Source organism: Hemiscyllium ocellatum, chromosome 20, assembly GCF_020745735.1.
Source record: "Hemiscyllium ocellatum isolate sHemOce1 chromosome 20, sHemOce1.pat.X.cur, whole genome shotgun sequence".
NCBI classification, from domain to species: Eukaryota; Metazoa; Chordata; class Chondrichthyes; order Orectolobiformes; family Hemiscylliidae; genus Hemiscyllium; species Hemiscyllium ocellatum.
Genome location: NC_083420.1, coordinates 32,704,718 through 32,948,510, shown reverse-complemented (window position 1 = coordinate 32,948,510; position 243,793 = coordinate 32,704,718). Strand labels below are relative to the sequence as shown.

The window sequence follows — 243,793 nt, the reverse complement described above, 5'->3', positions numbered from 1 at the left end:
AATATTCTTTTCAATATCTAACAGCATATGTTAGTACATAATAGCTGCATTCACACTGCCCATTACTGTAGTCCAACAACATTTAAAAATGTCAAAAAATAGAAGTATTTGGAAAACATGGCAAACTATACACCCAAGAAGCAGTTAATATACAGCAAAAATATTTATCATGAAGTCAAACAGATTTCATCTCAATTTCCATTCTTCCAAGTTGCTGAGATCCACTCAAATGACAATACCAACAAACCGTATTAATTATCAACTATGATAAGAGTTGTAGCTGACCCAATCTAGTCATCAACCTATTGTTATCTAAGTGAGAATCTTTACAGTTGACTCCCATCTTGTCCTTAAGCAGCATTAACATTTTTTCAAAACAAACAACTAACATACTGGAGCAAAATAATCCTCTTCCCAAGTAACTAAGCAAAGGGGGTGGATCAAACTGTTGGTCAGCTTTAGAATACTTTCCACATGGTTTGAACCTGGAGGCTTCGGTTCAAGATACACCTGCTCCACAGATGTGTCATAACATTCTTGACTAGGGTTGATCCAAAAACTTAGTTTGCATATTACTCATTACATTAAAAATCAACTCAATTCAAAATACATTTAGACATAAATCACACAGGTTAAAGTGGTGCGCTTTGCATTTAATCAAATTTAGCTTTTGTACAAGAAATAAAGTAAGCATCCAAGGTAAAGACCCTGTTGACAGTCAAACTCTCCTTTTGACAGTTACCCAAATTAAAAGTTTTTTTATTTTATTTTTTACATAAAATACCTATTTTCATTTACATAACTTTTTAATCATTTGCGTACATTTTAAACTGGCTTTTCAGAACTGTACAACTTTGTTACAAGTCAACACAACTGTGTTTTTCCTTCCCCCTATACGGAAATAAATTCCTCAGTAGGAGCTCCTCAGCAACAATATATCTAAAGTTTAGGGACTTTGCAACCCTAACGATGGAAGCGCTGAAGTTTGAAGAAGCACATGATACCATGATACAGTGGCTGCTTCTCATTTCAACAAAAAAAGTAGCTTCTCATTTTTAAAAAGAAAATTAATTAATATATTTTTAAACACTTTGCTTTCACACGCACAAAGATGTGCATGTTTTTTTGGGTTTTAAATACATAAAACAAAGAAGGGAAAATAGGCTATACAACATTACCCAATAACAAAAAGGTAGAATGAAACACAGAGGCCACCTGCCTGCAAACTATTGGCAATCTCCTGCCGTTTTCTAACCTCAGTTCAATAAAATCCTTTTTTCTTGTATTTTTTAAAAAACATTTTCCTCTTTGAATTTGCAGTTACTGTTGAGCTGTTCCATTTAGAACTGAGTAGTGCACTTTTGTCCATCAGCCTTCAAGTTAAGTTCCATTTTCTCTTCCCTTCCCAATCAGTGTCGTCGCATTTTAACTTTTCGAACTGGACTATCTATTCCTCCACCATCATCACCCTCCTCATCCTCATCATCCACACAATCGTGTGTCTTTCTCCAGTAATTTTCTGAAGCACAGTCACTCCTCCTGCGGTGTTTTGGCAAAATCACAGATCGCCGATTCTCCTCTTTGTCCATCTCTAAAATTCTTGGCCTTTGAAAAGGAAACAAGGCTCACGTTAACATTCCACATCATTCCCAATAATGCAGGCGTTGTAATCTTTAAGACATGCTCAGCTGTATAACAAGTTAAATCATGAATTGACAATTCTCCGCAGGTTGCTGACCTAGTGGGATCTTTTCTATCTATATGAAGTCTTGCCTATTTGGACCCCATGTCTTGTGTACACAAAGTATTGACAGATTGTAAGATCCTCGTGAATCTTACAATCAAGTTCAATCCTCAACTCAGCCAACATTGATACTCAGCTGTCAGTAACTTTTCAAGGAAGTAAAACAAGAGGGCAAATTGTTCCCATCCAGGCAGCATCCAAGGAGGAGAATTGACATTTCAGGCATTAGCCCGACATCAAGAATGAGGCTTGTTGGCTGGGGGCTGAGAGGTAAATGGAAAGGTAGCAGAAAAAGCAATAGGTGGATGAAGGTGAGGCTAGAGGTTTCAGATTGGAAAAATGTCAGGGGGAGGGGAAATGAGAAAGCTGTTGAAATCCACATTTATCCCGAGTTGGTTGCAGGGTCCCAAGGCAGAATGAGGCATTCTTCCTCCAGGCATCAGGTGGTAATGGTTTGGCAGTGGAGCCAGCCCAGGACCTGCTTGTCCTTGACTGAGCGGGAGGGGGAGTTAAAGTCTTCAGCCATGGGGCAGTGGGGTTTGTGGGTGTGGGTGTCCCAGAGATGTTCTTTGAAACAACGTGCAAGGCGGCGTCCTGTCTCCCCAATATAGAGGAGATCACATTAGGTGCAACAGCTGCAGTAGATGACATTGCTACAGGTACAGGTAAGGAAAGCTTTCCTTACTTTCCCAGCAATGCACACTCAACACTATTCCCCATTACAAATTGGCTGAGAATAGCTATCTTCATAGTGGGTTCAAGCACCATTTTGGAACAGCACAAACTGTGCTGACACTGCCTTGCATTCAGACTTACAAGGTGGCCCCTTGAAATGAGGGATTTAAGCGAGAACTCCTCTCCAAAAGTGGGGGCATAAAAGATTGCAGAGTATTTTTAAAAGGGGAACAATAAGTTCTTCACATACCTGAGAACATTTACTCCAACTGGAGTCAGATGTACAGTGTGGAAAAAGACCTGTCTAAATTGACAATGCCAACCAGATATCCCACCTAATCTAGTCCCATTTGCCAGCACTTGGCTCATATCCCTCTAAACCCTTCCTATTCATATACCCAACTAGATGCCTCTTAAATGTTGCAATTGTACCAGTCTCCACACTCTGCGTGAAAATGTTGCCCCCTTAGGTCCCTTTTATATCTTTCCTCTCTCACCCTAAACCTATGCCCTCTAGTTCTGGATTCACCCACCCCAGGGAAAGACCTCGTCTATCTATCCAATCCATGCCTTTCATAATTATATAAACCTCTATGAAGTCACCCCTCACAGCCTCCGACGCTCTAGGGAAAACAGCCCCAGCCTGTTCAGCCTCTCCCTATAGATCAAATCCTCCAACCCTGACAACATCCTTGTAAATCTTTTCTGAACCCTTTCAAGTTGCACAACATCTTTCTGATAGGAAGACCAGAATTGTACAGAATATTCCAAAAGGGCCCTAACCAATGTCCTGTACAACTGCAACATTACCTTTCAACTCTTATACTCAATGCTCTGACCAATAAAGGAAAGCATGCCAAAAAACATCACCACTATCCTATCTACCTGTGACTCTTTCGAGGAGCTATGAACCTGCACTCCAAGGTCTCTGTTCAGCAACACTCCCAAGGACCTTACCATTAAGTGTACAAGTCCTGCTAAGATTTGCTTTCCCAAAATACAACATCTCGCATTTATCTAAATTAAACTTCATCTGCCACTCCTCAGCCCATTGGCCCATCTGATCAAGATCCCATTGTAATCTGAAGTAACCTTCTTCGCTGTCCACTACACCTCCAATTTTGGCGTAATTTGCAAACTTACTAACTATACCTCCAATTTCACATCCAAATCATTTATATAAATGACAAAAAGTAATGGACTCAATAAAAATCCTTGTGGCCCTCCACTGGTCACAGGCCTCCAGTCTGAAAAACAACCCTCCACCACCACCCTGTCTTCTACCTTTGAGCCAGTTCTGTATACAAATGGCAAGTTCTCCCTGTATTCTATGAATTCTAACCTTGCTAACCAGTCTCCCATGGGGAACCTTGTCCAACAAAACAAATTAAATGGTAATACCTTTCATCGCTGATGATGGAATCCTGCTGAGCACAAACAAGCTACAGAGGAACCTCTATTATCCGAGGCAGGGAGAATTTCATTCAGTTAATCGAATGCCGGATAACAGTTTAGCCAAGCATCAGAACTTTGCGATCTTGCCGGATAATCAGATATTCGGACAATCAATCAATGCTGGATAATCAAGGTTCATCTGTACTTTGTTTTACTACGTATAAAAATGTGACTGGTTGTTGAGAATTTGGATGTTCTAAAATATAACAGTCCAGCGGACCCATTGTCGATCAAGAACATATCATGCAATGCATTCACACATTTACTGTGGGAAAGCTTAAAAAAAAAACTCACTGATATTCCCCAGCATGTGACTTGCTCACTATATAACTTGTTTTCTTTCTTACCTGTGCGCAGCATCTGGATCTGCCTTCCGATGAGACCGTTTCTGTTTTAGTACCACTTGGTATCGGTCACTGTTGGACTGTCTGTTAGACATGTGAACTGGTAACACTGAGCTAGTTAATAATTTTGACTCCAAACGTGGGGCATCTGTCCTTGTTCTGTGGAGCAAAGTACAGATGCAACAGAAAACAAAATTACACAACTGAGCAAATTTGGTCATTGAACATGACTGGTGTAGAACTTCACAACATCAAATCTCACCAGGCTAGTGTGTAGTGCAGATTCTTAAGACAACATTCTCATGAGATACACTGTTTGCATGTATTTGTGGAGACACACATGGTCAGGAGGTGGTGGCATGATGGTACTATCACTGGTCTAGTTATCCAGATCCCCTGCGTATTGCTCTGTACATGTGGGTTCAAATCCCAATATGGGTAGCTGGTAGAATTTTAATTTAATCAATAAACTTGTAATTAAAAACTAACTTAATCGTGACCTATAGACCATAGTCAACTGTTGTAATGAGAAAGTGTATAAAGTATGAGCAGTAGGGAAAGAGTTACGTTTGGGTTGAGAGACAAAGGCTCAGCTCGCATGACTGTTTACTGCAAGTTCTTATCTGATCAATGAGGTAGTGGTTTAACGAGGTAATGAATATCCATTGTATAATGCCAGCTAAAGAGGTGAGGACTATCCAATGTATAATGCCAGATGACTTAAGCTTTACTGTTGATGATCGCTGATTGTAACAGTGACTCAATCAATATAGAGGTGGCCTTATTTGGATGCTGCTTCCTGTACGTGACTATATAATTCCTTTAAAATCTGCTGTTTGAGAGAAGACTAAGATCTCATGTCTTTGTGTACATGGGTGATCGCACTGTCTCCATGGCATGGAACAAAAATGAAGGAGATAGAGCCATACTATGTCTCCAAGTGTTTGCTTCGACTAATATGGGAATAGGGAAACGGGATGAGAATAAGGACCCAGTCAGTTAACTCAAACACTCTTTGAAATGGTCTAGAAAGCAACTCTGTTGTATAAAACTGATTGACCTTGGCAGCAGAAATGCCAACAGTAAATCAGCATTATCACTTTGCAATGTTGTCATTAACAATATCTAGGAATCTGTGTCAAAAATTAGGAGAGCTGTCCCGCATGACTATTGTAAGCCTAACTGTCTAATATCAGTTCACTACACATACCTCAGTCCTCACCACCGCTATTGTGCCTGATTATGCCTACCAGATGCAGGTGGGAGGGAATGTTTACTATTGTCTCAGGTCATCAGGTCGAACATGAGTAAGGAAATCTCCAGCTGATTATCAACTTTTGCACTCAGTACAGCTGATGGATCAGTACTCTTACAATGGAAAGCAATCAGAACATTCATCAACGGCAGCAATGCCACAGACTGTAATGGGGATAAAAGACATCAATCCATCACCAAGAATGACTTGGCAGCACAAGTAACTGAGCGAGTTGAATCCTAAAGAACAAAGCTGTTAGATTATGTCTGTGGCAGATGGAACTAAACAGGGAAAATCCTACAACCACATTCTCAATAATCTACCAGTCATGGATAAATATGTACATGACAGTATGAGTTGGGATGATCACTAACAATCCTTGGGGAGATAATATATTACCTTCAGTGTGTTGCATGGCACTAACACTGAACTAAAATTGTGGGCGACACGGTGGCACAGTGGTTAGCAGTGCTGCCTCACAGCGCCAGAGACCTGGGTTCAATTCCCGCCTCAGGCGATTGACTGTGTGGAGTTTGCACGTTCTCCCCGTGTCTGCGTGGGTTTCCTCCCACAGTCCAAAGATGTGCGAGTCAGGTGAATTAGCCATGTTAAATTACCCGTAGTGCTAGGTAAGGGGTAAATATAGGGGTATGGGTGGGTTGCGCTTCGGCGGGTCGGTGTGGATTTGTTGGGCCGAAGGGCCTGTTTCCACACTAAGTAATCTAATCTAAAAATCTAATCAAAAATGGGATGGAGTTTGATTTATAGGAAGGCTTTATCTATCTGAAGAGGGTTCAGAAGAGATTTACAGGATGTTGCCAGGAATGGAAGGTTTGAGTTATAAAGAAAGGCTGGACAGGCCTTTTTCCACTGAAGCCTCGGAGGTTGAGAGGTGGTCTGATAGCAGTTTATAAAATAATAATGAGTACAGATATAGAGTTGACAGTAGCTGTCTTTTCCCCAAGATTAGGGGGCACACTTTTAAGGCGAGAGGAGAAAGATTTAGGAGATATGAGGCAATTTTTTTTTAAAAGAGGGTGATGTGCACATAAAATAAACTTTGAGGAAGTGGTGGATGCAGATACAATTACAACTTCTCTGAAAAGGCATTTAGGTGGATACATGAATAGGAAAAGGTCTGGAGGGATTGGGCCTGGAGCAGGCAGGTGGGAATAATTTAGTTTGGGATCATGTTTGGCATGGACTGTTTGGACTGAAGGGTCTGTTTCTATGCTGTATGAATCAATAGCTGATCCAGCAATTCATAATTGAGCATGCATGAGGTGCTGCAGGCTGACAAATAGATTAGATCCAAGCACTGCAATCATGCCACATGTGTTACAAGTGGCAGTGGACAATTAAATAACCAAATGGAGGAACCTACTCCACAAATATCCCCACCCCTAATGATGGGGAAACTCAGTAAAGTGTAAAAGAAAAAGCCAAAGCATTTGCAGTGATCTTCAACCACAATTGGTGTGGATTATCTACCTCAACCTCCTTAGCATCACACATGACAGTTTTGACCCAAATTAATTCACTCTGGGTGATAAAGAAATAGCAGAAAGCAGTGGATATTACAGAGGCTACAATCCTGACAAATTTCCAGCAATGATACAAATTGTCTTAATATGCTACAGAATTAGCAGTGTCCCTAGAAAAAAAGTGTTCCAATACAGCTAAAACACTGGCATCTAATAAGGCAATATTCCATATTTTATGATGTGTACTGTCCACAAAAAACAGAATAAGTTTAACCACAGCAATTCATATTTTAGTGTATTCATCAGCAAAGTGATGGAAAGGTTCATCAACTGTGTTATCAGGTGGTGTTTGGTTTCTGCCATGGGGACCTCATTACAGCCTTGGTACCAACATGGACAAAAGAGCTGAGCTACAAAAGAAAGGTGAGAATGACTCTTCCTGACATCAAGATAGCATTTAGTAGAGAATAGCATCAATTGGGGGAAATTCTCTGCCATTTGGAATCATATGCAGCATAAAGGAAGATGGTGTGGTTATTGGAAATCACTCATGCTCATGATCATATAAAGATGAGCACAACTCATGATTTCTCAGATACTGAAACAGTCCTTGTAAATATATTTCAAAATCTGAACAATATTTATGCTTGAGGAGAGTAGCAAGGAACATTAGTGCCACATAGGAGCTCAGCAATTACCATCTTGAAGGGAGAAACTAACCATTTCCTCATGGCTTTTCATGGCATTATGGGAGTTATCAGTGACCAGAAACTGAACTGCGCAGCCAAACAGACTGTGACCTCAACAGTAGATCAGAGGCTAGGCTATTAACTCATCTGACCCCCACAAAATGTATTAAGGTAGCCTAGACCACAACCTTCTCTTATATCCAAGGTATGTATACGGCGTTGCATTTCAGAAGCAATTAGAGCGTGCGAGAGAGAGAGAGAGCGTGCGAGAGAGCGAGAGAGAGAGTGCGAGAGAGAGAGAGAGAGAGAGAGAGAGAGAGAGCGAGCGAGCGAGAACTGCAGAAGACTGGAACTAAAAGTCCTAGTTCTGACAGCTTGACCTCACCCATTCAGTGGCTTCAATTATTCCAACTACTCAAAGAAAAAAGGCCTCACAAGCTGTTCACACTACTGGCTTTGAGCAGATTACCCAGCAACTCTGTCTCAACCTTTCTTTATAATAAGGATAAAAACACCTCTTAAGATCAGTGTTGTCACACTATACAAAACCTGTCCACCATCTACAAAGCACAAATGTGGACTGTAATAGAATACTCTCCCCTTGCCTAACGCAAGCCCAATACAATGCAAGAACCTGGTATCCAAACCACCATTTCCAACATTCACTCATTCCAACTCCCAATGCAGTGGCAGCTGTGTAGATCACCTCTATATCCGTTGTGACAACACAGCAAGGCTTTTCGACAGCATGGTTCAAATCAGCGACCTCTACCTCCCTAGAAGGGAGAGGGTAACAGATATGGGAACAGTACCACCTGCAAATATCCCCTTCAAGTCATACATCTGGCTGACTTGGAATAAATGTAGGAAAATGAAAGGCTATGCACAAAGATAGATAGGAAGGGAAGTGGTGAGGATCATAGAATCAAAGAATCCCTCCAGTGTTGAAACTGGCCCTTTGACCCAACAAGTCTACACCGACCCTCCGAAGAGTAACCCAGCCAGACCCATTCCCCTACCCTATATTTACCCCTGACTAATGCACCTAACGACACATCCTTGAACACTATGGGCAAATTTAGCATGGTCAATTAATCTAATCTGCACATCTTTGGACTGTGGGAGGAAACCCTCGCAGATACAGGGAGAATGTGCAAACTCCACAGAGACCAAAAGGATGACACAAGGGATCTGCAGAGACATATAGCAAGTTTAAGCAAGTGGGCAAAATTTTGCAAGATGGAATATGGGGTAAATGTGAGGTTATGCACTTTGGCAGGAAGAACAGATGGGCTGAATATAATCTAAATGGAGAAACACAACAGAAAGCTACAGAACAGGGGGTGTTTAAGAGTCCTTGCTCAAAAACAAAAATGTAACATCCAAGTCCAGCGGGTAAAGCGGCAGGCAAATGAAATGTTGGCCTGTATTTCAAAGGGAATTGAGTTTTAGAGTTTTTGCTAAAGTTGTACAAAGCACTAGTCAGGGCAGCTGGAATACTACGAACAGTTTTGTGCCCCTTATTTAAAAAGGAGGTACATTGAAATTGGAGTTCAGAGAAGGTTCATCAAGCTATCTTATGAGCAGAGCTTCAAGAGTGCTTAGGCCTGTACTCATTGGAATATGGAAGAATGAAGGGTAATTAATTGAAACAAGATTCTTAAAGGACAAAGTGTAGATATGCCAATTGTTTTCTCTTATGGGAGAATCTAGGACTAGAGGGCATAATTAGGAGTTACATAAGATGCAGAGGAGGAGGAATTTTTTTTTAGAGGATGGGGAATCTGTGCATTTTTTTTAAAACTACGGAGTCGTTGAGACTGGATCATTAAGTATAATGATGACGGAGGTAGACAGACTTTTGCTCAGAAGGGAATAGAGGGTTATAGGAAAATAGCCAAAAAAGTGGGAGTTTAAGCTTATCAGATCACGTGATCTCTTTAAATGGTGGAGCAAACAAAAATAGGCTGATTGGCCTCCTTCTGCTCGTATATCCTAAAATTCTTCTCGTCAGCAAGGCTCATATCTCACAAGCAGATACAAAATACAAGACATACAGAGGCAGATGGATTAAATGCAAAATGTCTGATACTAATGAGAGATGATGTGGGTTTATGGCTGACTCAAGAGTCTCCAATGACGTTTGCAACTAAGTGGGCAACACAGTGACGATGTCTGGCACTCTATCTAGACTAACATCCATTGCATTTACCGTCTCTCTCCCCAGGAGCGAAAGACTGAGTAAACAATTCAAGAAATTGAAACCATGATTAGGATTGCAAGTCTAACATTTAAAAAAACTTGTGCTGCATTTTGGAAAGGCAAATTAGGACAGGACGTATAGATTTAAATGGTAAAATCCTGGGGAGTGTTGCTGAACAAAGACCTTTGAGTGCAGGCTCATAGGTCCTTGAAAGTGGAGTTGCAGGTAGATAGGATGTTGAAGGTATACCTTCAACATGGTATACTTTCCTTTATTAGTCAAAGCACTTTTGGAATAGTATGCGCAATTCTGGTTTCCCGTCTATCGGAAACTTGAAAAGATTTACAAGGATGTTGCAGAGGTTGGAGGGTTTGAGCTAGAGAGAGAGAGAGAGAGAGAGAGAGAGAGAGAGAGAGAGAGAGAGAGAGAGAGAGAGAGAGAGAGAGAGAGAGAGAGAGAGACTGAATAGGCTGGGGCTGTTTTCCCTGGAGCGTCAGATGCTTAGGGATGATCTCATAGGGGTTTAAAAAACCAAGAGGTGCATGGATAGGTCTTTTCCGGCATTGGGGGAGGGGGGAGGGGGGGGGAGGGGTGTTCCAAAACTTGAGGGCATAGGTTTAAGGTGAGAGGAGAAAGATTTAAAAGGTACCCAAGGGGCAACGTTTTTATTCAAAGGGTGGCACGTGTATGGCACGAGCTGCCAGAAGAAGGGGGGAGAAGACTGGTACAATCACAACATTTAAGAGGCATCTGGATGGGTATGTGAATAGGAAGGGTTTAGAGGGATATGGAGACAATGCTTTCTCCCCACCCTCCTCACATTTATCTCTCCACCCTTCAGGCACTCTGCCTCTGTTCCAGAAAGGGCTTTTGCCCAAAACATCGATTTTCCTGCTCCTCGGATGCTGCCTGAACTGCTGTGCTTTTCCAGCACCACTAATCTAGAATCTGGTTTTCAGCATCTGCAGTCCTTGTTTTTACCTAGACAATGAGATCTGCAGATGCTGGAGCCCACAGCTGAGTGTGCGCGGCTGGTAAAACAGCAGGCAGCAGACGAGCAGGAAAATTGATGTTTCGGACTGGAGCCCTTCCTGATGAGTTCCTGAAGGAGGGCTCCGGCCCGAAAAATCAATTTTCCTGTTCCTTGGATACTGCCCTAGAGGGATATGGGCCAAGTGCTGGCAAATGAGACTAGATTAATTTAGGATATTTGGTCAGCGTGGATGAGTTGGACTGAAGGGCCTGTTTCCATGCTGTACATCTAGGACTAACAGAAAACTTTACTTGGTGATTGGGGCAAAACCAACTTCTTTAGCTACATATCTCATTCTTTTAGTTATTCAACAATTACAATGAGAAGGGAAAGAAACGCTTAAATTAAGCAAGCAGAAGAGCACAATGGTTAGTGTTAAAACGTGCAACTCAAAAGAAAATGATAAGCTCTTACTTCCGTAGTATTATAACAGCCCTCCGCTCCCTGATATCTTGAGGTCGAATGCAGTGAGTTATTTCATCTGCAGCGTAATCACTGTAAGGAAAGAACAGATCAAGAGTCACTGGGAAAAATTCCATCTGTTTTACCCACACAGGCCTTTGTTTATGCAACGTGATTACATTTACCTCACCTCCCTTTCATTTTCTAAACTATCTACTTCAGCAAATCTGGACTTGTGAAGCTTAAAAAAATCATGGCAACTGAAAGTGAAAATCAGTAAGGTATGCTATCATGGAAGGCATCACTGTTCAGAATGATGCTGCCCATTCCTAATCTCTACACATACATTGCTACTGAAAGCTTAGGAACAAGCACTCTTACAAGAGACCAGAAAGACTCAGTGATTCAAATCAATGATTTTGTCACACCCCATAGGTGATACTTGCCAAATCTTTTGACACTGACCTACTTTCATGGCTTGAAAAAGAAGGGGGAAAAAAAAAGACTGACAGTTAGCCCATTACAAGAACTGTAGGAGGGAGAAGTTGTGAAAGCAGGAACAGAAGTGGTACCAACAGATCAAAAACCTAGATTTTTAAGAGCAGGAATTAGACCTCAATATCAATTATGCCGTGATGGCCATTAAAAGCACAATCATTTAGAGGGGGCTTGCAGTTGCTAACTTGATCAAGAGACCTTCACTGAAGCTGTTGCTGGCTTGGTGACTGCAATTCTAGAATTTGGCTTGTGACCATGCTGGAATCTATACTGAAGATCACAGCAAGTCACACAGCATTCACGAAGAGAGAGCAAGCTAGTGTTTCGAGTCTACGTGACTCTTCAGAGCTGGAGGGATGATCATTTATGCGATAGGGGGTGGAGTGTTGTTTGCCACTCAATGTGTCTAACTCCCAGGCTTAAAGGAGAAGTCAGTCTCAGGAGTGGGGGAGGAGCATGGTGCCAGAGAACACAAATTAAAGAAGAGGGAAGAAATGGAAGTCGGTTCACAATTTAAAAAAAGGTGTTGAAGTCAATATTTAGCCCAGAAGGCTGTCATGTGTCTAGTCTGAAGATATGGTGTTCCTCCAGTTTGCGTTATATGGACCGGAACACTGTAGTTAAGTGGGCATTGAGCAGGACACTGTTGAAATGAGCAGCTTGGGGAAGGTGGGTCACACCTGCACTCAGATCAGATGCACTCTAACAAAGCGGTTACCCAGTATGTGTTTGGTTTCTCCAATATACGGTAAGCCACGTTGGGTGCAATGAATACAATACACAAGATTGAAGGTGGGACAGGTGAAATGCTGCTTCACCTGGAAAGATTGTTTATACCCTTGGATTGTGAGCTGAGTGGTGAAGAGGCAGGTTTTGCACATTGAGGTTAAATGGGAAGGTACTGTGGGGAGGGAAGGGATGGTGCTGGTGGTTATGGAATTGACTAGGTGGCCCAGAGGGAACGATCCCTGCTAAATGCAAGCAGGCGGAGACGGGAAGATGTGTTTGGTGCTGGTATTCTGTTGGGAGTTATCTGAAATAGCCGAGAATGATCCTTTGAATGTGGAGGCTGATGGGATGAAAAGCGAGGACAAGGGGGCAAGGAACAAGCCGAGCTAACAAACTCTCCTGGAGCAAGATGGAGATATAGAGGGATTGGACATCCGTAGTAACTGGACGCAGTTAAGGTTAGGAAACTGGAAATTTTCAATATACCTTCCCATGCAACCAGAGAAGGTGCAACTCCTACCTGCTCACCTTCCAAAGGCCTGAGCAGTAGTATTTCACCTCTACCTCCTCCAATCTGGTACACTGGATCTGCAGCATCCAATGTGACCTACTCTATATTTAATGTAGACTGGATGACCGCTTTGCGGAATACGTAAAGTACGTGCGCAAGCATGACCTGGACTTTCCTGCAACCAGTCATTTCAATACAGCATCCTGCTCATATGTTCACTCATCTGTCCTTGGCATACTGCAGTGTTCCACTGAATCAAAGGGCAAACTGGAGGAATATCTCTTCTTCAGACTATGCTCTTTAGAGTCTTCTGGACTTCTTATTGATTTCAACACCTTCAGTTTGTGAACTTATTCCCATTTCTTCCCTTTCTTTTAGTATTACTTGTTGTATTCTGTTACCATGTCCTCTCTCCCCTTCCCCCAGTGGGCCTGTCCTCTCTTTCAAATCTGGTAGTTAGACACATTGTTCTGCCATTCTCACATTCTGATCACTTAACCTAAACTATCAACATCTTTTCTCCACCAGCATTGTACAGCTCACCAGCACCAACTGCTTCCCCGTCCACCACCTATGGCATACGTGCTGACTCCCTCCACACTTCACTTCCACTTTGATGGAGTCCTCTAGACTCGAAATGTTAGCTTGCTCTCTCCATGACCTGTTCAGACCTCCAGTATTGGTTGTTTTCAGTACAGATTCCAACATCTGCAATGATTTGCTCCTGTACTGGAATTAAAGCAGAGTTTGGGAAGCCCTCCTTCAGACCAATTGGAGTGTCCAACACGTGAGCACCAACATAAGGCATCACAGAAAGTGAACCCATTTCAATGGTGCGCACGTCAGAGAAAGGCAGCTACAAATGTGGTTGCTAACTTAAGATATCACTGTATCTTTTACTATATAAAACAACGGCCTATGATATAGTTCTGCAGGAGTTCATGTGCACAATGTGAACAAGGTGAAGATGCATCTCTGGCCAGAGGACAGAGAGAAACATTACAAATTAGGAGAGATCCAAAAGAACTATTGCTACTCCTAAAATTAAGTACCCTGACTGATGGCAAAAAAAAAATATGGTATTCCGATTAAGTGCCATTATATTCAGGAAGTTGAGTTTTATCTACACAAATGAAGCCCCACAACCATAAGGAAAAATTTAGCAAATGGGCAGTGAATCATTGAAATCAATGAGAACATGCTGATAAATGGACAGTTGTGATCAGAGCAGCTGTGGCAAGCAAATCGGGACTGCCAAAATTAGATCCTTAACAGAAAACAGGACAGAAGAGGCAAAATCAAATGGGTTCAAGAACAACCTCATCTACAGAAATACCAAGGCTGTCTGCCTGAAAAACTTAAGTGTTCACACATATCTTGCAATATCACAAGCGTATGATATAAATTCCAACATAGAAACGGTGAATGGTAGAAAGATGAATGGAACAATGCAGCTGGTCAGAGGGGAATATAAAACAGTACAGCACAGGAACAGGCCCTTTGGCCCACAATGTTGTGCTGAACATGATTACAAATTAAACTAGTGCACGCTGCCAGCTCGTGGCCCATAGCCCTGCATTCCTGAGGTGGTTTCTGACTGTCAAATCTACCGGTGCCTCTGTTTTACCAACTTTATCAGGTCTCTCCTCAGCCTCTGCTGCTCCAGAGAAAACAACCCCAATTTTCTCTCTGCTCTCCTATAGCTCATATCCTCTAATCCAGACTGCATCCTGGTAAACCTCTTTTGCACCCTCTCCAAAGCTTTTCCTTAACATTGGAGTGCAGCACCTCATACTTGCCCAGATTAAGCTCCATCTATAATTTCTCTGCCCGTCTCCACAGCTGATCTATATCCTGCGGTATCGACAACCTTCTACACTATCCACAACTCCCCAATTTTTGTGTCTGCAAATTTACTAACCCACCCATCTACATTTTCATCCAAATGAATTTATTTTTTTATGACAAGCAGAAGTCCCAGCATGGATTCCCACAGACCACTACTATTCAGACCTCCAGCCAGAAAAATACCCTTCCACCACTACACTCGGCCTTTTATACAAGCCCATTCTGAATCCAAGCAGCCAAGTCACCATTCCATGCATCTCAATCTTCTCAAAGAGCCTACCAAGGGGAAAGCCTACCTAGTCAAAAGCCTTACTAAAATCCATGCAGACAACATTCACTGCACTACCTTCATTGAAGTAAGTTGATGAAGGTGATCAATTCATCAGACAGACATGACCTGCACTGCATAAAGCCACGCTAACTGTCCCTAATTAGGCCTTATTTGAGACTTTGAAAAATGCCTGAGTATGATCTTTTAATCACAAAGCTGAGCATTGCTCTTTTCCCCTCCCTTCAGCATAACTGTCTGTCCAGCCAGCAACACCCACATTCTTCAAGCAAGTCTTTAAAACAAGGCATTCATCAATTCCCTTTTAAATGTCAATATTGAATCTGCTTTGTGGCCCTTTCACAAAATCAGAATATGCTGTGTGGCTAGTAACTTTTCTCATACTGCCTCTGATTTTTGTCAATAATCTAAAATTCATGGCTTCCAGGTTATTTGGAACTCTTAACCTGTTGAATGTAGTGATACTAAATGATCTGAAACTCAAACCTATTGGTAGGTCACTGACCCTTTTGTCAATAGAAATAGCTTTCATTATTTAATCTATCAACATCTTGATTTTGAATCTATCAAATCTGATTTCAGTGAGATTCAAGGAAAATGCACATTCTGCATTCTCCTCTTATAACTTAAGCCTTGCATGCCTTTCATCTTTCAACTAAGTGTCTGCTGCAGCCTCTCCAAGACATTGATGCAATCCCTCTTAACATGTGCAGTGCATAGGATTGGCTAAAACTCTTCAGTTGAAGCCTCACAGGAGTTTTATAAAATAGAGCATAACCTTCTTGCTTTTGTACTTGGTTCCTTCTATTGATAAAGACATGCAATCCTATGTGCTTTTACAGCCTTTTCAATTTTTCTACTACCTTTAAAAAGTGTTGTGCAAAAAGGCACCCAGAGGTCACTTTTTTCTGCAGATAAAAAAAAGTGTATTTCTGTGCTTTACACACCCCCACTCCATACCACTTTGTCAAAGAACCAATCTGTTCAGCATCTAAGTGCTTAAATTACTGAAACTACTTTCTGCTCTGGATACTAAATATTTCTAGGTTAACCCTCAAAGATCAGCAAGGCGGCCTGTGTGTGGAGCCACAGGAAATGGGGGAAGAGACTAAATGAATATTTTGCATCAGTATTTACTGTGGAAAAGGAGATGGAAGATATAAACTGTAGGGAAATAGATGGTGACATCTTGAAAAATGTCCAGATTACACAGGAGGAAGTGCTGGATGTCTTTAAAACAGTAAAAAGTGGATAAATCCCCAGATCCTGATCAGGTGTACTTGAGAACTCTGTGGGAAGCTAGAGAAGTGACTGCTGGCCCTCTTGCTGAGATTTGTATTATCGAAAGTCACAGGTGAGGTGCCGGAAGACTGAAGGTTGGCAAACGTGGTGTCACTGTTTAAGAAGGATTGGAAGGACAAGCCAGGGAACTATAGACTGGTGAGCCTGACCTCAGCGGTGGGTAAGTTGTTGGAGAGAATCCGGAGGGACTGGATGTACATGTATTTGGAAACGCAAGGACTGATTCAGAATAGTCAACATGGCTTTGTGTGTGGGAAATCATGTCTCTCAAACTTGATTGAGTTTTCTGAAGTAACAAAGAGGATTGATGAGGGCAGAGCAGTAGTAGATGTGATCTATATGGACTTCAGTAAGGCGTTCAACAAGGTTCCCCATGGGAGACTGGTTAGCAAGGTTAGATCTCATGGAATACAGGGAGAACTAGCCATTTGGATACAGAGCTGGCTCAAAGGTAGAAGACAGAGGGCGGTGGTGGAGGGTTGTCTTTCAGACTGGAGGCTTGTGACCAGTGGAGTGCCACAAGGATCGGTGCTGGGTCCTCTACTTTTTTTCATTTACATAAATGATTTGGATGCGAGCATAAGAAGTACAGTTAGTACGTTTGCAGATGACACCAAAATTGGAGATGTAGTGGACAGCGAAGATGGTTACCTCAGATTACAACAGGATCTGGACCAGATGGGCCAATGGGCTGAGAAGTGGCAGATGGAGTTTAATTCAATAAATGCGAGGTACTGCGTTTTGGGAAAGCAAATATTAGCAGGACTTATACACTTAATGGTAAAGGTCCTAGGAGTGTTGCTGAACAAAGGAGACCTTGGAGTGCAGGTTCATAGCTCCTTGAAAAGTGGAATCGCAGGTAGATAGGATCCTGAAGGCGGCGTTTGGTATGCTTTCCTTTGTTGGTCAGAGTATTGAGTACAGGAGTTGGGAAGTCATGTTGCGGCTGTACAGGACATTGGTTAGGCCATTGTTGGAATATTGCGTGCATTCCTGGTCTCCTTCCTATCAGAAAGATGTTGTGAAATTTGAAAGGGTTCAGAAGAGATTTACAAGGATGTTGCCAGGGTTGGAGGATCTGAGCTACAGGGAGAGGCGGAATAGGCTGAGGCTGTTTTCCCTGGAGAGTCGGAGGCTGAGGGGTGACCTTATAGAGGTTTACAAAATTATGAGGGGCATGGATAGGATAAATAGGCAGTGTCTTTTCCCTGAGGTCAGGGAGTCCAGAACTAGAGGGCATAGGTTTAGGGTGAGAAGGGAAGATATAAAAAGAGACCTAAGGGGCTTCTTTTTCATGCAGAGGGTGGTACGTGTATGGAATGCGCTGCCAGAGGAAGTGGTGGAGGCTGGTACAATTGCAACATTTAAGAGACATTTGGATGGGTATATGAATAGGAAGGGTTTGGAGGGATATGGGCCGGGTGCTGACAGGTGGGACTAGATTGGGTTGGGATATCTGGTCAGCATGGATGGGTTGGACCAAAGGATCTGTTTCCATGCTGTATATCTCTATGACTTATTAGCATGCTGGTATGCAAATATTTCACCCATCTCCACTTGCATTTATATATTAGAATTGCTACTAGATAAACTGAGTTCGCAGCTAAACCGTCTAGTTGGGGATCTCACTTCCTATGGCTTTTTGCCTACCGAATCCACGCAATGTGACTTAGCCCAGATATTGAATAGAAACCATAATTCAACAGCTCATAGTGAGATTTCATGAATATGGATGGCATATGTTCTTCTGCTGAGAGACAATAGACCAGACTTTGCTTTAAGCCATGAACATAATAAAACAGGCCTCCATAATTTAGTGCCGTTATCACAAGCAATTCTCTTAAGACAAACTGATGGCAATGACCTTAGGAATGATATCTTTTCCAGTATCATTCATTTCTATTTTGTGCTGCAATTTATACATTTGAGATATTTTGTTGACACAAACTCTTGACTGCAAGACTGGAATAGGTGGATTAAACTGAAGGGAAGTGGCTTTTCCACAGACCCTCCGTCAATCAGACAGACACACGAATAGTGCTCACGATTTCAACACATTAGAGTAAAACTATAAAACGTGAAAGATGTACAATAAGAAATTTAAATCTGAACTGTCGTCAAATTAAGTCATGACATAGAAGATCAACAGTAATAACTTCACAAATGTTTAATTAAAATATGAGCCCTATACTAGGTACATCAAGAACTCAAAACTAGATTTCAACTAAGGACATGAATTCTGTACTTGAGGTTGTTAATATTCGCTCAGCTGAATTACATCCATGAGTGCTAATGCTATGACTGCGTGAAGTGTACAACTGATGTAGAAGAATCTCTATTATCCAGCATTTGATCATCAAAATTTCAGATTGTCCGGAAAGCTACCCTATGTTATCCAGCATTTGATTAACTGAACGAAATACTCTCCACCTGTGTCCTGTGTATAATTGAAGTTCCTTTGTACTGTACTATGAAAAAGAAACCTTATTTTCACTTGCACCATCTCCAAATCAAATCTCACTCTTACTCATACTACTTTCAATTAGGAATGCCACATCTTTATCTTCAGTTGTAGAAAGGAAACCTAAGTGAGAGGGTGGCATTATCTCTTAGCTATTTTCTGTCTCTGTACCACAAAAACCACAATTGAGGGCAGGGAGTAAATCTGAACATAAGCAAGAGAGATCAGATTTTTTAAAAATACCTGCACTCTGATAATCTGGCATGAAGTTGGTCAGAAGTGCAGGATGGATGAGCTAGTATCTTTTTGGATCAAGACACACCAAAGCAACATGGTTGGGTGTGGGTGCCAACATACATAGCCATTGAGAGAAATTGACCTTTTGTCCCTGAAGTCTGTTACATCATTGAATAATACCATAGTGTATATGATTGAAGCCTCAGCTCCACTTTCCTGCCTGTCTCTCATAGCCTTCAAAGATCAAAATACTGTACAAGTCAGTCCTGGAAGCTTGCCTTGAGCCATCCTCTACTTCTCCCTATTAGTTTGCTTCCATACCAGTGTCTTTGCAAGTGGCTGAGCTATCAGCACAAGTCTGTTCAGCTCAGGGTTTAATTGAGTGAGTCATCAAGTAAGAGCTTATCATTGTGATAGGCTGGTCACCAATCTAAGACAACTTACGGTCCTCCTCTTGCACTGTGTGCCCTTGATAAAATTAATAAAAATTTTAAAAAGTTAACAGGGACCTTAATATGGATCAACTTCAAAATACACATGTTCTGCCCTCTGGTGATAAGCAGTACTGCTGCAGATTGGGCAATGACGAAGCACTTAGCATAACAAATTTATTACTGTTAAAATGTAACATTTAATTTGTGCCCCTGATTTTATCATAAAAAACCCATAAAAAACTGATTTTATCACAAAAGAGAGCACCAATTTAGAGCCTTTAGCAAAGTACAAATGAGCATTTAAGAAACTTCCTGAATGTCAAGTAGAATGATGAAAAAAAAGTATATATTCCCATTTTAAAGCTTGCTGTTTTCATGTTCGAATGTGTGGCGTTAGAATTAGAAGATGACATAATCTTTATTTCAAACACTGCAGGTTGTGGTTTAAGTACCAAACTGGGAATGTAAGGACATAACCTAAAACAATAGTGCTGCACCAGCAGGAGGTACCATCTTTCAGGACATTCACCTACCTGTCTGCCGATTAGGTATGTGTTAAAAGACACGTAGTACTAAATGACAAAGAACAGGGAAGTTTTTTTCATTTCTGTGTGAAGTGACTCCACGAAGTCCAGTATCTAGTCACCAACTCACCCTTTATTTTTTGTGCAAAGTACATGACACTGACCCAGCTAGCTCAGATTAGAGCCTCACTTTTGCCCAGCTAGCTCAGAGCCTGCTTGAGAGCAGATTCTCTGACACTTCTATTCATATCTGTGAGCCAGGGCTCCCTAACTGTACCAGGTTAACAGCCTCAATCAGGGAACTCATTTTATGAGGTCCACCTGGCTGACCTCGTACCAAACAATACAGTGAATAAAACTCCTGCTTTAAATTTTGTTACCAAAAGAAATCACTCGGTCATTTATCTCTCTGCTGTTGTGGGACCTTATTTTCAGGTTTGCCTATATAGTTGCAGCAACTAAATTTGCGAAAAATTGGCTGTGGATTGCTTGAGAAACTGAAACACTATATACACATGCAAATTTTTTCTTTATTTATCAAATAGTCCCAGATCAAGTTATCAAATAAGAGGGTCGTGATGAACTGAAAACTCAAAAGCGGACAATGATATTTTAATTAGTAATTAAAAATGAGCACTAAGTACAACCATTGGACACGTCACCCCAGCAGTTTAATCTTTTGATGAATTTGTTGGTAAAAAATTGCACAACTTTTATTTCTATACCTTTAATATAACAGGTTTCAGCACTTCAAAGGAGCAAACCAAAATGATCACCATGTCAGTGACATTAGGACAGGACTGGAGATATTAATTTGCTCTGCTAATCTTCAAGAAATTTGATGTCCTGGTGACAGGGTGGTATGACTCTTAGTCTTGCAGACGGTTTGTAAAACTTTACATGGCCATTTCCTGCTACTGAGAGTCAACTTACATTGCCATTTTCTGCTATTCAGAAAGAATAAGATCATTGCAGTTAAGAATCTAACCAAACCCTGCAGTTAAAAAAAATACACAAGATCTTGCCATTAAGGAATGATCTAATCACTATTTCTTGAGTGGCATGTGACTATGAGGGATTGGTTGGCGATTGTCTTGTGGGCATTGGTGTGATGAAAGATCTCATATGAAAAGAAGAATTGGTCCCTTTGTTCAGGGTGGTCTCTTGACATACTTTGCAGTGCTTGCTGAGTTAAGAATTCCTTCAAAGGCTCGTACTTGCTTAAGTTTTGGCTGTTTACAGAAGTTGGTGTATTTCAGTTACCTCAAGCATGTAAGAATCTCAAGAAAAACAAACTAACAGATCAATAGTTTGGTCAAAGTAATAGGTTGTAAGGAATCTCTTACAGGGAGAAAGAAAAATAGAGGTAAAGAATTCTAGAACATTGTGCTTTGCAAACTGAATTGACACCTGCCAAAGCATGTAAAACAAGGGATGCTTTGGAGACCAGAAGTGGAGGAGCATACACAGAGTTGCAGGTAATCAGAAGTAGGGGGTGAAGCAGCTACTGAAGGATTTTGGAAATAATGAGAATTATAAAATCCCAGGCAATGCTGAACTGGCAGCCAATATGTGTCAGCACGCATTGGGATTGAATAAATGGGACTTGGTGCAAGTTAGAACATCAGCAGAGCTTTGGGTTACAAGTTTGCAAAGGATAGAACGTTAGGGCTTATGCTCGAAACGTCGAATTCTCTATTCCTGAGATGCTGCCTAACCTGCTGTGCTTTGACCAGCAACACATTTGCAGCTGTGATCTCCAGCATCTGCAGACCTCATTTTTTACTCATTTGCACATGCAGTCAACTTGTAGAGGGAAAAGGCGTGGATAAGGGTTCCAGTAGCAGATCGGTACAGACAGGGTCAGGAAATGCTAGAGATTAAAATAAGTGATCTTAATGATGGTGAGGATCTGTGGTCAGTAATTTATTGTTCATGCTTGATGCTGTATTTGTACCATCTGGTTTAAGCTCAGACAAACTGCCAGTCAGAGATTAATTATCTGACAAGGGAACAAAGCTTGTGGCAAGACAGACAATGGCTGTCTCTTCCCAATATTTTATGCGGTAGAAATTTCTGCTCATCCAAAAAAGAATGTCAAAACAAGATGAGTGAATTTAACGACAATTGGGCTACTGAGAGGGTCGAAATAGAGTAGAGTACAGGACCATTAACATCTTGAAACAAACATTTTTTGGAGAATATCAATGAGAGGTATAATGTAGATAAGAATAGAAGCACAAGGATAGATAGTTGAAAGATAGGGAGAGTGATGCATGAGTGGAAATAAAAAGACAATTTTCTCTAACTTGAGAAACTGGATTGAAACCTAAGAAATGCAGTCCAACTCAGCTGGTTAACAGAGGGACAGAGGCGAATGGCATTGTCACCTTATGAAATGCTGTGGGAAAGTTCAGAAAAATGAGGAGACTTGACTTAACAGGGTAACTATCACATCAGATATCATTTTTGACTTTGCTAAAAGCAATCTTGATATTGTGATAGGGCTTCAAACAGAATACTGGAAAAAGATGGGATAGAGTTTCAGGAGATATTTTGAAAAACAGAAAAATAGCAAAGTGTGATGACAGCTGTTAAGTTGTGGTTGGGGGCAGGACGTGACATATTTTAGAGGGGTAAGGATATCTTTAGAAAAAATAAATTTTTAAAAATTAATGTTTGACCTTCTTGATTACTGCTTCATGGTAATCTGTTAAAAGGGTGTCACATGGGGAGAAAACAATGGATGTCAACACCACAGAAACGTTATATAGAGGAATCAGCTCAAACATTTTATAAAAGATACAAAATTTTATATTTCACAATGTATAGTAAGCTGGCATGAATTTGGACCCCAAAAAAGGAGAGACATTAGATGTGCACTCAAGATTGCTGATATACTGTCAATCCCGGTTTTCTAAAGATTTTTCATGTTAAGTGTGTTGCCAAAGTGTTTTAAATATTTACCTTCTTCAAATAAAGTTATAGTACATTGCAGAATAACCCAGCCTATCAAAGGCTACATAAGGCTTATACAATCTCAGTCATTGCTTGCAATATGGAGTGAACCTATTCCAGAACAAAATATGCACTGTCAATTTTAGCACTGGACACAACTCATGTAGCTACTCTGCATCAAGGCCCCAGATCTAAGAGTTGAAAAAACACTTATCTATTGCACCTGTATGTTGAACCATCATAAATTAGTTAGTACAAGTCTACTGACTACAGCTTAATTCTAAAATCTTCAAAATGTGAATGATGTAGAAACAAAAGGTAGATGGAAAATAGCATCTGCTTTACTCCGGTGATTCCTAAACTGGAAGTTTTGTTCTTTGTGCAAAAACTTTAACTTTAGGACTTGCAGCTGTGCCACATGAGAGCATGAGCAGGCTAATAGTGCAAGAAGTCAAAAATTCCAAATGGCAAGTTCTTAGCTAAATATGTCACTGTTACAACATGTTAAATCTTGACAGAAAATTTAAAGTTACATCACCCCATAATTGCTGTTAAAGCAGAGTACACTGTACTGCTAATGGTACATGGCCTTGGAGAATCATGTTTCATTTTGAGACAGACTGTTTTTTGGGGCTTGTAAATAAACATGTTAACCCGCACTGAAATGCCATTTTTCCTGTGCAGAGTGTAACAATTACAAATTGCAGTCAACCTGCCTTCCTAACAATAGCAATATAACCTGTTCAAGAACAGCAAAACTAGATAAGCTGGCAAAAAAAAACAGGCATTGAGAATCATCAGGAATTTCATTCTTTTGCTTATTTTAAAGATAATTATTGTAATTATCACAATGAAGTTACATTTTATACACAATTTCAGAACAAGTATACTTTACAACAATACTCCCCATAACACAAACACTTGTAACAACACCATGTTACCTCAAAGAAGTGACCGTTCTCAGTGCATTCAACTGAACAACATACACAAAACAAGGTGGGAAACATTGCAGAATACTTATCTGGGAGGAACTGAAATTCCTAATATATTGCAACACCAAGTGGCATACAGCCTCTTGACGAAAAAAAAACACATGAATTATAGATGGATAAAGAATTGCCAACACAATTAAGAACTTATTTAAAATCTCTTTGGGATAACTTCCTAGAACAAGTATTTAAACAATTTCAGATGAAGAAACAAGGAGATACAGCAACAGGATAGGAGTTCGAAGTTGCTCCCTTAAATTTAGACTGGTACCAAATTACCCTCCTGCCACTCGTTCACTCCATCTAGCTTTTGGGGAAAAAAAAAGTGTGTGTTTGGAGTTCAGACTGACCCAAGAAAATCAGTATAAGTATGATGTAAGAGAGCTGCAGACAGAAGCTGAGATTAGACTCACTTGGCACATTGCAGTTAGCAGAAACTTCCATATTGGGGCACTATCGCTCAAAAAGGAATACTGGTCTGACAAAGCCTGAACAGTTAATTAATTTCTTACTACCGCTTACCATGCAAAGCTGCTGACGCATTTTTCAATGAATAAGAGGGTTGCTTTGGTGACAAATGTTTTTGCTGTGCAGAATATAGAAAAACACAGCCAGTTTGCTCCAAGTGTTGCTCTTCTGGCAAAGTCATGAGACTATTGTTACATTGAGGGCAAGCTGCCATCATCATTAATAGCAAGAGACTCTGGAAGTTAGCTATTTTTAGATGTTGCTTCAGTGGGTCGGTTCCCCAACATGCTCACTGGTGACAGGAATCAAATTTTTCAAGAATTTGCCCCTTGGCAACTTCAAAGAGATACTAAATACCCCAACAGTGTGGAAAGAGGAGTGATAATTACTCCATTTGCTACACCTCAATTGAATAAAAGATAGAGAATTCCAGATTTAAGCCTGGCTTCAGCTGGTCTAACAGTAAAGACACTAAAACTGTGGACTCAAGGTACAAACAAAAGGGGTGAGGGCTAGGGTGTAGGTTATAATCCAGTAGTTCTTTTGTACACAAAAAGGCCACTGTTCAGACTAGACAGTAGCATGAGAGACAGAGGGAAACTGGGGAAAGCTCTAATTAAATAAAGACGACCATCACCCTGGAGCATCTGCACATTTCACATTCACTAAACACATGATCATATGTAAAATATTTAAAACTTTAAACAAAAAAAAACATGAAATGTTGTCAACACTTATGTAAGTTTGTATCTGTGGAGACAGAAACTACTGAGTTGTGACCTCTCAACAGAACTGAAAAACTTTTATACAGAGCACAGAACCAGAAAAATGGAAGTAAACAATGACTGTAAATTTGCCTGAAAGGATATTCCCTTGCTCACACTGGGATAGCATTTTTCACAAGGTGACCAAAAGGATTATAGTCTGTGATATTAGGGCACAGAAGGTAGACATTCAGTCCAAATCCACGTCAAGATATTTATAGAACAGTGTGTTCCATTCCTCCACGATTTTCCTGTAGTCTTGCAGGTTTAGTTTATTCAAGTGCTGATGCTACATAAAAAGGTTCACGGTCCCCTTCTACATTTCTTGCTCAAAACCCTCCGGGTCCCTGTACCAACAGATAACAGACACAGCTTTCCTTTATGTACATGAGATGAACCTGTTAATTCTGTCCACCTTTGAGTTCTCCCCTGAACTTATGTTAAACAAGTCATTTTGAACTGGAGGTTAATACAATTCATTAAACAGAAGTTTTCTAACTAATGAGAGACATAGAACATAGAAAAATACAGCGCAGTACAGGCCCTTTGGCCCTCGATGTTGCGCCGACCGAAGCCTACCTAACCTACACTAGCCCAATAACCTCCATATGCTTATCCAATGCCCGCTTGAATGACCATAAAGAGGGAGAGTCCACCACTGATACTGGCAGGGCATTCCATGAACTCACAACTCGCCGAGTAAAGAATCTACCCCTAACATCTGTCCTACACCAACCTCCCCTTAATGTAAAGCTGTGTCCCCTAGTAACAGCTGACTCCATACGCAGAAAAAGCTTCTCACTGTCAACCCTATCTAAACCCCTAATCATCTTGTACACCTCTATCAAATCTCCCCTAAACCTTCTTTTCTCCAATGAGAACAGCCCCAATTGCCTCAGCCTTTCCTCATACGATCTTCCTACCATGCCAGGCAACATCCTCTACACCCGTTCCAGTGCCTCCACATCCTTCCTATAGTATGGCGACCAAAACTGCACACAATACTCCAGATGAGGCCTCACCAGAGACAGTGGAGAACAGAGTCAAAATCAATTCCAAGCTTGACAGATGATTTTTATCTGCCATTGTTTCACATTCTTCTCGGCAAGTGACTGATTAAAGTAGCTTTAGCTGCAGGATTTTACAACAAAATTTTACCATTCAACAAAATGTGACTTAATAAAATTAAAACAGTGGTTTGCAAATTTTTCCATATGCCAAACTACCTTTCAACACCAACATCACCCCCCAAACACAAACTCCTGGAGATCTCACACAAACGCAGACTCACTTCTTGGAACATTCCTCAATCCAATTACAAAAGGCAATGTCAATTATATAATGGAAATCAAGACTGAGTATAGGAAGTGTTCTATTGTTAATTTAAGAAATATTAAAATACTTGCGCCTTCAAAACACAAAAAAAGGCGCCAGAATTTGAAACAAATTGCTCCAACATTCAGGATGCAATCCCAGAGACAGAAATGTGATTACTTTAAATCGATTATATTCCAAAATCCTGAGACTGAAATAATTATATAATTTATTTGGAGAATTAAAGTTGAAATGCAGTCAATACAAAAAAATACTGAAGTGTCAGATCATACAACATTTCTGACTAGAACTAGTGCTTGAATACATTTTGCACTAGATGTAACAAATTAAAGTCTAATTAGTTTCAGTCAAGAGAATGAAACAAATCTTTAAACAAATATTTTAAGATTGTAAAACCAAAAAAAGTTATCAAAATAGCTCCTGAATGGATAAACTACACTTGTTAACACTTTTCAGCATTTCCACTTAAGTGACAATACCTAAAATAGATACAATCAGCAATAAATCAAAATCAAATCTGCGTCAACCACAAACAATGGTGTATGCTTACCCATTGCACGCAATTTAAAGAAGTGCTACAGTGTGCTTTGCATAGAGGAGAAATGAAATAAAGATCTAGGACACATGATAGGAAACTCTTATTCTACACAGAAGTTTGAGACACTGGAATTTATATGAGAGATAAGTACTAGAAAGCTAGACCATGATAATGTTTGAGGATAGGTTACAGAGGTAGTTGAAACAGCAATGAATAAAAAGGATACAGGAGAATGGGATTGGAATATGGAATGAGAAACATCGAATATATGGAAGATATTCACATTTACCATTTCACTCGGTCAAAGAGTTTGTGGATATTACAGCTTCAAAGTAATTTTTAAAGCAGAGCAGGTACTTAGAGATTTTTAATAGTGGGGAGGGCAAAAGGGAGGACTGAATAAAGTCACTAAGACAGGGTACTAAGTTTTTTTTAAAAAATGGAGCATAGGCAGTTGAAAGGAAAAGGTGTAGTATATAAGGCACAGAATACTGTATAAGGTATTGGAGAGAATGAGGCAATCTGCTGCTGAAATCTACGTCTTATGGTATGGTAGTAAACTAGAGTTGGAGGACTACAGTGTGGACTTCACATTGCCAAAAACAAAATCCTGGAATGGGACTTGAGCCAGGAGACTTATGACTCAGGAGGCAAGAGAGAGCTGACTTAAACCAAATAAAATGGGGTAGGATTGTACAGAAATGTCAAACTTCAGAAAAGAATATTAAAATAGTTTCAGTGAGTTACAAGGATCTAGAGAACTGAATGAAAATTGATGAGAATAGACAGTACCCAGAAGGGGGAAAACCAGAAATCTGGAATTTTTGAAATCTGTAAAAGATGGAAGCAGGTGAAAAGGGCATTTGTAGGAATAAATACTATATTGGCAAATGAAATGAGATGTTACAAGTTAAATTAGTATAAAAATTGAAGGCAGTCACCAAGCTGAGTATGTATGTCAACACAGCTGACCAAATGAAGTCAGTGCATCATCAGCTCAGCTGAGTAGGAAATAAGGCGGCTGAAATCACAAATGTTAGATTGAACCATAAACTTATTTTTGTCAACACCTAAGACTAGGTGTCAGACTGATAATGGAGGAGTGCAATAAAAGCAATAAAGTTAATGATTTCAGTGAAAAAGGAATGTTAATAAGATTATCAGCATATAAGAAAACTTGCACATATCAAAGGATAACACATGTAAATTGTTACTAGGAGGAAGATAGAGATGGAGCTTGGAGATCCACAAATAACTTTGCAGGCTTAGAGAGCAATGGATATGGCTCTACGTTTTTGTAGATGAAGTTCAGGAAAGGGACAAAAGCAAGGCAAGTTTACAGCATGCAAAAATCACCAATGTGAGGATTCAGTATGTGAACAAAAGTAGGACAAGGGAGGCACTGAAATGTATATGTGGCTAATGGGTAAGGAGCAGCTTGAAGGCAAGGCAAGAACAGTGATGAAAGAAAGTGACCAAAACTGGGTCATGGTGCAACCAAAAACAAATCTAGAAGTTCCACACCAATTTCAAAAGATTACACAATAGCCAGTGAATTGAAATATTGATTTGTAAATACTATTTGTAACTAGTTACCTTGAACTGATAGTATGGTGTTTTAACTTGCTATTAAGCCAACTCTGCGGATCAAAGATTTCAGAGGAGCAATGGAAAATTGTTGTGATTGTATTACAAAAGATATTTTTTCCAGAATTGTAAATACACACATGGTCAATGCCCCTTTTATATGTATTTGAATAAATAAAATGGGATATAGTGGATTTAAGATCTTTGACAACTGCCACACAGTGCAGCTAAGACAGAAAACTACTCAAATTCTAGACCTCCACTTTAGTAGATCAATTCTAGGGCTTATGCTCGAAACGTCGAATTCTCTATTCCTGAGATGCTGCCTGGCCTGCTGTGCTTTGACCAGCAACACATTTGCATCTATTTATTAATCAGCAGGACCGTGGAAACAAATAGCTCCCACTCATTCTCCAATTGCAGATTAACTCTGCCCCTTCAAAACTTCGATGCAGGTATTGAGATTGGGAGTTAAATATTGTTTCTCCATTGTTAATATAGTACTTACACCCCACATACAGACTTACACAGACTTTTCAGCCGAACAGCTCTATGTTGGTGTTTATGCTACACTAGTCTCTTTTCATGCTTAACATCCAACATGTTAACCTATTCTTCAATTCCTTTGTTCTTCATTCACTTTTCTAGGTTCCACTTTAACTAGGCATCGTTACAATCCCTTGTGGTAAAGAATCCTGCATTCTCATCATTCTCTGGATTAAAAAATGTTCATCATGAATTTTCTAACATAGACTTCCATCAGGTCACTCTTCTGAAAGGAGGTGGCTGAGAAAACAATCCCAGTTTGTTCAACCATATTCTGAGATAGTATACTTCAGTGGTGGTATAATTCCAAGAATTTTCTTCTAAAATGAGAACTCTCCATCTCTTTTTTGCACTCTTCTTTATTGACTGCCAACCCCATTTTGGAGTAGTCTATAAATTTTGAAACTGTACTTCAAACTTGAGTTCAAATTGCTCATGCATTGAATGACAATTATTCCAGCATTGATTCACCAAAGCCCATTTCTCACCTTTTTTCAAATGTGACCAAATAGTGTACCAAGAGCCTCCGCTGTTTTTTATTTTTATTTTGAAGTCTGAAATTCTATGATACATGCCTGGCTCTAAACATTTGAAATTAGTCATGAGTCTACTATTACCTCACCTGATCGTATATAAATATATTGTGATACTCGTCACAAATTAACAATTTTGTACCTATTAATAGGTCCTAAAATTAAAAAAAACTACAAGTTATGAGAATTTTTTTTTAACAAGTTACATGAAATAAGCATTTGCGAAACACCACAATGAGCAGGGTCTTCAAGTAATAACCAATGAAAGACTTAAAAAAATTTTCACAGGATGTGCTGTTATTGGCAGGACCAAAGTCAGAAGTCACACGACACCACATTATCATCCAATCGGTTTATTTGAAATCACAAGCTTTTGAAGTACAGTCCCTGCCTCAGGTGCAAAGAAATAGCCGAGTTCCGAAAGCTTGTGATTTCAAAAAACACACAGGTTGGACTATAACCTGGTATCGTGTGACTTCTGACATTGTCCGTCCCAATCCAACTTCAGCACCTCCACAAAACTGGCTAGTAACTGTTATCCATCCCTAATTGCCCAAGTGCAGCTAACAATCAATCTGCTATGGTTCTGGAATCATATGTAGGTTAGACCAGGTAAAGACAGAAATTTTCTTCCTTGAAGACACTAATGAACCATTAAAGCAAAAGATTAAGAAATGAGCCTACATCCTGATGTCTACCAGTCCCTTTCTTCCAGCATACACTGGACAATACAGGATAAGATTCCTAAGCTACATCCCACTAGCTACCTAAGAAGCGGCACTCCAAAAGCTTGTACTTACAAATAAATGTGTTTGACTATAACCTGGTGTTGTGATTTTTAGCTTTGTCCAACCCAGCCCAACTGATGTTTATATAGGGTTATAAGGTTTGAAATATCAAGTTACTGCATCTCAGTTAGTGTTCTTTAACCTGAACACTTCATTTGTTTAAGATTTCCAGAATCCAAAGTGCTTTGCTTTTTGCTCTAAGTATGTGAAAGCTAATATTAAAGAAGATCTTCATGCCTCTGAGTGACAATGAACACAAAAAAAGCAGAGTGCAGAAAACATATAGAGTTAATCCCTTAAGGCCACTTACTACATGAAAGATCATATTTAGAAGTAAAACATCCCAAGGTGCTGCACAGGAGCATAACTGGCCAAAACCTGACAATCGAGTCAAAGTATATGATAGAACACAAAGCTCAGTTTGAGGTTTTGAAGATTTTAAAGGAGTGGTTAATGGAAGCATTGAAGAGCATTTGGTTTAAGAGATTGAAGCCATGGTTGCCAACAGCAGGATGAAATGGGGATTGGTGAGGGAAATGCACAACAGTCCAGAGTCGTTGGAATGTGGAATGCGAATATGGAATGAGGACAAAATGAAGTTTTTAAAGAGAACGCAATTTTTGCAAAATTAAAAAGGTGTCGTGGACTGGGAATTCAATTAATTCATGGAAAGGAACAAGTGTCACAAACTTCATCAAGACATCTCAAATAGGAATGAAGTTGACCATTTTTCTAAAATACTTTTCCACTTGAATTTACTACATTTCTACAGCAATTCTAAATAGGTTAGTGAAATATCTCTGCATCAAACAGATCAGTTAAAATTTCTAGTGTGAAATTTTTCGGAAATTTCAAAGTGGCTAGTGCCCTCAATAAATACTGTCTGACCTACTCGCCATGTTTGTTCGTTTTATTTCAACTCTCCAGAAGGTCATAAAATGCATTCCTCACCCCACTCCCCTAGTATCAACAAATTCAGCCTAAAGTGGCCTGTTAGCACACTGACATATCCAATAAAACTCAGTAGATCATTACTGTATTCATGCAATTACATATCATTAACTATTGAAATGTTTAATATATTTGAATATAGTAAATGTGCAGGAATACAAATTTTACAGATTAAATGCACTTTAATAAAGCTGCTCAGGAACATGTTTAAATATATCTTTTTGTCATACAATGTAATACATATCTTCCAAACATTTCAAAGAATTGAATTTCCAGAACACACTCTAGCTCCTATTGCAGGGATCCGTGTGGTGCTGTGCAGAAAGGGGAAGAAAAGGTAATACACAAAGAACAGGTCGGCTGTCTTACTGAATTGGACTTCTTCGTGATGGGCACATGTGCACAGAAAAATCAAAGCAGGAACAACCGAGTGGATGGAAATTCCAAGTCACCCCACTCTCTCAGCAGGAAGTGCTTCCTGCAGCCCGTAGACGGAAGAGATTTCTGGGATGGACACATGAGGATGGCTGGCTGTAACTAGCTCCAGCATCATCCAGATTTGCTTGCAACAGAAATAAAATAGACAATGCCAATGAGTTTCAAACATATTCCACGTCAAACAATAATTTGTTTGAGGTGACGGAGTACAAAAGTCCAACCCCACCACCATTTCAGAACAGGCACTGCACCACACTTGAATATTACTCCAATACTTGGTGCTATACAAGCTGATGGCTTACAGATGCCAATCTACAATTCTGCACATTACAGGAACATGAGTGGCCATTTAGCCCTTGAGCCTGTTCCACCATTCAATGAAATCATGACTGACCAGTGGCCCAACTCCACGTATATGCAGGTGGACCATGTCCCTGAAAACCTTTGCTTAACAAAAATGCATCCATTTCAGATTTAAATTAAACTGAACCTGCATCCATTTGTCTTTATTGTGAAGAGAATTCCATCCTGTGCATGTGAAAGTGCTTCCTAACATCCCTCCTGAACAGTCTGGCTCCAATTCTTAGATTATGCTCCCTAGTTTTAGAATCCCCAAATCAGCGGAAATAGTTTCTCACTATCTAGCCTGTATCATTTCATACCTTGAAAAAGATTCTCTATCATTATGGCTGTCAGAAATCTTTAAATCCCTGTTATCTGTACCCAACTTCAAGAAAATGTTGGAAATCTACAGCTAAGTCAAGTATTGCTGAAGGGCGGGGAGAAGACTTGGAATTTCTGGATTTGCAGCGCTGACTATTTTACTTTTATCTTAATCAAGTCCTAAATTTGAAGGGCTGAGTGAAATAAATAATTTTTCTATATAGAAGGAATATGAAGAGGACAACCAAAGTCTCCTGGTTTGAGGTAATCCCGCTCAAAAGGTCTGTATATGGACGGTAAAAACCATATATGCAAATTCCTCTTTCAGCATAGTTCTAACTGGTTTCAAAAAGGTGCCAAATCACAATAGGAACAAGACACAAGAGTAATAATGAATCACCTAAATTACTTTTCCTTATGAACTCAGTATCAATGACGAGCACGAGAACTGGTCAAGCAAGGTATTGTCTCTACTTAACAGACCAAGAGTACAGTGATAAAATAAACATTAGCCAATACCTTAACTGACAGCAAACCAGGAACCTATTGCTGTTTAAAGCTTCAGTATTAAGTGGATGTAATTACCAATGAAGGGACGTGGATAAAGTATAACAATCTAGGAATTGATTGTAACAGTCAACTAATTAATACATGTTTAAATGTTGCTGGTCTTCAGAAGCCATTCAAAATTTCCTTTAGAGCTGTAAAAGAAGTGTCGTGGTGTACGACCATAGTGTCGTACACCACGAGCTACCTATATATAAATGTTGCTCATTACAAAGATTAATGTACAGAAAAATTATATTTGATAGATATAATCCTAATTTCATTTCTAAATTCGTGAGCTACAGGCTTCAATAGAAAAAAAAAACCAAGGTTTTAAAAAAAAATTAGGATGCGGTCTATTCAAATAATTACATCCTAGAATGAGTCATTCCTCAGACTATGGTTCAGTCCAAGTTAGTCTCAAAACTTTTGAAAAATAGCATTTAAATATGAAATATTCTCATCTAGCCACTAAAGCTTTTAAGGAATTGTGAACAGTTACATTTAGCAGCTAAGTAATTTATAACAAGAAAAATATACAAGAGTTGATAAGAATATATTACTTTAAACAATAAACATCTTTAATATAAAGACTGAAGAATTTAATCAAAAGATGCAAAATTGAGAACTATAGGGAATCTAATCTAACAAATGCCTTGAAATGTTGAATCTGAATAAACCTACTAAACTGAAAAGTTTAGACAGAAAATAAAACCTTCTTATTCTGTCAAGAAATTTCATGAGGCTGGATTTAATAATGGCAAACTAACCAGAAGAGAGTGTGTTTTTAAGATGAGATTAGATTCCCTACAGTGTGGAAACAGGCCCTTCGGCCCAACCAGTCCACACCGACCCTTTGAAGAGTAATCTATCCAGACCCATTTCCCTCTGACTAATTGTTTTAAGAGTCAGATGTACAGCACAGAAAGACCCCCTTTGGTCCAACCTGTCCATGCCAACCAGATATCCCAACCCAATCTAGTCCACACCTGCCAGCACTCAGTCCATATCCATCCAAACCCTACCTATTCTTTCTTTGGTTCAATCTGGAATACATAAAAACATTTGACTTAGATACATAAATACATGCTTTACATGGTCAGAGAACATCCCATAGAACTTTAAATAGCAGAAGCAGGGTGCTCAGCTCCTTGAGCCTTTGGTGTCTGATTCAATAAAATCATTGCTGATCTGTAACTGAACAACTTGCAAAAATCTCAGTCTCAGATTTCAACTTATCAAGATTGCATTGGTTAACTGCAGAAATAAGCTCCATCAATGCAAGTCGTATATTCCAGGTTCTGTTCTAAGTGGCCTACTCTTGGGTCATTCCAGTGTCCTAACCAATAGAAAAAGGTCACTGCAGTGTATCAACTTCATTAAAATACATACACTACATCAGCTGTCTCACAACATTCAATTAGATTTTATTACACAAGATATATCTTTACAAACCCAAAATGAATTCAGCCAGATAAAATAAGCATCATAGAATAAAAGGGAGTCAGATAAATTACAAACCAATTTCAAAAGGCTTCGTTCTGTATGTTAACTTAAGAATAATAGCTCTAATGTGAAGTCCTAATCTTCCTACAAGGAAGCAGCCAAAAATCTATGCTATAGAAATTAGATCGTTTTTTGGCACAGGCACAACTTATTTCGCCAGAAATCCGAAGGATAGCGTTGACATCTTTCTCACTTACTCCCACCCCAACCCTCAACGACGGGAAAGACTGTCGGAACTTTGTGAAAATTACACGATTGAAACGCACTAGAAGAGCCACATATCCATTTTCCACTTACCTAAGCACAGTGACACTCCCTCTCCGGACAGGTAAATAGTAAACCGGCTCTGATACCCGAATGGGCTTAAATTGGAACTTGCAGCCGAAGCAGAGTGCCGAGTCGCTGAAGAAGGAAACGGAAACGATGGGCCTTTCGAAAATGTGGATGGGATCCACGTGGGAGACGATGCAGCCACCCGGCTGATAGTCATTAATGACGGCACTGTTGACGAAGCCTTCAGGGATAATCCGGTGATCCACCAGTTTCTTGATGACCAGGTCGTGGACCCACTCAGGGATGTCGTCCACGTCTCCCTTGGGATACAGGCGCTCCTGGCCAGGTCCTCGCTTTTCCAACTGCGAGCCGTAGGTGTAGCCTTCCCCGAAGAAGTATTTGTTCCGCAAAGGGGCCCTGTCCACCGTGTGGTCGCGGTAAATGCCCTTCTCGGCCCGGGAAACCACATCGTCGATTTGTGTCTCGATCTGGGTACACTGGTCGGCAGTGAAAAGCCGCACCTGGCGGATACCCTGCTTCACGCGCCGGGCTTCTCCTTGCCGTTCGTCGTCGTAGTCGCTATGGTATTTGCTGTGCTCGTACTCGTCGGCGCCGCCGCAAAGTCCTGGCAGGCCGGCCTCCCCCGCGTCCGCCTCGAGCTTCCGCTTGCGGCCATTGTAAGGCGCCGATGTCGCCCGCTGCTTTTCGCGGTGAGGCGACTGAAGCTTCTCCCTCAAGTCTGCGTAGCCACCCGCCGCCATCTTGGCCGGTGAAGGGGCGGGGTTAATGAGTAAGGGGCGGGGTTAGAGAATGAGGGGCAAGTAATTGTCAACAATGAGCCACTGAGCATGCTCTCCACGACGCGCGTTCAGTTCCAGGCTCTAGTTTCGTTGCGCATGCTCAACAGCGACCGGACGAAAACGAACGCAGCTCAGGTATTTAAAAACCTTAATAAATGATTCATCTTCCGTCAGCCTCCTCTGAAGAAGCAGTACGCAACCATCGCCTGGGAAAAGTACAAGCCGCTGTTCTTTGTGGATGATCTTTGCAATGACTATCGTCCGCCAACGCTCTCCCGTACAGTCTGCAGTTGCCTCCCAGCACGCTAACGCGTCATCGTAACCTCATGCCGGATGTTCCGCCCACTGATGGCTGTGATTGGTTCAAAGCCGCGTTTTGGGCTGAAGCCGTGCTATACCCGACGTCTAAAGGCGGTTCCGCCTGTCAATCAGGAGCATTAATGAACGTTGGCCACCGATCTGATGGGAATGTTATTGGGCTTCAGCGTTGCCGTTCGCTGCCCTTTGCTTTTGCCTGTAAAATGATCCAGGCTGAGAATGACTTTTATTTATTTCAGGTTGATTTACTACCAGCTGTTTATAAGTGGGAGGTGAGGAGGGTGAATGCTCCTTGCATCGCAATGTAAATAACGAATTTCGCTCTAAGCGCAGAGAAAACTTCTAGTAAAGCAAAAAAAAAACACACAACACCAGGTTATAGTGTGATTTTTAACTTTGTACACCCCAGTCCAACACCGGCATCTCCAAATCTAGAAAAGCAGTACGTGACGCGAGCGCTAGCTCCAGCCTCAGGTCAGAGGTCAATTAGACTAATCATTACCCCATGGTAAAGATTTAACCAATTACCAACTTTCTGCAATTCCATTTACCATTATATAACATGCCCAACTGGGCTAAGTTTTTAAACATTCACAACATGTCTTTATAATAAAAAACCCCACAAATCTGTGGTTTTCTTGTGGGGTAATGGCAATGAAATTACCCCGAAACAGGAGACCTAGGTTCATGTCAGAACAAGTTGGTTAGAAAAAAATACATACTACCTCTTTCATCGGATGCATGAGCTCAACAATGACACACAGCTCCTGAGTCCTCAGGTCTCCCTCAGGACATTTACCAGAACCAAGTCAATGTCTGGAACATGGTTGACTCGGGTTGGATTTCCCAGCCATCAGGGTTATTGCCGGAGAGCTGCTCAGTAATCCCCACCTCTGTCATCACAGGTTCAAGTGGCTGGCAGAGGGTTTGGCCATGTCCACAGGGACCTGCTGGGTGGCAGAGGCCTGGATTGAGTGCTGCTGCAGGAATTGGTAAGCAGGGCAGCGATGCACAGTTCACAGCTGATGTCATCCATTGTCTAAAAATGACTGTACTCAGACTTGATGTTGTACACCAGTTGAAGGGTGCTCTGGCGTGTGGAGAAATCTCACCTGTGTATACCCCTGTTTGGATGGAATTTCACATCAGTCCCAAGGTGCTGAACTTTCCTCAGGAATATGTGCCCCATAATCTGAGCTGCCTCTTGAGTATGTGTAGTGTGTTTCTTTGCCTTTGCGTTGAGGTTTTTTGTATACAAGCTGCTGCTGCACATCATCCAGCTTGACTCCTTCATTTGCCGCCTGGACACTCCTGGGCAAATTTATCCTCAGTGGAGGGCTCTCTGCTGGAGCCCTCCAATTTTCCATTGGGCTGTTGCATAGAGTCCTTTATAATTGCAGATTGCACTGGTTTCACAGACTCCCATTGTGGCACAATGGAATCCATGGACCATATGTATCTTTGTTTTGGACATTTGCGTTTTTTTTAAGTAAAAAGTGGTTTTGGCTGCACTTTAGCAGTACGTTCCAAATTTTTGGGCATATGGTATAGATGGTTATAGGCAGATCAGAGGACCTCCTTGTGGATCTATTCCTGGGCCTGACCAGGCTAGCTGTAAGCAGGTGGGCATGATGGTGGTTTACAGTGCTTTATTTCCCCTTTCAACTTTTTTTTTAGATTACTCATGGTGTGGAAACAGGCCCTTCGGCCCAACAAGTCCACACCAACCCGCCGAAGTGCAACCCACCCAGACCCATTCCCCACATTTACCCTTTCACCTAACACTATGGGCAATTTAGCATGGCCAATTCACCTAACCTGCACATTTTTGTACTGTGGGAGGAAACCCACGCAGATACAGGGAGAATGTGCAAACTCCACACAGACAGTTGCCTGAGGCGGGAATTGAACCCGGTCTCTGGCGTTGTGAGGCAGCAGTGTTAACCACTGTGCCACACATTAGTTCCTTTCGGCTCTCCCAATTACTTTCACCCCGCTTACTGTGATCATTTCCATTGCCCATAATGGGCTTTGCATGTAAATTTCTAATTGGCAGTATGAGTCATTACTGATTTTTAATAGTTAAAAACAAAAAAAGAAGTCACAGTGATTTGGTGGTGGAAACCTTATTTGATTGTGATGCACTTGATATACAAAAAGAAAAATACCTGGGTAATTGGTGAGGGGTGAGAAAGGGGCACTTGTGGTGCAGTGTCCCTATCTCTGGACCAAAGGTCTGGTTTCAAGTCTCATCAGTTCCTGAGGTGTGTAATAACATTTATGAATAGGTTGATTTTTGAAAAAAGAATACACATTTCTAACATGGGAGGCAATTCAGAGTATTGTGTCTGTACTGACATTTCAATGTATCACTGCTCCATCTTGCTGCTCTCTCCACATATAAACATTCTCAGCTTCAAATAATTATGCAGTTTCTTTTCTCTAAGGACAGTCTTAGAATGAGGGCATGCCATTTAGGACTGAATTAAGGAAGGTTGAAATCTGGGGCATCAGCACTTATGTTAGTTGTTAGATTGGAGTAAGTGATGTTTGTAGTGAACCATGAGATCACCATCAAGATATGTGCTTGTAGTAAGTTTGTATATTGTGAAGTAACTGTACATTTATTGAAAGAATAGCTGCTAGGCATGTGCATAAGAAGCATTAATGAAGTCAGATAAGTTTCATCCATAAGATTCCAGAGATGTCCTTTCTTACCATTTCTTGTATCTTCACCTGAGTGAAGTTCCAATCTTACAATGTGGTGGCAACAATGACCAGACCTTTGGACCTAGAGGCAAGCAGAACAGAGTGCCTGAAGTAAAACTCAGTTTTACTCCACGAGTATTTTACATCCATCCTTAGTTGCTCTTGAGAATGTGGTGGTGAGTTGCCTTCTTGACCTACAGAAGTTAATTTGATTGATAGATAGACCCACAATGCTGTTAGGGAGAGAATGCCAGGAATTTGAACCAGTGACACTAAAGGAACAGCAATACATTTTGAATCAGAATTGTGTGTGGTTTGAAAAGAAACTTGAGGTGGTGTTCCCATGTGTATGCTTACCCTTGTTCTTTTAGATGGTAGTGGTTGTGTGTTTGAAAAGTGCTGTCTGCAGAGCCTTGGTGAATGTCATTGTTCATCTAGTATATGGTACACATTGCTGCCATTGAATATCCATAAGATACGGAAGTAGAATTAAGGCAATTGGCCCATTAAGTCAGCTGCATCATTTGATCATGGCTGATATGTGTTTCTCAACCCTATTCCTCTGCCTTTTCCCTGTAATCCCTGATCCCTTTACCAATCAGCTTATCTACCAGTCTTAAATACACTCAATAACTTGGACTCCAAAGCGAATTCCACAGATTAGTTACCTTCTGGCTGAAGAAATTCCTTCTCACCTTAGTTCTAAAGGGCCATCCCTTCAGTATGAGGCTGTGCCCTCTGGCCCTAGTCTCTCCGACTAGCGGAAACATCATTTCCATGTCCACTCTATCAATGCCTTCAGTATTCTGTACGTTTCAATGAGATCCCCCTCATCCTTCTAATCTACACTCGGAGTACAGACCCAAAGCTTTTAATTGCTCCTCTTATGACACACTCTTCATTCCCAGGACAATTCCTGTAAAACTCATCTTGACCCCTTTGAGGCAAGGCAATTCTTCCTTTAACATGGAGCCCAAAATTCTCACAATATTCCAAATGTGGTCTGATCAAAGCCTTATACAGCTTCAGCAGTACATCTTTGTTCTTGTATTCTAGCCCTCTTGAAATGAATGTTAACATTGTATTTGCCTTCCTAACTACCATCTGAACCTGCATGTTAACCTTAAGAATGTCCTGAAGTAGGACTCCCTAATCCCATTGTGCATCAGAGTTCTGAAGCATTTCCCTGTTTTGAACATAGTCTACATGTATATTTTCTACCAAAGTGCACAATGTCACACTTTTCCACATTGTATTCCATTTGCCACTTCGTTGCCCACTCTCCTAGCCTGTCCAAGTTCTTTCGTTACTCCACTAGTTATCAGTTGTCACACTTTTATCCCTACTCTTTACCTTCTGCCAGTCAGCCAAACATCTATCAATGCCAGTACCTTACCCCCAATGCCACAGTGTCTTATCCTATTTAGCTGCCTCCTGTGTGGCACCTTGTCAAGGCGTTTTGGAAATCCAAATATATCATTCCACTGACTCACCTTTGTCTGACCTTCTCGTTATCTCCTCAAAGAATCAAAACAGATTTGTCAGGCATGAGCTCCCCTTGATGAAGCCATGCTGACTCAGCCCAATTTAGCATGCACTTCCAAGTACTCTGCAATCTTATCCTTAACAATGGACTCTAAAATATTACCAATAACTGAGATCAGGCTAACTGGACTATAGTTTCCTGTCTTCTGCCTCCCTTCCTTCTTAAACAGGGGTGTTAGATTAGCCATTTTCATGTCTTCTGGGAACCTGCCTGACTCTAGTAATTCTTGAAATATCAATACCAAAGCCTCTACCATCTCTTGAGCTATGTCCTTCAGAACTCTGGGTGTAGTCCATCTGGTCTGGGTGTTTTATCCACTTTCAAATCTTTCAGCTTCTCCTTCGTGATGGTCACTATACTCACCTCTGTCCTTCTGACTGTCTTGATGTTCTGGTATGCTCCTGATATCTTCCACTGTGAAAATGGATGCATTGTACCTATTCAGTTTCTTTGTTCCCTATTACTGCTTCTCCACTCTCATTTTCCAGCAGTCCAAGGTCCATTCTTGCAACTCCCTTATATATCTAAAAAAAACATTCCTGCAGTCCTCTTGTATTGGTGGTGGTAGATGTGAATGTTTGTGGATGTTGTGCTAATCAAGTGGCAGCTTTGTCTTGGATGGTGTCAAGCTTCTTGAGTGTTGTTAGAGTTGCATTATCCAGGCAAATGGGGAGTATTCCATCATATTCCTAACTTGTACTTTGTAGATTGTGGACAGACTTGGTAGAATCAAGACTTGAGTTCCTTGCTTCACGATTCCTAACCTCTAACCTGCTGGTGAAGCTGCAGTATTTCTTATCTTAAGGATAATCCCCCAGGAAGTTGATAATGGGGGACTCAGCAATGGTAATGCTATTGAATTTCAAAGGATTCCAGTAGCCGGTATGGGATTTTCCTGAGGTTCTGTGACAGTGAGAGTTCTATATTATCTGTCACCTGCTAGACGAACAGGAGAGTTAATTCCTGTGTCCAAATAAGTATTCCTCAGTCAACATCAAATAATCAATTATCTGTTGCTGTTTGTGGGAGCTTGCTGTGTTCCATTTGGCTGCCACATTTCCCACATTCATAAGTGACTACATTTCAAAGTACCTTAATTGGCTGTCAGTTGCTTGCAGACATCTGGTATATGAAGTGCAATAGGAATGCAACTTCTAAAAAATTTGAACATCAAATGGTATTCTGAAAATAGTAAATTTCTGAGATTCATTGGTTAGGAGTACTGGCAAAATCCATCCTTGGCTTTCCTCTTGGAGAAGAATTTATATCCTGTGCATTGGGGATTAAATATCTCTAGTATTAGAATCTTGTGAGAGCATCACTTTAGGAAGCAGTTCAGTTGTCTTTCTTTAGTATGCATAGAATTGAACTACACCAGTCTATGTGGTGATTTAAATGGCGAATGATGCTTAAGTTTTACCTGTATATGAATGCTGCACTTTCTGGGAAGGTCAATTAACAGACTTGCATTTTCACAGATATAAGATACCATTGCTGAAATTTCCTATGGTCTAATGTGTCTGGGTGCAAGTTGTTACAAATCCTGGTCTGAATCAAATTGAGTGTTCTTGGACGCTTCTGCTGCCATGAGGTTTTGATAATTTTATGGACAGTCACAGTTTTGAGAGACGTACACACTGAATATCCTTGTCTGCTTCTGTCTACCAGTAAAATATTTGTGGTTTCTATGCTTACTTGCTATTGCCATATTGCATTGTTAGTGTACAAATGTAGGATATTAGTGATACATTGTCTGCAATTAAGTTAGCAGTTAGACTTGTACAATTGATTTCCAATGATCCTAGTACATACCGTTCAGAATTCAGACTGGTAAGGTATTTTCACTAACTCCTGTGTTAATCTTTGTTTTGAGTGTGTATTTGAAACTTTTCTTTGAGCAAGTGTTTCTTGTAGAAAAAAGTTTTTAGTTGCAAGGTTGGTGAAGGTTTGTAGCTCAGGTTGCGGTTTAGGGTGTAGGTTTCCTCGCTGAGCTGTAGGTTTGATATCCACGATCCTCTTTCCGTCGTAGCCCTACACACTGAGGAAAAAAAACCCACGATTTCGACTGGGACAACATATCTATCCTGGGACAGGCTAAGCAAAGACATGCCAGAGAATTCCTAGAGGCCTGGCATTCTAACCACAATGCCATAAAAAAACACATAGATCTAGATACCATCAATCAACCCCTCAGAAAACGAACAGGAAATGACATCACCACAAACCCCAGGAACCCCCATCTGGGACAAACATATAAATAGAAAGCAGGAGACAACAGCTTTGCTTCACTTGGAGGTCGCAACTGATGATGTTACCTAGTCAGGTAATGAAACGTCTGGATATCAAACCTACAGCTCAGCGAGCAAACCTACACCCTAAAGTTTTTAGTTATTTGACTTCTGCACAATGTGTTACATCCACGTTATCAGGTTTAGCTCTGAAGGAGAGAATTAATCTCCATTTGGAGAGACAAGGTTAGATCACTGATAGTCAGCATAGCTTTGTCAGAGGAAGGTCATACCTAACAAATGTGTTTATCTTTTTCAAGAAGGTGACCAGGTCTGGAAATGAGGGTAGCAGAGTTGATGTAGTTTATAAATTTCAGCAAAGTCTTTGACAAAGTCCCACATGGGGATAAAGAAGGTAAAAGCAGGGTAGCTTGGCACGTTGGATCCAAAATTTGATTTGTGGCAGCAGACAGGTGGTTTTGGTGGAAGACTGTTTGTATGATAGAGTCCAGTGCCCAATGGTGTACCACACAGATCAGTGCTGGGTCCCTTATTGTTTGTGATGTACATACAGGTGGTCCACAATATACAAAAGTTGGACTTACGAACACTCATACTTATGAACAAGATCTCATACAGGAATGTATTAATATTAATTTTATAGATCACACAAGCGAATGCTTCCTCATATTTGATCTAGAAGCAAGTGTGAGGGGGATGATAAGTGAGTTTGCAGATGACGTGAAGATTAGCCAGGTGGTTGACAGCACGGAAGGTATTAAGTTACAGGAGGATATAAATGGATTAGTCAGATGGGCATATCAGTGGCAGATGGAATTTAACCTCGTTAAGTGTGAGATTTGAAAGAAGTAACAAGCCACGGGAGTACTGGATAAATTGCAGAATACTAGAAAGCTGTGAGCAACAGAGGGATCTTGGGATTCTTGTTGACAGATCCCTGAAAGTGCAGGAGAGGTTAATAAGGTCATGAAGGCGGCAAATGGGACACATCTTTATCAGTCATGGCATATATTATAAGAGCAGGGAGGTCATGTTGGGAGCTATGAAGAACTTTGGGTAGGCCACAGCTGGAGTACTGGTCACCAGACTATAAGAGGGATGTGATTGCACTGCAAGGGATGCAGAGGAGATTCACTAGGATGTTGCCTGGGATGGAACAGTTTAGCTATGAAGACAGGTTAGGTAAGCTCAGCTAGTTGTCTTTAGAGCAAAGAACACTGACAGTGAACCTACTGAGGTAAGGTTATGAGGGGCATGGACAGGGTGGATAGAAAGCAACTGTTTCCCTTAGTTGAAGGGTCAGTAAGAAGGGGACATAATTCTAAGGTGAAATGCAGAGGTTCAGGGGACTTGAAGAGTTTTTCACCCAGAGGGGGCTGGGAACTTGTACTCCCTGGTAGGAAGTGCAAGTGGAAAACCTCACAACCCTTGAAAAGTACTTGGATGAACATTTGATGTGTCATAACATTCAAGGCTTTGGGCCATGTTTTGGAAAGTGTGACTAATGTAGTTTTAGAGCAGTATTTTCTGGTGCAGACTCAATGGGCCAAAGAGCTATTTTTGTACTTTGATTCTATGGAAACCCAATCCAATCCTGAATGAAAATTTTTCTACTCTGGATCTTGACTGAAGTCTGTTTTAATATGAATTCTGTGTATCGGCTAATATTTTTATAGGTCTCTGACACGTTCCTTGCTGCTGGCAATATACATTTTTTCTGGCTGGTTCTGCCTTTTAAGGTCTCTGGCTGCATCTTTGGAGTTAGATTTCATGCATAAGTGGGCCCAGTGTAGTTTAGTATTGCACATCTTACACAGACCTTGAAATGCAGGACAGCTTTGTGGTAAGTGCAATTGACTATATTTGCCACACAGCTTAGTTTTTTTTTGTGTCCTGAGTAGGGTCTATGCTGTCAGGTACTGTTGTTCCAATGAAATGGCCTTGTATCTTCTGCCAGTATTGAATCAATGCTGTGATTTTTTAAAAATGAATTTTTAAAATTGAGGCAATCACCAACTCCATTATCTGTTCTGACAGTTCACCCTTTGAAATGTTTGCCCTTATTACAAGAACTACTAACACATTTATTGATTGATGTTTATTGCTTTTGGCTGTACAGTGTCAAATCAAGTAATAAATTCAAAAATTGACTCTTACATGTAGTTGATCATCTAACACATTCTATTTCTTTGATGGATCATTCCGGTGCTCTTCAGATAAGCCTGTGGCATTGACACTGTATAACCTCTCATTCCCACATGAGCATTTTCACACCGTATTTAAGGGGCATCAGAGCTGCTTAGACTATGAAGAATAGCAGTATTCTTTGTTTAAAAAGCTTGAACTCAGATAGTACATCAATGGATTTCCAATTTATACTGGAGATTTGGTACCCATTTTTCTGTTATTTTGTCTTTTCATTTTTTATATTTAACATGCAGTTTTCTGTGTACTTTGAGTTTTTTTTAGCTTTTGCTTTGAAATTAGTTTTAGAGCTTGTTATGTTGTCTCTGCATTGTTCTTGAATCAGTCCACTTTTTGTTTTGTTTAAATTTTGGTGTATTTTTTTCTTAGTTCAATGATGGGTTGACTCCCAGTGGCCCTTCAAATTTGAAATTATTTTAAGATGGGGCAGGTTGGATTCAGCTGTCTACCTGCACAAACCTGGCCAACTCCGAAATCTTACTTTTGTCTGTTTTCTGTAATGTGGGAACCTCTTGTATTGATGTTATATTTTGTTTGCTACTGCTTCACTTGGCTTTCAAACTTGTAAAGCTTATTTCTCTTTTGTTGCTTTTGAAGTTTAAAAAAAAACAATTGTGCTCCATATTCATGCTATTGAAACCAATACAAATGAGATACGTGGATTCCATTCATTTGAAGATCTCTAATGAATTTATTCACACATAAATCTGATACAGAATAATATATAGACATAGCCTTTCCCTCAAGTGCTGCAGAATGGGAGCCTGTGCCCTATGGTCGTATGGTTCTCTGCTCATTTGCATGCTGATCTTTTAATGGGACATCCTTCCAAAAGTGATAGCGTATCTTTCTAGCCAGATAAAATAATCTCTCTTTGCATCATTATGGTCAATCTATGCTGTATGTTCCCCAAGATACCAATATCATTTCAACACATTGCATGATTGAATAAAATTTTTCTACTTGAATTTTTGTAAAATGTAAACAGAATACTTAATGTGGTTTAAAATATGTGCTCTACATTTTCCCTCTCAGTAACAGATTTCAACATGTCCTGTACATAAGAATTCCTATTGCTGGTACTCTTTTCCTTCACTGGAGTAAGATAAATAGTGGTGTTCTCCAGAGTCATTAATAATACCACTATTTTTCATGACATGCATTAATGATGCAGACTTGGGTGAATATGGCACAATTCTAAATGTGAAGATCACACAGAACTTGTGAATGTTGAGAAGGATAGTGATAAACTTCAGGAGAACTTAGTTTAGGAAGGATGAAGTTAAAACTCGCACAACACCAGGTTATAGTCCAACAGGTTTATTTGGAAGTACTTTTAACTTAGTCTACCCCAGTCCAATACTGGCATCTCCAAGTTTAGGAAGGATGTGAAAGACAATGCAGAGTGAGAATGTTTCTGGGATAAGAGACTTCAATTTCGAGGATAGATGAGGGAAAACTGGGTGCTCCTTCAGAAAACAGTGAGAGAAGATTTGATTGAGGTATTCAAAGTCAAGCGGGGCCAGAGTAAATCGGGAGAAACCGTTTTTTAAATGGAAGAATATTGATTTTAAGTGATTGGCAAATGGATCAGAAGCAACATGAGAAAAAAAACCTTGATTATGCAGTAAGAGTTACGACCTGGAATGTAATGCTGACTAATGAAGGCAGGATTAGTCGTAGTTTCAAATAGGACTTAATAATCTGATGAGAAAAATAAAAGCAGGCAAGGTGAGGAAGGGAGGAATGAGACTAACTGAGTTGCTCTAGCAATGGTCTGGCATGAACAGAGTTGGCTGAATGCCCTCCTTTGGTGTTGTAACCATTGTATGGTTCTGCCTTCCTTGTAAGAGAACATGCCACTGTCGAGGCACAATTATATGAACAGAATTAGATTAGACTTACAGTGTGGAAACAGGCCCTTCGGCCCAACAAGTCCACACCGACCCGCCAAAGCGCAACCCACCCATACCCCTACATTTACCCCTTACCTAACACTATGGGCAATTCACCTGACCCGCACATCTTTGTGACTGTGGGAGGAAACCGGAGCACCCGGAGGAAACCCACGCAGACATGGGGAGAACGTGCAAACTCCACACAGTCAGTCGCCTGAGTCGGGAATTGAACCCGGGTCTACAGGCGCTGTGAGGCAGCAGTGCTAACCACTGTGCCACCGTGCCGCCCACAGAAGCTGACCATTTGGTCTCCACTCCCTATATGCAGCAACATAGAAAACTGAACAATGTAATCAAAGAAACTCATCATTCCGTGAAGAATCACATGGTATTCACGTTTTTTTTTCTTTTATTTTAAGGCGATAGATGTCTGAAACAAGGATATGCTTCTGGAAAGTATGAGTGAAAATACCTGAAAGAACTGCGGATGTTGGAAATCAGAAACAAGAGCAGAAATTTCCAGAAAAACTCAGGTTTGGCAGCATTTGTCGAGAGGAATCTGAGTTAATGTCTTGGGTCCAATGACCCTTCTTCAGAACTGGGATCCAAAACGCTTACTACTTTCCACAGATGCTGCCAGACCTGTTGAGATTTTCCAGTAATTTCTGTTTTTGTTTCTGGAAATTGTGGAATGGGTTGTTGGGATAATCGAGCCAAACACACAAAGAACAGAACTTAAAAAAAATGATGAAAAGGGAAATATTACCCCACACCATATTAATATTTAAACAATTAAGAAAAAATATTTCAAATTAACATAACAAAAGATCCATTAACTCAATGGTTGGAAATGAAGGGTTTCTGAAGGAAAAGGGCAATAAAAACATTGTAAGAAATTATGTTCTCAAAGAGAAACAGCAGAAATGAATAAAGCAGCTAATCCAATTATAGTTTTATAAAAATATATAACATTTACTGAATAAATACAAGCACCAAAATTCCTACAGTTCTTAAAAAAAACTGGATGCAAATATACAGATACAATAGCTCATAAACAAAGATTGCAAAATGATATCCAACAGTATTGAATATTTTCAAAATTTCTCTTTTAAAGAGAGTTTGTATTTATTGCACTTTTCACCACATCAATTTGACAGTTGAAAAAATTCTAACAATACAAAGTTCAACAATAATATTTAAATATTTTGTCTGTGTGATCTTTGAGTGCAAGATTTAGAGGGGTTTGTGTTAAAAAAGAAGGTTGACAAGATAATGCATGGCTTAGAAAGGGTGGATGCTGGGAACTTGTTTCCATTGGGCGGGGAGACTGTGTCCCGTGGGCAAAGGCTTAAAATTAGAGAGGATCCATTTAGAACCAAAATGAGGAGACAGTTCTTCAGCCAGAGAGTGGTGGGCCTGTGGAATTCGTTGTCACGGAGCACAGTTGAGGCCGGGACGTTAAATATCTTCAAGGCAGAGATTGATAGATTCTTGATCTCACAAGGAATTAAGGGCTACGCGGAAAGTGTGGGTAAGTGGAATTGAAACGCCTGTCGGCCATGATTAAATGGCGGAGTGGACTCGATGGGCCGAATGGCCTTGCTTCCACTCCTATGTCTTATGGTCTTATGGTTTTGTATCTGGCTCCTTCCAATGTATCAATTGGTAGCAGGTAGCATATTTATCTATAGTCTTGTCTCACAGCCTGTGATGAAATAGTGAGTCTGACAATTCCAGTATCAGTTCCTTCAACAATGGGTGCAATTGCACAATGATTAGTGTCAATCACAGCAAGGTAATCTCACTCGGTGGGAGGGTCAGCCTCTTCTCTCGAGCCAGCAGCATGGACTCCACATGCATGGCTGTGACACGACACATTTCCAAAGCCTGTAGGGGAACAGATCAGATAGTTCCAGCAGACTCAGAATGTTCTTTATTTAAATAAGAACAGGCAGAGGATAGTCAATCTGATCTGAACTTCAACTCCCTTTATACCCGCCACAGATCACACCTGAGAGGGTAACACTAACATTGCTTTTCAAATTTCTCTCCTTTCCTGGTGAAGGTGTTAACTTTAGCTGAAAAATGGGTCTATGGGAATGTGTTACTTTTGAGCCTTTATCAGGATGTTACAGTGATGAGGACTCATGAGTTATAATGAAAAATTGGAAAAGATGGACTGTTCTCCTTGGAGCAGAGAATGTTAAGTGATTACCTAATAATGATTTTCAAAATGATATAAGACCCTTTGAAAGATTAGAGAGAGGAAAACTATTTACTTTGGCAAGTGCCAAAACCAGTAACCAGGAGTGCCACAATGGCTGAGGTAGTGTGCTGAAAATCAGTGTTCCTGGAATTGTCACCAATGTGAAAAAATTCAGTCAAATTATCCAGTGTCCCCAATTACCTGACTGAAGAACTCAGGTTAAAAGTGAATGCTGACTAGGTTTCCGGACTGAACAAGAAAATGACTGTTTATTATGAATTCAAAAGAGAAAATGCTGGTAAGTCTCAGCAGGTCGAGCAGCATCTGTAAGGAGAGAAAAGAGCTGACGTTTCGACTCTAACTGATCCTTTGTCAAAGTTTATTTTGAATTAACTGCCTTTAAACAATGACAATTAAGAAATATGAATTGCTCATTTATAGCACTAACTTAATCTACTTTTTTAAGATCCTCCTCCCCCTTCACAAACATACAAACTCACAAAGGCAGACGAGACATGGATATTAAAGGTGGAAAAAGGTAAAAAGAAATCAGCCACAGTTCAATAGGACCACAAGATTGCACGAGTTGTTTCTTTCAGTTTTGTTATTGACACCAACACTCTCTTTCATTCACTCGTTGAGAAATTGACCTCTCACTGTTCTCTTAAGGAGTTTTATTTTTCCTTCAACAAGGTTTTCTTTCAGAGAAAGGTAAGTAGAATCCAACTAGATGTGTTTGGATGCTTTTGAGTACCTTTACAAAGGAGAGAGACACACACACACACACACACACACACACACACACACACACACATTTTTTTAATGCTTTCTTTTTGCCAGTTGGGTGGTTCTTTGCTGAACTGGCTCCTCAGGAGTCATTCGCAGTAGGTTAAAATCTTCGAGTAAAAGGTGAGGTCTGCAGATGCTGGAGATCAGAGCTGAAAATGTGTTGCTGGTTAAAGCACAGCAGGTTAGGCAGCATCCAAGGAACAGGAAATTTGACGTTTCGGGCCAGAGCCCTTCATCAGGAATTTCCTGATGAAGGGCTCTGGCCCGAAACGTCGAATTTCCTGTTCCTTGGATGCTGCCTAACCTGCTATGCTTTAACCAGCAACACATTTTCAGCTCCTCAGGAGTCATGGTCATTTGGTCAGGAGCCAGTCAAAACGTGCTGTCAAGCAGTTTGCCTCGTAGTTCAGGCCAATTTTGCATCGGTATTTGCTGTGGAAAAGGACATGGAAGATATAGTATGTAGGGAAATAGATGGTGACATCTTGAAAAATGTCCAGATTACACAGGAGGAAGTGCTGGAGATCTTGAAATGCATAAAAGTGGATAAAACCCCAGGACCTGATCAGGTGTACCCTAGAACTCCGTGGGGAGCTAGGGAAGTGATTGCTGGGCCTCTTACTGAGATATTTGCATCATCGATAATCACAGGTGGTGCCACTGCTTAAGAAAGGTGGTAAGGGCAAGCCAGGGATCTCTAGACCAGTGAGCCTGATGTCGGTGGTGGGCAAGTTGTTGGAGGGAATCCTGAGGGACAGGATGTTCATGTATTTGGAAAGGCAAGGACTGATTAGAGATAGTCAACATGGGAAATCGTGTCTCATACACTTGATTGAGTTTTTTTGTAGAAGTAATAAAGAGGATTGATGAGGGCAGAGCAGTAGATGTGATCGATATGGACTTCAGTAAGGCGTTTGACAAGGTTCCCCATGGGAGACTGGTGAACAAGGTTAGATCTCATGGAATACAGGAAGAACTAGCCATTTGGATACAGAACTGGCTCAAAGGTGGAAGACAGAGGGTGGTGGTGGAGGGTTGTTTTTCAGACTGGAGGCCTGTGACCAGTGGAGTGCCACAAGGATCCATTACTTTTCATCATTTATATAAATGATTTGGATGTGAGCATAAGGTATCATTAGGAAGTTAGCTGATGACACCAAAATTGGAGGTGTACTGGACCTCAGGTTACCTCATATATCAACAGAATCTTGATCAGATGGACCAATGGGCTGAGAAGTGGCAGATAGAGTTTAGATAAATGCGAGGTGTTACATTTTGGGAAAGCAAATCTTAGCAGGACTTATACACTTAATGGTAAGTTCCTAGGGAGTGTTGCTGAATAAAAAGACCTTGGTGTGCAGGTTCATAGCTCCTTGAAAGTGGAGTTGCAGGTAGATAGTATAGTGAAGAAGGCATTTGGTCTGCTTTCCTTTATTGGTCAGAATATTAAGTACAGGAGGTGGGAGGTCATGTTACGGCTGTACAGGACATTGGTTGGGCCACTGTTGGAATATTGCATACATTTCTGGTCTCCTTTCTATCAGAAAGATGTTGTGAAACTTGAAAGGGTTCAGAAAAGATTGACAAGGATGTTGCCAGTGTTGGAGGATTTGAGCTATCAGGAAAGGTTGAAAAGGCTAGGGCTGTTTTCCTTGGGGTGTCGGAGGCTGAGGGGTGACCTTATAGAGGTTTATAAAATCATGAGGGGCATGGATAGGATAAATAGACAAGGTTTTTTCTCCTGGTGTGGGGGAGTCCTGAACTAGAGGGCATAGGTTTAGGGTGAGAGGGGAAAGATATAAAAGAGACCTAAGGCAACTTTTTTCATGCAGAGGGTGGTACGTGTATGGAATTAGCTGTCAGACACAGTGGTGGAAACTAGCACAATTGCAACATTTAAAAGGCATCTGGATGGGTATATGAATAGGAAGGCTTTGGAGGGATATGGGCCAGGTGCTGGCAGATGGAACTAGATTGGGTTAGGATATCTGGTTGGCATGGATGAGTTAGACCCAAGGGTCTGTTTCCATGCTGTACGTCTCTATGACTCAATAAGTTCTGCGGTGTCTTCTTTTGTTCTGACTGTTCTAGGGTAAAGCAACACTATATACAACTCAAAGTGCTCCGGTAAACGTCATTTTTAAAATGGCAGCCATCCCTTTGCACAGTCAGAATCATTTGAAGAAATGTCTTTTTTTTAGAAAAAGAAATGGACTTTACAGAACTCATGTATTTAAAGTCATTGATAAAAGATCAAGAGTAGCGATGGGGTGAAACATTTTAACTTGAGTTATTGGAATCTGAAATGTCTTGAAAAAGGAGTTGGATAGTTAAATGAGAATGAAGAACTTACAAAGTCAAAGTTAAAGAGACTTAGCGCAATTGCATTTTGAGTGAGCCAGCTCAAGTATATCAGATTAATTAGCTTATGAGTTGTGATTTTATCTCCAGACGTCCTAACTCATCAAAATATATATGTTGAGGGGAATGTGATATGTCCTTCTTTTGCTTTATTATTCAGTATTCTGGTTACAATAAACTCAGGGTAATCCCATGATCCACACACACACTGCACGAATGGGCTTGCATCTTGCTGGGGGAGAACGATCAACTGCCTAGTCCCAGCGTCAAGTTGCAGAACTGCGGAAATCCCGAATAAGTGGTGATTATACCGCTTTCCAGGATTTCTGTGATCTTCCATTTAGCTTATGTCAATAAAAATTAATCTGTGGAAATTCTCTTCCAAAATTGTCACCCTATTGTGGATGTTAGTCCTGCATAGCTGGCATTAGTGTGGGGAAGTATCTTCCTTTGAAGCATATTAATCACCTTGCAGTTGTTAAAGTATGAGGTTCACATCTAGTTATGCACCATCCTTCATCAAAAATTCATTATTTTAATTAGACTAGGCCTATATTCTTTGTAATTTAGAAGAATCAGAGATGATCGAAATGACACATATGAAATCTTTCAGGGGCATGATAAGGTAATTGCTAAGAAAATGCTTCCCTAGTCTGAATATTCCAGAATATCTCTGTCCTAGTTCACGTGATCAGTTATATAGAACTGAGATAATGAGACATTTCTTCATGAATCTTTGAACCTTTGAAATTCTCTACCAGAGAAAGCTGCTTGGATGCTCTATTGTTGAAGATAACCAAGATAGAGGTGAACAGATTTTCTGGGTACTGAAGGAATTAATGGATCTAAGTGTGGAAAATGAAGTTGAAGTAGAAAATGACCCATGACTTTATTGAAGGGAAAAGCAGGCTCAAAGGGTCAAATGGCCATTCCTGCTTTTATTATTTATGCCCTTAATTTCTTGTAGAAAATATGCAAGCTTTGAGGGAAGAACAGATATGATATTTACCCATTTGCTTCAAAACCTTAAGTGGCTTACGGTTGTAAGAGTGATATTGAACATGCATACACAATCCTTTCATACCTGATCAAGCTGAAGTTGTGTTATCCTTTGGGACGTTAAATCTCCCAGTTTAATCTCTACATATGGATAGCTATTGCTAGGGCCTGATTGTTGAGTCAGGGTGGATTGTACCTCTTTCAATAGGAAATTGACCATCAGCTCCTGCAAAGATGAGTTACAATATAATTAATTTTACAGTTTCTAAAGTAACTGCTTCCAACAGCAGACACAAGCTGCCCTAGTAGGGGGTTTGATGGTGGGGTTGGATAAATGAAACAGTTCAGTTCATGAAGGAGGCATAGTAGGAGAAATGTAAAAAAAATCTTGCTTCACAGGTATCCTCAGCTGCTGCTTGCTTGACAGCATTGTCATTTCCCATTTCATCCATTATTTGGCTGAACAGAATCTGGCACTATTTTTCTTTGCTGAAACCTTTATTTTTTCAGATTCAAATATTACTTTCTTAACAGCTTATCCCCCATGTGGAAATGGGGCACAGATTCCCTGTGAAGTGTTTTCCCTTTGGAAGTGAAAGAGATGTTTAATAGGGCTCCGGTTGTGGCTGTGTTAACAGGATTATCCCCTGAAGAACATTTGACACATTTATGTCAGGTGACCCCATCCTCATCCACCTCCAGGGAGGCTGAACAAAATAAATATTCCATTGTCAAAACCATGTTTCCATGAAAATGAAGCATGAGAGGACATGCGAAGAAGACCTGATCTGAATGACAGTAGGTCCCGAAATTGATGGCCTTCAGGATAGAAAACATATCCATGATTCACTGAGTTATCGCTCATGGCATATCCCTAATTTCCTGTGAGCTATTGATCACAATTTTCTTTGCCCAATTTTTTAAAAGTTGTTAAATAGTATTGTCCCAATTCGTCATGAGTTATGAATCACATCTTTGAGAGAAATATAATAGCTTGAAATGGATAAATAATGCCATTGTAATAATTCTGCAGCTATGTCTGACTCATAGGTGATTAGGTGACTGCTGAGCAGACAATGGGAAATACATCTGATAACTGTGGACACTTAAAGAGTACGAGATGCAAATGTTCAATCTCGAGAAAGATGCAATGAACTTTGTACGCAGAGGGAATAAGCTATTATTTAACTACTGGGAGGGATGAGAAGAAATACTTACAATTACTCGGTGCTTTTCACAACACCAGACATCTCAAAGTATTTTACAGCCAATTAAGTACTTTTTGTCACTGTTGTAGGAAATACAGCTATAAATTTTCACAAAGGAAACTCCCACAAAAAATGACCAGATAATCTGTGTTTTATGTTGGCCAGGATAAATAAGATAACTCCTTTGGCTGTTTTTAAAAATAGAGGCATAGGATATTCTACATTCAACCGAGGAGGTAGATATGGTCTGCTGTTTAACGTCTCATCCTTAAGACAGATCATTCAACAGTGCTTCCGCAATACTGTACTAGAATACCAGTCTTGATTTTTGTGCTCAAGTTGATGGGCTTTCTGCATCAGAAATATTTTGCAATTTTCTGAAGTCCTGGAGTGGGATTTGGACTCAGAATCTAGTAATTCAGGGGCAATTGTGTTACCACCTGAGTTGCAGCTGGTCCTTAAGATTATCCATGAACATTTATTGGTCAGGGTCAAATAGAGGAGACGGGTGAACATTCTGCATTTTTACAACATCAGCTTTGGGAATTGGGAACTATTTATCTGCAACTTCTCTTTGATCATTCAAAGAGCAGGTGGAACTCAGGATAGAGGAACTGATACATGGATTGTGGGGCTCTTGTTGCACAGTGATATTGTCCCTATGTCTGAGCCATGTTGCCTGTGTTCAATTCCACCTGCTTCAAGGTGTGCAATAATATCCCTGAACAGGTTGATTAGAAAATATCTGTATGGACTAGGGGATGAGATTGAATGCATGGGTAGACTCTATGATAGGGTTGAATGTACATGGAGTGGGCTTAATGACCCACTAATAGACTGATAATTTGTTTAGAAACTTACATGTGTCTCGTTGTTGAGGAAATTGAGTCCATTCTGGTTGACAGCCAGAATACAAGGGGCAGTAATTGCACTGTTGCTGCTGCTCTGGATGTAGAAGAATGAGGATCCAAACATGGGGAATGCACTCACAAGCCCTGTGTGGAAAAGAAAGAGAAACAAATCATTGCCACAAATTCAATCTCTATTCACACAGTGAAACTGAAAGAATGAGTGAGGGTACTTGGAGTCATTGGTTAAAAATACATGGTCCAGACCATTATCACAAATTAACCAACAATCATGCACTAGAGTCCCACAAGTTATGACACAATGTATAAAAACCCAATAAGATTCCCAAAACCAATTAGTCTGACTGACTATACCCAGCACCTGCGCAAACCATATCACGTTGCTTCAGTTACAGTCAAAATAAATCTATTGATTGCAAAATATTTAACTTTTAATAAGAACAATAAAACAAAGGGGCTCTCATTTATGCAACTTAAACTATACCAATTTAGTCACAATTAAGACAGACAAAAGAAAAACAGTTTAACACATACAGTACAGGTGAATGAGAATATAGAGAGGGGAAACAAAATTTCAAAGACCAAAAGTCCAGACCATGAGTTCTTTCTCTTTCATAATCCTTTTGATTTTTGCAATGGTGAGACACCATTGTCTATACAAGTGATGGTCGACCCACAATTAAAATGGTTAACATCTTTCTTTGGCATATCTGACCTGTCTCTCACAGTTCTGAACTCACCCCATCCCTTCCCTCTCAGAACAATGATAGGGTGTGCCCTCTCCACACCACTAATCTTCAAAGGATCATCCAGCAAGATACCACCACCAAGCACATCTCCTCCGCTCCACTGTCAATAGTGGGCAGGGACCTTTCCCTCTGTGATACCTTGGACCACTCTTCTATCACTCCTACAATTCCTCACTAACCGATGCACATTTCCATCCAATTCCAGAAAGTGTAATGCTTGCTCATTCAACTCCATTCAAGGCCCCAAACACATCTTCCAGGTGAAGTAGCATTTTACGTTCTTTGAATTAATTTACAGGATGTAGACATGACAGGCTAGGCCAGCATTTATTGCCCATCCATGATTGTCCAGAGGGCAGTTAAGATTCAATTAATTGCTGTGGGTCTGGAGTTACATCTTGACTCAGACCAGGTAAGGACGGCAGTTTCCTTCCCTCGAGGGCATTAGTGAACCAGATGGGTTTTCCTGACAGACAGCAACAGTTTCATTAGACTCTTAATTCCACATTTTATTGGATTCAAATTTCACTATCTGCCAATGGGATTCAAATCCAGGTCACCAGATTATTACTTGGGGCTCTGTGTTAACAGCCTATAGATAATAGGGCATCATGGTGAGTTATCTCACAGTGCCAGAGACCCAGGTTTGATTCTACCCTTGAATGACTGTTGGTATGGAGTTTGCACATTCTCCCAGTGTCGGTTTGGGTTTCCTCCAAATGTACTGGTTTCCTCCCAGTCCAAAGATATGCAGGCCAGGTGGATTGGCCATGGGAAATGCGGGATTACAGGGATAGAGTAGCAGCGTGGGTCTGGGTGGGATGCTCTTCAGAGGGTCAATGTGGATTCAATGGGCTGAATGGCTGCTTGCACACTCCAGGGATTCCATGAACATTAACAGGCCATTGCCTCAACTTGTACTTCTTTCAATCTAGTCCACTGTTTTCATTGTTCACAATAAATTCTCCTTTACAATGGCAAGACCAAACAGACTGGGTAACTGCTTTGCAGAACATCTCCGCTCTGACCATATGAATAACTCTGACCTTCTAGTTGCTTGCTATTTCTATAAATGACCTTGCTCTGTGCTAACATTTCTGTTCTGGCCTTCAATAGTGTTCCAACAAAGATCAGCATAAGCTGAAGAGACAGTACCTCATTATCCACTTAGGTATTTTACTACCTCTAGGACACAGTATTGAGTTTTACAACTTCAGAGTATGACCTCCATTTTCTCATGATGCCATCATCTCTTGGCCATATCTTGTTTGTGTCATATTGGCTTTGTTCTTTACAGAATAGATCCATTTTCTTTGGCACACGTCTAAAATTTATACCGATTTTACGTATCTATCACGTGGTTACCAGCATTATCACTGTCCTCATCTTTGCTCAAGGCGCCCTCGCAATCTGCTCCCCCCCCCGCTCTGTCAATAGCATAAAAACTAGCATTTTTGCAGCTTTCAATTCTGAAGAAAAGTCACACTGGTCTTGAAAGATTAACTCTGTTTCTCTCTCCACAGATGCTGCCAGACCTGCTTGGTTTGTAGGAGAGCTCCTTAGTACCTTGCCCAAGTAAACAGATTTATAAGAATCAGATGAAATCATGGATTGTATTAAACACCATACTTTCCCAGTCTGATGTTAGTGCGCTGGATTAAGAATTCTGCTGAATATTTCTCCCTTCCTCCATAGCCAAGAAGCACTCAGAAGCCAATTGCAGTTCTTACAGTAGGCCAGCCCAGCACAATCTGGGATCTTTCATGTTAGTAGTAATCAGCTAATATCAGCCATCATAATTCTATTGACCGAGCCCAGGTGAGATGGGGAAAGTCTGTTCTCCATTCAGTATCTCTCATAAAAAGGCTATGGATAATACCAAAACCACTACAGTTGTAGTTATTATGTAGCAAATTAGGTTAAATTATTTGTCATAATACTAATATACTTAGTCACTGTGCACAGAGTGAGAGTTGACACTTACCAAGGAACTGGGCTTTGGCTTGGTGAGAGCTGAGGGGCTGAACATATTGGATATTCTCTGTCACCATGTTCAACCAGGACTGTGGCCGTTGATGCTGGTAAATCTGTGGAGGAATGCAATCTTGCACCTCACGACTTAAAGAAACAAAAAATAATAAAGTAAAAGTTTCATACAGTGACGACTGGCAATTTATTTTTTAAAAACGTAACATTTATCCTGAATATTTACCAGCCAGAGCTCCAAAGGTGTTTATGGGTCTGCGACTTTACCAAACCTCACTATGATTATTCAATCTTTTAAATTGCCCTTAGTTCCTCTGGGACATTGGAGCAATAGACAATAGGTGCAGGAGTAGGCCATTCTGCTCTTCGAGCCTGCACCACCATTCATTATGATCATGGCTGATCATCCTCAATCAGTATCCTGTTCCTGCCTTACCTCCATAACCCTTGATTCCACTACCCTTGAGAGGTCTATCCATCTCTTTCTTAAACGAATCCAGAGACTGGGCCTCCACTGCCTTCTGGGGCAGAGCATTCCACACACCCACCACTCTCTGGGTGAAGAAGTTTCTCCTCATCTCTGTCCTAAATGGCCTACCCCTTATTTTTAAGCTGTGTCCTCTGGTTCGGGACTCACCCATCAGCGGAAACGTGTTTCTTGCCTTCAGAGTATCCAATTCTTTAATAATCTTATATGTCTCAATCAGATCCCCTCTCAGTCTTCTAAACTCAAGGATATACAGCCTCAGCGATTCACTCACCCAGAAAAATTCAGGAGTGGCATTGAGCAGAGCTGAGTTTTGTCATGCATTTTACAAGTTTTGATTGTGATTAAAGAGAGTCAGTTCCTGTGATGGTCTACTTGAATTCAAATTTTTAACTCATGCATCCCTGTGGTTGATGCCCATGAGTGGTCTAACATATGGAGTGTGCTTGAGATGTTTGGATGCCATGTTGCCTGTGCTTTCAAGGCTGCTTGTAGCAAAGGTTAATTAATTAGTATCCATATTCCTGTATCAAATGCATTCTATGCTGGCAGAATAGCACAGAGGTGAGCCCCAGGTCCCCCTCATATCATTTCAGCTGTAGCAGTCACAGCAACATTTGAAACACAAACTAGAGCTAGGATTTTATATAGAATATGCTGGAAAACAAGTCCATCAAGACTGGCCTTTACAACATAATTGTTTCCTGGCCAGGGACAGGAAATGTTGATTGAGCTTCTTCAAGGAGCTCCTGCAGTATCTGCTGGCAGATTCAATATACAGTTCTGCTCCTTCTACACAGTCCCATTAAATACTCTCAGGTGCAGGTACAGCATGGGGTAATTACCATACATATGCTTCTGCACTGTCCCAGAGTAGACAGGGTGGAAGAACACAGCAAGCCAGGCAGCATTTGGAGGTGTAGAAGTTGACGTTTCTTCTTCAGGACTGGGGGTGGATGTGGGGGGAGCTGCAGCTAAAGGGGGAGGTGGGAGCAAGGTGCTGAAGTGGAGATAGGTGAAGACAGGTGGAGGGTATGACCTGGTTGGTGGCTTATTGGAGGAACACCTTATCTTCCACCTGGGCATTCTACAGCTGGAGGACTCAACATTGAGTTCTCCAATTTCAAATAATCTCCCTCCCCAACCCCTGACTCCTTTCCCAGCCCCTCCCCCTCACTGCCACTGTTCTCTGCCACCTACCGGATCCATTCTTCCTATTGACCAACCAGGTTGTACCCTACACCTATTTTCACGTATCCCCACTTCACTACCCTGCTCCCGCCTCCCTCTTTATTTGTAGCTCACCCTACACCCAACCCCAGTCCTGAAGAAGGGTTACACCTGAAACGTCGACTTCTACACCACCTGATGCTGCCTGGCTTGCTTCATTCTTCCAGCCTCCTGCCTGTCTCCTCTGCACTCCTCTCCACTCTGCACCGGCATGTAATACAGCTCATCACTAAATCAGTCTGTGCAGTCTGGGCTTCATAATATTACTGAACTGATAAATGTACAATAACTGTACATGATGAACACAACACACAGAACTTCAGCCACCATTTTGGTACAAATGAAAAAGGCATCACGCTCATCCAAGTTCAATTATATACAAAAAAATCTGCTGCCAATAGTTTCACTGATTTTCAGGATTGTGCCTTTATAGTGTAACTCAATGTCCTAATACTGTACAGTGGGAAATATAACACCTTAACAGGGGTCCATCAGAAGGATGCCATGAGTTAAATGAAGCACAATTTCTGGAATATGTCTGGACAGGTCTACCTACTCTGTGCCTATTAAAGGTTGCTGTGATTAACTCACATGGTAGGCAGATACAGACTGTCCTTTGCCCTTTGTTGCAGAGCTGCCAACTTTGACACTTGTTGGAGCTGACTCTCACTCATCAAATCCTGATTCAGTACATGGAAGAGTCCTTTCAAGTAATCTGGAACAACCTTGATTATAAAATAAACATATGAGTTATTTACAGGTTTACAGATCATACAGAACAAAAATTAATCTCACTTACACTCATAGAGATCTACAACACGGAAACATACCCTTTGGTCCAACTCATCCATGCCGAACAGACATCCTAAACTAACCTAATCCCATTTTCCAGCACTTGGCCCATATTCCTTTAAACACTTCCTATTCATATATCTATCCAAATGACTTTTAAATGTTGTAATTTTTCCCGCCTCCACCACTTTCTCTGGCAGCTCGTTCCATAAATGCACCACCTTCTGTGTGAAAAAGTTGCCCCCTAGGTCTCTTTAAAATTTCTCCCCCCTTACCCTAAACCTATGCCCTTTAGTTCTGGACTGTCCCACTCCAGGGAAAAGGTCTTGTCTGTTTTCCTGTTCCTTGGATGCTGCCTGACCTGCTGTGCTTTGACCAGCAACACATTTTCAGCTCTTACCCTATCCATACCCCTCATGATTTTATGAACCTCTGTAAGGTCACTCCTCAGCCTCCAACACTCCAGGGAAAATAGACCCAAGCCTATTCAGTCTCTTCCTACAGCTCAAACCCTCCAACCCTAGCAATATCTTTGTAAATCTTTTCTGAACCCTTTCAAGTTTCATAACATCAAGAAGCTGAAGTTTATTTTGCTTCGTGACCTCTTAGAGCTTATGACCACCTGGTATCAACTATCAAGGCAAGTGAACAGTGAGCTTGATGCTTATGCTCGAAACATCATCTCTCTTGCTCTTCGGATGCTGTCTAACTGACTGTACTTTTCCAGTGCCACACTTTTTGACTCTGAACTCCAGGACCTGCAGTCCTCATTTTCTTTTACTGAGCTTGATGGCATCGGGCAGTCCAGCCACTGCATTCAGGAACACAGCATCAGGGCAAGATTTTATGCTCCCAGCACTGTTTTAATTACAGTTTGAAATCCATCCTCTCAAATTTTGACCTTGCTTTTTTGTTCAAGAGCAATTGGACCATTGTAAGTACATATCAGACATGTTGAGTTCACCGTGCTGAGAAATGGGGAGAGGAGCGAGCAAGTGAGTTAGTTCCTATTCTGACACTCTCTGCCATCCTCTTCAAAACTTTAGCAAGGATATTTTTGACTTTTTAAAATGTGAAACCATCAAGCATTTTTAATCAAAGATTGATGCTACTTATGATGTACAGAATTATGGCAATGTGGAAACTGAATACTGTGAATTTTTCATTTTGCCCTTTCTGCTTTTGCTGGGCTACTATTCTGAAATTGTTGGGACTGTGTTAGACTGAGGACAGAGACTAAAATCTATTTCATTTTCCTACCACATTTCTACAATTATTTGGAAACAAATTCTTCCTCTCTGTTGCAGCCCTGAACTTGTTCATTATTCTCAAATCTTGATTAAAATCCATAGTCACACACACTTCTTTGTTACTGTGAAATCTTCAACTTCTGCATAATCCACAGTCATGTACAGCTCTTCATTATGGCAATACCCACAGTCTCAAATACATTTTCACGACTGCAATATCCAGAGTACCTGATTATAATGCACAGTCACACACAGCTCATTCTCAAACTTTAGCGGTTGAAACCAGAGCACACGTCGGAAACAGAAGATGAAGTTTTGATCAACTTGTTCCATTTCCGTAATTACATCAAGGATGTAATCTTTCTTTTTGAGTGGATGCACATTTTGTCCTGAAACAGAGCATGGGGTATTATCACATGGGACTGCAACAAACAATCTGATCTCATTCCCCTCACAGGCACACACTTTCCCAGAACTCTTCATGGAAAAACACACACTGGTCTCTAAAGAGAATACCTTTGTCGGTGATAACAAATATAGAATATTCATCTGCAGCCTCCGAGTTTTGAAGCCCCATTTCATTGCAAAACTCTTCAATCACATCAATTGCAACCTGGACCAGAGCAAAACAACCAATCAATATTCCTCATTTTAATCATGTGACGGTAACAGCAAGAGTTTTGCCATTTTTGCTACTGCTTTCTAAGGTGTGGGTGGAAGGTAGCATGGAGGGATATGATGGAACGGGTTTTGAAAGAGAGAATGTGATTTGAGACCTGGAAAAGTGAGACCTTAAGACAAAACAGCAGAATCAGGCCATTCAGGCATCAATTGTTCAACCATTCATGAGATCATGCCTGATCTGATAATCCTCAACTCCAATTCCTGCCTTTTCCTCATAACCCAAACCCTTACTGATTAAAAACCTGTCTCTATACTTAATGATCCAGCCTCTACAACCCTCTGTGGTAAAGAATTATACAAACTCATTACCCTCTGAGAGAAAAAAATCCTCCTTACCTCTGTATTAAAATAGTGATCCCTATTCTGAGATTATGTCCGTTGATCCTAGACTCTCCCTCAAGGGAAAACAAGCTTTCTGCATCTAACCTCTTAAATCCCCTAACAATCTTATATGTTTCAATAAGGTTGCCTCATTCTTCTAAACTCCATTGAATATAGGTCTGATCTTCTCAATGTCTCTGCGTAAGACAGTCTCTCCACTTCCAGGATCAATCTATTGACCCATCCATGTCTACAATGCCAATATATCTTTCCTTAGATTATGGACCTAAAATTGTTGACAGTGTTCCAGCTGTGCTATGACTATTGCCTTGTATAGTTTTAGCAAGACTTCTCTATTTTCATACTCCATTCTCTTTGAAATAAAAGCCAACATTTCATGTTCAAGCCCTCTTACCTGTTGAACTTGTGTGTTAGCATTTTGAGAATAATGTACAAACACTTATCTGTGCTGCAGCTTTCTGCAGTCTTTTTCAATTTAAATTTTTAGTTCCTCTATTCTTTCTACCATAGTGCACAACTTCCCATGTTCCAACACTAAATTCTATCGTCCATGTTTTTGTATCGATCTCAACACTTGCTTTCCTACCAATTTTTGTGTCAACCTCAAACTTGGTAATAGTATATTCACTTCCCTACTTCATTAGTGAATCCCTTATCCATGCTGATACACTTCCTCCAACAGTATGGGATCTTCTTATCTAATTAAGTAGCCTCACATGCAGTGCCTTCTGAAAATCAAAATATATTACATCTACTGCTTCCCTATTTATCCTGCTTGTTCTCACTCAAAAAATTCTATTCAATTTGTCAGGCAAGATTTCCCCTTTGTGAAGCCATGCTGATTCTGCTTGATCATATTAAGTATTTTTAAACACTTTGCCATTGTATCCTTTCTAATGGATGCCAACATTTTCCCAATAACAGACATTAAGCTAACTGGCCTATAGGTGCTTTTTTGGCCTCATTTTCTTTTCAAATAAAGATATGACATTGACAGTTTTCCAATCCTTTGGGAATTTTCCAGAATCTAAGGATTCTTGCAAGATTACTACCAGTGTATACACTATTTCTATCCGTACTGTTAATATTGTAGGATGCATTCCATCAAGTCTTATCATTCTTTAGTCTCATTAATTTCCCTAGCACTTTTTCTCTAATGATGTGGAGCAAGACCAAAGCATGAAACATAGACATGAAATAGCAAGATGGAGGAGTGGGGTTGGCTGAGAGTAGGGTTGGGAAAGAGGGTGTGGACTGGAATGAGGTGGGGGTCAGTCAAGAAAGCATGAGAAAAATGGGTAGGTGGGACAGCCTGTGGAGAGTTGGGGGCAGTGAGAGAGATGGTGTGGTCAATGAGGTGGGTGAAAAAAACACAGAGAGGACAGGAAGAATGTGTACTCAGCTGATATTTACTAGTTTAACTAGATTTTACTCCCAACATTGTGAGAGATTTTACATTTAAACTCTAATCTGGGGACCACATCTTGGGTGCATTGTTCTTTTGTGTGCACCAACTCTTCTGATTAGTTGGAGTTAATTAACCCTTTCAATTCTAGTCATGATTTGGAGATGCCAGTGTTGGACTGGAGTGTACAAAGTTAAAAATCACAACACCAGGTTATAGTCCAACAGGTATAATTGGAAGTACACAAGCTTCCGGAGGGCCGCTCCTTCATCAGGTGGTTGTCCACCTGATGAAGAAGCGACGCTCCGAAAGTTGGTGTGCTTCCAATTAAACCTGTTGGACTATAACCTGGTGTTGTGTGATTTTTAACTTTCAGTTCTAGACTCACTGTGCAGGTTTTTATCTTCAGATGTTTCTCCATGTTACCAGGCAACAAGAACATTTGTCGTTTGGAGCTTCTCCCAGCCTATAGAGAAGGAAGGGAAAATGTTATTGAAACCACTGAAAAGGGTGTAAATATTTATTTCAATAAACTTTAAAAAATGCAATACATTTTGTCCAAATTGCTGCTTATATCAAAGCATTGAGTCCTCCAACATGCCCTCTGGATATAGCGGTTTCTCTCATCCTCTCTCCTGAGGAAGAGTTTTCAAGTGGTAAATTTCATCATAAATTCCTTAGCCAGAGTAAATACGATCATAAGATATAGTTTCAGAAATACAGCATTCAGCCCACCAAGTCTCTCTGCCATTTAATGAGGTTATGGCAGATCTGATATACCTGAACTCCATTTTCTTATCTTTTCTCTATAACCTTTGATTCCCTTGCTGATTAAGTATCTATATGGACAGCATGGTGACTCAGTGGTTAGCACAGCTGCCTCACAGCACCAGGGACCCAGGTTTGATTCCAGCCTCAGGCAACTGTCTGTGTGGAGTTTGCACATTCTCTCTGTGTCTGCGTGGATTTTCTCCGGATGTTCTGGTTTCCTCCCACAGTTCAAAGATGTGTAGGCCAGGCGAACTGGCCAAGCTAAATTGTCCGTAGTGTTAGGTGCATTAGTCAGATGGGGGTGGGTCTGGGTGAGTTACTCTTCGGAGGGTTGGTGTGGACTTGTTGGGCTGAAGGGCCTGTTTCCACATTGTAGGGTAATCTAATCTAATATAAAAAAATCTATATTTCAGCATTGAGTGTACTTAATGACCCAGGCAATACGACCCTCTGCGATAAAGAATCCTGCAGATTCAGTACCTTCTGGGAGAAGAAACTTCTCCTCAGCTCTGTATTAAATGGGTAACACTATATCTGAGAGTGTGGCTTCTGGTCAGAGACTTTCCAAGAAGGGGAAACAACCTTTCTGTGTGTACCCTGTTCAGTCCCCAAAGAGTCTTGTGTCTTTCAATAAGGTTACCTTTCATTCTTCTCAACTCTAATGAGCACAGGCACAACCTGGTCAACTTGTTCTCATAAGATATCTGGGATTGACCTATTAAACCTTCTTTTGACTGTGTCCAATGCCATTATATCCTTCCTTAGATTATGAGCCGATAACTGTCTACAGTATTCCAGCTGTGGACTGACCATTCTTGCCAAAGTTCATCACCTCACATTTTCACATATTATATTCCGTATGCTAAGATTTTACTTATAGCCATCTGCAGATCTATGGAATCATAAGCACTTGCCTTCCCATCTATATTTGTGACATGTTCAAACTTGGCTAGAGTACATACACTTGCCTCATTCAAGTCATTAATATATATTGTAAATAATTGTAGCCCCAGCTTTGATCCTCAGACATTTCATTAGTTACAGGTTGCTATACTGAAAATATCCCACTTATCTCAACTCTGTCTGCTATTAGTTAGCTAATCCTCCATACATGCTAATATACTACAGGTCGTTCTGCTATAATGTGCATTTCGTCAATGCAAATTTGCTATAACATGATTGACAAATTGGGGACACTATTTCGAAAGTGTGAACTTTTAAAGTGTGTATTGGTTATAACATGATTCAGGCCCCATTAGTTTAAACGGTGTTGCTATTATGTAATTTTCTTATTACATGGGATTGCATGAGAACAGAACTATCACATTATAGCAGAACCGACTGTACCTCCAACCCATTGACTGTTATTAAGTACCCTAACACGTAGTACCTTAAGAAACACCTTCAGAAAATCCAATATATTACATTCACTGCTTCCCCTCCATCTGTCTTGCTTGTTACCTCCTCAATGAATTCTATTCAGTCTGTCAGGCATGATTTCCTCTTTGTCATACCACTCAGATCATCCACACGCAGACCATCTGCCTGCCATATTAAAGGGTATTATCATAGATGTTGTAGCAAAATATTTAGAAATGTTCAAGGTAATCAAGCAGAGTTGAAATGGTTTTGTGAAAGGAAAATAATTTTGACCTAATTCTTTGGGATTTTTTGAGGAAGTAACATGATTTTGGAATGAACAGGACCTGTTGGATTCACTGTACTTTGATTTCCAAAGACACTTAATAAGGTGCTACATGAAAGCTTAATGTGGAAAATAAAAGCTCCTGCTGCATGGATAACATATTGGAATGGATACAAGAAGGGCTAGCTAACAGGAGGTAGAGAATAGATATAATGGTCTTTTCTGGTTGACAAGATGTAACATCTAGTGTATCAAAGGGATCAGTGTTAGGTCCTCAACTATTTGCAATTTATACACATGACTTGGATGAAGGGTCTGAAGGTCAGGTTGCTTTTTTTGCTGATGAAACAAGGATCAGGTAAGAAAATAATTTGCAAAAATGACTTAAGAAGGCTACAAAAATGGGTTAAGTGAGTGGGCAATGGTCAGGTAAATGGAGAATAACATGGAAATTATGTGACTGTCCATTTGGACAGAAAGATTGAAAAACAAGGATATTGTTTAAAATCTGAAAGTTTTTACAACCCCAGGATGCAGAGTGTCTTAGCGAAACGTGAAAGGTCAATTTGGTAGCACAGCAAGTGATTGCAAGGGGAATTGAATTTAGGAGGTTATTTTACAGTTTTACAGGGCAGAGATCCTGACTGAAGCATTATTTAAACTATTGATCTTCTTATTTATGGAAGGATTTAAATGCATGAAAAACAATTCAGAGAAGGTTTACTAGACTAATACCTGAAATGTACGGGCTGTCTGACGAGAACAAGTTGGACAGACTAGGCTTGTATCTGTTGGAATTTAGAACAGGTGACTTGATTGGAACATGTCAGATCCTGAGAAGTCTTCACAGGGTGGATATGGAAAGGATATTTTGTGGAAGAATCTAGCTGGGGTCCAGTGCTTAAAAACAAATAATCGCACAATTAAGATTGAGATAAAGTGAATTATTTTTTTCAGAGTCTTTGGAACTATTTTTCCTCAAAGACAGTGGAAACAGTCATTGAATATTTTTAAAGCAGAAGTAAATAGATTCTTGATAAGTCACAGAACGAAAATTTATTGGGGATAGATAAGAATGTGAAGGAACCAGATCAGCCATGATCTTAGTGAATCAGGGAGCAAGTGCAAGAGGATGAGTGACCTACCCTTGCTCCTAATTTTTGTATTTGTATGTATGTTTCCAATTACTCGTTCAGTATCCATGACATATGGCATTCAGAAGCCATGTAATAGTGATGGAGTTATTTGAAATGTATTTGGGGAAAAAAAAACAATCTAATCAATCTCATTCAAACACATTGCCATTGATACTGCAAAATAAATTCTCTCTGAAAAAAGTATTAATCCCATTGAACAGACATTAATTTTTGAAAACAAATATCCTTCTGGAACCAAAACGTAAGCAATAGATCACCTGCTGAGCTTAGGTATGATCTGTTATTGAAACTTAGTCAAGCATTCACAATGGCTACAACTATCAAAACAAACCAATGCAACTCCAGATTATGAAACTGAAAGACCACATGGTGTGTTTTCAATTTTAAAACAGATCACCTGTCAATCAATGTAGTGGATATTGAGTTTAAAACATATTCCACTACAGGAGAAACTAAAGATCGCTGGACATTTAAAATATCATCCAAGAAATGACAAAAAAGTTTTGTAGCACATTTTTCTGCATCTTCAAATGCAATATAGCATTTTTCCATTAGGTAAAGTACTCTTAATGCATTTTAACACTCAAATAACACTAGTCAAAGTAATGGTCAACTTAACTTTCAAGAGCAGAGCCCTATGATAGACAATGGCAACTCAATGTATGACATTTGATAATACTTGAAGTTATCAAAAAATTTAATATCTACCCACCAGAATGTTCCTGACACATCATAGCAGACTTGGGGAGGGTTTAAGTCATCTGACACCTGCATCAGCACAAAATAATAGTTGGGGACAGGGGTGTTGGAATTGGGGGAGAAAATTCAAATTTCCCACAGGGCTAAAAATTTGATCTGAAATCAAAAGACTGAATGTACTCAACTTGTGAAAAGGGCTCACAAAAATAATATTGGGCCCTGACGGCACTGCAAATTTGAAACTGCTACAAATAAATTCTCAGTTTTTATCATTGCCAAACCCATTTTCTACCTCCATCACCAGAAATCTGGTCCTGCTGTCTCTATTTGTAAAACTCCAAATGGTATTGTTCCTTTTATGCCTTAATTTTTCTGGACTTTCACAGAATTATATATTTGAACCATTTGTCCTTTTAGTCATCTATTTTTAAAATATTTCTCCATTTAGTGTTAATTCCAAACAAAGTCATATAAAACTATATAGCCTATTCTGCTATATCTTCCTGAAAGATTTTGTATCCTACCCAGTTGTCAAAATTTCCTGTTGTGCGTTCTCTATACCTCTTTAAGTCATTTGCATAGGCTGAGACCAAATACAGATTCCACACTGATACCTAAGATCATGAATTCCAACTCTTCCCCAGGCAGAATATCTATTTATCATAAGTCTGTTTGACATCCAAGAATAGATTTTCTGTCTAAATGGCCTTATTTCCATTCATATCATAAACTTACAGTCTTCGAACAAACCTCTCATCAATGCTCTCTAAACACAGTTCAGAATCGAAAGGGGATAGAGATATTGAGGCTTTGCCTAAAAGTTGGAATGTGTGCTGATACTTTGACTATTCCCAAAGTCTAACCATATTTCCTATCACCTGCCTTATTAAAAATCTATACTAACAGGGCAAGGTAATCACCATCATGCTTCCTCCTTTGACTGCCTCTTCTTCTCCAACACATTTAGTCTATCTTTGAAATCCTCAGTTTTTAGAAAAGATGGAGATGGGAAAATGATTGCCAAAAAAAAGAGATAATGAACAAAATCAGGAATGATGAAGAGCTTATGCTCAAAACATTAATTCTCCTGCTCTTCGGATGCTGCCTGACCAGCTGTGCTTTTCCAGCACCACACTCTTCGACTCAGATCTCCATCACCTGCAGTCCTCACTTTCTCTGAATTGGACAGATGACCTATTTCACTAACCACCATGGCTTTGAGCTCCATGCCATCCGGAAACTGGGTCCTGCCACCAAACTGGAAGGTTTTCTTCAGATTGTGGTCACAAGCTTTAGCAATTCCTGCACAAACAAATCAGAAACAAACTGATAAACATTATTGGCCGAAGTGGGTAAGAAATGTCTTAAACAGTACTGAACAGAGTGTGTCAGAATCAATCAGTTGAGCATCACTATTCTGCATGTATTTTTGAAAACAAAAAATGGAGAAAATAGGTCAAAAAGAAAAAATATTCACACCATAAGAAAATACAAGTAAATAAAAAGAAATACCTTGAAAACTGGCACCAGGAATCCTGCACACAGACTCCAATAACTTAAAGAGGTACGGCTTGAACACTTCTGAACACTTGTAATAGGCAGTGAGGATATAGAGCAGCCTCCAGCCTCGTGGAGCACTATCACTGCAATAGACATTGAAACCACTTCAACACTTTGCTGATATCATGAACCTACACATTGCTAGCAGCAATCAAAACCTTCTGGTGTAATTGTCCCTTAATCAGGTTTTTCTGCAAACAGAGGAAGAGGGAACGTGTACATCTGTAGGACCTTTCGCATCTGCAGGTTGATTTATAATCAATGATGCACTTCACTATAATCATACCATAATGTAGGAAGAATGACAACTAATTTACATATGAAAAGATCCCATAAACAGCAAAGTTGATACTGATCACAATATTCTAGTGATGTTGGTTGATGAATAAATATTGGTCAAAAGCTGATAAGAACACTGATGCTCTTCTTTGAATAGTGATTGTGAAATTTTTATACCTGCCTGATAGGGCAGCAAGGCCTCAGTTTAATATATCTTTTGAAAGATGTCACCTTCCACAATGCAACACCCTGTTTGTACTGCATTGGAATGTGAGCCGGGATAATGGAGCTCTGATCTCTGGCGAGTAACTTGACCCCATGACTTGCTGACTAAAATTGGAACGTTACCATTCAGCTAGAGCTGACACTTCAAATTTCTAAACATTAATATCTCCTGCTTGCAACTCCACATTACCTTTTTGACATAAATAAACAGGCTGACCAGTGGAGTGAACAGTTTCAGTTTGCATCATAATATGTTGATAAAACATAGTTCTTTTTATTACAATGAGCTCCAACTCTCACCCCCATGCCCAACATCTCATCCTCTTCATTTAGTCTCTCCCTTTGCACTGGGAGCATATCCAACACATCAGACACCAAGACAGAAGCTTTGTAGGCAGGCCAAACTGGCTGCTATGTGCTAGGACTTGGATCCCAACCTGAAGGTTTATGGATCAAAAAAGGGTGAATCATTGGCATGTATTGAATGCTTCCCTCTTTCTCTAACTATTCGTCTCTGTTTGGCTTGCCATTAGTCATGTGACCTCTGCTACTGCTGTAAGTGCCTTTGAGTGTAATCTGTGGGAGCCATTGAACACACATGCGCACACACACACGCGCACACACACACATCGCTTGTAATAATGTGGCTAAGCGCAAGTTGCATTGAGTGTTTTGGAGGGATTTGCAACATAAGGCCCAGTGAGATGCTTACTGTAACTTTCTAAACATACCTCATTAACTACCTATCTCATTCCTGTAGCATCCCTCACATCTGATTCTAGCTCCATCTTACTGTTGCCATTCTCAGAACCATGGGCCATTCACCAGATGATCGCCAAAACCCTTATGCCCCAAGGACAATCAGATGTCTTAACTGAAAGTACCTTAGAATGTAAACTGTGAGAGGGGTTAAATATGCATACCACTTACAACAGGAAGGGCTACTTGAGGGCATTTATTGAATACTTGCCATCTTTCTCTCACAATCCTTCTATGTGACTACAGCATGATCAATGGCAGTGAATGGCTGAGTCTGAGATGTTAAATACTCTACATTTTGGCAGCTTGGGATTATGACTGGTTTTTCCTTACGGTTTTGAGCTGGTGTTGTCAGTGATCTGTTTGATAATCTGGCAGTAGGTTTCATCTTTCATTACTTCATGTTCCCCACACAGCTGCAAAAGACAGAACAATACCAAAAGAAAACATCAAACTCCCCACCACTTAGCAGGTGAAAAAGAGACTTTGAGTACAAATTTTGACTATACCACACTCTTCATACTGTTTTTGCAGATGACCAAAGCAACACAGACTGAAATCAGGAATGCCACAGTGACTGAAGCAACACTGGTTGCAATCAAGGGTACTGATCTGCCAACATATGCTGCTTACTCAGTTGCAAGAGGAGACGAGCCCTGTTAGAGCATTAAAGGGAGGAAATAGGACACATAAAAGGGCAACATGCTGTCAAAGTCAGTAATTCTACAAAGATACATCCTATTCAGAATTAAAATGGACAGTGAGTTGGCTCATTGATTGGTCACCTTTGGGAGTTGTTACCTAGTTCTACCACCCAAAGCCTCATTTGTCAATCAACAGTAGTTCATAAATTTTCCAAGACCCACTCTTTTTCTTCTCTGAACATCATAGATTTATGCTAGCTGGCTGGGCAAGTCTCCCACAAATCCCATTGCACTCATATTCTAAATGCAAGAGGCTCAACATTCCTCTTCGGGGTGAAGTTTCTGAAAGGGACAAATTTTCAGTCTGGGAACCACACACCTTCAGTCATGCTGCTATATTGAACACTCACACAGAGACATGTATGAACATACAAATACTATATTCAGATTCACACATATCAAAATTTGAAGGCATGCAGGTCACCTTTTACCTTAAGAATACTATAGACAGTGTCTTGTTCTGTCTGCCCTTTGAGTGGATGGTCCCCCATAAATTTCATGACAGCTACAGAGGGGAGACACACGTGAGTTATCAATAACCAGAAAGGCTAACTGTTATCAAATTGAGCAACAAAGCTTATAAAGCACCGACATACAAATCCCACTGGAGGTCACTGGTTTCACATTTTAATTCAATAAGCAAACTTATTGGAAACAAATCAGCATGTTCACCCTTGGCTCCCTCCAGATATCACCTTTGGAGAGGATGTCATGCGTGATTGCATACAGTAAAATATTTTGAGGGCTTGATTGCCATTGATCTCTCTGGTCGCAACGTATTCTTGATCCATTTTCATATTGCAAGAAGTATTGACTCTGTAAGGTTGAGGGCGGATTGGGGGTGTGGTGGGGAGTGGAGTGGGAGGTTTTAGTACAGCTGGAACACAACATTTTAAATGGTTCAAATGCCTAGTGGATGATGGATGTGCAGCTTTAGGGGCTTTCCAGAGATTGTTGCTCTTAATGTAGGGATTTAGAACCAAACCATATGGAGGAGCTTATAACCAGAAGAAATCATGACCCCTACTGCTGTTAATCTATGTCTGCTTATTGAAGGGTACAGGGAGTGAAAGAGGGACGTTCGGGGGCTGGGTTTTAACTGAGAATTTAGAGCAAGGAGTCCAGTTGGGATAAGGAGTTAGGACACGGCAGTGGAGGTGAAGAGGTGGGGTGGGGTCAGTGACAAGGAGGTTTCAGGGCAGGTCAAGGTATTGAGGAGATAGGTAAGGTTGGTTAAGGGCTGGGGTGAGAGTCCTACCCACGCAATCCTAGCTGCACAGGCTGACAGGTTATAAATAGGTGAGTTGAGGCCATGAGGGCTGATGACCAGGACACGTCCCATTGTGAAAACTGTAATTTTCAGGTGTGGAGAATATTAGAAAAAAAAATCAGACATCTAGAAAGTGACACAGTGAGTGTAGTGAGGGTGTAATTTGATTTCTCAAATAGAAATCAGAGTGCATTCTCACCAATGAAGATCTCAGCTGCTATCTTGTTCAAATTCTCATCAGAGAACTCAATCAGGGACTCTTGGATTGGAGTCTGTAGAAGAAAAGTGAGAATGTTATATCAGTAAATATGAATTCACAAGATGTGTGGCTATATTTGATTATTAAAGGAATTAATCTTAAAGTAAAGATTTCGTAAGTATTTCATTTAGTAAGGTATAAAGATTCATGCATCATTTTCTGTCAATCAGGGCACAGACAAGTAGCACAATGTTGTGATTTGTGTGTGTGCGTGAGAGTGTGCATGGGCATGCCCAAGTATGTGTATGTATTTGTGTGCGTGAGTGTTATATGTCTGTGTGAGTGTGAGAACATGTGTCAGAGAGAGTGTGTGTGAGTACCTACATGCAGTAAGTGGCATGTATCATTAGATTTGGGGTTCTGAAACTAGTTGGCTGGGTTCAAGACCTTAACACAAAATGGTTGGATGACTATTTTCTGAATATGTGCTACCCACAAGAATCTTTACCTGCTGACTGCCTATATGGCGGCACGGTGGCACCGTGGGCGGCACGGTGGCACAGTGGTTAGCACTGCTGCCTCACAGCGCCTGAAGACCCGGGTTCAATTCCCGACTCAGGCGACTGACTGTGTGGAGTTTGCACGTTCTCCCCGTGTCTGCGTGGGTTTCCTCCGGGTGCTCCGGTTTCCTCCCACAGTCCAAAGATGTGCGGGTCAGGTGAATTGGCCATGCTAAATTGCCCGTAGTGTTAGGTAAGGGGTAATGTAGGGGTATGGGTGGGTTTCGCTTCGGCGGGTCGGTGTGGACTTGTTGGGCCGAAGGGCCTGTTTCCACACTGTAAGTCTAATCTAAAATATTGAGGAGCCACAGCTACAAACCCTTATCTCACATGTGGCCAGTGTGAAGGGCTTTGTGGTAGTTGCACAAATTTGTAAAATTATCTCTCCAGAGTCCTGAGATAATTGCTTTCCCCATAGCTCACACCTTTGGAAACATAACCTGAACTGAATGCATTTGTGGCTGGGCTAAATATTCAATAAAGTTTCAGGACATGGCACATGCAGTTGACACCAGAAAGTAGATTGTGGTCAGAGGGAGAAGGGGGTAATTCAACTTTCCCAGAGCTAATTCTGCTCAGAGACAGTGGTGGCAAGGGTAGTGGGTCAGTGCAAGAGTAGACAAGGTAATAGTGATAGTGTTACCAGACAATAGGGCTGCTGTTTCTCGTGTGTGTGTGTGTGTGTGTGTGTGTGTGAGAGAGAGAGAGACAACTGGAGGTGGTTTAACCTGAGGGTCACTTCACCTTAGTCAAGGTGAGAGAATGAGAAGGAGAATCCTTCATGGTAACCTCAGCCAATGCAAGGATTGAACCCACGTGTTGGCATCATTTGGCATTGCAAACCAGATGTCCAGTTAACTGAACTATAGCTCTCCTTATTCTTGCAAAAAGAACTCATGTGGAATCTTACCTACCGGAAATCAATGTCTTCAAACAATTTCTGTTTAAAGCACTTAGTTTCTGCATCTTGTAGCCAGCACATCTTAGCTGAAAATGTGTTGCTGGAAAAGCGCAGCAGGTCAGGCAGCATCCAAGGAACAGGAGATTCGACGTTTCGGGCATAAGCCCTTCTTCAAGAATGAAACGACGTTTCGCTTATGCCCAAAACGTCGAATCTCCTGTTCATTGGATGCTGCCTGACCTGCTGCGCTTTCCAGCAACACATTTTCAGCTCTGATCTCCAGCATCTGCAGTCCTCACTTTTGCCAGCACATCTTAGACTGTGGTAATCTATTGATTTGTTATGGGGTCACTAATTCTCATTGTTGGCAAGTTCCCTTTAATAATTGCATCTCTAGAATGGCAAATTGATCAGAATCATTATGTAGGGTGTGGAGGAATGATTAGATCTTTGGGCATTGCTTACCTTTGTAAACTTCACCAGCTCAGCTGAGTCTTTGGGATCTCTGCCTTTTTTAGATTTCTCTTTGGTGACCTCACTACAGAGAGAAAAAAATAACATATACAGGTATTTTAGAGCTCATTTTATGTTATAGGTATATTTCTTTTTGTTTACAATTGTCAAATTGTTACTATTTATGAGATTAACACTTTTAAAATATGAAACAAACATTCATTGTATTACATTTGTCTTTTTTCCCTTGCTTCAATATCTCAGTACCTCTGACACCCTGTCCTTTTACATCTTAAGAACGCTTTACAAACGTTCCCAATGTGCAAAGCCAGCATTTTGTGAAAATGGCAAGATAGTAACATTCAAGAATACTCAGCTCCAGAGTTGTGAAGTGGCAACATTCAATTCTGCTCTGCAACAGGGTTGAAGCTTATTACAGCGGTACATAGTTTTTGATAGGTCAGTCAGAGCAGTTCAATGGTCACTGAAATGCAGTTTTGGAATCACAGAGTTGGAGAAAGAGAGGCAGATTCTGTGTTAAGAGAGCTGATTTTTAGCTGTTCTGCAGGGAAGAAGAGCAATTGGCTGGCTCTGTGCTGTTAGAATGAACTCAGGGAAAAACTCTACGTATTAGTAAGCAGCTAAGAGTTGGAGACTGGACTCAGAAGATGTCTGGGGAATTGCAAAAGTGAGAAGGCCACTGCTTCTGTGTTTTTAGCTTGATGAAGTTAGCTGTTGGTGAAGAGCTGGAGTGAATAAGTACAGAGTACAATGTTTGGAGTTCTGGGGGATGTCCCAGAGCAGACACAGTTATTGAGGCTTTTGAGCATGAGTTTCAAGGCCAGATCAGCAAGAGTGAAGAATTGACATTTGATGATCTCTTGTATCATTAACAGCTGGAGGGAGATGCTGAGAATACATTGGATCTGTCTTGATCACATTTGCTATTTGATCTGCACTGTCAGGTATATTACACATGTTTACCACAAATTCATTTTGGGTGTTAGAAATTATGTGTAATTTTGTTACAGATTGTATTCTATGAAAGGATTGTATCCTTTTCTCTTTTCAGTGCTGACACTGAATTTCATATGGAACTTTTGCTAGTTGTTTTGAATGATCTGTCAATCAATTGCGAGGCATATATATATGTGTCTATTGAATGTTTGTGTATTTTGAAGATAAGAGGTGCTTTGTGACCAGTAAAGAATGTTTAAAGCCTACTTGTGATGTAGCTTTGGCAAGAATTCATTCACCCAAAATCTGAGGATGACTTAATCAGGATGAGTAAATTAAATTATTTTTTATCGAAACTGGTTTAGGAAGAGTGCAGTGATGTGAGCAAGACAGACGGCACAAGGTTGACCAAGGTAAACAATGCAAACTACACATCCAAGTGAAAAATGGAAGAGGCATGGACAAAATAAAAGAAAAGTGAAAGAAGCAGAACAAAAGGAAATGGATTAATACTGAGTGGTCAAGGTTTACCATCATATGTCTGACCAGATCACTCTCAAACGGTTTTACATTTGACAGTTCAGATGTTAAGCTCATACCAGAAAGGTCCCACTTGGGATCTATGCAACTGTACAATGTACTTGTTCATTTGTGCAGTCTGGATGAACTGTGCATTCACGCTGATCAATGCCCGTTTCTCACTCACCTTTTTAACTTGTGGGGCTGACGGAAGTATTTCTTGGCAAATTCAGTCATGGTGTACTGGTTATCCTGAAGGACATATTCAGGCATACTCTCTATAAGCTCACTGAGTGGTGGAGAGGCCTGCAGAAGAGTGGGTTCATATTGAAATAATGAACTGGATAGATCAATCTGTTGAGACATCAGGTCACAGATACCGCAGAAGGAGTCACAGTCTTGAGCTCCAGTTCATACTGAGCCAGCCCAGATGTCAGTATGAATACTGACCTGTGCCCCTCTTCACCTGTGGATTAAGTTAATCATTTCACTCTCGCACACACACTCCCATATCCTTACCCCTACCCTCACACACAAGGCCTTGTTATCACAGGTTAAAAACAGAAGTTGCTGGAAAAGTTCAGCACATGGTCTTGTTATCATGTGGTTTGCTATTACACACTATCTATTGTTGGCCACTAATAGTACCGTTATTCACCCTCCAAGCTTGATTGTTATCCATTCCTTTGCCTGTCTGACTGTTCTTCTCTCTCTTTGGGTTCTACCTCCATCTATCGTTTACTCCTTGCCCCTCCCTTCACCCTATCTTCTGCATAAAAACATAATTTTCCTCACTGCCACCAGTTCTAAGGGTCACTGGACACAAAACATTCCTGATGAAGGGCTTATGCCCGAAATGTCAATTCTCCTACTTCCTGGATGCTGCCTGACCTGCTGTGCTTTTCCAGGACTACACTCTTGACCCAAAACATTAAAACTGACTTCTCTCCACAGATGCTGCCAGACTTGCTGAGCTTTTCCAGCAATTTCTGCTTTTTGTTCCTGATTTCAAGCATCTTCAGTTCTTTTGATTTTTAGTTAGATTAATCATTTGTTCTTCCGCCAATCCTTATAGTAACACATATTAGAAGTGTCTGCAGCCTAGCATGTCAGATGAGGGCATGGGGGAGATGAACCTGATTAGATTCAGAAATGAACTACAACAAGGCAGCCTGTACAATAAAAAAAAACAATTTGTACTTATATAACTTTTAACATAGTAAAACTTCCCAGAGCACTTTACAGGGCACTATCAAACAAAATTTGATATGTAGCTACGTATTGGTGCAGATAATTAAAAGCTTGGTCAAAGAGGTTGGTTTTAAGAAGTGTCCTGAGGAGGACAAAGACATAGAAAGGCAGAGAGATTTAAGGAAGATGAGGAGTTTGAAGGCACAACCAACAATGATGGAGAGATTAAAATCAGTGATGGTTAAGAGATTAGAATGGAAGAACACCAATTTCGAAGAGGGTTGTAAGGCTGAACAGCCTATAAGACAGGAAAAAGTGAGGCACTGGAAGAATTTCAAAATCAGGATAAGAATTTTAAATCAAGGCCTTGCTTAACTGGGAGCCAGTATAGATCAGGGAGCATTGTAACTGCATGGAATTTGGTGCCAATTAGGACAGGGACAATAGAGTTTATAGAACAGTGGATTAAAAGAAGTCAGCCACAAGTGTTTTGGAGTAGTCAAGTCTACCAGTACCAAAGGAATTGAAATGGGCTGCAGCTGCAGATGAGTTGGGGCTGGAGACAGTTAGTAGATGCCAAAGGGATCTCCCTCCTACAGGAAGTGTGTTGTGACATTTGAAAGGGTTCAGAAAAAAATTACAAGAATGTTGCTATGGTTGGAGGAGGCGGGAGGGGTGGTGTTTGAGCTATAGGAAAAGGCTGAATATGCTGGGACATTTTTTCTGGAGGGTCAGAGGCTGAGTGGTGACCTTATAGAGGTTTATAAAATCATGAGAGGCATGGGATAGGATAAATAGACAAGGTTTTTTTCTGACAGAGGACATCTATTGTAGAACAGGGATCCAAACCTCACACTACCTGCGTATCTGTGTTCGCCTCCCTACATCACCTAGTGACCTGCCTGCATTCAGTGGTAGATGGATTGTGAGGTAAATTTAGTTTCAGTTCATATGCAGCCCCGGATGATTTTTAAGTCTACGAGCAACACCCCTTATTTTCTTTATAAACTAAGATTTGTACAGAATAAAACTGGTGCACCTTTTGCCATTTGCTGACCGATTTCTCTCCTTTTCTGTTTTTGTTGCTTGAACGTTGGTCCTTCCTCACTTGGGTACAATGTGATCAAAATTACAGAATTATTACAGCACAGGTGGAAGCCATTCAGACCATCGAGTCTGTACCAGCTCTACGATTGTACATTTCACTTTTTCCATCTAACCAACACATTTCTTTATTTTCAGCAAGCAGTCTAATTGTATTTTGAATACAATTATTTCTATTAAACCTACTTTTCTATCGCACTTCTAGGAATTCCTGGCCTTAACCACTCAGTCAATGAAAAATCTTTTCCTCATGTCACTTTTGCTTCTTTTACAAACTATTTTGAATCTGTGCCCTTTCATTCTCAATCTATTCATGAGCAAGAACAGTTTGTCTTATCTAATCTGTCCTCGCGTTTTCGAATTGATAAATCCATGAATTAAATCTCTTCTCAAAGACCTATTCTCCAAGGAAAACAACCCTAACTTTTCCAATTTATCTTCATCCCTGGAACCATTTTTGTGAATCTTTCCTGCACTTTCTGTAATGTCTCCCCATCTTTTCTGAAGTGCAACACCCAGAATTGGATGTAATACTCCAGGTGGGTCCAAACTAGTACTCTACACAAGTTCAACATAACCTTCTTTCTCTTATACCATCCATACTATTAATAAAGCCAAGGATACTGTATGTTATCTTAACCATTCTCTCAACCTCTCCTTCCATCACCAATGACTTGACAGATGCAGCAATTCTGCTAGTACTCACTCTGTGTCCATTCATTCTCACTATGCCTCATTATCCATTCCCACTGGTACTAACTCTGTGCCCATCCATTCCCATTGATGACTTTGCATCATTTATTCTGCAGACAGCAACTTGGTGTTCATCCATTCCTGCAGACACTAACTATTCATTCCAATTGATCTTGACTCTGTACTATCCATCGCCACTAAAGTGATATGAACGTCTGCCCACCAATTCCTGCTCCACTGATACTCACTCCACCCTACTGAAACATTTTAAGATGATTAGTGAGTATTGATTATGCAAATCAGCCAAAGCTGACATTGTCACCCATTGTCAATTATCTGCACCTTCGTGCAGGAAATACTGAACAGTAACCAGGAATAGGAACTCTAGCTGACTTTACACGTCAGCCCATGGGAATCAGATGAGCTGATATTGAGACCAGATAACTAAATATATGAATCAATATCAGCATCCAGTCTGTTTATTGCTTCACTAATTGTTGCTTTAACCACTGGCATACGACGACGAGGTGATTAACCTAAGTTGATAATCTTTTGCAAAATTGTCTGTAATTCCTAAGAATGAGTGAATCTTGGGTGAAGCTCTCCATCAAGAGTCTAACAACTAAGTGAGACAGAACCACACAGGACAGTTTGCAATCATCTGATTGTTTGTCAATTACTCACCACAAACCTGTCACTACATTATAACACTACGATGCATGTAATGTTAATGCAAAGCTAAAACAAATTAGCATCTGGTCCCTCTCAGGCTACAAAGATAGCCCCTCTCCTTTAATATGAGCACAGATAAGAGCAACAGTGGTGTAATGGAATAGGGTGAATGTCTGGAAGATCAAATCCGCACCTCTGACTTTCTGTCCAGTTCTTCAGCTGCTGCTGTCGATCCCACAGCAGCTGCCACGGTGGCTGAGGCTGAAGCTGCCACTTTGCCCTTTTTGTCGATTGGTTCTTCTTTCTTGTCCATGCTTAGGTGAATAAAGTCTGGGGCAGCCACAGGCTGCACATATTCTACGGGGAATAGCCCAGACCTGCCATGGAATGCTCCAAACTTCCACCCTGTCCAAACAGGCAAAGGTTCATCATTTCATGGTAGCTTGTAACCTGTAGATAAAAATCTCAATATATTTCAGTTATGTTAATTCAAAGGAGGAATATGAATGCTGTGAACTTCCATCAATCTGAGCAGCTTTATTCATTTATACATAGGTTTGAACAGCAGGGGAACCTGCCCAGTTCTACCATCATCCAATACCTACAGCAGAAATGCAGAATCATAATCTACTCAACTGCTTCTGCAGAATGCAATACTCAGAATAGTTTCCAGAAGGCACGTGAGCAATATATGTCCACCTCTCCTCCCAGGTCACAACATCTAACATTTCCCCTGTAATGAACCTATGCTCTTTCTGTCCTAAGACTATTTGACTATATGTAACCGATGCTGTAACTGCCTGGAAGTGTGGAGTGGGACTGCTTTGAGGGACCTTTAATATTTATCAAACCCATGTTTTACCTGTCATGACAGTATTTGGCAAGACAGTATGTACTAAGCTTTACTATGTATCTAACCAGTGAGTATTAGAAGAATCCATATGGAGGGGCTTTATTCGATGTCTGCTGTGTATTTGCTGGTTTTGTTCTATTATATATCTGATATATCTTGGAGCAATGCAGAGGTGATGCGAGATTTGAGTCTAATATAAATTTATTAAAATATCTTTGCAATCACATGATGTCTCCTCATGTTCAGACCTTTGGCTTCTTGGGTCATTCTCTGGAAGCTTCTGTTTATTTTAGACCTCATAGCTACACCGACTTAATTAATCAAGCACAGTGCGCACAGATCAGCCAACAGACTAACATAATCGAAAGCAGTTAAATTATACCATTGACTATGACAGACATTTTACTATGCTATACCCGACCTGGGAATGTTTAATGGAACAGTGAAAGAGGGAACTTTGCTCTCTCTTGCCAATGCTGTACTTGCCATATGAATGGTTGATGCTGACACTGGAATCTACTGTAAGTCCCTGACATTGACAAGGGTGAAAAGAAACACACCGAAACAGATAAAAATGTTAAACTGTGCAAGATAAAAACAAATAAGTATTTTAAATTGCGTAAGATAAAATTTTCAGTGAACAATTTTGAATTAACAGCCAGTGATCTTCAGCAACAAAGGACACCACTTGTTTGTTGCCTACAGCCTCCTAACATTGATGCAAAACAAATCTGAGTTGTAACTTTCATGTCCACTGTATTTGATGGAGGCATTGAAATATCTTCACCAACTGGTTCTGTTGTGACACAATTGAAAGCCCAGTTCATTGGAAACAGGCAAACAGTCATGACAATATCAAACCATGGGGATAGCTTCCTCATTGCCTGGAACATGACCTGGAACAAAAACTAGCTGTTGTTTTCCCTTTCCAATGCTGAGGTAGCTGTTTCTGGTTTTTCCCAGTTTTTATTTTGATATTCCATAAATAGGCAACTTTGGATCGAAAATGGGTGAGGTCTCATGAAGCATAAAACACATCAAACATGCACACACCAGATCTAAAATACCACAGATAGAAAATATCAGCAGAATATGTTTACACAATTCAGTCCACAGGCAAACAACTGGAACTTTAGAAAACAATGGAACATTAACACTGCAAGATGGGATATTAATGCAAGGAGGGGAAGCATTAATTTAGGGAGATGGAGAGTTAATAGAAGGAGAATGAACACTAATGCAGGAAAGAGGAGCATTAATGTGAAATGGAGAATGGCCATAATCAGAAAGATATGTAACACTGTAACGTATACTGTCAGCATTTCAGTGAACATGGTTGACAATTTTTCCAGATTTCTCCCTTGTTTCCTGGGATTACGGATGCTAAACATCCTTCAGCATCTTTCCAACTAGAGAACTGGTCTTGATGGCAGGGTTGAGCTCAATCCAGAGTCCACATATTGCAACACATTACAGCAGGAGAGGATAGAATTACTAAAGGATCTGGGACTGTCCACATTGGAGTGGGCCAATCATACCAGACCTGGCACAGCCCACACTGGAGTGGGCCATTCACACCAGACCTGGGACAGCCCACACTGGAGTGGGCCATTCACACCAGAACTGAGACTGCCCACACTGGAATAGGCCATTCACACCAGACCTGGGACAGCCCACACTGGAGTGGGCCATTCACACCAGACCTGGGACAGCCCACACTGGAGTGGGCCATTCACACCAGAACTGAGACTGCCCACACTGGAATAGGCCATTCACACCAGACCTGGGACAGCCCACACTGGAGTGGGCCATTCACACCAGACCTGGGACAGCCCACACTGGAGTGGGCCATTCACACCAGACCTAGGACAGCTCACAATGGAGTGGGCCATTCACACCAGACCTGGGACAGCCCACAATGGAGTGGGCCATTCACACCAGACCTTGGATAGCGCACAATGGAGTGGGCCATTCACACCAGACCTGGGACAGCGCACACTGGAATACGCCATTCACACCAGAACTGGGACAGCCCACACTGGAGTGGGCCATTCACACCAGACCTGGGATAGTGCACAATGGAGTGGGCCATTCACACCAGACCTGGGAGAGCCCATAGTGGAATGGGCCATTCACACCAGAACTGGGACAGCCCACACTGGAGTGGGCCATTCACACCAGAACTGGGACAGCCTACACTAGAGTGGGCCATTCACACTACACCTGGGACAGCCCACAGTGGAGTGGGCCATTCACACCAGAACTGGGATAGCCTACACTGGAGTGGGCCATTCACACCAGAACTGGGATAGCCTACACTGGAGTGGGCCATTCACACCAAACCTGGGACAGCTCACACTGAAGTGGGCCATTCACACCATTCACTATGGATCTAGTACCAGCTAGTTACTGAGGGAGCAAATGGCCTCATTTCAAATTCTTTTTGAGTCAGATATCAGCAGTTAGAGGGAGCCAGAGGATGGAAGGAGGAGGAAGGATGAGTCACACGCAAACCATAAGGAAGCAGATTGACTCTGCTTCCAACCCACCAAAATCAGGAATATATTTCTTTTGCTCCTCGAGGTATATGACCTTCTTCCTGACTATACAACCGTAGCAATAGTCTGAGGGCAGATACAAACTATGAGAGGTGCAGAATTTAAGCAGTACAGAAACACAACACAATACAAACTAATAGTCCGATAGCAGAATGTGAGTCCACACTCACTGACACCAGGGTATGAATCTCCATGCCACCCACTGTTGGGGCACATTCCACTCATCTGAGGTACAGCCTAATAAGAACAGATCTCATTTTTGATGATGTTGCATGAACAACTGCATAGATTACAGAACTATAAGATACCCAGTCAGAAACTCGAAAGATACATGATCCAATCTGATTGCGTTTTTTTATCTTCCTCTCTGAATCTGCTAATGTTTGCTTGGATAAAATCTAGCCAGGACTGAACTGATCAGCCATTTCTGCTTGAATATAAGACTGACAGGAATGCCAGTTCACCATCAATGGTGGGCATCACTACTGAGCCAGTCAGGTATTCAGGCATGGATTTTCCACATAGATGACCTATTTAACATCCACTTACTTATAACCTATGTCCCCTCACAACAACTAGAAAGTTTTTACATAGGCCAGGCACAGGGAGGTCCATTTAAGTCACTGCCTGAGTGTGATTTCACTAGAAGAATGAAAGATTCCATGTGGTTAAATTAAATGAACACATACTACAAATGGATACATTGCTTACAATGACTCAAATCTCAGGTTTAGAGACAAAACTGGAATTATCTTTAATCTTTTGTACCTGTGCCCAATAAATGAATAATTCCACAGACACTAACCTTCCTCGAGACCATCCATCGGTTGCAGACGAATGATGTCACCCTTGTGGAATCGTAGGTAGGAGCTGTTATTTGTGATGTGACTCTTCACTGCTATTACATAGTTAGAATCCTGGTGACAGGTCATATATAAAGACAACATCAATTCTGTGAATTACTAGCTACAGCCACTGATAAGAGACAGCACTGACCATGTAACAAAATGTTCAAGTTGATTTGTCAGGAAGAAAGCCATCAGTTGGTGGGGGAGCTGAGTGAAGGCATAGGCAGCATTATGGGAAGACTGCAAAAGCACTAATGAGGCAGTGCAGCAGGAAGTGATGACGCCCAGTGCAATGGAGTCCTGGGGCAGAATACAACTTGGGTACTAGGGGTTGTTAAATAAAGTGAGTAGGTCTGGACAGCATGCTAATGGTAGTATATTGGTATTACTGTCATGCAGGGCACTGTTTGTGCTTTGGAGTCTGAACCAAGTCACACTGACATGAAACTCCCATTCACCAGCTCAAGATTGTGTCCTTAGGTACAACATCCCTATACCAGAGTGAATGCCCATTGCCAATCCAACCATTGCCAATCCAACCATTGCCAAATCCTGTGAGACTGTGAACTGAGGGACAGTTCTGAACCGGTTCTGAAGAAACATCATATTTGGTTCAAGCAGAACTGAATGCTGCTAGACCTGCTAAGTATTTCCATCACTTTTGTGTCTTTATTTTAGATTTCCACCATCTGGAATATTTTGCTTTTATCTCCTGTATACTTTCTGGTTGGCATGTTTCAACAAGTGGCTGAATTAATATCTAGGGGTGAAAGGAGAATCCAGTACAACACAGATTCTGTTCAAAACTTTTGTATTATTTAAATTACCATAGCATTTGAGACTGCTGCCAGCACTGTGGCCTGCATTTCCTCATTTAACAAGAGAACAGAAAATTGAAGCTGGTGACACAGAAACAGAGCACTTGGATTTATAAAGCATCTTTCTCAACTTCAGCTAATACTGGACTATGAAGTACTGCCATTGTTGTAATGTAAGAAACTACAGATGCGTGCCACAAACAGCAATGACCAAATATTGTGTTTTAGTGATGTTGGATTAGGAGTACATGTTGACCAGGACACAGGAAAACTCCTCTGCTCTTTTATCAATACCATGGGAATCTTATAGCCACCTAAAAAGGATGATACGGCCTCAATTTCTGAAAGATGGCACCTCTAAGTCTGCAGAGTAACAGTACTCTCAGTAATAACAAATCCTCAGAGAAACAGTATGAATTGTGTTTTCCAGTCTCTGAAATAGGACTTTAACCCATGACCTTTTTACTTCAGAGGTAAAGAATTCATGCCTTGGTACACAAACAGAAAACTTTAGATTTGGAGATGCCTGTGTTGGACTGGGGTGTACCAAGTTAAAAATCACACAACACCAGGTTATTGTGCAACAGTATTTATTTGTTTGGAAACACTAGCTTTCGGAGTGCTACTCCTTCATCAAGTGGTTGTGAGCAAACCTGTTGGACTATAACCTATTGTTGTGAGTGATTTTTAACTTAAAAAACTTTTAAGAAGCATTAATCATCTCCTTCATGCAGTGATCATGTGAAAAAGCATAAAAGCCAGTTTTTTTACACACCTTCTTCAGTTCAGTGATGAAGTAATCAATCATACTCTTAACTTGTGGAGCCTTGGAGGAAAACAGAATCAGCTTTTCATTGATGAGGTTGAAGTCTAGCATGTTCTCAGAAGGGATGGTGACGAATAAGATGTCCGAGTAGCTGAAAGGTGGCCATTAGAAGAATAATTAGATTAAATGTTGTAAATTTAAAGCATTGTTGGATCAAAGACTCTGATCTTAGACTCTTGACTCCCACACAAAATTCTGGTATAGAAACAGAGTGGGATAAACTTGTGGGTTGATGTGATCTACACATCTTCTGACATGATGTACTCTCCATGGGCCAACTTGGTATTAAAACAGGAGCCCATTGTTCTCCAAAACAGACTGAGAAACACATTCAGGAAACTAGAATGATACCAGGAATGAGGCATGTCAGACACAAGGGAAGATTAGAGAAATTGGGCTTATTGTCCTTGGAGAAGATTAAGAAGGGATCTTATTGAGGTGTTCAAAAGAACAATTTGACAAGGTAAAGAAAGCTATTCTGTTTCCACCAATTGGTATATCAGTAACTAGAGGCCATATTCGCAAGTGTCAGCAAGAGAGCGAGGAGTGAGATTAGGAGAAATTTGGTTACTCAGAGAGTTGTTTGGATTTGGAATGCAATGCCTGGGAGAATGGTGAAGGTGTATTCCTAGTGAGGTTTCAGAAGAAAGCTGGATTTATATCAGGAATTGATGAATTTAGAAAGCTGTGGAGTATGGGACTATCTGGGTAGTTATTTTGGGTGCTGATGCACTCACATTGGATCTATATTGTAATGTTCTAAGAAGCCACAACACACTTCTGCTCCCACAGGGACATATCTGTCTTACTGAATCTAAAGTAGTGCAAAGGCTCAGAAGGCTTGTAAGGGTTAATATCAGTGACAGCATCAAGCTCCATCCAATCGGAACATATCATACAGTCTTGGTTGGGAATAAAAGAAGAGCCTGGTTCAAAATCCCAATGGAGATCGATGTGCCATCAGCATCTTTTCATACGCTCAGTAATTGTGCCGAATCGAGCTACTGTAAATTGCATCCATTGACATTGTACAATAAACTACATCTTGTTAAGACAAGCATTTCTTCTCATTGAGACTCAGTCGTAATTCATTCTCTACCGCTATGAGTCAAGTAAGCCCAAAGACTCAGGATAGAAAGGAGGACAGGGTTCATGTACTGTAGTGATAGTGGCTCAAATCCCATCTGCCTGAGACATAAGTCTAAACAGACTGATTAAAAATCATTTTCTCCACCGGGGCTGTCTAATTTATACATTTAAAAGAGTAGAAACGAGAATTTACAGGCCTTTCAAAAAAGTAAAATTTTAACTTAATGTAGATAAATTTCTTTAGTAAATTTTCATTGACATGTTGATGTTTTGTTACTGGGACCCCCAGGGGGCTGTCTAAACCAATAACACTTATTCACTTAAAAAGTGTAGCAAGGGGGTTTGTATGGTGTAATAGCATTCCTATAATTGGTCAGAAGATCCTAGTTCGAGTCCCAGCCTGTCCAAACAGGTTGATTGAATAACTTTCAACAAGGGTCTCATTGCACAGTGGTCCTCTTCCTATCTGTCCCTAAGATGTGTCATAACATGCCTGTAAAATTTATCAAAATTACATAAAAAGGAGGCACCGAGGCTATCTGACCCATTCCATGTTTTATTGTACAGGAATAAAAGGGAGGAATACTGGCAGCATTCTACCCCAACTATTAGCTAGTAATGACTGGTTCCCCAGCACATAGAATGTCTATGATGGATTCTTCACACCTCAATTACAGCTGTCAGGTACGGTTACCTTCGTCAGCTTATGGCACCTCCTAGTGGCTGGTCATATACTAACAAAATCAAGTTTAATGTCAGATTTGCCTGGGCAGGTCAGTACCCCAAATCAACAACTTGATTTGGAGAGCACATTTACAGGAGTAAACATTTCATGGCAGTTCACAGGAGTAAATTCCAAACAAAATATGAAACTAAATCATATAAATTGATGGTCAAAATAAAAACGTGAAATGCTGAAAATACTCAGCAGGCCTGGAAGCTTCTGTGGAGACTGAAACTGAGTTAACATTTCAGGTGAATAACTTTTTTTTTCTAAAAAGTTATCATTCTCTAATATTGGGCTAAATTTTCTGGTTGCTGGGCTATTGGAGACAAGACTTACAACTGGGATGAGTGTTGGGATCTTTTGGAGGTCCTAACATTCAGACCGACATGGAAATTTGCTTTGTAGCTTCGAACTTCCATTGGTCAACTCCTCTGCTCTGCAAAATCCTCTTTGAATATCGGTGACTCTGAGTTACAGAGTTCAAGATTTGGGATAAGTCCAATATACTGTCTTTAATAGTTGTCCAGGAAATGTTAGTCAGGATAAAACCTAGTCTAACACATTGGTAGCTACCTTCCAATCATCCCCCAAACATCAGACTACATTCCCAACTATCCTTCCGACCATGTAGCCAACCTGTCCTTCTGACTTGCCAGTTACCTTCACACTCCCCCATTACTCTCATGACTCTGATTATCCCGATGACCCAACTATCCCATCACTGCCCAACTACAACTCCAAACCCCTGACTACCTTCACAACGATCCACTGATCAATCAATATTCCCCTGACATTCCTGGCTACACATTTCCAACCCCACCTACCTTTCCAATCTGACCTGACCCAATCTACTCCTACCCACTCACTTTCCCACTACTCACTCAGCTAAGTACTCCCCTTTCCATTTACCTATGCACTTATGTATTCATTTACCCACTTCCTCATCCATTCAATCACGACCAGTCAGACTTGACATTTCAGCTTACCATATCGCATCAAGTGTTGTGAAAAAGGGGCATGTGCTGTCTTCTTCTGACTCTACTACGTTCTGATGAGTTTTGGGACATTGTGCACCCATTTCTGAGACAGTAAATTCAGAACACTGTAGTGGAAATGCTGAACAATGTTGAGTTTGGAAAAGTATTTAAACAGTGTGACAATTCAACAATGATTGTTGCTCCTCAGAAGGTCGGGGGTAGTAAACATTTTTCTCTTCACAGCTGCTGAGAGATCTGCTGATCATATTTATAATTTTCTGTTTCAATTTCAGATTTCTAATATATGCAATGTTTTGTTTTTATAAAAAGATATTAAAAATTGTGACCAATAATCAAAGAGATAGGGTTAAGAGAAAGAGAGGGGCAAAGAGGTTTAGTTGGGAGTTTCAGGGCTTAATCCCTTGGAAGCTGAAAGTGTGGCCAACAATAATGAAGTTAACTAAATTGGGGTTATGCCAGAGGGCAAAACTGAAGCTGTAAAATTATCTTGCAACACTGTAAAACTGAAGGATGTTAGAGATGGAAAAAGATTAGATCATACAGTGAGTTGAAAGCAGGTGTAAGAATTTTTATATGTGAGACAGTTAGACTGGGAGCTAATGTACATTAGTGAGCACAAGGAATGAAGAGGTGAATATGGCTCGATATGAGTTTTGATGTTGGACAGCAGAGTCTTAGTTTACAGAGAGTGAGAGTGAAAGATAGGAGGCTGGCAGGTTGGAATAGTCAAGTCTGGATGGAACAAAAGTGTGAGCATGTCTTTCACCAACATGTGAGCTGAGATGAGTGTGGAGATGGACATTATGAAGGTGTAAATAGGTGGCATTGGTGATGGTGAGGTTTTGTATCTGATGTTCAGCTCATGATCAATTATGTTACCAATATTGTGAACAGTCTGGTGTGTGACAATAAACAATCAGACAAAGTTTGGGACTGAGTTGGTGTTTACAGAATGGAAGATATGAAACAGACCATGAACAATAGCCTAGAGAGAATGACAGAAACTTCTTTGTTGGATGTGTTACTGAGCCACACAAATTGGCAATTTGCCATCTGTAATGTTGAAGTTGAGTCAGCTGATCTTGAGGGTGAAAAAAATGGGCTAGGGTTACAATTAGCCTTAGTACCCCTGAAGCAGAGAGGGGAGTCATTGTTACTGGTCATTGTCCAGCAGGATGTGCAGGTAAGAGGATCAAATTCAGCTGTGATGTTCATCATGATAATGAACACACTAACCATATTGTATCTAGGTACACAAAAGAAGACTGGGCATTTCATGAGTTACCAAACAGTCCACAGAAAGATGGATCAGGGTAAATTACTCTCTCAGGGGCAAGTGGAAAATATTGCTTTCTGCTTTCCGTACCTGTAGCTCCTGAGGACCCTCAGGTTTTCTGCTGCTGTGCTGCTGGCTCTCACTAGTTTTAATAGATAGATTCCTTTATGGGACACTCCCAAAATCTGAACTCCAGTACCCACACTGCCCTGCAAGAGTTCACCAATGATTACAAATTAACATTGAGTTAAAAAGCACAAGGCATACCGAGGAATTTAAATTTTACACAAATTTGTTCTCTCTAATCTCTGAGTCAGGCAATTCCTATTCCAGGGGTAGGAATTTTCAGTGTTCACGTGGTTGGCTGTATTTACATTAAATGAGGAACATGAAATGTCGAGGTGTTGATGTAAATCGGCTTTTTGATGTTCAAGGATGCAGAGTTAGAGTTAAAACTGTGAAGAGACAAGAGAGTTCAATGGCTGAATGACTGATTATGTAGCTAGCTTTCATGAAAATTAGAATACACAGTTTCTTCAAAATAGGTTATATAAATATAGTTGGGAGTTGAGATGGGTGTGTCTGTGTGTGTGTGTGTGTGTGTGTGTGTGTGCGGGGAGGGGGGGGGGTGGTGGGTGGGGAGGGGATGATAGGTTGAACTAATCCCTGGGCAGAGAAAATGTCTATAAGGCAACAGCCACATTTAGAGATACAAGGCTGTGGACCTATGCTTTGTAACCTTTTGGCGTGAGAACATTTGCATTGAGATGGTGTTAAGATTCAGATCAGTCCTGATACAATTTAATTCTGAAAAGGCTCAAGAGATTGAATGGTAAACTCTTGTTCCTATTTTTCAATGAGTTGCCCCTTCAGCAGGGATATGGTTCCAGTTTTCAGCACATTATCAGTTTTCCACAATATGCTGTAAGTTTTTATAACATCAATAAATAATACTTAATGACACAACATTCTGTGGTTTAAATATATTTGTAAAAATACAGGATTGTCTCACAGAGGCAGGGAACAGACGGCAGAAATAAACATCCCAAGCTTCTTTGGCAGCCATTACAATCTTCCTCTCGACAGCTTCATCCTTTACCAAAGTTGAGGATTGAATCTTGTTTTCATCTATAGAAGAGAAATAGACACTGCTGTGTTTGTTGTTATACACATTGTATGGTCATTTATCTTGTACCAATTTGATTCACTCAAAGGGAATGCTTTTAAAAGGGCAATGGGGAGCACCACAGTAGCTTTTTAACACGAGTCTTGTTAGCAGTAAATGCTGATAATATATTCAGGAAATGATAGGGAGGAGTCATTGAACTAGATAGTGTGAGGAAACCAAATTAACACCAGTAAAGATACAATCGACGGACCAGTCAGTTTTTGCCAAATATACTAATTCTTTCCAATCAGCATCCTACAGTTTATTGGTCAACAGATGTTAATCCAGCTCTCTCTTTCCTCCAGTGCCCTGTGTCACTACTGTACCTTTACTGATGTAAATTGAGCTCTGACACACATTCATTCTCTATCTCCTCCCAGCCATTTCCCAGAGGAAATAACCTTGATTATTATAATTTTGGCATGCAGGTTTCCAATTGGTTCTAATAATCGGTCATATCTTGAGGACATAACTTTCTCTCTTTACTGAAGCTGACTGACTTACTGTGTGTTTCCTGCTGACCTACACAATTGCAAAAGTTGATGAATAGCTTTGTAAAGACTTCCACAGTCTCAATTAAAATCTGGTAACTCAAAAAACAAAATACAACTGTCAACTACATGTTTAAGGTTTAGGATTGAGGCCAATGTTTCACGGTGACTGAATAAATGAAATCATTTTTAAGTTAAGTCCCAAGATTTTGATTCATATTCAACTGTGGTTTAGTTTGTTTGTTTCTGAAAACTGAAACTTATATTTATGAATTCACATGAATCGCACAAAAATAGTTACAGTGAAAGAACAGTGGGACTGCAGCTAACGTAATTATTCCATCAGTTGCTTCGCTTTAACCTTTATCCAGCCCCCTACCCAATCCCAGCAAGGCTTGGAGGACTGACCTAGTAATGATTTCATCTTCATCTGCTCCTCTTTGTTCAGTCGCACACAGGTTTCAGAGAACGTGTCACTCACAATCTTCACAGAATTAAAGGAATATCAAACAAAACATTAATAGGAAATTACACAATATCTTCAAGAGAGAAAAAAAAACACCCAAACCCCTTCATCAGGTTACAGTCCAAAACTCACGTTCAAGTGATTCCTATTCTGAGCTGCCTTAGCTGTCATGGTAATGTGGAGATGAGGGAGAGGGAGAAAGATGGTGCTGGTGATGAAAATACGTTACCTCAGAGAAAAGGCAAATGTACTAATTCAAGAGAGAATTAGATTACCGTATTTATGATCCACTTCAGTTTTTTTTTTGCAATTTTAAAATAAAACTTTAGATCCAAATTTAATAAAAGTAAATGTTGGCTATAAACACCAGGGAACTGGGTTGCTGATTCCTACTTAGTTCCCAAAAGTTTGGCAATAAACCCTTCAGTCCAACTAGTCCATGCCAAACATAGTCCCAAATTAAACTAGACCCACCTGCCTGCTCCTGGCCCATATCCATCCAAACCTTTCTTATTCATGCAATTATCCAAATGTCTTTTAAATGTTGTAATTGTACTTGCATCCACCACTTCCTCAGGAAGTCCAATCCACACGCGAACCACCTTCTGTGCAAAAAAACCTCATGTCTTTTTTAAATCTCTCTGCACTTATCTTAAAAATGTGCCCCCTAGTTTTGAAAACCCCCATCTGAGGGAAAAGACAACTACCATTAATGCTATCTACACCTCTCATTATTTTGTCAACTTCTATCCCGTCACCTTTCAACTGCTACACTCCATCATCTCATTAAATTCCTATGATCCTACCCCAACTTGCTGTGGTCAGCCCATCTTGCTATGATGTCACCCTGTGTCTTGCTGTGATCTCACTCCTTGCTTTTCTTGGTCTTGTCCTTGTTGTGATCCCACTTCTGATCTTTTCTGTTATCTCTGCTTAAGTCTCTTCCATGAAACAATCGCAATCAATATCTAACCTGAACCTACCTGATCTGCCTAGTTTTCTACTTGGCAAAATTCATGATCCTGAAACAATGGGTATTCAGGACACAGTACAAAGTAACTACTTTATGTTTTAACACTTTACCAGCATGCAATTTATTTTGCTGTGCTTTCACAATGTCAAAGCTATTGTAATAGTTCTTTACTTATACAGCAGCATGCGACTCAGTTACATGTACTGTTCATCTATTGTAACTAAAGTAGCTTAAAAAAACACACATAATTTTTACTTCCTCTTAGTGTCCAGCATCACAGACTAATGTCTGTAGTTCATCATCATGTTTTTTTTTCTTTTTGTTGTGTATGTGCAGGTGTGAGACGCAGTGAGAGACACAAGGTGGTACGAATCTTTATTCAATTTCCACCACCAGGAAGAAAGGAAACACCCAAGTGGCCAGTGACAGGCAGTGCCCTTCGCATCAAAGGGCAATGCTGTGTGATCAAACAGTGAAGGGCAGGGCAGGGATTAAATCAAAATAGAGTCGGAGGGGGGAATAATGCACTCCACTCCCTGTGGCGACCACCTCTCCCTGAATAACTCCAGGGTGTTGGTGGAGACCGCACGCTCCTTCTCCAATGACACCCAGGCTCTAACGTAACCGCGGAAGAAGGCGTCATCATGTTTACAGGTAGCGCTGGTGAAATCAGTCATTATGTCTGAGTTGGAAGTTCTGATAACGAAAACTATAAATTGGAAATTATCTGAACATATGTGTTGAAATACTCTGAAACCATTGACCTTACGGAAGCTTAATCCCCAGGTATCAGGGCAGTCAGATAGCAGGTAAAGGGGGATAAAAGCAGGTTAAAGCAGGAAAACCTCACAATTGAGCAAAATAGCTACAGAATGCAGGAGAAGGAGCAATTTAATATTTGAACCAACCTAAATACATATCATCAAGTCAGAAGATGTGGTGGCCTAGTGATATTATCACTGGACTTTTAATCCAGAGACTCTGGAGACATGGGTTTGAATCCCACCATGGCTCAAGGTGGAATAAAAATCTATAATTAAGAGTTTAATGATGATTATGAATCTGTTGCCAATTATCAGGGAAAATCCATTTGGTTCACTAATGCCCTTTAAGGAAGGAAATTGTTGTCTTACCAGGTCTTGTCTACATGTGACTCCAGACCCACGGCTAGACTTTTAACAGCAATTAGATTACTTACAGTGTGGAAACAGGCCCTTCAGCCCAACAAGTCCACACCGACCTGCCGAAGCACAACCCATCCACCTAACACTACGGGTAATTTAGCATGGCCAATTCACCTAACCTGCACATTTTTGGACTGTGGAAGGATACCAGAGCACCCGAAGGAAACCCACGCAGACACGGGGAGAATGTGCAAACTCCACACAGTCAGTCACCTGAGGCAGGTATTGAACCTGGGTCTCTGGTGCTGTGAGGCAGCAGTGCTAACCACTATGCCACTGTGCCGCAATAAATGCTGGCCCAGCCAGAGATGCCCACATCTCGTGAATCAATAAAAATAATCACTCCAATCAAGAAAAGCTTCTCATACTCAATTATATCTGATATACTGTTGTGATTACAGCAACACAGTTATTGAATGGTATTGAGAGCAGAAAAGAAAACATAAACTGAACTGGGGGAAAATCTCAAGATATGGGAATAATCGTCAGCAATAAGGGGTCCTGAAAACTATCCTTAATAAAAGGCATATAATTTAAAACAGTTTATGAGTCATGTTTGTGTTTTCATAAAAATATACAAGTTTTTATATGCTATACATTTTTAAATTTAAAAAAAATTGTCGCTCTCTTAGAACTTTTCATAGGTCGGTGCAACATCGAGGGCCGAAGGGCCTGTACTGCACTATAGCGTTCTATGTTCTATATATATAAATAAGTTATCGTAGGAATGAACAATGTGCTTTATGATGGGATTGTATGTCATATGACTGAGTACTGAAAGCTGGATGGATTGCAGGGAGGCAGGCACAATAATGAATACTCACAAAAGGCACCCCCTTAAAAGCAGTACCTACATTCAGAAGTGAGCTAGGGAACAGTGATACTGAGCTAACCCATGCAAAGGCTGAGACCTGAGAGACATTGTTCCACATTTAACGTCCTTTCTCTGGAAGAAATTGAGTGTCCATTAATTTCCGCACCTGTCTGAAAATAAGATCCAGTATCACCGGGCTGTGGAAATTCTCCTTGGGATAAAACACCTGAAGCAGGGGGAGAAAAATACAATATGAAGTGGAATGAACAGGAATATGTATTGCTGACTTTACTAAACTGAGCACAGGAATGTGCTTCACAAATGTAATCGCTCATATACAAAACAGAAATTGCTGGGAAAACTCAGCAGGTCTGATGGCATCTGTGGAAAGAAAGCAGAGTTAACATTTCAGGTCCAGAGATCCTTCTTCAGAATGGGTCGTTCTGAAGAAGGGACACTGGATATGAAATATTAACGCTGCTGTCTTTTCAGAGATGCTTCCAGATTTGCTGAGTTTTCTTAGCAATTGCTGTTTCTGTTTCTGATTTCCAGCATCTGCAGTTCTTTGGGTTTTCTTTTAGTGTTTAATCTCTCATGCAACCCCTCTACTACTTAGCACATTGTCTGGCTGAGCTGTGATTTAAGAAGAACAGACTGTAGCCTGGTAATAACAGGGGATATAGCAGACAGCTCTTTTCTAACAAAATCAATACCAGCCCCTTAGGGCGAACACCCTGGTATCCATTCTCCACTACCCTATTCTCTGTTTCTACCTATCCTCCATCCCCCTATGTAGTCTCTGCAGCCCCCACTTCTCCGGTCCCTCTTGTTGCACTCCAGGTCCACTCCTTGTTTGTTGGGCCCACACCCAGACCAAAAAGCAGAGAATTCAGGGTCTGAGACCTATTATAGTTTGGATAAAGCTGCAGCTCGGGTTATGATCCACCCATATTCCACTCCATACCTTCCAACTTCATTTGATATGAGGCAAGTACTTTGAACGTTTGTTTTTCTGGATATTGTCATCTTTTTCAACCATTCTGGATTTGAATAACCATTTATATTCTAGTACCTCTTTGCGGATACAGAGGTCGCAGGGCATTTTGCTGTAGGTATAGTACCCTTCAGTGGGCTGCCCATGGAGCTGTGTCTGGATCCTCTCATCTTCTCCTGTCAGCTCTCGGGAAATTGATGCTGGGAGGTGCAAGTGGAAGAAAGAAAGAATATGCTTTCATTTAGTTTCTTCACGCCACTCAGGCTGTGTCACAGCCTACATAGTACTGATTACTTTAAAGTGTTGTCAGGGAAACGTTGCAAGCAATTTTTGTGCACTGCAAGGTTCTGAAATGAGTTGAGACTAAAATTTGGATCAGATCATTATTGGATACAAAGATCGTGCACACAATTACCCTGCACTCAGTGGAAATGATATAGGTATCAAGTAAATGTCACCTCATCTGCATGATTATGTCATACCTTAACATTAACTGACTGCTGAGAGTCCTCATGCTGAGCAAGGCCCTCAAATTTGTGTGAAGTTAGCACTAAATTAGACAATCCTGCGCTTCTTAAAATGGGCCTGCATCTTGGAAATACTTGTGTGTAAGTGGTTCTTAGAAAGAAGAAAGAGGATCAATGGAACAATATCCCAGAGTAGGTTCCCAGGTTCTCCAGTACAGGAGGTAGAACGGGGAAAGATATCACCTTGTGTAAAGGGTCCAGGAGGTCCTCTGGACAGATACTTAGTAATAATCTGAAAGTGGATAGCCATGAAGATCATGATACCTGAAGTCCCAGAAAATGTTTAATGATCTCACACAAATGGACAAGGTTAGAGAATGCATCTTAAAATGCCATCTTGTACCCACTACATTGCCAACCCCACACAATGATTAATGTACCACACCTCCACCATTCACCCATCAACAATTTTGAGCAATCAGAACTCAGGTCTAACAGTCACGTGCTGCACATCACTTTCACACTGATCACGGCTGCAAGCCTCACACACTGATCTCACAGCTTCCGCACACTTCCAGCTATTCAGTTATGTCATGCACAATACCAAACACACTGCAGCATAAACACTAATACACTTTGCTCCCTCTGGTGGCACAGTTTGGCCCATAAGAGCAAGAGTTTCAAAGAAGTGCAGAGGGTCAGGTTTAGCTACTTTAGAAAATATGGTATTCTGAATGAAGGCGTGGCAGTTACCGAGGTCATTGAAGTTGGCAATACTGATTCCATCCAGGTTATCCTGGTTAATGGCAAAACCGACTTCATCCTCACTGCACAGTACCTGTACTGTATGAAGTACAAGCTGCAGGTGGTGCGATCTCTTACTTAACATCCACTGCCCCTTCCCTTACCCCAGCAGTCCCCTTCTGCACTAAACATTTTGATACCCCCAAAGGGCAGCTGATATAGCCTTACAATGAAGGGTATGCTGAAGAACATTTATCTTGATTTTGTGAGATGGAGTTAGTAGCAGCTCATTTTACATTGCTTCAATTTTTATTCCAAGTCACAGACAAGTTCGTTCTAACTCCACTAGCATTGATGAGCCATGTGACTGCACAGTGTCTCGTGACTGAATAGTGACAGTATGAAGCCTTGCCCCAGTCAAGTGAGCAGCTGCAAGGAGCCTGGTCACATCAGACTCTTTCTCTGAAAACGTAGCATGATCATTATGTTCCTCCTTCTGCAACAATGTGTTCAGTGCAAGGTGCAGCACACCACAACAATTTGCTATTTCATACTACAGTATATTCCCTGATCTACTCAGTGTTACAAGTTGATGAGTGGGCTGCTAGCTGAGGGAGGTTTATCACCACAGCTGCAGATCAGCATTCAGGTGTGACTGGAAATCAGCACAAAGCCCACAGCTTAATAGTCATGTGCGAGCTGTAAATTAGACATGGGAGGAACACAGGAACAACAGGACGCCATTCAATCCCTTAAGCTTCTTTGAGCATTCAGTCAGATCATGGCTGATCTGTGTCTCAACTTCATCTTCCCATTTTGGTTTCCCAACACCTAATACCCTTACCCAGTAGAACCTATAAGTCTCATTTTTCAAATCGTTTTTTCTCTCAGTCTCAGCAGTTATTTAAGGGAGAGTGTTCCACATTTCCATTATTTTGTGTCTGAATAACTGCTTCCTGACATTATATCTGTTCTGCTGAGCTCTAATTTTATGTTACCTTGGGCCCCATCAGACGACATAGTTTCTCTCTATCTCTCACAGCAAGTCCTTCATTCAGCTTAAACACCTCAATTAGATTACTCCTTAATCCTGTATTCTAGAGGGACTGCAAGTCCAGTCTGTGCCATCATACTTTAATCCAGGTGATGACTGGAAAGTAAAGTATATGTGGTATGTAGGATTTAAATGTGTAAGTGACAGGGGGCAGGAACAGGAGGTATCAGAGATCATTAACTAGGGCCTACGGCTCGAGGGAGCCTGTTGGGCTAGAGTCCTAGGAGCTGCAGCCAGGATATGGGACAGGAGCAACACTGGGGCTGTCCCTTTCCTTCTACTGTCACTTCCCTTATCCCAAAAGTCCTTTCTACATTAAATATTTTGATACCCCAAAGGCCAGGTTGTACAGCATTACAATGAAGGGCACATGTAATGTTTTTGTGAGATGGAGTTGGTTGCAGCTTATTTTACATCACTTCAATTTTTATTTCCAGTCACAGACCAGTTCATCCCAATTCCACAGCACTGGTGATCCAAATGACTGCATAACCTCAGATTGACTGAATAATATATGATAACAATAATGGGATATCCAGTCATGAAAAGACACACCTATCAAGTGCATTCTTTGTGCATGGCTTTTAGTTTCTTAATAGGGAAGATGATAAAACATCCAGATACAGTTTGCATCTAGTCAGTTTGATGCCACTCCAGTTGAGAACTGACTGAGGAAGGAAACGACTCAGTATCACCCACTGTCCCATCCTTCATTGTGTGGTTTCACGTCATGTAAAAGGTTTTGCATGCTTAATCAGGGGCTGTGTCATTGTAAGCCACAGGGGTTCAAGAATGACAATTACTTCATCTAAAGTGAATAGAGCTGTATCCTGGTCACTGACCTCCCGAGAACACAGGGTGCCTGGCAGAGACAGCTGGCACTGGTCGGGTGCTGCTCTTCTGTGTCACGCCACTGACAGGCTTCACCATGGCAACGGCTTCTTTGGAATTTTTATCCCTTGACGGTGCAGGTGCTGGCTTCTGTTTCAGTAAAATAGGAACAATAACAAAATCTTATCCAATTCAATTTTCACCAATTCACCCCCTTCCCCTTCAGAACAATTGGTGAAAGGACACATCCTCATTCATGATGGCCCACCGTTCTTGGTACTTTCCCCATCAGTGTGCTATCTCATTGCGACAAGTGATGTACTTGTCCTGTTAGTGGGATTGTTGAGGGAAGGCTGTTAGATTGGGAAGAGTGGGGATGGCGACATGGGGCAACTAACATGCTGTTTACTTACATCACATGGACTGCAGAGGCTCAAGGAGGTTGCTCTCCAACACCTTCTTGAGGGAAAGTAGGGATGGGCACTAAGTGCTGGCTTAGGCAGCTATGCCCACATCCTGTGAGAAAATAAAACAGCATAGGTCCAGCCAGTTGCTGTGCTGGAAGCTTACACACCAGCAAATTCTCATCTGTAGACTTCCTTCTGGGTGAAAACTGGCACTCCAGGTGAGCTAGTGTGCTTGCCTCCTGATTTAACAGCTTAGAGTCATAGAGTCACACAGCACGGAAGCAGACCCTTTCGTCCAACTTGTCCATGCCAACCAAGTTTCCCAAACTAAACCAGTCCCACTTGCCTGCATTTGGCCCAAATCCCTCTTAAACTTTCCTATTCATCTACCTATCCAAATGTCTTTTAAATGTTGTACTGTACCTGCATCTATCACTTCATTCCACATGAGCTACCCTCTGAGTGAAAATGTTAAGCTTCACGTTCCTTCTAAATCTTTGCCCCCTAGTTTTGTGCTCTCCTACCTTAGGGAATAGACCTTTGTTATTCACTTTATCTATGTCCCTCATGATTTTATAAACCTCTGTAAGGTCACTGCTCAACTTCCTAGGCTCCAGTGAAAAAGATCCCAGCCTATCCAGTCACTCCTTAGAACCCAAACCCTACAGTCCTGACAACCTCCTGGTAAATCTTTTCAGAACCCTCTCCAACTGATTAACATCTTTCCTATAGCAGGGTGATCAGAACTATATGCAGTACTGTAAAAGTGACCTTACCAACGTTCTGTACAACCTGAACATGACATCCCAATTCAGTGATCTGAGCAACGAAGGTAAATGTGTTACATGCCTTTTGAACCACCCTGTCCACTTGCGAAGCAACTTTCAAAGAACTATATACCTGAACTCCGGGGTCTCTCTTTTCACCAAACTATCCAGGGTCCTACCATAACTGTATATGTCCTGCCCTTGATGGTTTTACCAAAATTCAATACCCTGCATTTATCCAACTTAAACACCTCAAGCTATTGGCCCAAATCATCAAGATCCCTTTGTATTCTTAGATAATCATCTTCAGAGGCAACTGTACCACCAACATTGGTGTCCTTTGCAAACTTACTAACCATGCCTCCTAAATTCTCATCCAAATTGTTTATATAAATGACAACCAACAGTGAACCCAGCATCAATCCCAGCGGAACATTGCTGGTCAAAGACCTCCAGTCCCAACAATAACCCTCCACCACTGCACTCTCTCTCTTACCATCAAGCCAATTTTGTATCCAATTGGTAAGTGCTCCCTGAATCCCATTTTATCTAACTTTACTTATCAGTCTACTACAGGCTGGGACTGAGGAATTTCCTGGTCACATGATGATTGCACAATGTTCAGCACCATTCATGACTCCTTGGACACTGAGGAGGAAGTGAGGACTGCAGATGCTGGAGATCAGAGCTAAAAATGTGTTGCTGGAAAAGCGCAGCAGGTCAGGCAGCATCCAAGGAGCAGGAGAATCGACGTTTCGGGCATGAGCCCTTCTTCAGGAAAGATTCTCCTGCTCCTTGGATGCTGCCTGACCTGCTGCACTTTTCCAGCAACACATTTTCAGCTCCTTGGACACTGAAGCAGTCCATGTCCAAATGAAACAAGATCTGGACAATATCCAGGCATTGGCTGACAAATGACAAATAACATTCATGCCAAAAAAATGCCAGGCTATGACCATCATCAGTATAAGTCAATCTAACCACCATGACATTCAGTGGTGTTACCATCACTGAATCCTCACAATCAACATCCTGGGAGTTATCATTGATCCGAAACTCAACTGGACTCACCAAACACAGTGATTACAAGAGTAGGTTAGAGGCTAGGAATACTGTGGCAAGTAACTCACCTCCTGACTCCTGAAAGCCTGTCCACCATCTACCAGGCACAAGTCAGGAGTGTGACGGAATACTCCCCACCTGCCTGGATTAATGCAGCCCAAACAACACTCAAAAAGCTTGACGCTATCCAGGACAGAGCAGCCCGTTTGGTTGGCACTGCACCCACAAACATTCACTCCCTCCACCACTGACGCTCAGTAGCAGCAGTGTGTACTATCTACTAGATGCACAGCAGAAATTCACCAAAGATCCTCAGGCAGCACCTTCCACAACCACTTCCATTTAGAAGGACAAGGGCAGCAAATATATAGGAACACCATCTTCAAGTTTCCCTCCAAGCCACCCACAATCCTGAGTTGGAAATATATCGCTGTTCCTTCACCGTCGCTGGGTCAAAATCCTGCAATTCCTTCCCTAATGGTATTGTGGATCAACCCACTGCAGGTGGACCGCAGTGGTTTGAGAAAGCAGCCCACCACCACCTTCACAAGGGCAACTAGGGATGGGCAATATGCTGGTCAGCCAGTGGTACCCATATCCATAAAATGAATAAATAATTTTTAAACACACGCTATGGTGTTAGGAACCATGCCTAAGATGGATGAAAGACCTTCCTCAAACAGATCTCCAGGAATCTTGCAGCCTAACTCCCAGACCACCCACCACTCCTGATAGACATGGGCTGCAAATGCTCCTGAAAGGAGTGCTGATTTTATTGTATCCCCTATCTATTCAGATAAAAGCCATGTACTTTATTTCTAAATCATATCTAAATTGTGACACAATGGTTAAAGTAAATTCAAAAACCAGCAACTGACTGGAAGCAAAAAGCACTTTAAGAAAGATGGCAATTTCTTCTTTCTTCTAACTGTTGAAATTTCAAGAAGTTGCTAATCATTAAGCAAGTATTGCAAAATAGTAATTTGAGATTAACCACCAAACCTATTCACAGCTATTAGTTATTTTGAAGCAGAATAATATTACTGCTAAAGTTGTTCCTTTTAATTATGTCCTTTAAGCAGCTTATAAGCAGCATGTGGTCACCCTAATTCAAATGGCTCACACATATGATGACTGCCTGTTGAAAGTTGCTGATATTTCTGTGCCTCTTACAATTGAAGCAAACGATCTGCCAATTCCCTCAAAGAAAGTACCAAAAATTCCATGTGAACATAAAGCAGGCAGAGAACAGCCATGCAGAGGTTTTCACATATATTATTCCTCTAGTTTGAAACAGAAACAGAGCATTTTTCAGAAGTTCTGCTCATTAGTTTGATGTATTACCTGGGAGACATGTGGTATTATCTGTCGTTGCAAGATAAACATTGCCTCTTCATGAGGGTCCATTTTCTTGGCAAATATTTTACCACCTTCTTTTCTGACAACAGGGAAACACAACTATTTAATCTTATCCACACACTAAGTTTATTACAATTTTAAGTCATGGTTGAATTCTTGTATTCCACTAAGAAACACAGATCTGTTTGGACTTTTGTCAGCTCGAGGTTAAAGAAATCTGGTCCATTGTCCCCTCCAATAGAACAAATTTGATCCCAGTCCTTATTGTTTGAGAAAATATCAGTCAACTAAATCTCTATGCTCTCTATGCTTTCTTTCTAGCTTTCTTCCCTTATGGTATGGTTGTTATAGAATGCCACCCGTGGAATTATGGGTACAAGCTACATCCTTCTGCTTTGTGGGCCATGCAATATTTACAAGGTACACTTAGTTTTACCTGATTAGCCCAGTTTTCTTCTGAGTTGATGGTTGTTCATATTGTCTGATGATATCCTTGATGTTGTGTGTTGGCTCTGGAAAGTGCTCCGAATTAAGTGTGGTGTGACACACAGGACCTTGTATTGTAACTTTGGGTTTTGGGGTTTCAGCAGCACCTGTATTTTAGGGGAAGAATCAATACTATAAACATGTATGGTATTATCTGTTATATGTTTCCAACAATGGAAATGAAGAGGCACATTAGTGTCATGGCATTAACTAATGTTGTGGTATCAGAATTTAAGGTACATGAGAACTTCCTTGTGAATTTTCATCTCAGCTGGTATTGGATAAAGGCAGTGCCATGTTTCTTCTACCCAGGGGCAACAACAGTGCAGTGAGATTTAACATTGTCCACTTCTGAGTTCCTGCCTTTAGTCTTGCATGGAGAATGAAGGCCTATGTATAATTCTGTGGCACTGGGACAGAAGTCACTGGATTACCCATACAGCATAAGTGATTCCAAATAAAATGCAGCAGCATCTTTTTAATTAACTTATGACTGATCAATTAAGGGATGCCAGCTCTATGAAACAGAACATTTTGTATTGTGGACCTCAAAGTCCAGAAAACACCTTATGGTTGGGCACAACAGCAGTAATGCCAGGATCCCATACTATTTGTCTGTGCTGGGCCTTCCCTTAGGTGGAAGAAGTTATATGATACATCGGTAGGATTATTTTGGGTATATCGTTGAGGATTGATGGGCAGACAGCTTCGTGAATTTGTCCAATTTTCTGATGATGTTAAATAAGAGAGATATGGGATATCTACCCATATTATCATGTATGTTCATGTATCTATCAACACAGTATTGAGAACACCCATGCTGACAGGTCCAAATGTCCATAACACAGATGTTTAGGTGATTGGTGACTCACAGCCCCAACCTATCAATCCACAGCTTACAGCCCTACCCAGGCACCCCACAGCCTCCCTCTATCAATCCACCAACTCACACCCAATCAATCCACAGCTCCAAGCCCACCCCCCATCAATCCAAGGCTCAAAGCCCCACCCCATCAATCCACACCTCACACCTCCACCCAATCAATCCACTGCCCACACCTCCTGCCCAAGCTGTATCAGTTCATGGATGAAACCCCTCATTCTTCAGATCATGGCCACCCTCCTAGAAGCCTGTTTGACATTCATTACAGCTAGGCAAGGGAAAATAGATTCCTGCTCAGCCTGGCTGAATGAAAAACGTTAGAGCTGGAAAGGCAGCACCTTAGCAACGCAGCTCTTGCCACAGTTTGAATAGCTAATGTGTTGTGATAATTTACTGAAGTTGAGTGCGACCTGCTGTGCCAGAGTGCAGACATGGTGGCTCTGGCTGTGTGAAATTTCTTCCACAGCATACATGACAGAAGCTGTCTGAATTGCAAAGGTTCTTCTTCCATAAATCCAAAATGAAAAATAACATTTCACTTTAAAATAATATTTCAGTCACTCATGCTAATATGGGAAACTTGTTCAGATGAAACATTATTCCCTAACAGAAATGTTTGGAAGTATATACAGATTGCACCCTTTTCTTTGGCCCAGTTAATGCTGTCAACTTACATAGTGAGTTAAAAATCACACAACACCAGGTTATAGTCCAACAGGTTTAATTGGAATCACACTAGCTTTCGGAGTGACGCTCCTTCATCAGGTGATAGTGGAGGGCTCGATCGTAACACAGACTTATAGCAACAATTTACAGTGTGATGTAACTGAAATTATACATTGAAAAATTGATTGTCTGTTAAGCCTTTCATCTATTAGAATTCAGTGATAGTTTCACTTCTTTCATGTGTAAATCACAAAACCCTTTTTTTTAAAGTTGCATTCTCGGGTTAGCTATTAACAATGGTGATAGCTAGGCAATATGTTGAAGGTGTTGGCCCTCTGTGTTCTCTGTCTATGTCATGATGTTTAGACTGATTCTAATCTAAAAAGTAAGATAACAGAGTTTTATATAAATTCATGCAGTTTTTGAGCTCAGAGTTCTACATGAATGCATGCAGTTTTTGAGCAAAGTACAATGTAACTCTGCAAGTACAAATTCACCCCACAAAATATATGTGTGCATGTGGGTCTTTGTCTGTCTCTGTGTGTGTGTGTCTGTCTGGGGTGGGGGTTGTGAGCGTGAGAGTGTGTGTGTGTGTGTGTGTGTGTGTGTGTGTGTGTGTGTGTGTGTGTGTGTGTGTGTGTGTGTGTGTGTGTAGAGTGTCTTAAGTCTGTGAGGGGGTGCATGTGTGAGTGTGGGAGTGTGTGTGTCTATAAGGGTGTGTGTGGGTGTCTGTGTGCACGTCTGTGTGTACCTGTGTCCGTGTGTATGTGAGAGTGTGTGTGTGTGTGTGTAGGAATACCTGTGTGTGTGTGTAGTGCAATGGTGATCACCTGGAATGTGACATGAACCCAAGGTCCTGGTTGAGGCCCTCCCTATGGGTACCGAACTTAGCTATCAGCCTCTGCTCGGCCACTTTCCTCTGCTGCCTGTCCCAAAGTCCACCTTGGAGGATGGTCACCCAAAGGCCCGAGGCTGAATGTCCTGGACCACTGAAGTGTTCCCCAACTGGGAGGAAACCCTCCTGTCTATTGATTGTTGTGCGGTGCCCATTCATCTGTTGTCATAGCCTTTGCTTGGTTTCCCAATGTACCATGCCTCCGGGCATCCTTGCCTGCAACGTATAAGATAGACACACACTCTCACATACACGCGGACACAGGTACACACAGACACCCACACACACCCTTATAGACACACACATGAAAGAAGTGAAACTATCACTGTATTCTAACAGATGAAAAGCTGAACAGACAATCAATTTTTCAATGTATAATTTCAGTTACGTCACACTGTAAATTGTTGCTATAAATTCTGTGTAACGATTGAGCCCTCCACTATCACCTGATGAAGGAGCGTCACTCTGAAAACTAGTCTGCTTCCAATTAAACCTGTTGGACTATAACCTGGTGTTGTGTGATTTTTAACTTTGTACACCCCAGTCCAACACCAGCATCTCCAAATCATGAATAGATAGTGAGTGAAAGACGTTCTCAAAAGAACACCCAGTTATCAGAAGGCCACGGGATTCCCTAGATCTATCCCTGTATCTTACATGAAACTATCTTTCTATCATAGGTGCAACTATTGCTCTATGTCAAGTACAAATCTCTTTTCTCCCAGGTACAACCATCTTTCTAATCTATGTATCCATCACTGAATGCACTGATCTCCATGTCAGTCTACAGTGGCACTGAGGTGGTGATTATCTATGTCATCAGGAAATACTGGTCTTTGTTCTGTGGATAACTTACTGGGTCTGTTGACAGGTGGCTTCCCTTTGGCAGCATCATGGGGAGTCAGCAGCTGGGTTGGGTCTTTGTTGGCAGCATTAGTCTGTGAAACATATAAAATGGATGATAATACAATATTCCAACTGCAATGACTGTCTAATCTGATGAAGGGCTTATGCCTGAAACGTCGAATTTCCTGTTCCTTGGATGCTGCCTAACCTACTGCGCTTTTCCAGCAACACATTTTCAGTTCTAATCTGAAATTAGGTCATAAGAAACAAGAGCAGGAGTTGACCATACAGCCCTCCAGCCTGCTGCACCATTCAATATGATCATGACTGATCTTTTGCTTCAACTCCCCACCACCAGGGATATATTTCCCTCCCCTCCCCTATCAGCGTTCCAAAAAGACCACTCCCTCCGTGACTCCCTCGTCAGGTCCACACCCCCCACCAACCCAACCTCCACTCCCGGCACCTTCCCCTGCAACCGCAAGAAATGCAAAACTTGCGCCCACACCTCCTCCCTTACTTCTCTCCAAGGCCCCAAGGGATCCTTCCATATTTGCCACAAATTCACCTGCACCTCCACATCATCTATTGCATCCGCTGCACCCGATGTGGCCTCCTCTATATTGGGGAGACAGGCCGCCTACTTGCGGAATGTTTCAGAGAACACCTCTGGACACCTGGACCAATCAACCCAGCCACCCCGTGGCTCAACACTTCAACTCCCCCTCCCACTCCACCAAGGATATGCAGGTCCTTGGACTCCTCCATCGCCAGACCATAACAACACGACGGTTGGAGGAAGAGCGCCTCATCTTCCACCTAGGAACCCTCCAACCACAAGGGATGAACTCAGATTTCTCCAGTTTCCTCATTTCCCCTCCCCCCACCTTTTCTCAGTCAAATCCCTTGAACTCAGCACCGCCTTTCTAACCTGCAATCTTCTTCCTGACCTCTCCGCCCCCACCCCACTCCGACCTATTACCCTCACCTTGACCTCCTTCCACCTATCGCATCTCCAACGCCCCTCCCCCAAGACCCTCCTCCCTACCTTTTATCTTAGCCTGCTGGACACACTTTCCTCATTCCTGAAGAAGGGCTTATGCCCGAAACGTCGAATCTCCTGCTCCTTGGATGCTGCCTGACCTGCTGCGCTTTTCCAGCAACACATTTTCAGCTCTGATCTCCAGCATCTGCAGTCCCCTCACTTTCTCCTCCTTCAACTCCACTTCCTCACTTACTGCGCAAAATGCATACAAGACACTAAAGGTCTATTGTGACCTTAGATATACTCAAGAATGATGCATCCACAACCCTCTGCAATAGAGAATTTTAAAGGTGACAAACCTCTGAGTGGGAAAATTTCTCCTCATCTCAGTCCAAAATGAATGCTTCCTTATCCTGAGACAGCGGTCCATGTTCTAAATTCTCCAGTCACAGGAAACAACTTCAGTGTTTATCATGTCAAGATCTTACAGAAGGTTGTATGCTTCATTGAGATCACCTCTCATTCAGAGTCACAGAGCACATTCTTCAAACTTCAAACAATATAGATCCAATTTACTCATCCTCTCATCATTGAATAACTCTCATTCCAGAAACCAGTCCGGAATATTGATGTAAGTTTGCTTTTTCTATCTGGTGTAGCAATGTTTATGTTATTTCTTATAACATAAGAAACTGGTCTGTATACTGTCATATTGAGGGATCCAAGTGATGTTTATTGCAGCTAACAATTATACATGAACAGCTTGCTTCTAGGAGCATATCATGTTTCAAGTGATCCTGGTGTATGAGACCTTATACCTTCAGGTCACAGGTTCCGAAACAGTGATGATACTATGAGCATATCAATAAAGTTTGTTTCTAAGATAAAAACTTATTCCATTTAGATATAAATGGCTGTATATAGACACTTATCAATTTGAAAAATATTTTTACAGGCAAAAGAGAGTTTACAATACTAATATTTCAAATTTCAATATAATGCTTTGGAGGTTTGACAATTCATGCTGAGTGTCTGATGAGATATGTGTTTGTGGCACTTATCTGACAATTTTGTTGTCTTGCTACAACACCACACAATCATCATGTTGGAATTTTTGTCCTTACTATCTTTTTACTTGATTGGTAAATCAGTCAGTAATAACTTTGTATGATCTAGGCTGGCTGCACATGATAGAAATCATTGTTAGCATCCAAGTATTTGTCTTTCTAACATGTCTTCTCTGTCCAGAGGGTAGTTTTGTATTTCTTTTGTTTTCAAAGGACTGCCGATGCTGGACAGTCAGAGTCGAAATGCGTGGCGCTGGAAAAGCACAGCAGATTAGGCAGCATCTGAGGAGAAGGAGAGTCAACGTTTCAAGCATAAGCCCTTCATCAGGAATGTAGAGGGGGAAGAGGGCTGAGAGACAAATAGGAGAGTGGGGGTTGGGCTGGGGGAAGGTAGCTGGGAAGGTGATAGTGGATGCAGGTGGTGGTGGTGGTGGTGGGGGGGTGGTAACTGTGATTAGTTGGTGAGGAGGGTGGAACAGATAGATGGGAAGGTAGGACAGGTCAAGAGGGTGGTGTCGAGTTGGAGGGTTGGATCTGGGAAGTAGTGGGGACGGGCAGATTTGGAAACTGGTAACGCTGACATTGATGCCATGGGGTTGAAGGGTCCCAAAGCAGAAGATGAAACATTGTTCCTCTAGTTATCGGGTGGCTTGGATTTGACAATGGAGGTGGCCTAGGACTTGCAAGTCTTCAGCTCATTCTGTTGTATTACAGGCTGTTTCTCCTGGAATGGGAGAAAGGGAGGGAGGGAGGGAGGGTGGGAGTGAGTGGCCCTATAGTAAGTGTTGGTGTAGGTGGGGGACAAATCGTGAATTGTCCAGAGTGAGTCAGTTCACAGTGAGGAATCCATGCAGTGTTATTATTGCAGGGGTATAGTGAAGGTGTGAACACGCTGGTATTTAAGCAGACCAGAGGAATCAATGAATCCCCTGCTACAGTCAGAGCAGTGTATGGTTTCTCTCCAGTGTGAACAAACAAAATGATTGGTGTCTGAATAAGCGTAAGATTTTTTTAAAATAGAAAAAAATACTTTTTAAAAGCATTTTTAAGTTGTACTTTCTTCCAGGAGAGCTTTGGATTTGTGCTTTCAGGAATGTTTAATTGTCTTTATTCAATTGGATTAGCAGTCTGTTGTGCTTTTTCCTTTTTAAAACATGAGACACAGAGAGGTACAGTGCTCACTGTGATTCAATACAAGTCTTTAATCTTTAGTTTTGATTACTTAACTTCAGCCTTTGTTTTTAGGAAAACACCCTGAGAAATTTCTTGTATGTTCAAAGAACTTGACTTTTAAACAAAAAGAAATTAAGTGTCCTCTTGGTGGTCAATGCCCTGGTGGTCAGAATCTGATGCTACTGATTATACAAATTCTCTGATGTCCAAACTATTGCTTGGTTGATCTTCATTTAGCTTTTCAAATATCTGCCAACAAGATATTCTTATAGATCGCCATTGCTGCTAATCAAGGTATGCTTTTGCTACCACCACGATATTGTACTTGATGCGGCAATTCTAACATATTCCTTATAATGGAAGGAACTAGGAGTGGATATCATTGCATCGAAGAATTCAACAGAAATGTATTACAGCTAGCTATTATGTACAAAACTTAGGTTATAGCAGAACAGCACTGAGCAAGATGCTTCCAGTAGCACATGCTATTCCTGATGAAGGGCGTATGCCCAAAACGTCAATTCTCCTGCTCCTGCCTAACCTTCTATGCTTTTCCAGCACCACACTCCCAAAACTGACATTCCAGTGCACTATGTAGGGGTTGCTAGCCTATTAGAGAGGTGGTATTGACTTTGTGCTGCACATTCAGATGGATAATAATGGCAGAATGGTACATTTTTGGAGGGACAGAAATGGGGGAGTACCAATACATGGTTTGAATGTTATGGTAAAGGAATAGGGGAACCACTATGATGGCAGAGGGGCAGTATTAAAGGATCTGTGATTGGTCAGACAGCGGGAGCATGGCAATGTCAGAAGGACTGTACTAATGAACTATTGCATTGTCTTTCTGATTGGGATGTTAAATTGAGGCCTTCTTTGCATTCTCAGGTGGATGTAAAAGTTCCTGTGTCCACTATTTCAAAGCAAAGCAAAGGCTTTCCTCATTTTATCTTGGCAATGTTCACTCAAACAACTTCACTAACATCTGCTCATAATCACATTCCTGCTTGTGGGACCTTGCCATGCATTAATTAGCTACCACTTTTCTACATTATAATGTTGAAAATACCTCAAAAGTTCTTCACTAACTGTTGGGTGCCCTGAAGCCGTGAAAGTGCTACATAAGACAAATTATTTTTTCTTGCATCCTGTCATGAAGAGATGAGAATCTCTCCAGTCCTCTATCATCCTCTTATACCCTCCAACAGATCTGTTGACAAGGCAGTGTTTGCATTGTTGGTGAGTTTCTGTGACAGCCTGGAATGGGCAGATCATAGAATCATAGAATCCCTATGGTGTGGAAATGGGTCCTTCGAGCCAAGAAGTCCACATCAACCCTCCGAAAAGTAACCCACCTAGACCCATTCCCCTACATTACTATCCTATATTTATAAGTATGTAAGTTAGCTCGTTGAGCTTGAAGGTTTGTTTTCATCATCATGACTAGGTAACATCATCAGTGAGATTCTCCAGTGAAATGCTGTTGGTATGTCCCGCCTCTCCATTTATAGGTCTTAGTTTCTCCAGGTGGTTGTTGTCATTTCTGGTTCTTTTTTTCAAAGGAAGGTCGTTAGAATCTAAATCGATGTGTTTATTGATGGAGTTCTGGTTAGAATGCCATGCCTCTAAGAATTCTCATGCGTGTCTTTGTTTCGTTTGTCCTAGGATGTGTGTGTTGTTCCTGTCAAAGTGGTATCCTTCTTTGCCTGTATGTATACAAACTAGTGATAGTGGGCCATGTGGTTGCCAGTTGATGTTCATGTATCCTGGTAGCAAGTTTCCTGCTAGTTTGTTTGATGTAGTATTTTTTTACAGTTCTTGCATAGTATATTGTAAATGACATTAGCTTTGCTGATAGTAATCTAATGGATCCTTTAGGTTCATTAGTTGCTGTTGAAGTGTTTTGGTAGGTTTGTGGGTGACCATGATGCCAAGGATAGTTTGAGGATGTTGTCTTTGCTGATGAGATTGGTGCTGTCTGGTGTTTATGTCCTGGTTTTCCTAGTAGTGATGCCTGTGTTTCCTTGGCCAGATCAATGTTAATTGATGGGAAAAGGGCTATAAGGTCGAAGGAGACCATTATTCATCCTCTTCTAACTTTGAGATCCTCAAACTAGTGGACCCGTGCCTCACCACTCACTTCACATTCAATAACAAAATAAGTCAACGGAACACCTATGGGATCACCAATATCAGGCTCATAGCTGAAGCAGTAATGCAGAGACTTGAACAAGCTGCCCTCCCATCTATCCAACCCAAACTTTGGGTCCACTACATAGATGACACCTTTGTCATCACAAAACAGAACAAATGAGAGGAAACATACAACACCATCAACAATATCCTGACAGGCATAAAATTCACAAAAGCAGAGGAGAATGACAACAGACTCCCATTCCTAGATGTGACAGTTGAATGTACAGTTAACAGAGAGCTTCAAATCAGCGTCCCCAGAAAAACAGATTAATACTTAATTTCAGAAGCAATCATCCTTACACCCACAAATGAGGCTGCATCAAAACATTACTTCAATGAGCTGCATCACACTGCAGCACCCAAGAACTGCAAAAAGTGGAAGAAAAATATCTATACAATGTTTTCAAGAAAAACAGGTACCCAATAAACACAACCTGTCGATTCTTCAGAATACAAGATACTATGCAAGAACTGAGAAAAACACTACATCGAACAAACTAGCAGGAAACTTGCCACCAGGATACATGAACACCAACTGGCCACCAAAAGACATGACCCACTATCACAAGTTTCTATACATACAGACAAAGAAGGACACCAGTTTGACTGGGACAACACACACATCCTAGGACAGGCAAAATATTCTAAGACAACACACACACCCTAAGACACGCATGAAAATACTTAGAGGCATGGCATTCTAATCAGAACTCCATCAATAAAAACATCTACCTTCCCTTAAAAAAAAACGGAAGCAGCCACCTTAAGAAATCAAGACATATAAATAGACAGGCAGAACATACCACTAGTGCTTTACTGGAGATGCTTACAGATATGTTATCTAGTACGGTGATGAAATGTCTGAAAACAAAAGTACTTATCATCAATCTGAGCTATAAATCTTCTCAAAAATCACTAATCATATATATCCCTGACTAATGCACCTGAACATTAAGGGCAATTTAACATGGCCAATTCACCAAACCTGCACATCTCTGGATTGTGGGAGGAAACTGGAGCACCCAAAGAAACCCACACAGACACATGGAGAATGTGCAAACTCCACACAGGCAGTCACCAAAGGCTGGAATCAAACCCGGTCCCTGGTGCTGTGAGGTAACAGTGCTAACCACTGAACCACACTCTCCCAAATAAGTTTATCTGTTTCTCACTTAACTTCAACTCATGAGATCAAACTATTCAGTAGTGAACTCACGGTTTTGCTTTTCAAAATCAAAACTTTAATCAAAAAAGTCATCATGCCACAATAAGGTGGATGTTGATGGACACTCAGACTAAGGTACATTTCAAAAAGAAAGTTGATGCACCTAAAGCTTGAGCTGGGAGTGCTTTATGGAAATACAGGGTTCTAAAGCTGAAAAACCATTTTAGTCCATCGTATTAACAGCACTAGTTTTAATGAGAATAAAAATGTGCTTCATATAGGGAATTCAACAGAAATTTATGTATTGCTCTGTTGACAATTAAATAGAACAAGGAGATATAATGGCCAAGGAGAGAGAAATCCATCTTTTCTAGCTTTGTTTCTGTAACTTTACTGGAACACTGATTCATTCGGTGGCACAGTGGTTAGCACTGCTGCCTCACAGCGCCTGAGACCCGGGTTCAATTCCCGACTCAGGCGACTGACTGTGTGGAGTTTGCACGTTCTCCCCGTGTCTGCGTGGGTTTCCTCTGGGTGCTCTGGTTTCCTCCCACAGTCCAAAGATGTGTGGGTCAGGTGAATTGGCTAAGCTAATTTGCCCGTAGTAAGGGGTAAATGTACGGGTATGGGTGGGCTGCGGGTCGGTGTGGACTTGTTGGGCTGAAGGTCCTGTTTCCACACTGTAAGTAATCTAATTATTGGATTCCTCAAGCAAGTGATGTGATTTTTTTTTGATTTGCTTTATTATTGTCACACGTATCTGGTTACAGTGAAAAGTTTTGCAGGCATTACAGGCAGATCATACCATACAAAGTTAGGGTAATAAAACAGAGCGAAGAAATAATGTAATGGCGACAGAGAAGGTACACAAAGAACATGATCAACATTATATTTAAAATTTGAGAGATTCATTCAGAAGTCTAATTACAGTGGGGACGATGCTGTTGTTGAATCTGTTTCTACATGTGTTTAAGCTGTGTGAATATTTTTGAAATATCCCATGCTGGAACTCATCAATAAATTAGCCAGATGCACAGTAACATTTCTCAGATGCAGTTACACATACCTGACGAGGGAAGGCCACTTTTGGTTTGGGTGCTGTAGCTGGTGCAGTCTGGGTGCTATTGGTGGCTTTCATGGCAACAGTAGGATCATGGTTGAGGCTGGTGAGGGATGGGCTGGCACTAGTCATTTGATTTTGAAGGCTCATGGCCTGCAGGGTCATTTGCTGGGCCTGTTAGTGGAAACAAGAGATCACACAAATCGTTTAAATCACTAAGACAACATTTGGATAGGACTGAAAAGTATAATAAGTTATTATTGGCAAATGCTGGAAATACGCAGCAGGTCAGGCACCATTATTGGAATGGGAAATAGAGCTGAAGTTTCAGGTTGAGGACTCTACATTAGTGCTAGGAATTGTTAGAAATGTAATAGGTTTTAAGCAAATGAAAATGGGGTGGGGAGGGATTGAAAAAGAACAAAAGGGAAGAGTAGGGTGGAAGACTGGAGCGATTAAGGAAGAAGAGTTGATAGTGCAAGGGTAAAGGGAGTATTGGGGCAAGTAAAGAAATGGAAGATACATTTGGAAGAGATGTGAATGGCAGAATTATGAGCAACTATCATCTAAAAACAGAAAAAAGGGAAAAACAGATTCAACAACAAACATGTAAGGAGTAAGGAAACAAACTGGATACAGAGACAATGGTCTGAAATTTTCAGTGGAGTGCAGGAGTCTGCAGATTGACATATCAACAGATGAAGAGCTGTTCATCGAACTTATATTGAGTTTCATGAGAACACTGCTGGAGGCAAAGAATAGAGAGATCAGTGTGAGATTAACAGAGACTGGTTGTGACAGGTGACTGGCAGCTAAGGGTCACATTTGTGGATTGAACAGAGGTGTTCTGCAACATGATTCCTTGCAAAAGGCAGACCACATTGTGAGCAGTCTACAAAGTGAAAAGACTGTTTCACCTGGAAGAAATGTTTAGGGGATTGTATCTTGAAGAGAGATAAGATGTTGCATCATCTATGCTTGTATGGAAAGGTACCAAAAGCATGAGCTTTCAGGACTGGAACAGAATGTCACTTTCTGAAACGGGAGGAAAAAGTGTGTTTGGTGGTAGACTCTTCATTCATCTTTCTCTGGTACATTGATGACTGTATCTCAGCCATTTTCTGCTTTCAGTCTAAACTGGAAAATTTCATTGAGTTTACTTCCATTATCCATCTTTCTCTTCTTTTCACATGATCGACCTTTGACTTTTTCTTCCGTCAATTTTTCTTTCTCCATTATAACGATTGGGTGTCTACAAATACAGTATTTATTAGGAGCCCACTGATTCCCACAGTTAATTCAATTACATTTGCTCACACCGTGTTTTCTGTAACAGCTCCACTCCAGTCTCCCAGCTTCTCAATCTCTACCGCACCTGTTGAAACGTCTCAAAGCAGCATTTGTGACTGATCTTCCTCCATCTTCAACCAAGGATTTCCCTGACCATGGTTATCGTGACCCTGGAGAATGAGTATCTAGTTTCCCACACCACTGTTCTTACCTTTTTCCCTCCATCTAGATCTGCTACTGGGTTTCTCTTGCCCACATCCTCCCCTCCATAAGGGGAGGATGTGGGCTATTCACCACTATCAACATGATGTCACCATTAAATACATCTTCCACTCCCCTCCCTTTTGATTGATTAGATTAGAACTTACCAGGAGGTAGGCTTGGTGGTTAATGAAATCTTGCTGCTGGGCATTCAATTGTGAAGGGTCATAGCCTTAAGAACAACATTAAGAACAATAGTATCAAACACATTACATTCTAAGCAACACCCTCTTTTCTTTTATTAAACCTGCGACATTATTTTATACTTTCTCAACTTTCCCTTTTCTCCACATATGTTTACAACAGGCCTGGGATTGGAAACAAAAACAGAAGTTGTTGAAAAAGCTCAGCAGGTCTGTGGAGAGAAATCAAAATTAAACTTTTCGGGTCCAATGACCTTCCTCAGAACTGATGGCAACTTGGAAAGTTTCACTCTATATGCAGAAGATAGGGCGGGGGGAGGGGTAAGGTGTAAATAATAGGTAGGGATAGAGCCCAAAGAGAGAGAAGAATAGTTGGACAGACAAAGTAGTGGGAGAGTGAACAACTGTTAATGGAAACGATTAGTGGTTAACAACAGATAATGTGTAATGGCAGATGATGTGATAACAATGGTGTGTGTGTGTGTGTGTATATATATATATATATATATATGGTCGGGGAGCTAGGACATGGGGGAGTTCAGGCCCTAAAATGATTGAACTTGATATTGAGAGTGTGGAGAGCTATAGGATCCCCAAGTGCGCTGAGCTTCGCTGGAGCACTGCAGCAAACCTGAGACAGAGATGTTGATCAGAGAACAGAGTGGTGTGTAAAAGTGGCAGGCAACTGGAAGCTCAGGGTCTTTTTAGCAGGCAGAATGTAGATGTTCTGTGAAGCAGTGACCCAGATTTTGCTTTGTTTCCCCAATATAGAGACCATATTGTGAGCAGCGGCTGCAGTAGACTAAACTGTGAGAAGTGAAGATGAAGTGCTGCTTTACCTGGAAGGTATGTTTGACCCTTGACACTGAGGGGGGAGGAGGTAAATCAGCAGGTGTTACACCTTCTGCAGTTGCAGACGAAGGTGCTATGAGGCTAGTGGACCATGATGTCATAAGTGGAACGGTCCCTGAAGAAGGCAGACAAGAGAGTGGAGGTAAACATGTGTCTGGTGGTGGCATCTCATTGGAGATGGTGGAAATGGAGGCTGATGATCTTCTGGATGTGGTTGCTGGTGGGATGGTAGGTAAGGACAAGGGAAACCCTATCTCTGTTGCAGCAGAGAAGAGAGGGGATGAGGGCAGATGTGCACGTTATGGATCAGACCCAGTTGACAGCCCTGTCAACAACGGTGCTGGGGAATCCTTGGTTGAGGAAGAAGATGGACATTTCTGTGGCCCCTTGTCAAAGTTGGCCTCATCGGAACATATGTAACAGAGATGGAGAAACTGGGAAGATTGAATGGAGTCTTTGTAGGAAACAGGTATGAGGATATATAGTCCAGGTAGCTGTGGGAGTTGGTGGATTTAATAGTGGATATTAGTGGCCAGCTTATCCCCAGAAATGGAAACAGAGATGAAGAGGAAGGGAAGGGAGGAGTCAGAGATAGATCAGGTGAAAGCGAGAGAGGATGGAAATCAGAAAGGAAAATTGATTAACCTTTCCAATTCTGGATGAGAGAGGAAAGCAACACCAATGACATCATCGATATATCAGAGAAAAGTTATGGGTGGGGGCCAGAGTAGGACTGGAACAAGAAATGTTCCACATACCCCATGGAGAGACAGGCATAACTGAGGCCCATGCGGGTACCCATGACCACCCTTCTGACCCGAAGAAAATGAGAGGAGTTAAAAAAGGGGTTGAGGGCGAGGATGAGCTCAGCCAAGTGGAGGAGGGTGGTGGTGCATTTAAGTCGTCATTGGATAGGCATATGGACGTACATGGAATAGTGTAGGTGGGATGGGCTTCAGATTAGTATGACAGGGCGGCGCAACATCGAGGGCCGAAGGGCCTGTACTGCGCTGTTATGTTTGCTCCAGGAAGAAGTGAAGAGCTCTGATGGGGAGTGGATGTATAAATGGATTCCACATCCATGGGAAAGAGGAGGCGGCTGGAGCCTGCAAACTGAAAATTCCGAAACTCATGTAGAGCATCAGAGGAGTCACGAATGTAAGTGGGCAAGGACAGAACCAGGGAGAAAAGACCGAGTCAAGGTAGAAAGAATGAGTTCTGTGGGGCAGGAGCCGACTGAAACAATGGGTCTGCCCAGGCTGTCCTATCTGTGGATTTTCAGAAGGAGATAGAAGTGACCTGTGCAGACTTGTGGGTAGCTATCCCTACAGAGACAACGGAGCAGAGGGAATCGCCTCTTCCCTGGCCAACTTTCTCTCTCTCAGGCTTGCTGTAGTGTTCCAGCGAAGCTCAGGGCGAGCTAGAAGGACAACATCTCATTTTCTTCTTGGGGACCCTTCAGCCCGCAGGACTCAATATCAAGTTCAACAATTTTAGGGCCTGAATTTTCCCATGTCCTAGTTCCCTACCAAGTACACCAGGCTTTGTCTGTTATTATACACTAACTATTGTTAGTCACTAACAGTCTCCATTATTAGCTATTCACCCTCCCAGTCAGATTGTTATCAACTCCTTTGTCTGTCCAACTGTCTTCGCTCTCTTTGGGCTCTACCCCCAATTATCGTTTATTCCTTAGCTCCTCCCCACCCGATCATCTGCATATAAACCGACATTTTCCTGGCCACCGTCAGCTCTGAGGAACGGTCACCATACCCGAAACATTAACTTCAATTTCTCTTCACAGAAGCTGCCAGACCTGCTGAGCTTTTCCAGCAACTTCTATTTTTGTTTGATTTACAGCATCCGTAGTTCTTTCAGTTTTCATCTAGGATTGGAAATGCTACTCAGTGAGGGTCTGGCAAAGGGAAATGGGTGATTCTCTTCTAAAGTACCTGGGGCTCCTCAATAAACAGCTTTACGTATTTTCCTTTATTCCCATTGCTCCACTGTAAAACAATGGAGCTCACTGGTGCTGACAAAATTTGTTGTGGTCAGCAAAAGTGACAGGCAGTAATACTTACAGTAAAAAAAGTCATTGGTATGGCCACACGGAGTATTGTGTACAGTTCTGGTCACCGAATTATAAGAAGGATATGGAAGCTTTGGAAAGGGTGCAGAGGAGATTTACTAGGATGTTGCCTGGTATGGAAGGAATGTCTTACGAGGAAATGCTGAGGGCCTTGAGGCTGTTCTCGTTAGAGAGAAGGTTGAGCGGTGACTTAATAGAGACATACAAGATAATCAGAGGGTTAGATAGGGTGGACAGGTAGAGCCTTTTTCCAAGTATGGGGACAGCAAACACAAGGGGACACAACTTTAAAAGTGGGGGGAGATAGGTATAAGACAGATGTCAGAGGTAGTTTCTTTACTTAGAGAGTAGCAAGGGTATGGAATACTTTGCCTGCAACGGTAGTAGATTTGCCAAGTTTAAGTGCATTTAAGTCGTCATTGGACAGGCATATGGACGTACATGGAATAGTGTAGGTGGGATGGGCTTCAGATTAATATGACAGGGCGGCGCAACATCGAGGGCCGAAGGGCCTGTACTGCGCTGTTATGTTCTATGTTCTATGTTCACTGCTTGACTCCAATCACAACAAAAAGCCTAAGTAACACAGACCTTTTTTTAGCAAGTCCTGTCAAACAGCCCCACAGAATACTGACCTTGATGGGCTCCAGGGATGTCTGTAGGTCTCTCAGAATTTTGCTGTGTCTCAAATCCATTGCCGGCTCCTACTTTCCCACCTCCCTTCATTCGAGCTGACACGATGGAAGATCGCTCCAAATCCTCAAAATTGGAAGGAGAAGAAAACTGCTATAAGCCAAAACATACTGTATAATGCCATCCACTATTTAACTTATTGTGGCTTAGTACAGAACTTGAATATTACTGAGAAATGAGATGTCATTGAACCTTTCAAACAAACACAAAACTAGTCAATTTCAGGCAATCATAAAAACTTTATACCACAGAAGTGCTGATTAGTTGACAAGTCAATGCTGTTTGCTAGGAGTGTTGCTAGGAGAATGTAACAGCAAACTATAGGCTCCACAAGCTTCTGAGTAATTCAAAAAAATGCAGAAGGCTTGAACTTTTGCTTTGCAGAGAACAGGTGTGTGTGCATGAATGTATATTGCTTCTGACGTGCAAATGTGTCATGTTGCAAGTTTGACTGATTATCTTAAATTGGTTGTTAGTGTAGCTATTAGCACATGCAGGACTGTTCAGAAAGTGTTGAATCATCACATCAAATCTAACAGCAACTGTTTTGCTTTAGGTTTTGCAAGCACACATTTGTTGGGTACAATCTATGCTTTGCCTTTTCTGAACAGTAAAAATAACATGCTGCTTGATTCAATCAGTGGAAAAGTTACAACAGCAACATATTTAAAATAATCAGTTAAGTTTACAAACTTAACATAGTTGCTTCCTCGAACTGACATACATTCACATGGCAGGACCCAATCTTTACAAGCAAAGGGAATATGTTCAAACCATATACATTGACTGAATCACAGGAGCTCAGGAACCTAGAATTCCCTTTCAATTTCTCTATGGCAACATCTCAGGCAGTTAGAGTTGACTTGCAAACCAATATGCATTGTTTTCTCTTGTAGTATAAAATTCTGTGATTGTCTGAAATTTGGCACTCTTGGGTTTGTCCTGATGGGCGTAAAATATAAAGATTTGGTGACATATCACTCTTTTCACCAAGTTCTACAAAACTTTTCTAGTTAATGAAATTTCGCAAGATATCAACACTTCAGTAATTAATGAGACCCACAAGATGACAAAACCCCACCAGTTAATGAAACCCTCAACATCACAATCTCTGCAGCTTAACAAAACTCCACTTGTCAACAAAACTCTATAACATAAGAAACTCCACTAACAAAACCCCACCTTGTGACAAACTCTGATAGTTAACTAAATTTCTGTGCCTAAGCCATGGTTTAACAAAGCTCTATGAGTTACAGAAGACTGCAAGCTAAAGTTCCTTATAGTTAAGTAGTTATTTTCGATTTTTAAAGATATTCTAGCATCTTGTCCCCTGAAAAATGCTGATAATTTTTCTTGGTTTTGTGCTTGATAGCTTAACAATTCCTCAAAACTTATTCCTTAACTTTTACCTTAACCCCATTTCCTGCACAAGAGCAGAACGAAGGGCTCATTGATTCAGGGCTTCTCTTGGAGCTGGGTGAATAATTAGTGTGAGGATTGCTGACATTAACTATAATGAAGATGTATACAATAACTAAGGGGAGGTAATTCCACTAAAATCACTTTTTCCACATACCCTTTGTAGTCTGTTTCATTGAGAATTCTACCCCATCCAGAATGTTATTTTACCCTGAATGGGAGTCAGTCAACTGGTTGCAAAGAGTGTGATACAGGATAAAGTTAAACAACATTGATACTGGTTGAGGCATGTCCTCAACTTGCAGAATGCATAAGTCATAACTAATAATCCTCAGTAGACTGAGGCAATGGGTGAAAGCAGTGACCTCTACTGGTTATTCAGTGTTGCTATCAAACTACCCGAACATTTTGAATCCTCTTCACTGATGGGATCACGCAAAAGCCACTGTAAGAATGGGGTCAGCAACTCTCAGTTTTGCTGCCACTGTGCAGATCTACATGGCAGAGACATCTGGTCAGCAGCACAAATACTTTCTCCACTATGGTCAGATTCCTTATCACGAGTTTAACTGTAAAAAGTAACCTTTGAAATCACTTGCAGAATGGACATTCTAGAACAACAAGGAGTCCACCATTACTAATTAAGAATACTGAAACGAATTCAAGTGATTTAGTCTGATTTCCCTGATTGTTGACACTCTCCCATCTTCATGATCCCATTGCCTCAGGGATTGTCACACTCTTCTTTACAAATTTGTGTCGTGGGTACAAGAGTAAAGAAGGAAGGTTGAAGGTTGGGGTTTGTCCTTCTACGAGGAAAATGCCAGTTAAAGATCCCCAGAAACTTTAGTAACAGTAGAAGACACTGCCCCAGCTTGTAATGTTAATTTTTAAGGTCACATTTAGAGACAGTGCATAGTCATGTGAGCTCTTTATAAAAGGACATGAAAAACAAGGGAATGTGTACAATGTAAATTCATCAGGCCGATGCAGAGATGGTAGATTGTAGTGGTAGGACAGATGCTGGGACTCTGAAAGAGAGCAAGATTAGGAGACTTACAGGAAGCAGTTTCAGTTATGTATGAGTTTGATAGGATGAAGGAGCAAAGACTATTCCTCTGGTTGTGGAGTCACTAACAAGGGAACATCAATTTAGAATTGTCACAGAAGTTAGAGTGAAGTTGTTTTTGAGGATAGTAGCCCTACTTTGCTATGGCGGAGCCTACAGCAGAGATTTTAAGAGAAACTTTAATAAATTGGGCAGTTATGAGGTCCTTATGACCCCCTTTTGTGCTGTTCATGATTCTGTAATCCTCACAACATAATTTATCTTTGTAGGTACTTAGGTCTCTAACCCTTGGACCTATTTTCATCATACAATCCTTTTATTAAAAGATATAACTCAACTGAATTTACTGGGAGACCATTTCATCCATCCATTACTATCCAGGATAACAGTCTTTCTAATCTTGGTTCTTAATTTTCAGTAACATAATCTTAACTGAGTCCCGAGTTCTGGAATCGTTTTTACGTATTCTTGAATTCTCACTGCCTTTAGGAAGGGAGTATCCTATTTTACTGACATGTTTCCTTTTAGAATGAATTTGAAGTTCCATACCCCATTTTCATGTGATAAAACAGGATCAAACAGGCTATCAAGATAGCGATCAAGTCCTTTTTGAGAGCGGTTTTCATTGAGGGCATTGGAATCTATCAAAAACAGAGACAAAATATTCCAACAATAATCAGAAGAATACAAATAGTCAAGAGAAAGAAATACCTAAAGCAAGAATCACTACAGCTTAGACACACCAGCAACTAGAATCATCACAAGAAAAACCTTAAACGTTTGTTCATGAAACATCTGGAAATTGTTAATGCTCTAGTTTCAGTTTAGAGGGGTTAACTTTTCAAAAACTTTATTAACTCCCCATTAGGTAACTCATCGAAAACAATCTCACCTTGTCCAGTGGATCCTGGTATGTGTCCAGCTGAGTTTGGCATAAAGGTGGGGGCCTGTGTGACGGGAGGGGAGGGAATATCGTCATCGGAGTCGAAACCATGGCCAAAGACACTGCTTGGGAACAAAGACAAGTTACTAATGAGGCATGTGACAAATTATCCAGCTCCACAATCTTTGGGAAACTCACAAATAACCAATTGGATGTCAATCTGCAAATCTCCCAATTTTCTTCATAGCTTGTCTGCCCTGTCTGTGGGCACTTTTAAAACTTGATACAGTTGCGATATCAACCCTGATACTGTCTTGTTAGTTACCCAATGACAGCTCATAGAACTCAGCATAGATAGGGTGCACTACTGTTTAGAAGTTCCCAACTCTGTTGCCATTAAAATGAATGGATAAAAAATATGGACTCTGTTACCAGGTGTAGAGCTGCTTGCAGTATCAGAGAGACAAAATCCCATCTATAAACTAGGAACAGCCTCAGCACTCAGCACCTTCAGTTCAGGAATACCTACACATTTTTGTTCTTCTGGTTTCTTGACTTTTCCTCCGAGGAAATTATGAAGTAGGATTTCTGCCTTGGGAAATCTGTCATGAGTTCCAGGTCAGACACAAGGTCCATTGCATAGTCATGGCCTCCAAGCTCGGCCCATTCACCTTTACTCTTCCTTGCCACTGACCAACCTCGCCAGCCTTCTGTCACACCCCTGTAATAACATCAAACATTATCACTGTGCATATAGGTGATTTGTGCATGTGTGTTTTCTGTGTCAATGTGTGTATGCATGTATTGGTGACAGCATCTAATTGTGTTCCCATATCTCTTTATGTGTACATTTGTGTGCTGTGTGTAATGTGTTTTATGAGTGAATATGTGCGTGTTGGAGTCTGAGTGTATGTTTCTCTGTACATGTTCTTGTGTATATGTCCATAGAAGTGGGTATTTATAGGCAGACCTGTAATTTTAGGTGTAGCTCATTTGTTCATTAAATAAGTTTTCCTGTGATTAGCCACATGTCTGTTATAGGGATGGGGTGTTTTAGGTAGAGTATTGTTTGAGAATACATCTGACAGCAAAATCTCACCACTGGCACCTGATATGAAACCATGATTGCTTTTGATTTGGAGATGGGGTTGGACTGGGGTTTAAAAAGTTAAAAATCACTCAACCAGATTATGGTCCAATAGGTTTATTTGGAAGCACTAGCTTTCAGAGCTTGGCTCCTTCATCAGGTGGTTGTGGAGAATAAGATTGTAAGACACCGAATTTATAACAAATGTTTGCCATGTGATGTAACTGAAATTATATAATCGAAAAAGACCTGGATTGTTTTTAAGTCTCTCATCTTTTAGAATGACCATGCTGGTTTCAGTTCTTTCATATGTAAATCACAAAACTTTTTTAAAAAAAGTTACATTCTCAAGTGAACTTTAACAATGGGTGTCATGTTGGCCCAGATAATGTATTGAAGGTGCGAGTTTCCCTGTGAGGCTGTCTGCCCCACCATGGTCAGACTGACTCCAATCCAAAAATGCATCTACAGAATCTCACATGGATTCATGCAACTCCTGAGCAAAGCAAAATGTAATTCTGCACGTGCACACACACTCCCACAATGCATTCTCACAGACTTCTACCCTTTTACACTCACATACACAAATGTCAGTGTAAAGGGGTCTAAGTCTGTGAAAATGTATTGTGAGAATGGATGTGTGTGCGCGCAGAATTACATTCTGCTTTGCTCGGGATTCTGTAGATGCGTGTTTTGGATTGGAATCAGTCTGACCATGGTGGCACAGACAGCCTCACAGGGAGACTCCCACCTTCAATACATTATCTGGGCCAACATGACACCCATTGTTAAAATTCACTTGAGAATATAATTTTTAAAAAAAAAGTTTTGCGATTTACATTTGAAAGAACTGAATCCAACACGGTCATTTTACAAGATGAGAGACTTAAAAATAATCCAGGTCTTTTTCGATATATAATTTCAGTTACATCACACGGTAAACATTTGCTATAAATTCTGTGTCTTACAATCTTATTCTCCATAACCACCTGATTAAGGAGCGGCGCTCCAAAAGCTAGTGCTTCCAATTAAACCTGTTGGACTATAACCTGGTGTTGTGTGATTTTTAACATGGTTGCTTTTCTTTCCTCTGATGTTACCTGTAACGCAGAATATCTTGCCCCAATTCCTCTCCTGTCGTCCATGAATTCACTGGACACAGAAAGCTCACACCTGCAAACAAGATAAAGAGAGTTATTTACTTCGCTATCATTCCTATTATAATTTGGTTAGATCAGACATCAGATCAGAATGATGCAGGATTTTGATGTGGTAAATGGAACAAAGCATTTTCACTAGTTAGCGTGCCTGCAACAAACCTTAACTCAATTTAAGACCATTACTAACAAAATTAGTATCAAGATCAATATAAAATGTTTTGGAACAGAGGTTTGACAGTGCCAGTTGCCCATGTAAAGTATCTGGGAAATATCTGACGAAAGCGAGAATTATTTATTGAACACTTCTAAAGGGAGATCACTGAATAAAGGGTTGCTCAAACAACCAATTCCCTGTCATATTTGAGAAGAGTATTAGATAGCATGGGGAGAGGGCATGAGATTCATATTAGATGAAGTGGGATAATAAAGCATTAAGTAAGTGAAGGGAGAGTTAATATGGACAGAGTGGGATAGTAAAAGCTACAGGAATAAGGTGGAAAATTGTACTAAACTACATAAATTATTAAAATGAAGAGAGTGCTAGGGATTGTGGTGTTAGATATAAAATTCAATTGTTTCGATAATAGAGGAGTGGAGTGGATGGGGAGAGATACTGTTGGGAAATGTGATTAAACTGGGTAGCTCAAGTGGAAAAAAAGTACTAGCATAGATACAATTGACAGAATGGCCAATACTCTGCTAGAACAGCCGATGAACAATCAAGCAGTTGCCCTTTCTCCAGCTCACATGTTAACCAAAGATTCTGACTTTATAACTACAGAGATTGTCTCAAGGAGAAGGAATTGATAGAGAACAAACTACCTCCTGAACTGGGTGAGCAAGCCAGGAGAATTGGATTTACAAATGGAGTTGCAGGTAGATAGGATAGTGAAGAAGCATTTGGTATGCTTTCCTTTATTGGCCAGAGTATTGGGTGTAGGAATTGGGAGGTCATATTGCAGTTGTACAGGGCATTGATTAGGCCACTGTTGGAATATTGTGTGCAATTCTGGTCTCCTTCCTATTGGAAGGATGTAATGAAACTCGAAAAGGTTCAGAAAAGATTTACAAGGATGTTACCAGGGTTGGAGGATTTGAGCTTTACAGACAGGTTGAATAGGCTGGGGCTGTTTTCCCTAGACCATCAGAGGCTGAGGGGTGACCTTATAGAGGTTTATAAAATCATGAGGGGTATGGATAGGATAAATAGACAAGGTATTTTCCCTGGGGTGGGTGAGTCCAGAAATAGAGGGCATAGGTTTAGGATGAGAGGAGAAAGATATAAAAGAGACTTAAGGGGCAACTTTTTCATGCAGGGGGTGGTGTGTGTATAGAATGAGCTGCTAGAGAAAGTTGTGGAGGCTAATACAATTGCAACATGTAAAAGGCATCAGGATGGGTATACGAATAGGAAGGGTTTGGAGGGATATGGGCTGTGTGCTGGCAGGTGGGACATTTGGTCAGCATGGATAAGTTGGACCTTGTACATCTCTATGACTCTAAGTGGGTTCAACCACAATGAAGCTCTTCTCTTTAATTCTCATGCAAGAAACATGGGATAAAATGAATTGAGCTGGTATGATTGGGGAAATCTGTGCTTACCATCAAAGCAGGAGACATTTAAAGCAATGTTGCCCTTCCTCTTGTTGCCTGCCCACTCCAGCAGACATGGTGGGTAGCTTCTGGCTCCATCTGCACCATACCTGGCCTTTTGCATTGCCTGCATGAGCTTGTGCTGACACACAGATTTAAACCCATCATAGGCATGATCTGAAACAAACCTGATGGACAAAGGCAGAGAGAAGAGGAGAATGTGAGAAGGTGGGTGGTGAAGGAGGTTTGGGTGACCCCCAGATGATTTTCCTCCTTTGTCTACCCATAACATGTAACAAGTATTGTATCTGTCTAATGTTAGTCAAATGTCTTGAATCCCAGCCTATGGTATACTTCCACCTTCACACCACATACTCAGAAAAATGACACGGTACACAACGAACGGCTGGAAGAAAGCAACAATATCTCTACTGTAAGGCTGGGTACTTGTCAATTGGATATTGTTTAGATGAAGATTTCAGGTAATGGAGGCTGCAGTGTCTGTTCTATTTAAATCAATCTTGATGCTGAATGTAAGTTAAATATCCAGAATAAAATCAATGCACTTTTTAAAAAAAAAGCAGTCCCACTTTAAAATTACTTTCAAAAATGCCATAGCTGGTAAAATACAGTTAAAAATCACACAACACCAGGTTATAGTCCAACAGGTTTAATTGGAAACACACTAGCCTTCATCAGGAGCAGCGCTCCGAAAGCTAGTGCTTTCAATTAAACCTGTTGGACTATAACCTTGTGTTGTGTGATTTTTAACTTTGTACACCCCAGTCCAACACCGACATCTCCAAATCATGACTGGTAAAATAAGCCTCAGTGCTCCTCACATGGGTTGCTATCACAACCTATTGTTAGCTATCAATGGTCCCCATTAGCAGCTATTTTTTTCCCAAGCTGACTTGTATCTATTTGCTTGTCTGCCCAGCTGTGTTTCTTTCTCTCTCACGATGTCAAAAATCACATGACACTGGATTATAGTCCAACAAGTTTATTTGAAACCACGGGCTTTCAGAGCCTGGCTCCTTCCTCAGGCAGCTAGCAGCGCTCCGAAAGCTTGCTGTTTCAAATAAACCTTTTGGACTATAACCTGGTGCTGTGTGATTTTTGACTTTGTCCACCCCAGTCTAACACCAGCACTGCCACAGCATCTCTCTTTGAACTCTATCTCCACAGACGGTTTACTTCCCCCAGCTCCCTCCACCCACCTTCAGCACATTTACCAAGTTTTTCCTAACTACAAACAGTTCTGAAGAAAGGTCATTGGACCTGAAATATTGACTCTGTTTTCTCTCCACAGAAACATGACAGGATTTATTAAAGATTTGGGAACAGATTTGGGCAAAATTTCACACAGAGTAAAAAAAATCACGAACTGCAGATGCTGAAAATCAGAAGCAGAAACAGAAATTGCTGGAAAGGCTCAGCAGATCTGGCAGCATTTGTACAGAGCAATGGGAGTTAACATTTCGGGGCAAGTGACCTGAGTTCTGAGGAAGGGTCATTTGGCACAAAACATTAACTCTGATTTGGCTGCACAGATGCTACCAGACCTGATGAGCTTTTCCAGCAATTTCAGTTTTTGATTCACATAGAGTCCTCTTGTTTCATGATTGCAACTACCGCCACCATCCTCCCCACACCACCCATCCCCATGACCCCAGCCTTCCACCATGTTCACTCTTACATCTCCTTCAACCTTGTCCCCACAACACATTCCCTGTCCCTTGACCCTACCCTCCTGCCTCACATCTACTCACTTTAACAGGTACTTGTCCATCCTGGAAGAAGGAGCGAAACAACTGAGGCAAGTAGCGAATAATAGCCAGCCCCTTTCTGCATTCTTTTCATTGGCATTTCTCCACACCTGATTGGCTAGTTGAGCAAGGATTTCATCTCTCAGATTGGGGTTAGCTAGTCCAATCTGCGCTATGTAATCACCAAAGAGGATTTCTTGAGCGCCATTGAGTTGAGGATCACCCATGAATCTCATTACCTGTAAGAGGAACATTAGCTTCTTAAAGTGGATAAAATGTGAAAATGCAAAGAGCTGGTATCGGGAGGAATCTCTTACACTGGAAATTTCCCTGTTGCACTTGGCAACTCCTTTCCTTTCTCCCAGCTGTAAATTAATAAGCACCACCACTGCTACTTCCCAAAATGTGTACGCTCAGTCTGCAAGTCCAGAAGATAAATAACTTGCAAATTCAATCTTGTCCTCTCCTGTCATTCATTTACAGAAAACATGTACACACATACACACACACACACACATACACACACACACGCACATACATGGAAACAGGCACTTAAATGTACACTCTCAAGTATGTAAACACTCATAGGAGCAGAGACACACAATTTCCTTCAGGAAGTGTTGGTATTTGTTTTTACACACAAGGAAATGCATGTGTACATATACACATTCAAACAGACAAACACAAGTACAATTGCCCGCATCATGTGCAAGCACACAACCTCCAGCAGGCGTTAGCAATCAAATCTCCTCTTTCTTTCAGAAGCAGTAAGCCAATTAAAATTTTTTAAAAATCACCACTTTGAGTGAGTTCATTTTGTCAGAGGAGGGATTACGCCTGTGATTTGTACAGCTCAGTACTTTACCTTTCCACCAGGTGGAGCTCTGTTAATGTGGTTGACCACAACCTTTCAATTTGTTCCTCGTGTTCTTGGGTGAAATTTTGACAGATGGAAAATTTACTACTGGATGTATGGGTCATCATCAAGTATTTCCACATTAAGCATGTTATAAGCTTTCTTATCCAATTAATTTACTTTTACCTCCTCCTGAACTTTGGAGAGTATCTCTCCACTGCATCATTCTGAAATTCACAATTCCCACATAAATCATTCTCATCACCTCTATGGGCAAGGTTGTCTACTTCACATCTATTAAAACTGAAATGGGGCAATTTTCAGCTTTGGTTTCATATGGAAATGAAATGGAGAACTTCGAAACCATTTGTGCCTAACATCAAAGAAGCATAGTCATTATACTCTCTGATTGCCACATACAGACCCTTGAATGATGCCTACACAGAGTTACAAACTAAACATGAATCAAATGTTTCAGGTAGGATATGTTGTGAGTATAAATAAAACTGACAATGCCACAGTAGAGAAGTCCTCAGTCAATTCCTGATGAAGAGCTTTTGCCCGAAACATCGATTTTCCTGCTCCTCGGATGCTGCCTGACCTGTTGTGCTTTTCCAGCAATGCCTGCACTTCCCTAAATTCCTGATCTTCCACTGCAGCTATTTGTGAGAAACACCAAGTGGGGAAACCTGGAGCATGACAAAGAAAACTGGGGGAAGACTCACTCCAGCAAGTAACTTCTGAATACGAGAGCACAGACAGGGGAATAGGGCATGAAATTGCACTCTGGGCTGCAGCCAGTGCATTGCAGTTATATCATACTCTTTGCTAACGGTTAACCCAATCAGCCTTACCAGTTTGAAGACCATAACAGCTTCTTCTTTCAAATCCTCTTCTGAGTGGGTCAGTGCTTCATCCAGTGGAGTGGTCAACATACCAAATAAGTGCTTCTGCACGAAATAAAGCATCAACAATAGCAATGTAAGGGACATCCTCTGTACCCTCCTCCAAATCATTTATGTGCTCTAATCAGCACAGGACCCCACATATATTTACCTTGAAGTGAGTCCGTACAAAGTTGGAAAAAGGATAGTTATTGATATCAAGAGCCATTACTAGCTGTTCCTGTGATTGGACCTTTGGAGTTTCACTCTGGATAATACATTCATTCTGGTTTTCTTTATCAGCTACACAAAAACAAAAGAAAATTCAGACATCAACATATTTCTAAGCTTTTTCAACATGTTTTTCACGGTGAGCAAAAGGGGACAATATTTCATCGAATTGTAAACAACAAGTCCTGCAACTTTTCAAAGGCAAGCCACAAAGTAAAGCAACAACAAACAAGTGGGCAGATTTCATCCATGTATCTTCTGTACTGAGGTTGTCAGTAATCTTTGAAAGATATCACTATAATCTTCGAGCACCAACGCCCCAGATAATGAATATCACCACATAATTTCACTGGCTTGGTGTGTATTTAAAGCTCTCATCTCTCAGGTTTTAGAGTTGAGGTGCAATATTGCAACTTCTGTGACATTTGAGTTGAGGATTTCCTGATTGTGCTCCTGGATTACTTTATATGTAACTGTTCCAGTGCAGTCAGGCGCAAAGTGAGTTATTTACTGGTGTGATATATCCAATGAAAATAGGCAGAAATATAGAGAGTGTTGTTGTGGTTCTGTTCGCCGAGCTGGAAGTTTTTGTTGCAAACGTTTCGTCCCCTGGCTAGGTGACATCATCAGTGCTTTGGAGCCTCCTGCGAAGCGCTTCTTTGATGTTTCTTCCGGTATTTATAGTGGTCTGTCCTTGCCGCTTCCAGTTGTCAGTTTCAGCTGCCCGCTGTAGTGGTTGGTATATTGGGTCCAGGTCGATGTGTTTGTTGATGGAGTTTGTGGATGAATGCCATGCCTCTAGGAATTCCCTGGCTGTTCTCTGTCTGGCTTGCCCTATGATAGTGGTGTTGTCCCAGTCGAATTCATGTTGCTTGTTGTCTGTGTGTGTGGCTACTAGGGATAGCTGGTCGTGTCGTTTCATGGCTAGTTGATGTTCATGTATGCGGATTGTTAGCTGTCTTCCTGTTTGTCCTATATATAGGACATCATCAGAAATATACATCAGAAAGAAGAAACCATGATCTCATTCGACGTGACAGCACTGTTCACTTCGATTGACAAAACCCTAGCCAGAGAAACAATAGCCAACCTACTGGACATACAGAACAGAAAACAGGACGCGGAACCTATCAACAAAGACGGCATACTTAAACTACTGGACTTGTGCCTCACTACACACTTCACATTCAACAACCAGATATATGAACAAATCAACGGTACACCCATGGGATCACCAATCTCGGGACTCATAGCAGAGGCAGTTATGCAAAGGTTAGAACAAACAGTCCTACCACAAATTCAACCCAAACTCTGGGTCAAATATGTCGATGACACGTTTGTAATCATTAAAAACACGGAAATAGAAAAAACACACCGGATCATCAACGCCATACTCACAGGAATCCGATTCACGAGAGAAGAAGAAAAGGATAGCCAACTCCCATTCCTAGACGTGATAGTACAGAGAACACCGAATGGAGAATTCACCACAAGGGTACACAGAAAAACAACACACACAGACCAAGTCCTAAACTATGAAAGTAACCACCCCAACATACACAAACGAAGCTGCATCAGGACACTATTCAAAAGGGCCACAACACACTGCAGCACACCAGAACTACAAAAAGAAGAAGAGGAACACCTATACAAGGTATTCGCCAAAAACAGATACCCGTGCAACTTCATCAACAGATGCCTAAGAGAAAGACCACGGAACGAGGACATGCCACAACCCAAAGGACTAGCCACACTACCATACATCAGGAGCGTTTCTGAACTGACAGCCAGACTACTGCGTCCCTTAGGACTCATAACGGCACACAAACCAACAGCCACGCTCAGACAACAACTCACTAGAACGAATGACCTGATATCCAACATGAGCAGAACTAATGTAGTGTACAAAATACCATGCAAGGACTGCACGAAACACTATATAGGACAAACAGGAAGACAGCTAACAATCCGCATACATGAACATCAACTAGCCACGAAACGACACGACCAGCTATCCCTAGTAGCCACACACACAGACAACAAGCAACATGAATTCGACTGGGACAACACCACTATCATAGGGCAAGCCAGACAGAGAACAGCCAGGGAATTCCTAGAGGCATGGCATTCATCCACAAACTCCATCAACAAACACATCGACCTGGACCCAATATACCAACCACTACAGCGGGCAGCTGAAACTGACAACTGGAAGCGGCAAGGACAGACCACTATAAATACCGGAAGAAACATCAAAGAAGCGCTTCGCAGGAGGCTCCAAAGCACTGATGATGTCACCTAGCCAGGGGACGAAACGTTTGCAACAAAAACTTCCAGCTCGGCGAACAGAACCAAAACAACGAGCTCCCGAGCTACAAATCTTCGCACAAACCTTGAATATAGAGAGTGTGTGAAAGGCATGGGTTTAAAAAAAAGACAAGGAAAAGAGAGGTAGCGAGAAAGAGACATACACAGAGATAGAAAACAACAGAATAATGAATCATAATGAATTAAGAATCAAAAACCATACCTGCTGCTGCTTGGAGTAGGGAGGCCAACTCAGCAGGAATGTCTAGGTGAGCAACATTCACCACTTCCCTCATCGTTTGTTCCTAATTAAAAAGATCATTAATTTATCACTAAATTCTCAGCAAATTAATTACTTGGTACTGCAGAATTTAAACATTGCTTAAAAAAAAGTGTTTTTTTCTGCCTTGCACTCATCAGAGTGGGATACAAGAAAGCAAACTTATAATTGGAACAGTAATTCATATAGCATGAGAAAAGGATTCTGATTGGTTGGCCATGGATTGCATGGAGGTACAACAGGAACTATTAACTGTCAATCTTAATTAGCTTGTCTCAATACACCATGCCCAATGATAGATGTGATTCTGCTTTTGGATAGCATTTACTAAATAATCCCAATTGTACTAAACATTATATAGATAACCAATTCAAGTTTGCCAGTCAGGCTTGCAGTGTGATTCAACTATTTGTGCTAGAAGCTATTTACAGTCGATTCTGCTATAACACACGTTTCTTCAATGTGAATTGGCTATAATGCATTTGAAGAATTTAGACCGTTATTTGTAGAATGCAAACTTCCCTTACTTGTATTGGTTATAATGTGATTCTGATCCCATTGGGTTAAATGGTGCTGCTATTATGCAATTTTCTTACAACTCAGGATTACACGGGAATGGAATTATCATAACTGTATATTCACACCCAGTATCTTGATTTTTGTGAGCAGAATGCATTTTTTTTTATTCAGGTAAAGGTGCCAATCCATGCTACATTCCACACGGCAATGTCCTGACCAAACTGAGTCAACTTGTCTAGTTTGAGTTTCATTGGGTAACTTAGATTTACAGTTAACAGTTCCTGTGGCATCTCCACCTCAACTATGATCCAACAATCAATACCTTCTCATGTTGTATAATTTGTTTTTCACTTCTTAAGTTGCTTTGATGTGTCTCAGTCCTAATGTGTGCAAGTCTTGTAAGTGTCTAAAAGGGGTAGAAGTAGACCAATTGGCCTCTCGAGCCAGCTCCACCATTTAATATGATCAAAGCTGATCTGTTTGCATTTCGAATTTCATTTTAATCTACTTCTGATGATCTTTGATGATTCCATTTCCTAATATGATTCCATCTAACCCTGCCTTTAAAATATTTAACAACCCCAACCCCACTACCTTGTGAGGCAATGAGTTTCACAACCCTCTGATAGAAAATATTTCTCCTCATTTCTGTCCTGTTAGGGTGACTCCTAATTTTAAAGGCATCCCTTCATTCTGAAAAAGTGAAAGTTGATGTCTCATTTTAGAATAACCTTTCAAACAAAGCTGAGTCTCAACATGGAGAAAACAATTAATCAAGAGGGATACAAAAACATTAGCAACATTTGGGGATGCAGCATGCAACTAATTTGGGACATGACATGTTGAAGGTGAAGTGTGCTTCAGGAAAACAGATAACTTTGAACTTAGGTCCTAAAAGCTCTGCATCACTCAGGGTTTCTCTCAAACTCAATCATTATCCTCTTTCTCTATTTACCAAATTATAAATTCTTCTATTTCTCAAAACAATTTGGTTGAGTGAGCTGAGAGATAACGGGAATAATACAGAGATGGAGCATAAGGTTTGTCGGAAGAGGGAATAAAATGAGAGTCACTAACATTCAAGCATATTGGTCAAGAGTGAATGTTGCTTGGATTTAAATCCAAATGTTAAGAAGCAAGGTTTAGGATTGAGATATGGATTAATGGATTAAGATTGAGGGGTAAAGGTAGGGCTAATGAATTAGAGTTAAATCAATTAGAATTAGGATTTGATAATTAAGGTTATGGTGAGGTCAATGAGTTAGTTCTAAGATTTGAATTTGGGTTGATAGATTAGGGTTTGGGTTATAAATTAAAGCATAGAATAAGGCCATTCAATTTGTTGTGCACATACTGGCTGTTGACAAAAGCTAGACTCACACTCCTGCCCTTCACTCGTATTCCTGGACATTTTCTCTCTTCAGATGTTCATCCAATACTCTTTGAAACTTCCCCACATTACTCTCAGGTAATGCATTCCAGATTGTAACCATTTGGAGTATAACACTATATATGTGACATTGTCCCTCTGTATGAAGGACCCGGTTTGTGGGATCATATTCTTATTTGTGATTTCATACTACAGTATACAATACCATATCCCAGCATGTGGGAATCTAACCTATACATTATCAAGCCCCTGTACGTGGTACTGTACCCAAGTATGAGTTGTAATGGGACACAGACCAAGAATGATATGAAATGAAATTTATTACCATCTCGATCCTCTCACGTTTCTGTTCTCGTAGCTATAAAGAGAAGAAAAATAAAATGCTATTTCACATTTTTAAATATATTTCATGTACATGCCATTATTCTCTGCCAGACTTTCCAAATCCCCTGTTATCATTGCTGTTGGACATTTATCCAAATTCTGGAGAAAATCCATTGTATTTTGTGTGGTTCAGGACTCTTCATCAGAGATTGAGCTCCAGGATGAATTGCTTTGAAGGTTAACAACAGTATACACCGATACATAATAGTGATTTGGTGCAGCCAAATCCCACAAAAATAGTTAGTTAGTTTATTCTCAGATATGGTGATTTAGTTAGGAATGTTTACCAGATACAATTTCTTCTTGAAAGAATGACAAATAATTATTAAGACCCATTATTTTAGTTTGTTGTGTTTGGAATGAGGAAAGATAGGAGGAGGTTTGTGTCAAACACTACTTAAAAGGTAAACATATAAGAAAAGATTTCACATCATGCTTCGAGAGAGAACTACCTCCCAGTTGCCATGTGACCTTACATTACATCTTCTGATGATCTGACTATTGTATTCACACATTCATAGTAATGTTTCACATTACAGGGCACATGGACACATGGCCAGGGGACATGGACCAGGTGGACCATACAGAAATGGACGAGATGGACATGGAGTCTGGAATGATTTTGTGCACTTAGCATTTTTACTTACTCTGAGAAATCTTCTGCGATTTGTAAACATGCGGACAACAGATCGTACTTTGATCAAACTTTCCTTAAACTTTTGGAATTTTTTTCTGTCAGGAGAAACAAAGCAAAAGAAAGGATCAGGTAACATATGAACATAAGAATTTGGAGCAACAGCATTTCAGCCCTTCAAGCTTGGTCCACCATTCAGATAAGATCAAGGTTCATCTGTTTGTGTTCTGAATTTCATATTCCCATCTATCCCTGATAATCTTTGATTCCCCTGCCTAACAGGAATCTGTCTACTTCCACCTTAAAGATATTCAACAACCCCACTTGCACTGATTTCTAAAGATGCACAACTCTCGAAGAGAAAATAAATCCTAGAGTAAGGATTCCACTTATATTCTTCTCATTGAACTCTCTCCATTATTCCAGAAAATGACAATTTGTTAGGTTGGTTGCCATAAATTACATAGAGTCATACAGCACAGAAACAGGCCATACAGCCCACCAGAACCATGTTAATCAACAAACAACACTATTCCCATTTACGCACTTTGTCCAGAGCCTATTATACCCCAACATTTTAATTGCTCATCCAGATGTTTCTAAAATGCTGCGAGAGTACCTGACACCACCACCCTCTCAGGCAGCACGTCCAAATATCTCTGGCCCTCTGAACGAAAATTTTTTTTCTCAGATTTCCTCTGGACCTCACCTTCAACTTATGCACTCTATTCTTAGATATATTTGCCATGGGGAAGAGATTCTCACGATCTACTCTGTCTATGACTTTCACAGTGTGTTGCAATCAGATCCTCCTTCAGCCTCCTCAGCTCCAAGGAAAACAAACCCAGCCTATCCGATCTCTCCTCATAACTGAAACATTTCATCCCAGGCAACATCCTGGTGAATCTCCTCTGCACCCTCTCCAGAACTGCACACAGTATTCCATCTGTGACCGAGCCAATGTTCTATAAAATTGTTACAAGACTTCCATATCCCTATATTCTGCTTCCTGACTAATGAAAGCAATCATCCGTATGCCTTCTTCCCCAACTTGTTTACCTGTGTTGACACCTACAGGATCTATAGACCTGTAGACCAAGGTCCCTTTGTTCCTCAGTACTCCCCAAGAATGTACCATTCATTGTGTAAACCCTTCACTTATTAGACCTCAGAAAATGGATCAGCTCAGACTTATTGCTGTACTCAATTTACCAGCTCATCAATAGCAGACTGTAGCCTGAGACCACCCTCCTCACCACCAACACCATCACTAATTTTTCTGTCATCTGCAAACTTACTAATGAAACCTTCTATATTTTACATTACAATGATTTATTTCTGAAAAAAACATAGCTTTTTTTTAAAATAAGAAGTTGTAGTTTCGTTCCAGAGAGTTCTCCGCTTGGTTGGCTCTGCAGAAGATTATTTTTCTTTGAGGAGGGAGTGTTGCTGAACAAAGAGACCTTGAAGTGCAGGTTGATAGCTCCTTGAAAGTCAAGTTACAGGTAGATAGGATAATGAAGAAAGCGTTTGGTATGCTTTCCTTTATTGGTAGAGCATTGAGTATAAGAGTTGAGAGGTCATGTTGCAGTTGTACAGGATGTTGCTAGGCTACTTTTGAAATATTGCATGCAATTCTGGTCTCCTTCCGATTGGAAGGATGTTGTGAAACTTGAAAGAGTTCAGAAAAGATTTACAAAGATGTTGCCAGGGTTGGAGGATTTGAGACATAGGGAGAGGTTGAATAGGCTGGGGCGTTTTCCCTGGAGCGTCGAAGGCTGAGGGGTGACCAAATAGAGATTTATAAAATCATGAAGGGTATGGATAGGATAAATAGACAGGGTCTTTTCCCTCGGTGGGGGAGTCCAGAACAAGAGGGCATAGATTTAAGGTGAGAGGGGAAAGATATAAAAGGGACTGCAGGGGCAATCTTTTCATGCAGAGGGTGGTGCGTGTATGAATAAGCTGCCAGAGGAAGTAGTGGAGGCTGGTACAATTGCAACATTTAAAAGGCATCTTTTTGGGTATATGAATAGGAAGCATTTGGAGGGACATGGGCCGGGTACTGGCAAATGGGACTGGATTAGGTTGAGAGATCTGGTCAGCATAGATGAATTGGACTGAAGGGTCTGTGTCTGTGCTGTATGTCTCTATGACTCCATTACTCTGAGAGGAGTCTTTTTTTTTATTCAGTTAATCAGCTAAATGATTGATTTTATTTAAGTTTTATACAGTTGACATATATAATTTTTTTTCCATTTTAACATTATTTTCTGTAGGTAACAAAAGGTACTTTATTTTAGAAGGTGTTATTGAAACTTTTTTTTAGGCTTAATGTTATTCAGGGCAGATATGAGGTGCACAGTGAGATGGCTAGTAGATTTAGAAAAGTTATTACACAGCAGGATCAGTCAGATAGGTGGATGACTGCTGGGAAAGGTTAAAAAGTAGTTCAAAAGTCTCCAGTGGCTATTCCTCTATCAAATAGATCTTCAGTTTTTGGAACTTAGAAGGAAATAGTCTCTCTGAGGAAAATGGAATGGGCAGCTGTTATTGGACACTTGGAATGATTCATATGTTAAGTAACGTTTGATGAGATTCAATAGATTAATTGTTAATAGGGGATTCTCCTGACAGTGGCATAGACAGGAGATTCTGTGGCAGTGAGCATAAATTTAGGGCGGTTTGTTGCTTTCCTGGTGTTGCAAACATTTCCAAATATTTCAAACATGTTGTGAAAGGTGAGATTGAGAAGCTGGAAATGATTGTACACAATGGTAAGAATGACATTTTTAGGGAAAAGATTAAAGCAGTAGAGTCAATTTAAGAGGTTAAGTAAATAAAACCTTAAAAGTAGTAATTTCTAGTTTACTCCCAATGCCAAATTCAAATGAGGGAAGGAACAAAAGGATAAAGGAGATTAAATAAATGGCTGAAGAGCTGGTGTATTGTTCAGGGATTCAGGCTTTTGGCATGTGAAAAGACCTGTTCAGAAAGGATGGGTCGAACCTGAACTGCAAAGGGATCAATATCTTAGCAGGGAGATTCACTTATTCCATCAAGGGAGATTTTATACTGATAGAGAGGGGGAGTGGAGGAACTCTAAGTCGCAGTGTCAATGGAAGGATTGATGGGGAAGGTTCTGAATGTAAGGTCAACTAGGAAAGAAAGACAAGAGAGAGTCAGAGTATGTAGTAACTCTGAAGAATGCACGTGGTTTTACCAACAGGTAAGGCTGATGAACTGAGGGCATGTTTAAGAACATGGGATTGGGGTGTTGTAACTATTACAGAAATTTTGCTGAGAGATGGACATGTTCAGGTTTTAGATGATATAGGAAGGATAGAAAAGGTGGCAAGAAAGGTGGGGGGGGGGTTGGTGTTTTTGATTAAGAAATATGTTACTGCTGTAACTAGGGAAGATATTTTTGCAACATTGTCCTGTGAAAATACATGGGTAGAAATTACAAATAAGAAAGGAAAGAGCATTTTGATGGGATTGTACGATAGGCCACCCAACAGTAAAAGAGAAATTGAGAAACAAATATGTATGGAGATCTCAGATATATGTAAACATAATAAGGTTGTAATAATGGGGGGTTTTAATTTTCCAAACATTGACTGGGACAACCATAGTGTTAAAGATTTGGATGGGGAAGAATTTGTCAAATGTGTTCAAGAAAGTTTTCTTTATCAATATGTGGATGCTCCTGCTAGAGAAGGCGCAAAACTAGACCTTCTTTTGGGCAATAAGGCAGGGCAGGTGACTGAAGTAAACGTGGGAGAACACTTGGGTCTAGTAAGCATAATTCTATTAGTTTCAAAATGGGTATGGAAAAGGATAAGCCTTCTATAAAAGTTAAAGATTTTAATTGGAATAAGGCAAATTGTAAAGTATGAGACAGGAACTTTCAAAAGTTGATTGGAATAGGCTGTTTGCAGATAAACGGACGTCTGAAAAATGTGATGACAAGAGCTCAGAGGCATTATGTTCCTGTGTGAGTGAAGGTAAGGCTGGTAAGATTAAAGAAAAAGTGGGTGAATAAAGATTATGAGGTTCTAGTTAAGAATAAAAGAGAATCTTATTTTAGATACAGACAACTTGGTTCAACTGAATCTCTTAATCAAAATAAACAGTGTTGAGGCATTCTTAAGAAAGAAGTCAGGAACACAAAGAGGGGATATGAAATAGCATTGGCAGATAAGGTTAAGGATATTCCAAAGAGATTCTACAAATATATTAAGAGCAAAATGGTAACTAGAGAATGTACGGCCTGTAAGAGATCAAGGAGGTCATCTTTGTGTTGAACCCCAGGAGATGAGAGAGATATTAAATTATTAAATGAATATTTTGTGTCAGTTTTTACTGTAGAGAAAGAAATGAAATCTAGAAAATTCAGAGAAATAAAGTTTGATGTTCTAAAAATAGTTCACAATACAGAAGAGGAAGTTCCGGAGGTCTTAGAGAACATAAAGGTGGATAAATCTGCAGGACCTAATCTAATGTATCCTAGAACATTGTGGGAATAAGTGAGGAAATTATGAGACCCCTTGTAGAAATATTTGCATAATCTATAAATATGGGTGAGGCGCCTAATGACTGGAGAGCGGCTAATGTTGTCTCTTTGTTTAAGAAAGGTTTTAAGGAGAAACTGAGGAACTATAGACCTGTGAGTGTGACATTAGCTGTGAGTAAATTATTGGAGGTGATTATAAAAGATAGGAATTATGGACATTTAGAGAGGCAAAAATTGATTAGGAATAGTCAGCATGGTTTTGTGCAAGGAAAATCGTGTCTCTCAAACTTGATTGAGTATTTGAGGAAATTACCAAAAATATTAATGATGGCAGAGCAGGGGATGTTGTTTATTTGGATTTCAGTAAAGCCTTTGAGAAGGTTCCGCAGAGTAGACTAATTAGTAAAGTTGGGTCACATGGGACTCAGGGTGAGCTTGGACAGATATTGGCTGAATGGCAGGAGACAGGATAATGGTGGAGGTTTGCTTTTCACACTGGAGGCCTGTGACCAATGGCATTCCACAGGGATCAGTTCTGGGTCCTCTATTATTTGTCATTTATATAAAATAAATATTTGGATGAGAACATTAGAAGGCATGGTTAATAAGTTTGTGGACGCCACCAAAATTAGTGGTACAGTAGATAGTGAAGAAGGTTTTTTAAGATTATAAAGGGATCTTGATCAAATGGGTCAACGGACTGAAAAATGGCAGATGGAGTTCAATCTGGATAAATGTGAGGTATTGCATTTTGGTACAACAATTTTTAGTAGGGCCTCGGGTAGTTTTGTAGAACAGAGGGACCTAGGGATGCATGTATATAATTCTTTGAAGTGTGCGCCACATATAGACAGGGTGGTTAAAAAGACATTTGGCACCCTTGCCTTCATTGCTCAGTTCTTTGAGGACAGGAGTTGGGAAGTCAAGTTGAGGTTGTACAAGACATTGATGAGGCTTATTCTGGAATACTGTGTCCAGTTCTGGTCGCCCAGCTATAGGGAGGATAGTATCAAGCTGGAGAGGATTCAGAAGAAATTTACTGGGATGTTGCTGGGTATTGAAGGTTTGGATTATACTGAAAGGCTGGGTAGGCTGGGATATTTTCATTGTAGCATAGGAGGTTGAGAGATGACCTGATAGAAGTTTATGAAATAATGAGGGGTATAGATAGAGGTAAAATTGTATTTTCCATAGAATGGGGAATTCCAAGATGGGGGGCATGGTTAAGGTGATGGGAGAGAGATTTAAAAAAGACATGACAGACACATATTTTTACACAGAGGATAGTTCGCGTATGGAATGAACTTCCTGAGGAAGGGGGGGGGGGGGGGGGGTTGCGGATTCAGATACAGTTACAATGTTTAAAATACAAGTCATTGATGTGTATAACAAACAGCAAGGGTCCCAGCACTGAACCTTGTGGTTCAGTCCTGGTCACAGGGTTCTAATGACAAAAAAACAACCTTCCACCATCATCTTTTGCCTCCTATTTGTGAGCCAATTTTGGATCCAGTTTGCCAACTTGCCTTTAATCCTGCAGGGTCTTACCTTTTGGAACAGCCTTCCATGTAGGACCTTGTCAAAGGATTTACTGAAGTCCATGTAAATCATGTCTACTGCACTATGCTCATCAACATATATAGCCACCTTTTCAAAATCACAATTAAATTATCCAGCCAGGATCTCCAATTAACAAACCTGTGCTGATTCAACCTTTCCAAGTGTAGATGAATTCTGTCCTTCAGAATATTCTCCCATAATTTAATAGCACTAATGTCAGCCTGACTACTTTTTAATGGCCTATCCCTGCTGCCCTCTTGAACAAAAGAACCACATTAACTGTCCTCTAGTCATCTGGCACTTCACCTGTGGCTGGTGATGCATTAAATATCTCCTTCAGGACTGCAGCAATCTTCTCCTTTGCCTCCTACAGTAGCCTGGAATAAATCTCATCAGACTCTAAGGATTTATGCATCTACATGCCCAATTAAACAGCTAATATTGCTTCCTTAAAATGTTCTAGTCTGACCATTCTGACAATATATATATCATGTGTCTCTGGGCATAAGGATTCTTGATATCTAAATTCACATCTTTGTGGCTTATTTGTGGTCTGTTTTGGTGATGTGACCGCAGTGTCATGTGAACAAGATCAAGCAGAGGAGGTTACTAAGTGATGGGAAAAATCTTCCCAGACACCATCTTCTCAGCCCTTGTCCCAAAACTTGCAACCTCTCCATCCTCTTCTGAGTACGAGGTTATCAGGAATAATTAAATTCTCAAGATGACCTCGTAAAGCAGGTTTCTATGATAAATATAATATCAGATTCTCATGTGGCAACTTGTGTCCATAATTCACCAACCTTATTTTAGAATACTGAGAGGGGATCTGATTGAGACATACAAGATTATTAAAGGATTGGACACTCTGGAGGCAGGAAACATGTTTCGGCTGATGGGTGAGTGCCGAACCAGAGGACACAGCTTAAGAATACAGGGTAGACCATTTAGGACAGGGATGAGAAGAAACTTCTTCACCCAGAGAGTGGTGGCTGTGTGGAATGCTCTGCCCCAGAAGGCAGTGGAGGCCCAGTCTCTGGATTCATTTAAGAAAGAGTTGGATAGAGCTCTCAAGGATAATGGAATCAAGGCAGGAACAGGATACTGATTGAGGATGATCAGCCCATGATCATATTGAATAGTGGTACAGGCTCAAAGGGTAGAATGGCTAACTCCTGCACCTATTGTCTATTATTTACAATGACATGAGCATTTATCTCCATAGCAAATCCATCTTAGACAGGCTTGTATTTGACCACTCAGACCCCTGTTATTTAATTTGATTTTGATTTGATTTATTATTGTCATGCGTACTTAGTTGCAGTGAAAAGTTTTGTTTTGCATACAATACAGGCAGACCTTACCATACAAAGTGCATGGGGTAACAGAATAGAGCGAAGAATACGATGTTAAGGCTGCAAAGAAGTGCAAAGAGAGCAAGATCAACGTTACATTTAAAATTTGAGGGGTCCATTCAGAAGTCTAATAACAGCAGGGAAGAACCTGTTCTTGAACCTGTTGTTACGTATTTAAGCTTTAGTATCTTCTGCCTGACAGAGCAGGTTGGAAGAGAATATAACTGGAGTGGGGATGGGGGGGAGCGGGTCTTTGATTATGTTGGTTGCCTTCCGTAAGCAGTGAGAAGTATAGATGGAGTCAGTGGACAGAAGGTTGGCTTGCATAATGGACCGGGCTATGTTCACAACTTCCTGTAGTTTCTTATGATCCTGGGCAAAGCAGTTGCCATACCAAGCTGGGATGCATTCGAACAGAATGCTTTCTTTAGTGCATCTTTAAAAATTGGTAAGATTCTTTATTTCTGAATTATTATTTATTCTTGGGCTATTTCCCACATTATACCTTGTTTTCTCTCCATAATGTAGCACATACGTATGAATCCCCAACAGACTTTGTTTTAATTCTGTCAGTACTGGATGATCTTCTGGCAAAGATGTCGATTCCAGTTGCATCTGTTGAGATCCAACTCATCCAATTTTAACATGACTCCTCCTGGCATAATGTTCCTAGAATGTGGAGTCCTCCAAACTGCATAATTTCTCTGGACGTGTGTTAATCTATTCATCCGACAATTCCAATACTCATGAGTTCCTGGCATTTTAACCAATCCAGAGATTACTACCTTTCAGGTCCTACTCCTTATTTTGCATTTGAGCTCCTGACATTGTGATTGCAAGGCCTCATCCTTTTCCTTCCCAACTGGACCATGACTTCTGACTGTTCCTCTGCCCCTTGAAATGTTCTTTACCCTCTTGGGATGTGTTCTAACTGGCGAAGGCAAAAATATTTCACAGGACTCAAATCAGCAGTTGCAGTGAATCTTTTGTAATAAAAGTATGTTGCAGCTTACTTTCCCTTTACAACTTTCTCTTTAAAGTTGTTCTTCCATCACTGAAACCTTATGGCTGCTCAATTCTGCAGTGCAGATTCCACATTAATGACTACTTTCTTAGCTTCTGGATTTTTCACCTACCTGGCGAGATAGCCTCTGGCCAAAGCCTGCAGCTGAATGGCTGTTCTCCGGAGTTTTATATAACGTTTCCTTGCAAAGAATCCACGTGCATACCGCTGTAAGGTCAGGGAGGCAATGAGCAGGAGGCCATCCCGTTTGCTCTCTAAGGCCTGATATAAATTCTCTTTGAGAAAAAGCTGAAACAAAACCGAATCACAATATGAGATAAGTAACGTTCATGCCACACAAATGCCAGGCATTGACCATTTCTAACAATTGAAAATCTAACATATCTCCCTTGAGATCAATGACTTTACCAGCACTGAATCTTACACCATCAACATCTTGGACATTACCATTAGCCTCAAGCTGAACTGGATAAGTCATATAAACTATGTGGCTACAAGAACAGGTCAAAGGCTTGGAAATCTGCAGCGAGCAACTCAACTCCTGACCCACCAATGATTGCCCACCATCTACAAGGCCCATGAGCTGGACAAGTGCAGCTCCAATTAAATTCAAGAAGCTTGACACAATTCAGAACAAAACAGTTCCTGTGACTGGCACCCCATCCAACACCTTCAACATTCATTCCTTGCTCCACCAATGCACATCTACAAGATACACTGCTGTAACACACCAAGGCTTCTTAAACTGCGCCTTCCAAACCCATGACCTCTATCACCTAGAAAAACTAGAACCGCACATGCATGAGAATATCACCGTCAGCAAGTTCCCCTCCAAGACACATACCATTCTGACTTGGAAATATATCACTGTTCCTTCACTGTCACTGAGTCAAAAGCCTGGAACTAATAGCACTATAAGTGTCTCTGCAAGCTAAGGACTGCAATGTTTGAAGGAGACAGCTCACTACTACCTTCTTAAGGGTAATTAGGGATTCGCAATTAATGCTGTCCAAGCCAGTGATTCGCATATCCCATGAACAGATAAGAAAAAGTTTCCAAATATTGTTCTGTTAGCACACCAGCTAGTACAAATGTTAGTGCCTAATATTCAGTCTTTAATAAAATTTGTCTAGAATTATATGTCAGTTTTATGCAGTGAGTGGAATTAGAGTGGTGGAGGAAGGTTCAGTTGAGGCTTCCAAAAGAGATTTGGATACTTGTCTGAAGAGAAATGATTTCTGGGTCATAGAGAAAAAGGCATGGGAGTAGGACTAGGTGAAATACTCTAGCAGAGAACCAGCACCGATAGAAAGAGCTGAATCCCCATCTTCTGTGCTGTAACCATTCTACCATATGAAAAGAGAACAGTCAATTAAGTTAAAGTTCTGGAAGGTGATCCCTTCCTGTGGAATTACATTAGCAAAGACCAACCTCTTTCTACTCTCTCCAAATGAGGAACCTCAGCACCTTTGGAACCGTACAGTAACAAGGCTAAGCTTCCCTCAAACTGTCACTCAGAAATAATTATTCCCATGGAATTTTATATCGGCAAAGACTCACTGCATGTAGAAAATATCCTAACAAGACTTAATACCCATGGAATGATATTCTTCAAAAAGCAAGTTAGCAGGCAATTATATTCCAGGACTCAGATTCAATGAAACCATAACTTAGCAAACAGACCATTGCTTTGGGACTGTCCACGATTAAGGGGAGGGATCTGCGGAACTGCACCTCAATGACAGGCAGTGCCTGTGGGTCTGTACTCTGTGAAAGTTAGCACCTTTGGATCTACGACCCAGTGTAACTTTACCTTGTGACAGCCAGTGCCTGTGGCCTGTACTTCAAGCAATAGTCTGTATCTGTGGTACATGTGGTAAAGTTACATGGCTAGTACACTGGCAAGGCCTGAGAATTAGTCAACAGACAGGAAACAAAGAAGGAACAAATCAGTCATTTATGGAATGGAAAGTATTATATGGATCAGTGCTTGGTCCTCAGCTATTCACAAAGTATATATCATCAATTTGGACAAAGGAGTCAAATGTGATATTTCCAAGTTTGCTAGTAACAAAAAACTAGGTGGGATTATGAGTGGTGAGGAGCATATAAAGAGACTTCAAGCTGATTTTGACAAGTTGATTATGTGGGCAAATGCATGCAATTGCAGGGCAGTGTGGATAAGTGTGAATAAGTGTGAAATTGCCCACTTGGGTAGGAAAACCACAACACAAAAACAGAAGTATTTAAATTGTGATAGATTATGAAATGTTAATGTACAAAATGACCGGGGAGTCCTTGCATACAAGTCTTCAAAATAAGCAGGGAGGTACGGTCAAACAATTACAAAGGCCAATGGTATGTTGGCCTTCGTTGCAAGATGGTTTGAGCAGAGAAATAAGAAAGTTTTACTGTAGCAGTACAGGATATTGGTAAGACCACACCCTGAGTATAGTGTGTAGTTTTGGTCTCCTTTCCAAAGAAAAGATGTAATTTCCATAACAGGAAAGCAGCAAAGGTTCACTAGACTGATTCCTGGAATGACAGCTTTCATAGATTATCAACATAGAATCCCATACAGTGTGAAAGCAGACCATTTGGCCAGCCAAGTTCACACTGACCCTCCAAAAAGCATCCCATCCGGAGCCACTCCAACCCTTTCACCCTGCATTTACCATGGCTAATCCATCTAGCCTGCACATTGGGGCGGCACGGTGGCACAGTGGTTAGCACTGCTACCTCACAGCGCCAGGGACCTGGGTTCAATTCCCGCCTCAGGCGACTGACTGTGTGGAGTTTGCACGTTCTCCCCGTGTCTGCGTGGGTTTCCTCTGGGTGCTCCGGTTTCCTCCCACAGTCCAAAGATGTGCGGATCAGGTGAATTGGCCATGCTAAATTGCCCGTAGTGTTAGGTAAGGGGTAAATGTAGGGGTATGGGTGGGTTGCACTTCGGCGGGTCGGTGTGGACTTGTTGGGCCGAAGGGCCTGTTTCCACACTGTAAGTAAGCTAATCCCTGGACACTATGGGCAAATTAGCACGGCCAATTCACCTAACGTGCACATATTTGAACTGTGGGAGGAAACTCACATAGACACAGGGAGAATGTGCAAACTTCACATAGAAAGTTGCTTGAGGCTGGAATCGAACCTGGGTCCCTGGCACTGTGAGGCAGCATTGCTAACCACTGAGCCACCATGTTTTGTTAAGTAAGGACAGATTGGGTCAACTGGGCTTGTAGTCACTAAAGTTTAGAAGAATGAAAGGGGATCTAATTGAAACATATAACATTCTGAGAGGGTTGAATTAACTGGATGCAGGGAGTCCTGAACAAGTGCCATGGACTTAGGATTCCGGGTTTGGACTGAGATGATGAGAAATGTCTTCACTGAGATAGTGATGAACCTGTGGAATTCTCTACTATAGAAAGCTGCAGATGCTAAATCACTGAACAAATCTGAGAAGATAACAGATAAATTTCTAGATGTTAAAGTGTCAAGGAGTAAGAGGAGAAAGCAGAAATATGGCAATGAGAAAGAAAATCAGCCATGATCATGTTGAATGGCAGAACAGGCTTGATGAGCCAGGCTTGTTGAATCCCTACAGTGTGGAAGCAGGCCATTCAGCCCATTGAGTCCATACTGACCCTTTGAAGAGCATCCCACCCAGATCCACCCCTTCCCTCTCCCTGTAACCTTGCATTCCCCATGGTTAACCAACCTACCCACCGAACTCCTAGTAGTTTCTATGTTTCTCTGCAGTGAAAGTCAGTGCCTGTGAACTGCACACCTACAAGATTCAGTTTCTGTAGAAATGTACCCCAGCAACAGTTAGTGTCTGTGGAATTGTACCGAGCAATAATTAATGTCTTGAAGAGAGGACAGAAATAGGAGGACAGGGAGCAAAAGTAATGGATGGCACTGGGAAAAAACTCTGCTGCATTCAATCTGGTTTAGGCAACGATAATACAAGGGACGGTGACAGTTGATAATGTCAAAGTGGATTTGAGGTTGTCATATGGATAAATTTCTGTTCAGACCTTGGTGAGCCCGATGCTGTACATTCCTTTGCTGACAGGTACGATCTGTTTCAAGATGGTTATACAGTTCTCGCCATCTGCCTTTATCTGATTTGTCAATCCCAATAAGATTTTGTACCTGCAAGAAAAGTTTGTGTTACTAGTCTTGTTTGGCCAACAATACAGTTCCCTTATTTATAAGAAATGAATATTTGCTAAACAAAAACATTTTCAAATTATGAAGGCTGCAAAATGTAAAATTGCAAGTCCTTTGGCCACTCTATTAGTTCAGCATCCTCACATCTTCCTTTCTGAAAAATTTCTCAGTTCATTTATCAGCTGTCAGTTTAATTCGTATTCTTTTTTGAAGTGAAGATCCAGAACTCAACTCTGAGCCTATTTATTTGGGGAAGACTAAGGGACAGTTGAAGAAGGAAATCAAATTAAGGCTGAATCAGGACCAAAACTACAAAGGAGAGGTTTCGAGAGAAGTCCAATGTGAAAGAAGGAGAAGAGAATATCTACCCTTGGGATATTTTGCATTTTGGTGACTGCAATGATGAACCAAGCTGAATATCCTTCTCTTTAGGTCAGCCATTTGAATTCTAACAATCGTGTTACAGATGTGACTGGGTGTTGTAGCAAAGGCTAAGGGTTGAAATCAAAGTAGTTGTAGTGTCAGAAGCTGTAAATTCCTTTCCAATGTCCTTCAAGGAATGTGACTACATTCCAGTGGGTTGGGCCTCCAATCTTACACTATATGGTTCAATCTTAATGCCTCCTGAAGTGGTTTTGTCACCAGTTGTGTTACAACTGACTCAACAATCCCTTCTCAGGGCAGCTAGAGATGAACAATAAATGCTGCACATGACAGCATCATTCACATTCTGATGTCAAATAAAAGGGAGTTGTAAAGTTCAATTATTACGAATTAAAAATTCAAATGGATCCACCAAAATCTTCTGCCTGTAATTGAAATGCATGGAAAAGCAGATACAGCTTCAATTGAAATTTAAGACAGACACAGTGGGTAGGGCACAGACTGGCAATCAGAAGTTACATCTGCATGAAGTGAACTGTATGCTCAGTTTCACCTTGATTTAACTTCAATTCACAAACTCATATCCTCCTGCACCAACATTAAATCTTTGTATAGTCAGAGCTTGAACTGAGATTGTCCATTCAGTTATAGACATTTTTCTCTAGTGTCTAAAGCTTTCTTTGAAGGTTCATTGTGTTGAATCACAGGAATAGCTGCACTTGAGTGATTGCAATGTTTTGAGGATGTTTAAGGCAGTGTATAAATGTGAATTTGTTTTTCTTTTATTTAAGTGATTATTTCCATCATCTCAAAGCAATGGAACTCCTCAACTTACTTTGTTAACGTTGTGCTGCATTCTAAAGACTATAGATTGATCACAATCCAAATTGATCAGTGTCACCATTTCTTGATTGACCTTCTCTGCTTCTCGAAGTGAACAGGATAAACAGTCTTTGAATCATTATCAGACTGGAATCAAATTCAAGGCCCAAAGAGTGGAACTCAGTTAAGTTCTAGTGTCACCAAATTCTCTGAAGATTTGCCTATCTGATAATGGAAGTCTGGCAGAAATTGTGATTTAAAAATTAGTGCATTTTGTATGAAACAACATTCCAGCACAGACAAATCCCACACTGACCTCTTGATAAAATTATCAAATGTAATACGGACAGGATATCCCTCCTTCCTGATACGAATAGTTTCTAGAACTCCGGAATAGCGTAGCTGTAAGCTGACAACATCGACCTCAAAAAGTTCGGACTCCTATGATAGAAAGTGAGAAGTTCACCTCAGTTTGTCATCTGATAGGTTGTCCTTCTATTTCTTCCAACCTCTGTGGTAAATTCTTGTCTTGTTTTCTGCCCTTCCCTTGCCTCTGTCACAAATTAACTCCTTGCTGGCAAACAATTCCAGAACATATTCTAATATTTTGCACAAGTGAAAATCTTCATGTATGAGTGTCAACATGCTATTGGACTGTCTGAGAAAGACATCTCACTTCTATGCCATCCTCACTAATACGGATCCAGCTTTCAGTGAATGTCACAGCGGTTTCCAAATTGCGGGATACTAAAACGAACAGAGTGTCAAAACTGGAATTTTCCATGTTACCCAATCACTCACTATCTTCACTAGCTGAGACCCTTGCATCTCTGCCTACTCTCGCAGAATTACGATGATCAGCGCATCTTTGCTCATCCCTCCCTTTCTCATACAGTACAAGTACTCCATTCCATATGATCTATCATTGCATTGCATCTTCGCTGTGTTGAAATTAGAGTGACAATAGTTTTTTCTTACAGTAGTCTTTTTCACTATGCAATTTCTTATCTCACTCAGGTTTCCCTTTCTTTCAAGCTGTAGACTTTCCTTTGGCTCAGTGAATTATCTTTTACTGGTTAAACTCGCCTTAGACCAAATGAAAAGTAAGGGAGGACAAAGAGTGCAATCAATTTGACTGGAGCAAAGTGTTAATCCACTCAATTGACTGCCCCCTCAAACAAATATCCACTTCTGCCTGAAATTTAGCTTGATCATAACAGACACTCACTTCTCTCTGCATAGATAATTGTGTGTGCACTGGTGCTGAAGTCTGTGTCCCCAGTTTGAGACTTTGTTCCAATCTCCATATCTCATGTGAAGTTGAATTTATTATGTCCCTTAGGAATCTAAATACTTCTTTCACTTTCAATTTCAATTTTTCTAATATGCTGCATTGTAGCCTTTGGCTCCACAGTTAAGGTTCTCCTGAAAACACACAGTTACAAACTAACAAGAGGTATTGATCTTCAATTAATACATTCCTCGGACTCCAAGGACAACCTTGTTTTTCCTGCTGTTAGTTGCTTTTACCTTTTTATTGTTTGGTTTGATACAGCGGACAAAGAAAGGATTGCAGCTGAAAAAAACAGAATATGTTTTTATGATGATAAGTTTATCAAATCAAGACTGCACTGTGAAAAAAAACTTGAAATAAAGACTAGCAAACATTTATATTACTCCTTATCACTTCAGATAAAATCTTACATAAAGGCAAAATACTGCAGAAGCTGGAAATCTGAAATTAAAACAAAGTGCTTGAGAAACTATGCAGATCTGGCAATATCTGTGGTGAGAGAAACAGAATTAATAGTACAAGTCCAATACGATTTCAATCAACTAGACTGGAATTGTTAACTGTGTTACTCATTCTACAGCTGCTGAGTTTCTCCAGAACATTTTGCTTTTATTACAGAAAATCAAAATCAAAAGTGCTTCACAAACAAGAAATTACTTTAAATGGAGTGGATATGTTTCAATGTGGCAAACACGCCTGCAAACTTACACACACTTGATCCCATAAACAGTTATAAGATGAATTGGTTGCATTGAGACCATTGGTTAGGACTTCAGGAGAATTTACTGGGTTAAAATTACGTTTTAAAGTTAATTTTAGTGTTTACCAGAGTAACCAGAACAACCAAAGTGCAGCAAGTGAAGTATGTTTAAGATTAGAGTTAGCGAGGAATTGAGTTGGAAAGGGAACAATAATGCAAGAATTAAGGTTAATTTTAGCATTTTAATTTAGATTTAGGTGTTAGGTTTAAAGAGTCAGTTAGGGGAAAGGGTGCTGAGCTGAGAAGGGGAATAATGCAGATTGGGTGATGGTTAAGTGAATCGAAGTGTGTGATTCAGGATGGGGAAAGGAAGAACATTGCCTGCCTGTTCTGAACGTACCTTTCCATCTTCTCGGCCAGTTCCATCAAAGACTGTTGGAATTTTGCTGCTGTAGTGGGAGCCTGGTATCTGCGGTTAATAGTATTGTTCCTAGTTGACATCACTTTCCTGGTTTGTCCAGAGAAGAGACTAGTCAGAATCTAATAAGCACAATAAATCAATTTGATTAGTCAGTTATAATTCTGTCATTAATCTAGTTTAGTTAATCAATTTGGTGGTTTCTCAAAGCTCATCTAGTGCTTTGGGTTAGGACTAGGCTTAGTGTTAGGGCTTATGTTTGAAAGTAGGAAGTCAGGGGTAAGACAATGGGTAGAGATGATACTAGATGAGGAGTGAGACCAAGTCACTTTGAAGTATTGTGCACATTAATTAATAATTTGCAGATGGTGCAAATCTGAAATTAACAGACAAAATGCTATAAATACTCAGCAGATCTGACAGCATCTATGGAGAGAAAAACATCATTAATGTTTCAGGATGAATACAATTCATAAGGCCATATATATTTTAAAAAGTTCACCTCTCAGACTTCTAAATGCCATTGAATACAGTTTGAACCTACTCAATGTCTCCTCATAAGAAAAACCTTCTATACCTGGGATCAACCAAGTGAACCTGCTCTGGTCTGCCTCCAATGCCAGTATATTTTTCCTCAGATAAGTGGACCAAAACTGTCTACAATATTCTTGGTATCATCCAACTTGTGCCTTGTATAGTTATAGTAAGGTCTTTCTATGTTTATACTCCAGTTCCTTTGAATTAAAGGCCAGCATTCCATTTGCCGTCCCTATTATTGCTGTACTTGTATGCTAGCTTTTTAGGATTCCCAAATTCTTGTGCTGCAGCTTTCTGCAGTCTTTTCCCATTTAAATAATATTCAGTTCTTCTCTTCCTGTAAAGGTGCATAACTTCACATTTTTTCACATTATATTTCATAAGCAAAGCTTTTGCTCACTCTCTTAACTCATCTGTAACCCTCTGCTGACTCTTTGTGGCATCCTCACTACTTGCCTTCCCACCTATTTTGTGCCATCTGCAAACTTGGTTAGAATACATTCACTTCCCTCAACCAAGTCATTAATATTTATTGTAAATAATGTGGTTCTAGCATTGACCCCTGTAGCACTCAACTGGCTGAAGGTTGCCATCCTGAAAATCAGTCCTTTATTCCAACTCTCTGTTCTCCATTAGTTAGCAAATATTCTATACAAACTAATATACTACCTGAAACATGGGCTTTTAGTTGAAGAAGTGCAAAGAAGAAGAAATAAAATGGGGGAGCAATGATTATGGCCTAAAATGATTAAACTCAACGTTGAATCCATAAGGATGTAAAATAGCTAACTGAAAGATATTGTGCTATTCCTTGATGTCACATTAAACTTCACTGTAACACAGCACTGGGTCACAGATAGCAGGATGTCAGCACATGGGCTGAGTAGAGAAAGCTATAAGCCTCCTATTTCGCTGCAAAGCTCCAAGAGTTGATGTTGTTACTAGCGTAGGTCTACAAGGCCTGGTCAAGAAGCTCACTGAATTCTTTCAGTCTATGTGAGAATAAAGAAGCATCCTCCCAGAGGTTCCTCTATTTTAGCCCTGTAGGTGGCAAAGGAACTCAACAAATCTGCAACAATCCGAGATGTACGTCACTTCTCCCATCACCAGCAAAATCTTCTTGGACCAGACAGCATAATCTCAGAGTAAGGAGTTGCCCATTTAAGACTGAGGTGAGAAGGAATTTCTTCTCTCAGACGATGGAGAATCTATGAAATTCTTTATCCAGAGGGTATAGAGCTTGGTTTGTTAAATGTATTCAAGGTTGTGGAAGACAGATAAAAAGCCCAGGGTCATACTTGTGGACTCAACAGACAGGTTCCACAAAGTGGTGACAATCTGTACTTGGTCTTCCCAATGTGGAGACTGCATTGTAAGCAGCACATTTAGTGTACCTTATTCGTGTACCTACTTAAATTGCTATTGTGCCGACAACCAGTGGTTTGTGCATGGTGAAGAAAGCTATCACGATCTGAAACATTAACTCTGTTTTTCCCACTCATCATGCTGCCAGACCTTCTGAATGTTTACAGTGCTTTTCCTGGGTTTAGATTAGATTAGATTACTTACAGTGTGGAAACAGGCCCTTCGGTCCAACCAGTCCACACCGACCCGCCGAAGCGTAACCCACCCATACCCCTACATTTACCCCTTACCTAACACTACGGGCAATTTAGCATGGCCAATTCACCTGACCCGCACCTCTTTGGACTGTGGGAGGAAACCGGAGCACCCGGAGGAAACCCAAGCAGACACAGGGAGAACGTGCAAACTCCACACAGTCAGTCGCCTGAGGCGGGAATTGAACCCGGGTCTCTGGCGCTGAGAGGCAGCAGTGCTAACCTCACAGCTTTGAATAATCTGTGGAAATTTGATTAATTATCATAACATTGTTACAGATGAAGTCCTCCTTTAATCTACTCAGTGTGGTCCTACATGTACATGCTTATGTGAGTTCCAAGGTTACTTCATTTAGGAGTTTCTTCCACATGGTGATTAATATCACTGAGTGAGGAAATAGTGAACATCTATTGAAAGTATAGCTTTTACTAGTTTACATCTAATATCCCAAATACTATTGTCACAGTTTCAAACAACATTCCAGATCAGCATTCAGATATCTGGTTTCAAGGCTGTAGAAACTTGTAATTATGATCAGTCAGTACGTAAATCTAGGATTTAATGGGACACACCATCAGGCAGCTAACCTGTGTGTGTCCATTTGGTTAAGGTGGCCTGAGCGGAATATTCCTCTGCCATCCCTGACATTTCTTGGCATTATTAAGACTAAAGGCTTTTCCATCAGTCACTAAAATCAGTCATATATAACCATTGAGCTGTCAGACAAACAAATCTTACCAACTCACCTTTATTTTGCTGTTGATAAACAACTGCATGACATCTTGTCGAACTTGGTCATGATTCTTCTCAATAAATTTGTAGACCTGTGAGAAATCGAAACAGAAAAATGGTTCTGTTCATCCCCATGGCAAAGCAAGAAAGCAAGGAGAAAGAGAAGACTATTCAGTTGACAAATTAACCAAGCACAACTAGAGCTACCTTTTAATTATTCAATCCCTTGACACCAAATTCCTCTTTTTCTCCCAACTGCCTTTTATCCTATTTGTATTTCATACTATTCTCAAATCATTGGATAGAATTTGATACCCTCCTCCTGGTTGTGGGGGTAGTTATGTGGTGTGAGGGTGGTAGGTAAGGACCCTGCCGTCCTTCTGCCTCTGAGGAGAAAGTGAGGACTGCAGATGCTGGAGATCAGAGCTGAAAATGTGTTGCTGGAAAAGCGCAGCAGGTCAGGCAGCATCTAAACAGCAGGAGAATCGACGTTTCGGGCATGAGCCTTTCTTCAAGATTCCTGAAGAAGGGCTCATGCCCGAAACATCAATTCTCCTGCTCCTTGGATGCTGCCTGACCTTCTGCGCTTTTCCGGCCACACATTTTCAGCATCCTTCTACCTCTGCCTAAATTAAGTTCAGTCTGGAAAGGCTTGCAGATGGCCTTCCTGCCCCAAAATCAATAAAAGCCCTTAATTGGGCATCTATTGCGAAGAGTTTGCCAGCGATGGACAGAAGTGAGAACCTTCTTGGTTTGTTGCAAGTTCGTTGAATTACTTTTCCCTTCTACAAAGTGATAATGAATGCATCTTTTTTATTCTTGGAGGGTGGATCCTTGTTCTCACATCGACTGAAAGAGTTCAATGAACTTCACGATCAGATCTTATGGACCTCAACAGAGAGTAAATCAGTTCCTGGAGCTTTGCAGTTCATCAGGGGGTTTGATAACTTTCATGGTTTCAAGTAGCATTGAGAGGGTCAATAAAAGAGAAAGTGATGACAACCTGTGGCAGTTTGTCGATTGCTTCTTCATTGGTAAATAAAAGCCAATTGAGGATGTGATTAAAGTGTTCTACCCAACTTCTAGAATTTAGGAATTTTCTATGAGCAGTGCCACATCAGCACTGAGAATTGTTGATGAATGTAACATGGACTTCTATACTACATTCCTTTTATTTGTTCATGGGAAGTGGATATCACTGTTTGGCCAGTATTTACTTTCCCATCCTCAACTGCCCTTGAGATTTTGGTGGTGAACCACCATGGGGGAGGTACATCTGCAGTACAACACCCACACTGTGAGTAAGGGAGTTCCAAGCTGCAATGAAGAAACAGTGTTATCTTGTGTCTGCTAGTAGTCCAATCCTGCACTTATTTCTCAGATGCCTTGATTTATAGAAGGAAAATTGTGTTTAACTTTTAGTTATTAGCTCACATTTTTTCAAATGCCAATAGATTTTGTCTTGGATAATTGCATCTCCAAGTTTCCTACCACTGACCTATGGCTAATTGGCCATTACTTTCTGGGATTTTCTGCTTTTTTGGATCAGAAGTGTAACATCTGCAATTCATCAGCTCCACATCTAAAAAAGGAGAGGAAGAATGTGACTGGGGCCTCTCTAATTTCCATGTTCACTTCCTTCAGTCATCTCGAGATTACATTATATCTGTACAGGGTGCCTCTTCTACAAGGTAGGCTGTCAATCTTTAAAGGTAAAAACAAGGACTGCAGACGCTGGAAACCAGAGTCTAGATTATAGTGGTGCTGGAAAAGCACAGCAGGTCAGGCAGCATCCGAGGAGCAGGAAAATCGACGTTTTGGACAAAAGTCCTTCATTAGGAATAGAGGCAGGGTGCCTGCAGAGTGGAGAGAGAAATGAGAGGGGGGTGGGGTTGGGGAGAAAGTAGCATAGAGTACAATAGGTGAATGGGGGTGGGGATTGAGGTGATAGGTCAGAGAGGAGGGTGGGAGAAGGTAGCAAAGAGTACAATGGTTGAATGGGGGTGGGGTTGAAGGTGATAGGTCAGAGGGGAGGGTGGAGTGGAGAGGTGGAAAGGAAGATAGACAGGTAGGACAGGTCATGAGGGTGGTGCTGAGCTGGAAGGTTGGAGCTGGGGTGAGGTGGGGGAAGGGGAAATGAGGAAACTGGTGAAATCCACATTGTTGCCATGGGGTTGAAGTGTTCCGAGGCGGAAGATGAGGCATTCTTCCTCCAGGCATCGGCTGGTGAGGGAGCAGTGGTGGAGGAGGCCCAGGACCTGCATGTCCTCGACAGAGTGGGAGGGGGAGTTGAAATGTTGGGCCACAGGGCGGTGGGGTTGATTGGTGCGGGTGTCCCTGATATGTTATCTAAAGCGCTCTGCTAGGAGGCATCCAGTCTCCCCAGTGTAGAGGAGCAACGGATACAATAAATGATATTGGTGGATGTGAAGGTAAAACTTTGATGGATGTGGAAGGCTGCTTTGGGGCCTTGGATGGAGGTGAGGGAGGAGGTGTGGGCGCAGGTTTTGCAATTCCTGTGGTGGCAGGGGAAGGTGCCAGGATGGGAGGGTGGGTTGTTAGGGGGCGCGTGGACCTGACCAGGTAGTCACGGAGGGAACGGTCTTTGCGGAAGGCAGAAAGGGGTGGAGACGGAAATATATCTCTGGTGGTGGGATCCGTTTGGAGGTGGCGGAAATGTCGTCGGATGATGTGATTTTGCAAAGGTTGGTAGGGTGGAAGGTGAACACCAGGGGGACTCTGTCCTTGTTACTGTTGGAGAGGTGGGGTTTGAGGGCGGAGGGGCGGGATGTGGACGAGATGCGTTGGAGGGCATCTTTAACCACATGGGAAGGGAAATTGCGGTCACTAAAGAAGGAGGCCGTCTGGTGTGTTCTGTGGTGAAACTGGTCCTCCACAGTCAGTCTTTTAAGTCACACTTTTATAGGTTTTGTTCTCTTCATATTGCATCTACCTCTTCCTCTATTGCACCATTGACAGGACCGTAAATCACACCATACACTGTGGATAACCTGCTCTTGATGCGCCAGGCCTGGTTTTTAAATGGTTATGAACTGTTCTCTGATAGTTGGTCTGACTGAGACTCGCAGCAATACAACCTTCTCCAAGGACCTAGAAAAACCAGAGTCTGAGGTAAGGTGAAGAGAGATTGGACCTATTAAAAAATGGCATTAATGACATTGCCTGATAGGACTCCTTGTAGTGCAAGGGGATTTTGGCTGTAAATAACAAAGTCAATATCAAGAGGTAATCTGATTATTACTAATAATTGATCAGATATTCAGGTATTACATCTACTCACTATATTGACACTTCAATGAGTGATGTTATGTTGATTGGTTATGAAGGTATCCATGTGTCAGTATGATTATTAGTGTGAAACTTCAGTGAGTTACTATTGATTACTACTGGAACTAAAGTTTCACATTTGATTTCTCCTTTGTCAATCCCTCCTATTCTCAATTTTCCTGTATTATTTTCTAGTTCCTACAACTTCTCCCAAACCTGATGATGCAATTTGTGAAGCAAATGCTCAGTAAGAAGACACTTAATGACAGGACAGAAGTTTTAAATTCAATGACAGGACCTGCCCTTTACAAGCAACAACAGTGTGAATTAGTGATGAGGTAGGTTGTAAAAATAGAATGATAATTACTTGATATGTCACTTTCCCAGCATAGTGTTTAATGGAGAATTCAGGCAGAGGCATCTTTGGCTTTGAGTACAGAGGGTTGTTGCCATGGTGATAGTGACATTTTTGCAGGAAAGTGTGGTCAGTTGCCTGTTTTGAAAGAACAGAATGTTATAGTCACACAAACCTATTATTTAAAGGTTCAACAAATCCTACAACTATCTAGCATTCAGACTTAGGAAGAGATCACACTGTCCCTATTGAATGTCTGGTTAATCTGACTTGAATTTTACTGTTGATGGCCTTGTACTTTGTAAATTTCAGGGACACCCTGAAAGAGAGAAAGAGGGAGATTGAAAATCAGCAATCTTTAAGATAGTGTTTAGTCAATAGCAGGAATGGCTCTAATTTACATCCTTCCAACCTGTGGGAAGGTGCTTTGGTCATCCAGTATCCTAAGGATCCCATGAGGCCTCTGTGAAATGAGATCGAGGCAAGTCTGGTTGTCACTGAAAGTAATTTCCTTCCAATCGATCTGTTCTCTGATATATTCCTCCTGTAAACGGAATATACATGGAGTTAAAATCATTCAAAGGTGAAGAAAATTAACTTGGTCAAATAAAACAGGGTGGTTCGGTTCAAACTGATCTTCATGTTGCCTGCAGGTTTCTCCAACCCCACTCTAGGTAATGATGATGTGACTGGATTGGATTTCGGTGTCCCCGCGATCGAACCCTAATGACCAATCTTCATGGGTGAACTTAGCTAGTAGCTGTCAAAGCATATGACAGAACACATTCTCTAAATTACACAAGGTTCAATAATGTAGACATTGACTATTTTTGCCCTCACTAAACCCCAAAATACACAGCACAGCAATTGCAGCAGAGATCAGTTGGTTTAACATACACTGTCAAATTAACAACATCAAATATTTTCAAATTGTACAACTCAGTGACATACTAGATAGGACATCCATTCCCTGTCCCACAGGACAGCCATGATTGCAGAATTAAAGGATTATGTATATTGATCTATCATTATACAGGAATGGGACAGTACATTAGAATAGCAATGTACAGCCCCAGTAGAGGATTGAGACAATACAGTAGCACACATTTATATCATCCCAGTATGCATTGGGTTAGTGTGCTTCACCCCATTATGTAGTGCCTGTACAGGATGTAAATGGAATGCTATGCATCATTATATGGTCCTGTCCAGCACTGATGTATTTTACAGACCATTATATGGTCCAAATACGGAACAGGGCCAGTGCATTAGCAAACCATTTTATGGTTTAAGTACAGGACTAGAACTTTGTCTTAGCACCGCATTATAAATTCACAGGGAATGCCTGGTATAGTATTTTGGCACACCATTACATGGTCCTGAGGTAAGTGTACCATTCAGTGAGCTCTTTGCTGAAAGAGATGAAAGATGCAGTGAATTTGGAGGTGCAACTATCATTTGATAACATTAAGTTGAAAAAAAAGATTGCAACGTTCACGTGAAGAGAGATCACCAATGTAAAATGCTGCTGGAAATCAGATATAAAAATACAAAATACTCAGCAAATCTGACAGCATCTCAAGGAGAGAAACAGTTCTTACTTCACATTGTTGATCTTTCATCATATTCACAGATATTTGCATACATCTATCTGACAAAAGGAAAATAGATATCTTGCAGTCACATAAAATTAAAAACAAAACTTTAAATCTATTACCTGCTCCAATTTGAAGATGATCTTATTGAAGAAGTATTGTAGGTACTCATTAGCATAATTAATACATAACTGCTCAAAGCTGTTAACACACAAATCCTGTGAACAAGACAAATGAATAATTGGAGTGTTCAGGGTTACAGACATCAGTGCATCACTCAAAAATTGTTTGGAGAAATTGCTCATTTTATGTGTTAAGAAAAGTGGTTCAGTTGCCTCTGAGACTTGTACATGTAAGTTATTTAATTATAGTGTGCATTCACAAATCTATTTACCTACAGTAAGTAAGGATTATTTTCTTCTACATGAATCCAGTGTTGTATTATGTTATGGGCAAGTATTTCCTCATCTTGTTTTGAAGCTAGATTTATGGACATCATGTATACAGTATGTGCAAGGAAACGTGGGCTGCAGACATATAAGAATAGCTTGATTATTTTGTTGAGTTTTATTCAGAACTTCTCTCAAAACTTGCATTTCCATCTCATCTGAATTTGCTGTCCCTTTTGCTTTCTCTCCTGATTTCCTTTGGTTCCTTTTTTAAACCTGTAGATGCAGTGTGAAGTTGCTTACTATGTGCTAATGGAAAAAGGAGGGTTGTGGGGACAGGCAAGGACAGAGGTGTCAGGAGGGGATGCAAAGCAATGAATAACTTTTAGAAAACAAAACTGCAGGACATCATAGTTTTTAAAAAAAATTTTGGCCACAGTGATTTGATTTTCCATCTACTGGAGCTTGCTTTATAAATTCCTCAAGAAGCTGAAAATGTGTTGCTGGTTAAAGCACAGCAGGTTAGGCAGCATCCAAGGAACAGGAAATTCGATGTTTCGGGCATAAGCCCTTCATTCCTGATGAAGGGCTCTGGCCCGAAACGTCGAATTTCCTGTTCCTTGGATGCTGCCTGACCTGCTGTGCTTTAACCAGCAACACATTTTCAGCTCTGATCTCCAGCATCTGCAGACCTCACTTTTTACTCAAATTCCTCAAGAATCCTGACACAGGTGAAGGGTTCTGTCATGGTTAAGATGTGGCTGATGCAGAGGTTGTTTTTATAAAACCTTGATGAAGTAAGGATTCTTTTCCATTTAACATGATAGGCTAATTAATGACTTGCCATTTTTCCACTGTTTCCTTTCGGCAAAGTGAACATACCTCAAATCCGTAAATATCTAAAATTGCTATGGACAAGGATTCTGTCTTTGGAGAAACCAACTTGTTTATCCTGTCAGTGAGCCAACTGAAGAGCAAGGAGTAAAGAATCTTGGCAACAGCATCTCTGCAAGAAAAGAACAGCAATTACTTCAACAATCCTGGTCCATGAACTTGTATCAATTAGAAATACTCTGATCTAGCTGCCCTTGGCAATATTATTCACATGGGTGCTTTAAATATCATTCAGTACTATCTCTCCATTGTTTGTCACGACTATCTATTGCCTCTGATTTTTCATGTTGCTTGTCACAATTGCCTCAAGCTAAATATTGTGAGTACTAAAGCCATTTTGAATACACCCCCAAATCTATTACCCCATTCCTAATTCCAGTTCCATCCCTGGCCATTGTCTCAGGCTAATCCAGAACATTCAAAGTTTCAGCATCTTAAACTATCCCTTAGTTGAGGCCTTTGTCCTTTCTACTTTCAGTTCTGTATTATTAACCACCTTCAACACAAATGCATTTGTGATTTCCAGATTTGAAAAATTTCATGCTTTCTTGCACTGTCTCCCATTTTCTACAAACTTCAGCTCATCCAAAATATCCTATCCTGCTGTAAACCAAGATCACCTCTCTGCTTCCTGATGGGCAATGGTTTACATTTTCTCAGAACATAAAGTTAGGGAGAAGAGTAGGCTATTCAACCATTCCAGTCTAATCTGCAGTCAGCTCCACTTTCCTATCTGCTTTCCATAACTCATGACTCCCTTGTACATCAAAAAATTCTTTAATGCTCAAAGCTAACATTTTCATTTAATTTTCAGTTTTGAACTGCCCATGACCTCCAACCCATGACCTTCTTTTAGTCCAATTCACGATATATGTGTCCAGAGATCTCTGAAATTCCTGTACTATTTTTCAGGTTATTCAGTATTTGTTGACACAGGAGATTGATGGAACCTCCAGGACACTGGAGAGGCATGATTCATGCTATTAGAGTTCAAACAATATATCTACAATAGTTCCAGGGTTCATATTTTCAATCATGTAGAAATCCTGTGAATCTTGGACTGAAACTCCACACAGGTTGTACTCGTCTCTGGTCATTGTCAACATCTTGACATGCAAGCATGAAACCTTTACCACCTGAAAGGGCAAGGGCAGCAATACATGGGAACAATACCACTTGTAAGTTCCTCTCCAAGCCACACACCATCCTGACTTAGAAATGTATCATTGGTCTTTCACTGTGGCTGGATTATATCCTGGAACTCTGTTCCTAACAGCACTGTGGTTGATCTACCTTTCATGGGATGCAATAGTTCAAGAAGGCAGCTCATCAGCACCTTCTCAAAGACTGGGCAATAAATGCTGACCTAACCAGTGTGCCTACATCCCATGAACAAATAAATATCTCTCTCTGGATTATGTCTGCATCACAGCAGAATAACGACAAATCAACCCTTAGGAATTTCAGCCTCTCTACATCCAACTTTTCAATAAACCATCCAACACCAGTCTCTCCATCAAGCAATTTTTCTTCAAGATGAAACAATGCAAATCTGCCACAGGGAAATCAATGAGCAAGTGTCTTGATCATTCCGCTAAAGGAACACAGAGCACAAATGGTATTCACAGAAGGGCACTGCATTTCTCTGAATGTAAAATAGTCAACAAAATATCAGCTAATACATTTTCTCCAGCACATTACTTTCACACCATCAATCAAATGTCACTGATTTTATCTCCAATTAGCTTTCACCAAAAGTAGCACAGCATTACAAGCAATGGCTTCCCTCCTCACCCATAACCATTGCAGCACCACAAGGAATACTTGGCAGATTTTAATTGATCACTATCATGGAGTGAAAGAAAACAACCACATTCTTACCTGGCATCAACTGCACTTTCCACAGTTAGAGGAGTGAAAATTTTCTCCCTCATGGTTTCCTTAGAGCAAAAAGCATAAGATAAACTCAATAGAAACCCAACATTACAAACAGTTGTTTCAATGTGAAATGTTTTGAGCATTTAAATGTGTAATGTTTTCAATACTTAAAGGAGAAAACCAAAATTCTTTGTCCTCAGCTCAACCAATGCCATGATTGAACAATCTGACACCAAAGAATATTCCTTAGCTTTACTTCTGTGTGGGGTGCATGTAGAGGAAATGTGGGGGTGGGAAAGAGCAGTAAAAGCAGCTGAGCGAGGTGTTGGGTTTGGGGAAGAGTTATTAGAGGACTTGGGGGAAGAGTTATTAGAGGACTTGGGGGAAGGATTGAGGGGAGAGGATACAGTGACCTATGACACAATGACTACATCCTGCTTGTTAGCATTAAGGCTGGGGAGAGTTTTGGGTGTGGGGGATAGTGTGGATGCGGATGTGTGGTGTGGATATTTCCCTAGTGCTGTTATTCTCACCTCAAGGTCAAATTTTTATCTGGGTTCAGATACATGTTAGGGTGCAAATGGTCAAACTTCATATTTTTCAAAGCAATGGTTTTGATGCAAAATCTGACCCATTGGCGTTGGGTTCCTCAGTGTAGGAGTGGAATGAAAATCACAATGACTAACTCCTCCATTTTCACCGGCACACATATCGGAGAAAGGACTAGATGCTTGGGCAAGTATAAAAACTCACCTGATATTTTGGTGCAACTTTTGAAGGACCTGATATTCCCTGCAAACAAATTTAGATTATGACAGGGAGGTGTGAGTGGAAAGATGATGATTCCCTGAAAGGCACACTTACCACATCTGAACCTCAGCAAGAAGGAGCCCTGTACTCACAACCTCAGCCTTCTGACTATTAAGAAAGGCACTTTTGCACATCTGTAATCCACAATGGACATCCTCATCCCATTTGTGGTACAAATGCACAGATGGAGCAGCAGTAGCAGCCTGAAATGGCTGACTCACCACATGCACGGCTGCAAGACAAGGAGGTACTATGCTGTAAATACGGAAGAGAACGAGGCACAGAATGGTGAGAAACTACCTACCCTACCTCTGTTAATCATTGATGGCATTGGTGCAATAGTTAGAGGTGACCTTGGTTTAGGAGATCAGGATGTAGAATTGGTTTGGTTGGACATGAGGAATAGCAGAGGAAATAAGTCCCTAATAGATGTGGTCTACAGTCCCTTTAACAGTAACCACAATGCAAGGTGCAGTATCCGAGAAAATAAAGGGTGCTTGTGAAAATGGGACAGAGATAATCACAGGGGAATTTAATCTATAGAATTCTGGCTGAAGAAGGGTCTCAAAAGAGATGGTCGATGAGGTGTTAAATTTCTTAATTTCCCAAGACTCTGGAAAACTATCAGGCTGAGAAGTCAAAAGTGTAATTCTTCCAAGAAGGAACAGAAACATAAATTAGAAAACTACATGCTTGGCATTTGTCATGGGGCATGTGTTAGCATTGATCATTAAGGGTGTTATAGCTACAGAGAAAACAGCGTAAGCATGAATGAATCATTTTCTGTCAGAAGAAGATACGTCTGTGTTGACAAGTGATCCTAGAGCTTTTACAAACTATTGAGAGTAGACCTCTAGCCAATCGGAATTCTGAGGTGTGCACTCTGGTGGCCTTGAATGTAATGGACCATAGATTTCTCTTCAAACAGCTTAATAAAAAGCCCAGCAATTGACCTGTTTAGGATGTCAGTATCTACAGCACACAGGTGCATTCATAACAGTGGATGACTTTAAGACCATCTCACACAGGACTGCAATGTATCCTCTGTCATTTGTACTGAAGGTTCAGAGGCCATCTCCAGCAGTATGTTAGGCCTTTGTTGAGGCGATATTTTGATGCTGCACATTTGGTGTCATTTTATATGTAAGCTACAGGAGGAATTGTCTCCACCTCAGATTTGCTCCAACCCTGAACAAAATCTTGATTCACAAACTGTATCTACAGCCTGCCTTCCTGAAAACAATGAAAATTTTGGGCGGGATCAGACAAGTGGGTGCAGTCTATAAGTCAAGGTTTGGACCAGCTCATGTTTCATGAACCAAAAACAAACATTTAGCCCTCACAGCAGGACCTTTGTTGGTTCAAGTCTGTATCCAGAGATCTGGACAAATATTGCAGAATCTTCTCTCATGAGAGAATATAGGACCGGGGGTGGGGTGGGGGGGTGGTGGGGGGGGGGGGGGGGGGGGGGGGGCATTGCCTCAGAATAAAGAGGCACCAGTCTGAAATGAGGAGGAATTTCTTGTCTCAGAGGGCCTTTGAAACTCATTGCCACAGAGACCTTTGGGGATAAAGAGTCCTTGTGTATAATTAAGGCTGAGATAGATAGATAGTTGATCAGTAAGGGAATCAAAGTGTTAGGGGGAAAAGCAGGAAGTAGATATAAGAAATGTCGGATCAGCCACGCTTTTATTTAAATGGCAGAGCAGGTTTGAGGGACCGAATGGCCTACTCCTGTTCCTATTTCTTATGGTCTCATTAACACCCAAGTACAGTAGTATGCTGCACTGTCAGAAGTGTTACTGCATCAATGAGATAACAAACTATGGAATCCCTCAACTGATGCTGAAAACAGATTACCTCGTCATTTATCTCATTGGCTGTGATGCGCTTTGCACATCCTAAAGATATGGAAAGCACAATATAAATGGAAGTTATTTCTTTCTGTATGCCAGAACCTTATGTGTTTGTAAAACTTTTCAAAGGCAGATCATAAAATCTTGACTTGGAGAAGTTTGGAGGTTCTGATATAAAATCTATACATTGAGGTTGATGGGTGGAGCGGTTGCTGAAAGAAATCCATAAAGTGGACAAAGTGGACATTATAAAAATGACAATGGGAGTGGGTCAACAGACTCTCAGAAATGGATAACAGTGAAATATTGAAGTAGGAGGGTTCAGTCAGTTATTTTGAATTCTCTGGTCAAAGTTACCCAAGATATTATTCTTAGCTATTTTTAACATTGGGTATTCTCAGTGCAAGAAACAATGTTCAACTGGAAAGAGTCACACATGAGGTAAAATGAAGAATGATGTGGAGCTGAGAAGGAATAACAAGTTTGAGGAATACAGGCAGTCATGAGTGAGGAATCGTGAAGATGAATTATTTTGAGGAACAGGATGATAATGTAGATAAAGGAATGCCTCAGAAGAGCTTGGGATGCACATGTTCAGATGTCTTGTTGCCTTGAATGCAAAAAGCTTTCTGCAGTTAGCATTCATCATGTGAAGAGATTGGTCAGATAAGAGCAACAGCTGACTTAAGCAGGGCAGCACCTTGACTGTCTATACTGCTCTCAAATTAGGATGTCACAGGACAATGGACAGAATACCAAACATACAAAACTCTTTCATTCTAATATTGTTGTCTGTATCTTTTTCAACTGTACTTCAACAGATGACATATTTGAGGTGGTAGGAACTCCAGTCTGAATTATGAACAGATTCTAGATTCCTTCCACTATATTTCATGTGGAAACTGACCTTATTTATAAGCTGCCGTGATCTGCAGCTTCGGTGAACTGAACTTACTGTCACTTTATATGTGATGGACTTCTGTAGCCCCTCAGGAGAAATCTGTAACAGTTCTGCCACCACTCGAATCTCACGAGCACTTACCACCGAAGCAGTCTCCTGTGAGTCGGTCTGTAACATATAAACGTGTGACTGTATCAATGAGACAGGTTCCTTGCATTCCTTAACTATCAGCAATCTTGGTTGAAAAATATTAGATTCAAACATTGACAATAATGTGTCATTAAGGGAACAATTTACCAACGTTTTTGCTGATAAATCAAAGTTTACTCCTGAATACTTTGGACTTCTGTCAAATGATCTGTACCTATTACAGTAAGATGCAAACCTTCCAAGAATGTATTATTCTATCCGTAAACCTTCAACACTTCTTAACAAAGGATAAAAAAATTAAATGGCAAGTCTCCAGAATCAAATTAAAATACCAAAGAAAAAGTATGTAAGTTAGCTCACTGAGCTGGATGGTTTGTTTTCAGATGTTTCGTCACCAGGTAACATTATCAGTGAGAGTCCCTGATGAAGAGCTGGTAGCATGTCCTGCCTCTCTATTTATAGGTCTTGATTTCATCGGACAAATGAGCAGGAAATTTGCCATCAGGATACATGAGCACAAACTAGCCACCAAAAGACATAACCCACCATCACTAGTTTCCATGCATACAGACAAAGAAAGACACTATTTCGTCTGGGACAACACCCACATCCAAGGACAGGCAAAATAAAGACACACACGAGAATTTTTCGAGGCATGGCATTCTAACCAGAACTCCATCAATAAACTCATCGATTTAGATCCATCTACCTTCCCTTGAAAAAAAGAACCAAAAATGACACCACCCATCTTAAGAAACCAAGACCTATAAATAGAGAGGCAAGACATACTACCAGCACTTCAGCAGGAACTCTCACTGATGATGTTACCTAGTCGTTGTGACAAAATGTCTGAAAACAAACCTTCTAGCTCAGCGAGCTAACTTAAATACTTTTCATCAATCTGAGCTACAAATCTTCCTAAAAATCACTAACACCAAAGAAGCTTTACTGTTTAACCTTGAACCAAATAAAACACAAGCAGTAATTATTAAAGATGCACACTGAACAAGTAAGAAAATTGCTCTAAACAATTTCAGCTATGACCTTAACCTGAATTCAACAGACTTAAATTTGTCTCATCTTTTTATTGTGCCTTTCACTCCATTGTGTCTTTAAATATATTCATTCTCTGGAAGACAGGTCCTTTCTTTTAGGGTCTGACTGCGAAAGTCACAGCTCAGGTCAATGGTATATTTCCACCAATATGATGCCCTGATTCATCTATTGGTAACACTGACAATAACACACTCAGCCCTCAAATTCAAGTGGATACTTCCTTGGCATCTACTTCATGGGTTGACTTCTCTTTTTATAGATACTTGATCCTATCCGATTCTCTAAAACTCATTATTTCTGTCTCTAAATGTACAACACTGAGTTACTTGATTAAACATAGCAAACTTTCGTTTGACAGGTTCCAAGTTCAGCCATCTTCTGCTCACCGATGTTTTAAAATCAAAACTAACTAGTTTTCATTTAGAATATAATTTCTGAGGGTAGGGTTATTACCACGATAAAAAGCCTCTCAGCAAAGTTCAAGCATTGTTTATGAATACAGATGCATTTCCTAGGTTAAAAATCCAAGCTTAAGTTATAGATGCACACAGGCATAATCAAGCAAATAAAAAACACTTTATACTAAACTGAAACCCAACATTTTCAACTCTTAATACAACCCGCAATAGATACAGTGATAACAACAAGCCAACAATAATTATACAAAGCCCTGGTTAGACCTCACTTGAAACACTGCGAGCAGATCTGGGCACCACTCCTTAAGAAGGATATAGTTCTTGATTAGTTCTCAGCATGTAATTCAGCCTAGAGAAATCCAATTCTCTTGGTGAATTTCCTCGGGCTGCTATCTGCAAGGAATTAGAGCAGGCAGTGGTACAGGTCAGATAAAATGCCAAAACTTTAGCGCCCTGAGCATCACTGACAGAATAAACTCATGGAATTACAACCAACACAATGAGCAACATTGGAGTTCTTGCTAAGCCACTATTTCAAAGAGGAGCAGGGGAGTGGTTGTGGGAGCACGCTGTGCATAAATTGGCTGCCATATTTCCTACACCACAACATTGGCTACATCTTTAAGTAAATTATTGCCTGTAAGTCACTTTGATATATCCAATGTTCATGAAAGGTACTTTATAAGTGCACAACTTTATTTATTTTCAAAGATCATCTGTGTGTGATATTAATCCTATCTTTTTCTCTCTACAATGTTGCCTGGCCTGCTGAGTGCTTCCAGCATTTCTTTATTTTCATTTCAGAGTAAGAGTCTGAAAACCAAACCTCATATTTCTCAAAGTAGACATTCCCAAGGTGAAGAACTGAAGATAGAATGCGGAAGATGCTGTTCTGTTCATCTGGACTAAAACTGAGCACCTCCATTGAGCTGAGCAGCCTGTGGAAATCCTCCCCATCGTCCTTCCCAGAAATTTCACAATTTCCTCCCTAAGAAAACAAATTTTGTTTTAAATGTTACTTTCAAGTGACTGCACTTTGAACAAATGAGATCCTCAACATGATTGATACCATAAATTAGCCAAGTGAAGTTTCTCTATGTGATACGAGATGGCTCAGTGCACTGGACACAGCAAGGAATATGTGCCCAGTAGTGATTGTAATGAGGTCAGCTGGGTGGACGTCATAATATGAATTCTCTGACTGGGGGCTGTTAATCTGGATCAATCAGGGACACCTGGCTGACAGATAAAATGAGATGTGTCACACATTTGGATTTTTTAAAACTCTCTATCCCCATGCTAGTCTTTTTTGTTTACTATTTCAATTCTGTAACAACACTTAAAGTATCTATACCTGGGCACCTGTATCTAAGATGGCACAGAGAGACAACATTATAAGCTTTTCACTGCACTCATTTGTGTGCCCATAATAATAAAGGCTATTCTTTTCTAATTCTACATTCTCAGAGTTGGCTCTGACGAAGCTGGACCAGCATATAGGACTTGCCACGTGTAAATAAAGGGTGACTTGGTGACATGATACCGGTCTCTGTGGAGATATTTCATGCTCTAACTGCATCCCAACTTTAGACAAGACCAGTGCATTAGAACTAATCTTGAGTCAAGATACTCCAGTCTAGCAATAACTCCAGCACCTACCCAATAATAGCAAACAGTGCCTCTGGATATCTTATTCACAATAAGCAAGGGTAAATATATCTGGCCAATGAATGCCCTTGTAGCCTTTATCCAATCATAAACAAGTGATGTTAGAAGCCATCAAGAGTGCGAGCAAATTGCACGTAGGGCACATGAGACTTCATACAACCAAATTCAATGGTACAAGGTCAAAGGGTCAAAGAGAAATCTTTCAGCAGCTGCAGTCATGTCTGGTATACAAAAGGTAGACCTTTTTGTTAGACCCAGGACATCATTACTTCAGCTGTTTCATCAATGATTTGCCTTCCATTATAAGATGAGCAATGCAGCAGACAATCCAAATACAGATCCCTTTATACTGAAGCAGCAATGCTAGCTATTGTACGACTTAGAGAACATCCAGATTTGGTTTGGCAGGTGACAGGAAATATACCATAAAAGTACCAGTGAAGTGAGAATCCCTGATCACTTTGAGAAAGCTCAGACTGTCCACCTACAATAATTCATTTATGAATTTTCCACTAACATCATTCAGGGCACTAGAATTTTAACTGGACCAACTAGATCAACTCAAGATAAGGTCAAAAGCTATATCCTGTAAAGACAATTTACTTCTTAACTCCTCTGCCAAAGTATCCAAGGTTCAAGACAGAATTTGAAACATTAATTGTTTAGGATGTAAGCAGCAGCCATTTTTGCCCCACCCTGGTTGCTTTTGAATATGTGGTGGTGAGGTGCTTTCCTGAGCTACAGCAGTCCATCTGCTGTAAGCACACCCACACAAGGAAGGATTTGCAGGATTTTGAACCACAACAGTGAAGAAATGTTGCTGTAGTTCCAAATCAGACCAATGTGTGGTCTCATGCATCTGTTGCCTTTGCTGTTCGAGGTGGTAGAGGTCATGGGTTTGGCAGATGCTCTCATATGAACCTTGATGAATTGCTGCTGCATCTTGTAGATGTTACACAATGCAGTTGCGCATTAGTGGTGGAACGAGTGCGTGTTTGAAGTACTGCCAGGTGTATCGATTACATGGGTCCTCTGATCCACTCTGAGCAAGTGGTAGACTACTCACCACTTGCTGTTACAGCTGCAAAAGTACTCAAGAAGCTCACCATCACCTGGCAACATTTTTTTCTTGCTTGATACCTCTACCATTGGATTCGACATCTGTCTGATTTGATTTCCTACTGATGGATTGTGGATGCAATGCTTATAATCTAAATGTCACATTGCAACAGCTCCAACATAGTTTCAACAGCATTGCACTTCTCATAATCTCTATCCCTGAGAAAGACAAGTGCATAGGAGTCATGGGAACACCATTATGTCTAAGTATTGCACCCTAACTTTTTCATGACTTTATATCATTTGAGCATCCCGGAATGGAAACTGTTATGGAAATACTTTCAGCTCAGTTACTGTAGCCAGTCAAGGCAAGGGCCCAAGGCAAAGTAGAGTGGTAAATGTTATTACCTTGCTCAAGAAAGGGAATAGGGATAACCCTGTGAATTACAGAACAGTCAGTCATACATCCTGGGCAGCACAGTGGCACAGTGGTTAGCACTGCTGCCTCACAGCGCCAGAGACCAGCGTTCAATTCCTGCCTCAGGCAATTGTCTGTGTGGAGTTTGCACATTCTTCCTGTGTCTGCGTGGGTTTCCTCCCACAGTCCAAAAATGTGCAGGTTAGGTGAATTGGCCAGAAGTGTGTACTGATTTATTTTGGAAAGTCAAACTTTAATGTAGATTACAGGGTTAAAGATAGGATTCTTGTCAGTGTGGAGGAACAAAGGGATCTTGGGGTCCATGCCCACAGATCCGTCGAAGTTGCCACCCAAGTTGATAGGGTTGTCAAAAGGCATATGGTGTGTTGGCTTTCATTATCAGAGGATTGAATTTAACAGCCACAAGGTTATGCTGCAGCTCTTTTAAGCCCTGGTTAGACCACGCCTGGAATTCTGTTCAGTTCTGGTTGCCTCATTATAGGAAGGGTGTGGAAGCTTGCGCGAGGGTGCAGAGGACATTTACCAGGATGTTGCCTGGACTGGTGGACATGTCTTATGAAGAAAGGTTGAAGGAGCTAGGGCTTTTCTCATTGGAGTGAAGAAGGATGAGAGGTGACTTGATAAAGGTGTACAAGATGATGAAAGGCACAGATAGAGTGGATAGCCAGAGACTTTCTCTCAGGGCGAAAATGGCTATCATGTGGGGGCACAATTTTAAGGTGAATGGAGGAAGGTTTGGGGAAGATGTCAGAGTCAGGCTCTTTACACAGAGATTGATGGGTGCGTGGAATGCACTCCAGCAGGGGTAGGAGAGTCAGATAAATTAGGGACATTTAAGTGACTCTTGGATAAGCACATGACTGATAGTTAAATGAAGAATATGTAGGTTAGTTTGATCTTAGAATAGGATAAAAGGTTGGCACAAGGTCAAGGGCAGAAGGGCCTGTGATGTGCTCTACTGCTCTATGTTCTATGTACCTTGTTAATGCAATTAGGAACGGACAATAATATGATTGTAACAGCATTGCCCACACTGTAATAACAAAGAAAACTAATTGAGCACAGATGAGGGCTGAAACACTAAACCTCTCTCACTGTTGTGACTTATTCTACACTAGGCAACACCTTCAGCCTTTAGGTGGAGGTTGTATCTGCACTATTTAATCAACTTACCTGATTCAGGTAGTAGTATGTTTCAGCTTCCTGAAGATAGAACTTTTGCTTCTGTTGGCTCGAGAGTCCTGCCAGCATCTCATAGAAAATGTGGTAATTTCTTTCATTTTTGGCCTAGATTTTGGAAAAGAAAAGGAAAGAAAGCTAATTTTTGCCCATTTTCTAAATATAACAGAGAGTCCTTGTTTTCCTGTTTCTAATAACTTTCAGACTGAGTTAAATATTTGAATCTCCCTGCCAAATTTGAATTTACCACTGGATTCTACATCCTTTGTGGCTGTCCTTATTTATTGCATTTGTTAGAGTGTCCTCATTAACCTTTATTGTATGAACATAATGCATAATGGCTGCATTACAATACAAACCCGAACTATGTAAAAACACAACCTGCACAGTAAGACTGATGGAAGCTGGAAATTGAAAACAATAGGCAGATGGTTGGCCACTATTAGATAAAAGAAAAATATCCACACAGTTTATGTGACAGAAGGAGTGAAATGGGAAATGTACTTAAATATTAGCTGTTACATCAATATGGGGATAAATACATAAAGACCAATTTTCTTTAGAGCATTTATATCTGCTTAGGGGTATCAGTAATCCCAAGTTCTATTGCCAACCAGCCAGAATGTACAAAATCATACGAGGCTAGCACTGCAGTGGGTTCACTTTAAAGTAACCCAGCCTGTGCATAGATCATCCACTCAGCTTAAGACCAGTTCAACTTTATTCTCCACTGATTTCAACAAACCACATACGTTCGGCTAAGTTGTACTACTAAGTGTGTTCTTCATTTATCCTAAGAAATAGTCTATATGTATATACTTTCCAGCATTTTGAACATTCCGACTAGGGTTGAGGACCAGTAGTACAGGCTAGTGCTCGTGATGTAGGAGCTCTTATACTTTACTGAATGTTAAGTTCATTTGAAACAGTTTAAATTTTTGAGACATCCTCTGCTGACATGAAGTTGAAACACCCACAAGTTATGGCTACTCCAGAGGTACATTTTAATCCTGACATGCATCAGAATCAAGCAAAAAAGACAGTTTAGCCACAGCCACATAGAAATTGGCAGAATGGTTTGAAACATAAAACTGTAACATAAGACACACCTGAAACACAATCCTCGACTTCTCAAGAAGATACTGTGAGGTTATGGCACCACATATCACCCCACTGTAAAAAGAGAATGTTAATGGGACTGGGTTAAAAATCAACATTCAGTGTTTAGCACTCCTGTGACACAGTGTTAGAGTCCTAAGTGAGTCAGTAAGCAAATGAATGTGTGCATAGAACTTCAGATTGTGACAGAAAACACGTTAATACTTACTTTTGCAAAAATATTTCAATGTACTTTCCAAATCTACTGGAGTTATCATTTCGAACAGTTTTGGCATTTCCAAAGGATTCCAAAAGTGGTGTGGCTTCAAGGATCTGTTCAGGAAAACTTTAATAAGTTGAAAAGTTCTAAGTTTTTCTTGGGAACTGAGCATAAAATTATAACAGTTCCTTAATTAGACACACTTAAATTGACCTATTTTGATCTGCTGCATGCTTACAGGGAATCACAAACTTGTCTCCTTGAATGGGTTAGTGTAGTGTCTCCTCATTTTGCAATTCTGCTCCGTAAATATCCAGGGCTAATTTGTCACCTGCCTCCAGGTTTTTCAATGCTCCATTTATTGAAGCTTCATCTGTCACAAAAGTACTCCACATTCCACTTAATATTGATCCACCTTTATGAGAGTGGTCTCCCATCTACGTAATAATACTTCACCTTTCCTGAGAATTCTCTACTCCCTGTGTAAAAATGCTTCACTTCAGTCAACAAAAGGATACTTGAGAAACATACAGCCAACATTTGCAATTTGTGTGAAATTTTTGAACTTTTGTCAATGATACAAAGGGCTAAAACCTTGAATAATGTTCAATTTTACCTATTTACTGAAACTACAGTTACTAGCACACTAACACAGGGAATGCACAGCTCGTGGATTCACTTCTTAGAAGTGAAAAAATTATTAATCAAATTTGGCTGATTGGATCAGGAAGGAAGTATCAATGAGCAGTCAGCTCAGTACCCTAGATTTTCTGACTAGCACAATAATTAAAATTAACCTTGTGTAAAGATCTGGTTGAAGATCTTTGTTGGGAGTTTTCCCTGAAAAATGAATCAAATTCTCTTGCAGCTGCTGATGGGCGTGATACATTTATAGAATTTATGGCTTTAATTTGAAGTTTCCAAGGTTTGCCAAACCATTTTGAATGACAGCGTTGTCTCTTTAATTGCATTTTTAAGCAAGTGTACTTAAACTGGAAGGGCTGGTGTGCATTTTGACTTGTTGTTGGAGATATTGACAGCAATCAATACCTTACCTCAATCTTCACAGACATCAAGGGGCAATAATGAGAAAAAAAAGCAGAAGATGTAAATGACATCAAACATATGATACATTTCACCAAACATAGCACATACTCTTTCCAATTCAGATCAAAAGCCTATTATTTTTGCCTGTATAAAACCATGGTTAAATGTTATTTGTAATGCTAGACATTAATATAAATCCCTAGATATGGAGGAGATCCCATTCAATTAAAAGATATCAAACTCCTCTCTTCAAAAAGAAAAGAAGGCCGAAAGAAGGAAACTGGAGGCCTGTTACCATCTGATGTAGGGAATGTATTATATACAGTTGATTTATTTGAGGAAGGATGTAAATACATTGGAAGCAGTTCAGAGGAAGTTTACCAGATCTTTAACTGGATTGGGTGGGTTACCTTATGAGGGAAGGCGAGACAGGCTGGATTTGTATTGTTGGAGTTTCGTAGAGTTTGACTTGATTTTATTAAGGCTTATAAGATCCTAAGGGATGTTGCCAGGTGAGACGTGGACAGAATGTTACCCCTTAATGGAGAACTTAGAACTAAGGGCCATTGTTTAAAAATATAGGGTAACCGACTTAAGACACAGATAGGGCAAACTTTTTTTTCTCACAGAGAATTGTGAATCTTTGGACTCTGTCCCTGAAAAGGCAGTTTTAACAAAGTATTTGAATATTTTTAAGGCAGAGGTGAATAGATCTGGGCAAAAAAGGGGCTAAAAGGTTTTCAGGGTAGGTGGATTTCAGGTTACAAGCAGCTGAACCATGATTGTATTAAATGGTGGAGCAAGCACAAGGAACCAAATAACCTTCTGCTCATTGTTCTATGGCAACCTTGTTCATATGCCTTGTCCAGTTATGGTCTCATCACAAAATAGATGATTTTGAAGATTTGAAATGGCATCAATCTAAATCTCAATATAACATATCTTAGTTATCAATATAAATGAAGAGAGCTCAGACTAAAGAAAAGTGTAGAATTAGAGCAAGGTTTGTATGATAGTAAATTGTATTACAGTTTTTTTCAATTAAACAGCTAAGGGATAACAAGGAATCACAGTTTAGGTGTACAAGGTCAGATCTTGTTTGGAAATCAGGAGGTGGAACTTTTCTTTTTCTCAGGGAATACTCTCTGGAAGAAGCTGTTGAATCATATGGTGGATTCCTTCTTGCTGAGTTGCTTCAACTGAGAGCTGAACCTTTCCTGACTGGGTGGACATTACACTTTACAAAGGGATAGAGGCTGCAGAGGACAGGGGACTAGAATGATCCTGGAATAGTTTCAATCACTTAGATGATTTGAAGAAGTTCCCAGATTTATCCTACAAATTGGAATGGGACTTTTATTACATTTTTCATATCTCTCAGTATGTCACATGGTTTGGGTGGGGCTAATAGAGCACTTATGTTGTGAAACATGAGACATGACAACCATACGGGAAAGGCTGGGTGGGCAGGGTCCTTACTCTGTCTATTATTATTTTAGAAAAGTGGTGGCTAACTGAGAGATGATATCCTTCCTATCCTAAAATGAGCGGCTGAAGCTGCACAGAAATTAATTGACTCCAGACAGACAATAACAGAAGCTTTACATCTTTACTATTGTTGCATTATGTTTGTTTGAGCTAGTTTAAGTGTTCAGAAACCTGATTTTAGATTAGATTAGATTAGATTACTTACAGTGTGGAAACAGGCCCTTTGGCCCAACAAGTCCACACCGACCCACCGAAGCGCAACCCACCCATACCCCTACATTTACCCCTTACCTAACACTACGGGCAATTTAGCGTGGCCAATTCACCTGCCCCGCACATCTTTGGACAGTGGGAGGAATCCGGAGCACCCGGAGGAAACCCACGCAGACACGGGGAGAACGTGCAAACTCCACACAGTCAGTCGCCTGAGTCGGGAATTGAACACGGGTCTCAGGCGTTGTGAGGCAGCAGTGCCAACCACTGTGCCACCATGCCGCCCACAGGCCCAAGTCTGTGAAATTCTGGAACTCTGACTTCAAAAAGCTGATAAACACTGGGGGCAAATGGAAGTTTTCGAGACTGAGATGGATGAAGTTTTGGTAGGCAAGGTTGTTAGGGGATGCAAAAGATGCAATTGAATTGCAGTACAACTCAGCCATGATCTAACTCAATGGCGGAACAGCATGGAGGAACATGTGCTCCTGTGATAATAATTAGAGTGTTCCTAATTGAAGCCAATGGTGAACCCCAGTACCTTCATTTGGTGAAATCTGATTTTTTTTTTGTTATTCATTCATGGGGTGAGGATGTCACTAGCTAGTCAGCATTTATTGCCCATCCATAATTGCCCAGAGGGCAGTTAAGAGTCACCCACATTGCTGTAGGTCAGGAGCCATATGTAAAGTGTAGAATCCCCAGAAAAGATTAGGTTCTTTAGTGACCCAACATTCACTATGATATACCTGTTCCTGGTAACTAGTTACCTCTGTGGAAAATGCTGGGGATGAGGGTGGCATTACCACAGCCACTAAAGTGCAGCAACATCTACTGTACCATAAGGACATTGAAGCTAGGTTCGCATGTAAAGAATAGCTTCTTTGGAAGGTAGCTGATTACAAAGAATTTAACTTGGTATCTAACATTTAGAAACAGTTTCTTCAGAAGGGTAATCATCAAGGAAACTGATCAATTGCTGCTACAAGTTACCTGTTGTGTTGCACTGTCTTTTTTTGTGTGGTGCACAGAAGCTAGATAGCAGAGGACCAGTTTGGTGGCTTCAGTCTTGCCTGATCCGCTTTCACCACTTCAAAAATAGAAAGAAACACAATGAGTGTTTTTACTTTTGCCTTGCCATATCGTGACGAGAGATCAGAATCCTGAAATACTTATGGATATATTAAACTTTGATTCTACCTTTTCAAAAAGAAGACTGTTTCAACCAAAAGATGACTGTGAATGCAAATTAAATGATTGGCTAGCAGAGTTCTGAATGTGATCCATGGAACGTCATACCTGTCCAGTCAGACAAACTTCAAACAGAAAGACTAAAAATGAATAGATAACAAGAAGCTGTCTACGCCCTCCCACTCCCCTCGCACACCTCAGCAGGAAGCCATCTCTTACAGACATGTTTGTGTTTTATTCTACGAGAAATATAGAAAAAATAGCATTAAAAACTGACTACAACCCGTGGTCTGTGTGTGTTAGTAGCCCAGTGGTCTAATGTGTGGACTTATGTGCTATGAAGGTTTGAGAACATCCATTAAACATGCCTGTAATACAATTAAAGAAAGAGAAAAGTCACTCTTACACTCCGAGTGCCGACTGCCAGTCACCATTGAAAGGAACCCGGACAAAAGGATTTTAGCCATCTTGCAAAGCCAAGAATCTCAAAACTGACTGTTCAAACACCAAATGTAACACCAAATGGAATACCAAATGTACCATCCACTGTAACAACCACACAGTTCTATTATCAAATCTTCACATATCACTCAAAGACTGGTGTATACATATATTTTTAATCTTTTATCTTTTTTTCTCATGTTATTCCTATTCTGTGTAATATGTGTTGCGGTACTAATTCTTCTCATGTTTTGTCGCTAATAAACTCACTATTCTGCTAACCGAAAAAAGCCTAGTTAGTTGATAACTTGAGAAACATGAATTCATTTGGCCTGGGAGAAAGGTATCCATATTAGAGGGTTCCTTTAACCTTGTGACGAATAATTGAAAGGGTGGGTAAAAAAAAGAAGGGGAGCACGTTCAACCCGGCCCTCCCAGAAGCTTAATAATTAGGAGTACCTTATCTGGAATCAGGGAACCTTCCTTAGAGACTAATCGTAACAACTAGTGGCTCATTTTCATGACTTGAGCCAACAGATGAAAGGAAGGAATTAGAGTGGGCAAATTACCACTTTAATTTTACTTTTAAAAAACTGCAAAAGGCTTTCTTGGATTTGCAATGCTGCAGTATAGAAATGTCTGCATTAGATGCAGATTCCTAGCAGAATTAGGGGAAGTTACTTTTGATGATTTTAAAGTTCTTGAACAGTTACAACATTTAGCAAGGCACGTAAGATTAGAATTTCATCCAAAAGTCAGGAAGCACAACATTTAATAGGAGTGATCAACAATTTACAGGTGGAAACTGAGGATGATGAGATGAATGGTAGAGAAATTACATTTGGAACAGAGGAAATTAGAATTTCAAGAAGAAGAGAAGGAAAGGCAAAGAGAGAGACAGAGGCAAACACACAAGAGAAAGCGAAAGAAGAAAGAGAGAGAGAGGAGTAGGACAGAGAGGAAATAGCAAGGTGATGAGGGGGAGAATTTCAGACAAAATGGCAAAAAAGGAATTTGAACTAAGACAGCTTGAGATTAGATTAGATTACTTACAGTGTGGAAACAGGCCCTTCCACACTGACCCACAATCCACCCAGACCCATTCCCCTACATTTACCCCTTCACCTAACGCTACATGCAATTTAGCATAACCAATTCACCTAACCTGCACATTTTTTGGACTGTGGGAGGAAACCAGAGCACCCAGAGGAAACCCATGCAGACACAGGGAGAATGTCAGTTGCCTGAGGCAGGAATTGAACCCGGGTCTCTGGCGCTGTGAGGCAGTAGTGCTAACCACTGTGTCACCATGCCGTGAGGTGAGGGGCAGCAATCCTGGCATGAAGACATCACTGGCTCAGATGTAAGGGCAGAGGCAGAGCCAATTCAGTTTACTCATTTAATTGTTAATTTTGATGAGGCAGAGGTCAAAGCCTTCTCTTTATCTTTTTTGAGCAGGTAGCAAGGAGCTAAAATGGCAAGTCCTACATTGGTCCTTTTATTTCAGAGTAAGTTTTCAAGGAAAGCTCATGAGGTTCACTCTCTCTTGCCTGGAGAAAGTGCCACTGATAATGAGACAGCAAAAATGACTATTTTAAGTGCGTACTAGTTAGCGCTGGAGACTTATGGCCAAAACTTCTAAATCCTGAGGAACAGATGTCACCAGACCTGCATGGAATTTGAAAAGCATAAGCAGCTTATATTTGACCAGTGACTTAAGACACTTTACATAGAATCACTTCCAAAAATCGTCATGAAATAATTTTCCTTGAAGAGTTTAAAAATTCAAATTATTTTCGATAAGAATGCACTGAGAGAAATGGAGAGGGACTCGTGCAGACAGTCTGGCACATTGGCTGATGGTTATGAGCTGATCCACAAACCCCTGTTCCCAAAGGAAATCTCTCCATTCACTTCCAACCAACTGGAAAGGATGGAGGTGGGGAAGAGTGATAGGAAACTGAGTATCCATGTGAGAGATGGAATTTCTGGCTGCCTTTCTTAGGACAGAAAGGGTGATATTTCTGTATCAGTACTAACAATGATTGAGTTGCTTGCATCCTGAAGGACATACAGGGCTATGGCAGAGGCGAGGGAACAATAAAAAAAACAAAATGTCTGAATCAATATACCTTTAGACCTGTATCTGTCCATAACAACATTTGTAAGGATAATAACTGCATAGCCCTTGTGAAGCCATAGTTCCATCTTTAAAATGAGGAAACCCTGTATTGTATTTCGTGGTACTACCACCATAGTAAATAGGATGAACTCAGAACATATCCAGCAGCAAAACACTGGGCATCCGTTAGTCACTGTGGACTATTAGCAATAGCAGAATTCTATTCAACTACAATCTGTAATCGCAAATATGTTCCACATGCTACTAATATCCTCAAGCCAGGAGATCAACTCTGGTTTAATGAAAAGTGCAGGAGGGAATGATAGGAGCTCCGCCAAGCTAAACTAAAAATGAGGTGTTGTGGTGCTGAAGCACATGAAACAGAGCAAACAGCATGTGATAGACAGAGCAAAGTAATGCTGCAACCAATGGGGAAGATCTAAACTCGACAGTCCCATAATTACAGATGCCAGTCTTCACCAGTTCATACACTCCACATGACATTGAGAAGGCACTATATTACAGAAAATCTTGTGGTACCTGCCAACACTCCTGTTAAGTATTGAAAACCTGTGCTCCTGAAGATCTAAGCCCTTAGCCAAGTTGTTCCAATACATCTATAATAGAGAAATCTACCTGACAATTTGTAAAAGTGCACTAGTATGTCCTGTCCACAAAATATAGGATAACTCCAATCCAGACAATTACTGCCTCAGCCTACTGTCAATAATCAACAAAATGATTGAAGGGTTATTGTTGTGTCTGTGGAATCGCATTTATGCACTAGTAACAATGACTGAAGCTCATTTTAAGTACTGCCAGGGTTGTTCACCTCCAGTTCCTAATACAGCCTTCATCGAAACATGGTCAAAAGAGCTGAATTCCAAAGCTGCTGAAGTGCGAGTGACCGCCCTTGAAGTCAAGGCCACATTTGACAGTGTTGAATCAAGAGACCCCAGCAAAATTGAAGTCAAAGAGAATCTTCTTTAGCATAATGGAAAATGGTTGTGCTTATTTGAAGCCAATCATCTTAGCCTCAGATCATTCTGCAGGAATTCCTCAGGGCAGGACCTTAGGTTTTCAGTTCCTTCATCAATGACCTTCCCTCTATTATAAAGTAGGATGTTTGCTAGATGAATAAGGGTGACAGATGCATGGGAAGAGCACATCAGCAAGTTTCCCCGCAAGTAAAACACTATCCTGACTTATAAAAAGGAAAGAACTGTGGATGCTGGAGGTCTGAAACCAAAACAGAAATTGCTGGAGAAATTCAACAGGCCGTGCATCATCTGGAGAGAAAGCAGAAGTAATGCTTCAAGTCCAGTCATACTCTAACAGAATGAAACTCAACATGTTAACTTTGCCTTCTCCTCATAGATGTTGCCAAAACTCCTGAGTTTTGCCAGCAATTACTGATTTTATTTCTGACTTGGATCTATAATTGCCATGCTGTAGTGATTAGAACCAGGTTGACCTCATTGACTATGAGGTCATTGATTGGGATTATTAACTTGAGCCAATCAGGAAAGCCTTTGCTGACCAATATAACAAGGAGAAGGGCTCATGTGGCACAGTGGTAGTGTCCCTACCCTGGACCAGGAGTCTCGGGTTCAAGTCGCACCTGCTCCAGAGGTGTGCAGTGACATCTCTTAACAGGTTGATTAGAAAAATAGGTGAAATAAAAATTTAACCAGGAGATTTGAATTTGCTCAGTTCAGGCAACTGAACTCTAGGCTGGCTAGCCACAGCTAGAGTACTGTACGCAAGTAAATAAAGGGTGACTTGATGATGGGACACCAGCCTCTGTGCAGTTATCTCATATCCTTTCAATGTCATTGGATCAGAAGACTGGAATTTTCTCCCTTGACAGCACTATGGGTGTACCTGCAATGGATGAACAGCATTCGTTTAAGAAGCCAGCTTGTCACCATCTCATGAAGGACAACCAGTGATAGACCAAATTTCTTTTGTTACTAGCAACACTGATATCCCAAGGAAGAATAATAAATAAATAAATATATAAACATACATAAATGAATTACTACAATTCCTGGCTCTTGACAGTGCGAAATTACCAATGCTTATCAAAAGCACAAGATCTTGAGTTTGGATAATTGAATATCCTTTTGTGGATTCTGGGGATGTATACATGCCTCAAACTTAAGCCAAGAACTCAATGTCAAAGAGAAAACTCTTTACCTGATTATAATGCACTGATTGTGTTTGGCATCAACCATTTTTGAATAGGCCACATTAGCAATGGCAAAGAGATGTCTGCAACAAAAACACAAGAGTATTGTAATCACTAAACATTCTAATATTTCAATACAACAGGACTTACTTTCTTTTTGTCAATACTGCTAGTACACCTTTCAATCAGGAGACATGACTTAATCTGAGCCACAGGATGTCAATTCCTTCTGGAGCAGGTGTCATTCCTCTTCTTTTACATGTTGCCCCTATTTCTCTCCTCTCCTTTTCTGAGCTTTGGGAGGTCCAGGTATTGGTGGTATGTCAGCAAGTAGCCACTCCTAAGGTATTAGCAGGCTAACCATACATGGAGGATCAAGGTAGCCAAATTGGACTCTGCCGTCAATATACCATTTGCTAGCACTGATTGCAAGGTAGCAATCAGCAGTCAGCCTGGCCAGTTCTAGCCCTAACTACTCCCTTGGCATTTACCACCTAAGTTGCTGCATCAGTGAGATCATTCACTCTGTACACCTTCTTTGATTACTCCCCAATTCGTACTGAAGTTATTGTTAGGCACTTACGGTGGGTTTTCTGCAAATGATTTTCCTTTATATTTCAACACTGCATCAGCCCCGTAAATGTTGTACATTTTATATGGATTCACAGATAAAAGGATGGTGCCAATGTATGTCTGCAGGAAAAGAAAACAAATATGTTTATGAAGATGTGATTAGGGTGAAAGCGATTCATTGGCAATAACCCTGAACAAACAAGTCACATGTGTCTTGCAAGCCTTTCATCCTTTTTTTGTGACAATGAAATGAGTTAATTTTTAAAATCAGAATGTAAAATTGTAATATTCTAAGCAGCAATGGATAGCCCTGAAGTTAATCTTCACATATTTTTATAAGCATTTATTTATAGAGATAAAATACTCTTGACAAGCATGTATCTCCCAACTCAACCACCTACATATGTTGGCATGAATGAGTCCCCAGTGAATTCCCATCACTTGCATACAGTAACAGAATAAATATAAACATTAATTGTTACATTTTCTGCCTATTAGGAGATCTGTATAATTTACTGAATGATTGAATGAAGCAGCACAGGGAATCTTTCATCCCATTATGCCTGTGACAGCAGTTATTCAATTAGTCCCTTCTTGCTTAATTATTCTTACCTTACTTTGCCCTTCTATTCTATTTAACCTTTACAATTTCTGCATACTGAATAGACTTATGTAAAATGCTGCTAGGTTTGATTGCTGATCTATGCTGAATGGCAATTAAAAACTCAAATGCAATTAAGAAATCTGGGTGGCGATCCAGAGATCCTTGGAGGATAGAGCTTTGAATGGGTGGACAACAGGTGTTTGTTGGCTTGATTGCTCAGGTGATAAAAATCACTGTAAAGACAACAGTGAAGCTTCAGAAATACAGATGTATTGGGGAGGGTGTAAGAGTGAACAGTGTGAGGAAGCTAGCAGATATAAAATTAGCTAAATAGAGCACTGGGGAGAGGGAGTACCAGGTGAGAGGAGATTGAATATATATGAGTCATGATATAATCTGAACAACAGGACGTGACAATAACAGTTTACTGCATGACTGTGTTCCTGAATGAAAGGGTGGATTAACCTTAGTATAGATACAGTGGAAGAAAGATAGTTTGGGGGAGTGGGGAGAAGTGAGGAATAACTCCAACCACTGGAGCATTCTCTTATGTACCAATCTTTTCAAATTTGAGATGGGTTTAATTAACTTCTATATAATTCTACACAGACACCTTGGTGGAATATATATATATATCGTTCAAGCCCCAAAACAGCCATTCATCACATTTTAGTTCCCTGCTTTTCAGTCACTTTTCTGGATATGGTGCTACTCTCTCTTTAATGACATTTCATTTAATTTTATCAACTAGCCTTCTGTGTTCCACCTTGTAAAAAAAATCTTTTGAGAAGCAACATCTACTGCATTTTCTTAATCAGCACAGACTTGTCATTCCTCAACTAAATCAATCTGATTCATTGGATGTAACTTGGCTTTCATGAATCAATATTGCCTGGTCTTAACAATCCATGTCTTTCTCGAAGAGTATTAGATTTATTGTATAATCTGGCCTCTTGAATTTCACATCTTGTTGATGTTAATTTGACTGGTTATCTTATCCAAAGCATCTAATTGCTTCATCTCCCGCCCTTGTTCCCTTTCTGAGAGTGTCATTGTCACAGCCTTCTAATAAATGAGACAAGTGTTTCTAACATCTCTTCATCCCCTACATAGTTTGTGATTTCATCTCCATTTCCACATTGCTGAAGTTTCACTTATTTTTATTTTAATGTGTTTATAAGCGCTTGCCCAATTTTTTTACAATCCCAGCAGACACTCTTTACCCCTCATTGGAGCTTTTCTAAATGCTTCTTTTTCTCTGCAATTATAATAATTACATGCAGTTTGAATTTACTTATATTTTGGGTACTTCTTTGTTGAATCTTAATTACATTTCAATTTCTTCACTCATTCAAGGGATTCTAACTTCTGTTGAACACTTAGTGCTTGAAGGACTATGCTTAGTTTCCACCTTAAATACCTCCCATTTTAAACTTTCCCGTTGTGTATTATCATATCTATTGATTTTTGTTCAAGTCTACGAAAAGGTTATTTTTATCTAATTCATTCATGAGATAAGGGCGTTGCTAGGTAGGCCAATATTTATTGATCAAACAGCAGTTAAGAATGGGTCTGGAGTCACAAGTAGGCCAGACCAGGCAAGGATGGCAGATTTCCTTCCCTGAAGAACATTGGTAAACGGGATCCTTTTAATCATATTGAAATTGCCCTTTTTTTAAAAATATATCTTTTACCTTTGTTCAGCTTTGATTTTTAAATTTGCATCATTCTCTAGCCTGGACAAATTAGATGGGTTAGTGGTAAAGTGTGTAACTGACTAAAATTCCCTACCTAATCCATAAAAATGGCTGATGTGAGTCTGATCAACCAGCACTGTAGTGAGTCCAGGAAATATTGATTCATGAAAGAATCACTGTTTCAAAGACATTCCTCTAGCTGCTACATTATGACTCATCTCACATCATTTTTCAAAACAAGATCCAATACAGCTTCCTGTTGAATTAAAAAATAATACAGCTGCATGCATTGTAGAAACTCCTCCTTTTCCTGCCACTCACTTTCTTTGGGTATCAAGATTATTATCATTCGCAAGCAAAAACAGAAATCATTGCAGAAACTCAGCAAGTCTGGCAGCATCTGTGGAGAAAAGCCCAATCAATGTTGTAGATCCAGTGACCCTTCATCAGTGCTAATTGCAGCTAGGAAAAGGTGGCACACAGAACAACCTCAATTATCCAAACAAGATGGGCGGGGAGTATTTTGTTCAGATAACTGATTGTTCGGATAACTGATCTGATAACTGATAAACAAAGGAAGCATTTATGGGACCTTGAGATCTTGCTCGGATAATCTGAAATTCGGATAACTGATGTTCAGATAACTGAGGTTGTTTTGTATATGCTGAAGATGGGGGAATGGGGAAGGAGTAAATGGTCTGTGAAGATTGAAGAAGGGCTTATGCCCGAAACGTCGAATCTCCTGTTCCTTGGATGCTGCCTGACCTGCTGCGCTTTTCCAGCAACACATTTTCAGCTCTGATCTCCAGCATCTGCAGACCTCACTTTCTCCTGTGGAGATTGAGCCCAGACAGAAAGAACAGCAGATGACAGACAAAGGAATGGACAATGGTGAGCCTGCGAGAAGGAAAAGCTGTTAATGAGGACCATGAGTCGGTGAAAATGTGATGACATCAGCCCATGTGATGACAAGTTCTGGTGTTTGGTGGCAGGGGAAAGACATGGCAGTAGGGGCTCAGGCCCTAAAATTGTTGAACGCGGTATTGAGCCCTGAAGGCTGCAGTGTCCCCAAGTTGGAAATGAGATGCTATTCTCCCAGTTTGTGCTGAGGTTTGCTGCAGCACTGAAGCAAGCCTGAGACAGAGATGTTGGCCAGAGAACAAGGTGGTATTTGAAGTGGCAGGCAACTGGGGGACACCTTTACAGACAGAATGTAGGTGTAGGTTCATCTCTCCAGTGCAGAGGAGACCACATTCTGAGCAGCGAATACAGTAGATTAGATTAAGTGAAGCGCAGGTAAATTGCTGCTTCATCTGGAAGGGGTCTGGAGCCCTGGACAGTGAGGAGGGAGGAAGTAAACAGGCAGGTGTTACACCTACTGCAATTACATGGGAACGTGCCGTGGGGGTGTGAGGAGGTGAAATACAAACTGGACAACTGCTTTGTGGAACATCTACATTCTGTCTGCAAAACAATCCAGAGCTTCCAGTTGCCTGCCACTTCAACATACCACCATTTTCCGTGGGGAACATCTCTGTCTCAGACTTACTGCAGTGCTCCAGTGAGGTTCAGCACCAGCTTGAAGAATAGCATCTCATTTTCTGCTTTGGGACCCTGCAGTTTTCAGGACTCAATATCAAGTTCAATAATTTTAGGGCCTAAGCATCTTCTTCCATGTCCTCACCACATCCCCACACCCCAGGCCTTGTTACAGTACTTACATATATAATATGTTGTTCAAACCTCTTCTTTAAATTGTACAACACTGCAGCATCATGTAGGTCTCTGAAAGAAAACCAGAAATATCTTAAGTAGACAAAAAATTGTGAGAGCAATTTTTCTGAAAAGCCTACAGGTAAGTTTGCCTAAAAAGGGCTGTAACACATACTCTCCAATAACTCGCATGCACAGTTTAAAGATGTGTACATGAGGGGAAATATCTAATTTTCACTGATTCCCTAGGGACAGGTAAAACTAGTAGTTGTTACTTGCATGGAACCCACACCTTTCCTGTATATTCACACCACACTATCCTTCCATCCTGCTGCCCTGAATATATCCTTTTAAGCTTATTTCGCTTGTCTGTTAAGTTGCATATATTTTTAGGGTTCCTTTCAAGATGAACCACTCTACCTTATCAATTTTGATTCATAACTCATCCCTATTAAATGAACAGTGACTTTGCTTAGCCTTTTACCACCTGAGCAGCCTTGCATTAGTAACCAGGACTGTTAGCATTGCTTGAATTTTTTGTTTTATTGAATAAATTAGGTTTTCCTGCAGGATTGCCAGTGAAGCTGAAGAAAGTAGCTGAGCTGAAGTCAGAAAGTTATTCGGTGCTGCGTGCTGCAGGCTGCAGGGATGGGAAGACTGAGAGGTCCCATATTCCTGAAGACCCGGTCAAGTCTTAGACGAGGAAATGTCTAAATCACGATAAATGTAGAATCTGTAGTTGAGAAGGGATTCAGTTGAACTTACTCCAGCTGGGTCATATCTGCCACTCCTTCTTCTTCCACATGTTTCTGATATTGCACTGGAGACTGATCACCAAAGGAGTACATCTAGAGCCAAGAACAAATTCCAGAATCAATTAAACCTCTCTTGAATTTGAAGTTGAGAATGAAATATCTGCTTGCTAACCGGATCAGATCTAAATTGCCTCCTTAAATAAAGCCAGTTCTTCTTCTCTCTCCCCAATGTAAGCATTTCTTTCTATTCTCTACATGTCTTAAAGAATTCATTACTGATAATATAAAGCTATGTAATCTTTTCATTTCTTTCCAAATTTCTAACAGATTTTACTGTAACTGCTACCCATCAATGTGCAAATGGTTTATTTTGAGTGTGATGGCTCCCCAGGCTTGAGAGATTAAATAGATTAATGTACATCATAGTGTCATAACAAATGGGGCAAATATATTAAATGCCTTTTCCTACATTGAGGGAAATTTCTGAATTGAGGCTTCTTTTTACAGAATGCCATCTAGTATTACAAATAAAAATACCATTCTGATGTATTCTGAAACATTAAGCAACCAAGAATAATCCAGTTCAATATCACTGCCTGCTATACAAACTAGATCATGGAAACTGAAACACTGGAAGTGGGTTCTGATAGGGAGGAGAAAAATCACTGAGGGTCCCCATTTCTGAGTCTTTTCTGACAATTTATTTTCGAAATTTCAAGAGCTCACGTCGCAGGGTGTGAAATAGGTGATAGATCCAAATCTGCTTTGCTCTTGAATGGGCCAGCTGGGTAAAACAGTATTAGCTTAGAAGAGGAAACAAAACAAACAAGGACTATTTAAAGGGCTATGCAGCCTGATTGCAGGAAAGTTCAGTTTATAGAACATTTCCAATGGAAAATGTCTGAAAGTATTCCAGAATGATTCTGGAACTCTGTTGGCACATTTTGGGGAGGGTAAAGAATTAAGTGACATGTCTGGACAAACACTTCAACAGGAATGAGAACAGCAATGACAGTAATTGAATACAATAGGGAATTCAAGCACTGTGTTGTGCCTTCTTTGAACTTAGAGATGGACTCCTTCAGTGTAGTAACAGAAGGATCTTAGAGGTTAAGGTTAGTGTATCTGAAAACCAAAATTATCATTCATCCAAAAACAGTTGGTCACGAGGTTCTTTGAATAAAGAATTCATGATTATATAGCACATCAGGTGTCATTTCATGGAAGCGCATTATAATTGCACCACCATTTGCCTTCCAAATTGTTTGCTGCATCTGCATGTTAACAAGCTGTGACTTTTTAAAATTCACTCATGGGACGTTGGTATCGTTGGCCAGAATTTATTCCTCATCCTTAACTACCCTTTGAACTGAATTGTTTCCTCAGGCTATTTTAGAGGACAATTAAGAAAGGAACACATTACTGTGGATCTAGAGTCACATGCAGGCCAGATCAGGTAAGGATGACAGATTTCTTTCCCTAAGGCAGGGTGGCACAGTGGCTCAGTGGTTAGCACTGCTACCTCACAGCGTCAGGGACCCAGGTACGATTCCAGCCTTGGGCAACTGTCTGTGTGGAGTTTGCACATTCTCCCTGTGTCTGCGAGGGTTTCCTTCAGGTGCTCTGGTTTCCTCCCACAGTCCAAAGATGTGTAGATCAGATGAATTGGCCATAGTGTTAGGTGCATTAGTCAGAGAGAAATGGGTCTGGGTGGTTACTCTTTGCAAGGACGGTGTGGACTTGATGGGCCTGTTTCCACACGGTAGGGAATCCAATTTAATCAAGGGACATAAGTAAGCCAAAATGGTGTTTTACAACAATAAACAATGGTCACTTGGTTGCCATTAGTCTGACTTTGAATTCCATATTTGATTTTAAATTAAATTTGAACTTTACCATGTGCCGTGGTGGGATTCAAATCAGGCCTCCAGAACATTAATCTGTGACCCTGGAATACAAGTCCATTTGCATTCCCACCTCTCTGTGGATCTCTGAAGCCTCTGAACATGAACAATCATTAGTCCATTGCCTCTAAAAAAACCTATACTTTTCTTACCTTTGTTTTTGGAATAATTTTACACTTTCCAGACTGCAATTAACATTCCATCTCTTGCTCAATTACTGAATCACTCAATCACTGTCCATTCTCTTTGTGTTTTACTTTCTTACCTAGCTTTGTAGGCTAAGCAATCTTTGATGTATCATACTTAATCCTCTCATCCTCATGATTCATAACTGAGACCCAAGCATTTATTCATTCCATTAGTTACACTCTACCATGCTAAACATGGTACATTAATTCTGATCTCCTTTTTCTGATGTTTAACCAATCCTCTATCCCTCTTAATATATTACTCCCAATTCCAGTATCTCTAGTCTTATTGAACAACCTCTTATGCAGAATCATTACCTTTTGAAGATCCAAATATATGACAACTGCCTGATTCTCCTTTGCCTATGTCACTGTTTACATCCCCAAAAACTCTAATAGATTTGTCAAACATGATTTCTCTTCATAAACTATCATGACTTTATTCAATCATATTTATAATAGGACTCATCATGCCATAAGTATTTTGATACTTCTATAGAAATTAGATTAGTTACTTACAGTGTGGAATCAGGCCCTTCGTCCCAACAAGTCCACACCAACCCTCCGAAGAACAACCCACCAAGACCCATTCCCCTACATTTACCCCTTCACCTAACATTACGGGCAATTTAGATGGCCAATTTACCTAACCTGTGTACCTAACGGTGGGAGGAAACCAGAGCACCCCGAGGAAACCCACGCAGACACAGGGAGAATGCACAAACTCCACACAGACAGTTGCCCGAGGTGGGATATGAACTCGGGTCTCTGGTGTTGTGAGGCAGCAGGGCTAACCACTGTGCCACCGTGCCGCCCGAAATGTAACCACTTTACAAAGCAGGAAAAGCAGCATCTAATTTGTGCGTGGCAAGTTTCCACAATGAAATGTGGATAAACAATAATGTGATAATAATCAAATAATCAATATTTTTTGTAATATTGTTATGGATAAATATTGGCCAGAATGCTGAGGAATCTTGCTTTCTGCTAAATAGTGCCATGAGTACTTACTTTACATCAAAGAAACCTGATGTCTTACCTAGAAGACAACATTTCCTCAATACAAGCCCTCACCATAATATGGAATCATCTCATTTGCTGCTCTCTTCTCATGACCTTTCATACACTTTTTCAAAAGTGATTCTTGATTTTCTTACTCTAATTAACATTGATCATCATTGACGGCAAATCAACCTACATTCCAATATTATAGAATCATAGAATCCCTACAATGTGGAAACAGACCCTTTGGCCCAACAAGTCCACACTGATCCTCCAAAGAGTAACCTTCCCAGACCCATTCCCCATACCCCATATTTACCCCTGACTAATGCACCAAACCTACACATCCCTGAACACTATGGGCAATTTAGTATGGCCAATTCATCTAACCTGCACATCTTCGGACTGTGGGAGGAAACCGAGCACCCAGAGGAAACCCACGCAGACACAGGGAGAATGTGCAAACTCCACACAGACTTGCCAGAGGCTGGAATTGAAACTGGGGCCCTGGTGCTGAGGCAGCAGTGCTAACCACCGAGCCACTGTGTCACTCCAAACTAGCTCAAGCTTCTAGGATGGACATGAACTCATAACCTTCAGGTTCAGATGCTGCCTGGCCGGCTGTGCTTTCCCAGCACCACACCTTTTCACTCTGCTCTCCTTCCTGTCAGAAAGATGTTGTGAAATTGAAAGGGTTCAGAAAAGATTTACAAGGATGTTATCAGGGTTGGAGGATTTGAGATATAGGAAGAGGCTGAACAGGTGGGGGCTGTTTTCCCTGGAGCGTTGGAGGCTGAGGGGTGACCTTACAGAGGTTTACAAAATTATGAGGGGCATGGATAGGGTAAATAGACAAGGTTTTTTCCCAGGGCTGGGGGAGTCCAGAACTAGAGGGCATAGGTTTAAGATTTATGGGGAAAGATTTAAAAGAGATCTAAAGGGGCAACTTTTTCACGCAGAGGGTGGTACGTATATGGAATGAGCTGCCAGAGGAAGTGGCGGAGGCTGGTACAATTACAACATTTAAAAGGCATCTGGTTGTGTATATGGATAGGAAGGGTTTGGAGAGATATGAGCCGGGTGCTGGCAAATGGGACTAGATTAGATTGGGATATCTGGTCGGCATGGACGAGTTGGGCCGAAGGGTCTGTTTCCATGCTGTACATCTCTGTGACTCTCAGGGCCATTGTGCTGTCACTAGGCCAAGCTAATATAAAAGGTTCAAATCATTGATATGCAATGGTCTCATTGCTGTGATCTCAGTTTCCAAATCTTGTTTAGCTAAATTTATGCAACCTTTAAGGAGCAGAAATATTCATCAATTTAGTTTTTCCAGACTAAACACTGTGCTAATACTTAACAGAATCACTTACTTTGATTTTAGAATTCTGACCAATTCAATCACATCTCCCACTGAAAAAGAAGCATGCAACTGATTGCACGTATATACTATCTATGCTGTGGTAAACAGACAAAACCACTTCACAGCAACATAAATAAGACAAAATGTGACACCAAAGTTACAAAAGGAGATATCAGGATAAAATAACAGCAGCTTGGACAAAGGCATAAGAGAGATCCTGAAGCAGGAAAAAGAGAAACGTGGAGAAATTTGAGGGGTCAATTCCAGACCTTCAGATAATTCATTTTTAAATTCATTCATGGGATTTAAGTGTTGTTAGCTATGCCAGCATTTTATTGCCCTCCCTAAACAGCTGAAGGTTGGAGTAATGTTAGTCAGGAATGCACAAGGGGCCAGAACGAGCAAAGAGCAATGATATTGGAGAGTTATATTGAAATGGAGGACAGCAGACAAGAGGAAGAGAAGGGGTGGCCATGGAGGGATGGAAATTTTAAAAATCACTGGAATGACAGTTCAAAAGGTCAGTGATTGCTGGATCTGGGTTATGTTTTTAAAAAACTGTTTCTTTAAATATTCTCTTTTAAGTCATTATTGTTTGCCTACAGTTCTCAGATTCTTGTCTTTGATTAACAGACTAAACAAAATTATCTGTATATTATCTATTGTTTTTTACCACTTTGATAATCATGGGACTTCAGTCCTGGAGTATTCAACCTTTGCTGTCTCATCTGTTATTTTGGTTTGCTTTTCAACTTTCTTTGCCAATCACTTTTGCATTTTCTCTGGTTCTATTTTAGATCTCCTATTGTGAGAAGCTTATATTGGTTAACAAGGTCATGAATTATGCTATGATTTGGAGATGCCAGTGTTGGACTGGGGCTACAAAGTTAAAAATCACAAAATACCAGGTTATAATCCAACAGGTTTAACTAGAAGCACTACCTTTCACAGCACTGCTCCTTCATCGGGGGTTGTCGCAACCACCTGATGAAGGAGCAGGGCTTCGAAAGCTAGTACTTCCAATTAAACCTGTTGGGCTATAACCTGGTGTTGTGCGATTTTTAACTACGAATTATGCTAGGTGAATAAATCAAATAGCATTTTAGTTCAAGAGATTCTGGGATTTGCACCACTGTTTTTGGGTGTAATATAATCCGTTTTTCTGTGAAAACTGAAGTGCCATTAGTAATTGGGGTGACTTATAAAAACATTCACTGTATTTTTCATGTAAAAGTACATGTGACAATAAATTTCTATTCTAATCTAATTAAGAATGGCTGTATTTTAACTTTTAGGATAGTGAGGAGGAACTAAGTAACTCAAGTTACTAAACTGGCAGCTTGACAAATTCATGCAGAGAGCTTTATGGCACCATTTGTTTCTCACTAACCAACTTGTTCAGAGATGTTATGACACACCTCTGATTCAGGTGGGTCTTAAACTCAGGTCTTCTGGCTTAAAGGTAGGGACAATACCACTGTACACCATTTTATTCAAGTGGTTTATTAAACTCTTTCCATAATAAATAATTTAGCATTTGATTTTACAATGGAGAGCATAAATTAAAATAAAGCATGAGTTAAATCATTACAATATAATAATTATACTATAATGTGCAAATACTACTATTGAAAGGATTTACCTTACTGAACCAAGACATTCCTTTTTGATTATCATAATCCTCTTCCCATTCATGGGAATGCATTTCCTTTGGAATAGGACCTGGCCCTGGAAGATCAGTTGTATTCTCCTGCCTGTAGACTGACAGCTTTGAAGTATTTTGCACTGGCGGACGTTGTAATCCCTTCCTTGCTGAGTAAGATCCGGCTGTCCTCCCAGAATCACTTTGAGACCAATGGTACCTTGGGTGATGGTGACGAGGAGGAGGTGAGGCTCGATAACGTATTGAGTGAACACGAGGAAGCACAACTGCATACCTTCCCATCACACTGTCTTCATCATCAGGTTGATCCATTGGTTTTGAACCTTTCCTAGGTAACTTTGGTGAGACAGGTCTCTGTGATTCAAACTCTGGAGGTTCATTAGTAGTCTGGATTTCTGAATAATTCTGAATCTTAACTTGTCGCCTTTGAGATTGTGGGCTTTGATGCCCTATAGGTTCACTGACCTCTTCACGAGATGGTTGCAAGGTAGAAGCCTGTTCTGCTCTATGGCCAAGATGTTTAAATAATGGTTTTGGTGAAGGTGACCTTTGAAGGTATGTTCCACTATTTGTACGGCCTAGTGATTTCATCTGTGGAATGCCAGACGGTGAATGTAAAGGGCCTATGGGTGATCCAGTGTGTTGTATTGAAGTTTGCATGGGAGGTGGATTTGAGGTTCCCCTTACACTCATTGGCTTCCTCCCTGATCTCATCGATAGCTGTGGCGAAGGCTGTTTTTGTGACCCAGGAGGACTTTTCTGCCTTATTGATGATTGAGGTGAAGGTAAATGTTGAGGTTCACTACTTTTCAGCTGTTGAAAATGTTTTAACACTGACTTTCCAGAATTTGATTTTGCAGCATCTATTTGTTGAGTTTTACGGCCAAATATTTTAAATTTTGGTTTTGGTGAAGGTACCAATGGGGAGCTCATCTGTTTCACTGAAGGTCTATTCTGTCTGAGAGAAGGTTGTTGGCATGGTAGCCTTTGGAACCCTTTGACACTCACTAATTGTCCTTGATTTTTAAATGATGACTTTGGGGAAGGATAACTGCTTTGTTGATCTGTTTCAATATCCTGCTCAATTGATTGTTTTCGAGAAGATAGCCTTTGCGATTCTCGAAACACTGGGTGATGAAAACCTTTTGAATATCGGTTTACAAGGCCAGGCTGTGATGGTGGTGGTGATGATGGTGGTGTCCAGGGTTCCTTTGTATCTGAAGAGGGATTTACAACTGATCCCAAGCCCATAGGGAAGTTGCCATGTTTCATAAATGAACTACGAAGAAAAGGTTTTGATATTTGTTGAGGGGGCAGCATCTGGGATACACTTTCATAATTATGTGCTTGTTTTAGTGATGTTTGAGGGGACGATAGTCTGTGCTGGCTTACTGGTTGCTGACAAGAATTTTGTCTGGGTTGCTCATTTTCTGCTGGATGACCAAACCGTTTTAAAAAAGGTTTTCCAGAAGCTGGCTTGGGAGATTCTGAAGTTATTCCTTTAAAGCCAAAGTGTTTTAGTTTTGATGTGTTAAGGGATGGATTACCATCTTGTGTAAAAGTTTGTTGAGTAACTGATTGTTTATGGAACACTCTGTCCTGACCTTTTCTAAAGCTTTGTGAGGGTCTTGGTGAAAATGGTCTTTTGACTGATTGCCTAGGTGAAGGTGGCTTTTCATTTTTAGGCAGACTAGTCTGTCTTAGAAATGGATTAGCTGACACTGGTTTGGGGACATTTGCCCCTGGTGCCTTAAAGCCAAATATTCCTGCTCCTTGCTTTGGAGAGGGTGGTCTTTGCTTTATAGATGGTTGCGGTGATGGTGGCTTTTTGAATTTTTCACCATTAAAAGACAGCTGTGAAGTATACGTTTGTCCACGTTGCCTAAATGATGATTGTGGTGAAGGGGGATTTTGAGGTGCACTGTTATGAGGGTGACCAAAGTGTTTAAATGGTTTAGGGGAGATTGGCCTTCGTTTTTCTGAAGTTGTTGCTTTACGACCGAATATCTTGAATGGTGAGCGTGTTGGAGGTGGGCTATGTTGTCTTAATGATGGCGGTGGTGAAAATTCTCTTTGTGAATCCCTTTTCCTAGAGCGGTCAAACATTTGTAGAGGTGCTCGGTGGGTGGACAGTGGGCTATTTTGCCTGAGTGAAGCTTTTGGTGAAGGATAATTTTGAAATTCTGCAGATGAAGGGGAGCTAAAGTTTTTAAACAGGTAAGGATAAACAGTGTTTGGAGCTAATTCTGCAGCTGTTTTCTTTTGACTAAATGTCCTCACAGATAACTGGGGAGATCTGCCTAAATGTCCAACTGAGGGTTGTGGAGATGATGGAGTCTGAAGGTGCCTATAAGTTGGGTGTGGTGAGAATGATCTTTGCTTTTGCCTTGCCAGAGGAGTGCCAGGTGATGACTGGGAGGATAAAATGAAATTACCTTGTCTTAATAGTTGTGGTGACCTTTGGTTTGGATGATTGTTAGGGGATGGTGACCTTTGAGTTTCAGACACTTTCAAACCAAATGGCCTTTGTGGTAACCTTGGACTTTGTTTACTAGAGAGACTGCCAATTTGTCTGATGGATGGTTGTGGAGACATTGAATAACTTATTTCATTAGCAGATAACTGTGATGATAGTGCCTGATGTCTCACCATGTGGCTGTCAAGTGGTCTCCTTGATGTTTGGGGTGTAAGCGGGGGGTTATTATATCGTATTCCAGTATTCAGTTTTGGGGATTCCATAGGTAATGGACTTCTAAATTGTCTTGATGAGGTTCTTGGGAAAGTTCTGTTTTGGAGTCCCATGGGATGACCAAATTGTCTGATGGGTGACTGAGGGGATGATGGGGTATTGGGGCCAAATTGCTGCAAAAATGGACTTGAAGAAGCTGAGCTTGATTCTTCTGCATTCTCTGCATGATATTCCAAGTTTGTTGACATTGAATATGGAATTGGCAATCTTGAGACTTCAACTTTTTCACGTCCAAATAGTTTAACTTGTGGCCTTGGAAAAAGCCTAAACTGTCTAGGCAAAGAAAATGATGGAGATGGTAAGTGATGACTCATTTGTGTGTCTTGCTGGTTCATCCAGGGAGGGCTGTATGTTTGAAAATCAGGTTCACTGTCCATTTCTTCCTGCTCTTCAATATCACTCATTGGATAACCAATGCGACTATAAGATGACTCAAGATATGGTGATCCCTCATATTCACTATAATTGAACCCATATCCAGATTGTTGTGATGAATATGGATCTTCTGAATAAGGACCAAATTCCCCTGCATCTGCATAAGGGGATTTATAGTAATCCATTCCTTCACCATAATACATGTACTGGTCTGGTGATGTAAATTGAGTAGGTATGTCATAATCCATTTCATTTTCATAGTCCTCATATGGTTCATATGGCACATAACTATTAGGAGAATCACAATAATCCATTTCGTTATCATCACAGCCATACTGATCTGTTGCTGAATATCTAAAGGGTACATCATAATATTCTGGTTCATCTTCATAATCATCATACTGTTCTTCTGATGGTATATTGTGGTAATTATAATATGCCATTTCATCTTCATAATACTCTTCAGGATCATCATAGCTAGTATATGTGTCATAGTATTCTTCTTCATCACCACCATAGTAACTGTTATACTGATCAGTAAGTGTATCGTAGTATTCTGTTTCATCATCGTAGTAATCGTATTGTTGGAATGACCCAGTTGAGGGAAACTGTCCTTGATTCCATGAATGATGTGGTGACATCCTTTGGTAGACCCTTCTTCTACTATCATATTCTTGACTGTAACCATATTGTTCAGGGCTCCATGCATGTCGTTCTCTAAAGTTTCTCATCATGTTTGCTCTATGTTGGAGCATTTCATCTCCTGATGGGAATGGTAACTTCTGAGCTCCAATTTTAGAAAACCAAGCTGTTGACCCAACTCCTTTTACTGAACGCCTCGTTTGTATTCCATACTTAGCCTTTCTGGACAGAAATTTCCTGGTGAGCCAGTTGGAAGCAGTGGCCATTCGCCCTAAGAGCTGAGCACTCGGTCTAAATTTGGAATCAGTGTTTTTCTTCTTGGTATGAAAACCGAACTTAGCTTTACCAAACAGTTTCCCCAAGCCTTTTTTGCCTGTTTCTTTTTCAGGTTTCTCAGTAGTTTCAGCTTTATTGCCCAATCGGATCAATAAGAATGAAGCCTTTCTTGGACCTCCAGGAGCTGTTACAGGCTCTTTCTTTTTAATACTTGATTTAAACCCAAGCATGAGTTTTGAAGTATTCTTCAGGACTCCTGCAGGCTTTTTCTTGCCTTTTACAGCTGGAAATTTGCTAGTTCCAAAACGCATAAACATTTTTGAGGTACTTTTTAAATTACGTTTGTTAGAACTTTTTGGTTTAAGTCTGGGTTTACCAAATCCCATGAAAAGTCTGGAGGCATTTTTCATACGTTTTATAGATTTTTTCTGGCTGGCCATTTCTGTCTTGCCTTGGAATGCTTTTAGGCCCACAGCTTTTGAAGCCCCCTTTAAATGAGCCTTTGCATCTTCTTTCTTCTTCTTCTTCTTTGCTTTCCCATCTGCTGCCAGTCCCATCACAACTTTCGAAGTCCCCTTTAGATGAAAGTCTTTCGTGGCTTGCGTTTTCTTTTTGCCAAAGCCTGTCACAGCTTTTGAGGCTCCTTTCAATTTCATTTGTTTACTAGGTTTCTCATCTTCTTCCTCATCTTCTTCTTCATCTTCTTCTTCATCTTCATCCTCACTTTCATTGTCTTCTGTTTCTTCTGTCTCAGACTGTGCTTTCTTTCCTTTTTGACCATCATGTTTTGTACCACCCACGGCCTTAGATGCACCTTTCAAGGCTGGAATCTTTTTCCCTTTCTTTGCTGGCACATCACTATCCACCTCAGTAGCCTCTTCATTTATTTCACTCAATTCTTCACTGTCTTCTATTTCATCTGCTCTTTTATCGACTTCTGATGCATCTTCTGATTCATCACTAGTTATAGCCTTTTTCATTTTCTTCGCACCTTTCCCCTTTTTAAGCTCCTCTTTACCTTTTCCTTCTTTTTTGTTGTCCTTCCCTTTTTTGGGATCAGGCTTCTCTCCAGATTTTCCTTTGCTCGGATCCTTTCTGTCTGCATTTTTGCTTTTCTCTGGCACCTCTTTTTCTCCTTTGCCACCCTTCTTTGCTCTGGATTTTAAGTCACCTTTTTTGTCTGGCATTATGATGTCTGTTAAGAGTCATAATAAACAATAATAGCAGCAATATTTCAATCTTCCACTGAATTGTTCCAAGAGTCAATGTATGTATCCCATAGCACTCATCTTCAAAGAATGCAAATGTAAAATGACAGAAAATCGTTCCACAGCAAAATGCACATCAACCACTAGAGACTGCCAGTCATTAATGCCAAAGTGCAAAGTTCAAAATGTATCAAATTATTATAAGATTTAAGAGATCAAGAATTAACACCAGTATCACAAGAACTGTATAGAATTTTGCATTAATTATAAATATCACTACTGTGTTGATAATTGCAGTTATTCTTCATATCAACAAGGCATGTTCATTCAGATAGATGAAAAAGCGAAAGAATTCTGTGTGCACTTTCATGTCCAGGTGCACGTCTAGGCTAGTGTTGATTCTCCTTCCACCAAAATAAATCTGTCCTTTGCATCATACAGCCAGATGGCTGATGAACAGAAGTTAAAGCAGTAGTTGCAACCGAATCGTCTAATACACGCAGTCGCCAGCTGGAGAACATAACACAACTGATACACACATCTTCCCTTTAACTTAAATGGCAAGACCGCCACAGGTTACCGATTCATTCTTTCGACATTCCACATTTAAAACCTGAACATTCAAACTCCTGGCAGTATAAATAAGCACCTCACACGTTTGGCTTGCGTTTGTTCTCGGTGTGTTGAAGAAGCCTTAATGTTCCTTCCAGTGTTAAATGTAACGTTATCTAGCTTTTTCCCGTATGAATAATGCAAATGGGCTGAATCGTTACTACATCAGCAAGATAGCCAGAGGAAACCTTTCCAAACAAAAAAAGATTGACAGAAAAGTATTTGGCAAAACTATTCCCTCCCACCAACAAAGCAGACCATGATTGCACAAAATACAAAATATTATTCAACTCTAAGTTTAGAAGTTATTTCTAGTTCCATTAAAGTACCTGAGACAAAACTGAGGCAAATTAGATTGTTTTCACAATCTATTTTCATGCACAGGAAGCTCAGGATTTCAGGTGTTAAAAGACATTTCAGAGCACTTAGAATTGTTGAGTTATACACCAGAAAATAGACCCTTTGGTCCAACTCAGCTGTGCCGGCCAGTCATCCCAATCTGCCCGAGTCCCATTTGCTAGCATTTGGCTCATATGTCTCTAAATCTTTCCTATTCATATACCCATCCAGATGCCTTAAAATGTTCTAATTTTACCAGCCTCCACCACTTCTTCTGACAGCTTGATCCATACATTCACCACCTTCTGTGTGAAAAAGTTACGTCAGAGATGATGTGAGGTGACCACCAAGACATTGAAAGAAAGAAAGAGAAACCAAAGTTACATCTGATTAAAATGTCACAGACCTGAAACCTTAGTTCAATTTCCCTTCACAGTTGCTACCAGGCTTGCTAAATATTTTTGGAATTATCTGTCCTTATCCCTATCAGGAATAGTACTAAAAAGATTTGCAAGCCAGAAAGACACGTCACAAGGTAAAATGGGTGAGGCAGTGTTCAACACCACATATACTGTGATGCTGGAATGTAGGCACCTAGAAACCAAGGAAACTTGTGACAGCAGCAATGGCTGCAAGGGGCAAGGCTGTGTTGGAACTTGGAAATTAAAATAAGAATTACAGGAAAAGAAATAGAATAATGGTTATTTATGTGACATTGTTAATGCACATTACACAACCAACTACTGGCCGTGTGCAATCTGACTTTTACTGATACATTACAGGTACGACCAGGAACTTGACTCATAAACTTATAATAAATTTGAATGAATCTCTGGTTCACTGTCAGTTCATCTGTGGAAATAAAGAAAGCATTACACTGTGGAATATTGTGGAGTTACCAAACGTAAACACTCAAGTTTTTTTTAAAAAATCAGGATTCTCCTCATTTCAAAATAATTCCTTCTGAAAGTTTAAACTCAAAGAGCCTCATCCAATGCCTCATTGCAGATGCACAGTAAAGGAAAGGTGGTGAAGATCCAGAAGGTTGAGTCACAGCCTGCTGGATGTTGCTGTAGGAATATTCACCAAGCAGGCCTGAAGCAGCCACTGATCAGAAGAATTGGATTGGATGCACTCATTGGCAAATTGATTTATTGGTGGAGATGACATTGTCTGGGATTCTGTGCATGGAAAATATCCTCGTCAGAGTAGTTAGAATAGCTTTAGAAGCGAGTCGTTTGGCTTTCGCATATCACTCCAATGGGAAAAATAAGAAAGACTATCCCTTTGAATTTGAATGGGCTGACACACATGCTTTCACACAGGAAAAGAGGAGGGCCAAAGTGATTCTTTTTATGCTCTTGTCTGGGAATGTCACATGTGGTTCAGTTGAAGACCAGGTCCTCAAGACCAGCGGAGATACCTGGCCAGCATTTGGATTGCACTATCCTGGTCTGACACTCAGAAGCACCAAAATGCTTCTGGTCAATCCACTGGAGGATCTCCAGACAGTGAGCTCTTAGGACAATCATAGTACAAGAGATCATCAATGATGCTGATATGGCAATGTTTTTCACAGTATTGCCACAGGATGAGATGACTGCAAATATACTTGGGCCATTGTCAAGGTAAGATGTGTGATTTGTGCACATTTTTCATTGCATATGTGAGCCTTTTGCAATTCATTTAACTTGTGTTCTGTTGATGGCTGATTTTGAATGGTTAAGGCTGTGAAGGTTTCAAATTCCCAGTCACATTTTTCATCTTTATGCTCTCGGCAGTTGATGGGTATCCTAAATAGAAGCATTTTCCTTGTACAGCCTCTCTAACAGTATCACACCACATCAGCTGAAATTAAAATATCCAGCTTATGGTCAGCATCTTTGCAATTTGTTTTATTTAAATTAGTAACCAACAGTTAAAAATTTGCAATTGTCTTGCATGCTTAAGTTTCTGCAAATGTTTCTTTCAGTAGTATTGCATATTGCTGTTCAATTTCAGTTAATGCCCTTGTAGTGTGCTAAATATATCTTTGTATCCCATTGTGCTAAAGCTGGAATAAGACTCTAGTGTGGATATGATTCTGAAAGGTGGACACTTGAAATATAAATGTACGAAGGATGTTAAGATGGTTCAAAATTTAGATGCCTCATCACTCACTAATTGCCAAAATCTTGTTTGCATCCGTCCTGATGACAATTATGCTGTTTGAGAGTTTACCAAAGTTCTCTTCTACAAAATATCAATGGTGTATTTCCTGTTCTATGGTTACAAAATATAATAGATCCATTTGGTTTGGGAACCTGTATGACAGCAGAAAACCACCCTGGTCAGTTCCATAGCCGGTGAAAGCATCTTGTTGAAGCATTGCCTTAGTCTCACGTCTTACTCGTTTTAGAAACGGGATCATCCTGAGTACAAATAAACCAATGGGTTTGGCATCTGCTTTTCCTTTGATATGGTATGCTGTTCTCAGTTTTCTCAGGCTGCCAAAGAGCTTTGGAATTTGTCTTAGTTAATTTACTTGATTCTGATTGTTGACTTCTTCCATCTTAAGGATGTTATTCGGGAGAGGCAATGGGCTAGTGGTATTATAGCTGGACTATTAATCCAATGACCCCCAGTAATGATCTGGGGATGCTGGTTCAAATCACACCATGACAGATGGTGAAATTTGGATTGAATTGAAAATCTGAATGAAGAGTCTAATGGTGACCATGAAACCATTAATTGTGGTTTCATGGTCACCATTGTGTCAATTGTCAGGAAAAACTCATCTGGTTCACTAATATCCTTCAGGGGAGGAGCTCTGCCATCTTTACCTGGTCTGGCCTACATGTGACTCTAGACCCACAGCAATGTAGCTGTTGCTTAACTGCCCTCTGGGCAATTAGGGATGGGCAATAAATGTGGTCCAGCCAGCGACATCCACATCCTGTGAATGAATACAAAGGCTTTCATAGGCTTTCCTGTTCAACAACAAACGTTGTTAATTGTGGATAACATCCTGAGGGTTCTCTGTCCACTACCTAAATGTTACATTCAGATGAGGTTGATTCTTCCTGGATCTTGCAGTTTGATGGATGAAGGCTGCACGGTAACTTATTGCAGCCATTTTTCTGGGTCTGATCACCACCTGCCATTATGTATAAATATCCAAGGCTGTTTCTGGGAGCTTGGGACAAACGAGGACAGGATATTATACTAGTGTAAACTAGTAATCTTTCTTAAACTTTAAATGCTGTATGGATGTATGGCAGAGCAGGACTTTACTAATACCTTCTTTGTCGGGTCTCAGTCCTGTCAAATCTGATACCTTTATGATATTCTGACTTATAAATATGATCAGTAGCCATTAGAATTAATGAGGTTAATCCTTTACTCTACGTCCCTGACAAGCCAAAAAAAACAGCATCAATGATGCGTTTTGAATGAGTGTATGAGCTTCCAAAAATCACTGACTTTTGCATGACCATATGTAGCAAACACCACCATCAAAAAAAACACTAAAACACTCTCTGACAGCCGATTAAGTCAAAGAATGCAACGGTTTATCTGAATGGAAACACTGAATCCTTTAAATGCTGTCATGTTATCATGCTACTTGATTGTTAAGCTTAATTAAGAAGTCATTATCTTAAGAGCCAGTAAATCAGGGCTTTCATGCTTGCTTTTAGCAAAACAATTCTGAATTCTTGACAGGGGGTGTTAAAAAAATCTGGACCAATTTAACAGTGACTGCTGAGGAGGTTGTCATGTAGTGCCGCTGTTATTGGAATGGTGATCCAGGCTAATGCTCTGCAGATATGGGTTCAAAACCCAGTGTGACAGATGGTGAAATTTTAATTTGATTAAAAATCTGGAATTAAAAAAAATACAACCATCTTGTTCATTAATGCTTTTTTTTAAAGAATGGAAGTCCACGATCCTTACCTGATCTGGCTTAAATGTGACTCTGCAGAAATGTGGCTGATACAGAAATAGCTTAAACAGCTAATCTGTTCAAGACAAACTCTGGCCTTAGCAGTGATGTTCACGTTCCATAGACAAGTAAAAAAAAACTGACTAGGGCTGTTGCAATCCTAATCTTACCAGTATTGCAACTGTATCATACTGGAACAATAGGCTCAGCCATGACAAATTTAAACATCTTTATTCGTTGTCTCAAGAACAGCCAGATTATAGTGTCGTCTGACAAATTGACTGAACTATGCAAGATAGGAAAGGGTTCAGTATGACTGCACACAGATTATTATCTCTGCCAGATTTCCATTCCTCATTAATGAAATAAATAGAAACGCTCTGAATGGAAACTTCACTGTCCTGCTGTTTATGACAGAGAAGCCCATCACTAAGCCAAGTAACAGCACACCAATCACAACAAGCTCCATGGCAACTGTGCAGTTTACGACATTGAGTTATTGTCTTCATCCTTTGGGTCGTAGGTTCCAAGCCAGCTCAGACACCTGGAATCAATACATATAAAGAGCTGTGTGAAATAACTTTGGGCAAAATCAATCACAAAGGGCATAAACTTAAGGAGCCAGGACAACATAGGCTATAGTGAGAAATCTGGGAGAATTGCGTGAGATGTCCAGTGAAACCTAACTCGACATTGGGAGGAACAAACTGCATTTTCCAACTAAGCTCCAGGCAGTAAGAAGAGATTTTTGCTAGGCAGCAGTGAGATGCCTAATAAGGAGGATTATTGCTTGTTGACAGCCTCAGTAACAGACAATTTCACCTCACTAACACGTAGCTACCTCTCCTCCTACCTGCCAAGAGGAAACTAGATGTTGACGGCCCCCTACCTGAAATTGTGAGTGGATGCATGGTGTCTTCAGCTCTCTGGTTGCTCCTTCAGACTGCCATCTTGGATACCTGGCAACAACATCCCAGGGAACAAGCTGCATGTGCCCATTCCACAGACACTGTTGTCTGTCACCTACCAGCCTCTCAGAATTTTTGGGGCATCTCTTCAAACCACTTGTAGGATATTTCTGAACTTGGAAGCTGCACTCCGGGGTGGACCAGTCACTAACATTGAAGTGTTGCTGCAAGAACATTTTGCGAACAGAGAAGGTATGGACTGTACCAAGCTGCTGTTTGCACGCTCTCCTATCACTCACTCACTCTGAGCCTCCTTGGATACTCACAGCATCCCTAGCTTGCATTGCCTTGCCTTGCCCTTTTGTACTTTGTCCCTTCAACCAGAACTTCTGGCTCACAGTCTTGCCTTGCTGGTTAACATGGACACAAAACCAGGAAGCTGTCATGGTTGTCAGCAGTCTTCAGTCATGCTAAGGCAGTCAGTCTCCAGTGAATGGGGCACAAACTAAGTCAAGGGCAGCCTCTGATTACAGGTGCTTGGATGTAGTCAGTAAGACACTCGGACTGGTCAAGGTGAGGATTCTCTTCTTGTAAGGAGAGACAAAACTGAATAGTGGGCAGTCCTCTGTATTTCTTGACTCTTTCTACCCAATTTTTATCTGTTTTCTCCTGTAATGAGAGTAAGGGAAGGATTTGGTGGGATGTGAGTGTGTTACATAGCTATTAGTGCAGACGAGCACAAATTGGCGATTTGCTTTCCTTTACACATAAAATCAAACATTCCCCGAGCAATGAGTAAGTAGAACAGAGGGCATGTAGGGTTAGTGATTGGAAAATTAGACTGATGTGAGAAATTGAAGGGGGGTGTTATATTCAACAGTGAGAGAATAATCGTAGAATCCCTACAGTGTGGAAGAAGGCCTTTGGCTCAGAGTAGTGGAGCATAAGGCTTGGTGGGAGGTGTGCGCTGTAGCAGAGGTTGTATGATTGTGTAACAAGAGAAAGAAAATGTTGGTGGAGTTCAGTGGGTAACTGACCTGCACTGGATTGCTGGGACTGACCCAGGTAGCAACCTTGGTCCAGACTGGCAGGGTCTGGTGTTATGGTCTCCACTGCTGGTCCGGAAGCGAGAGGAGCAAGCCCTCCTCTGTATCATCCCATCCACCAGAACCTCCAGGTTCACGTTCAAAAAGTGACCCGCCAATTCCCCCTTCCATGTCTGGGGCAGGCAGCTGTAGACTGGCAGAGCTGGCCGAGTGCACAACAGCCTGATAAAGATGGCACCAGCACCAGGAATGATGATCTGTCCCAGGAAAACTCGGCAGTAGAGGGTTCTTCTGGGTTTGGTGAGTGGTAGAGTTGGGCCAGCAGCAGATCAGAGCATTACTATAGGGGTGTGGAAGATAGTTAATATGGTCGACTTGGGATTATGTGAGAAGAAATTGCACTTGGCTTTGTGGAGGGAAAGCTTCTGTGAAACTTGACAAAATTGACAAAGCCAAAATAATGACAAGAACCAGTCTATGTTTCTGACATTTTGTGAATGCTTCTAACTATATTTGGCAGACTATTAATCTTCAGAACATTGATAAATTGTCCAATTAGCCCTTTAAATTAATTATGCAACATATACAATTAGATAGCAATTTATTCCAGCTGTAATGATACTTTAAAATATATTGAAGGGAAATTTACTCTGTGTTGTACTGTTGCTGTAACTGTGCTGATATTATTTGATGTTACATTGAGAAGGAACCTTTACTTTGTATTGAACTAGTGCTGTATTTGCTCTGGGAATGTTTGATTTTATGTGTAACGGAAACTTTATATGTAAACTGTTCTATACCCTGCCTAAAAGTGTTTAAAGGAACCTCATAGACCTTAGTTTACATTTCCAATAAGAAGAATTCTTGTGGCACAGTAGGAGGTCAATATCTCTAAGCCAGAAGGTCCAAGGTCAAGTCTATCCACTGCAGAGATATGTCATGACAAGTTTATTAAACATGTGTAAAAGTAATCCATGCCCTATTGCTCTGGGAGTATTACATGTTGATATTATAATGCCAATTGTTCAAGACCCTTATTTTTAGTGTACCTACTGGTGACCTATCTTTCCTTTCTCCTGCTTGTCCAACTCACCACTCTTAATGCTGGCGTTGCAAGTTCTTCACTGGTTCACCTCTCTCTCTCTCATCACCCAGAATGTCCATTCAATTGTGAGCAAAGGCTTTCCATCATGAGCTGATTGTGGATGATTGCATAAAAATTATGGTTTTGATAGAAATCTGGTTGGAGGGTGGTGATCCTTTTCCCCTCCATTAAAGTTTTTTACTGGTTAGGCCTTCCACCACTATCCATACTGAGTGATATGACTCTTGGCACCAAATCACACCTTGTCTGTGTCTGTACTTCTCTGGCAATTCCTTTTCCTTGGAGTATCACAATTCATTCCACACTTCTGACCTCATTTAAAAATGTCATCTTCTACCAGCACTCCAAGTATCATTAAAGATTTTCACAGAAATATTTTATGACTTTCTTTCTGCAGCTTCTGTAGTAAATCACATCCTTGGTAACATTGACCTTCTTCTTAATTCATCAAAGTCTCACTTCTCTGAGTTCATAGCCCTCTTTTCCACACTGAATCACAGCCTCCACATAAACCCTCTGATCGATATTCAGTTACCCCCTGAATTTTGCGAGCTTACATGATCTTGCTACTCCTGTAGTATGAAACACAGATGAGATACATCTTTCTCTATCAGTTTCCATTTTATCTCTCTTCCCCCTCCAGACAGTTCTTCCTTCCATAATGTATTCTTAGAAAGACTCCCAAATCACTTACAACTGCACTTTCAGAATCCCAATTGCTAATAATAAAAACAGAAAATGTTGGAAATATCCAGCAGGCCAGGAAGCATCTGTGGAACCAGAGAAAGAACTAATGTTTCAAGTCAATGTTCTTTCAGTTGGACTGGCTCAGCTGTCTGGTCTCTGATCCTCTGCTCACTGTGATGTGTCTGCAGCTAAACATCAGCTGATACACTCCCTCAGCTGCATCTTTCATCCTATAGTTCCCCTCACCACACTCCCTGCCTTTAGTATGACCTTCATTTGAAACAAAAATAGTATGTGGGCATTACTGGCTGGACCAGTATTTATTGCCTATCCATAATTGCCCCTGAGAAGGTGATGCTGAGCTGCATTCTTGAACTTAACTAAAAAACACATGACACCGGGTTACAGTCCAATAGGTTTATTTAAAAATACCAGCTTTCAGAGCGCTGCTCCCTTGTCAGGTATAAACCTGTTGGACTGCAACCTGGTATTGTGTGACTTTTAACTTTATCCACCTCAGTCCAACACCGACACCTCCACTTCTTGAACTGCTGCAATCCATTGGTGCAGGAAAACCCAGAAGGACAATGGGGAGGGTTTTCAAGGATTTTGACCCAGCAACAATGAAGGATTGGCAATATATTGTCAAGTCAGAGTATTGTGTAGCTTAGAGAGAAACTTAAAAGTGGTGATGTTCCCATTTATCTCTTGCTCTAATCCACTCAGATGGAAGGGATCATGGTTTGGAAGGTGCTGTCCAAGAAGCTTTGGTGAATTTCTATATGTGTATTATGTATATAAACACCACTGCTACTGAATGTTAATGGCAAACAAGCTAACCACCAATCATGCAGGTTACTTTGTCCTGGACAGTGTCAGGTTTCTTTCATGCTTTTGGAATTATGCTCATCAAGGCAAGTGGTCAGTATTGCAACACATTCCTGACTTGTGCCTTTTAGTTGGTAGACAGGCTTTTGGGGTCAGGAAGTGAGGTACTTTATTCTTAATATACTTTATTATTATTAATGCCACAGTATTATACTGCTAGTCCAGTTCAGTTTCTGCCTCAGGATGTTGATAGTGGGGTATTCAATTTATGTCAGGGGATGATGGGTAGATTCTCTCTTATTCTGGCATGGGTGTTCCTTGCTACTGAGAGGAGAAAGTGAGGACTGCAGATGCTGGAGATCAGAGCTGAAAATGTGTTGCTGGAAAAGCGCAGCAGGTCAGGCAACATCCAAGGACCAGGAGAATCGACGTTTTGGGCATGAGAAGGGCTCATGCCCGAAACGTCGATTCTCCTGCTTCTTGGATGCTGCCTGACCTGTTGCGCTTTTCCAGCAACACATTTTCAGCTCTGTTACTTGCTACTTGTCAGGATATTATCTAGATTTTTTTTGCATTTAGACATGGGCTGCTTCAGTAAATGTGGAGTCACAAATGGTGCTTAACATTGTGCAATCATCAGTCTCCACTTCTGGCCTTATGAAGGAGCAGAGGTCATTAATGAAGCAACAGAAGATGTTGGACCCAGGAACTCCTGCAGAGATGTCCTTAGATGAGTGATCTCCAAAATCCATAATCATGTTCCTTCATTTTAGGTATGACTCCCATCAGTACAGTCTTCCCCTTGATTCCCACTCACTTTTAGTTTTGTTGGAGCTCCTTGCTGCCAACATGGTCAAGAGTTGAATGGCCCTGAAGGAACCCAAACTGAAAATAAGCAAGATTTTCTCTTCAAATGGAAAATGTTTCCCATTGTAGAGATTCTGGTATAGAAGCATGTCTCTGAAAATAAAGCAAAGGCTGAGCTATTGTCTGAATTATGTGTTGGAAAGAGCAGATAGCTGACCAGAGAAAGAGTTATGGATTGAAGTAGACCCATTGTTGCTATTTCAGCATTAGCAGAGCCCACCAGATCATTTACAGGGATAGGTGAAGAATGTCTCTGAGGATTCTGTACACTGCTGTGACCTAATCAAGAGATGGTTTGTAGGTATGTGCTGTATCTGGGGTCCTTGTGTGGAAAAAGGATGCTGGTGATTCTGACGCAAGGAGTGCCGCAATCAGTTGTGACGTGATAAATCCTACAAAATGGTGGCCAAATTGGAAACGCGCAGAGATTTAACATGTTCCATATTTATATAGGATGTAACATGAATGCATTTTTGTTGTATTGACCATTTGAAATGCCTGTTAATGTTTGAGTTATGTTGATTTTAGTTGGTTTGTTGTAGTGAAAGGCTTTAAAAAGCAAAACCTTATTTAGTGGGATTCTTTCTGTTACAGTCATGGAGAAAATGTTTTAGAAAGTTATCAGGGTCTACCTGGATTGTAATGGTATTGCAAAAATACAGTAAACAAAATATGGATTGAGTACTCTCAAATCAGTCCCTCAGATACTGGCATGTTAGTGATATCTACACAGATTAATATTCTAAAGATCTGCTTGTACATTGTACTGAGCCTAGAATCCGTTATTTATATACTGCTTGGCCTTCACATAAACTGACAAATGAAATGCCCCAATTCACAATTAAAAGGTTAGACTGATAACATTTTATTGGTTTCATTTGCAATTTAATCCTGAGGTATCTGTATACTTGTCAGAACAATGTGACCATCTCTAACTGTTTTGCAATCCCTGGTCTAAGACAGCCAGAAACAACTCTTGGTTCAGAATTTCCTCCAATGTTCTGCATGCCCGAATGAACCACAATGGACAGAATGCATTGCATTAAAGTAAGAAAGACCGCCTTCCTATAATGTGATAATTCATCAGTGTTCTCTCCTCTTCAGAGGAGGGGTGGGGTGGGAGCATCAAAGCCAGACAATGACACACTTCCCTGCCATCCAACTTCACCTAATGCCGCACCCCACCACCCCCCCGAACCCCCAACCAACCTCAGACGCTATCCACATCCCTTAAACACTGGCATGGACTGCATACCTTACGTAAATTCCTTGACAAGCACAGGGCTCTTGAATGGTGGAGTGATATTGTTATTCAATAATGCACTCCTTGCTGTGCCCTACATTACCGACAATATCTCTCCTGATGTAATCCACCTCTCACACTGCCACTCGGTCATATGTCCTCAGTGCCCCATGTCACTGATACCTCACCAGTTATACACATGTATTCACCCGCACAGACATCTCAGTGGGATTTCAGGGATCAGAAGTAGAAATCTAGCTGATGTATGCTCATTTTTAATGCCAGAAACAATTGTAATGTTCAGCTTGTTATACTGGGTCCGGTAAAATTTGCTGGCTGCTGGTTGACAAGCATTCAAATCAGAACCATCATGTTTTAGAAATTGATTAAATCTCATTGTGCTTGTGGACCAACCTTTCTGAACAAAATAGCTTAGCATACTTAATATGTAATTATGTGAGCATCAATTACTGTTTTATATGCTGTTGCATTTTGGAACTTTGGAGAAAAGTCAAAACAGAAGGGAGATGAACAGACAAAAGGAGCACATGGTGAGGTCAGTGCAGGAGAGAGAGAGAGAGAGAGAGAGAGAGAGAGAGAAACCCACATTGCTAACTGACACAGCAGTGAACCTGCACAGTTACTGCCTTTGTTGTTTGAATTCACGTATCGCTGGACATCAGAGTGCATCTGGGAAATTTAACAAAAACAGTGAAATTCACAACTAATCTTGGAGAAACCTGTTTAGGAGAGGTCACAGCACAGAAACAGATAAGTGAATATTTTAAGTGTGACCTTACAGTAAGTACAAGAGGGTATAGGTTTAGGGTGAGAGGGGAAAGATGTAAAAGAGACCTAAGGGGCAACTTTTTCACACAGAGGGTTGAACGTGTATGGAATGAGCTGCCAGAGGATGTGGTGGAGGCTGGTACAATTGCAACATTTAAAAGGCATCTGGATGGGTATATGAATAGGAAGAGATTGGAGGGATATGGGCCGGGTGCTGGCAGGTGGGACTAGATTGGGTTTGATACCTGGTCGGTATGGATGGGTTGGACTGAAGAGTCTGTTTCCATGCTATACACCTCTATGACTCCATGATACTAAATAGAAAAACTTTTATAGAGTTGAATCCCAAACTGGAAACAAAAACTGAAAATGGAAATCAAATTGATCAGTCTGTGAAAAAGTAATTGTTTCGGGAGCATCCTTTATTAGAGTCACTAATATTAGCATAGATGTTGACAGATCTGTAAAACTTTTAAAGCTTCTCTTTGTTACTGCAGACTGCATGAGACAGTCACAACACTCTGAATGCATCAAATGCTAATGAAAGACAAAGGATTCAAGTTGCTGTGTATTCATTAAAGTTTAATATCAGATGGGCTAAATTTGTACAGAGTAAGCTTACTGCAGGAACTTGGCAATTGGAGACAATTATTAGCCACATACCTTTCTGGAGGGCAGGGAGCTGCTCTAACTACATGTGATTATGAACGTCTCAGAAAAAATGTGCAGTCATTTGTAACAAAAGCGAGTTAATGAACATCATTAAAAATTTACAAGGTTTTATAAATAGAATATGATCAAAGACTGGCTCAATGATTCTGATTGGTATAATTGGATACCGTTTCAGATATGGGAGAAGTTGGAATTTTGGCCAATAATTCTGGCTGCAATTTTCTTTTAAGACCAATCTGGTGGTGAAGAGATAATGAGAAATGTGTGAGGAGGGTTTTGTGTTACCAATCTCATCTCCTTGTGTTTATTGGTAAACCAATCCAGTCATTATTATGCATTGACAAGACTCAGAGGGATGATATCAGCCTTGCTTCTGTTTTAACGTTGATGTTAATTCCTTAAGTATTTGGTAACTGACCCAATGCTTTACTGATAACGGCATATTATACGACTGTAAATCAATCAGGTGTTACATCACATTAATTTCAGACTCAATGGTGTCATATGATACAATGACTTGAATCATTCTCAGTCACACCATTGGTTTTAACTAATTCACTGTACGCTGTCATTCAGCATGTTTACATGTAAGTACTGAAAAAGACATTAAAATTAAAAGGATCCACAATGAATTGCAACACTGTCCTACCACAGTCTAGGAATGGCATGATTAATCCATTATGGAAATCTTCTCATCACTGAAATTCTTAAACTTTTTTTTACCAGTTTTAATCCATTTTTATTAGACAGCAAAAGTACAGATCAAAAATAAATTATAGACAAATGGATGAGAAGATTGATGGAGCGACTGAACTTGGTGCAGGGGAAGAGTAGAGACAAAACAAAACCTGTAGATACTGGATTCCAAGATAGACAAGCAGGAAGCTGGAAGAACACAGCAAGCCAGGCAGCATCAGGAGGTGGAAAGGTCAACGTTTCAGGGATATATAACCCTTCTTCAGGACCATGTTCAAAAGTTCACTTTAATCATGACAATAACTTATTTTTATATTGTGCCTTTAATGTAATGAAATACCCTAAAGCACTTCACAGAAACATTAAGGAATAAAATGTGATAGCAAGCAAGGAGATATTTCAGGTGGGGTGACAATAATTTGGCAAAGAAGCAGAATTTAAGAAGTCTCTTCAAGGTATAAGGTGAAGTGGAGAGGTGTAGGGAGAATATTTCAGAGTTGGGTTCTATACAACTGAAGGCATAAACACCAAATGTTGGAAAAAGTAAAATTGGCTAGAATTAGAGGAGTGTGGATATCACATGAGAATTTAAGAACATAAGCATTAGGAGCAGAAGTAAACCATTTGCTCCTTTCTGCCTGCTCCACCATTCAATAAGACCATGGCTGATCTGATTATTTCTTTAACTCCATGTTCTTACCAGTGTCACCACTCACACCATGCTACCCGAGTCCTTTGTTGATCAATAATCTGCTTACCTCAGCCTTAAATATATTCAATGAGTCATCCTTCACTGTTCTTCGTGGAAGGAAATTTCATAGATTACTCTCAGAGAAAAAATTACTCATCAGCTCAGTCTTGAATGGGAGAGATTTTAATTTTAAATTGTGTCCCCTAGTTCTGGATCTCGCTTAATAACATTACAAGCCCATTAGAATCGTATGTGCTTGAATCAGACATCTCTCATGGTTCTAAACTGCAGTGAATATAGGCCCAGGTAGCTCAATCTTTCCTCCGAGGCAACTCTTTCTCAGGAATTAGCTTAGTCAACATTCTCTGACCTGCTTCCAATGCAGGTAAAGCCTTCTTTAAATAAGGAAACCAAAACTACAAACAATACCTTAGTTGTGGTCTCATGAATGTTCTGTACAATTATAGCAATCTCATTTATATTCCATCTCACTTGCAATCAAGTTTGAACACTCCACCTGCCTTCTTAATTACTCACTATATTCCAACGCTAGCCTTTTATGATTCATGTATGACGACATCAAGATCTCTCTGTATCGCAACATTCTGCGGTCTTGCTTCTGTTAAATAATATTTGGCTTTTCCATTCTTTCTACTGGAGAAGATAACCTCAAGTTTTTCCACATTATACTCCATCTGCCAAATTTTTGCCTATTTATATAACCTATCAATATCATTTTGAAGGATCTATGTATTCTCTTCACAACTTGCGTATATAATTTCCGATCTAACCTTATATTGTCAGCAAATTGGCTACAGTGTAGTTGATCCCTTCATCCAAATTAATTATAAATTATAAATAGTTGAGGACCCTGCATTGATCCCTGTGATATACATTAGCTTACAGGTTGTCAGTTGGAAGTGATCCATTAACCCAGACTCTGTTTCCTGCTAGTTAGCTAATTCCTCACGACTGTTAGCATATCACCCTCAACATCAACAGATTTTCCTTATATGAAGTATTCAGCTTTTATATGGTACCTTATTGAATGTCTTTTGGAAACTGAAATACACTACCTTCATGGTTTTCCTTTATCCACCCTGCCAGTAACATTTTCAAAGAGCTTTAACAAGTTTTAGATAGGATTTCCCTTTGATGAAGCCATATTGATATTGCCTGAATGCAGGATGATTTTTCATATGTCCTGCTACTATTTTCTTAATAATAGACTCTAGCATTTTCCTAATGGACTAATTTCTTCTTTGTGTATACTTATAGATGTTTTTTATTAAATTCCTCTCATACTCTAAGATTTTTCCTTTTTTAAAGTTATTCTTCACTGGTTTCTAAAAGCTTTCTCAATTTTCTCAGCTATTGTTAATCTTTATTGTATTTTAAGGATTTTCTTTCAATTTGAAATGATTCTGAACTTACTTAACTGTCAACAAGTGGCATGTTTTCTCATCAGACTTTCTTAATAGAATACGTTTTTGTTGAAAGCTACGAATTGTCCCTGCTTCTTTATCATCATATTTGTTAACTATTTTCTAAACCTACTTTAGCCAACTCTGTCTTCATATTCTTCATAGCCCTTATTTAAATTATGACACTAGATTTACATTCAAATTTCTCACCCTCAAACAGAATGCAAAATCATGTTATAATTCCTCTCACCCGGAAGGATCCTTAATTGTGAGGTCAATAATTAATCTTGTTTCATTACACATTAACAAGCCTAATGTAACCTCTGATTGGTTGTAGGATATATTATTCTAAGAAACCTTTCCGAATACACTCTTGGAAATCATACTTCAGTCTATCTTAGGCAATTTGATTTGTCTTGTCTCTTTCAAGATTAAAATCACACTCAATTATGGCAATACCTTTTTTATAAGCCCCCAATATTTCTTGATTGATACTCAGCCCTATAGTGTCACTACTTTAGGGGACCTATATCCTACTTTTTCTCGTTACTTTCTACATTTGCTATTTCTAATCTTCATTGACACTGATTTTATAGCTTCACCTTTTGAACCAAGGTCATTTCTCACTATGGTATAATCCCCATGGAGATTGTTAAGATATAAAGAGAAATTCAAATGCCTAGTGATTAAGTTGAAGAACCACTTCCCAATATTTCACATCTTTAAACAAATACAAACTTACATACATATGTAAGTAAAGCCAGAACTTCTAACTAAACTTTACAGTTTTTCAAGATTTAGAGGATAAACCCATGTCCCCTTTTACTTCCCAATTCTATCCCAGTACCCTTATTCGATATGTTCTTGAAGACGCATTCCCTTCTCCATCTAGAATGTACACTTTGTGAGCCATAGCTCTCTTTGATTCCTTCTTAGCATGCAAACTGTTTTCCAAAGTGTTAATAATGGACTGTGTTGTGTTTGTGTCCTTACTTTGCACGTAGTACAGAGGAGAAAGTAAGGACTGCAGATGCTGGAGATCAGAATCAAGAGGGTAGTGCTAGAAAAGCACAGGAGGTCAGGCAGCATTTGAGGAGCAGAAGAATCGACATTTCGGACATAAGCCCTTCACCAGGAATGAAAGCCTCATTGCACGGGCCTTTGTACCATTTTTCCTCTTCCTCCTCTGTCTCTGTCAAAAGTATATTTTTTTAAATTTCTAACACCTTAGTTCTGAAGAAGAGTCATTCTAGATTTGAAATGCTAACTCTATTTCTCTCTCCATTGATCCTGCCAGACCTGTTGTTTCAGATTTCCAGCATCCACAGTATTTTATTTTTATGTGAGATAATGGATCCTTCCATCAGCTTTTGATTAAATAACCCTCCAAAGTTCTTTCAAAACCTCATGGCTTTGAACTTCTGACCTCAAACCTAGGCTTCACTTACATGCTTTCTTAGCAACTTTTAAACCAGAAACACTTTTTTTGTTTTTGATAGCCCCTTGTTATGTTTCTCATTGCTGTACAGATCCCGGCAGACATTTTCTCTCTCTAGCCTGCTTGTTTCAGTAAAGAAACACGCAAATAAAACCAAAAAAGCTACCCCCTGCCCACCTCATATTGCCTACATCTATATCAATGTGACATTTTTAGGAAGCTCCAAACAGGAAAGTACAGCAATTATCTTTACCTTCAAAACAGCACTTTGATTCTGGAACACACGATTAGTTTAGATCTCTAATGGAATTAAACACTTGATTTTTCAGAGTAGGTTCCATCAAAGTACATCTTTGTTTACAAAGTTGTTTTTTATCTCCTTTGCTTTAGGGAACCTACATGAATATTTAACATTCTCAGTTTACATGACAACTTCAAAGCATCTTCTGAGATGTCTTGAGACGGACTGATTGCTCCATACAGATCCATAGTAGCCATCACAAAGTTAGGTATGAACACCTTTCATTATCATCCCTCTTGAACTGCAAATACCCCAGGACTATTTGAATTGTCTTTATGTCAGGGTAAATTTCCATTTTCCCCATCAGATGTTTCCATTTGACTACATTTAGATTCATTACCTAAAACCAAAGATCATCTCTCTAAAATGCATCAATTATGAAATCCACAACTACCCACTACCATTGCTTCTGCTGCCAGAAAAAAACTGTGACCAAACTTTTATTCCTCATTGCAACCTTCTTCTTCTTCTCCAAATGCTTTAGCTTCTACATCTCATTAACTCCCTCTCTCTAGTTTTTTTTTCTTTCCATTTCCTGCACTATCCCCCACCCTCAACTTATCACACCACCTGACCTACAGCTGGTATCCTGTTCAACACTCAACTCAACTTCAAGTCCCATGATTAGGACTGTCTGATTCTAATTCCATTAATTATCCATTTATATCTAATCTCATTGCTACTAATATATAAACTCTCAACAACTTAATAGAATTTTTCCATTCTTCTTCCAGTGCTAATCTACATATACTTCAAAATTGTGGAATACCATATTACTCAGTTTCTATTCTCAACCTTAAAATTTTGAGATATTGCTATGTATTAACCTTACAATAAATCAAGAAAGAGATTTAAAGTTTTTTTTTATTATTTTCATCCCCTACTATTTCCTCTCCTCACTCACTGCCAGAGATTTCCTGCCCCAATACATTAGTTTTAAAATTCCTCGTTGTTGGTTTCAAATCCCACCCTGGCCTCACTCCACCATACCTGTGTTATCAAGGCTGATGTTCTAATGCAGCACTAAATGAGTGTCGTTTTGTGTTATATCTCATAGTCAGTACATCAATACACTTTTAAGAGACACTGTGAAAGTATGTATTTAAGAAACATGATATCATCACTGAATAACGGCATGTGATCTATGAATATAAAGATCTCAACCTCATTCTCAGCATGTAGCATGACACACTAATAAAAATATCTTCTTCTGCTATAACCAAAAAGCTTAACACCTTTCTTAAATAATAGCACCCCGTTAGCCAACCTCCAGTCTTCCAGCACCTCACCTGTGACTATTGATGATATAAATATCTCAGCAAGAGGCCCAGCAATCATTTTCCTAGTTTCCCACAGAGTTCAAGGATACATCTGATCAGTTCCTGGGGATTTATCTACTTTTATGTATTTTATGACATCCAGTATCTCCTCTTCTGTAATATGGACATTTTTAACAGAGATAACATTTTGGGTCCAGTGACCCTTCTTCAGTATAGGTTTTCTCAGGACCTATTGAGTTTTTCCAGCAATTTAGGGTTTGCATATTACCGGACAAATCAGATCCCAGACTAAAATTTGGCTAGACAAATCATATTTTGTTTTTTTTTCCTTTTTGTTTTAATAATGTGGTCTTTCACTAAAACAAAAGCATGAAATGCTACAGATTTGCCTTCAACAGTAAAACAGAAGTTTATTACATAAAAGAAATTAAGATTTAAAAAATCAAAATATTTACATATAACACACATTTAAATATTTTGAAACATGTGGTAAAAATATAATCCCATTAATTCCAACATCTTCCCAATATGTTACTCAAACACCAGAGAGAATTTTCTACTTTATCCCATAGAATTTTACAGACCACACTTAAAATTTCATTATAACACTCAAATGTCCATTCCTGATTAGCAGATACTTGTTGGTATACTGTATTGGTTGAATTAGGGATACATGTTTTTTAAAATAATCACAATGGATACAAAACACTCACAAGTTAAGCATTAAAACTCTTCAGACATACAGAAAAACCAAGTGCTACTAGTTCAAAATTTAAAAATCCAAACTAAATTAAGATAAAAATATATATAGATTGCATAGCTCATATTTCAATGTAATAATTATATGTTGTAATGACTAATTTTATTTTTGTATTTCTAATTGCAGACTACAATTAAAAAATGGACTGTTTTGAAATGAAAGGTTTGTGGAAGGAATTACTGTTCTTCTAAAAACAAGCTACTGAAAGTCATTGTGTGCGATGTCTACACTGCTGCTTTGTTCAAGCAGTGAGGGAAAACTAGTTGAAGATAACACAACATTAATGTGTGTATCAGAATGAGTTTTGGCTGGTAACAAGTAGCTGATCTGTTTGAGCAATTGTGACCAGTCATAGATGCTAAAGTTAATCAGCCTGACAGCAAGTGTCTGATTGGTTCTTGGGCAATTGCACATCTTTTGGGTGTGAACAAAACAGTGAGAAGACTTCAGATTGTTGGAAGAGTAGGTGATATATGTCTCTCTCTCTCTTTATGCTATAAAAGTGCCAATCTCATTTGTAAGCTATCCCCTTTAACCAGTACTAAAAGACTGTATGGTTAGTGTACCAATTGTTTTGTGCCTCCTTTGAAAACGTGAAAAGAACTTGGAGAAAGGTAGATTGAAGAACAAAGTCCTGACAAACAAAAGATAATCTCAGTGAACCCTAAGGACAGATGCTATTAAAGGGTGATTCTGTTTATTTCTCTCCACCATAAAACCATTTTTTTTTGTTTGTCTGTTTCTGTGAATGTTGAGATTTTAAAAAGGTGGTTAGAGTTTTAATTAGTGGAGCCGTGTGTTTGTAGTTCACAGCTGTTTACTTGTGATCAGAATTCACTAATTTCTAACGTACTGTCATTTGTGTTAATTCCAAGAACCTGTTTTGTAAGCTGGATCCCAATAGAAGTAACCTGGGACTTTGTGTGCTCTGAATAGATCATTCATTTTTGTGGTGACCTCAGGAGGAGCAGGGGTTGAGAATCAGTGCACCTTCCTAAGTGGATCATAACAATATCCTTTAATACCATGAGGTTTAACATTAAATATTACTGTATCAGGTAAAGTTACATTGATGGAAGGGAAAACTCACATCAAGGCTGCATTGTTGGAGATGCCATCTTCAGATGTGACATTAATTAAACAGATTTAGTTAAACTGTTTGGTAGATGAACTTGAGTATTACCACTTGTACAGACAGCCTTCTTCAGTTGCAGTTAGGAACGGGTTGGTATCCACAGATGCTACAAGATCTGAGTTGTTCTGGCAACTTCTGTTTTTGTTTCTGATTTCTAACATCAGTTCTTTGGCTTTTTTTTAGTGTTATCACTGGTGTTCTGATCAATATTTATTGCACCATCAACATCACAAAAATATTGTTTGATCACTAATACATGGCTGTTTGTGAGTGTTTACTATGCACATATTGGCAATCACGTTTCCTATATTCCAATTTTTATCTCTACAGATATTTCCAGACACCATGCATATTGATAACATTTTCTGTTTACAACTAATATTATAGTAACATTAAGTTTCAAAATGAGGAAATTCCTCCCCAGTCATGACTCAGTTGGGAGCACATTTACCTCTGAGACAGAAGATTTTGGATCCAAGTCCTACTCTAAGACTTTAACACAACAATCAAGGCTGATCTCCAGTACAGGACTCAAAGAATGCTACAGTGTTCAATGATACACTCCACTGAGGCACTGCCTGTCCTGTCTGGCAAATATAAAAGAACTCAAGGGACTATTTCAAAGCAGATCAAGTGAAGCATCCTCGTGCCCTCGTCAATATTTATCGCACATCGATGTCACAAAAACAGATTAATTATTATTTTTGCATTACAACCATTCAAAATGCACTTAATTGGCTGTAACTCTTTTTGAGACATCGACTTATCATGCAAGGTGCTAGATAAGTGCAATGCTTTCTCTTTTTTTAATTCATTCTTCAATTTGTGCTTCCATTCAGCAACCTTCTGAGACAGGAGCAGGGTTTTTGGGAGTGTATTGAGGCATCATTTCATTATACAATATCCACTCGCTTCTGCTATCAATACAGAGATTTGTCACGTACCTTACCACTCAATTGGTTTTTCACTGTCAGGAGTGTTCCTGGTTCCTTCTGTATGATGTCGCTTGGTAACTGGCAATCCCTCCCTGGATCAGACGAGATTGCAGCTCCCTACAGAAACAGAATAAAGAATAAAATGAATCATAAGATCACACAAATGGTTCACTGCAGAAATGCACCATCTTGTATATTTCTGTTCCACAGAAGCTAACTCTGATACCTTTTTATTCTAAATTGATGTATCGTAGATGGGTTAATGGTAGGTGTTACAAACTTTGTTTAGTGGGCTAGAAACAGGTTCTCTGTCCAGCGAATGTGGCTGGGAGGTGAAAACATGTAAACATTATGGTGAACTGAATGGTGGAATATTTGCATTCATTGTCAAAAATTATACAAGGAGAATGGCTATTTGGGTTACGTTCAGTAATAGTGTGCCCACTGTTTCAAGCTAACAGAGGTAGCTTGATGGAGGAAAAGGTAAAGAAACTGCAGGAAAGACAATATATGGACAAAAGGCACATGGTTCCGTGCAGGGAAACTGAAGAAAGAAATTCAACCCAGTGGGAAGATTTCTAACAATTTGGATTTAATAGAGCAAAGGGTTTAAGATTCTGGAGACTCAAAAATAATGAGATTCCAATGATGAAACAGAGTGTAGTCTCTCTTTTTAAAGAAACTGAGGCACAAGCCCTGATCCTTCCTGCACTTCACTACTTAGAGCAGTCAATCCATGTTAATGTATGACCCTGAATGTAATGAGACCTAATAATACACAAAAAGAGAAAGGTTCAGAAGAAGGGTCACTGGACTCGAGATGTTTATTCTGCTTTCTCTGAACAGATGCAGATCACTTGGACAGTGCTGCATAACCTGTTTCTCAGAGAAGGTAGGATAACACCTTTGACCACAAGGCTATCAGGCAGTGGTCTGAACATAATACTATCAAGGCCTTTCAGAGAAAATGGTGCATCCTATCAGGTGATATTCTGAGAAGAAAATCAAAATCAATTGGCAGAATGTTGGATCACCAGAAATGTTAAGAAATCATCAAGCTAATGGTGAGAAGGGCTCTTCTGGTCAGATCCTTCCTGGTAATTGACTGCTAATTTCATTGCTTGTTGTGTCAATTACCTTTATACTTTCCAAGAATCTGGTCAGAAGCATCTGAATACACACACTCTCTCATCTATTCTGCACTTGATCTCACCGCTCCTACTCTGTCTCTCTCTTATCTTTCCTATTCCATTTCTCTTTTAACTATTCTCTCTATCTCAACAATACTGGCCTCTCTATTGAATGATCCTTAATATCCCTCTTGTCCTCTTGCTAGTTCCAATTTTCCCATCACATACTGCCCTCAATTCATCTCTTCTTACTGTTCCCAATCTCTCTCCTTGTCACCACTTGACCTCTCTCTCTTATTGTCCCTACTTCTCACATCCCTCTCACAAAAACCTGATACTTTTTCTTCATCACTACATCCCCACTCCCCTTCCATCTCAACACTTGTAATCCCTCTCAATGTAACAAGTGCTACCCTTCCTATCTCACCATACCCGTTCTCTCTCTTACTTAGCATACTCTCTCTCCATCCACTCTAACTTTGCTATTGATTTCATCTGCCTTTACCGTCTCATAGATATTTCTGTTCTTATAAAATCCATGTAATCTCTGTATTAGTTCAAGCAGTTCTACACTTTCTCCAATCAATCCCAGCGCTCCCTGTTGGTCACCACCTGTCAATGTTGCTTATATTCAGGTCTTGCCTATGTAGACTTTTCAACTTGAGTAAACAATGAGTTATCTTGTTTTTAAAGATTAAGGAAATGTTCCCAAAGGTCCAGAAATGTTGATATGCCACTCTTTGACTCCTTAGGTTTCAGTACTGGAGATGTCAACCTGCATCAGAACCTCACTGTTTTAATGAGTTTGTGTTTTGTTTTCACGAAAGATCAAGATACCAGTAACGTACCATAGACTTATTTCCAGTAAGGTAGATAACAGTTCTGTTGCTTTTGATACAAACTCTTTTCCAAAGGCAGAACTGAGCTGTAGATTTGGTTAATAAAGGTTGATCAATAGCTGCTAGACTTGGGGACTCAAGAAGTGAGTTTGAATTCAGAATCCATCCCAGCTCTCTTTTTCTGTGCATAGTAAAATTTGCCCTAGTGGGGAAGAGGAGGACACTAGTTGCAATCTTTCATAATGAAGACTTGTGCTGATTCCATTTCATGTCTGCTTCTCTCTTTTGCATCTGATGAAGGAGCAGCTCTGCAAAAGCTGGTGTTTTCAAATAAACCCTTTGGACTTTTACCTGGTGTCATGTGATTTTTAATCACTCTTTTGTTGATCAGTCTGTCTCTGCTGCCACCTAATGGCCAATCAGGAAGAGCAAGAATTAGAGAATCTTCGACCGCAGCCTGGACTGTTGATGTTTTAAAAGCTATTGATGAGTCCCAACTTTCCATCCTTTCTCAATTCACTTTTTGTACTCTTTAATTTTTTTTTCATTTCATATTAAAACGTTTTTTTCTGGAATCTGCCATCCCATTATTACTAGCATTCTAGATTTAAACTCTGCATGAAACATTCCCAAATCCGTACATTTTTTTGGTTTGCTAAACTGAAAAAAAAGTATTAAAATCAAATGTTTTTAGTTTGACATGATTTTGACTTTGTTTTAACCTTCCAAAATTCTTTACATTATGGATGGGTCCCAGCAGCTTTGAGAATAACAAATGCAATTCAAGAAAGTAGAGAGACAGAAAGCAAGAAATTACAGGCTAGTGAGTCCAATATTTGTCTGAAGGAAATTTCTACAATCTATTATAAGGAGGTCATGGCACAGATACTCAAAGAAACAAAATGTGTTTGGCCAGCACCTAAAGGGCAACACAGTGGCTCAGTGGTTAGCACTGTAGCCTCACAGCACCGGCAACCTGGATTGGATTACAGTCTTGGTGACTGTCTGTGTCATGTTTGCACATTCTCTCTGTGTCTGTATGGTTTCCTCTGGTTTCCTGCCACAGTCCAAAGACGTGCAGGTTAAATAGATTGGCCACGCTTAGTTGTTCGTACTGTCTAGGGATGTGTAGGCTGGGTGAATTATAAACGTGGGGTCATAGGGTAGGGGTCTGGGTGGGATGCTCCTTGGACGGTCAGTGCCTACTCGATGGGCTGAATGGCTTCTTTCTGTAGGGATTTGATAGTATGTTTTGTGAAAGGGTTGCTTTTATCTAATTTATTAGAGATCTTTGAAGAGCAAATGAAAAGGAATAAGTAGGTTTGATGTGCTTGGATTTCCAAAAGGCATTTGATAAAGTGGCAGATTAAAAGTGATGACACACAATAAGAACAGTTGGTGCAGAGAGTAACATATATGCATAGATAAAGGATTGGATAGCTGATGAACTTATGGGTCTTTTTCAGTTGGCAAGCTATAACTAGTGGAGTGTCACAAGGATCATTGCTAAGGCCTCAACTATGTACGATCTATGTAAATGACTTGAATAAAGGAACTGAAAGGAATAGTGTCCGTACCTCTGAGTCAGGATGCCTTGGTACAAATCCCACCAACTGCAGAGGTGTGCAGTAACATCACAGAACAGATTGATCAGAAAATATCTGATAAAGGAACCAAATGTCCGGTAGTTAAATGTGCCAATGATGTCATGATCGGTAGGAAAATAAGTTGTCAAGAGGAGGTAGACACTCTGTAAACCAAAATAGGTTGGTAAAGTGAACGGGTAAAAGAAAAGTTACAGATGCTATATAACATGGGAAAATGTGAACGTGGCAAGAGAATAAAGAAGTAATTTACTACTGAAATGGTAAGAAAATGCAGAATTTGGTGGTACAGAGGGATCTGAGCGTCTTGGTATCTAAATCATAAAAGGTTAGTGTGCAGGTACAGCAAGTGCTTAGGAAGGCAAGTGGAATGGAATATATTATTTGCAATTTTTGAGAAGACTTGTAATTCAGGTTGAGGTTCAGGTTGTAAGTTTGCTCACTGAGCTAGCAAGTTTGGTTACAGATGTTTCATCACCATGCTGGATAACATCATCAGTGAGCCTTTGATGAAGTGTTCTAGTGTGCTTGTCTGTTCAAGGTCTATTGCGTTGGTGTATAAAGTTTTTTGGCATGAAATTTCCCGATTGTATTTGTGGAGTCGGTTGTGGCTATCGTTAGTCATTTCTCTCAGCATTCTGCTGCCATTCTGGCCTGATAGTCTTCTGACTTGTGGGGTGTTGAGCGGTGTTTTGTATCTGAGACATCTTGGTGATATCTGTTTCCTGAGACATTCATGTAGGAAATTAAGTTGCTCACAGGTGGCGCTCAGTCGGATGGTGTTAGTTTCCCATCTTCGAGCTAGTTTTAGCATTTGCACCCATAGATGCAATTTTTGCGAAGATTTGTAGCTCAGGTTGAAGTTAAGGCTGTAAGTTTGCTCACTGAGCTAGCAGGTTTGTTTTCAAATGTTTCATCACCACGTTGGGTAATACCATCAGTGAGCCTCCAGTGAAATGCTGGTGTTCTGTCCCACTTTCTATTTATGTGTCTTGGTCTCTGAAAGTGGGTGATATCATTTCCAGTTCTTTTTCTCAGAGATTGGTAAATGGAGTCCAAATCAATGTGTTTCTAGATGGACTTCTGGTTTGAATGCTAGGCCTATAGGAATTCCCATGCATGTTTCTGTTTAGCCTGTCCTAGGATAGGTGTGTTGTCCCAGTTGAAGTGGTGTCCTGCTTTGTCTGTATGTAATGAAACTAATGATAGTGGGTCATGTCTTTTGGTGGCTGGTTGTTGTTCATGTATCCCGGTGGCTAGTTTTCTGCCTGTCTGTCTGATGTAGTATTTGTCATAGTCCTTGCATGGTATTTTGTAAACGTCATTCATTTCGCTGGTTATGAATTTTGCAGCTGTACAGAGCAGTGGTGTACCATGTACAGTTTTGGTCTGTTTATTTATAAAAGAATGCAATTGCATTTGAAACAGAGAAAGTTCACTTGACTCTTTCTGAGATGAAGAAAGGTTGAACCTAGACACATTGAAGTTTAAAAAAGTAAGAGGTGCTTTTATTGAAACAAAAAAAAAGATTCTAAGGGCACTTGGTTGGATGAAAACTGGAAGGATGTTTCTATTGGGATGAGAATTCAACTAAGGGACGTGGTTTCAGAAGCAGAGGTCTCCCTTTACAGACTGGGATGAGGAGAAATCTTACTGCTCAGAGGGCCATTAGTTGAAGAAATTCTCTTCCCTGGAGAGCAGTGAAAGCTTCAGGCAGAGTTGTGTAGATTATTAAGAGACAGGGAACTCAATCAGGACAGACACGCAAGTACAGTTGATACCACCATCAGATTACCGTGATCTTATAAAATGGTGGAACGGTCTCATAGAGCCTAATGTCCCAGTTCTCCTCGTCCTAAGTTCCTAAAAATGCTCTTAATAATTTAGAAAGTTTTTAAAAAATGCTTTTGTGTACAGTGGACCTGATCTGGTCAAAAAAACTAAATGTTAATGGGATATCTGAGCTTACACACATCTGTAAATAACATATTTCAGAACAGGAGAAAGCCATTAGACTAAACCACCCAGTTCCCTTGCTGAATAATAGTCACATCACTATTACATTCCTCGATCACTTCTCTGTCTAGGAGGCTCAAAAAGTTCACTACATTGACCTACTTCATAGAATCCCTGGAGTGTGGAAGCAGGCTAGTCAGCCCACTGCGTCCACACCAACCTTCTGAAGAGCATCCCACTCAGACCCACTCTATTCAGGTAACTCTGCATTTTCCATGGCTAATCCATCTAGCCTGCACATCTCTGGACACTATGGACAATTTTTCATGGCCAATCCGCCTACCCTGCATGCTCTGGACTGTGTGAGGAAACACGCACAGACATGGAGAGAACGTCCAAACCCCACACAGAAAGTCCCACAAGGTTTGAATCAATCCCAGGTTCCTGGTATTGTGAGGCAGCAGTGCTAACCATTGAGTCACAGCGCTGCTCCTCATTCCAAAAATCCTTTACATTTTGGATTTGAACCTCATCCTCGACATTTTCATTTTTCATTTGTGTTCATACTCCCACGCCAGCAGTTTTATGATTTTTCATGGGGATCTGGATGACGCAGCCCCAACCATTTAATGTCCAACTTCTTACTGCCCCTCCATCCTCTCATACGCAAGAAATCATCTGGTATATATTGCCTCTCAATCAGCATTCAGTGCCCTTCTCTGTAACAACCAGTGGCATTATCCCTGGCATTTTGTGTCTTTGCCACCAACATTTGCCATCCCCAGTATTTTCAGCATTCTGTCCTCTGCGCACCCTGTCTCAGATGTGAGAGGCTGACCATTTACAAATGCATTGAATAAATTAGGTTGCATATTTGCTCATAGGCTCAAGTTGGAAAACTCTGCCTCAGTATATTGCCTTCAAGTGAAAGAATGTGCCAGCCAGCAGCTCCAAGATGCCTATATTTCTCCCACACAATCTTCTCTGCTTAGCTGTACATGTGGTAGGCAATCTGATGCCAATGTGCTGGAAAAGGAAGTCAGCATTGTTGTGTACCTGCTATTACTTCCTTTCACTCTCTGCCCCATTCTCTGCTCCCCTTGCCACACTGCTCATTGCCCTATTTACCACCAGGTTCAATGTTTTGATCAGGGAGTGAGGCAGCATTGCAGCACTGAGTGAGGCAGCAAAGGCTCAGGGGTTGGGAGTGGGCTGGAAAGTCAGACAGTCAACATGAGGGGCAGCGAGTGTGAGGCAAGCAGGGTGGACAGATGAGGCAGCAAGGGATTAGGAGTGGGGACAGCAGTCAACAGCTATCCAAGGCATTGTTCTTTGATGGAAGCAGCTACACATAGCAACACTGTTAGTGATATCACAAGCAATTCAATTGCATGGGTGTGAATCTCTTCCCGTGGTTGAGATGATACACAAATGCAGCATGTACACAAACAGGCTAACAAGTAGGTGCAAAATGTTTAAAAAGGCCTCATTATTGCAGCTGTAAGTCTGTTATGGATATTTGTACAGAGCTGCAATGCACCAGTGATGATATCCCTCAGGATTTGGAGATGCCGGTGTTGGAATGTGATGTACAAAGTTATAAATCACAACACCAGGTTATAGTCCAACAGGTTTAATTGTAAGCACTAGCTTTCGGAGCACTGCTTCTTCATCAGGTGATTGTGGAGTATCCCTCAGGGACTTCAATAGAACTGGCAGAGAAGGAAACCTCCAGTCCTTTGTGGGCACTAATACCAAGACACAACTGGAACAGCTCATAAATATTATTAACAATAATTACACTGGTTCACTTAACTTGAGGTTTGTCCATATCAAGGATTAAAACTGAGAAGAAAACAAGATAATGGCCCAAAACAGTTGGATACAAATGAAGAGGGTCTTTTTTTTTGCAATAGAGGTAAGATTCACATAAGCTACGAACTAACTGAATGATGGACAGGCAGCGAAGTTGAATGGCATCTATCATTGCTGTGTTCCTATATTGAAGGTTGTGAGGCTGCAGAATGCAATAGCTAAGGCGTGGACCTTGCCAACATTTAAGCAGAAGTTGGAAAGTTATTTGCAAGGAAAGTGGAATACGTGGATGGGGCCACAAGATCGGTATCACCGATTAAAATAATGTGAAGGATAAACACTGACATGGGCTAGTTTGGCTGAATGGCCTGTTTCTTTGCTGTAATTTCTTTATTAGTGTTCGATAAAATAGCCCATAAAAGAGTCTGGCCAGAATGAAAGTCTGTTTGTGTCTTACTGAGTTTTGAACAATGGAACAAGAAGATGGCATTCAGTGTTTTAAGTATGTTCTGCCATTCTGTGAGCATGACTGATCTGTACTTTAGCACCATTTACCATCTTTGATTTCTTAGACTAATATACCCTTAGCTACAAAATTTCATCAGAATCACTTGTTAAGTTCTTAATTGACTCCCAACATGAGGAAAACTTTGAGGAAGGGGGAGCCTTGTTTGTGGCTGTTTGGAGCCAATAATCGCAGCCTCATGATATTATTGAAGAAGTTCCTCAGTTTGGTGTCCTTGATCCATCTGTTAATTATTTTTTCACCCTTATTTTATAACATGGTCATTTTAACATGTTAACTATCCTACACTTTGCAAACTATGGGAGTCTCCTGTTATATCAGTTTCTCAAAAAAAGGTGATTTTGGTTGTTCCAGAGTTTGCCATATTGGCTACAATACCAGTGACAACCAGCAGGAGTAGCCATTTCTCACACAAAAAATAAAGCAGAAAATCCTCTTTAAGAACCGACTATTTTAACAAAGAAACCTGGAAACAAAATTAAAATAAAAAATGTACTCCAAGTTAGAAACTATGTATATATAAAAATTGTTACACAGTATATCAATGAATCAACATTGAAAACAGCAGCTAGATGAGATAATGAGAATCCAAAGAAAGTATATTCCTGTCAGGGTGAAAGGAAAGGCTGGTAGGTATAAGGAATGCTGGATGACTAAAGAAATTGAGGGTTTGGTTAAGAAAAAGAAGGAAGTGTATGTAAGGTATAGATAGGATAGATTGAGTGAATCGAAGAGTCACATAGGAGAGTACTTAAGAGTGAAATCAGAAGCGCAAAAAGGGGACATGAGATAGCTTTGGCAAATAGAATTAAGGAGAATCCAAAGGGTTTTTACAAATACATTAAGGACAAAAGGGTAACTAGGGGGAAAAGAGGTCCCCTCAAAGTTCAACAAGACAGCCTTTGTGTGGAGCCGCAGAAAATGGGGGAGATACTAAACGAGTATTTTGCATCAGTATTTACTGTGGAAAAGGACATGGAATATATAGACTGTAGGGGAATAGATGGTGACACCTTGCAAAATGTCCAAATTACAGAGGAGGAAGCGAAGGATGTCTTGAAATGCATAAAGGCGGATAAATCCCCAGGACCTGATCAGGTGTACCCTACAACTCTGTGGGAAGCTAGAAAGGTGATTGCTAGGCCTCTTGTTGAGATATTTCAATCATTGATAGTCACAGGTGAGGTGCCGGAAGACTGGAAGTTGACTAATGTGGTGTCACTGTTTAAGAAGGATGGTAAGGACAAGCCAGGGAACTTTAGACCAGTGAGCCTGACGTCGGTGGTGGGCAAGTTGTTGGAGAGAATCCTGAGGGACAGGATGTACATGTATTTGGAAAGGCAAGGACTGATTTGGGTTAGTCAACATGGCTTTGTGCATGGGAAATCATGTCTCACAAACTTGATCGAGTTTTTTGAGAAAGTAACACAGAGGATTGATGAGGGCAGAGTGATAGATGTGATCTATATGGACTTCATTAAGGCATTCAACAAGGTTTCCCATGGGAGACTGATTAGCAAGGTTAGATCCCATGGAATACAGGGAGGACTAGCCATTTGGATACAGAACTGGCTCAAAGGTAGAAGACAGAGGGTGGTGGTGGAGGGTTGTTTTTCAGACTGGAGGCCTGTGACCAGTGGAGTGCCACAAGGATCGGTGCTGGGTCCTCTACTTTTTGTCATTTACATAAATGATTTGGATGTGAGCGTAAGAGGTACAGTTAGTAAGTTTGCAGATGACACCAAAGTTGGAGATGTAGTGGGCAGCGAAGAGGGTTACCTCAGATTATATCAGGATCTTGACCAGATGGGCCAATGGGCTGAGAAGTGGCAGATGGAGTTTAATTCAGAAAAATATGAGGTGCTGTATTTTGGGAAAGCAAATCTTAGCAGGACTTACACACTTAATGGGAAGATCCTAGGAAGTGTTGCTGAACAAAGAGACCTTGGAGTGCAGGTTCATAGCTCCTTGAAAGTGGAGGTGCAGTTAGATAGGATAGTGAAGAAGGGCTTATGCCTGAAACGTCAATTCTCCTGCTCGTCGGATGCTGCCTGGCCTGCTGTGTTTTTCCAGCACCACATTTTTCAACTCCAGTGAAGAAGGTGTTTGGTATGCCTTCTTTTATTGGTCAGAGTTGCAGGTAGATAGGATTGTGAAGGTGGCGTTTGGTATGCTTTCTTTTATTGGTCGGAGTATTGAGTACAGAAGTTGGGAGGTCATGTTGCAGCTGTACAGGACATTGGTTAGGCCATTGTTGGAATATTGCACGCAATTCTGGTCTCTTTCTTATTGGAAAGATGTTGTGAAACTTGAAAGGGTTCAGAAAAGATTTACAAGAATGTTGCTAGGGTTGGAGGATCTGAGCTATAGGGAGAGGCTGAACAGGTCTGTTTTCACAGGAGCGTCAGAGGCTGAGGGTAACCTTATAGAGGTTTAGAAAATTATGAATGAGAGGGGAAAGATATAAAAGGAGCAACTTTTGCACACAGAAGGTGATATGTGTATGAAATGAGCTTCCAGAAGAATGGTAGAGGCTGTAAAATTTGGAACATTTAAGAGGCATTTGGGTGGTATGTGAATAGGAAGGGTTTGGAGGGATATGGGCCAGGTGCTGGTATGTGGGACTGGATTGGGTTGGGATATCTGGTCGGCATGGGTCTGTTTCCATGCTGTACATCTCTATGACTCTATGACTGTATTAGAAGACAGTAACTAGTAATGAAACAGATAGTAACTAGACCATTGAAACAAGAGTTATGAGGAATGTCTACTCTAAGAGGGTAGTGAAATGTGGAATTACTCGGATTTACTGATGCAAGGAGAAAAATTTAGGTCAGGGATCATGTCATTATTTGGTGTTGAACTCCCTTTGTACCCAGCTTCAGAAAACTTGCCTTTCTTGATTTTCCAAAAGAAATCTCTGATAATGGACTAAAATTGAACACTACTCAAATGGAGGAGAATACTAATCCTGTATTCCGAATCTCATTCAAGGTCTCTTTCACTTTCTTTCAATCATCACTCAATCTATTCTACAACCCAAAGAGAAAATGCTGGAAAATCTCAGCAGGTCTGGCAGCATCTGTAAGGAGAGAAAAGAGCTGATGTTTCAAGCCTAACTGACCCTTTGTCAGCTTTGAGACTGAGATAAGGAGAAGGGCCAGATAGCCTAACCCTAAATCTGCTATTATCTTCTATGTTTCTATGTTTGTTTCTTATTTATTGTTCCAATCTCACCGGTGCTACTCTTTCTATTTAATGGTCCCCAGCCTCTCCCCCACACTATTGCCACTCCCAATTTCCCCATCACAAATTGTCCCCAATCTGTCTCTCCATCTCAATGTCCCAGTCTGTCTCACTGTCACCATTCAATCTCGTACTGTTCCTACTCCTCAAATCTTCCTTTGACTGTAATGAATCTGACACGTTCAGTGATTCAGCAATTCTAAATATAATTCTCTCTTATAACTCTGATTTTAAATATTTTGTGATTTTTAAACATTCTGTCCAATATTCTAACCTGCTACCTACCTTTGTTTAATAATATACCTTTTGTTAAATTGACAGTACAGTATCTTTAACTTCTTAAGTTCACCACAAATGGTAAGTCCTGCCTTTAGAATTCTTTTTTGGTGGAATATATTTATATTATGTATTTTGAAATATTCTCTTAAAATCCTGCCACGACCTCTAATCACTTATCCCTCAATCTTATTTGCCATTTTGCTAGTTCTGTTTTCATGACATGCTAGTTTTGGACTCACTAAGCTCTCTCTCAAATTGAACGTAAAATTCAATCACATTATGATTACTGTTACATAGGCATGCCTTCAGTAAAGGGTCATGAATTAATTCCATCCCAGTGCACAATACCAGGTCAGGTATAGTCTGCTTTCTGGTTGGTCGTAGAAATTGTTGTTTCATGGTCAGAGAACTAAAGTCAAATTTTAAGTTTTAGTTTGAAGCCTTAGTGCTTCAATGGCCAGTACAGGTGACTATTGTACAGACCACCAGCTCATCTGCTCCTCAATGCTTGCCAATTGCCACCAGCAGCAGCTGAAGACAAAGAAACAGATCAAAAAATGCTCAACATTGAGCAGCTGCAAGACCCAAGCAGAGTGGTGATCATCCAACAATGTCTTCACCAAAATCTCCACAGTTCACTTTAGTGGAGTGGAGGAAATCTGGAAAGAGCTGCAGGCGGCCATTAACATATGTTATGAAGAAACAATTGGCTACAAGACCAGGAAACACCAAGACTGCCTCTACTAGAATGACCACCTCATCCAAGACCTCATCAACAATAAGAGGAAAGCTCCCCATGCCTGGCAAGACAACATTACCAATGAGGGAAAGAGGAGAACTTATCAAACAGCAAAGATGGAGTTACAAAGAAGAACTTGAGAAATCAAGAACTAGTAGTGGACTGACAAACCTAGAGAGTGCAACTCCTTGCTGATAAGGAGTTTCTACAGTGCCACCAAGACACCATATGGGCCCAATACTTTTGGCCTCAAACTGGAGTAAGGCTGGCACCCTTTTGAGAGACAAAAAAAATGTGAGCCTCCAATGAAGAAAACCTTCAGAGAACTCCTAAACTGTGATACAATAATTGACAAGATTTGTTTGAGGAAATCTCCCAACTCCCCATCAAAAATGATCTTGGACTCTCACTTAATGTGGCAGAAATTGAAGCCTCCATTAGACACATCCTGCAGAAATTTTCCTACTTGGAGGAGCAGACCTTACCCATCATCTCCATTAACTGTTCCTGAAAATCTGGGACAAAGAAGAAATTCCTGCCAATCTCAGAGATGCTATAATCGCCGCTGTCAAGAAAGGAGATAAAGTGGGTGGCGGGAATTAACAAGGAATCTCCCTACTCTCCATTGCCAGGACAACCATTGCCTGAAGTCTTGCTAGGCACGTTCTTCCAATTTTGGAGAAAATCCTTCCTGAAAGTCAATGTGGCTTCTGACCAAACTGTGGAACTACAAATGTGATTTTCACAGATCAAAAATTCTAGCAGAAATGCCAGAAACAACACCAACTACTTTACATGGACTTCACTCATCTGAACAAGACTTTAGGCTAGTCAATCTGGAAATGCTACGTAATATCCTGTCAAAAGTCAGCCGTCCAGTGAAATTCATCAACATCCTCCATTTCCTCCATGACAAAATGTTGGTGATGGTCCTGTACAATGGTGTTATGACAGAATCCTTTGAGGTCAAGAAGGGAGTCAAACATGGATGTGTCACTGTTTCCACCCTTCCTCCATCTTCATCACTACCATAATTCATCTTGTCAAGAACAAGTTTCCCTGTGGTGGGGACATTGTCTACAGGATGGATGAGAAATATTTTCAATCTTAAGTGTTTTTAATTCAAGAAGAAAATGACACCCACCTCGCTTGTGGAATGTTGGTATGCAGATAACAACACCTTCTGTACTCTGCTGGAAGAGAATCTTCAAGCTTCACTTGAAGACCTGATGACAGATCTCACTCTCTTGAGATCCTATATTCCCTATATTTCTTTTGTGGGATGTGGATGCCACTCTCCAGGCTATCATTTATTATCCATCCCAAGTTGTCCAATGGGCATCACATTGTATTGGGTTAACCATATTGCTGTGGGTCCAAAGTCACATTGTAGGCCAGATCAGGTAGGATTGGCAGATTTTCTTCCCTGAAGAACATTTGTGAACCACATGGGTTTTATGACAATTGACAATGATTACATGGTTGTCATTAGGCCAGCTCTTCATTCCAGATTTTTTTAATGAATTCAAATTTCATCATCTGCCACAGTGCAGTTTGAACCCAAGTACCCCAGAATAAGATTCTGGATTTATTAACCCAGTATCAGTAGCACTGTATCACCCCCATCCCTTACGACATCAACATATCAGCAGTGCTTCAGGCACTGCTCAGCATTAGCCATTTCAGATCCAATATCCTAATACATCAACCATTGATTACCTTGCTGACCCTTTCCTTTCTTTGCCCATTCACTTGCTACTTGTAAAAGACATTGATAAATTTCCTTTTGTGTTACTGCTATCTAATCATTAGGGACTCTTGTTGCCCTCGTTTCCTTTTACAATTTTGCCCTATACTTTTTGTATTCAGCTTGATTTTCTGTTATATTTAGCCTGACATTCATCATAAGCTTCCATTATTTGTTTCATTTTAATCACTATATCTTTAATCATCTACGGAGCTCTGGTTTCCTTTCCCCTTATATGAATGTGTTTAGTCTCTACTTGAACTCACTCTTCTTCATTGATTGTTTAGAATTATACCAGCAATCTTTTGATTCCAATCTACCTTTGCAACTGAAATTAAATCTTTTCCAGTTGAATATTTTCATATTTAGATTCTCTTGGTCCTTTTTTCTACTATCTCTAATAAGAATGATTACAATTTTCCAACCTTCAAGTAAAACACCGTCCACTTCCTTCCCCAAACTAGATCTAACCACTTTGTCTCTTGATGGGCTCACAAGAACATGTTTTTCTTACATATATTTAATGAGCATCTATGCTGTGGGAAATACACTTCTAAAAATAACTAAGTTTCTTGGGTTTATTTTCATAATTCTATGTTCTGTTTGTATCTGTCAGCTCCAATATTAATCCAATAAACAAAACATATTTGAAAAGAAAAAAAGAGTTCTCGCATCTAGTTTTCTCTTGGCACAATTGATAATTTGCTTGGGGAGAGTGGCAATCACATAGTAATTCATTTAATATTTAACAAGTCTAGAACTGGCTTTTGTGAACAATTATGTACTTTAGTGAATGAACCCACGTGTACAGTTTTAATTATTTAAACAAATAACAGCAGTATCCTCCAAATGAAAGCAGGTGAAAGTAAGGCAGGTGCTGTACTATCTGTTGAAGCTGCAGTATCATGTACTTTATTTTTAATATTTGCCATGTAAATAAAAGTCTGTTTCATACCAGAAAAAGTCAATAGCCTCATGCTCTGAAAAGAAGTCAGCACAATCCTACTGTTTAATTAGCCAGGTGAGCAGCACGGGATGTGAAGTTGAGACTTAGCGGGCTTCATGTATAAGTTGGCTCAATTACTTGCAGGAATACAAGTGAAGAGATTCCCAAAAACAGGCATAAATTCAGCATGTAAGAAAAGCTAGACAGATACTTTTGAAGTCATGCTATCATTGTACACAATGAAAACTATGTGCATGAACATGGCAACTGGGAGCAGGCCATTGAATCCAGTTCTACTTTTCCATGAAGCCATGGTTGATTTGGATTTCAATGCCATTCATCAGTCTTTCCTCCATAATCACTTCAAACTTAGACTAGCAAATCTATCACAATACTTCTAATGATTGATTGAGCTCGTACCTATTGCTTTTTGTGGAAGAGAGCTCCACATTTTGCTTGAAGTAATGTTTCTTAACTCCTCTCAAGAATGATCTGTCTCAAATTTTGCCCGAGACTCCTGACTAGCTTTGTCATATCAATTCTTTTAAAATTTCTAAATTCTCAATCAAATTGACACTTTGAAATATATTCAATGAAGACATCTAAGTAACTTTTCCCATAATCTAACTTTTGGAGTTCTGATAATATTTCTGCCTTATGTTTTTTCCTGGGTCAATATAGCCCTTCTAAAGTACAATGTCATAAACAGTGAAGATTACTCCATGTGTGGCCAAGCAGGCTTATATATATATTTAACTAAACTTCTTCCGTTGTATATTCGAGTTCTGAAAAGTTAACAGATTTGACTTTTTGATAATTCTGTACCTAATTAAAACATTTTCATATTTTATAGGGTAGGTGATGTCCAAATGATATTATTGCTAGACTATTAATCCAGAGATTCGGGTAAATGGTTTGGGGACCCGGGTTTGAATCCTGCCACAGTGGATGGTGAAATCTGAATTCAATAAACATCTGGAAATAAGGGAAAGTGAGGACTACAGATGCTAGAGTTCAGACTTAAAACGTGTGGCACATAGAAAAGCACAGCAAGTCAGGCAGCATCCGAGGAGCAGGAGAGTTGACGTTTCGGGCATAAGCACTTCATCAGGATGAAGGGTTTATGCCCTTCACATCTGGAAATACCAGTCTAATGACGACCATCCAACCATTGGCGATTGTTAGGAAAAACCCATCTGCTTCACTAATGTCCTTTACAGAGATCTGCTATCCTCACCTGGTCTGGCCTGCATTTGACTCCACATCCACAGCAAAGTGGTTGACTCTTAACTCCCCTCTGGGCAATTAGGCATGTGCAATAAATGCTGGCCTAGCTAGTGATGGCCACATCCTGTGGATGAATATTAAAAAATAAACTCATATTTTGTGTACATAAACCATCAAGTCCCTTTGGAGTTCCATTGTTGCTAATTTTTCAATGATTATTGAATATTTGGATTTTGGACCAGAATAGATTGTCTCTCAGTTGCCTCATTTGTCACAGTTTTATTCACTTATCTAATCTATCAAAGCGTCTTTATAATTTTACACTCTTACACTATTTACTATGCCCATCTTAATGCCACTGACAAACTTTGATAAATAGTTCTCAGTTGTAGAACTCAAACTCATTAACATAATGAGTTGTTGATACTCTGCACAGATTCTTATGGGACACCTCTCACCACATCTCTCCAATATGTATAAATGCTTATTATCTCTAATCTCTGTCTTTTACCAGTTAACCAATTTCTGACACAAATTCACCTTCAATTCTTTGAGTTCTAATTATAGCAGTAATTTACATCAAAGCTTATACATTTGGGAAGTCCAAATAAACTGCAGCGATAGATATCTCCCTGTATACAACTTTAGGTGCTTCCTCAAAAGATTCAGATAGGCTCCTGTTGCCATGGCCTGCTCTTTGCCAAATAATATTGACTGTCTTGAACTGCTCATATTTCTTGGTCACTTTGTCATGAATGATTGATTCCAACAATAACAGGTGCTAGACTAACAGATTTATAATTTCCTGGTTTTCTTTCTCTAGCCATTCTTAATTATATTTGCAGTGCGAGAGGGATAGATCTTAGACAGAAATAGTTCAACACATCTGATGCCAAGGATTGTCAGAAATGGAAATATATAAAACAAAATTTTGTGGGTGCTGATACAAGACTCTGGTGCAGCCAAATCTGGAGTATTGTGTGCAGTTTTGGTCGCCATGCTATAGGAAGGATGTGGAGACGGGTGCAAAGGAGGTTTACCAGGATGATGCCTGGTATGGTAGGAAGATCATATGAGGAAAGGCTGAGACACTTAGGGCTGTTTTCATTGGAGAAAAGAAGGTTTAGGGGTGACTTGATAGAGGTGTACAAGATGATTAGGGGTTTAGATAGGTTTGACCATAAGAACCTTTTTCCACTTATGGAGTCAGATATTACGAGGGGACATAGCTTTAAATTAAGGGGTGGTGGTATAGGACAGATGTTAGGGGTAGATTCTTTACTCAGCGAGTCGTGAGTTCATGGAATGCCCTACCAGTAACAGTGGTGGACTCTCCCTCTTTAAGGGCATTTAAGCGGGCATTGGATAGGCATATGGAGGATAGTGGGCTAGTGTAGGTTAGGTGGGCTTGGATCGGTGCAACATCGAGGGCCGAAGGGCCTGTACTGCGCTGTATTTTTCTATGCTCTATGCTCTATGTTAATCTGAAATTAAAGCAAAATATGGTGGAAATTTCCACGAGGTCAGCTAGCATTTATGGAGAGAAATAAATTAATGTTTTAGTGATCTTTTAATCAAACTTTACATAAGGAAGAAGGAAATATATCTTAAATTCAAAGCATTTAACATTTGCTGAGCAGCGTTATTTGAATTGTCAATACTGACACAAGTTTGCGTCCCTTTATTTCATAATACATTCGGAATCCTGTTAAAACATGCAAGATTCATAGAATGATACTGTGCAGAGGAATATCTTTCAGTTCATATGACCTTGCCAATTCTTTAAAAGAGCGATCCAAATAAATTCAATCTCAGCTGTGGCGGTGAGTTGCTTCCATGAAGCTTTGCAATCCTTGGAGTGTGGGGACACTACCACCTAGGAATGTAGTTTCAGAAATTTGACCCATCTACTTTGAAGGAATGGCAATATATATCCAAATCAAATTGGTATTTGGCTTGGTGGGGAACTAGCAGATGCATCTGCTGCCCTTGTCCTTCTAGATGGTTGAGGTTGCAGGTTTGGAAGGTGCTATCTAAAAAGGCGAATTATTGCAATACACATTGTAGGTGCATGTCAGTGCTGACAGAAATGAATGTTCAAAGTACTGGATTGGATGCCAATCAAGTGGTGTGTTGTCAAGTTGTCCTGGATTCTGTTGAGCTTCTTGAGTGTTGTTGGAGCTGCACTCCTTCCTGCAATTGGAAAATATTCCATCACGGACCTCACTTGTGATTCACTGATGGTGGACAAGGTTTAGGGGAGTGCATTACTTTCTGCAAATTTTCTAGCCTCTGACTTGCTGTTGTAGCCACAGGATTTATATGGTATTACTCAGTTCCGTTTCTGATCAAAGATAACTTCCAGGAATTTGATAGTGGGTGTTCTAGTTATGGTAAGGTAATTGAACATCAAGGGAGCACTAGCTTTCGGAGCGCTGCTCCTTCACAACCACTTGATGAAGGAGCAGTGCTCTGAAAGCTAGTGCTTCCAAATAAATCTGTTGGACTGTAACCTGGTGTTGTGTGATTTTTAACTTTGTACACCCCAGTCCAACACTGGTACCTCCAAATCATGAACACCAAAGGGTGATCCTTCTCTTTTGTTGGAGATGGTTATTACCTAGCACATGTGCAATGCAAATGTAATTTGCTATTTATCAGCCTACATTAAGATGTTGTCCAGGTCTTGTTGCATAAGGACATGCATTGTTTCACTATCAGAGGAGTTGCAAATGGTGCTAAATATTGTGCAAACATCAGTGAACATCCCCAGTTCTGACTTCATGATAGGGATGGTCATTCATGAAGCAGCTGAAGATGGTTGGACCAAGAACATTACGGTGAAGAGTGAAGTGATTCCCCAACCAAACAGATCTGAACTCTGCAGCAACAAAAACAGAAATTTCTGGGAAAACTTAGCAGGTCTGGCAATCTGTGGAAATCAGAGTTAATATTTCAGGTCCAGTGACCCTTTTTCAGAACTGATGATAGCTCGGAAAAAGTTGGTTTTTATGCAGAAGATAGGTGGGAGAGGTTAAGGAGTAAACAATAGGTGGAGCTAGAGCCCAAAGAGAAAGAAAAACAGTTGGACAGACAAAGGAGTTGATAATGATCAGTGGAGGAAAATGAAAGCTGCTAATGGGGATTATTAGTGGCTAACAATGGGTTGTGTGTAATCACAGACCATATGATAACAAGGTCTGGTGTGTAGGAGTGGGAGGAAGGTGCTTAAGCCCTAAAATTGTTGAACTCTGTATTGAGTCCAGAAAGCTATAGAACTCCCAAGCAAAAAATGAGGTGCTGTTCTTTCAGCTGGAGCACTGCAGCAAATCTCAGACAGAAATGTTGGCCAGGGAACAGGGTGGTGTGTTGAAATGGCAGGCAGCAGGAAGCTCAGGATCTTTTTTGCTGGCAGACCGTAAGTTTTTGTGAAGCAATCATCCAGTCTACTCTTCATTTCCTCATGTAGAAGAGACCACATTGTGAGCAGTGAATGCAGCAGACTAGGTCGAATGAAGTGCAGGTAAAATACTGCTTCACTTGAAAGGTGTGCTTGGGTCCTTGGATACTGAGGGGGGAGGAAATAAATGGGCAGGTGTTACACTTTCTGCAGTTGCTAGGGAAGTGCTAGGGAAGTGCTGGGGGTTGTAGTGGGTGTGTTGGGAGGAAATGGTCCTTGCAGAACGGTGACAACGGAAGGGAGGGGATTATGTGTCCAAACTTTGCAATCCTGTCACATCCACTCTTTAATGCTGGAGACTATTAAACACTTCACAGGTGGAGGAAGGCCCACAAATACTTCATCAGTCCAGAACATCAGTGCAAAAGAAAGGCAGAATAATTTGCAACCTCTTCAGCCATAAATACCATTTGGGATGATCCTTCCCAGTCTGCTCCAGCAGTCTCTAGTATTATGGATGCCAGTATTCAGCCAATTTAATTCACTCCAAGTCAAATGATAAAATATTTGAAGCCACTGGATTTTGCAAAAGCTGTCGGACCTGAATACATTCTGGCAATAGTATTGAAGATGTGTATTCAAGAATTATTTGTATACCTACTCAAGCTATTCAAGTACAACTCTGACAGTTACTGTGCAATGGGAAAATTGCCCAAGTATGCTCCTTTCACAAAAAACATGACAAATCTAAACCAATTACCATTCCATCAGTCCATTTTCCAAAATGAGCAAAGTGATAGAACGTATCATCAACAGAGCAAGTGGAACTTAATCAGCAATACCCTGCTCACTGACGCTTAATCTGGTTCCCCCAGGGGCAATTCAGCTCCTTACCTCATTATAACCCTGATTTGAAAATTGACAAAAGAGCATAACTCCAGAGGTGTGGTGAGAGTGACTGCCCTTGATATCTAGGGACTATTTGACAGAGTTTGATGTTGAGAAGCCCTTGTAAAACTGGAATCAATGGAAATCAGGGGTAAACCTTCAACTGGTTGGAATCATGCCCAGCACAAAAGACAGTTGTGGTAATTACAGGTCAATCATCTCATGCATAGGACAATGGTGCAAGAGTTCCTCAAGGTAGTATCCTGGCTCTAACCATCTTCAGGCACTTCATCAACCTTGCCGCCATAGTCACATCAGAAGTTGGGATGTTCACTGAAGATTGCATAATGTTCAGTACCATCACAACTCCTCAGATTCTGAAGCAGTTTGTGTACCCATACAGCAAGACCTGGTTAATATCCAGTGTAAGAGCAAATTATTGCAGATGCTGGAATCTGGACTGAAAACAACACATGCTGGAGATCAGCAGGTCAGACAGCATCCATGGAGAAAGAATAAGCTAACATTTCTAGTCTGGATGACTCTTCATCGGAGCTGAAGTGAAGTACGGAGGGGGTAGTATTTACGCTATAGTTAGGGGGTGGGTGAATATGCTGGGGTGTAGATTGCTGGGCAATAAAACATAGATAATTCAGATGAAATGATTGGAATATGCGAATGTGTTAATATGCAGGTCGGTCTGATAAGTGGCATGTAAGATTCGCACCACAGAAGTGTCGGGCGATGACCACCTCAAACTTGAGTCCACAGTCCTTGATATTCAATGGCATTACCATCATTGAGACCCTACTCTCAACATCCTGGGGATTACCATCTACCAGAACCTGAACTGTGCTTATTATACAAATAGAGTGTCCAGAACAGCTGGGCTGGGGATCCTGCAGAAAATAAATAACTTCCTGATTCCCTAAAGCCTATCCACCATCTGTTGGGTAGAATACTTCTCACTTGCCCCAGTAACATTCAACACGGCTCAGTGGCACAGTGGTTAGCACTGCTGCCTCACAGCGCCTGAGACCTAGGTTCAATTCCCGACTCAGGCGACTGACTGTGAGGAGTTTGCACGTTCTCCCCGTGTCTGCGTGGGTTTCCTCCGGGTGCTCCGGTTTCCTCCCACAGTCCAAAGATGTGCGGGTCAGGTGAATTGGCCATGCTAAATTGCCCGTAGTGTTAGGTAAGGGGTAAATGTATGGGTGGGTTGCGCTTTGGCGGGTCGGTGTGGACTTGTTGGGCCGAAGGGCCTGTTTCCACGCTGTAAGTAATCTAATATCTAATATACAATCCAGGACAAAGTGGCCTGAATGACTGGCAACCCATCCATCACTTTAAACGTTTAGTTTATGCAACACTGAAGCACTGTAGTAGCATACCATTTACAAGATACACAGCAGCAACTCACCAAGGTTCCTTTAACAACAACTTCAAAATCCACAACCTCCAATACCTGAAAGGATAGGGCAGCAGACTTAGGAACATCACCATCATCTGCAGGTTCCCCTCCAAGCCACCCATCACCTTGATTTGGAACTATTTTGCCATTCCTTTATTGGGGTTGGAACTCCCTCCCTA

The 243,793-nt window shown here is 40.5% G+C and overlaps 2 protein-coding genes across 2 annotated transcripts; both read right to left on the bottom strand.

Annotated features, from left to right (window-relative positions):
- Window positions 1-632: 632 nt before the first annotated feature.
- On the bottom strand, window positions 633-36,111 carry alkbh5 (alkB homolog 5, RNA demethylase). The gene is made up of 4 exons (XM_060840260.1): window positions 35,025-36,111; window positions 11,297-11,377; window positions 4,222-4,377; window positions 633-1,605 (listed from the first exon to the last, which is right to left on the bottom strand). Exons 1-4 carry the CDS (start codon window positions 35,759-35,761, stop codon window positions 1,410-1,412), a joined length of 1,170 nt encoding a protein of 389 aa, XP_060696243.1. The 5' UTR covers window positions 35,762-36,111; the 3' UTR covers window positions 633-1,409.
- Window positions 36,112-48,510: 12,399 nt separating this feature from the next.
- On the bottom strand, window positions 48,511-200,162 carry myo15aa (myosin XVAa). The gene is made up of 64 exons (XM_060840978.1): window positions 194,913-200,162; window positions 188,824-188,906; window positions 188,067-188,130; window positions 184,055-184,164; window positions 183,480-183,554; window positions 178,520-178,616; window positions 174,788-174,891; window positions 174,570-174,633; window positions 173,455-173,568; window positions 169,942-170,103; window positions 167,548-167,661; window positions 163,930-163,988; window positions 162,037-162,160; window positions 160,888-160,983; window positions 159,583-159,714; window positions 159,183-159,308; window positions 155,542-155,619; window positions 152,621-152,760; window positions 151,757-151,802; window positions 150,543-150,667; window positions 148,885-149,002; window positions 144,960-145,135; window positions 136,406-136,490; window positions 135,700-135,732; window positions 133,409-133,490; window positions 130,820-130,950; window positions 130,618-130,713; window positions 128,911-129,146; window positions 127,148-127,326; window positions 125,486-125,558; window positions 123,828-124,019; window positions 123,308-123,423; window positions 122,965-123,056; window positions 119,870-119,993; window positions 116,258-116,322; window positions 114,606-114,773; window positions 106,961-107,042; window positions 103,611-103,767; window positions 103,160-103,253; window positions 99,591-99,729; window positions 96,562-96,683; window positions 95,656-95,715; window positions 92,461-92,536; window positions 91,406-91,521; window positions 90,484-90,602; window positions 86,253-86,394; window positions 84,617-84,728; window positions 83,803-83,877; window positions 80,594-80,805; window positions 76,928-77,046; window positions 75,277-75,349; window positions 73,351-73,423; window positions 72,313-72,386; window positions 71,511-71,593; window positions 69,867-69,997; window positions 69,562-69,656; window positions 64,471-64,548; window positions 62,168-62,264; window positions 61,880-62,040; window positions 60,201-60,334; window positions 57,891-58,024; window positions 55,150-55,283; window positions 53,166-53,306; window positions 48,511-48,612 (listed from the first exon to the last, which is right to left on the bottom strand). Exons 1-64 carry the CDS (start codon window positions 200,160-200,162, stop codon window positions 48,511-48,513), a joined length of 12,264 nt encoding a protein of 4,087 aa, XP_060696961.1.
- Window positions 200,163-243,793: the final 43,631 nt, after the last annotated feature.

Coding starts and splice junctions, on each gene's coding strand:
- alkbh5 (XM_060840260.1), bottom strand. CDS start 35,761: ATGGCGGCGGGTGGCTACGCAGACTTGAGGGAGAAGCTTCAGTCGCCT. Junction 11,378..35,024: donor GGGAGTGTCACTGTGCTTAG/GTAAGTGGAAAA, acceptor CTTTCCTTACAG/TGATTACGCTGCAGATGAAA. Junction 1,606..4,221: donor GATCCAGATGCTGCGCACAG/GTAAGAAAGAAA, acceptor TCCTTTTCAAAG/GCCAAGAATTTTAGAGATGG.
- myo15aa (XM_060840978.1), bottom strand. CDS start 200,162: ATGCCAGACAAAAAAGGTGACTTAAAATCCAGAGCAAAGAAGGGTGGC. Junction 178,617..183,479: donor AATCAGTGCATTATAATCAG/GTAAAGAGTTTT, acceptor CTATTTTTGAAG/TGGTGAAAGCGGATCAGGCA. Junction 62,041..62,167: donor ATTTGTTATCACCGACAAAG/GTATTCTCTTTA, acceptor GCTCTGTTTCAG/GACAAAATGTGCATCCACTC.